The sequence below is a fragment of the Trachurus trachurus genome, assembly GCF_905171665.1.
Source record: "Trachurus trachurus genome assembly, chromosome: 21".
Classification (NCBI taxonomy): Eukaryota; Metazoa; Chordata; class Actinopteri; order Carangiformes; family Carangidae; genus Trachurus; species Trachurus trachurus.
The window spans coordinates 6,810,157-7,098,514 of record NC_139899.1 but is presented as its reverse complement, the minus strand read 5'-3'; the positions used below and the strand labels follow the sequence as shown (position 1 = coordinate 7,098,514).

The window sequence follows — 288,358 nt, the reverse complement described above, 5'->3', positions numbered from 1 at the left end:
AGTACGACGTGTCTTATGAGTACTCTCCATTGTGCTTATTGATGACTTTCTCTGTTCGGGGAGCTCCTCTCTCTGTTGTGGGAGATTCTGTGCACGATGAATAAAGAGACAGAGACTTCAAGAACCTGAGCAATGAGCATGGTGATTTTTTTTTCACCCACAGCTAGCCAAGCTTTTCATATGAGAAGCATACAGAGCTAAGTCATTACCGCCCATTCAAAGTCAAACATTAACTACTTAATCATTAAATAGTTTAAATAAAGTGCAATGAATGCCTCAAGCCACCACACTCCTCCACTGACAAAAATGCTTATCGTCTTGAGCAGCCCGTCCAGAACTTAATCCTGCATTTCACCACCTGAGGCGAAAAACAGCTTTATTTCCTCCCAGGAGCCCAACTCCTTCTTCACTGTCAGCTCTCACATGATTTGCATATATGGTCAAGAGGTCACAGACTCAGCAGCATAGTCTGACATTTTAATTCTGTGCAGACAGCCAGAGTGTGCGGCCAGGTCCTTCCCTATCCTATCTACACCACCTCGTCTAAAGGGGGAAGAGTCGCCAATCTCCGTTTTTTTTATATATATATATATATCATATATGTGACATATAATAAACAGCGTTCTTATTCGTATTAACCGGTGAAGTTATGCTCACCCTGGTGAAAAACCTCCTCTCACACAGAGTTTTTTTAGTCCACGGTGTTAAAGTGCTGTGGATGGATCCTGGCCAGCAGCCACCACATCCAACATCCTGTGAGCAGAAGCAGCACTGCTTAAATATTAATGTTGTTATTCACAACTGCCACTGAACCCATGATCTGCATGTGTGTGTCCATGTTGCTGCACACACCTCTCGCGCTCAACGTGATTTTATTGAAAGGGTGTGTTCCCCAGATGACTTTAGGGCTGTATGGAAATTTCATAAACCTCCTCGCAATACAAAGGGCAGTAATTGCTTGCATGGCATGTTGATGATCCCAAATCATCTCTGTTGTATAAATGAGATTTCCCTGTGGGTACAGCAGCATTTCTTTCCCATCATAGTCAATCATAAACAGGAAGCAACTCCATCCTTAGTGATGTGTTAAAGCAGGATTTTTCCAGGCTATTTAAATATTACACAGTTTCACATTCATGTTTTTATTTTAAACGTGCAAGGTACAGTGAGTAGGGCAGTCATACCTTGTTAGGTGATATAATGCCAATATCACCAATGTCTGTCAATTGCATGATAAGCATGAATACAAGCTAAGTTGATGTTTTTAGTTTAAACACAAATGTGGAAAAGAAAAAATAAATAAAACATGTCTAATCAACCAAAAGTTTTGCGACCCTCCTGCAGTACCCCTTGTTGAGGACTTCTGTGTTAAAGGGAAGCTATGCATATGCGTCTGGTCACTTTTTTGCTGTTTGGCTAACCCTCCTCCGGGCCATGTGCATTTGTTTTCAACAAAGTCGGCGAGAAAGCAATCCATGGAGCGGTGGATAATGTTATAATATACAATGTTATGATGTGTATATTTGTGTAGTCTTTTCAGTCATAAACAAGAGATCATGGGTTACAGGGTGCATTTGTGTCGCAGTGCCACCAAGACGAGCGCTGGGACACCAATAGGGTAGCCAACTGTCCCTTTTTGGCCGAAACCTCCTGTATTTTGATCATAATGATTTTGTCCCGTACGAGACGGCATATATCCCATTTGCCCACATTTCCCACAATCCTTTCGCACTAGTGCGCCCCCACGGTCATTAAATTTGGTAACACCCCGCCTTTCCGAAAATAGACTTCCATTCTTCGTAATAGCAGGGTTTCCTATTTTTTCTAAAGACCCCGCTATTACGAAAAGGCTGTTGGGGAAAACCCTCCATTCCGAAACCCCCCCACTCCGAAAGGACAGACGGACGCAATAAGAAAGGAAACGGAGGCTGCACATTGATCCTTTTTCCTTTTTGGGTTCAAAGGGATCATGTGCATAATTAACCGCAAAACAAGCAAACACTTCATATTAATGACATATGACTCTCATTATGCTTCTAGCCTCTCTAGCCTCTACTTGGTCTTTTTACTAAACTTAACCAACTAATTTCTTCATTGCCTTCATTTTTCTCCCCCAGTCTGCTGTCAGCAGGAGCGGCAGCTGCAGCAGGCCCGTGAAGTGGGCTCAAGCCGGCTTCAGCCGCGTTCGAGCAGAGCGGGGGAGAGAAAAAACAGTGTATTTCTTTTACTCTGTGGAAGATCTCCCACAACGGAGTGGGGGAGAAAGCAAGTGGGACAGATCGGTTCAGTCCCTGAGCAGCGTGCGTTTCACAGACAAGCCACAACGCAGAGTGTAAACAACATCACCTGATTCAGCACCTTGGATAGCTGCAGGGGGGGTTCGGAACAGCGGTGTTTCAGGGGGACGTTCGGAACAGCGATGTTTCGGGGGGACGTCCATCCTGCGTATGTTCCGCCCGACTCTGTGGGGGCCTTTAGTTGGAGTGCGGCCATTGATCAGGTTGCAGGCGTGCGAATGTCAGGTCACGGAGCAGAGCGCGCGAGAGAGAAAGCAAACTGCACCGTCAAAGGATATTAGCTCTGAGCAGATGAGTAGTATTGTTTTATTAATTTTATCCTTAGCAGCCTAGGATCAGTCAAGGAAAAGAAGTTGAGGGTTGCTAAGGTCAGATGCCAGGTTACATTTTTATTGACTGATCTTACTGTAGGCTGCTAGCCAGCTAGCTGAGGCCCTACTGTGCTGCCATTTCAAGAACACTGTGGCCTCTTAAACTGGTTAGCTGTTAGTGCTAACACTGGCTATGCAAGAGATGCTAACTGCCTCCAAATAAATCATACTCATCTGCTCAGGGCTAATATCCTTTGAGTCAGGTGTTAGAGGGAATGATGTCTAAAAATATTCCTCTATTTAGAGACCAAGACATTTTTACCATCAGTCAGTCAACAGTTCAGATATATTAACAAATCCTTTCAATTGCTCTCTTAACCCCATCACCCAGATGAAGCATTCCAACAGTCCCAATCCCACACTAAAGCAGCAGGGAGTGAACCTTTTGCAGTTACTTTCACTATTAAGTTTATATTTTCTGGCTATACAAAGTCAGTGTAGTGTGACAAAATCTGTTCCCATAAAAATGTTTGGCTTGTACAAGTTTGCCGTGTGAAGAGAAACAAAACTTTGAGACTGAATCATGTTTCCTGCAGTATTTACAAGAGAAATTAGTATTACATCAAAACTCTGCTTAGCTGCTGATGAGGCCTAAATTAAAGCTCTGCAGATGCAGTCAGTAAGCCAACCTCGAGTTGGGATTGTTTATTGAGATGGTCCAGAACACCCAGCATGTCAGCAGGTCTTCGGTTAGCACAGAAGAGCCACATGTCACTCATCAACCTCTTCTGGCTAACCATTGCCTCTCACATGAAAATCAAGTCGCTGTTGCTGTCGTCACAGTAACATCTGCAGCTGTTTATTTGAAGTCAGCCATACAAACTTAAGCTCATTTACAACCACTGTGCTCCTCCCAGGAATGACTGCTATTCCTGCATACAAGGCAACCACAGTTCTCATGTAACAAACTTGCTAACAGAAAAGAGGCATCTCTCGCTCTCATCAGAAATCTCTTGAAGACTCATCTCTTCTGAGCACATCCTCTCCTACCTCCTTGAAGACTGTAACATGCACTTAGGATGCACTATGCACTTTTGGTGCACTTATTTATCTCTTCTTCCTCCACTTTGCCTTGTTGGATAGATGTAATACTTACAAGTGCTTACATCAAGGTCTCCCTCTACGTGAAGCTTAAATGATGTCCCTCTCATGTATGTTGCTTTAAAAAGATATTTCAACATTTTGACAAATTTGCCTATTGCCATGATCCTTAGTCTTAGGAGTAGGTTCATTACCTTTAATTGTCAGTGCAAGCTGTTTTTAGATCGGCGGGGGAGAGACACGAGCTGCACGGTATCGCCATGTTTCCCCCATTAAACTAAACCTGCACCTTAGGCCCGTTTCCACTGCAGGAACTTCGGGGTAATTTTATGGGGCCAGCCCCGTTGGTGCGTGTTTCCACTGCAGGAACCTCCCCCACAGGGCCATTTACAGGAACTTTTACGGGGGCCGTTCGGCCCTGAAAAGCTCCTGGGTGCGGCTTGAGGTTAAACCTACACTGATTGGCTAAAGCTAGAGCAGGCTCTGATGCCACCAGAAAGCACCAAAACAACCGGCATTTTTAAAAGGGAGAGAAGAGGGGGAGCATTAGCCTAGCAGACGACGAGGTGCAGACATTGATTGTAGTCTATGGCACCGAGGAGATTCAGAGGGGGTTTGAGTCATCGCGGCGAAATGAAAATATCAGCGCACTTCGACACACTGGGGATCCATCACGCCACAAAACAATGCCGTGAAAAGTAAAAAAAAAAAACTCAAGCAGGATTACAATCAGCCGCCATGTGCACAAACACACAAACCAGAAACGCGCCTAACGCCTCAGCTCCTTCCATCCGTCTTCGTTGTTGTTATGATTTTTGTTTGTGACCTGCCTGGGTGACGTCACGGTCAAAACTGTCGCACAGCGATTAAGCGGCGATCGAAACTCATGACGTCACCGCGGGGTCCGACTCTGCAGTGGAAACACGGCCACTGAGAGGGCCGAGTGAGAGGACGGTTCCTGTAGAAGTTCCTACCCCCTCCCTTTACCAGGAACGCCTGCATTCACCACACTATGAAATAATAATGGAACGTTACGAAACAGAGTTGTTACGCAAATGCCAAACCAAAACTACATTTCAGATACGGCTGCTGGGCGGAGTGTTTTCAAAAGCAAGTATTTCTGAGTATTTGCTTCATGTGTCGTAATGTTATATAATTATACGTTATCATAGCGTGGCAAATGTGCAGGTCACAACTTGCCCAGAACAGTGTTTTAGAGTTGTTGTATTGTGTATTTATTCGATGAGATAAATGTGCAGCTCGCGTCTCTGCTCCGCCGATCTAAAAACGGCTTGCAGCAATTAAAGGTAATGAACATACTCCTAAAACTATAGGGATTATGGCCATAGGTGAATTTGCCAAAATGTTGAAATATCCCTTTAAGACTGTCTTCCAACAGGTTATATATTTTTCCTTTTATATTTGAGAACACTGCTGTTGTACAGTGTATTTGCAGTGCAACAGGTATGTACTGCAAAACTTTAAACTGGGAATAAATTGGGTCCTTGTGATTAAAGGGATCTCTGCACTGTGTGTCCTTGAGAATCAATGACCCCAGTCCGGTGTTAATATATCCTAGAATTTTCAACTAGCCATCCATCCATCCATCCATCCATCGTCTATACCACTTATGCGTGCTGGGTCTCTGGGGGGCTGGAGCCAATTCCAGCTGACATACAGTAGGTTGAATACGACACACCTTGGCCAGGTCACCAAATTTGCGTCTGTGGAATAGTTGCTCTAATTTGTCTTAACACCGGTTCTATATATTAAAATAAACTATAAATGAATAGTTGATTAATAAATTGAATTAATAAATTAAGATAAATATCTGTAAACAGCTGACTGAAGTTTGCTGTTAGAGATGCACCACATTTATTCATTCTCATTATTTATTAAGCTTATGGGGGTCTGTGGCAACAGAAAAACAAAACAAAAAAATACATTAACCTACATTTGCATCCAAGCTGGAGGCTCAATGGTTCTGCATATTACAGGAAAACCTGACAGAACTCAGCTCTGGGTTAAGGCTGAGATAATACTGTTTGTCAAATCTGATAACCTACACAGACATCTATATATCAGAGATACAGTAATGTAATGTATTCTACAGCAGAGCAGGTGGACACACAACATTATCAAAAAGCTGCAACTTCTTTCAACTTTAAGCAATGGTCTCATATTATAAACCACTGGGAGTATCTGTATCCAGCTTGTACTGTACAGTATGCATGTCACATTCACAGACCAATACAGCCGTGAAAATGAGGGGTGTAAGGGTGATGCCAACTTTCACACCTTCTCACAATCATAATACTTCTCTTATTTCCATTAGATGTGATGACAAAATCTGAATCAAATTGTGAATACGAATGTAATAACTGCTGAGGTCTGGCACTGCGTGAAAATGACCAATCTGCATGAGGTGGTTAATGACAGAATTACTAACAATACATCCTCTTTCATATCCATTGAACTGCACTGACAGATCATCCATATCCATATCTACAGTATAATTCATGTGGAATGGAATAGTTAACAGAATTTACCACATCGCTTGATGTAAATGAAAATGAAATCTACAATTGATGTAATAATGATCATCTTCAACCAGATCCTAATATTTTAGACTCTCTCATCCCACTTTGCTGGTGCAGTGTGCACAAAAGCTACGACATTGTGCTGACCTCCAGCCAAATCAACAATCAATAAGTGTGAATGATTTTTTGATGGGTGTCCATGTGGTAAAGCATGTATTGACCCCCCCCCCCCCACCACCACCACCAAATGCAATCCTGTGATACCGTATGATAGTCTCTCATATATGATATTTTTCCACTAAATTATACACTGAGTTCATACACACACTGTATTTTTTATTATGTCATGTCGTGAGGCTTCGTGAGAAAAATGAATGTGCTCAGTCTGAGGGAAAAACATGTCAAATATTTCTTCTTGCAAGTGGCAAATGAGCTATAGATGCCTTCAGATTTCCATTTGCCACCCAGTGAGGATTTATCACGTTCAAAAACTTATGTGCAGTATTTGATCTCATCACTGTTTTTCACCTAATACTCAGCTCCATGTGAGATGTGCTATGTGCCTGTAATTATCGTGTAAGTGCTACCTAGTCTGGAGAACAACAAAGGCATAGCTCACAGATGTTGTCCCCTGGGATGCTTGCTCATTTGATCACAGCTCTATTTTGCATCCATGCGTATTTCATTATTTTGTAGTTTTATATATTTGTTTATTTCTTATTCAACGGTTTAACAGTTGCGTCTGGCACGTTGGAGTGGACTATGTGTGCTTGTCAGTGCTCATTAGCCAAGTTTTACCATTTATGAGCATATTGAAGGGGCATATTCCAATATGTCATTGTAGATTTGCCATATCTAGGCAACAGTCAAAAAATATAATTTGCAAAACACTTGACTGGTTTTCTTAAAAGAAAGAAAGAAAAAAGAAAAAAAAGGCTTTAGGGGTGTATTGCCATTTTTATTCAGATATATGGCAAAAACAAACTTCCTGGATATGATAATTAAAAGCAATCACTGTCTAATAAAAAAATACATTGCAAAAACTGTAAAAAAAAATAAATAAATAAAAAATAAAAAATAAAAAAATGGGGGGGGGGGGGGGGGGGGGGGGGGTAGTGAGAACATCTGTACACAGTCAGCTGCTGATGTCTTTATAGGTTTTGGAGAAGTCACCTGGAAATCTACAGCCTCCCCCCACAGAGGAAGAAATGTAATGAAATACACACTCAGAACATTGTTCAATCCATTATTCATTCAATACCTGCATGTAGTATTTAATGATTACAATGAGGTGGCGTGGTGTGGTTTAAAACCATCTGGCAAAACACGTCATAACAATGTAATAGCAATGAGGCGCTACATGAACGCCAGGTGACACGTATCCATCCCTCCACATGGGGATTCCATTTTGGATGATAATGCACCTCTGTTTCCTAGTGAGGCAAAATGTAGCGAGGCTTCAATAGACTGGAGACTGCATCCTATTCCCAGAGGTTTAATCAGTTTTATAAAACATCACTACAACATTTACTTATTTAAGTTGTCTAAGACATACCATAGGTAGATGGCCACACCTTACTTTACTGACTATAATACACTCATGCAATAAAGTCCACAGTCCATAGAGACATGCAGCCTCATGGTTTCAGGTCACAAACAGAGTTGTCAGTGGTGAGAATTTAAAAGTGAATCTTACATTGACAATTACTTGCCTTCAACATACTGTTACTATTAAACTTCATGCCACCTCAATTTACATTTAGTGGCTAAATTGTTTAAAACAATAATGGAATGATTTTAACGCCATTAAACATTTGCAGTTTAGTTATAGTTCATATTGTCTCAAATCTGCTCTTCGTATGATCCTACTAGCTCATTAGAGCTCTTCCTGGCAGCTGATAAAATACATGGTTGCCCATAATGTTGGAATTTGTTGTTGTTGTTGTTATTTTTATTTTATTTTTTACCTCCTCTTGTGATTGTGACAATGTGATTTATTCTTGATAGATAAAATGCATATCCTCTCAAAACTTTATCAGTCAATCTCTTCCACAATTAACCTTTATTATAGGAATAAAAAAGAGAAATGTGTCTCAAAACCAAATTGTTCCAACTGTCATTTGTGATACATGCCTTATTTAAAAATGTTCAGTGGAATCATAATTGAACAAAATGCCTGATGAGAGATTTAGAGTTTTTTTTTGTTTTAGTTTTTTTTTTATAAGGGAGCGTCCCCGATAACACCACCGCACTCTCTATCTCATCTGAAACAACCCAGCCATAAAATGATGCCATTCAATGGGCCATTATACTCGAATCAACGCGGAGGCGCTGAGAGTCTTTTACTCCCAGTGTTAAACTCACCTTGAATGTGAAAAGCCAGACAATGAAAAGTCAATTACTAGCAGCTTTCAATATGTGTTTTGTTTCCATCAGTGTGAACAAAAGGCAAACATTTCCTTCACCTGCTGGCATATCATATTCATCATGTAGTAGCTGAATATATGAGAACGTGTTTTATTGCCAGATTTCACCGTCCGGAGACAACACAGGTAGCTAAATGAATCCTCTTTGAACAGCCTGGGTGGGAAGATACTGTTTTAAGTTGTTACCAGGGGGCTCAACAGGGACTTTGGGGTCATTAAACCATGTAAAAAAAAAAAGAAAAAAGAAAAATGCTGTTCCTCATCTTCCTCAATTACCTCACTCTCACTTCTTCTCACAGCACAGGCTGTTAACATTTTTCAGAGCAAACTGTCCAAGCTAGTGCAATCATGCTGGGGCTTTTAATCATGCGCTGGCTGCTTCACGATCACATTGTTAAATAGTAGTTTTGCAGATTTACAAGGTGTGTTGTTTTTCAAAGGCTATGCTAGCCAGTTCTCCAGAAACTCGAGAAGTCAGTGAAAATATTTGGGCTTTGCAGGCCTGTTGAAATATGTGTCTTATAAATAAATATCCGAAACGGTAATTTATGGATTCCTCTTTCTCCTTGCAACTGGTTTGAATTAGCCAAACAATGAGAACATAAAATTTATGATCGTCATGTTCTCACATTTAATCAGGCCAAAAGTGAATAAATGTGACCCCATCAGAGTAACGTCACCCAGGGGAGTACACGCTGGGCAGACTTCATGGATATGATCAGTAGGTCTGCACGTTTTTCCTGAGCACAAGATGGAGTTGAATGCACAGGCCATAGGTGACTGAGTTCCATCACAAAGCAGTGAAATGAGGTTGGGGTCTGAGGCGCCCACATCATTTAAATCTAGGATGTGTCTGATGAGCCCTGACAGACTGTGGTCATTCCTGTGGGGTGAGCCTCTATTGTTGCCAGCACAGATGTGGAGGGAGTTAAACATGACCATATGGTCCGGGAAACCACACGCAGGCTCGCACGCGCACGCAGTGACATACGCACTGGCGCATTCTCTCTACCTTCAGCACACGCAAACTGTGGTTTCAGAGGGACTAGGAAAAGGCCATCCTGCTGTGCTGAGCTCTCCTCCCACCTGTTCCACTGAGAGCTGCAAATATGGATCGCTGGAATGGCCTGTTGTTTCCCTCTGTCAGCGCGTTCCCTTCACATATATATCACACGCCTCCTGTGTTCCTGTGGAGCAGAATTAAAATCACTGACATGGGTGTGGAAAATCATAAAGAGAAGAAAGTGGGCGACTGAGGCCGAGGGGGAGGGAATTGGACTTGAGTTGACGAGGGAAGGTGAAGAAATTGCCACAACGACAGGAGACAGAGTGCAAGTACTGTAAAACAGTACAGGGTGGGAGGAGGGTGGGGTGTGCTGGCTTATAAAAACAAGTAGAGTTGTTGACGCCCTCTTCATTTATCAGATGCCGAAGCTCGACCTCAAACACCATTAAATGTGAAAGCTGCTAGATAAATACATACACAGACAGAACAACACACCGTTAAAGGTAGGGGAGGAGATCCTGGAAAAAACTGGTCGAGCAGGCTAAATTTTAGAAAATACACAATTTAAACGTAAACGTTACAAAAGCTCTGGCTCTGGTGACATCTTGTTCGTATCATAAATCATTGAAGATTATGATCACGAGTGCACAGAGAGGGGTACACGCAGAGGGGAGGGCAGTTTGACAGACACATCACGATCCAATGAATATGTTCGTGGCAGTCAAAACAATTGGATGGTGTTTTTTCAAGGATTGTCCATCCCACAAGTGTACGACATTTCTCATTTTTATGATAAACAGTGATGGGAATAAAGACATTATAAATAAATAGTGTTACTAACATTGCTACTCTTTTTCAGAAACGAGTAACCAAAATAGTTAGTGTTTCCCCTGTTAACCCCATCACAGTTACTGACAATACTGTAAAATGCACCCTCACTCTGTGATGGCAGCTCTAAAGCTTTTTTTTTTCGCATGAGAGTTAGTTCACACGGATACAGGTTTATGTGAATCTGGACAAACACCGCCCCAGCATGGACCTAACGTAACGATAACAACAACGGCTGATTAAAGTATCTATTGAATTTGAATTTGATTGGTGTCTGTTGCATTGCTATACTACATGTTTACCTTAAATAAAAAGCTTCTGAGTAATTGTGATGGTTAATACATGACTTGTAACTTGTTTCGAGTGAGAATGGAGACTATATAACTTCATCCACCGCTCAATGAATTGCTTTTTCGCTGGCTTCGTTGAAAACAAATGCACATGGCCAGGAGGAGGGTTAGCAAAACAGTGGAAAAGCTACCAGACTTGCATAGTTCCTCTTTAAGTCCTGTTTTTTTCTTTCTTTTTCAATAAAACCTAAGGTATGTCACAAAACAAGACACAAATACGAGGCAAAAGGAGCATGAAGTCAGCGTTAATTAACTTGTGGTTGTTCAGTACAAAATTAAATCATCTTCATGCCAATTATACCTGTTGTAATTATTCTGTTTTTCTCTCAATACATTATCTGGATAAATGTACACTTTATCATTATGTACTGTGTGTCTTGGCACTGACAGCAAACGTAATTCAGAATGGATCAAAATGTGCTCCCACTCAGCTGGAACTTTAAATCAGAGCAGATCATGACCTTTCAGTGTCCATGCCCACACCTTCACCGGTCTGCTTTGATTCTGAGGCTGAATAACGTTTCAACCTGATTGATTTTCTTTTCTTCCACAAAAAACAAAATCCAATCACAACTTAGGCAGGACCACCTCCTGACCGGCTGTGGCCGATACAGTCACAGACTATATCAATAAATTCAGCACACATTTACCGGTATCTGTGCCAAAGGAGAGGGTCTTGGTTTTACTACACAGATTAAACACAGAGCAATTGTTTAATTATGTATGTTTAGTTCAACCTCTAATTAAAAATGCTTCACAATCTGGATATCATTGGATCAGTTAAGAAAAACTCCCTAAAAACCCCTAATCAGTGACAGAGATTGGATTAATCTTCCAGAGCAGACAAACATGGAAAAAGAAATCTGGATAAAAAAAACAGACAGGTTCATATACTAACAGGGAAAAAATCAAAGTCATTAGAGAGAGGCTAATGGTCAAGCCTCAACAGTGACAACTGCCAAGACTGTAAGACTCTGTTTACATGTGGTACACACATGCAATCTGGATTTGGATGTCATATCTGGATTGCACGTGTGCCAGTGTAAATGGAACCCAATAGTGTTTACTTCCATACACAGTTTAAGCCATTGATATCCTTTGGCAAAATAATGAATTGAATTTGTATGCCAAATACATGAAACATCCATCAACACTTATTGTATCATGTGTCATTGATCAGGCTACATGTCATGGCGTGTCGGTGTGTTGTTATCTGTCATCCATCTAATCTTCAAAGCTGCGTTCAAGAGAAATGAACTCATTCCTATGAGGACATGGGAGGAATGCATTCAAGTGCCCCAGACAGTTCAGCCTTCTGTCTCACAGTGTTTGGCTTATTGTTTGAATGTGTGCACAGAGACAATAACAGCTTTACCACACACTCAGAGAACAAACCCCGAGATATTTTATCAACATAAGTAGGAAAGTAAACGATTGCTTTAGATATACCAACTGTGGTTCAGCAAATTCATTTTCTGTAGACTGAATAGGTCAGTGATCAGGAGAAAAATCCCTCTTGAAGTGCTGAATGCATTTGTTTCTCTGACAAATTTAAAACATCTCAGATTGTTTTCCAGCCTCTGTGGACCTTGTTAGGGCCTTTCAATGATTTCTGAAATGCTTGAGCAAGAATGGCAGATTAGATTCTAATTGTAGGAGTTTCAGAGATTTTTCAAATTGCTGTCCTTATTATGCATAAGAGATTGAACACAGTTAAGGCTCAATAACTACAAGGAGATCGCATTTTAATCACATCATTCTTAATCACTTTATTGTGAACTGAGAAATACTCATCACTTTTCTTTGGTATTTTGGTAATGCAAAACCAGCTGCTCAATGTACATTTTAGAGGATGCATTCATTCACTTCAAGTTTTATTTTTACATGTAGACAGACAAATGACTGACGTGTTCTAGGTATACATAACCATTTTCATACTTATTTATTGCTTCATAGTAGTGGTTATCGCCTGAGATTTCAATGTAAATGAAGTTATAAACATGTTATGAGCTTGCTTCCCTCTGCATATTACTGACCACTGAGAGTGGCAGTGACAGTTTCTTCATCTGATTGGTTGATTGGCTAATCGTTCTATTTTTTCTTTTCTTTTCTTTTTTGGTGGTAATGATATGATTATAGATTCATTGTCAACTCTTCTTGCTATTTTAGCCCAACTGTTGACATACTGTTGTTGTACAGTTGTTTCTGACTAATTCATAGTCATTTCAGTCAGTGATTGCACTAGACTTTTTCCTTTTCTGTCATTTTGACTGACAGGGTCGTGAAAATCCTATTACCTGTTTGTTTTTAAATGATGATGTAGGCACATTCAATATTATTTCATTTTTAATTGACAAATCCAAATCCAAACAAGCTTTAGATTGTGCATTTATACAGGCATGAAAGAAAAGCTGAAGAGACATCCACGCCACGCCATGACTTACAGTGTGCTCACCATGGATGTATGAAGACATCAAGCACTGCTCACGTGAGTTTGACCACAAGTGAAAAAAAGCGAGTTCCACATACTACTGTAGTCTGCACCTGGACAATGGGAGCCAGGTTTGTGACTTTTCTGAAGCTCAGCTTGCCTGCTGTCATTACTGACAGTTCCCCATAAACACACGGATACATGATCTTCTCTGTGAGTTTTGCAAAATACCGTCATCTAAAAGGCAGAAATATGACAGCGACAGCAGGACACTCCGCTGCCGTGACATTTTTCCGCGTGCAGCCAACGAGGTCATACATCAAGTCTAGACAATAGCTCATTAATATGCGCACTCGCCACCAACTGTACAGGGGTGTTGATTGCAATCTGTCATGGCCTTCAGGTTTTTTCCGTCACCGGTTTAAAAAAAACAGTCAATGACGAAGAATATTTGGTTAACGCGACCCCTGGTGTCAGCACAAATTGCTGTCCACCTGCCATCCTCCCTCTGTCAAACCACTGACGCTTGACGCAACAGATGGATTAATGGAATAAACGGAACAAATATACACTTCTCTTACTGTAACAGACTGACGTATTGTAGCAATGTTCAGAGCGGCCTTGGTAGCTTTTGTTGTTGAGGGTCAGATGTGCTTGATTTCTACCAGTGAAGCACATGTTGGACTGTATAAGGAGGCTGTAACTGTAACTTCATCTGCCACTGCTTTAAGTCCTTTTTAGTCTACAAAAGGCGTCTATAGCTCACAGCCAGCGCAGCTTCTCACATCCACATTAGTTTTATTGACCTAAATGAGAATGGGGAAGAGGAGAGAAGTCAAAACTGTGCTGAATTTGTCAGTGTCTGTTCACAGCCTCAAGACGCAACATGATAGAACTTACTCAGACTGGCTGTACAAATATTCTATACAGTGTTTTACAGAGGTGGGAGAAAGTCCCTATGTTGCAAGTCCAAGTAGAGTCTCAAGTCTTTGCTCTCAAGTCTCGAGTAGAGTCTCAAGTCTTTGCTCTCAAGTCCCAAGTCAAGTCCAAGTCCTAAGATTTTTGTTTCGAGTCCCAACCAAGTCCTAAGATTTTTTTTCGAGTCCCAACCAAGTCCTAAGATTTTTGTTTCGAGTCCCAACCAAGTCCTAAGATTTTGTTTCAAGTCCCAACCAAGTCCAATTTTTGTTTCGAGTCCCAAACAAATCGATTATAATTAATGATACATAAAGATCATGACCACGCTTCAATTGTTAAGTTGTTATTATGCTATTTAAAATTGACGTAGGCCTACATTAACACGCCAGAAATCTTGCGTGATCGAATGTGATCTGACGTAGCTTCTCTGTTGATGCTAGCCATCAAAGATACTCTATTAAACCGTCTTTGGTAGCCATGGAGCTGTTAGCCACACTGGTTTGTTATGCTACGTGTTCTGCAGTCAGATCGCTTATTTATTGGTTACATTCAATTTCACATCACGTTCCGCGGAGCCAGTGACTCAGGATTGTCGAGTTCCCCCACACACAAGCCGACTTTTGATCCACACTCACGATTATCGGAGCCGACAATCGTAAATATTGAACATGTTTAATATTTACGATTGTTGGCGCCAACCGTTTTACGAGCCGATTGTCGGGAGAATTTAAATCTTAAAACACCACAATCCAGAACCAGAATCTCATAAAATAATCTTAAAAGCCTAAGATAATTGGGCGATTTTTGTCTTTGGTCGGAAGGGGGAAAATCGGGGCAAAATCAGCCAGATTATCTTTATGTGTGTGGTAGGCATTAGTGTGTTGGCATTAATTATACAGCCAAGACTGATAACAGGAGTGGGTTCCATATACTGTAGAACGTCTCTGACTGGCTGCTACAGTATAACATTGATGTGATTATTTTAATATTTGTGCTTGCTTCATGTGACTTGACTTGAATTCAAGTCAAGAGGGTTAAGTCCAAGTAGAGTCTCAAGTCTTTGCTCTCAAGTCCAAGTAGAGTCTCAAGTCTTTGGCATCAAGTCCCAAGCGAGTCCAAGTCTTTTTTTGATTTGATCAAGCAAGTCTTAAGTCATCAAAATCGGGACTCGAGTCCAAGTCAAGTCTCAAGTCCGGAGTCCAAGTCCACACCTCTGGTGTTTTACAGCTCTGTGCAGCGGCGTCTCACTTGTCTAAGAGCTTGAAAGCCCCTGTTTGTTTATTTACACCTCTTTTTCTGGATCTGACCTTTGTCGGGGTTTTACCTTTTCAGTGCCTCTAATGATGTACCATCAGTGCTTTCAAGGTGCCCATCACTTTTTATTGCAGAGAAAGCTCCTTAAAGGGATAGTTCACCCAAAATTGAAATTTCACTCATTATCTACTCACCCTCACGTCGACTAAGGGCTGGGAGAAGTTTCAGAGTCCTCCGTGGCTTCTCTGAGTTACAGGGGGTCTCGGCGTAGCAGTGCATGTCCATATAACGGTTGCAAATGGATACCAACTGTACGGTGTACATTTTAGGACATCCTCAGGTGTCAGGCTTCAGCCTCAGACTTTAGATGAAAAGGCATGAGGTCTTAGGAAAACCACTGTCAGGTGTCCACTAAACAGCCTCAGAAAAAAGTCGTCAGACCAAAAAGCGTCAGAAAAAAAGGCGTCAGACCAAAAGGCGTCAGACCAAAAGGCGTCAAGAAAAAGGCGTCAGAACAAAAGACGTCAGAAAAAAAGGCGTCAGAAAAAAGACATCAGAAAAAAGACATCAGAAAAAAAGGCGTCAGAAAAAAGGCGTCAGAAAAAAGGTGTCAGAAAAAAGACGTCACACCAAAAGGCATCACAAAAAAGGCGTCAGAACAAAAGACGTCAGAAAAAAGGCGTCAGAAAAAAAGACGTCAGAAAAAAGGTGTCAGAAAAAAGACGTCAGAAAAAAAGGCGTCAGAAAAAAGGCGTCAGAAAAAAGACGTCAGAAAAAAGACGTCAGAAAAAAAGACGTCAGAAAAAAGACGTCAGAAAAAAGGCGTCAGACCAAAAGGCGTCAGAAAAAAAGACGTCAGACCAAAAGGCGTCAGAAAAAAGACGTCAGAAAAAAGGCGTCAGAAAAAAAGACGTCAGAAAAAAGGTGTCAGAAAAAAGACTTCAGAAAAAAAGGCGTCAGAAAAAAGGCGTCAGAAAAAAGACGTCAGAAAAAAGGTGTCAGAAAAAGACATCAGAAAAAAAGGTGTCAGAAAAAAGACGTCAGAAAAAAGGTGTCAGAAAAAAGGCGTCAGAAAAAAGGCATCAGACCAAAAGGTGTCAGAAAAAAGGTGTCGGAAAAAAAGACATCAGATTAAAAACTGACTATTTTCATTTCTTCAAACTTTGATTTAACAGTCTGCAGACCATACTTTTTTTTTTGCTGCTGTAAAATTAAAAACATCATGTTTTTAAATGTGACATGATGATTAGCACATACTAATTTCTTGTTATGTGTTATGTAATTGCTCATCAAAGCTTTCTGCATAAATGTATTTATCCACATACAATCATTGAAACTGAAATTGTTGAATATTTAAATAGGCTATAACTTTATTTATAGGTTAAAATGGTGTAAATTCACGTCACATAACAAAACGTGATGTTTTTCATCCTAGAGCAGTAGAAACAACAACAATAGCAATAAAAGTAAACCGTCAACACTCATGTCATGACGACATATCCACGCTGTTCTGGCAGAAGCGCTGCACAAAGGAAAATCGCGCGCAAGCTGGAGCCCTCCCATTCACACCAGATGCGCATTTCTCCATACCGGTCAACCAGCGCCTCTGCCTGTGTGTAGGCTGTGTGGGTCTGTGGCTGCGTGTGTGTAGTGTATGTGTGGGTCGACTGTGGCTGTGTGTGTGTGTATGTGTTGCCTAGGTATGTGCGTGTGTTCATCTTTCTCATGCTCTGTTTAGGTATATAAACACAAATAGATCACAAACGCAAACACACGGCTATTGTATTTGTCAATCGCAGTATTTTATTTTGAAAATTGCTTTAATCTTGAAAATTAACCGAATTCTCTTGTGTTTCTTTGGGTAACTTCCTGCCCAGATTGATGCGATCGTTCGTGACTCACACACAAAATAGACCAAAATGATCGCTGCAGGGTGCGAGCCGGCTGCGGAGGTGCGCGCCGCGGTGCATCTGGTGTGAACAACACAATCGGTTAACAAGGGTGCCGGTAGTAAACAGACTCCGTTCCGCGTCTATTCGTGGCACTTCCGCGTCCGGTGTGAACCTGGCGTTACATATCGGAGACGCGTGTTCCTTTCGGGTGCAGACTCTTTTCTGCACGACAGCTCGTTACCGGTGTCGTGTTTCGATGATGTCATTAAATACAGCGATAGATAAATAATTTTCTGCCCCCCCCTCCAAAAAAAAAAGCCCCAACTGAATCAAAGTTTGACACCTTTTGGTCTGACATATTTTTTTCTGACACCTTTTTTCTGACGCCTTTTTTCTGATGCCTTTTGGTCTGACGCCTTTTTTCTGACGTCTTTTTTCTGACACCTTTTTTCTGACGTCTTTTTTTCTGACACCTTTTTTCTGACGCCTTTTTTCTGATGCCTTTTGGTCTGACTCCTTTTTTCTGACACCTTTTTTCTGACGTCTTTTGTTCTGACGTCTTTTTTCTGACGCCTTTTGGTCTGACGCCTTTTTTTTGACACCTTTTTTCTGACACCTTTTTTCTGACAAAGACAGCTTTTTTTCTGACGTCTTTTTTTCTGACGCCTTTTTTCTGACGCCTTTTGGTATGACGACTTTTTTCTGATGCCTTTTGGTCTGACGCCTTTTGGTCTGACAACTTTTTTCTGAGGCTGTTTAGTGGACACCTGACAGAGGTTTTCCTAAGACCTTATGCCTTTTCATCTAAAGTCTGAGGCTGAAGCCTGACACCTGAGGATGTCCTAAAATGTACACCGTACAACTGTCTTCGTAACAAAAAGACACGCCAAAAAACATCCAAATACCTCCATGCTGCTCGTATGTAATGTCCGTCTTGTATTGAAGCCCCGAAATGCGAAATTGTCCCGAGAAAAATTAAATAAGTCTATATTTCAAGCTTGTTTTGTAGCGGAAGCTTCTCGAAGCTCCTCTTCCCGGTTCGTCAAATTTGGACGAACTGGGAAGAGGACAGACCCTGGTTCATCAAATTTGGACGAACTGGGAAGAGGACAGACCCTGGTTCGTCCAAATTTGACAAACCGGGAGTTTCCGCTACAAACAAGCTTGAAAAATAGACTTATTTAATTTTTTTCAGGACAATTTCGCATTTCGGGGCTTCAATACAAGACGGACATTACATACAAGCAGCATGGAGGTATTTGGATGTTTTTTGGTGTGTCTTTTTGTTACGAGGAAAAGTGGTATCAATTTGCAATCGTTATATGGACATGCACTGCTATGCCGAGACCCCCTGTAACTCAGAGAAGCCACGGATAACTCTGAAACTTCTCCCAGCCCTTAGTCGACATGAGGGTGAGTAGATAATGATTGTAATTTCAATTTTGGGTGAACTATCCCTTTAAGCAGCACAGCCTGTCGCAGAGCATCCAGTCAAATACTTCTTATTAAACTGTTGTTTCCCACACATGTCATAGATGTGCAATGTAATAATTATATATCTCGGCGTAAGCAATACTTTATGATTGTTTACACTTATTAACCTAAAATGACAAAACAATACAGCATCTTCACCGACGAGTTTGCAGCTAATTAAAGGGTTTGTGTCTCTGTTTGTCAATGTATGGTTGTTGTGTGTCAGTATGCAGTTGCAGGTTTCTAAATTGAGGAATAGTTGAGCTGAAGACACAATAGGAAACAGTGTTAATGCTGTGGGTGTTTGGATTCCTCCTGTCTCCACAAAATGAAGTTTATACAACATGGTAACAGCACAGAAACATAATAGTGGCTTTCCTGTTAACGTAATGATGACGTGACATTCATTGACATATTTGTCAGGTCTTAAATATATTGATGGGTGATCATATCTTAACCACCTTAATTTAAACCTTTTGTCCAGTATGACAGATATAGACCTAACTCAAACCCACTGTCCACACTAAGCACCTGCTGGCGACTCTTAATCATCTGGAAGCAGAATTTTCATGGTAGCGTTTATTTTAAATCTCTGCATTCTCTGTTAAGGGTATGGTTAGTTGTACTAATATTAATTTCTTCAGAATTTTCTTTAAGTCCTGCCATTTAGGCTCAGCTTTTTAAAGGTAATATGGAAGCATATGAAGAGACTCCATGCAATTCATGCAACAAAAGCTTTACAACAATACATACTAGTGTAATTAAAAATTGAAAAAAGAGAGAGAAAAGAATAATGGGTACCTAATTACCTATGCAGTATTGATTTGGGGCTATCTGTCAGTGTGATGGTGCTGGTTGCTGCTCTTTATGGGGTACGCTAGCTGGTTGTTCAAAGAGGGGAAACTCATTTTCAGCCTAATTTGTCCTTTTATTTACACACACACACACACACTTTAAATTGTGGTGCTTAATTAAGCCAAAGTATAAAATGATTCCTTAAATTTGCTTCTATATGAAGAAATCAGTGTCTACATTCATCCATATTAATGTTTACTACTGTATACGTATGTGCAGTATGTTGGCAAGGGTATTAGATCACTCTCAAGTGAAAACAATCATGCTTATGTGATAACCATCAGACTAAGCTGCTGGGGATAGTGTTATGCCAGAGATGTGTTTTCCTTTGACACCGGAAAGTCTCATTATGCATATAAAATACACACTACTGCTTTTAAATGGGTTAATTAAGACTGTATCAGTGGCAGCAGATGACAGCAATGAAAGCAGCCACCAGTCTAATTAAAATGCTTAAAGCCTTATATTTGCCAACAAATCACTGTACCACTATTGATTTTTGCACAATTTCTGTTGTGCATGCGAGTGTTTGTACCATTGATGTTTAAATCTTCATCCACTCATTCTTATTAGCATTGAGGGAATTTATTATTCTGGTCCATATACATTTCTGTCATATAACCCAATTCAGCATGAAAAACTAGAAATAATTGCAGTCTATATTGTGGTCATAAAGTGTTGCTGTTAGAATGTGCTAATTTTGGAGTTGTTCTTTAAAATCCTCCTTCTCAGTGACACAAAAGCAATTTTTTCTTTTTCTTTTTTTTTTGCTATGACTGTTTTTGATTCTGCTATAACTGAGCATATTCAGAAATATTATTTTGCCTGCATTATCAATGTACTTGAGTCCATAAATCAGTAGTTGTGCTGCAATACTGAATCTCATCACACCAGTAATTCCTCGTATTGTTGAAAATGAACTCAGTGTCAGAATTACATCAGTGTATGTAAAATAAATTGCATTTCCATACAAAGTGCACAGTGCTTAGTGATGTAAATTCAGTTTTTGGTTGTGACTCCTCTTGTACTCTCAACTAGAGGCTGACACGGGAGTGTTTTTTCAATCCTGTCCCATCCTGCTCCCACAAAAAATTCCCATCCCATCCTGGTCCTGTGACAGAGACAAAAAATAATCCCGTCCTGTCCCAGTCCCGAATAAATCACTCCAGATCCTGTCCTGTTACCGTCTTTTCTATTTCTCAACACACAGTCGTCATGTAAACGATTGTGATGACAGCTCGAAAGAGTCGAATTTCATAACATCACAACGTGTACTCAGGTCTAGTTCGCAAAGTGAATCAGAATTTGGGACAAGCTACTGTAATAGGCTAACCAGTCTAACTGTTAACCAGCTGCCTATTGGGCGATTGGTAGTCATTGGTTACCAGGCCAACATTCACTCAATTCAAGGATAAAAACACCACCACCTGTCAAATTATCGCTACGAGTTTAGGCTCAACTGAGATCCCTTGCAAATTAAACAGACTCCCGCTTTTCCTGTCACATCCCAATCACACGACTAAATTGGTAAATTGACCCGTGGGAATCCCATGTCCTGCAGGAATCCCAACAAAATGTCAGCCTCTACTGTCTACCTGTTATAAACTGAATTTTTATGAAAACATTTGATATCCGGATTGATATACAAATGTTACCTGCCACTGATAAGCTTACAATGATACCAGAGGAGTCGCTAATATGAAGATGACTTCCATCCCTTAGCTGCTAGCACATGACATGGGATGGATGGAAATAGGAAATTGGCTTGGAACTCCTGTTAATGCACCCAAGTAGTGGCATGGTGCATGAAACTTTTTTTTGTCAGTTAGTGAACATGATCAAATCACCACTGTTGAGGACAGATTTTGTAGCGACATCAAGATCATTCACGCTATCATGTGAATTTTCCTCATGTGCAAAGTCTAGGATGAATACAGGTCAGCTCTTTGTTACTGTAATGTGGTTGTCCATTTTTTTAGGCCGGGGTAAGGCGAGGAACACAGGGGCCAGACGCTGTTGTCACACAACATATTGATTGTATCTGTAACTATGACAAAAAGCATCATAAATAGAGATCACCAAAACAGTGGAGTTTCCAAGATGAAAGATAACACGCCTTTAGCCAAATTATCACACTATTGATTCAAATACCACCAACAGAAATTCTTTATTGTTCTGCGCAAATCCAGTCATTCTTTCTTCTGGTTATTTGTCTTATCTCACTGCAGAACGCGTGAAGTGCAGCTGATATTCATTTTCATCAAAGGGATACAGATATATCTCAGTGGATCGCCTCCTCTGCTCCACCTCTGGGTGAGAAAAGCTTAACATATCTTTTCTCTGCGTAAGCATAATGCACGCTGCTTCTGGTAAACACTGTTACTGGGGGAGGATGTGAGGAGACTTACATAGACAAATCAAAGAGAAGTGGAAGGGAATAAATTAGCTGAGAATTGACATTAATATTACTTTCATTTGCAGGTGTCTGATGAGTGTTTAAGCAAGGTGTGAGTGGAATCGCGAGTAACACCCTCACCATTTAGTTTTCAGCCTGATGGGGCTTGATGGGCAAGAAAATAACTTTCATCCAGCAAATGTCGAAGGTTGACACCATCTTCCCTCTGCGTTTGACTGAAGAACAAACCTCCCAGATACTCACCAAAATATTTGTGATCTCTCTTCCAGCTCCACCGGTGGGTAAAAAAAAAAAGCTCCTGGCAGTCCACATTCTCTGTGAGATATTTTGAATAATAGCAACACCCTCCACCATCCTGTGGCCATCTGTTCACAGAGCCAAAGAAACAGGTTTCTCTCTGACCGGGGGGTAAATGCCATTCAATATCAGTTATGATCAAAGAGTGGCAGGATGATTCTAGGCCTCCTGGGTGACCATGTGCTGGTAATTACATGGAAACTCTGGCCTAGAGGCTTTGAGCTGAGACAATGGCCATAAGACTGACGCACTGTGAGGATCAGCGAGTAACACACATTAGATCTTTTTTGAGTAACATTTGTTTTTCCACATCTTGTGTTGTAATTACGACAGGTTATGCACAAGTTATATGTCTTTATTGTGTCCTTTAAGAAACTGGGAACTGATAAGAAATATTAAGTCTACACATCCGTGCAAGATGGATGGACGACATATGTGACTTTTTTTTACCCCATTACTCACAATTAGCAAGTGGTGAATTTCCATGCACAGCAGTCTTGGCTGTCACTGCTGATTGTACTGTTGGGCTGGTGAGAATGTCAGCCACATGTCTCCTCTGACACACACAGAGTCACCAGCTGTGTATTTGAGCTGTCAGTGAAGTTGGTAAAACACACGCCAAGGTTCAGGTCCCCCGGATTCCAACTCCCACAGGCATTGTAACCAGCCGGTGTGAGACACGAATGAATTCTTCCCCGGTTTACCACAGGTAAACATTGTCGTGTTTTAAAGAGCACTAGAAGCCGGAGTCACTTCTCTCTGGGATTCTCCCTTGTGTGTTACATCCATCACAGCATCTGTTTCGCAGAAACGGCAATCAGTGTTAAAATGAGCTGCAGACTGTTTTCTTACTTTCTACACCAACCATCTCCAGATTGTAATCTTAAATTTAACAGATATTCACAGGGGGAGTGTCAATCATCCTAAGTGACTATAGCTCCCAAAATGCCAAACTATTTGGTCATGTGGGACAGGAGGCTATCCCAGCCCAGGCAACCAGTCAATCATACTTATATAATAATGTTTATATTGTAGGCCTAATCATGAACAGATGACACAGCTGAAAAAAACCCCCCCAAAAACGTGCAGACTGGTGATCTGATCGCAAGTGGTCAGCTCTAAGTTCAGTTCAGAGGTGGTCTGATCCACATGTGGCCATATTCTTGCAGTGGGCATGTAAATGCGTGGACCACATTCAACAACTCATTAGTCCCAACATTGTTTCACAATGAGCTAAAAATATTTTACTATTACAAACGGAAAAAGGGCTTATTTCACTGCCATGCTGTGAGCAGTATATTCATTTCCATATATATCCATCCCCGGCACTCTCCCTCTCTCACGAGCACACATACTGTAGACATTCACATAAGCACAACAGACAACAGAAGCGTCTGTGGGACTGGCTAAAATACAATAACAGAGAGTTTATTTATTTAAAGCAGGAAAGTCAGACCGAATCAGAAATCACTCTGGAGGCATGCAGGGGCACATTTTAAAGCCAAGTGAGAACCGACGTATTTAAAGGGATAGTTCAAAACTTTCGGCAAATTGGCCCATTGCCATAATCCCTATAGTAATAGCAGTAGGTCCGTTACCTTTAATTGTCTGTGCAAGCTATTTTTTGAACGGCGGAGCAGAGCCGCAAGCTGCTCAGACCTATACTACAGAGGCTCATGGGATTTCTTGGTTTCCAAGAAAAAGCTGCTGATGCACATTCCTGTCGAGGGCAGTTTTTCGGCAAGCAGTCTCTACATTTGCCTCGAAAACAACTCTGTCTCATAATGTTCTGTTATTATCTCATAGCGTGGCGAATGTGCAGGTCACAACTTGTCCACGAGAGCGTTTTGAAGTTGTTGGATTGTGAAATCCCATTAGCCTCTGTAGTGTACTGTAGCTCTGTCGGTGTGAGTCACACCGACAAATAAAGGTAACGAACCTATACTGCTATGACTATAAGGATTATGGCAATGGGCCAATTTGCCAAAAATGTTGAACTATTCCTTTAAAGCATCACTGAGGACCTGTTACGAATACCAGGTCTGAGTAGACTGAATCAGCTCATTTATACAAGCTATCTCTGTTCATCTAGTTTTACCAACTAATACAAATAACCCACCAAAACTACTGTCTTTATCTGGTGTGACAACACGGTTAGCACTGAGGCTAACCACTGTGGAATAATGCATGAATGCCCATGTTAGAATAAATGGTGTTTTTCCTGTTCATCCCAATTTGCTGCCATGACATGAATGCGCCATTACAGACAAACATAGACGCACAAATTCATTCACACCTGCAAAAAAAATTCAAAATTTGAAGTTCCCTCAACCTGCAAACAGATATTGAAAACAGGACCTTGATTCTGCCATGCACTGTGTCTGCTGTGCTCCCCCCACGAGTGGAATACTGTCATTTAGATGGACACATTACAAGTCAAGGGAGTTCACGCTGTAGCCTACACGCTGCCCAGTGCAAAGTGAAGAACACACTCCTCTGACACCCGGACATGCATCCTGTACGCAAGTATATCAACATTTGTGAGAAGCTGAAAACATGTGCTGTCAGAAGAGGATTTGCTTTGAGTGGCTCATCAAAGGATTTCTTTGCTCTGGGCCTGTAATACTTTAAAACATAAAACCCAGAGAGGAAGGTGACAAGACATTTCCCCTCCAAAATCTGCTCCAGAAAAAGTCTCAGAACATTTTATTTTGATGCTCTGTTGACTCTCTTCCAACGTGATGTGCCGGTGAAACATCCGCTTCCAATGTGCCAGACATTGGTGTGAAGTCAACAACATAAATCATGGTGACTTTGGAAAACTACCCTGAAATCAATGGCATCAGAGCATCTCATCAATAATGTAATTCTCACCTCTGATGCTTCTCTCCGTTCTCACTAAGTAGCGCACGTATAATATCTGTACCAGAATCGGTTTTCTCCTTGTTTCATGTTGGTTTGATCATTGATCACAAAGCTGCTTTTGTTTTTTGTAATAACCACCAAGCCTAGAGCGTGAGAACTCAAAGCTCAACATACAGTGACTATGACATATTTTACAAAATCATATTTGGTTAGCCTTGCCATCCTTTTCATAATAATGCTGTACTGGATACAGTCCACAAACATCTGCAATCATTCACGCAATCAACCCCTCGCCCAATCACGTGTCAGCAGTGCAATTCATAAAATCCTGCCGATTCAGTTCAGGGCTTTCAGATAATGCATTCATCAAACATCAGAACAATCTAAAAATATGATCTCAGACTTTGATTGTTGGTATTTGACAGGCTGGTTTGAGTATTTCTGAAAGTGATGATCTCCTGGGATTTTCAAACTCAACAGCCTCTAGAGTCTTTGCAAGATTGAAGCCAAAAACAAAAAGAAAAGAAAAAAAAAAACATCCTGTGAGTGACAGGTCTGTGGACAGAAATAACTTTTTGATGAGAGGTCAGAGTGGACAGACTGGTGTGAGCTGAACACAGAAAGGCTGCAGTCACTCAAGGTAAACAACTTAAGGTGAATGGAATGCAACAGCAGAAGACCACATCAGGTTCATCCTCTGTGACTAAGAACAGAAACCCCAGGCTACAATAAACACAGACTCAGCAACAGTGAAGACTGGGAGGCAGCAGATGGTCATTTTGCATCAACAACATGAAGCAATGGACCCAACCTGCCTTGTATGAACGATCTAGGCTTGTGGTCATGTGGTGATGTATAATAATAGTGTAAGCAATGGCTTCTTGGCACATGTTGAGCCCCTAATACCAATCAATCCTCATTTCCAGCGCCACATTGTTGCTGGCCATGTTGACCCCACTGTTCATCATCTTCTGGCTTCTGGCTAATAGAATGCACCATCACAACTGCAAAGCAAAAGTCGTCTTAAACTGAACTAAGCTCCATTAACCTGACAGTTCAGGGAAGTTCAGTGACCTCTTCAGTCACCAGATATGAATCACACCTTGAGGATGTGGTAGAACAGGACGCTGGCAGCACGAATGTGCAGCTGCCAATTATGCAGAAATAATGTGATGCAATCATGTCAACATGGAGCAGAATCTCAAAGGAATATTTCCAACATCTTGCGAAATCCATAGCAGTAACAGAGTCTGTTTTCAGAGTAATGGCAAGCCCAACCAATTATTAATATTGTGCTCATAATAAAGGAGGTGGGCATTCAAATTGATGTTTTTTTTCCTCTCTCCTTGTATTGGTGCCATATGAACATCATTTCTCTGTATGTTTTGCCGCTTGACAACTTTCCATCTAGTGCCACTATCGTGACAACAATTGGACACATACTTATTACCAGATACAAAAACATAAATATATGACCTCCAAAAAATGTTTTCCATCCATGTTTTATTTTTGTGCTAATGGACAAATGTTGGCACAGCGAGGTAGATGTGGATTTTGTGAAACAGACCTGCAAAAACACCAGCCATTAAGCATTGTCTTTGGCAGCTTTAGTATTCAGCTCAAAGCCCCACTGTGCCTTTTAGTCCACCTTCAGAGATCTGTATTCATGGCTGTAGAGTCTTCTTTTAGCTAACACATTATTTTAACATGACATATACGGTACCTTTGCTGTCAAAGTCCATTCAAAAGTCACATTAAATGCCATAGTAGTCACATTTGTTGACTGGCTGTAGTAACAGTGTGCTGTTTTCTGTAATGCACACTCACAGTGATTAACCTAAAAATTACCATGCATAAGCATGTCTGAATCTCACAAATTAATCATAGTAGCCTAATCAGATTCTCCTCTTCTGTGATGCAGGCTTTTGTTCTACTCATTGTGCCCTGAACCTATGTAATTAATTTGGCCATGATTTTGCTTTGTGAATTTCCCTCCGACATACCCCATTTCACTTGCAAATAATTGTCTGGGTGTCAGACTATTCTTCTGGTTTTCAACAGAGGAAATGCTGCCCTTTCTTAAACCTCCCTGTTTGTGTGAGTGAATGACTATGAGCCATACTTTACTGTAGCATGTTGTTTGGAACTTGCTTTGTGGCATGCAGCAAGCTAAAATCCTCCAGACCAGAGGCCTTTAGGAAAGAAAAGAAAAAGAGTAGTATGCCCAACAGGAGTGTGAACAATGGTCCAACCTGTTTTAGGGCTGAGTTGTTACTTCCCTTGGCAAATGGACTCCGACTAATGAGAGGCCAAGTCATTACATCAGCTACTGCCAGAATAATGCTAATGGGAGTTTTGAGGAATGCTATTTATTAGCAGACCTCTGCATAAAGGCCAGATGTGGAGAAATTATAATTTTTGCCAGAATTTAACTACCTGGGAAAAAAACAGCTAGTTGTGGCAGCTTCGTCTCCGCAAGTTTTGATGTTCTGCAATGAGCGAACCTCCCCAGGGAAGGTCGTGTCCTGTCTGTCAGTCTCCTGGGTGTGTTACGATAATAGAATCTATCCAGAATAATACGAAAATAACAAAACTACACACGTCTGACAGAGGTCAAAAATAGAATATATTTCAAAGAACGGATGGCCAGCTCATGTGCTAACCTAAAGGGACATTTGCAGTCGTGTACCGTGGCTTGGAATATGAGAGACGGTGCTTTATTGAGCCATATGTTGCATAATTTCTATATAAAACACAATCTCTGTTAATCATTTTTATAAACCTATTAATGAAGTTGGAGATGAATTAAATTACACTGACATCTGGTTAAGTTGTCCCAGCTCACTTTCTTTCCTCTCCAGTAAATATATTTTCCTGGCACAGACTTTGGTCCTGTTTAGACACTCTGCCAAAAAATGGATTGTTGCAATAACTTCTGCGAGAAAGCTGCTTTTCAGTGTTTCACCTAAAAGAGTTTTATGTCTCAATTTTCTCCCATACGTTCTGACTTAATAAAAGGAAAACATAACTGAGCCATGACTGCCATTTCTATACAGACTTGCAGAAATTGTTCAGGTATCCCTGAACTCCGAGCTCAGGATGCACTCGCTATTCATATTTTAGATTTCACCTTTAATGTTTTGGCATCCATTCATCTCTGTGTAAGAAAAAACATTAGAAGGATTCATCTTCTAATAAGGTAATGTACTCTCTAAAATGTGTCTCTCTTGTGCACCACTGAATTAATTTGTCAGTATCTCAAGCCTGAAGGACCATCTAACAAATCCTCTTTTGATTCTAAGTAGCTCCTTAATGCATTGGTCCCTTCTTTTTGCAGCCATTTCCAATTAATCCCTCTGCATTATGCATTATTACATTAAACAATCCAATAAAATTGATATGGAGTCTCTGGCTACGGAAGGACCCTGTTAATGGATATAAAATGGAGTTACACCACTCCAGGAAGAATTCATTATTTCACTCATTATTCCAAAAGGTAACATGCTTGCTCTCGGTGACACTTTCATCTTAGTTGCCCATATGACTATATATAAATATATATATTAACCTTTATATTCGTGTCAATTCTGACTCCTGCGGGGAACAATGTACAGTGCAGCATGCTTTAGGGTGTTTTTGTACCTTTCATATTATTCAACTCATGCATTGTACAGATGGCTATTAAAACTTAACAGAGAAATTACTCATACTTACAATGTGATTATAGTTTTCCCCTTTCACCAAGATATTCATCACATCACATCACATCACACACACACTTGGACAGGAAGCTGTATAAAGGAAGACGGAATGCACACAGAGCACTGTGGTAAGATCTGATCTGACGCTACTGTGGTGCTCTGATACCAGTGACTGGGTCCTGACATTTCACTACCTCTGCTCACTGCAAAGTTGTAAGCATTGCTCACTGGGAGTATGTGCGCTTAACCTTGGCCCAGTTGGGGAGTGGCATATACTTTGTGGAAGGTTGCACAGCATGGTCTCATTTTCCTTCTAGTTTGAGGGAATAAATATTTTAGTAAGTTCATTAGATAGTTTGTTAATTCATGTAACCCTCTCTCTCTCTCTCTTTCTCTGCTGTCTTTTTACACTACCACACTACACTATCTCTATTACTACAGCTCTCATCTAGATAGATAGATAGATAGATAGATAGATAGATAGATAGATAGATAGATAGATAGATAGATAGATAGATAGATAGATAGATAGATAGATAGATAGATAGATAGATAGATATAGATAGATAGATAGATAGATAGATAGATAGATAGATATAGATAGATAGACAGACAGACATTTTGAGTTTATATCATGCTGACAAAAACACAGTTGTGACTAAACACAGCTTCACAATGGATGAGAAGTAGCTCTTCACAAATGGGAAGCATTCTGTTTACCTTGGCGTCATCTAAAAAAAAAAAAAATACAAATCTGTCAGTGGTTCTCACAGTTGAAATTTACCAATAGCCTTCAATATCTAAACAACTGTCTACCCATTGTCACATTTCATTTTTACTCTCAGTTTAGGAATGATCAGATTATAAATATTTTTCTTCAAAAATCCTATCAACAGAAAGATGCAGAGAGGAATAATAAATACACAGTGCATGCTGACAGCTGTGTGGAGACTTAGTATCTCCGCAGGCCATCATAATGCACCTTTGCAGTCTTTTCTCTCATTATATTGGCCGTCTCTCTCCCTCACCTATAGATCTCTGTCTCGTCTTCTCAGGAATTGTCAACTTCTTACTTTGTTGGACATGGCCATGGGCTATTAGGGCCTCATACTGTAACTGTCAAGGAACCTGGAGTTTGCCTGGAGCCTTATGCATTGCTGTAGCCTACGCCTTGTGGTGACTATAGAAATAAAGCTTGAGGCAAAAATATTGAGGCAAAGTCTGCCAGACGATTGCTCGCCATGACCACACAGCGTAAACGAGAGACATTACAAACCAAGATGGCTGGCTGAGTATAGCCCACATGACCTGTGGGGGAGGGAGAGTATGAGTTTCTTTGTTTAGTGTTGTTTAGTGAGTGACCTACGTTAAAAATGGGTTAGCTGCATGCAAGTCCTACTGAGATGTGTTCCAGGTAGGCTATGGCTGTTCAGAACTAGCCTCTATTTTGGAATTCTGCTCGAAAATGACATGCCCATAATGATTAGAGTATATCTCTGCAATCCCATGGTCTATTTGAATAATCCTGGTATCATAATAAAGGGAACACTTGTAAGATTTGTTCAGATGTGTAAGTCTCAGTATGTTACTGGGTCAGAGTAAATGAGGTTGGCACACAGCTAAAATCACAGATTTAATTTCCGCCTAAAAAAAAATACAATTTTAAATTGAGTAGCCCCTTGGAATGATGCAGTTGCAGCTCAAAATATGTAGCAAACCCTAGTAAAACATCTGAACATTTCCTGTTCCACACTATATGCTAATAAAGTGAAGCAGAGCAAAATTACAGAGATTTTAGTACAGAATGGTCAGGCGGAATTTTCAAATGTGCAATTTTGGCACATTTTGGGCATATTTGGCACAATCTATAACATTTGAGATTTCTCAGGTACCAAACTATATATTTCACTTATATGTCACCATAAGTGTTCATAACATCTAAATACATTTTTCTAATAAAATAAAACCATATAAAGGAACTGAAGTTTGACTCCAAGTGGAACAGATTTATTTATACTAATAAACATAGGCTAATAATAAATAAAGAAGAACTGTAACTGTAAACCACTGCAACACAGGTAAAAACAACTACATTACTGTTTGTATTTATTTGCAAGTGAGGCAAGTGTTAGTGAGAACAGCGTGCTTGGTGAAATGAAGTTTGACTCAAAAAAAAAAATCATAGTAATAAATACGGGCGGGCTGCTTAGATGCTTAGCAGCCCGGCGCTAATAGTCTAATAAAAGTAAACCACCCTTTGAGGCAGACAGGGCGGGATCTCGGGTGTCGATTGGTCATTTGGATGATTGACACCTCTATCAAACTCAGCAGGTTGAGTGACAGGGGTTTTGGCCAATCCCAAGCTGATCCTCAGCAGTCGACTAATCAGCAGCCAGTAGCAGCAGCAGCAAAAATGACGCACGCCCCCTCCTCGGAGCGAAAATTCCTCCGGAAATGACGCTTTGAGTGTCAGCAGATTTCAAAGACGGATACACATTGGACTAACCAAAAGCAGCGTTTATTGCCTTCAAACACAACTTTTTCGTTTATGGTTCTAGCGGTAAAAAAGTGTTTGTTATTTTTGCTCATCTCTGGCTGCTGGTTTGCAGAGTTTGCACAGCTTTCATACCGTGTTTACGTGTGTAGCTTGAAGTAGCATGCCGCTAGCGGTGAAAATGTTTGAATGGATGGTGCAATGGAGATTTTAATATGTGGTCATCAATTGCTTGGTGTTGGCGCTGTGTTCGGTGAATGTAAAAATGACTTATGAGCTTGTAGCCGAGTTTCCTCTGATTGTTTTGATGTGTAGCATGAATATGTTTATGAATTATTAATATTCTGTTGAACGCTATTTATTTTACGACGCGTCGCTCGAGCCCAATTGGGCTCCGCTCGGGCTCATACAGACCTGTTTTCAAAAACGTGTGAAGGAGGCAGTATGGTGGCTCCTACTGGAGCAGTAGCATCAGTGTCTGCCTCAGGTATATCCATCTCCTCAGTACGTATAGCCTCTGGCTTTAAAAAGCCAGAAAGTCTGCGGTCAAGTCAGTTTGACCGTCGCCCTCATCCTGTGGATTATAAACCTGGACCCATCACGTCGGATTATTATATTATTATTATTGGAGCTACGCCACGATGTAAAGCACCTGAGCAGCAGCAAGCTAGCCAGCTAGCTTCAAGGTAACTACAGTGTTGATGTGTTTCTTTTGGAAAGAGGAGTAGGCTAACTCAGGTGGAATAGAAGGGGGAAGTTACCTGACCCAAAGATGTTTTGTTGAGGGAGACGGGTCACTTGGAGGGATTTTATTACGGAAACTGCTTTTGTCGTTGTTTGAGCATTTTGCTTTATGGTCATGCCTGAAGAGGACTTTCTTTGAGATTGTGATCATTTTGCCATGGTTACACCTGAAAAGGACATTTCTGTTTGGGATTTGTGCTTGGACTTCAATACATATGTGGGGGTAACTGTGTCGCATTGTCAACTGTGTCTTGCTTGTCTCCTCTCATGCTGAGACTTGGTGGTTTGATTGAAGGGTTGCTGAATTGTGTGTCCTTGTGAGGGATTAACCTGTGTCTAACTCAGTTCAAATTGTTGGAGGGATCTCCGGCTGGCACCCCTAGAAATCATTGTTAATCCGCTACATGATGTACAGCGGTGTTGGGTTATGCTGGGCTTGGAGAGGTTATAACTTTACCCAGTCCTCGGAAGAAAACGAGCTGCTTCCCTGTGTCTCCTGTCCAGGCTGTGTGGCTTCTGTGTTGCTCCTTTGTTTTTCCTACAGGGTTAGCTGTTACACGCTGGCTCCTGTTGCTTGAGGAGTTCAACTTGGGTTGAATTAGATCTAGTATTACAAACATGTCGGCTTGTTTGAAGTAAATAAACTTTTCGGTGCATGTTTGAGTAGCCATCTGACGCTGTCTGTGGAAAATAATTGCGGCTGTGAGGGAACAGCCTAAGCAGCGGAACTTCCATCCGCTCCCATTCATTGCTGCCGTGGTGATGCGGGGACAGACACAACTACCGCAAAACAGGAGCAATTAAACTGAAAATCTTCAGATTCCTTCTTTTAGACCTAAAATGTTAGGAAAATACAGCCCCGAGTTGAATTTGCCCAGAATTGTCCTTTAAGTCTAATCATAAATGTGCTCTCAGGATCACAAAGCAGTCGCACTCATTCCACCTTCCTCTTTTACCTCAGCCAGTGCTGCATCTTCATCACCTGTGTGCGGTAGGGCTGTCACTTTTTATTCGACATTCGAATATTCGTTCGAATGTGGGGGGAAAAGTTCGTATTCGAGCAGTAATGACCTGCTCGATATGCAGGCTGCAGCAAAGATACTCTATTTACCGTCTTTGGCTGCAGTGCCCGGTGCCTGCATAGCGCCGCGGAACGTCCACCGGACGCGGAAGGGCCGCGAACAGCCGAGAAGCGGAGCCAGTTTACTTTCTGTGCCCATATTAACCGCTGGTGTGGTGTCGCGGCGTGCACCTCCGCGGCCGGCTCGTGCCCTGCAGCGTCTGGTCTATTTTGTGTGAGAGCCGCGAGCAATCGCGTCAAGCTGGGCAGGAAGTCAAACATGAAACAACGAGAGTATCCGGTCAATTTTCTAAATAAAACACCGCGACTGTGTGTGCTGCGGCGACTGTGTGTGCTGCGGCTGCGGCGGCGGCGGCGGGGGGGGGGGGGGGGGGGGTGTAATATTCGAATATATCCGAACGAATTACGGGTCATTCAATAATCGTTCGAACCTCATTTTTCTAAAAACTGACAGCCCTAGCGTGCGGTGTGTGTAAATTAGTCAGTGACAGCTCTAGCACAACCCTTACACTCCATATCCTCATTATGAGTCCTAATCAAAATGCAAACCAGGATCACCTTAACAAAATGTGCTCACTCTATCAAACTTCCATTTTCAAATGATACCCAGCGTGTGTTGGGGGGATCCAATGTCAAAATAATTTGATTTAAGTGTGCCGTAGTTAGTCTGATTGCTTTAACATGTGCATGCTGCAGTAACGTGTGTAATGCTGCATGATGAATGTACGAGCACCACAAGTGGACAAGATAATAATCTGATTTACATTATCTACCATATAATACATATCAACCTGGTTATGTTTTCCTGTCTACCTATCTGCCCTTCTGCCTCTTCCAGCACCCAGCATATCTTTGAGACACACTGGAGCTAGGAATAGCTTTGGCCTTCTCCATAGTTCTACTTAGTTCCAATTCGGTCTGTAGTGTGCTCTTAAGTGAAGCACAAGGGACAAAAAGGGACACGGTCTGTATTCAAGAATGTTCAGTTTATTACCCTGGGTACATGGATAAATGTGTCCAATGTCTCAAGGTTAGTTGATACAGTAAGAGGCAGTAATAACCAGTAGCCTACTGATCATTGGTGAACATTGTACAAACTAAATGTCACTGAGCATCTTGGAATAGCTGCATTTAGAAATGTATGAAAGATTCTATTACTCTTCATTATAAATGTCCAGTGTCTTATTTAAAGTTACAGTAAAAAATAGCACTATAATGAGTAAATACCCTCAGAAGTTGAGCCCGGCAAACTCCCTCACTTATTTTACACCTTTCATTTGCAGCTATCTTAAACTTCTATAGCTAATTTTTCTTTCTCCTGCTCTGCTTTATTATTCAATTAGCCGAATGAACATTAGTTTGAATCATCAATCAGTGAGCCTAATTAATCCCTCTCATTTGTGTCATCCAATCATTAACCTGTGCACTCTTAATAGCTAAGCCTTTCTTGTATTTTTTTCACCTGCAGCCATTAATAAGTGCCTCACATAGATATCAGAAATGAACAGAGTCCAAATGTGAAGGCAATAGACAGATTTTCATATCTGGGAAATTATCAGTCAAGTGTCAATTCAGATATATATGGTATTTTCTTTATGGAAGTAATTAGCCAGTGTTTTAGGCACATTGGATACTTGGACCTTAAAAAAAAGAAATAAAATAAAATTGAATATAATAAAAAAACTTAAAAAAAACTTGAGGCAGCATTTATGTGTACAGAGTGAGTAGAACTATTGCATCAGACACACAGGACAATGACAAGGAATATGCCTGAAATTCTTCAGTGGATATGATACAACTTACAATTTTTCAGCTCTGCAAAGTTAACACAGAATTTATATGCTATTTGCACCAAGGTGTCCATAGCCAATGATACTATTTTTTTATTGGGTTGGATCATCAGTGGGGCTATATACACCTTTGTTTTAGGCCTCATGACAGAGTTGGAGTAGAGACTTATACCCCTTTCCCACTGGCCAAAAAACCCGTTTAAACCCGCTAACAATCGGCTTTTGGTGGCAGTGGGAAAGGCGCAATGAGGGGTCAAACGACTCGGCAAGCGACGTGGGTTAAAATCGCCTTTAATCAGCTCGGCTCCGAACGGCTTGCAGTGGGAACGCCAGACCCGCGTCAACCCGCTAATTTTACGTGATGACACTGAACGTTACGTGACGCCACGTCATCGCGCTGGTCGCGTCTCATATCACGTACCAAAACCAAGCTCCGCGGGGGGTCAGACTCGGCTTATTTTGGTCAATGGGAAAGGGGCCAAATGCCGATTGTTAGCGGGTCGACCGGTGTTTAAAAAACCCGCGTCGACCCGCTAATTTTAGTGGGAAAACGGCTATAATGACCTGCAGATGGTTGGGGATACATTGAGGATTACGGTTGGTTGTTTTTCAGTCAAGACTGCAGTTACAGTAGTAACAGCATGTAAGATAGTACTCCAGTAAGATTAAGTTCACCACGGTGTATCACACATATTTTAACACTGTCCAGACTGCTAGACAGCCAACTAAAACATCTGATACAAAAGAAATCCAACCAATCATGTAGCAGACAGATTGTTGATGAATCAGGCAATTAGTCAGGTGTCACGTCCCCCATCAAACATCAAACGAGAACAGGTCTGGCAGAAATTCAGCCCAAATCTAAACTTATGCAGAGGGAAACCAATTAAAAAATGTGCTTTAGTCCAAACAGAGTGCTCAACATGGTTAAGATTTTCTTGTATAGTTATTTCCACTAGGAATCAACACCCAGCTCTGCAGCTTGTGCAGCTTTCAGCCACTTTCATCCAACTGTTTGGTTTGGTCCCAGTGGTTCTTCCCCCATGTAAAAACTAGAGAGACTGTTTCCAGCAAGCAGCCTTAGACAAGCTGCTTAGAACCTACCTGTCCCATGTGAAACAACACAGAGCCAGAGTAAAATGAGATTTAAACATGGAGCAACCAGAGACACAGATATGTTCTCTCAAGAGAAAGTGGACCAAGCTTAGCGAGCTGAGAAGCAAGTAAATATTTGGCTCACATTCTATCAGGTGGTAAGAGCCAGAACTCCAGAGAGATGTCGTTCTCCCCTCAATGTGCAAGAAATCTATCAGAACTTGTTGAAATAATGGTTCAATTTGTTGTCTCACGGATGCAGTATGTTGCCATGCGCCCTCAGTTATGTTGCTCCTTAAGTCAGAAGCAGAAGAGCAGCAGTTTAATGAGCTGAGTCTGGCCTTTAGTGACTCACTGCCGCACTGCTCGGTTTTGCCCCCAAACGATACAACTTAGCATAAGGTTCAGGAGCCGGTCAACCGTGATGGCCACGTCCTTTTTTTTTTTGCATTCAGACGGCACAGCTTCTGCAGCTCAAGAAATCAAATCAATTGCATCAGTGCATCATTTTGAATAATTGTCCATACCCTGTACCAAAGTTGAGAAGCACAGGAAGTAGTTCTCTCTGACTTGGTGCTATATCTGCACAATTCTCACAACAAAACAAAAGAACGGCCTCATTCGCATGAACAGAGTGAGGGTTACATTTTGTTTATCTTGTCTGTCTTTATATTCACTGGTCCATCCATCTATCTATGGCCTTAATGGCCTGTCTGTGTATGTTTAGTTAACCATCCATCTGGCCTGACACACTATGACTCACACATTTGCAGGCTGATTCATTGCTCTGCATATGAAAGAGTGGGGCCAAATGAGTACTACATGTCTGATGACTGGAGCGTAAGCAGAGAGAGAGATGAAACAGAGATCGTCTTCAGGTCTGCATGTTTAGTTACCCTTTTGCTAAAATAGTCTCAAGCTAATTTGGGAGCTAGTTTTCTATTATGAACTCTAATTAAATAACAATCAAGTTCAGTGATGTTCAAAAATACTGTATAACATTTTTTTTTTTTTAAACTTGCAGCCTTCAGTTGCAGGTATGTTGACTCACAGCCTGTTTTAAGTAATTTTTCTCATTAATTCTACACAAAGAGATCACACGCCATAATTAAAAAATGTAGATATGAGCCCCATGTGGCACAACACTTAAGATACTTAGATGACATACGTCCTCGCGGGAGTAGTCTCAAACATGACTTTATTAAATTGCTAATTATGAAGTCCATCTGCAATTTTGTCTCCATTAATATGATGAACACACACTGTTTCTTTTTGTATCAAGAGCCCAACGACTTAAATGAGTCTTAATGAGAATAAGTTTTTGTGGATGTTAGATCAATATGGATGGGTGTATGAAAACTGAGTGGTGTTTAAGACACCAATCAGATCCTACGAAACACATCACTCATTAAATGATCTTTTCTAAACTGGGAGCTATTCAAAGTGGATCTGAAACCACTACAGTTTTTTGTAGAATTTGGGCAAAAGAAAAGAAATACACTGAACAGGTGTTTGTTTTTATTGTCGTGGTTCATTGGTGTTTAACCGTGGCCTTTTTTAAGAATTCATTTTGAATCGTAACTCATTTGATTTTAAACTTTATTTGCAGTTAAAACAATTGTCTATGGCTGGCCTATGCCAGTCAAATACAGCTAAATAAATAAAATATACACTGGTCAGTCTCAAAATTAAAACCAGACATTCGTTTTAATTATTATGGCTGATTGGTTGATCGGTAAATGAGAGCAACATTGCATTTAAAGGAGACATATTATGCACTTTTTCCGCCAGGTGTCTTAAAGACATGTCTGTGACATGCGTTGGTCAAAATATCCCAAGGGTCAAACATCACAGCTCTTTCCATCCGCTCAAAACAGCCCTGTTCAGAACGGCTGGTTTCAGTGCCTGTCCCTTTAAATGCAAATTAATCACTGCTTCCCCCCCCCCCCGCCCTGCCCCTTCTACCGGTACAGGTGCTCACAGGTAGGGGTGGTGTTATGCAAATTCGAAAACATCATTGTCAGACAACCAAGGGAACAGTTCGTAAAACCACATTGATTTCAACCTCGGGAAAATTACAGATGTTTTTGTAAATTCTCACATTTTGGGTGCCAGAAGGCAAGCAAAAGAGCCTTCAGAAAGTGATATTTCCAATATGTCCCCTTTAAGCAAACTGAGTGTAGTTACACAACACAGATCACAAGTATTTGCACAGTTACATGGGTTTTTCTTTTCTTCAAGCTTTGTGCAAGTCAAATTTTAAATTGACTTTGTCAGATGGGCACAAGTGATGAGTAGATCATGATCATAATTTGTATGGTGAAGATAACTGCACTGCGAGTCAAAAACCTTCTCCAGGATGTAGGTGGATGTGTTGTTTTGTTTATGATCAAGACTTAGCCTACCTGAAGACCAAGCTCAGAGGGTTCAAGATGCAAACACTGCTTAACCCCAAACATAGAAAGGCCAGGCTCCACAGGTCAAAGGAAAAAAATGAATTTACATTATTTACAAGACAAGACTGTTGTTCACTCATCACAGACCAATATGGACACATGTGCAGACGCACACGTAATCTGTTTTGACTGTCTAGACTGCAGCTCTGTATTACTACCTGCTGTTGTAACAAGTTGTGTCAAAATGTCATAAGAAAAAAGTATGATGAAGATGTATTCTGTGGGTAACGGGGGCGGGACTAGATAAGCTTTTGCTTCTCCCGCTTTCCCTTTCGGCCATGTGTAGCCTCTTGTATTATTTAAACTAAGATGATGTGTGATGATGATTGATCTAACTGACATGCCCAAATAAACAAATAAATAAATGAATAAATAAACGGGAAAAAAAATGATCTGCTGCAAAGTTCTATCGAGTGGTGAAACAAAATTGTGAAAGCATTTTATTGATGATTTCACTGCTGACAGAAACACCAGGGTGAATGTAGAGATCAACTGTCTGGAGCAGTCTGTATCTCAGACTGAATAGGACCACAGTCATAAAAGAAAAACACAACCAACAAGACTTTTATACTGAAGAAATGAAACATCATCCACCTACATCCATCACCTTGAAATTGAACCATGGCTTTAGAGTTTAGCTATATTTATGATGTTTTTCACGCCGTTTAGACAAATCTGAAATGATTAAAGAAACATTACTATTTCTGTGTGCACAATAAAGCAGTTTTGTGTTGCTATGTGTGGTATTTATTCAATTTTAGGGAATCGCAGTGTCTAGAAAGCATCAGTGTTTGCAGCTGACAGGGACAGCTAACAGCAGTATGGAAACTAGCTCTGAGCTAAATCCGGCACACTTACAGGATGCCACGGCGTTAACTGTTCATGAATGTGCATGTCCTCAAACAAATAAACAATAAATGAAAATGAAGTAGCTAAGCTAACGGCGGTAGCTAAGCTACATCAGGACGTCAACTGTTAAACCCGTTAGGCTATATCTCACACAGGCTTCGCCCTCTACTGGACTCTATGGGTATAACTCTCCTCCAATCGCGTACGCGCGATGGCCCACTGAAATTTGCATGTACGTAGCCGGCCAGTATGGCGTGGCCTACCTTTCCCGCCCTTTTGCGGGCTATAGCTATAAGCAGGTGCACCTCCAGCTGCCCTCATTCCTTATCGGACACAACATGAAACTACTCCAGTTAGCTCAATCATGTTGTAACTAAGATATCCATTAAAAAATATATTTTTTAATGGACTGTTTATTGAGTCACTGAGTTATTAAAATTAAACAGCTAATGGTTAGCCCTGCCAATTTACGATAACCATGACTAAATACAAAAACTTGCACACAGAAATAGTATGTTTGTCCAATCATTGGTTTTATAGACGTTACAAACATCAAATTAGTCTAAATGGTGATATAGTGACGTGAAAAATGAGATATAGCGAGCTGCTTTTCTACCCGGAAATACTGTATGTGTAAACAACAAGGCGATTTGTTCTATAGGGATCTTTTTACTTTTTGAAACCTGCAGCCACATGTGCATGTAAAGGAAATTAGGTTTCTGTAATCTGTATACTACACATGTCCTATATGAGCACTAAAACAGGCATGCAAAATACCTCTTGGTCTATTTTGGGTACCACTGCACATGGCCCTGCTGTGACATGAGAAACACATGTATTAGAGAGCTTAATTGTTTAATTCAGTTCATTTAAATAACATTTAATCAGGCATAATTTCCATGAGGGAGTAGAGCTTTTTAGACCAATCAAGGCTCAAGCATTTTATTGCTTAAGTCCTTGAAGGATAATGAATGCAATCAAACCAACTGACTGCATTCATGAATGACAATAGGCTCACTGATAACTCTGTGTCCACCTTTGAAAGCTGAGCATGGCATAGCAAAACAGAAGTGCTTTGAATGTCGAGTATGCTTCCTGACTATTAGGTTAATTTCAAACTGTACAGAAATCACTGTAAACCAGTGAATGAGAAAATGTTTGGCAATAAAATGTGCAGTGTAAAACGTGATTAAGAAGCAATTTGGTGAGGTTTATAAAGGTCATATTAATTACAAGAACAATCCAAGGGAATAGCTGCAGGGTCGGACATGAACACGAATGAACAGACTCGCACACTGTCAACGCTGCGCAGTTGAGAAATGTTTCGTCATTAACCAGTGAGCAGCTCCACTTAAAGGTTAAATGTTTTGCTCTTCGTTGGTTTTTCCACGGTTTCAACTTTTTTGTTTCGCAGAATAACAAAACTGTAAGGCTGCAGGAAGTTGCACACAAAAAACATAATACACCTTGAAATAGTGTTTGAGCTGTGCAACAGAAACATGAGCATCCTCTTTCCAGAGTCTGCATGGTCTTGCAGGTTTGGCAAAACTCACCTGCAGTGCAGCGTCTGAGCCGACCACTTACTGTACTTACCTGCATTTATCTCTCATTATATCCTGACCTGACCTGAGGAATAATGATTTCCTGACCCGACAAAAAATGTGACCTGGCCAGGGATTGAATCAAATATGTTCCATATTGCTGATGAGGAGTAGGCTACAAGCAAAGAGAAACAGAACTCAGAAACAGAAATTAACTGTTAAAGGACTTTTTTTTAAAAGGGATAGTTCAACCAAAATTGAAATTTCACTCATTATCTACTCACCCTCATGTCGACTAAGGGCTGGGAGAAGTTTCAGAGTTAGGGGCTGTGTCCACCAGATGCGTTTTCAGCGCTGACAGCGCTCTCAGCGCTGCTTTCCCAGCGCTTAGCGCTCTCTCTCTCCCTCGTCAGAATGCCGCTGTTGCTAGGTTACAAAACGAGTCCTCTGACACTTCCGTGTTCCGGCCTTGTTTAATGTAAACACTACAACGAGTGTCAGAAATACACAACAGCATTAGCGGCAGCTTTTGACATGGACCCTGAGGTCGGCCTACCTTCAATACAAGTGTGGGTCATGATATAAACCGAGCCACGTCTCCGGTTGTGTTGCTGTCGGTAACGTAAGTCCCGCCCCTTCTTGATTCTGATTGGTCAGTGCGGGGAAAAGTGACATTGACGAGCGCAGCGCTGTTCTAAAAGTTGAACAGATTTCAACTCGAAGCGCTCTGAGCGCCGCGACAAAAAGAAGCAAGCGCCGAGGGCGTTTTACCGCCGAGGGCGCTGAGCGCTGTGAGCGCCCAACTCAATAGGGTTTGAATGGAAAGTAGACGCCCAGAGCGCTGAAAACGCGTCTGGTGGACACAGCCCCTTATCCGTGGCTTCTCTGAGTTACAGGGGGTCTCGGCATAGCAGTGCATGTCCATAGAACGGTTGCAAATGGATACCAACTGTCTTCGTAACAAAAAGACACCAAAAAACATCCAAATACCTCCATGCTGCTTGTATGTAATGTCCGTCTTGTATTGAAGCCCCGAAATGCGAAATTGTCCCGAAAAAAATTAAATAAGTCTATTTTTCAAGCTTGTTTGTAGCAGAAGCTCCTCTTCCCGGTTCGTCAAATTTGGGCAAACCGGGGTCCGTCTTCTTCCCAGTTCGTCTAAATTTGACGAACCAGGAAGAGGAGCTTCAAGAAACTTCCGCTACAAACAAGCTTGAAATATTTCAATTTTGGGTGAACTATCCCTTTAAAGACTCATAAATTGTAGATTCATGGCAGAAACCTTCCAACCATGTGTTTAAACATTGTTTAAGAACATTTATGTTTGATAAAGTATGACCCAAATATATATACTGTATTTTTTTTTTTCAAATACAGAAAGTAAAAAAATCCCATCAACTCACAAAAGAGCTAGCTCTCCAAGCATTACAACTGACACAACTGTCATCGGCCATGATGAGAATTATCGAGTCACAATTAATGAAAAACGTTGAGCTTTAAATCTTGAATGTGGGCATCGTGAACAGCCAGCTACAGAGGGCATAATATGACCTCTCTCCTCGTAAACTGTGCAACTGTGTAAGCTCTCAACAGTCAAGTGGTAATACCCACCACCACCCACTCCTGGCAGGACTCTATGTTTGGCGGCAGAGAAACTTACAAAAAGCCCCTTTAATTACATTATGGCAGAAAACGATATAAGCCTATAAAACTATGTATAAATATATCATACAAATCACTCCAGACCGACAACGTCGACTGTGACACACTCCTCTCACCATTGCAGTTCATTCTGGTGAGAGCTGGTGTGTGTGCTTCCAGTGAGAAAATAGCACCTGCCAAAAGGGTGGATTACCATTTCAATTCAGCCTCACACATCACAGCAGCCATCTACTTAAGCATATTATTAATAGTGCTAATGCTAATAATGAAAATGAATTAAAAGGACCCTAAGGATCTTCTTTTGATTGCGTTTAATGAATTCCGTGCAATCGACGTTATTGTTCTACTTAATAAAAAGAGAAATGACTGAGAATTGGCAGAAGCACGGGGCCGATTAATAGATCACACAGAATTGAAGTCCATGCTGAAACTTGTAATGAGCTGTCAGTTTTCTGTCCAGCTCTGCGTGAGTGAGTTATAACTTTTACGTGTAGCTGGAGTTGTGGTCGGGGGAGCGAGACACGGGCCGAGAGAGACACACAATGCGGAGGTCAAGATCATTTAATGAGCGCTATTGATGCCATAATTACAATAGCAGCAGGCTAATGAAGTAATTAATTGCTGAATGTAGTTTCACTTTGCCATGTTGAAGACATTTGTTAAGTTATAAGGCTATTATCACAAACCAGTTGTTGAAACTCAGGACTTTAATTATTTGTTAAAGATCTGGTCAAATATACTATATAGCCTATATATCCTTTGTGTTACTGTTTTTTTTTTTAACCGAACACTGACAGTATCTCCTTGCAATGTGTCATGCTCTTGACTTGATGTATAAATTCAACATTCCTTCCAATTTTAGCCTTGTTTTGGTCTCCTATAACTCTCTAACTACTCAATGTGCCACTGTGTTCATCAGCTACAGTGCCTTTCAGTCAGTGCTCAGTCATCAGAGCCTTTTCTCTGAAAACATCTGTCATCATCAGGAAATTAGTTTGATGAGCTGTCAGAAGCAGTAGGCTACAGTAAAGATGCAGACCACAAAATCAAACAATGATGTAAAAGGTGATAAAAATGCTTTGTAGCACTGTTGGTGGCTACACTGAGTCAAAGTCTGACTACTTTAACTTTTATTATCAGTTGGATGCACTGCTAATACGACAATATGGATCAATGCAGCTGCTTTATTTGCTCTTGAAAAATACATATAAATACAACAAATATATCTGCATGCTGCTATAAAAATGTTTTGATATTCTCTACTCTTTCTCAGCTGTACTGTCTCCAGCATCCTGGTCAATAAAATGGTTGAGGAGACTGATCAAGTCTCGGATTAGATGTCTGATACCTTTTCCAGCGGTTTGGAGTCCATCCGTCTCCTAAACCACAGTCTTCTTTAGCATAAGCACTGCGTAAAATGAGAAGTCACCTCAGACAAGGCCACTGGGCTAAGTACATCATTTATATAATGTAATTTATCCCTATCACATTTTAAGCATGGCTAATTAAACCACATACCTTCTTTGCTGGAAAAGATAAAGGTCAAGGAGAACTATCAAGTCGCCCTGGAGGTGACTTCTCAAAATCAGCATTCTCAAATAGAGAGTCCTGACACGAACTCACACAGCACATCTCAGCTCTAACACCTGTCTGACATCTCGTTATCATTCATGATCTCCTGAGCCCCTAAATCCACTCACATACAACAGAGATAAAACATCCATAGTTGTCCTTATGTGCTCCTCTTTCGTCTTTGTGGTGATGATATACGTGAATATAGTAAAACATAGATTATCAATCCATGTTTTGTTCTGTTATTTGTCGGTGTATTGTCCCCATCTAAGGCGTAATTTAAGTGGCAGTGTAATTAAAACAATTACAACTGTCCAGAAACAAATCTGAAATAAAATGTGCAATAACTACAACATGTTAATATTGATTGACTAGTGTAAAATTCCTGTAACTAATAGTCAGCAAAGATGCTGACAACTGCCCGAGCTGACACATCAGATTTTTAAAACTTGAATAAATAAATAAAGATAAAGTGACAAGAGTTACATAAAAGCTGTATGTAACTCTTAGCCCTTATATAAATAACTCCTTGTAGTGATGTGGCAGCATCTGCTGTCCTGTGGCAGCACTCAGCCCAATATAAATTAATGTGTAGGCAGCTGTATTAATTAAAACTGAAGTGTATCCATTCTGATCAGCACGTCTTTAGACAGACGACTATAAGATGTGGCTGAAATCTGTCTTGCGTATAGACACTGCAAGATAAGGAAGAGCTAATTCACAGCGAGTTTACCATCTCCGTTATGCAGGAAACTAACCTGATAGATCCAATGGTTGGCCAGAGTGAACCATCCCAGGAATACCTTTTTGAGGAATTGTTTGGAAAAGGGGTAAAACATATTTTTCATGTTATTTATCTTTCCAGATATGTTTGCTCTTAGTCGTTGTCTCTTCACAGCTTGCCATACTTCCCTCTCGCGCTGAACTGTGACTTCTCATCACTTTATGAGTGTGCAGTGTCACATGCATCTATCCATTGTCTATATACCACTTATCCTGCAGGGTCACCACAGGGGCTGGAGCCAGTTCCAGCTGACATAGGGTGAGGGCGGGGCTCACCTGGAAAGTCACCAGTCATGTAGAGACAAATAGCCTCACACAATCGCATTCACACCTTAAGGCTATTTAGACTCATAAATCGGTCTAATGCATATGTCTTTTCCACTTTGGTTATAACCTGCAGTGTAGCCTATGCCTTTGGAAGCTGGAGAACCTGGAGAGGACCCATCCAGGTGCAAACTCTACATAAAATCACACACAAAATCCTAAAAAATGAAACCTTTCTTCACGACCCTTTACAGGTAATTTATTCAAATGTGACGGCGATGTGTTTGGAAGATGATAATCTTGTCTTCAGTTAAAAAGTGCTGCACAGAGGACACAGAGGAGTTTGTGGATACATTTCTGCTCATTGTGCATTTCCGGTAAACTGTAGCACCACCAACAAGCCGGTGAGCACTCCTAATTAGGCTATATCCCACAGTGTCAAAAAAAATGCCACATAAATACTATATGTTTTTTACTCTGTGGGATTTTTTTGCTTTGGTAGCCATCAAACCAGCTTGCAAATTACATCTCAAGTTAATTAATGGAGGAATGGTACACAGTTCCATCTCATTTTTCAATTGCAGCACTTTGCTACAGCAATTAGTAACTCTTACATCCAGAACATTACTGTAGCAGCTGCCGCCTGCCACTCTGACAGCCTAAACTGGAACTCACAACTCGAAATGTATTGTTCACATAAACTCTTAAAATAAAATCATTCTCTATATGAAATAATGTTTGCTGACGTGGGAGTTACTTTGGACGTACCAAACTTTAGGTGTTTCATCGTGTTTGGACTGGGTGCTGTTTCAGCTTTACTTACAATGTGTTTTCAGAAATAATGGGTGTTTAGCAAGTCTAGGCTTTTTAGCATTGATCTCTCTCAAGACATCTGTGGGTGGGTGTAAACTGTGCTCACTGAGAGAGCGGTGCTCTTTTGTGTTTACCCGGATCTGTAACCAAATGGACAATTAGCAGGTTTTGAGGAGCAGATTAGTGTTTTTTTTTTTTTTCACAAGGGATTACTCGAGCAGATTTTTTTTTCTTTCCTTTTCTTGTTTTTTTCTTTTCTCTTTTCTCTTTGGCAGCTATTTGGATGGTAGAGGAAGGGCTTGTTCCAGTGAGCTTTTTGGATAATCCACTGGAAAATCTTGAAGAAAGGCCAAGGAACAAATTGAGCTACATGTCACTTTTTTTCCTTTCATTAGTCATGGAAGTTTGAATTTTTCACACATTTTACTTTTAGGCTGGAATAGGAAGATATTATGCATTACTGCCTACAGGCCTTAAACTTTTAACAATGCAAGAATAAAGTGTTTTTTTATGTATCAAGTACTCACAAATAATTTCACTCTTTTCAAATTTTTGAATAGAAAAAGTCAATATCAGTGTGGATACTATGTGTCAGCATGTAACATGTATGTGCATCACTTGCTCATTATCACACCTTTATTATAATGACATTAAAATGATTCTTTCTCCTCACCACGGTTCGTTTAAGACGTAAATGTTTTCACTGTGATCACTAACAGATGCATCTCACTCCCACAGACCAGAGTTTCTGAGCGTGACTCAAAGGAAACTAAGACAAAAGTGATCTTTTGGAGTAAGTGTCAAAGTCAGGCTTGAGTTGTCACTGTCGTCGTGGCTGTGGGTAGTTCACAGTCACAGCATCCCCCACGTAATCTTTCACTCTCAGCTGATTTCTGTCCAGTGCTCTCGCTCACGTGTCTTCATGAGTCATGTAGAAACGTTTTGTACAAATCCTGTCGGAGAGATTTGCTATAGCTTAGTTTACACACAATCAGCCACTAAGTAAAAGAAAACTGCCCGTCCTGTACTGTACATGTGGCATCACTGCTTGTACTTCTAATATTTCCATCTGTCTTACTGTCTGTTATTCAGGAGCTGACACTGCTTGGATAAAGTAGTCAATGTTAGCATGGCAAATAAATAACTCTTTCTGGATGGAGCTCTTAATATTTAAGAAAAAAAAACAAGATTCCGACCAAGCATTCACAACTTGACAATTTTTCATACTGTTTCATATTGGTTTATTGTGCTGAAGTACAGTACATGCTCCTTGAATGGTCCTTTTTATAAGGGCATTACAGTAAGTGTTGGAGGAGCTGAAGAAGCATTTAGCTCTTACAATCTACTGAAAACCTGGTTGTTAACTAAATAAATACAAAATGAAAATTCTAGTTATACAGCCTTGACGTTGCCCGAGCTCTCCTGAGTTTAACAGAAGAGAAAACAGAGAAAGATGTTTTGTTTTTCTGACTTGACTTGTCCTGAAATGACATTGCCAATAGAGAGACCCAATCATTGGCCTTTCATCAAATATTTTTTCTACCACCAGGGTCTTCGAGTCTGTTTTGACCTGACATTTCTACATTCTTGAACGATGGCATGAAGTATTTATAAAAGAAATCGTCGTCATCATTATCAACCTTTAGTTATTTCTCAGAAATGCATTGATCCAAGATTCCAAATAGGAGAAAGAAAACAAAATCAAAACTTCACAAACAACCATACACATGTCTGTGTTAATATAACAACCTTGACTCTTATTTATTATATTTGCATGTAGATGTCACAGTCATTAATGGCGACAGATTCTCTCAGAGGTGGTCGTGTGAATAGCTGGTGTACAGAGCACACAGCTTTCACACCAGAGACCACGGTTCACATCCATTGACACACTTGGGGTTAAGGCAACAGAGAGAGCAGTTAATTACTTAACTTAAACATGGACTTAAAGTAATTCTGATGCACAAAGTACAGTTTGTACATGCTCCTGTGCATTTGCATATTAAGTACATTATCATAACTGATCTCAGAAGAAGGGTAGCTTGACTGCCACACATCTGTAATAGCCAATCGCTCGACGGAGAAAATAACAGAACTACAGTTACTGCTGGTAGTCTAGTTACCTTACCTCAGTATCATCCCCTTAAATAAGCATGATATTGACTTCCAGTGGGTGGAGCAGTGTGTGAGCAGCATCACCAGATGTCATTCTCCTGCACCAGTACAGCTCTTTAGTTTTAAAGATGTTTAGCACTCTCCTCAATAAGAGTGATGAGTGAGTCCACCTGCTGGCGATATACAGCTAGGCTGTCCATCACGCGTATTTGAAAAATGGCATATGTCCATGATCATGTTGCAGGTTATCTTGTTTGTGTAGATGGAGATGGGAGAGAAAAGATAGCCTTGTGGGACGTGTGTTTAAAAAAAAAAAAAAAAAGTTAGTGGATCTTTTTCCATTGACAATACATGCTGTGATCTGTCCTGTAAAAAGTCTCTGATCCGTTTAGCCAGTGCCGGGTTGATCTGTAAAGTCCTGAAACAAATGTGATTGGTCCATGGCCCACTTCCAACTCCCAGAAAATAGGGGAACCAATCACGGGGCGGGCTAATGCAATGACGCCAGAGAGGCGACGTCTCGCAGCTTTTGTTTACATGCAACATGGCGGCCACCAAAGAGCAGCTATTGTTGGATCAGTAGATCAGCCACTCCCCTACCTTGCAAAGTCCTTAGACGCCATTACCAGCCAGTAGGCCTTCAAAATGTCTGATGTGTAATGACATGGTTCAGTATTGTGCTGACGTTGTGACTCGTGATAAATAAGCAAATATTCAGATGTGTATATTAACCATACAAGGTACTGTGTATTTCAATAAGCTGTAATACATATGCCAGGCCTGTAGTGGCGCTGTAACACTGCCACTCAAATACACCAAAAACAGAGAAGAAGAGTGGAAAGCTTGGGCTCTGTAAAGAAACTCCAAACATCATGAGTCGACTAAACACGAGTAGTTAGGCCAGAAGAAATATGCTTAAAATGTTACATTACATCTAGCAGTGTAGCTCAGGTTAAAGGTGCGCCTGTACATGTAAATAAAACGTACTCATTGCATTTCAGGCAACCTTTTGCAATCTGCTTATCGTGCATGTTGACATCCCAATGACTATGAAAATAATGTTAATCAGACAGCCCTATACCTGAAAGTCATCGTGCCTGCAAAACTACAACAACCTCATTGGTTGACTCATTTTCCATCACCCTGGGTCTGCTCTGATTGGTTTGAGGTCTATCCAGTTGCATGATGAGGCATTTTGATCTACATCTGTTGGTTCGCCTCTTGGAAGTTGGAGGTGAATACACTTCCCCCAGCTCCATATCACTCTCAAATGAGATTGAGATGTGGTGTGGCATTAGCCAGGCTGGCTACATACGCGAACCATTAACCAACATTGGGATATCAGGGACTATGTTATGCATACCAAAACCTATAACCCTGCATCTCTTTGTTGAATCAGTTGCATCCCTTCCATCATGACTCTTTATTATGATGTTGCCCGCTAGCAGTGTGAGTGATAGCCAGCAGTAAACAAGTCCCATCCCCCGCCAGATAATAGTCTTCCCGCCTGTGTTGATCTTACAGCTTTCGGGGAATGACTCTGTTCCTTGCTGTGCCAGTTGTGATATTCTGCCAGCACTTTCCAGCCCAAGCCCTCCACAAAAGCCCGACATTACTCTGTTCCTAAACACATCATTTACCCCCCAATACCCCTGTCCCACCAAACCCCAGTTGGTCCTTTATTCTGCATTCCCACAGCATGCGTGACTGCACATGCACATGGCGTTCAGGAGATGAATAATGCAAAAATAATCCCAACAAAAAGCCTTGTTATGGCCATGTATACACGCGCACACACACACACACACACACGCTACTCCCATGAATGTCTTATATTCCACCACTGCGCTCCTTCTTCAACATACATAGGCTCAGGGTTCTGTCCCTTTAGAAAAAAAAAGTGAAGTGAAAGAGACAATGCCATTACGGAGGAGGAAGTGGATTGCTGTGTTTTCACTCCCGACATGAAGGAGGCATATAGGTATGCTTTTGCGCCCTCCTCCCTCAGTTGCCCCCTAGACAGTCATAGGTAACTGTCATCACTATTGCTTGGCTTTTCATCTATTTGTATGACCATAGCTTCTGCGTTTTTCCTCCACCTGATGAAATGATCTCACAACACACATGTCAAATATGCTACATTAGTCTAGCGTGCCCCCATCAACACTGTAAGCTTTCCATGAACATCTGCAAGAGATCAGGGATGATTGACATACAGGAGGTTGGAAAAGTAATGAGAAAAATACAGGTGTATATTTATAGAAGATAGGAACACCTGCCTGACCCGGTAGCCACAGTTCATCTGGGATTATAATGATTTATCTTCAAAAGTCAAGGGTTCAGGTGTACCGTGTGTCAACTCATCCTTTGGTCATATTTAATCCCTGACATTTGTCAGAACGAATGTTCTCCATCACATTTGTTGACAGGAAGCATCAGATAAAGTATCACTGCAATGCACACAGAGGGAATGTTGACTATAAACCAAAGCTTTGTTTACATTGTCTCTGATGGTGGCCTACATCAGATATAATGATTGTTATATAGTGTATCAGTTTATCACAAGGCAGACATACCAGCATGGCAAAGCTTTTCACATAGTGGATATAGCTGCAATCAGTATTGAAACAATTCACATTCATTTACTCACTTCGCAGAAGCTTTTATCGAAATAAAAGCTTCAGCACAGAAGGAGACCTTGGTGTAAGGGAACAATAGTCAGGCAGTAGTCCTAAAAAAAAAAAAAAAAAAGGTTGGATTGGTTGCAGTGGTAAAGTTAACACTTTTGGAGCCAGTCTCAGGTGCCTTTTTGGAGAAGTGCAGTTTTTAGTACTTCTGTGTTGCCTTCATTTTTCAGCTGCTTTATTAGATGCCAGAAGCTGTAGGAATTACATGTGTGATATATTTATTTATTACAGTACATATTTTCACTGCATGTATTTCACTGGTACAAAAACATTAGTACAAACTTACAAATTGAAAGCACACTCTCCTCTTCAGCTGATGGACCATGGCTGGATTAGCTCAGTGGGGGTCCCTAGGTCCCCTATTGGTAACCCACTTACTAAACATGGATCTGTGGCATTTAGTAACCATTATAGACCTGAGACCTGGCCTCAGTAGCTGCTGAGAGCTTCAGATGTGTGTATCTCGGTTTGTTAAACAATGTGAACGTGTATCTTTGTCCCCATCACAACAGAGGAAGGAATAATGTAGAAAAATCCTGATATGGAAACACTACTCACACAACTTCATGCAGTAAATGAGGTCGTAGTTAGATGGCACCACATATCACTTCACATCACAGCCATACCACTGTAATGCACCTCAAACTTGAATTAAGCACATTAAACTCAGTAAAATGACAACATTGCTAATTAAAGATCTATTTTTCTTCCTAATATATACCAGGGCAAACTATTTTACTACCCTATATTTCCTTTATGGAAAAGATCAATTTGGCAATAAGAAACCATTAACTCCTGCAGCCTCAAAGTTAAGGCTTTGCAAAATGGGTGCCAATTTCTTTCAAAGCATATGCTTAAAATGTCCAACTTTACAGCAGAAATAAAGATGGTCACAGCCTGGTCCCAAAAAATGGTTTTGGTTTCTACAGCTAATTTCCTCCTCAATAATAAATGAATCACAATTTCTAGACAACTGATAATGTCAGTGTTCTGTATAATTGTGGTTGCTGTCTTCATAGAGTCGGATGAAGACTGTACAATATCATAGATAGAAATACAGCAGTACTTACATGAACAACAGCGGAGACTCAGGGTGGGCAGCCGTCTGCCTCGACCAATGAGGCTGAGAGGAGAGAAAGAGAGGGTGTCTATCGAAGCAGTTATTATAGTAATAATAATAATGCTGATAACGATACAGGTGTAATGGTGTTATTAATAATAGCAGCAATAATAGCAGCACCAATTAATCATAATGACAATACTAAAATTAATTATGGCTGCTGTGCAGCAATGGTCAGGGCCGGGCAATTTTAGTCAAAATGAGGCAATTTGAAAGTGAGAGTTCCAAAGCTGTAGCACATGTGGTTGATTTGTTATGAATTTTCAAAGTTTTGAAATTTAGAGGCTTGGAGTAACAGCACCATCAGGACTATTCTCTTGTGTTTCCAACTGAGGACATCTGGCATTTTGATATGTCATCATCATCACCCTTGCTGGCATTTGAACTCACAACCTCTGACACCAAGAACCAGCTCCTAACTCTCTGAGCTAATTGGCTGGAAGTCACAGTCACACCTTCTCAGAGGGACTCAGGGAGTCACCGGCCAGGCAGCAGTTGTCAAGGCTGATTTCAAAAATTGTCAAAATGTCAGAAATACTGTATATCTATATGTTTACAGTACTGTTTACAGTCAAATGTTTTCATTCACTGTAGGCTCAATTTTTTTAAAATCAAAAATCTGTGTGGATTGTTTGTGTAGGACAGTCTGAAGATGCTCTCTAGCAAGTTAGTTTAAGTGGACAAACGTTTCAGCAGCACTGGGGCGACATTTTGGTGAAAGTTTCAAAACTGTAGCATGTACCATTGATTTGGTAGCAATTTTCAAAGTTTTTACATTTAAAAGCTTATTGTGTGTTTTTTTCACGGATTATGCATGGGAAGTAGGATTTACTCAGAAGAAGAAGAAGATTGAGGAAACAATAGGGTCCTGGCATTTTACGCTGCCTGGCCCCTAATAATAATGATGGTGATGAGTGTAAAATAGCAGCAGCAGATCCAGAGTCAGAGACATTTGCAGAGTGAGGACAGGAGGAGAGGACGAAATTAATGACATGCAGCGGTGTGATATTAATGCATGGGGAGAGAAAGAGGGGAGATAAGAAGTTCTCAGTGCATCATGGGAGTTCCCCAATCAGCCTCAGCCTATAGCAGCATAACTAAGGAACGGTTCAGGGCTCACCGGAGTCAGCCCGAACTATAAGCCTTATCAAAGAGGAACGTTTGAAGCCTAATCTTGAATGTAGAGAGGCTGTCTGCTAACTGAACCCAGACTGGGACCTGGTTCCACAGGGGAGGAGCCACATATTCTTCTCCTGGAACCTCAAGGAAGGGTCTTAATTTTGAGAACCAAGCGTTCTGTAGTAGAGTCAGTATGAGGTCTTAAAATCCCTTTTCCCGCCGAGACCTGTTCGCATTTGTCTTTATTCAGCAATGGAAACTGAAACACCTGGGTCATTTGATTATGCAGAGATAATAGGATATCTAATGCTTCTGGCACCGATCAGCTGTAATGTAAACACAACACCTGGGGGGACATGTTCATTTTTTCCCCTTTTTCATCACAAACACTGTGGCTGCACTGCTTCATGAGGACCATAGAGTGATCTGCAGTGTGATACGTTTTAAAAACACAGAATCACCCAGCAGAGTCTCTCACGCGGAGACTGACACTTGCAGAAAGAAGTTAAAAGCCAAAAGTCAAATTCAACTGGCAGCACAAAGGTGGTTAATCACCATTTAGCAGGTTCGTGTGCCTTTAAAAACAAATGGTTGTGCCAGCTATTTTTAGTGTAAAAGGGTATACGATACACTGGTGTTTGGTCATCATGTGCTTTTTAGGGGGATTATCAACAGATGGAACTGGATATTACAGCTGATGCAGAGAAGCTAACACAGAAGGAGTATGATCTCCTTTTTCTCCTTCCTGTCAGGTGCAAACATCTCCAAGACTGATGAAAGACAGTATGTATTAGGTAAGATGGACTTTCAGGATCTGTCAGCCTCCAATTTGGTCCAGACTAAAATATTCCAAGCACCAGGAGGATAGTCATGAAATTATGTCCATAAATTACTGGTGCCCAGAAGATTTTCTCACTGTAGACCCTGCATCTCTGTAACGACCTCTATGTGGTAACCCAGATGACTGTCATTCCCAAACTGAAGTGCTGCAAGTGCCAAAACATAACCTTTAGAAAGAAGTTTAATTATCCGTGCAACACAAGGCAAAACAAAAAAACAAATACAAATCAAACAAAAGGCACAATGCAGAATGATATTTAAAAGCTTTTGTGGGTTCCAGTGTAGGAGGTGCTGTCAAATAGGTTCACAGGAGCCATCTTTAAATAGCATTTAATGGAGCGTTTTGTGTTAGAAATGGGACTAAGCAGCATCTTTGTCGCAGCCTGACGTGGTGAACGGAGAGAAAACAGAATGTTTTATATCCCCTTACACTGCATTTGCATATCAAAGCTCCTCATGTTTTGATATCATTACAGTGTTTGAAGTGGGCAAGTGTGGTGGGATTATTTGATAAACAAATCATTGGGACTTTAAAATCTGATGTCAGGTATTCCAGATTTGTATTTGGTCTTTAGCACTGGTTTCAATGCAAATTTGCATCACAATAGACTCGTGCACAAACCTCAAACAAACTGACTCATTAGGATTCCAGTGGCAAGAGCCAATTTAGTGGGTGATCATGCAGGGAGACGCTCTTTAAAGTCGCGGAGAAAAAAAAAATCACTACTTCTTGCAGAATTCATAGGCCATTACTGAACCAGTTGAATCAATGCGTAGGAATTTAATGAAATCCTTACTGTGGATCAAAAGAGGTACAGTACAGGCCCACTGCCCTCGGAGCTTAGTTGTTGACAATAATTTAAGTAGAAAAGGTATAATAGCCTACGATATATAGAGAACACCATAGCTATATGTTGTATCTGCTGTGCTTGTGCTTCTCATTTAAGTCCATAATGCCAGAGAGAAGATAGAAGAGATGGAAATTAAGTAGATTACAGTTAAGCTTTCATTATCACCAAAACTAATGGTATGTTTTCAGAATAATAGTGTTCACATTTTTCCAATTTCACCTATAAAACTACATAAAATTATCATTACATGATCCAAATGAAGGTTAGTGAAGGTTTTAGTGATGCATTCAGCAGAATGATGCCGTGTATGTACTCAAAAACACAGAAATCTCCAAGTTAAAGTTAGAATCGATGATTGTGATTAAGGGTCAGGCACAAAAAAGGTCATGGCATGAATAATGATATCTTTCATCAAGTTTCGGAAAAGGAGCTAACACTGTGGAAGATGAACAGGCAACAGTGTCCATTATGACATTTTGTTGAATAGTGACAACTTTCCCAACATCCTCCTCTGGCATCTGTTCCTCTGTAACAACATCACATTACTGTGATTTTGGCTGGTTTTATCTGAACCACACAGTCTGGATTCAGTGTTTCCAACCACATCAACTGAATAAAAGTTGAAGAAATTGTATAAGTGTAGGCTATATCACAAGATTTCCTGTTTGTATATCCACTTCCCCAGTGTTCACTGCCAGATCCATGTAATCTGACATGACAGAAATGATCAAACCCTTTGTCTGTCTCAACATGTTTATTTCACCGGGCTTATGGTAAATCATAAACTCGGCTGAGAAATGTGGCAAACGCTCCCGTTGACAGTGGGCCAGCTGCAGAGGAAATTGAACAGCTATTGAGAATGTTATGTTTGGTGTGGGATTTAGAGTGTATTTTTCCTTCGGCAGATTTAGTATGTATGTGCTTTCCTTTTTATTAGATTGCTTGATTCTCACCTTATGAACCAGGATAACAAATAAAGCCTCGATTCGAGCTGTATTACTTTCACATAAACATCAATTATGGCTCTGAGCAGTTGTGTACAGTTGCTCAAAAATAAATTACTCGTGTCACTCTGTATCGGTGTAAGCAGAGCTTTGCACAACAAGACCGAGGTTGTATGTTTCAGTTTGAAAAAAAAAGGAGGCTGGCACAAAAAGACATTTGACAAAAAAGAAAAGCTTCCATAAATAAGTGAAAAATAAAAACCACTGATATTTTACGAAAAAGACAGATTTTATTTTTCTTCCTTGAACCACCACCATCATCACCACCATAATCATCTTCATAACAACATTAATCTAAAGGAATATTGTTTGAAAGGATGGTTTCGTATGGTATTGTTTTTTATTATTTTTTATAACTCATCTACATCTAACATTTTATACTCACATATATGCTTTGAGGCCATGTGATTAAAGTGACATAACAAATTAAATCTCCCAGGCACACTCAATATAACCTGACAGTATATTCATTTTAGGATGTATGTCTAGAAATGAAAAAGGATTCATAGCCGTGAGACTGCGGCTGCCATGTACACAGAACCTTTATATTTCCAGTCACTTCTTGATCAGAGTTTAAACCAAATAGAGAGCTGATGGGCAGAGGTCACAGACAGCAAACAAGGCAGGAGGAATGTATATGAGAGATGTCTAATGGAAGTGTCTCTAAATAAACATTCACAGGCTTGATTTTCCCACAGCCCCAGTGAGTAATTTAGCCCAGATATGAATCCATTAATGTGACAGATGAAGAAATGATGAAGAGCGATGCCTCCACCTGTATTAAAACCCACTGAAAATATGAGGCCTGTCCATTCCTCATCCTGTTCTTAAACACACACTGGAAGAGCCAGAGATAGAGAGAGAGAGAGAACAGCTGCTGTGGTTGGTTTCAGCATACTGAACTACCTAGCTGTATGATTATTAATATGTATTGCTGTAATACTTAAAGGGATAGTTCAACATCTTGACAATTTGGCCCATTGCCATATTCCCTATAGTTTTAGGAGTAGGTTTGTTACCTTTAATTGTCGGTGCAAGCTATTTTTAGAACGGCGGAGCAGAGCCACGAGCTGCTCAGAGCTACCCTACGGAGGCTAATGGGATTCCTTGGTTTCCCTCATCAAACTCATCAAATACACAATCCAACAACTCCAAAACGCTCTGGTGGACAAGTTGTGACCTGCACATTCACCACGCTGTGAGATAATAATGGAGCATTATGAGACAGAGTTGTTTCCGAGGCAAATGCAGAGACTGCTTGCCGAAGAATTGCCTCCAACGGGAAGGCGCATCACTGGTTTTGCACAAATTTACCTCACAAACAACTCTGTCTCGTAACATTCCATTATGATCTCATACTGTGGTTAATGTGCAGGTCACAACTTGTCCACCAGAGCGTTTTGGAGTTGTTGGATTGTGTATTTGATGAGTTTGATGAGGGAAACCAAGAAATCCCATTGGCCTCGGTAGCGTAGCTCTGAACAGCTCGCGGCTCTGCTCCACCGTTAGGTATTATGGCAATGGGCCAACTTGCCAAAACTATCACACAACTATCTCTTTAACATATAAAACCACACCTATAATTTGTCAGGGAAATACTCTCAGAGAATTGGGCACGCACCGTTTCTGAATGTGTGTACGTAAAGTAGCTTCATGGTGAACCGGCTGATGATTAAAATGTAAATAAACAGACTAAATAACAAGTATTTCTGTGTTGTTTCCTTACAATTACATTGAGATGCTACCAATTAGCAACAACAGCTTTGTTTCTATCGACATAATAATACGTTTCTTGTTTGTTTTTGTTTTTGTCTTTCTTGTTATGAGTGAGAATGCTATGCAAAAATGTCTCACGCTACTTCACTGCAGTGTAGCACCTAAACAGTGATTAACTTTTGATGGCTGTATGTGTGCAGCTCAAAGCGTCTGGCTCATGTGGTAGGCTATGTATTGTTTTCATTCTGTATGTGTGTGTGCGTGCGTCATCATCATGTCAAATTGACATCAACTGTAGCAGGAACTACCACAGAGGTGGCTTTGAGCGGTTATGAGTTTGGCAGGTGTTTATGTGTCTGTCTCTGTGGACACATTTCTGTCAGAGTGACGGCATCACAACTGTGGAAGATGCAGTCATGAAACTTTACAGGTGTGTAGCACGGATCAGAATGAACGATGAGTGTGGTCGACCCTTTAGTAGCGAGTCCTTTAACATTTTGTGCGTTTAATAAACATACAATCACAATCATTAAACAACCAAAACCTCTCTCTAACCGTATACCCAGAGAGTTTGACTAGTCTCAACACAACCACACACACACAACACAGGATGCACATAATAGAAACACTGGCCTTGAATTGAGTGTAGGTGAGGCTGGATGTGCTAAAGAAAAGATTATGTTGTTGGTTTTTTGTTTGTTTGTTTGTTTGTTTCTATACTTTTTGACCTGAATTATGACTGAGATTCAAGTTAAACATGTTTCAGATGTATAAGGTCATTTTTGGGATTTTTTATTCAGACTTTTTATTTAGACAGCACAAAGAGGTGTGCTGTGCATGTACAATGCACAAGTTCAGGCAAAGTTACTTAAAGGATAATTTCCGTTTTTTACAACCTGGACCTTATTTCTAGCATAAAATAAGATCATTTTACTCACCCAGAAACTTTGGTGTCATTTGGAGTTGTTTTGACGAAATTAGCCCCAGTGGAGCGGCGCGTATATCCGTATAATGCGAGAACACGGGGCACCCAATGCAGCCTCTAAATAACACATTATCCGCTGCAAAACTCGTTCATTTCGCCAATATTTTGTTATGATACACTAGTGATATTCCCCTCCGAGCCCGTGGTGGCATGTTATCAACATGCTGCGCCTGTAGGTTGACTACTAACCTCCGACCTGGATTATGTCATCTCCGACCGCTGCCCGGCGTGGCTAACTTGCTACGGCTAATGCTATGGTTCGTTTCTGCGTGTTTCTGACTTGTCAGAACAAAATGAGCAGCTGGATGAAGTTCAGCTTCCACAGGCTTCCTCTCCGCAGCCTGGACTCACTAAAGCTCCGGCTAGTTGAGCTAAAATGGACCCGAATGGCGAAGCAGGATGATTATTATCAGAATGAGCCGGGCAGCGGTCGGAGATGACATCATCCAGGTCGGAGGTTAGTAGTCAACCTACAGGCGCAGCATGTTGATAACATGCCACCACGGGCTCGGAGGGGAATAGCACTAGTGTATCATAACAAAATATTGGCGAAATGAACGAGTTTTGCGGCGGATAATGTGATATTTAGAGGCTGCATTGGGTGCCCCGTGCTCTCGCATTATACGGATATACGCGCCGCTCCACTGGGGCTAATTTCGTCAAAACAACTCCAAATGACACCAAAGTTTCTGGGTGAGTAAAATGATTGTATTTTATGCTAGAAATAAGGTCCAGGTTGTAAAAAAACGGAAATTATCCTTTAAGTGCTGTTGCTTTAATTGTCATTGGCTGGAATGTGTGTGTGTTTTTTTTTCAATATGTCTACTAGGGCTGGGATGATATGCTTTTCTTCCGATTCGATTCTTCTACGATTTTTTGGATGGCGATTCGATTTAAATTGCGATTCTACAATATTGCAGATTCTCTCGATTTTTAGTCTGCATTTTTAACATTTATCTGCACACAAATACTGTAGAAGCCTATAAATTAACATACTCCATTATAAAGTGAACTTAAACCCTTTTCAAAACCTGTACTCTCTGTATTTAAAAAAGGCTAACAAATGCACATTGCACAATATTTTAAAAAATTCAACAACAAAAAAAATCAATTTTTGAAAAAAAATAATTGATTTAAAAACCGTCAAAAAAAGATATTGCAACATTTATGTGAATCGATTTTTTTCTCCAACCCCTAATGTCTACTGTCCAGGTGTTTCCATTAAAACACACTCAATATCTAACCTCTAAGCAATACTTACAATAATAGTATAACAGTCGTCATGATTTAGTATTATTGGCAAGAAAATATTGCACAAATGTTTTTTTGTTTTGTTTGTTTTTTTAGCACTCGCTAATAAATATAATGCACTATGAAATTAACAGAGAATGATTTTAGACACATCCAGGGAGACTGAGGCTGTGAGTGTATAGTGACAATTATTTTAGCCTATACCGCAATGCCATCATGAAAAGTCGTTTACAACCAATGGTCACTAAGGAAGCATGTTTTGAGCTTGCACTCAGAGACAGAAAAATGGTGCAGAGAGAGAGGGCAGTGTCCAAGTTTTATTTTTGTTCTGAACTCACAAATCTTTTATATTGACCTCCCTGGATAGAGAGTAGGTGGCAATGAATGAGTGAGTGATTTCAGACTCAACCTCAGTGTTCAGCAGCCACGTCAGTCATTCCTAACTAATGAGCTGGCTATCTGGAAAAGTGACACAGCTACATATAATGTTTTATCCAGACAAAGACTTTCTGTTTATTATGCTTTCACATGAAAAAAGTTAGTTTTTTTTTCTTTCTAAAAACAGCTTGCACCAACAATTTAAGGTACAGAACGTACTCCGAAGACTATAGGATTATGGCAATAGGCGAATTTCCCAAAATGTTGGACTATCCCTTTAATGTACAGTCAACCTACAGTAATAGCAGCAATAGTGATGAACTTGGTATAAAAAATAAAATTAATAATCATTCAGCTATACTGTATTATAATATAGCACAGGATTGGCAGTGTACTGAATGGTAAACGGGATTTTGCTGGATTTACCTCTTCAGTTTAAGGAACTCTTGACCCCCCCCCCCACACGCCCCCCCCCACACACCCACCCCCACCCGACTGCTGCGCTGTGGGGTAACAGAAGAGAACAGCAGGTCTGGGACCCTGGGATTTTGCTGAGGCCTGAACCTTGCAGCACCCCAGCAGCGGCCAGGTCCAGTACCTCTGAGGGTCTCCCTTCAATTAACACCCAGCTGTTTCCTACAGCAGTGTGGGGATCAGCGCCACCTCGGCCCTTTTCTTCCATCTGATGCTAACACACCTCACACTGAAACCTCACACACATACGCTTTTTATATACTGCATCAATAATACATGTTTGTTTGTTACATGGCACAGTTAAAAAGGTGATATATCAATTTGCTGATTCTTTTAAAAAAATCAATAGAGGGTAATAACCATTCAGATCATAGCTTTTATATTACACACAAATAAATTGTGATCGCATGTGGACTTTTGGTATTTATCATTAACGGACAGTACCGAAGAAGTTCACATCGACTTGCGCCCAAAACCTGAAGCAATGAGAGAAGTGGAGAGGGGGCAAACGGCACGTTGGCCAGCACCAGTTAAAGAGCTTAGACAGATGGGACAGGTTGGATCACGGCCATGTAAGGCCTTGTAGGTGAAGAGCAGCATGCCTGCAAGTGCAGAGGAGGGCCTGACCTAATTGACTGATTTAGTACAAATTTATAAACCTGGTTGCCAAGGCTGGAAGCTTTCACGTTACCAAGGGGCATAGAGAAACAGACACGGATCCAAGAAAGAGGATGGTGAAGATGGGAACTATCAAGACTACACCACAGTCTGTGAGAGTGTCTATGGAAGGGGCGGCCAACCAGCCAGGGTCTAAGAGCCAAATGTTTTACAGTGGTACTGCAAACAAAAATAGAAAATAGAATAATGTGAGAAAAGTTTTTTTTTTTTTTTTTTACCTCATTGCTGTTGTATTATGTTTATGTTTGAATGGAGCGAGCTGAAATGGTGCTGAAGCTTTTAAGCTTTTAAATGTGCTAAGGACGTGTCAACAAAAAAGTAAGCATCCTCCCAGTCCTCAAAAAGTGTCCTGTTCTTGTCTTCATATTTGCACTTAGCTGTGAATGAAGCACAGCTTGCTGTGGGAAAACAGTGCAGGTTGTTAACTGATTAATAACCGTTAACTGAAAAGATCTGACGCGAGTGGCAACACGACCCTCTATGGGAGATTTTTTTTTTTTTATAAAACGCACAAGCTGTGGAGCCACGTCCAATGAGCTCTGTCTCAGCTGACGGTGCTCAGATGGAGGTTAGATCTTCACATGTTGTCTTTTTATGTCTTTTTATACAAAGTAGCCAAACACCAGGCTGAAGAGAGAGGAACAGCAGAGGCTCTGACTGCTCGGTCAGCTGCAGCTGAATTGGCTGGAGCGAGCGAGCGCCGTCTTTTTTAACAGTAATTTACTGTACATTGGAGAGCCGCATTCTTATTGGCCAAGAGATGGATGGATGGATGGATGGATGGATGGATGGATGGATGGATGGATGGATGGATGGATGGATGGATGGATGGATGGATGGATGGATGGATGGATAGATAGATAGATAGATAGATAGATAGATAGATAGATAGATAGATAGATAGATAGATAGATAGATAGATAGATAGATAGATAGATAAAGACAGAAGACAAGCTTGTAGCTGAATTTCCAGTGCAACATCATTTTAGTAACCTGCAAAAAATAATAGCTAATGGCTGAGTGAATGCAGTGTAACATTTGGTCGAGAGGTCTTGGCTCCAGCAGCCAATCATCAGTGATGCAGCTGAGGTACATCAAGTCCAGGAGCCGTCACCCACCAGTCTTAGTCCGTGACAGTTTTTTGTGTTGCGGCTTTACAGTTTGAGACAGAAGCTGAAGTCTCTCTCTTCTGTAAAACAATTTAAAACACGATGTTAGAAAACGTTTTACAGCTTTACATTAGCTTACACATGCTCATGGAATTTTCGTAGTTCAAAACAAAGTTGAATCTGGAGGAAGCCCTGGTGATACCGGCTCTATCAGGTGAGCTACCGGAGTGGCCCCACGTTACAGCATAAAGTTCTCAAAGGGCCGAACTTGCCAGACCGAACCCGACTGGGCAGGTCCGAAACTCAGTGCTTGAAATTTGATGGTTTTTAAAATTCAACGTCTGATTTTGATGCTGAAAAAATTCTATATTAGAAATTCATATTCAAACTCAGATGGCACAGAGTACTGTATCTTCCATATTATGTTAGCCTTTCGCTCTTTGTTTAGCCTCTGTCAGCGTTCTTTTGCATCTCAACAAGGATCAATAGGCACTCCAACCATATCCCAAACACTCTGAGAGACGTCTTGTTGGTAATTTTTAGCCCAGCCTGGAGATAAATGGGTGATCGTTCTATCGCTGATGTCATCTGCAAACAGAAAATCATCCTTCAGTGGGCTGTGCTGGGAGAGCTTTGACTGACAGGTCTGCCCAGCAGGGGTTTATCCTGGGGGCTGGATCTTTAATGTTTTCTCTAGAATCTAGATTGTTCTTTTTTCACATGCGGAGAGGAGGGAAGCAGATGAAAAAAAAAAGCAAATCAAAAGGAGGAGAAGTGTGCTCTGCATCTGTAAATCCCATTTCAACATTTTCTTGATGCAAATCTTCAAAAGAGATAACTTCATGTTTAACTCGCTATTGTTCCCAGCCATCTAAGTCGAAGTGTTTATTTGAAAATCATCACTCTACAGCTCTCCTGGCTGAGTATCGTGTCTCTATTGTGTCAGAGCTCATCCAATTACTTAAATGCATCCTGCAAATTCACCATTTAATCATACAGTATGCCTTGTCCACTAAATGTGACATAGCCTTAGTGCTTTAATTGAAATATCAGGCAAAAAGATTCTCTGTCATTTCATTTCACTTTCTAAATCCAATACACCATTATGCTCTGTCCCCACACAACCTCAAACAGTTTTTGTCCTTGCAGTGTCCACACAGAGACAGTCATACCCAGTTGAAAAAGACAAGACAACCACACATTTCCTATTTTCTGCCTTTGTCTGTCCATGCTTCATTGGAGAATGCGGCTCACATTGCGCAGCCCTGCCACAGCTCCCATCCATCATTCTCTCCTCATCTTTGACCGTGATCATCATCCTCCATGCTTCCTTTACTCTGCTGGCCCCAATAGGAGACCTCACTTCCTCTCTCCCAATCTGATCTTTTACCCTCTTTAGCTTTGTCATTTCCTGCTTTCAGCCTGCTTCCTGCAATTTATGTCTACTCTGTGACCACTTGTTGAAAATGTGTACCTAAATTGTAGCAAATGAAAATCTGGATTATTGCAATTCTACATAACAAATGAGCATTTCTGATCATTAAATTGAATAATACTAAAAAAAAAAAGCTTTGAAAACTATTTACCCCAGTTTTTTTTCCAGCATTTTTTGAAGAGCAGCACAAGTTAATGGGGGTCTTAGATTCAACAAATCACAGTAAACGCAAGCGACTGCAATCACAGGTTTAAACTACAATTTCTGTTTTTGTTCACAACTAGAAATGTTCTGAAAGTGACTTTGAGCCTTTCAAGATTTTCTTCTTGATGTGCACAAACAAGTCATTTGTGCATTTTGCCGTTTACTTGAATGTCTAGAGGAAATGTTGCAAGTTCAGCATCAAACTTCATTCATTTGCTCATCAAGAGCTGCAGATTGGAAGTAACCCTGTCATTTTGCTTCAATTGTTATCCCTTTTTTTTCCAACTGAAGTTAAAGCAGAAGTAAGCGATCTGGTGGTTTTGGCTAACTTCTTGTCAGCAGATGGAGTTAGCAGTCCCCGCCCTCGTCCCTACGTCACCACATTCACGCGCATCCCTTGGCTGCACACACAGAGAGGACCGCCCCTTTATGCCGTTCTCTCTCCTCATTGGATAAAGGTTGTAGGATACCAGGAAAGTTTTCTCCTCGGCTTACAGCAGAGCAGAGTGACTGACAGACCCGTGTTTCAGACCAAACACTCTATATAAGTGATTGCTGTCGGAAGATATAAACATTTAAGACTTATATTAACACAAACATTCCGCTTACTTCTGCTCTAACATGCTAACCAGTTTGCCCTTGGCTCGGTTGACCCATCCAAGCACTTTCCAATACAGACAAAATGCCATTGCTCAGGGATTATTATAACCTCTTGTATGTTAATTTACATAACAATGACTGAAGCTTTTGGCAAAATTGACAAGTTAACAGATGTTAATGCTAATGTCCAATATGTAGCAATAGCTAAACTTACAAATAGCTTCTTTAAATGTAACTTTGAGAAATATCCGTTCACATAAGACACCACCATAAACTGAGCCTACACTGTACACTGTGATAAAGTTGAACTTATAGAATTTATTGAAGGTCTGAACACTTTTTCACCCCTTAACTACTCAACAAGTGCAGATGATTCCAGCTCATTTCACAATACAAATGATTAACAGCTGAGTCAGGATGAATAGTGAGGCCATAGGTCAGCAGACAGTCTGATGAATCCAGGCGGTATATATGAATAGAAGACGTCAAACTGCGTTGATGCTTCTCAGTAAATTGAATGTGAGCAGAAATGCTGAGAGAAAATGAATCTTACTGTACATGGCAAAAGAGATGTTGTTGCATGTTTTCAAGCTATTAACAGAGTCAGTCAAGGTTCACAAAAGATAATTGTTTATCTGCTTATATTTATTCAGTGTTTGAATAGCAGGAACCAGTTCTTTGTAGGCAACCAGCTTTGTCTTTATGTATCTGGGGTAAAAAAGAAGCTGTGTTCAAAATCTTCATTCAGGGAGTTCAACTGCTGAGGGTCCCACTCAGGGAGAGCTCTGCCACCGTCTGTAACAAGATGATATTTGGGAACAGCCCGAGGGGTGTTGAAGAGGATCTCAGAGTTCATAGTGTATTAACAAAGAACACTATGCTTTCTTCTGGCATTTATTTATTTATGTATTAAGTTATTTATTTATTTGGCAGGAGGCGCAGCCATAAGCTCAACAGGCTGCTGACTCAGTCTCTGTGGTCTCTGAGGCGTTAGGATTCATTTATGCTGTTTAGGCATCTTTTGCTTTTATAGCGTGCCCAAAAAGTGCCCTTTTGAAAAGTTTGAATAATTTACTTGATATAATCATTATATAGTCTCAATGAAGTGTTGGAACAAGCTGACACAGAATACATGTTTAAATGGGATATCGCCAAATAGGGTATCTTCAAAGCTAATTAAGCAACTAAATGTAAGTTGAAAAGCCAGGTTTAAAGCGGCAATGATCAGTGCACCAGGCTTTAGTTGGTGGCTTGCATGGCAGTTAAAGCAGATATCAGTGGAATGTTTTTGTTAATATAAGTCCTAAATAGTCCTATTTTCCGTCAGCAATCACTTACATGAAGTATTTCAGCCTAAACACGAGTCTCTCCGTCACTCTGCTCTGCTGTAACCCGAGGAGAAAATTTTCCTTGTGGGATACAAGTGTTATCCAATGAGGAGAGAGAACGGCATGAAGGGCTGTGTGTGCAGCCAAGGGATGCGCGTGAATGTGGTGACGTAGCACGAGGACCAATTGATGCCTGACAAGGGCGGGGGCTGCTAACTCATGGTGCGTTCAAAGAAACTCGTACTTTGTGTTTTTCCTTCCTGTGAAGTCATACCAGTTCGATCTGGTACGAGTTCACGGGTCGGAAGTTACGAGTGGCCGTTATAGGGAACTTTCACAGACAACAGGATGGTAAAAACACGAGCTACGGGTTACCTGGAACGCTACCAAGTCGTAGTTGTGACTTGAAGCTGTAACTTACGGTTTCAAAAGCCTGCCTTGAACGCAGCATTAGCCGAAACGGCCGTGAAGCTGATATCTGCTTTAATTATGAAGCCACTGCTATGATAAATACTTATTTTAAGTCTAAAACTATAAAAATGGAGTTTTCAAAACTAACCACCAATGAAAATCTCTCGTTGGGTTGCCAGTTTTGTTTTGTGGCTGACTCTAACTAGAGCAGCTCAATTGGAAAACTGTTTGTGTAAATGCAGATATAGCTCGATTGACTGGTTTTGGATGAGTGTGCAGTTCTTAATTTGAAAATGATGACAGTGGTGAAAAAAACATGTTTGTTCTAGGTGATTTAGGCCTGAAACTTGTTGAAACATTCTGGAAATATCTCTAATTCATTTATTAGTCCGATCTGGAGGCAGAGCTGACTTATGCTAACAGGGGCTTGTGTGTTACCGAGCCAAAATAGAATCATTTCTCATCAAAGATGGAGGAAAACAAGGAACAGGAGAAATTTGAGGCGCATTCCTTTGTCTAAATTTACAGTATGGTATGTTTTTGATGTATTTTTCCTGAACGTACCATGCAAACACTGCACACTCATGCACTTGGAGCAAATTCCCAAGTGTCAGTTTGGCAGAGCCCTGAGTCAGTTCCTGCAGGTTTGGAAGAAATTTTGTGGCCTAATTTCAGATCAGAAATGGTTTTAGTGAATTGACGTTTTCACAGAGCACAACATGGAGCCAGCTGGTGTTGAAAGCAAGCTCAGTGCATATTTACTTAACAACCACCAGCATTCATGCAACCGGGACCAAATTTAATTATTCATTTATTTGATTTTATTTAGAGCAAGAGGGAACATACTGATCCAGTTCTCAGACATGAATATTTCTGAACTAAGAAAGACGAGGTTTCAGAGCTTACAGGTGCAGCCCTGTTGTTTTAAACTTAACATATTGCATGAAGGCAGATATCCATGTCTGTTTTGATTACAAAGCAAGTCTAGATTCAATATCACTACTGTGAAGGCATCAAAGTGCCCAACCTGGACCAATCATCCAACCTTGCAGGATTTGTTTTCTATTAAAGTTTCCCCGAGTTGGATTTGAACCACTGAAATCAATGTTGTGCTACTCACTGACAGGGACTGATGCAGCAGACATGAAGCATCTACAACTGTAAATAAGAGCGAGACCGGTGTTTGTTCTCAGATGATTGTCGCCATATGTTTATGCAATCACATCCTAAATGCAGAAATAATGCATTAAATTGTGTATTAACGGGATTTCTAAGTAATCTAATGTTTGCACAGATGTAAACAGAAGAACTGAAGACATTCAGCTCAGGAAAAGCAAACTGCCTCAAACAGGGTGGAAAACAAGCTAGATGCGGTGCCAGGTGAATCATGGCGCCTTTCTGATTTTGCAGGGACAGTTTTAGTGGTTATCTGAGAAAGGGGCCTGAAACTCTCCAAAGACAACCCCGTGGCGGGCCAACAGTAATATATTGGCTCCTTGTGAAGAAGCTGACTTCAGACAGAGAGGGTAAGAGAGCTGTCAGCCCAGGGAATGGAGGCCTGATTACGCCTACATACCCACACCTGAGCCTTCCTCAGCCTCATACACACTGTATAATGTGGGTAGTTGCACACACAGCCATGCACTTGCAGGTGTACACATGGTTCACTTGGACCCATTAGATATGACTTTGCTATGGTGACCCACATACTTGCAAAATACACATGTAGGATTTAATGCTTTTAATTTTTAAACTAGAAAGCTGTCTTTCCCCTGACCTTCTGGAAGACATATAATTAACAACTTCCACGCTGGCTGACATATAGCGCAATGGTGTAATAGGATTTCTTTTTCTCCAGATGATGAAGATATTATCTTAAAAAAATGTTTTTATTGTGTATCAGACACAGGCAGCAGTAACTCCATTTACTTGTCAGGATATACTATATGGAACTGCCTGTTCCTAAACCAGATTGGTGTCTGCACAGTGGATTTAGAAGATAAGATGCCCAATTTTAAACATCTCAAAAACATTAGGTACGGTTGCTGTTTTTTGGAGAGCACTGACCATTATCGGTGTCCAGTTGCAGTTTTCCGGTTTAAATCTCACATTACAGCTACACCTTGGGTTTAAAAGTTGTAGCAGTATCATGGTGTATGAGTGATCAAGCAGATTAGAGAATGGCAGAAGTCCCCCAACCTAAACAACCTGTAAAGGTCACCTGTCCATACCTTTGGATACGGCCCAGAGAAGTAGATCTGTAGTTCTAACATTACAGTACATTTTTGAAAGGTTTGGGGGGAAAAAAGGTCAAAACATTTCCAGATTTTCATTGTTAATTCTTTCAACTCTTCCTAACTCTTCCTAACTCTTCTAATACTGCAGTTAGCATGCTGATTCATCAGCTGTGACCCTGTGGTATTTAGGGACTGTTAGCATGCTACTGTAACATGCAAAACTGAGATATTAAACATCTAAAAAATAATCATCAATCGCTGAAAATCTGCATGTTTTGCATTTAATTTTAGCATGACACTTGTTTATCTCTGCATAGCAGTAGTTTTGCAAAAAAAAAAAAAAGGCAACATGCCTAAGGCAATCATCATCATGAGTTGGCAACCTCATCTTTACTTCATTTTTTGCAAAACTAGAGCTTCATCAAACTTGAGAATGTTGCACATGTTTGACAACAGAATATAATGTGGAGTGAGAGTAATGAGATGAAAACTTGCCAGATTTTTTTTTCTTTTTTTTTTACTTTGAATATCTAAACATTGATTTAAAGAAAACTAAAACATGAATCGTTAGGCTATGCTTAGGCTATAGGAAGTATTTCTTTGGTGAAGTGAGTTGAGAGACAAAACAACAAAAAAACCTTCACTGTCAGTCAAGCAGCAGCAAGTAACGTCAATATTTTCACAGAGTTCATTTTTCACAAATGGTTCCACCGGAGTGGAGGTATACCTCAAGCCTTTCTGGGGGTGTGTAATTGAGCAGGACAAGAGGAACTGAGTCTGGCAGACATCAGAGTATCACAGCAAGTCAGAAATGAGACAATGAAATGCACACCCCTCTGTGTCGGCACAGCTGGAGACACGTTTTCTATTTTGAATCAGGATGTAGTAGAAATGGTGCAAAGGTTATTTTGACTGTGATTTGAAACTTAGGGGTCATCAGCAGCCGTCGGTTTACTCTGAAAGTTGAATTCTTTTGTTCATAGGTACAAAGAAGGATACCGCACACACACAAGGCATAACTGAAGAGGGATATACTGTAGCCCAACATTCTGGGCTTAGGCTACTTATACTGTATGCACACTGATTAACCAGTTGGATATATCAATATCAAAGCAAATCTGCCTGAGGATGTGTCATTTGCTAGACGCAATTAAACGTCTCCAACTGCACATTAGAGCAATGGGAATATGCAAAAGATGGCCAACGCTTTCATGTGCCTTCTCTAGATTTATTGCTTGTCAATAATAAACTGTATTTTTCTCTCTTTCTCTCTCTTTGTAATCTATCACTTCGCAGCATCCTTCCTATGCTTTCATAGCAGCTGCACGCGCACCATGTGTTTGGCCACCACTGAATTGTTCTTGCAGCAGCGTGCTTTGAAGGCTCTCTTTGCCTCCTACAGTTAATCATTTGCATAAAGACACCTTCTCAGATATGGCAGACACACACAAATAAACACACATGAGGACAAAACCCTCCATGAGGCTTTTGAATACAGGCTAGAGAAATGCACATTTAAAAACAGTAAAAAAAAAAAAAAATGAAGGTGTGTAAAGTCATGCATGAACACAGTGTGAGAAAAAAGCTACCCACACTACACACATGCACACAATCGTCCTCGCCCTACTACAATCTCTGCTGGTGTTCACAATTCCTGTGGAGTTTATGCTTCCGGAACCCAATTATGCCTCACTAGCAAATTAGCCACCATTAGCGAAGCACCAGCGTGCATCACCAGGGGAGACCGAGAGACCTTTAGCTCATCTTATGGTCTGCTTTCGTGCTCACCAAAATACTGATTAGCTCATAATTCACACTAATGCACAGGAAATTGCTGCACCTCTTCACACTCCTGTCATTACTGTCAAGCGATAGCCGCAGATGTTAAGATATTAGATGGAATACATAGATGCATTCTGTCACTCGCTTCCTCAGCTGGTTCGACCGCTCATAGGTGTATTTATGATTTTGCCAAAGTGAGTGAGCAGACTTTATTGACTATGTGCTGTATGCGTGGTTAAGACAGGAGGAGAGAAACAGAAGCTTTTTACAGGATCCACCCTGTACTATAGCAGTGATAAACACAGTGATGTTCTCGACCGTCTAAGTGCACAGAATGTACAGACTCTCTGGGCAGGCATAGCTGTTGACTGCCCTTTGAATAATATGCTACAGCAGGTACTTCATATTCTTACTTTGACCAAACAGTTACCTTAAAAGACTCATAACCCGTTTAATCCTATTTTTTTTCCCCCAGACATGAAAACATCCAAAATGTGCCATTAGCAACCCTTTGAAATAGTCAATCTTTTTTCTTTTCTTTTTTTTTTTAAATGTTCATGGAGAAATAGTTAAAAAATCATGTGCCACAGATGTGACCAGTGGGATAATATGTATACAAATTTTACATAATGCGTCATAGCCATCAAATTTCTTATATTCCAGCCCATTTTTAATTTGGCTGTAACATAGAAATTCTCTTTTTACTGTTACCAGTACCATCATACATTAACAGATGCTTGTGTGCTTTATCACATGTTGCATACAAAACATACAGACATTTTACATATCAAACAATGTGTACAACAACTGAAAGCAAAAACAAAAAGATGCCCATCAACATTACCATTGTCACTTTTGTGCAACATTTAAGACATTCATATTGTAACTTTGTTGTTGGATTTGCACTTAGAGCAATATTGCTATACTTTACTTTTCATTTTACCATTGTAAATGTACATTTTTAGTGCAATATTGACTAGTTCACTCAGAATAAATGTAACCTGCATAACCTCAGTATTACTTTTGTTCAGGTTCAAATGTAATTTCAGAAGATATAAAACCAACATGACTACAAAATGTACATTTAAAAAAAAATGCTGCATGATTTTCACACAGATTTTTCAGAGAATTCATGAATTGCTCATCTTGCCAACCCTTATTTGTCAGTGACCCATGTATGTATGAGACCACCTTCCTACAACAACTCTGTAGAAGAGGTGGCTGCTTATGAGTGCATTGTTCAGGGACCATGTACAGATTGGCCCCCACCACTTCTTGGGCCTGAATGAGATATGGCACCTTGAAACCTGTAGATTGTTTGAATGTTCAGATTTTATTTTTGACCACCTGCAACTTGGCTCATCTGTCTGGACCAGGCATTGACGAACTCTGCATGGGCTGCAGGTATTTGTTCCAACCAATCAAGAGCACACAGTTTGAACAATCAACTGTCTGAAGACTGAGGTCAGTTGATGAAATGAATCAAGTCTATGTGCTGCTGCTTGGTTGGAACAGAAACCTGCAGCTACACGGCCCTTTGTGGGAGAGTTTGGCTGCTCTGGTGGGTGGGTAGGGGTGGGTCGAGGGATTTGCCTCTTCACCAACAGTGGGTGGAGGTGGGGTGGTGGTGAGAGGGAAGTTATCATCCCTGTTAACATTGTTTCTTTTCTTTTTTGTTTAACTCTCATTCAACAGCCTGGTTGGCAATTGGCCTGTCTCACCCATATAGTCCATATGTGACCCATCAGGATCACCGTCACTAGGGACAGCATCTTTTTCACTTTGAGAGATAGGCTAGGTCTGTAAGGTCCAACATACTCTTATTTGATTCAAAGTTAAATAAAAAGAAAAGAAAAGAAAAAAAGAACAAAGTAGAAAGCTACTTACACTGTGTTATCCCACCGGCCACTATTGTTGCCACAATTTCATTCATTCTGTGACCACAAAGCCAAGCCTATTTTCTAGGCCTTTTCTCAAAAATTGCATATCCATAATAAAATGAGTATCTCTGCAACCACAAGGTCTATTTGAATACTTTTGGTGTCATAGTAAAGGGAAAAAGCTGAGATGTGTAAAAGTCAGTGTGTGTTACTGGTGAAGAGTAAATGAAGATGGCACACAGCAAAAATTAAATAAATGTAATGTTCACCCAAAGAAAAAATCATATTTTGGATGAGTGTCCTTCAGAATGATGCTGCTGAAGCTCAAAACCTCTATCAAATGATTGGACAATGTATGAACATTATCTCTGCAGTGGTTGATTCTGATAAAGTGAAGCAGTACAAAATTATAGAGATTTTACTACAAAATATTCAGGCGAAAATGTCAATTTTTGGCACAGCTTGGAACCACCAGCCACTATAAACCATTGTTTAATCTTTATTTTCACACAATTTGCATAAACTAACCGATAAAGAATCAACCGGGACTAAATAACAACTACTTTCTAGGCCCTCTGTGTTCCTCTGCGTAAAGCTGCTGACCTGCTTGTTTGGGTGCAGTTACGCCTGGCTCTATCTCTGCCGCGGATTGGTTGATTCGAGTGATTGACAGCTCATTTGAACCGTTAGAGCCAATAGAATGAGGCTATACCCACGTTGATGTGATTGACAGTACTGGCAGCCAATCAGAATCAGCAGAATCCTGAAATGTGTGATGTGCAGGCTGTTATGTGCGGCGCTCGCAAAGGTTCCTCCAGCTCCTAAAGCCCGACCGATTTAGATGTAACACCGGTCAAAGTTCAAACTGGAAATATTGTGGATTTACCCATAAAACAAACTTTTCACAGCAAAACAGCAAAGGTAAGAGGGAATTTACAACCATGTTTTGGCCAAGCAGTGTCTGTGTTTGCTTGACTTTGCTGGTTTTTGGCTTCTCTCTCTGCCGTGCTTCTGTGTATCGTTCCAATCTCCAGCTCTTTCATGAGTGGTAACTGATGTGTTTTGCACAATGTACAGTAGTATATGAGCCAGAAATGTGGCGACTGCGCGTCCACACAGAGGTGCTTCATGAAGTTTGATGTTTAGTTGTTTATTTGAGTAGTGTTTGGGCTGTGTTTGGGTCATATAAACATGGTTTTTACACGTTGTAGGCCAGCTCCTGCTGTTTAATTTGATGTAAAATATGACTATATTCTTTCATTATTAGTGCAGTAGAGGCTCTGTGGTTGTTCTGTATCTCTGCCAGTCCCCCAATTGGGGGGTACGTGGGATTTAGCAGGAGAGTTCAGTGATTGTAGATACATATGTCAATACTAGACACCTTAAAGACGATGTGTGCCAAAGATCTTTGTCTTACCTTTATGTCAACCTTCTTTACTGACTTTCTTTGTTGAGGCTTTGATGCAGCCATCTTCCTCGGATGGTGCGGCCAGGAAATAATCAGCTCTGATCATGTGACAATTACACTAAACATTTGAAACGGCACATATTTGATCAGGAGGGTTTCTTGCTTCAGTATTCTTTTTGGAAATATGTTGATACACCATTTACTAACATTTTCAGGGCCTTTCAACTGGAGATATTTTTTTACGGTCACAATGGGATTAATTAGTGAGGGATTTGTGAGGCAATGTTTGTAATTTTGTGGCTGTTACAGCAGTGGTCATGTTAAAATGTGATACTGTAAATGTGCCTTTTTAATGTTATGAAAACAAATCAACTTCTAAAATTATATCTGGTAGGATATTTTTTTTTAAAGTAAGATACATATCATAGTGGTGTGGCATTTGTTTAGATAAGGTTTGGACATCAGTTTACCTGGAACCTGGGCTTGAATGGGAGTAATAGGTCACAGTAACTCTTCAGCCACATGCTGTCAGTTTTTTTCAGTTTCAGGGAGATAAACAGAACCAAGCCAATCAAATCAAATATAGCCATCGCCCCTGTGACCAACCTAAACACTCATAGCATCTTTACCACCCAGTGAGAGCAGAAAGGAACCACTGAGCTCCATGCTGTCGACTGACCTGCATGATCGGCCCCAGGCTGAGCAGAGGAAGTCCACCTCCAGGCCACATAGTCCCCCTGCTGTCAGCCCTCACTGTGTAGTGTCATAGATCTCTCTGTGGGTAGTATATGCATAAGCTTTGTACACATCCCATCACATTTACTTTTTTTTATTGATCAGCCCATTCCTTGAATAACATAATCAGGCCACTCACTTTCAAAAACATAAATTAAAGTGAGTTCCATACTACAGGATCGTTAATAAGCTGAAGCCCCCAGATGTTTTATGAATAGTACCAGATCTGAAAGATTTATCTATTTCTTTTTATATACGAAAAAGAAAAAAACTAGGCATGAATCCATTCATCGGTGATCATGCATTACAATTTCTGAAAATAATGTGTGTGCTACTCAAAGCCAAAGATGTGTGTGTATAGAATTCAACTTGTTCCTTGATAATATTGGTCAAAAGTGCGCACAAAAATAAAAGGAGTAAAAGTATAAAAGTTAATAAAAAAGTTGATAAAAGTGGTAGAATAATAAAGTCAAGTCAAGATTTATTTATATACCTTTAACCAAGGTGCTTTTCAATTACAAACAATTAAATTGTGAATAAATACATCGGATAAAGGAACAATAAAATAGACATAAAATCTGTAAGAAATAATGAAGGACAATAAACATAAATAATACATGTGGAAAGAGAACTGAAAGTATGTGCAAGGAGAAGAAAAGCATCTCATCTTCCAGTTGTTTTGCTGTGACTTAAAAAAAAATGACCTGTTAGCATTGTCACTTTATGGAATATCAAATAAGTTTGCTTCAATCACTTTAAAGAGACTATTTCCCTGCTCCCAAATGTGTTTCTTGCCAGGAGTGAGTGAAAGTGATTGGTGCTTGACATGAGCTTCACCCATCATGCGCTCTATAATGCAACAGGTTATAAAACGTCCTTAGATCAGCACTGTCTTAAGTGCAAATTAGAGGCTGCAATGAGTCGCTATCAGAAATTATAGATGCTCACTGCTGACCTCCCTGGCTCTCCTCACTTATAGTCTACTGTGCATCTTTTAATGGGAAATTCACACTACACTACTCTATAATATACTACACCATATGCTTATATGGTACGCTCTCTAACCACTCATCTACCCGCACGGCCCCCCACTAAGACACTACTTCAAAACAACACATTTTTATGCAGATGTAGCTTCACGCTATTTACTGTTGTTCTAAAACAGTAAGTAACAAAGGAGTTAGAATATAATCACCAAATGTGGAGCAGACATTTTGCACTCAATAGGTAATCCAAATTTTAAGTTATCTAAATTTTTGCATACGATGCATTTGTAGTCCTTAACATACCACTCTAATTCAATATGTAATGCAGTCCACTGTTAATTAAAATTAATGCAGGAGCAAGCTAATGCAAACCTGAATGTATATTCATCAAGAGGTTTTTAACGCCATATTTTTCACTCACATCAGATAAACTCAATATCCACTCCCCCTATATCTGTGTCTATACTGAATATTCATCTGAAACACATCTGTCAGCATATGGAGACCGCAGGAGTTCCCCTTTGATCAAGTGTCACGTTGGATGGCACTGCATTATGAAAATGGAAAGAAAATTCAATTACACCAGGCCTTGTTGTTGCATATTAATTGTGCTTCAAAGTAGGAGCAGCAATGGATAGTGTGACGATGGATTTAACATGAATCCATAGGGCCACTGTGTGAGTGACTATGTGGCTATACTGTAGGTGTTGTTAAGAAAAGTGGTGGTTTTACGCACATTTGTTGAGCAACAGTAGATGCATTGTTGCCGGGTAGTGGAAAGAAATGACTACGGAGGTCAGAGCATCTTCCACTGAAGAAAACAGGGTCGCAGTGCAGTAAATAACTAAGAGGAGACAGACACGGCACAACCATTAGGATGTGGTAGCACTGTAGCCCATCATTCTGTAGGCTCCCCTGGTGGGAAACATAGGCATAATTTAAGCTTACAACGAGTGAAATTTACAGTAAATATGCAAAATGCAGATTATCAATCAGAGAAGTGGAGTTGGAGATGGGAATAAAAAAATAATAGAATGTGTGCTGCTTTCTCACCAGATGTGCTGTTGTGGTTGAGTTGGGCAGAAGTAATCAGCTGAGCATGTCAGTGGTCAGTGGTGGAGTGTGATTATGCTGGATTCTTTCCAGCTATGACTGTGAGCAGCCTCATGAATTTACAGCAGGGTACAAGTGTTAGAGAACACATTTAGCAAACTTTATGGGAGTAAAGTTTTGTCAGGTTTTGTTTGTTGAGGCTGTGGGCTATTTAGTCCTATACCGCTATGATGTGTTTTTGAACATGATAATCAAAAAAGAGAGCAAAAGAGAGGAATAAAGAGATAAGAGACCGTCTTCAGTGGAAAACAACTCACAGGCCTTTTGTTTTAACACTTTGTGATGTTACAAAATTACTCACAGTGTGCGCTACAGCGCCCCCCTTTACCAGCCGCCGAAAACTGCATTTGACGTACATGTACGTCATTGGCACTCAAGCGTTGGATTTTGATTGACGTCCATAGACGTCAATGGCACTCAATGAGTTAAAGGTACATTGTGTAGGAATTATTCCCATCTAGCGTTACGGTTGTATATCGCAAGCAACTCAATCATATTTTTCATGCTGCATTCACATGAAATTAGGCAGATGGCAGACGGACGACAGCCACTGCACGTAACGGCATAAACAAGCCTCTATGTAAACAAGTGGTCCGTCAGCACGAGGCAAAACAATACACGTGACAATATGTCATAAAATGACATCTGATTTGTTACCGACAGCTGTCTGCCTGACTGCACGTGAATGCAGCATCAGTGTAACGCTCCATTCCTCCTCACTGCAACGCAGTGACTTTTCACAGACGCCACCTTGACCTGAGCGGACAGCTCCGGTGTCTCCGGTGAGTTTCCGTGGTTTCCTACGGTCCGTACCGAATAGATAACTGGAGAAGTTACACAATGTCCCTTTAAATGTAACCTTGGCAACCTTGCCCAAATTATAACTTTGATTGTACCTGACCACTGCATATGTGGAACTATAATCACTACCTCATAGTTGTATGCATCCGCCAACCGCATAGTTTTTTCAACATCTGATCTGACACATACAGATATTTGGATGGTAACACAATTTTCATCATTTTGCCTCTGTACCCACACCATAATGGATTTGAAATGAAACAATCGAGATGCAATTCAAGTGCAGACTTTCAGCTTCAATTCAATAGGTTGAACGGAAATATCAACCAAAAAGTATAGGAATTGCAAGCATTGTTATAGACAGTGCCCTCATTTCATGGGCTCAGATGTAATTGGACAAATTAACATAAGCATTAATAAAATGCCAAGTTTTAGTACTTTGTTCAGAATCCTTTGCAGACAATGACTGTCTAAAGTCTGGAGCCCGTGGACATCACCAACTGCTGGGTTTCCTTCTTTGTGATGCTTTGCCAGGCTTTCACTGCAGCTGTCCTCAGCGGCTGTTTGTTAGTGGGTCTTTCTGCCTTGCATTTTGTCTTCAGCAAGTGAAATACATGTTTGAAAAACTGGGTCTCTCTCGTATGTTTTGGGTCATTGTCCATCTGCACTGTGAAGTGCCGTCCCATCAACTTTGCTGAATTCGGCTGAACCTGAGCCGACAGTATAGGTGCATACACTTCAGAATTCCTCTGGCTGCGTCAGGCTCATGTCACAGCATCAATAAACACTGCTGACCCGGTGCCATTGGAAGCCATGCATGCATGTCATCACACTGCCTCCACAGTGTTTTATAGATGGTCTGCCTTGCCTCGGATCACCACCTTTTTTCCCCATTTCTTTCTGGTACAGATTGATGTTAGCTTAAACTTTTTTTTTTTTTAATGCTTTTCCGGAGCCATGCCGGCTATTTTGTTGTTGGCTTTTTTTTGGCAAAGCCTAATGGACCTTTCTTATGTTGTGGTCTATGAATGGTTTGCACCTTGTGGAGAATCTTCTGTATTTACTCTCATAAAATCTTTTCTGTACGGTAGACTTGGATAATGCTACGCCCACCTCCTGGAGAGAGTTCTTCTCTGGGATGGATGTTGTGAAGGGTCTTGCGCCCATCCACCACTGTGTTTTCTGTGGACGTCTAGGCCTTTTTGTGTTGCTAAGCTCACCAGTGCATCCTTTTTTCTCTCAGAATATATCATACTGTTGATTTGGACACTCTTTCCCACTCTCTCTCTCTCTCTCTCTCTCTCTCTCTCTCTCTGATGGGTTTCTTTTTTCTTTTGCAGCCTTAGGACGTCCTGTTTCTCTTGCATTGAGAGCTCTTTTGATCTCATGTTGTGGGTTCGCAGCAGCCGCTTCCAAATGCAAATGCCACACCTGGAGAACCTCAGACTTTTTACCTGCTTCACTGATGATGAAGTAACGAGGGAATAGCCCACACCTGTCTATGAATCAGCTTTTGAATCAATGGCCCAATTACTGTTGGTCCCTTGGAAAACATATTAAAGAGCTGTCATTCCTAAATCCTTCTCTCAAATTGGATGTAAATACCTTCAAATCAAAGCTGAGAGTCTGCACTTTAATATGATATTCATCAGTGCTTACATTATCCCTCAAATACGTTTTTTTGTGAACAGCTCAAATAGCAAAACTTGGCAGAATCAGTGTCTAAACATAGAGTTAACTGAAGGAGCGTTTCCTGAAATGGTGCACCTGCAGCAACAGGCACACCTGACACTGATTATCATGATTACGATGTCATGACGACATTGGTTGTCATTGGTACCACAATCAACACGCCACTTTACTGGGAGCTGCATAGGCTACCAATTGTAGCTGTTCCTTAGGTAACACAACACAACACAAAATGATGGGCTCCTGCGTTAAAGAAACAACTACTAGTATGACAGAATTGCCTCAATAACCTGCTGCATGCGACCTATGGGCTTGTTTTTGTTTTGTCTTTTTACAGGACAGTTTGGGGGGCAACCGCCATTCCGACATCCCACCAGTCCGTCATAGGCCTCTAATTATCTAAATGGCAACACTATTTTCTATTACTGTAAATGTCCTGTCATTCCGACAATTCACTTTATGCACAGCTACACTACTTCCTGAAATAAGCCAGCTCGTTTAATTACTGTCTTACATTATTGGACCAACTGATTAATCCAGGTGTGTCTGAGTAGTCACAGTGGTCAGACACACCTGGATTAATCAGTTGGTCCAATAATGTAAGACAGGAATTAAACGAGCTGGCTTATTTCAGGAAGTAGTGTAGCTGTGCATAAAGTGAATTATTGCCTCTTATGGTCGGAATAACAGTGTTTTTTTTCTTTTTTTTAAACATCCTGTCTTTCCGACAATTCCTTTAATAGCGTATTTTTTCCCCAAAAGATTTTGCACTGGTTGGTCTTAGACAATGTTGAAAGGAGTTGGTTAAGTTTAGTAAAAAGACCAGGTAGAGGCTAGACAGGATAGATAGATAGAGAGAGTCCAGAAGTAGAGAGTCCAGATAGTCACCTGTTGAGTAACGCACATTTCCTTATATTGAAAGCCTTGTCGGAATGGTGGGACGATGGCATGTCGGAATAGCGGTATGTCGGATTGGTGGTATGTCGGAATGGTGGGATGTCGGAATGACACCATGTAACCGGACAGTTTGTACTGTATAGGAAATACAGTGACTGTATCCCTCCTAAATAACAGCACTGAACAGGAAGCATGTTCGCAGAGCATCGTTATTTCACAGTGGAGCTGTCCTATGACAATTTGGATGTAAAGACTCATCAGCTCCTTTTCATGAATATGATGTCACCCATGACCTTTAAAATTTGCTCTTTGAAAGAAAAACCTCAAGGTGGTTTTGAGATATTACATTCAAGAAGACAAAAATATCTTTTGTGAGGTCACAGCAGCCTTGTCCTTTGACATTTGCCCACTGAAATCTGATCAGCTCATCCTACAAATGAATGTTTGTGCCAAATGTGAAGAAATCTGTGGCATTACAGTATAATGGTATGTTGAGTTCATTGAAATGGAATGGATGAATACAAACAGGCAGCCTGAAAACACAGTGCCACTGGCCCTGGTTGCTCCTGTGTGGAGGCTTAAAAAGATTTTATTAAACTTTTTTTTTTTTCACACTGCAGAGGGAGCTGTCTCAGTTGGACCTGAATCAGGCCAGACTGAAACAATAATTCAATCTAGGAATGTGAGTCCATCCCCAGCCACCCTGTTCACACAAACCACTGGACCACTCACTTAGGTCAGGTTCTTAGCTGATGTAAAAGAAAAGAAAAGAAAAGAAAAAACAGACTATAGTTAACAGTTTGGCAACTGAGTCGTAGAACAATTATTAAAATTGCAAATAAGAAAAAAAAAATCAGCTGACACTGAGCTGGAGACCTAACATTGGAAAACGAAAAATGTGTGTACTGACCTCTGTACCCTCTCCTCCTGTGTGCCTGAGGCCAGTGGCTTGAAGCTACATAAGCCACCACTAGCATACAGACCTCTAATGGATGTTTTGTCAGGAATAGGCTTACCAATTGTAACTATGACGACAGCAGGTTATAAAACAGAGAGGGGAGAAGAGAAAAAAGCGAAAAGAGAAAATACCAATTTTGCAACGGCTAAAAAGAACAGTTTGGAAAGCACTGTCATGTTGCGGCTGATGGGGACACTGGTTATATGTGAAGATGATGTCATGTAGCTGAAGATAAATTAATGTCCACCTCTGAAGATTTGGTTCCCATGGAATTCATAACTTGCGATAAACTGAAATTCAAGGACTCCATATCAGAAATGTATCACTGCACTCACAGAGGAAGAATGGAGCTCTAATTAATTCCTTAATTCAATTTCAACTCTCTTATCTTTGTCTTGTGTGTGTTTGAATGGACCTTGAGTCTGGAACAAAGTTTATCCATCTATCTTCTTCATTTATGTGTGGAGCTGTATTTTTAACACAAAATCAAAATTCAGTAACAACTTGTCACAGAGATTAATCTGTACAAATATTCACTGGGATGTATAGTAAATCACTGTGAAGCAGGATCATTGCAGGTCATAACCAGAAATCAGGAATCAAGTTTGAACTCACATCCTTGAACTCAGATGGTATCTAGGCTACGCCCACTCAGCAGGTCATTTAGGGTTTTCTATAGGTCTCATTGTAGGCTACTTTGATATACTTAGATAGATATATGGGTAACAATTATTTGATGCATATCTCTCTAACCATACTGATAATGAGTTATAATGCAGTTATAGCACTGTATAACTATAGTTATAAACACTCATAAATGATCACAATGCTTTATAATAATCATAACACATTATAAAGCATTTCATCATGACTTATAAGGTCAGGTATTATAATATGTTATAATTGTTAGTAACTTGCTGACAATGCGCACATCGATATTGCATTATAAATATAGTTAGAATGTGTTATAATTGGCTTATTAACATGTATAACCATCATTAAAACACTCAAAAGGCTTTATAACAATAAGCATAACACATCATAGACCATTTTATAGTGGCTTATAAGGTCAAGTATTATACTGCTGTGTTTGATTATGTGTTATGATTATTGTAATAAAGCATTATGATCATTTATGAGTGTTTATAACTAGTATACAGTGCTATAACTGCATAATAAAGATGTTTCCCTTTGCCCTGATTCAACCTAGTTATTGTTGAATTGTTTAAATTCATCAAATGTGATGGAACAAGTATTGGAGAGAGTTTTTTCATTATGCATCCACTGCTCACCCTGAAGCCTGTCATGAGGAGCTCACTAATCAGTATCTGCCTCTCATCCACCCCTCACCCTGCAGGTTTCAGGACATGTTTAGGCTAAAGTGATTTCAGGGATTGAACAAAGTCAGTTGAAAGTGATTCAAATTTTGCCAGAGGCAACCAGACTGTCAGAGAACTGCTGTCTCTGACAGAGAGGTGCAGCACAGGGGAGGAGGTATAAAAGTTTCTCTTCAGATTTTAAAACAATTCTCCACGTATATATAGGCCTAAACCTTTGTCAGTTTTGGACTGTTAGAGTTTTCTGTCTGTCCGTGGATCTTTTCTTTACTATTTGATCACATCCATGCAGTGTCCTGACATCACGGTGCTGTGGGGTAATTTTTGTAGCTGCTGGACCCATTTATTAAAACCATCTTAACCAGACCTGACTAATGTCAGCTGCAATTTGCAAACTGACAGAAAATCATTCTGTAGCAATGAAGGCCTGAGACCTCTGTGGACGCCGGTGACAGACAGATACAAAATCTTGATTTATACAATTAAATTTCAGGACAGTACCGAGCAGCAGCAGCACGATCCAGGCAGCATTTTGTTTATCGCGGCGCTTCACATGTCATCAAGTCAATACAGTCAAGACGTCAACACATCTGACATGCAGGTTGACTCACTGTCTGGGGAACAGGTGACGTTCACAGGATGGAATGAGCTTCTGATGTTCCCAAGCTGCTCCATCTTTCAGGTAAACATCCACACAGTCTTAAGTTGCCTTAGGCTCAGCTCCTGTGGAGGTCAGGTCCAGGCCCAGAGCCCAAAGCCCCCAAAGTCTCCCTCAGGTGCCAAGAACTGGAAAAAAGAAGAAAAAAAATCTATATATATATATTTCACTAACTAATTTCCCCACCGTCATCTGATTCCTTTAACAAAAGGGTATTTTATTACATGTCTCAAGTGAGTGCCGAGTCTGAGACACGCATCACGGTTGATTTTGAACAACCCTCTACTGAGGTCAGGACTAAATTTGATTGAGAGTTGTTTTCTTGTCCTCAAGGACCTTTAACTTATGATCATAATCATTTCACTGTGGAAAATGCATCATATTAAATGGGTTGATGACTGGCAGTTTCAAAGTGAATGGTAACTCTAGAGAAAAAAAACACTAGAAGGAGTTAATGTGCAACTCTGGTTGTCACAGTGAAATGAGAATAGACAGCTGTGTGTAGCTTGTTGGATGCGTTCATGACAATGGAGCAATCACCATAATGGGAGAATCATCTCAAATTGTCCTTGTGTACATACCGACCCTGCCTCCTGGAAATTATGTTGTATACAACTAAACTGCAACATCAAATCTGTTTTCCAGGAAACATAATCAGAGACTGGATTCTGTTCACAGGCAATGTATCTTTGAGTGAGTGAGGTGTTACGGTCATGAACAGTAGTCTTGTGGAGTTGACGTACTGTCACACTGAGGTGAAAGAAGGAAGAAGTCACTGTGAACGAGATTACAATCTGTATTTATCTTAAAGGGATAGTTCATCCAAAATTCAAATTGCACTCATCTACTCACCCTCATGTCAACTAAGGGCTGGAAGAAGTTTCAGAGTCCTCCCCAGTGGGGCTCCGTGCAGCACTGCATGTATGACGGTTGCGAACGGAGCTCACTTTTCTTCGTCCAAAAAGACACACCAAAAAACATCCAAATACCTCCATAGTGCGCATCTGTAATGTCCCTCTTGTATTGAAGCCCCAACATGAGAAATTGTTCCGAAAAAAATTAAATAAGTCTATATTTTAAGCTTGTTTGTAGCGGAAGCTCCCAGTGTTGCTCTGCCGGAATCTCGCGCAATTTGCGGAGCCGTGAACTGGGTGTCAATGCAAATCGCGCAAGATTTGCACAGACACAGGCAAAGCACTGAACTGAGACACTGGGAGATTCCGCTACAAACAAGCTTAAAATATAGACTTATTTAATTTTTTTCCCGAACAATTTCTCATGTTGGGGCTTCAATACAAGAGGGACATTACAGATGAGCAGTATGGAGGTATTTGGATGTCTTTTGGTGTGTCTTTTTGGACGAAGAAAAGTGAGCTCCGTTTGCAACCGTCATATGGACATGCAGTGCTGCACGGAGCCCCGCTGTAACTCAGAGAAGGCACGGAGGACTCTGAAACTTCTCCCAGCCCTTAGTCGACATGAGGGTGAGTATAGATAATGAGTGAAATTTGAATTTTGGGTGAACTATCCCTTTAACAAAGTGTATGTGGGTCTAAATATAGCCATTAAAGATTTGAATATGGGAAGTGCATTATCTGTGAATATCATACTCACAGGTATCAGCATCAGCAGATTTGGAACCTGTTATATACAATATCACTGTCAACTTAGTAAGAAACGTAAATTATTTTCTACACAAGGCATCTGTTTCTGTTGATTTATATATATATTCACATTTTTATATTCACATAAAAACATAAATAAATAATATTTGCGATTGACTGATTTACAAATCATTCAGTTAAAGCAGAAGTAAGCGGAATGTTTGTGTTAATAGCCTAAGTCTTAAATAGTTATATCTTCCGACAGCAATCACTTACGGTAGGGGAGACCGGGGTAAGTAGTGCCAATTTTTACTTAAATTGCCTTTAAAGCAAGGGGATTATAATATTGCCCCCAACTAAAATATGTACATATAGTTTAGGATGTTGTGCATCCCTGGGAACAATCACTTTGAATCTTAAATAAACTGTTTCAGAAATATAGATATAAAAAAAATGTGGTTTTGTTCTCATTAGAGAGAATACACTGGGGTAAATTGTGCCATTGATAATTGAAGTAAAACAGATCATTTTAATCTCACAAATGTTAATGCTATATAAAAGCAAGACATTCAATACAAAATTAAAGCCAGAAGCGGCGATGATCGGGCCCTCCCTTGTCCCCATGCAGTCGCAGAGGCCTGAGGCACGCTGGGGGCTGTGGCGCAAAGAAGCGCAATGTTTTTGTTCATCCACCAGGCTACGAGCACAACCAGACTGCAGGTGTGTTCAGGGGCGGTCCCTCATCACACATGTTAAGTTCCAAGCAAATCCGTGCCCACTGCCATGTTTCTCCTATACACAGACAGCACTGTCACTGGCACAACTTAACCCAGGCCCTTTGGCACAAATTACCCCAAGCCCAGCATTTTGAGAAAAAAGGATTCCCCAGCTGTTTTGAGCTGGTATCATGCTAACTGTATAGACTCATGGTGTAGCTTAATAAAGCACATAAAACATGTGTGAACTGTTTTCAAAGTTATCTATAATTGTTCAAACACGGCAATCAAAAAACCTTGATCATAGAAATTTTACTTTGGAGGGCAAAAACTACTTCTAGATAACAGGGGTGGAACTACTTGCCCCATGGCACAAATTACCCCACTCTCCCCTACATAGAGTGTTTGGTCTGAAACACGGGTCTGTAACAAGAAGTTAGCCGAAACGACCGGATCGCTTACTTCTGCTTTCATTTTCTATTTAACTCGTTAAGTTAACTTCACTCTAGACATCAACAGGTCCTCGCACCTGAATCACAAAAACACTAGAGCCTGTTTGAATATGATTTAGTTTTTCTGTTGAACTGAAAACAATACTTGGTTTGAATAAGGCAAAATTTTAAAGGCAGATACTGTATCAGATTGTTAAATAATTTCCCACCCTGGTAAACGGCATGAAGTCTTAGAAGTTAGCTGCTTCACACCAATTTAACGCACTGCAACAGAAAATGTAATTACTGGCATTCGTATGATTTGAGACAATATATTTGTTAATGGATGAGGTAATTTTTATTAACGGCTGGGAGTCATCACTTGGTGGCTTGTTTTCATTTTCTGTAGTAAACTTTCATCCAGCTTTATGTCACTTTCCCCTGAGCTACGATTGTTGCATCTCAGCTAACTCCTTGGAAGAAACACACACACACATACACATACACATACACAAAGACAGAGAGAGAGATACAAAGATCATTTGGAATAATGTTTAAACCCACTGGGTGGGAGAACTCCTGTGAACTTCTTAGATTTATTTGTAAGTCAGATGCTGAAAAAGAATAACACCGAATAAAGAAAACACATTCTGAAGTCTTAATTTATAAAAACTATTAGTTTTCTACTTTACCAGCTTTGAGTTGTTGTCTGTGCTCCTGGCAGTAGCGATGGCAATGTGGGTCTGCCACTTGGCCCAGACTGAAATATCTCAAAAGATTTTGGATGGTTTGCCACAACATTTGGTATTTGGTGGTAACAGTAACCGTGGAGCCAAGTAGATAAATCTTCCTGACTTTGGTGATCTGCTGACTTTTCTGCAGAGCTACAACCAAGGAAAAAAAAGAACACTTATCCAAAGAAAGATGTCAACATCTACTCTTTGGATTGTACAAATATTTGTGGTTTCCAGTAAATGTAACTCAACGACTCCAACGCCCTCTTCTTTTTTCTTTCTTTTTTTTTCCTGTGGTGTTTTTATTTGTAGTTTTGAGTGAAACGTATGGACCAGAATTGGATGCAGTGCAGGAATTTAAAATATAAAACCATTTCCTTCCATCAGTTTCCTACAGGTGCACTAACTGAATTATTCTGTCATGTCAGTGAGAGGCATCATCAAACCAAAATGACCTCTCTGGAAAACGTTGTATATTTGTTGAGAGAACTTCTCTGATAATGAGTTATTATAGTGTGATTTAATGTAACATACTTCATCATTTGTCTTTAAATTGAAATGTTTTTGTTGTGGATCGATGCATCAAGCTCCAGCTGTTTGTTTCACTTTCAGTTTCCTGATTATGTGATCTATCTACCTAGGTCGTTTATACTGGACATTCCTCTTCATTCTCGACCAGCCTTAGACAACTATTGACCTAAAGCCGCATTGCTTTGTAGCATGAGCTGGTACAGTATGCATGTGGAAGCATAATATTTGTTTCACCATTCTACAATTCAGCAACAAGACTGTGGTAAAAAAAAAAAATATATATATATATATATATATATATATATATATATATATATATATATATATATATATATATATATATATATATAATATATAGGCCTATATATATACAGTATATATATATATATATAAGCATGACAATATGAGGATTTAGCTCAAAGCACCACTGTTCCTAAGTCTTACATTGTTTTATTAACAGTCAAACTTTCAATCTTTTTCTCCAAGTGGAGGAAAAAATACAAATAATCACACTCATTTGTGTTAATTAGGTTGAGTTTTAGCTTCCTAACAATAAGGACATAATTAAAGGAATAATAAAGAGTGCCCTGCCAGTATTTGTAATGCTTATATATTTATTTATTTATTTATTGCAGTTTTTTAATGACACATTTTATTCTTACATCCAACATCAGTGTATTTATTCCCTCAAAATGAGTGTTTGGCGAGGAAACAGCAGCCAGGGCAAAATGTCTGACTTAATTTTTCACACTGGTCAGTGTGTTTCTTGCCAAAGTGTCAGAAAAAGCGAGGAGGGTTAAAGCAGTGTTCAAGACCTCTGACAGCGTCTGCATTCATCCCCGAATCACATGCTGTTTAGCCCAGGAACACTAATTAAATTTGGAATCCAATTATGGGAATGGTAATGAAATTTCCAAATGGGGAAACTCGTAATCAGCTCATTGAGGTGTTTAATTACAAGCGGGTGTGTGCATTGCAGATATGTTACACCTCTGGATTTGGCGGACAGAGACATGGACACGAGTTTGACGGCATGAGCGTTTAGGAGTGATGGAGGAAAAGACTGGAAATTGATGTGAGTCTCTGGTCATGTAATCTCTTCGTAGCATATAATAATTCTCCAGAGACATATACGTGCAGAGAGTGTTTTATTACAGTATGTATGTTTTGTGCACAAACCAGGTGAGTGCATGTTAGGATTTCTTTATTTTTCTCTGGCCCACTGCCCAATTTAACAAGTGACGACATGTTTAGCCGCATGTGGTCGTTCCATAGGTGGTGCTTAACAAACAATGTGGCTTATATAGACAACTGGACCTCCTTCTGGGGAAGGCCTGCTCTGATTAGGAGAGATGGCGTCCATCCTACTTTGGATGGTGCATCTCTCTTATCTAGAAACATAGCACATTTCATTAGCCATCTAACGCCTGACAAGCACCTAGAGTTCAGGGGCCGTATTCACAAAGAATCTTAAGGTTAAAAGTAGCTCCTAAGGGCCGAATTTAGGAGCAACTCCTAAAAAAAGTGGGCGTGTCAGTCTTAAATTTAGGACTCCTAGTTTTTTAAAATAAGAGTAATTCACAAAGTATTTTATGCCTAAAAGTAGCTCCTAAGTCTGGGAGAGCTTAAAGGGATAGTTCAACATTTTGGCAAATTGGCCCATTGCCATAATCGCTATAGTCATAGCAGTAGGTTCATTACCTTTAATTGTAGGTGTAAGCTATTTTCAGTACGGCGGAGCGCAGCAGCTGGCTGCTCAGAGCTACGCTATGGAGGCTAATGGAATTTCTTGGTTTCCCTCATTAAACTCATCAAATTCAACATCCCAAAACTCCACAGCGCTTTTGTAGACAAGTTGTGACCTGCACAACCACCACGCTATGAGATAATGACGGGACAATACGAAACGGAGCCGTTTTCGAGGTAAATACAGGGTAAGACTGCTTGCTGAAAAACTGTCCCTGAACGCAACGCGCATCAGCGGTTTTGTATGAATTTACCTCGAAAACGGCTCCGTTTCGTATCGTCCCGTCATTATCTCATAGCGTGGTGGTTGTGCAGGTCACAACTTGTCTACAAAAGCGCTGTGGAGTTTTGGGATGTTGAATTTGATGAGTTTAATGAGGGAAACCAAGAAATTCCATTAGCCTCCATAGCGTAGCTCTGAGCAGCCTGCTGCTGCGCTCCGCCGTACTGAAAATAGCTTACACCTACAATTAAAGGTAATGAACCTACTGCTATGACTATAGCGATTATGGCAATGGGCCAATTTGCCAAAATGTTGAACTATCCCTTTAAAAGTCCTCGTGAGGACTCCTAACTCAGTAAGACCTATTCACAAAGAATTGCAAATGGCTGCAGCCAGGCAAATGTATGGAGGACTGCGAATTGCTGCAGAGGGGGGTGCTGGAGCACCTGCCCCTTTGCCCTTTGATGCCCAACGTGCCTTTTTGTCGGTGTTTTTTTTTGGGGGGGGGTCATCTACAACATTTTCGCTATAAAACGGGAGTAGTGACGGTGACGGACTGTCCAATATAGGCGTCACAACGGTCGGACCGAGGTAACTGCGACCGCTGCGATGCAGTCATGCTGATGTGAGCCAAAAATATTTTTAAAAAGTTGCTGGGTGCGCTAGACACATATATCAGTTAGTAGTAATAGCTCATGTGATAGGGCAGCTCCCCCAGTAAACCAAACCTATTGTTAGTCTGGGTTCAGTCGCCGGTGTTATGCCGAGAAATGCCAACAACCAATCACCGTGTTGAGCGCCTCGAATTCGTGCACGAGAATTGACGTAATCCATAGCAACGGGGCGTCACCAGGGGCGTGACTCTTAGTTTGCTCTTAGTGATTTATCCTTAGTAAGAGTAGGTCTCAGCGGCTTTGTGAATAGCTTTTAAAGCAGATATCAGTGGAATGTTTTTGTTAATATAAGTCCTAAATAGTCCTATTTTCCGTCAGCAATCACTTACATGAAGTATTTCAGCCTAAACACGAGTCTCTCCGTCACTCTGCTCTGCTGTAACCCGAGGAGAAAATTTTCCTTGTGGGATACAAGTGTTATCCAATGAGGAGAGAGAACGGCATGAAGGGCTGTGTGTGCAGCCAAGGGATGCGCGTGAATGTGGTGACGTAGCACGAGGACCAATTGATGCCTGACAAGGGCGGGGGCTGCTAACTCATGGTGCGTTCAAAGAAACTCGTACTTTGTGTTTTTCCTTCCTGTGAAGTCATACCAGTTCGATCTGGTACGAGTTCACGGGTCGGAAGTTACGAGTGGCCGTTATAGGGAACTTTCACAGACAACAGGATGGTAAAAACACGAGCTACGGGTTACCTGGAACGCTACCAAGTCGTAGTTGTGACTTGAAGCTGTAACTTACGGTTTCAAAAGCCTGCCTTGAACGCAGCATTAGCCGAAACGGCCGTGAAGCTGATATCTGCTTTAAGAAAAAACTCCTACGTAAAAACTTTTAGTGCGAGTTAGGAGCACTCCTAGCGGTAAGATAAAATGCTTTGTGAATACGGCCCCAGACCAGCAGGCAGAGTCGCAGTCTTACTGTGCGTTCAGACCGAAAGCGTCGAGAGCGTCGCGGTGGCCGGAAGTCATTCATTTTCAATGAGAACCAGCGTCGAGGAGCGTTGAAGAGCGTCAAAGGCGTTGGCGTCGCGTTTTGGCGGCGAGAGCGTCAGGAGAAAGTTGAAATCTCCTGAACTTTATGCTAATGAGCGATGATGCGGAGCAGCGGCAACCAATCAGAGTGTAGATGTCCCCCACTCAACCAACCACAACCGACGTCAACTTCTTTGACGCGCGTCAAAAACGCCAGGGTGTTCAGACCACCAGCGTCGCGGAAAAGCGTCAAGAGCGTCAAGAGCGTCTTTTGATGCTTTTGGTCTGAACGTACAGTTACACGTCCCTCTGCAGGTTTCCTCATGCTCTCACCCACCCAGCCCTGCTTCTGTCCCCATAGAAACTGTGTCTGCCCTGAGGCTAAGCCTAAACCCAAATCTGGAGTCATTCATAGCAACTTAGATAAAGTCAAAACCACTGCTTCAGCAAACCAACCCAATAAAACTATTAAATGTTTGCTAAATATTCGATCTATCCCATCTAAGTCTCTGCTAGTGAATGAATTGATTACAAAACACCAAATTGATATATTAACACTCACTGAGACCTGGTTGCAACAAGATGAATATGTTAGTTTAAATGAATCTCTTCCTAGTTACATTAACTACAGTACCATGTGCCTCATAACACTGGTAGAGGAGGAGGAGTGGCTGCTATTTATCAGTCAAATCTACTTATCAACCCTCGACCTAATAGTTTATATAATTCATTTGAAAGCCTTACTGTCAGCAGAGAAACCACTCTTACGTGCTGTGGTGTACTGTATCGTCCTCCTGCACCTTATTCTTAGTTCTTTGAAGAATTCCCTGACTTTCTGTCATGAATTCTGACAAAGTCATTATAGTGGGTAACTTTAACATTCATATGGACGTTGATGATGATTGTCTGGCCACGGCGTTCAATCGGCTTCTCTCAGAGAACGGTGCAGCGAACACCTTCCTCCCTCCCATTTAAGCTTCTCTCCATTGGCTTCCTGTAGGACTTAGAACAGGCTTCACAATCCTTCTGCTGACTTATAAGGCTCTTAATGATAAAGCTCCATCTTATCTGAAAGACCTCATTATTCCATACTGTCCTACCAGAGCACTCCGCTCCCACAACGCAGTTCTGTTAGTGACTCCTATAGCCTTCATTCACTGGACTCCGACTCCCTTACTTCTCATGAACCACCCTGCCATCCACTGCTCCCACTAAGCCTTACCACCAGATGCTGCCTCCTTCGTAGGGTTGCAAAATTCCATGAATTTTCAAAGTTAGAAACTTTCCATGGGAATTAACAGGAATAAATCCGAAATTTACAAAATTGAAGGTTGGCCCAGGGAACTTAAATGTAGTTGGGGAAAATATATTGTAGCATAATCTTGGCTAAAACAACCAGATTTAAGTATACTTGTACACTTGAATATCTATGCTATTCCTCAATCACATGCACAGCACACTGCGTATTGCAGTGTAGGGTTAAGTAATATTTTACTCAACATTCAAGTTTGATTGTTCATACAAGAATTGAAACTTGATAAGTTCTCCTCACAAATAAATCTGTTGAGATGTCATGTTTTTTTAATTGTAATATTTTGCCTGGATGTCTGCTTATGACAAAACAAAAATATTTATGCTTGGATATTATACAGTTTGTTTAAATTACCCCCAATTTCCAGTTCATTCCCATAAATTCCCATAATTTCCATGGAAAGTTTCCAATTTGAAATATTTCCAAAATTCCCCAGTTTAACTTCCCATGGAAAGTTTCTGGAAATTTACTGGACATTTTTCGCCCCTTTGCAACCCTACTCCTTCGTCAGCTCTTGTTGACCATTTCCATGTTTTGCATGTTCTGTGCTGTATACAACATTATTGCCGGTCCTGGGTGAGGGATCCCTCCTCTGTTGCTCACCCTGAGGTTTCTCCAATTGTTCCCTGTTAAATTATTTTGCCTTCATGTGACAACATACCATAATAACATGGCATCCGCATGCAAGCCAGTAGAGCCTCTTTGAAACTCAAAGATCATCTCAAAATTGAAAATCTGATTTTGAGAACAAGAAGCACCATTCATTGCGGTTGTGCGAGAGGGCGCATACTGAGTCAAATGTGTGTAATGAAACCTAATTGTTAATTGGTCAAACCTCCTGTAGTCTGAGCCCAGCCACACATGTGAAACCCTCAGTTGTTTGTCGCCGTAAGCTGTTTGAGGAACAGCTCGACTGCATGTTGCCAAGAAATGGATGAAATAGAAACTGCAGGAATTCAGTGATAAAAACAGATTCGCAAGCTTTGTTATCTATGTGTAGCCAAGTGGATAGGAGTTACTGTGTTTTTTGTATCAGCTGTGCCCCAGTAGAATGTGTAATGTCACTTTAAAGGGATACTTAACCCAAAATCAATAATTCCCCAATTTTCTACTCCCCAACTTTCAGAGTTATCAAAACGCTTTTGGAGTTCCAGGGGGGGTCCGGCTGGCAACGGATTATCATATAATGGCAGCGGATAGAGCTCACATTTGAATTGTCCGAAACACACACTATGAAACATCAAAATACGGTTGATCTGTAAAGCACTTTGTAAATGTGTTTTGAAAGGTGCTATACAAATAAAGTTTATTAAATACCTCCATACTGCTCGTCCGTACTGACCCAAGTGTCCTGAAGCCGCCACATGAAAAAGTTGTTAGGAATAAGTTAATTTGATCTCTGTTTTTAGGCTTGTTGTAGCAGTAGCTCCCAGTGGCTGCTCAAGATGCACAAGATTTGCTGTGAGATGTTGTTCCGTGTTTACATCATGCATCCAATGGTTTACAACGACAAATGAACATCTCGCAGCAAATCTAGTGCATGCACACAAACATCAACAGAGCCACTGGGAGCTACTCCAGCAAGGCTAAAAACAGAGAATAAAGCCGTTTTCCCACTAAAATTAGCGGGTCGACGCGGGTTTTCTAAACGCGGGTCGACCCGCTAACAATCAGCATTTGGCCCCTTTCCCATTGACCAAAATGAGCCGAGTCTGACACCCCACTGAGGGATCAGACAGAGCATAAACCAGTCGCCCCGCTCTCATCCGCGGTGCAAGAGACACACAGTCATGCCACAGCCGCCCGCCGCGGAGTGTCCGTCCGCCGAGGCAGACTCTCTGGCTGGCTGACCTGGAGCACCAGGACCGCGGAGGACAGAGAGTCTGCTGCGGCCGGATGACGGACCTCCGCGGCACAACACGTCAGTTAAACAGACTGTCGCTTCTTTTCTTTTCTTTTTTTCTATCGTTTTTGGTCAGTGTTCTCTGATGTTTTGATCCCAGTCTCGGATGAGAGCAGAGCGGAGCAGAGCTTTGTTTTGGTACGTGATATGAGACGCGACCGGCGCGATGACGTAGCGTCACGTAACGTTCAGTGTCATCACGTAAATTAGCGGGTTGACGCGGGTCTGGCGTTCCCACTGCAAGCCGTTCGGAGCCGAGCCGATTAAAGGCGATTTTAACCCGCGTCGCTTGCCGAGTCGTTTGACCCGCGTCTTCGACGCGGCTCGGTGCGCCTTTCCCACTGCCACCAAAAGCCGATTGTTAGCGGGTTTAAACGGGTTTTTTGGCCAGTGGGAAAGGGGTATAAATTAGTTTTTTCCGAACGACTTTTCATGTCGCGACTCAGGACACTTGGGTCAGTACGGACGAGCTGTATGGAGCTATTTGGATTTTCCAAAATTTTGGACGATTCGAAAGTGAGCACAATCCTCCGTCCATGATATGAAAATCCGTTGCCAGCCGGACCCCTCCCCCCCCGGGAACTCCAAAAGAGTTTAAATAACTCCAAAAGTTCTCCAAACCCTTCCTTGGCATGACGGTGAGTAGAAAATTGGTGAATTATTGATTTTGGGTGAAGTATCCCTTTAAGGCCAGCCAGGTCATGGCAAAGGTGTTTATTTCTCATATGTGTGTGTGTATGAAGAGAACCGGATATACCGTGTATTACAGAGAGACGATTACTGTAGAGTGTACCGGTAACTGAACCGACCGACGGATGTTTGTGACTGAAGACTTTGTGCTTGTTTCTCATTGGTCGAGGGCGTGTTTATCTCGTCTCCATTACGCCGGGAGCCGACCTAGATGACCACGGGTCAGCAGGGGAGATACAGAGCCATGTGTGCTGGGGGCGGGGCTCTCAAGCTACAAGCTAGGAAAAAATGGCCACTGCTGTTGTCTGTTTTGCACTGACAGAGTCATGAGATATTCAGGAAAGAAAGGAAACAGTATTTGTTCTATTTTTTTATTTGACTGTGACAAACATTTGCCTCAAAATTAGAAAATGAATAACCTACTGTCCTTGTTCAAGGTTAGTCGGGGTATTAAAGATCTCACATTTTTTGTGTCCGGTCCTATCCTCCTTTATGATCTGGCCACATACAGTATGTAAATGTGAGTCTAATGTTTTTGATGTGGTTACACATTGTTTGCCAGTGTACCCCATTCCATTAAAAGACACTGTCCTTTCAGAGTTTCAAGGGGACAGACTTGGTTAATTCAAAATGTTTTACATTTTTCTCATTAAAAAAAAAAGAGTGTCTTTTCAATCGTCATGTTGGAGCGTCCTCTCCTGCTATGCATCATCCTTTCATTCAGTGTTCGTGGACCATCTATAAATATCATCTCTCCTGCACCTTTTGCACTCCTGCAGCCACGTATCAGCTCACTCCCACCTCCATGTGTCACCGCTGCCGCTCTGCAGTCGCTGTGGTGATGTCGGCCTTGGTCCACGCCAAACATGCTGGACCATCTGAAACAATTGTATTTGTTTGTCTTCTGGACACAGAATGTGCCGCCAACATTCATTAGGCCTCTTTTCATGTTATTTTGGCAAAATTGTATCTTTGCAAAAGAAAGATTTTTGCCATTTTGTGAGTTTGGATTTCCTCTTGGACACCATTCATAGGTTTACTTCATCTAGTGCCCAACACTGAGGACGCTGTGATGTTCACAGGTTCTTTTTATAATCTTGTCAATTAGCCTTAAATGGAAATCACAGCAACTCAGATTTGTTGCTTTGAGGTTGTACTTTGGGGCCTGCATTTTTAATTCAGTCAATGTGATCTGTTGCTCTTTGATAGTGCAGAAGATCAAATATTGGTCGGCAGAATTCTCCAGGCTCTCTGGTCTGTGGCCGACAACTCAGAATACACAACTTTGTCCTCACTCCTCTCACATCCTCATCTGACAGAACTGTCACATTCAATTATCGCCCTGCAAATAATACCAGGTGGGAACCAAAAGCACTCCTCACTAAAGTGGGATCTAAATTAACAACTTGAAATATTCCTCTAGTAGCCTCAAATAAAATGAATTACTAATAGCCTACAATAAACTTTATAATTTGGAACCTCTTACTACCAGAGCCACTATTTAATATGATAAAATTCCCCAAATGTGTACTGTTGATTAAAGTTATGCAACTAATGTGCAAAGTTGCGTTTAAGTGATATTGTAGAGAAATGTTTGTTGTATTATAAACAATTTGTGTTGCACACAATTATGTAAATGAGGAATTGATTTACATCTTGTCGAACTCAATCCTATGTACTAATGAGAATTATCAGACTTAAATCACAGCGCTCACTTAACACAAACCGATCACTAGACAAGAACATGAGTAAGGGACAATAATCCAAAACCCTGCAAAATTATTCAGCGCAAGACTTTTTTTTTTTTTTTTTTTTCAAGTGTCATAGTTTTTCAAGGTGGGTTACCCACTTTTGCAGCACAAAACCTCTTGAGGTTATGGTTATGGCTAATAAAAGCAGAAACATTAAAGCCCCAGTATGTAACTTATTTGGATTTTGACATTTTGAAAGCTTTCTCGTACCTTAGAATGAGTTGTTACAAGTCGTTACAAATACATAAGTGGGCGACGCACCGAACTGAGGTGGCCATGTTGCATCACCGTGACCGTAAGTAACCACAGAAACTCACTGGAGCTGTCGGCTCGGGGAGAAAGTTTTCCAGGTAGCGCCTGTTAAAACTGTCACCACTGTGTAGTGTGAGGAAGGACGGAGGCACTGATGTTGCATTCAGGTGCAGTCAGGCACCTGAATGACGCCGTCAGCTAACCAACCAGATGTCATTTTACTCGACGAGAGAAAGACGGTAAAACGTGGGTCAGGTAAACAATAACACCATGACAACATATTGTCACGCCTGTATTGCTTTGCCTCGTGCTGGTGGACCACTTGTTTACATAGACGCTTGTTTATCCTGTTACATACAACGTCTGTTGTCTGTCTGACGTCTGCCCGATTTCACGTGAATGCAACATCAAGAATACGTTCCGATATGCAACTGCACCGCTAGATGGGGGGAATTCCTACACATTATACCTTTTAAAGGGGAACTATGCAAGTTGGTCGCTTCTTTGCTGTTTTGGTCACTTTTTCTCCCCCTACAGTGCATATTTTCACTGTCGCAAAAACTCACCACTCCTCCATCCCACACCGCCCGTGTGCATTTGTTTTCAAAGAAGCCGTCGAGAAATTCAATCCATGGAGGGATGTCGCGGTGAGTAAAGTTAACAAGAGATTATGGATTACTGGGCGAGTTTGTGTTGTCGTGCCATAAAGCAGTCCATGTTTCAGAGAAGATCTGAAACACTCGGTCGGAGGCGCCAATCTTGCATGGTCGGTTTTTCGGCAAAGAGATGCTACGTTAAAGAGCCTCCATTCTCCCCGTAACAACTCATTTAACCATCACAATTAGCCTACTCCAAAGCTGTTTGATTAAGGTGCAAATCTTGCATAGTTCCTCTTTAACACAAATTGTTCACTAGACATTAGTACAGAAAAATAATGAAACCTTTTCCTTTTTTTCCTAGTGTTAATTTGCAGCACAAAACAATTTGAGGTTATGGTTCTGGTTCATAAAAGGACAAACATTAATAGCAGATCTATGATGAGAAGCGAAGTCAACCCCTCATCCACAACTGCACCCCCGATTCTACTTGCACACAGGTTGCTCAGATCACATTCAGTCACTGTATTTTGCTACTATGTTTGCTTTCATTGCCATTCCCAGCCTGTATCCTGACAACCAGACAACTCGCAGAGATGTTTTATGGGTGTCTTTGGAAAACCATAACGACAGAACGTGCCCGCTTTCATTTTAATCAATACAGCCGTCTATGGGCTGCGTAACAGCTTCCACTCCTGCATTATGCATTTAACAGTGAACATTTTTACTAATCAAGTCTACGTTCTTCAGTTTTAAATACAGTAATTGTGTGTTACTCTGAGTGCTTTGAACACCGTGTCTGAATGCATCCTGTGTCGACACAAAGCACTGGAGCTTCTGCTGCCGCTCCACTAATGTGCTGCTGCTTTCACCACATTGTGTTGCCTACATATCCCACCCTGCAGCACATTGGGTACGCTACCTTCTGTGCTGGCTCTGAACTTCGCCATTAGATTCAAACTGGAATGTGCTTAATTGTCCAGCATTGATGTAGAATGGACTTGGAGCAATGTGCTGCTTATACGTTAGGCATTGAAATAAAGATTAATACACACCATTTACACTTTTGGCCTAAGCATTTATGACAAAGTGTGTGTAATTATATTCTGTATAGTCTGTTGTGAAGGATCATCTGTGACTATTTCCATGTGGAGCTCCTTCCAGGCCCACTCTTCTATCGAGGGTTCCTACGCAAGTATGGAAACTATGGAAAAGTATGGAATTGGATTGTATACTGTACATTTCCAGGTCTGGAAAAGTATGGAAAATGGAAACTATTGTATGGAAATGTATATCTTAATACTTATCTGGGTTTGGTCTTATCTGACGTTATTTTGGTTAATTATTAGCTAGAATCTCTTGGAAATTATTTGGTGACATAATGGCATACAAATTTAGAATAATAAAAACAAATAATGTATTGCATGATTTATTTACATGATACACTATTTACTCAAATGCCACAAATTATTTGAATTTTTTTTTTTACTGAGAAGTCTGGAAATAAAAGTGATCCTAAGTTGTTTATTTATGTCACACCTGTGTGGCAGGTAACACCAACAGGAAGGACTGTCTAGACTTTGTTTTTGTATTTGTTATTCTGTCTTGTAATGGGATGGGCCACAGTGGTGGCATGACACGAAAATAAAAAAATCCATTCATTCCTTTATTATTATTATTATTAGTAGTAGTAGTAGTAGTTGTTGTAGTAGTAGTAGTAGTAGTAGTAGTATCAGCAGTAATTTGGTTCCTTTGCCAGATATATGTTTGTGTGCTGTTGTAGAATTGGATGTTTTATTTCCCACTCAGGGCCAGTGTAATGGGCTGTCACTGTAAAGTGGTTTTCAGTTCCACTGGAGGTTCATCCATTGGTTTTGAGAGCAGGTGCTATGGATAATTCCTGAACAGCTCATGTTCTCTGTACAGGGCAGGCACCAAACAGTGACTGAAGGGAACACTTGAAGGAACATTCTGTACTCAGATCTGCAGTCGCTGTTGCTTTTGATCCGTCTGAAAATAAAATGCTGTGGTATTCAGATTTTTCTCTGAGTGCTGTGGAGCGACAGACTTGTGCCCAGGATGATTTTAATGTACCAGATCCAGAAAAACAGAGCAGAGAGGAGGACAGGGGGTGACATTGAAGAAATGGCATGTTTGATAAGTGTGCACAGGCTTCAGCTTAAATTATACCGTTCACTCTGGTGTCATTGCATCACAGCCTTTAAGCAGATGTGGAAGGTGAGAGCTGTTTGCCCAAGGGAGTAAGACAGACAGAGCAGGGATGCTGGGCCCAGGTGAAGAGGGGTTTTAGAGTTTGGTCTGCAGGGCAATGGGGAGCTGGGAGACACAGGCAGGATGCCTTGTTAGGGCGACCCGGAGGCCAGAGAGGCAAAGTGAGACTGTGTGCAAAGAGCCGAGGGCACTGCAGGAATAGGCAGGATTCCTCAGGAGGGTGGTCCAATAGCTGGAGCAACAGGCAGACAAAAGCAGAGCCACTGAGGAGTAAAAGAGGCCAGACACATCCCAAAATCAAGCCACTTGGAAAATCAGAAATCAGCCATGTTTATGTGGAAAAGATATATTTTGAAATACTGAGGCTGGATGATAGACAGGGTTCCTACACATTTGAAATTTCAATTTTTTTTCCAGAACCTCAACTATATATATCGCTCTTCGTCTCATTGCCCAAGCCTTTTCAAGAAATAAAGAAAATGCAAAAATATTCAAATGAAAAAGATGTTTTAGCTTCTCAGCATCGTCTAACCACACAAATTTGTTATTTGGATCTACTTTACTAAACAATTTTTGTCTTATAGAGTCATAAAAAGGACAGTAGAACACAAAATGGATTTCATTATCCACCTCTTGGCCTAATAATAATAATAACATCAAAACATACAACAAATTTGCCATAGAAAAAAAAAAAATTCAACAATGTGACTTTACCCTTGTTGGACCACAGGTGTCACTAGTAGAGTGTACTAGTTTTGAAATTTGAGGTACCTCACTTTAAAATGACCATTTTGGGGGCATTCTTTCCCAGTGCAATACTCTACTTTAAAATACTTTTATTGTACTTTTAAAAAAACTTTTCTGTGGTACGGTTTAATTTATTCAGTCTTTTCTGTGTTATGGTGTTGGTGAAGAATTGTAGTATTTCCCATGTTAATATCAGATGGTTGACTTGATGCTGGTTACCTGTCTAGCAGATGATGAGGAAGTCAATGCTCTGAGTTTTTAGAGGTATGTGAAATGATATTTTATTTATACATTAAGCACTAATTAGCAGGTAATTGTGTGTACGCTGTCAGGCCTTGCTTGTTAGCTTAATTAGGCAGCAAATGAATTAGCCTTTTTGCAAGACACCCAGCTGTGTTATTGATGCTAATGTTAGCGTATGTTTGTCATTGTTATGTAACCCAGAATGCACCACTCACACCCTTTTATTTGCCCATTTCTGGATTAGCCAGGAGTCAGGTGACTGTTGCAGTCTACATCTCAAATTATATGAAACCACGATGAGGCCAAAAGCTGGGAGAGTAATGTGAAGTTACTGTAATCTGCTGCTGCTGCTGCTGCTGCTGCTGCTAGAAAATTCAGGATTTAACTACATTAAAAAAGTCATTGTGCAAGCACATCAAAATTGCAGTTGTCTCAACATCAAACTCTGCATTTGTACACACACTCACAAAGATAAATTAGACAGGAAAAAAGTACAGAATATGAAATAAAGTGATGATGTCGAAAATGTAATTAACAGTAAACTACTGGACAACTGTGAGAAATCAGCAGCAAAATCACATTATCAGGTGCAGTGTGATAGATATGGAGTGTATTGGTGTATTGCACATGATCACCCAGTGATTCATGTTGTTTTGCTAGTAGTAGGACCTCAATTGGAAATCTTTTAGAAATCAATTCAATCAACATAGTCGTACAGTAAAAAAACAAACCCACTTCATTATGACCCATAATCAGGTTTTGATGACAAGACTAATCTAAATGAAAATGATCATGTCCATCAGCCACCATATGTTTCTGGTTTTAGTCTTTGCAGTGGCAGCCTGGGTTTGAGTCTATGATTGTCTCAAAGGACTGTATCCTAAGTATACAAACTATGCAGAACGTCTTACAGTTGAAAAAGTCAGCTTCTTGTTTTATGTTCTACAGTTTTTATCTGTGTCTGTCGATATGCAGCAAATGTACAAAGTAACAATCTCATCCAATGATATGTGTTTTTTTGTTTGATTTCACCGGTCTCTAAACCAAACGGACTGGAGTCCAGCAGCTTTCAGTGGCATTCCTTTGAAAGCTATAATTTGTTCTGACAAACACATGAGGTGAAGGCTGATGGAGGAGGTGGGGGGAAGAAGTTGTGAGAGGACGGCTGAGTGAAGTCAATAGGCAGAGGCCGAGATGAGCGAGAGGTAAACATCAAACTGGGGTCGGAACAAAATCATTTGTTCTTTTGTTTCTGTTTTTGTTCCCTGGCCCTATTAGAGCTTGTTCCTTTGATCAGTGCCTCAAAGCTTGTAATAGTGCAAAGCACTGCATATGTCAGATTACTGTGGAAGGCCTGCAGGGGCATAACCAGCTCCACTCTCCAACAGAGCCAGCCTCAAAGTGCTCTGCTTCCTCTGAGGGATGATCGAATGTCAAATTTCTGCCCACTGATTTGCATCTATATTTTTAGAGGTAACTGACAGTGTGCAGTTTGGTTAAAAGATATGCAGTGGCATGGGCAACGGAAAAGTGCAAAAGGAATATTAATATCTACCTCTACAGGGCATGGTATAGAGGAGCAGAGATGCAGAGCCTCTACTGATACACAGGAAGCTTGAGTTAAGAGAGTTATCAGATAAATCCTGCCATTCATCTGAATGAAGTAGGTGGTGAGAGGTTGTTTTCTGAATAGAAATGTAAAGGGAATGGACAACCTCTTTCTCTGCAGTGATGTAAATATTTTACCGTTCAGGCTATTGAGAGATTGCTAGAGAGGCAGCAAACGGCAAGCTTGTTTTCAGGACCTCCACCTTGGATTGCTTTGATGAAAAAAGAAAATAAAAAAACATGAGGAGTTTTAAACTCATTCAATGGATCTTCCATCCTGTTACACAACTCTTTTATTCTCATGTTAAAAACAAGTTCAAGTTCAATTTGCTAGCAATCACATTTAATCACTTTCGAAGAGGTAGGCTGAAGTTTTACAATATAACAATGTGGACTGTAATGGTCTGTGCACTATTTATCTGTCAAAGAGAAATATCATTAAGTATTAATTTCAATAGGCTTCATGCACAGCTCCACTACTTCCTGAACTTAAACAAGCTCCTTTATTTCCTGTCTTACATTATTGGACAAACTGATTAATCCAGGTGTGTCTGACCCTGACCTCAATAGTCACAACAAGGTCAGACACACCTGGAATAATCAGTTTGTCCAATAATGTAAGACAGGAAATAAAGGAGCTTGTTTAAGTTCAGGAAGTAGTTGCGCATAAAGCCTATTGCCTGTTGACGATATTGTTGTACATTTTCACAGCTAGCTCTCTTCTTGTTAAATTGTGAAGCAACAGCAAGGCGACAGCTATCTTAGCTTAGTATGAAGAGTGGATTTTTATAATATTCAGAGCTGCATCTGTTTCTGCTTCTTGGCCTATTTATGCTAAGCTAGCCACCTGCTAGCTGAAGCATTGTACTGTACTGTATGAGCAGGGTATAGGTTTTCCAGTGACATCAATCAGAAACGTCTTTAGACCAACTTTGTTATTCACTGTGAACAATTTATTTTGGTAAAACAAAAGCTACATGTAAGGGACTTGTGGATTTCCAGCAACATCAGTAAAATCTTTGGAAAAGTTTCATTATTTTGACCTTTTTTGCTAGTTTTAAAAAATTTAGCTTCACCCCCCATTAAGCCAACATAGGTCACATTGTGTGCCATCAGTCTCCTCTGAGGCATTTGTGAAAACTACATTTAATTCAAGTTTCTAATTACTCACTCTCCCCATCCCCAGTGGCTAGCCAAATCAGAGAGGAAGCCAAATGAACTCTGCCTAACCAATTAGCCGAGTGGGCTGCTCAAGCTAATGACATGAACAATGGTCTCTGGCTGCTTCATTGCCGCAGAAGGCCCTAAGGTCTGCAGGATCCCTGCCTCACAGATGAGAAGATTTAAGAAGGATTTCAGTTCCTGAGTCAACTGCAACATTAATTACTTTAAGGGGCCTAGGAGTATGATGTAGCCTCTCTACCCTCAAGGGCCACAATTGAATTTCTTCAATTGACCTGTACCAGAGCATTTAAAGCAAGCTGACTTTAACAAGAACACTACCTGAAGGGTTTTAAATGACCATGAGGGCCGGAGAAAGATTGTGAAGCTTTTACTTATCACTATATAATGATGCAATTCAGATCCACAATAGGTGAAATTCAGACCTCTGCCCAGATAGATGAGCTTATTTCCTTTTACTATGCAGTTTGTCCTCCTGCTTTATTCTCAGAGTGGCCTCAGGTATAAGTGGACTCTACAAGGAGCCATTTATTGGTGAGAAGATATTTGTGAATGATCAGGTGTAATATTGTATTGTTGTCACAAGGCTTTGGGTTGTATTTTCTTGTTAGTTTTGAAGTACAAAGGGATCAGCCTCTGCCTGTGTTGACAGCACACATAAACATATTAATATTCAAATGGTTAACAATGCGTAGGCAGCAAAAACATTTAGTGACTTTCTCTGTTAGAAAACTGCAGCATCTGCTGTGAACTTTTTGTCATAAACCTTTTTTCTTGTTTTCATACTATTATTTTTATCAAAACAAATCATTGTGCTAAATGACTGACAAGCACAAAGTAGCCTAAACCTACAATAGCCTGATGATAAATACAATGAAGACATGGTTCATCTTTTAGTACAGTGGTTTTTAATTAGACTCAAATTTACAGTCACATACATGCACATATTTTTATTTTATTTTATTTTATTTACATCTGAACACATCTGTAGAGGCAAAAGTTTGCTCTATGGTGAGAGAGTAAAGACAGCAATAACTCTCACTGAGATTTATATAATTTATTACAGAATAGCATATCAGATTAGTATGAACAACCAGCAATAGTCGGCAATGATCATCAAGGAGATTCAGAGACCAAGTCTCGCTATTCGGCCGAACAGGGTGCAGTGTCTTTCAACCACGGGGGTCTCAAGAGACTGGACCCAGATTGATGATAGAATCAGATTTTTATACAGTTATGATCATGTACACATGTTTATCGACAGGTGAAGGTACAGAGTATGTCTGGAAGTTAATCATGACGTTAAGCATTTTTTGCAAAAGAGGTAGGCTACATGCTTATTGTTTAATAGGAACAGTTTGAGCAAAGGGAACTGAATCGATTAGAAAGTTGTTTCACAACACATCGGAGCGAAAACCAAGTTTCCCTTAGGCTTTACAACATCCTTTTTTCTTTCTTTCCTGGCTGAGAAGTGTTCAATGACATAAAGCTAGACAAGTTGCAGTTAAAAAAGCAGTGGTAATTTAAGGATTATATCCTGCTCTGGATAGGACAAAGTTTTGTGTCAGGATACAATCCACCTGTTAGTGACCTTGGCTTTAATTTACAGTTTTTGACCTTTATTTCAGGTCTAAATTCGGTGGGTATTTGATACAGTAGGGTGAATTTGGCTCCTTAACTACCTGATGGCTGGTACACCATGTACATTCTGTTGTGAATACCAGACAGCTCATCTTTTCACTGTGTACCAATGTATTTTAATGCTGTGCCTTTTTGACTGTTTAGGCCTGGACCTCACTCAGGACATTGGCATGTCACTATGTGCTGGTCCCAGTGGATTACGTAGACTTTGTCCTGAGAAGTTGCTGTGCAGAGGTGTTGTGGTAGAGCACAGGAGTCTTGTTCTCTAAGTTGGAATTCCAAGGTAGATAAAAACGACCTTCATTTAAAGTGCCTTTAGAAAAGCAAATAGTGTGATGACTCCACAGGGCTTTCCTCCACCAGTAATGTGAGCTCCAGGGGTCCTGGAGGTTGCTGAAGGAAATTGGTGATGAAGTTTGAAGCCTGACTAGGAATTATGTTCAGTATGTCCCTGACCTTTCAGCAACCTGCCATTCACCAGATGTGTTGTCACTGAATAATTTGCTCCAGGCCGGGGAATCTCCAGAGTCGGAGCAGGGTGTGGACCCACTTCAAATTTGACGTGAAGTAATAAAAAAAAATGCATTGGAGTGGCACATGTAGTTCTGTTCAGCTTTAATCTTCTAAAATTTGCATTTAAACTAAAGAATTAACAAAATAAACTACAGTTTTTAGTTTATACTCAGTTTACAGTGTATCAGCCAGATGGAAGCCCCTCGATTATCTGCATAAGTGACGGTAATCTGCTTTTATGCGGTTATGTCGCACACAGTCGTGTTTAATTTGAGGCCATGCAAACTCACGTAGGGCAACACACACACCTATATTACATCCTCCTCACGCCTTGAGGGGAGAAGTGTCTGTCTGTCTTGCCGTGGCTATAACTGTGAGAAATGAGTTGGGGGGGTCAACTGGTGCCAAAAACAAATCAACCCATAAAATGAGGATACGGCTGAAAAACAGCAGATTCCTTCCCCTTCTGTCTGTAACATAGCCCAGATAACATCTCCTCAATATAGTTCTTTCCTTTGCCATTGGCTATTGCACTAATTTTTCATGCCTGCTGTCACTCAAAACATGTTCGCCCCATAAACCTTATTAGAGAATATCCTATGGTGAAGGTGCTGCAGCTGAAGTGGTTTCTTTTGTTGAAATATCAGCAAGAAAAATTGTTTTTTTGGGGTTTTTCTTTTTGTTGGCTTCTTAAAATGTGGTGAAACCTCTATCCACACACTCCACAAATAACCTGTCCTCACCACAATATTCTGTACCCCCAAAGTGCCACAAGATGTTCCCTCTCCAAGTGACAAAAACAGTGAAACTGAAAATGTCCTCTGTGATCACAGCCTGTAGTATTGATTTTTGTTCACTCCTTTCCTCGCTGACCTTTCAGGATTTGGTGTCATCGCCGTGTCGAACGCTGACAAGGTTGTCTCGGCAGATCGGCAAGTTAAAAAAAAAAGCAACGGCAACTTAAGGTGGATGAGTCATTATCAGTCTAATCATAACTTCAACCATCACATTCCAAAAACTCTTTTTTTATCACATCTAAAACACAGACGGTGGTGTCCTGCTGATATGAATACATCCATATTAATGTATTTGTATGTTGTGTGTCATCTTTTCTCTGCTCCTGCCACAGTGAAATATCTGTTATTTCGATGTGCTTACTGTCACAAACCAGAGGAAATTTCCCAGAATTTCATGTGACACTGTTAAAATAATTGGTCTCCCCATTCCCAATTTGTATGACCTTATCTCTACAACTCTGACATGGAAAGCACATATAATTATACTGTCAGCACAAACAATTTTATTGACACTTTACTCTTGCGCAAACAGATCATGGGTTTCCTTCAGGGGGGAAAAAAAATGTCACCATGTACATAATAATCTACGGCATGTGATAGGAGCTGACATTGAAAAAAAAAAATGTATTCACCTGAGGAATAGAATTTAACAATCACATAGTTTGGGTGTTTTCCGCTTCTGCCATTAAGAATTATATCCCACTGACTGTCACAAGGATAGTGAGATTTTCTTCAGCACTGAGCTCAGCTGGCCTTTTGACAAGGGACAGTCATTGAGTTCTCGGTCCTTGTAATTTGTTGATGAAAGCAGCAATTAACAGCCATGATGAAATCAGTAAGGAACCCAGTATTTTAGTTTTTTTTAACTATTGACACCACTTTTGCTCAGGAAAGTGCACTTAAGAAGCTGTAAAAAAAAATTCAACATTTAAACATAAGTAACGATTTGCATTTTGAGACGCTTGATTTGATTTTTTTTTTTTTTTTTTTTTTTTTAGCATGGAGTAATTGACCCTCCGGAAGCCTCCCACTGAACACTGATTGTGAAATCATATTGTTACTAGGAGACTATAAATAGGCATGGAAAGTCTTTGAAGCTTTTTGAAGCTTTTTACCAGTCTAATTGATGCGCACAGTGCTGCAGTGGGAACAGTGCTTTGTTCCCGAATCATGCGGAGGATGGTGTTATTTCATTTAAACTTCAATTTTCATGTCATCTACATAGCTGAGGGTGCAGACTGGAAATCACATAATGTTGTGTCAGTATTTTTTCTTTTTCAAACCTTTTTTTATTGGGTTTTGCAGATGAGTACAATTGTATTAAAACATTTACAAAGAGTAACTTAGTCATTTTTTCTTATAGAAAAAACAACAGAAAACAGAAGTGGTCATTGAAGTATTGCTGCATACCCGAACAACTCACAGAACTAGAACAGCCATAAAAAATGTTTTATAAAATAAATATATATAAAAAAAAGGTAGGACTAGGACAGAAATAGACGTTTAAACAAGAAAATAGACCAGGAACAAAATAAGAGAAACACATGTACATCAGTCAGGTAATAGTAAATTGCAATTGAGATAGCAACAGACATCCTAAATCAGAGTAGCAGCATGTGACCCTCAACACAACAGAAATAACATCTACCCCTCTAAGTTGCTTCTGTCATGTCAGTCAGGGGTAAGTGGAAGATCTGTCGTCTTAACTAATTGTAGGAATGGGCCCCATAATTTCCCAAATTTACTGCAGCAGCCAGATAAAGATAGTCTGATTTTCTCCAATTTAAGAAAATAAAGAGTGTCTCTAATCCAGCGGGCATGACAGGGCGGTGTTGTTGATTTCCAATTAATTACAATTAGTCTTCTGGCTAACAGGGTAGCAAAAGCTAGTACATCCTTTTTGGACTGGAAGGGGGAGCAACCCCAAAAAGTGCACGTAGAGCATTTGACTTTATGTCCTCCCCAACTACCTCTGACAGGGTATTGAAAATCTCAGTCCAATAATTACAGTATATAGAGATGCACAATGCTAGAGCGTGTGAATTAAGTTTGCGGGAGATTGCTTACACCCACAAGTTGGAGTCACACCATCATAGCCAGTCAAGCCTTAGTATAATAGGTACCGTCTACAACTTTGCACTGAATTAGACTGTGTCTTGCACAAATAGAAGATTCATGTACCCGTCTCAAAATCTCTGTCCAGACTTCCTCTGATATTTCCACCCCCAAGTCCTCCTCCCAGTGTGACTTAATTAAGCCTAGGGGCTCTGAACGTAAAATATTAATTTGATTATAGCTATATGAGATAGAGCCTTTAAGAGTAGGGATTGGTGTCAGGAAACTGTCCAAAGCTGAATCAGAGGGTAAATTAGGAAAGCTAGGAAATGTGTCATGAACAAAGCTGCCGACTTGTAAATATCTAATGAAATGTTGCTTAGGAAGAGAGAATTTATCTGAAAGTTGCTGTGTCAGTATTTTTTCATGATTCATACTCAGGGCTGTTTCACTTGGTTGATAGATTTGAACGACACACTTTTGTCTTGATAAGACACAGCTAGTAATGGATCTTCTACAAACTCTGAAATGATGAGCAGTCCACCTTAAGAGTCACTTAGTTTTTCTGGTGTCCACATGTGCTACAGTATCCCACACTCCATTTTATTTTTTTTATTTATCATTTTGTTTATCTCTAATTAAAATTAAAAAAAATAATAATAAGCAAAAGGCATATCTTGTTTAGTGTTCCAGTATTTACCTCCTGCTGAATCAAATTTGAGAGAGTTTCACACTTGACTGAAGGAACAGGTACTATACAATCACTTTGCTAATGAATCCTCCCATTACAAATTACACATTTCCAAGGACACGACATATCATGTCTCTCCAGTGTGTCTCTGAGGACAGGGTCCTGGCCCTCCCTCTGTCTCTATTTCTTGTTTTCTCCCTCACTTGCTCTCATGCACACAAATATAGGCTACACACACACACACACACACACACACACACACACACACACACACACACACACACACACTAGATCACTTATCATAATCTGTTTTGTCAATTTGTAATTGCTTCAGGTACTTTTCATTTTATGGGATTCCGACTCTGATTTTGTTGAGGCCCTCTAAAGTTGTTTTTGCTGACCCACACTTTGTATTTATTCACTTTTCTATTTCTAATGCTGTTATTAGTTATGGAAATTAAATTTTGCATACAGGTTCACCTCAGGCATACAAATAAACAAAACAACTCATGAACTCTGCTGCGGTATATTCTATTTCCTGCCACTGATGCCCTCATTGACATCGCCAGTGATATTTTCCTGTCACTTGAAGCCACTTTGAGTAATAATGCTTGACATTTCCCTTTGTCACCTTTTGTTGCTGCTTGATACAATGCAATTATGATTCAAACTATTAATGGAATGCTTTTACATTTACACATATAAGCAAGCAGCATTTCCCCAGTGAAAATCTGGTGATGCACACAAAGAGATTTTATGGCTGTAATGGAAACAAAAAGAGATGATGAATCACTGTAATTTGCTTGTAATTTGCTCGTTTTTGCTGAGTCAAGGACAGCTTGACAAGAACACTTGGCTATAGCTAATCACCAGTCAAAGAATCCAGGATTATCCTCAGTGTACAAACCTCTGAATTAAACTGCTTTCTGCTTGACACGAAAATGACACTAACTATAGGTAGAGCGACTGGAAGTTGAGCTAGCCTTTAAAGTCAATACCCTGCTGCCACCACAAGTAGGCAGTAAATGCCATGAGCAAAGCAACAGGTAACTGTTTCATTGCACAAATTCCTCATAATCTGAAGTACATAACAAGTAATACAAGTTCATACAGCAAAAGTGGCCAAAAGTAGATTTTTCCCATAGATGGACATTAAATGCATTTTATTTGTTTAGAAATCAGGCCAATGTGTTCATAAGAACATGGAATAACTGTATGAAACATACAAAGTTTATACAGCACATGGCCAAAAGTGCAACAGGTGAAAATTCATGAAATATTAGAACATTATGCAGTCTGGTGGTGCTTCAATAAATTGCCGATAACAATGATGAGGTCCAAGTTATTTGGAAGGTGCCTGCCACACTTACTCACTTTTTTTCTTTTTTTTTTCAACCAGTATTTAGGCCAATATATTTTGTAACATATTTTATAAAAGATAATTTTGAAGGTCTAATTACGAAAAAAAAAAAAAAAGGATAATAAATATCGTAAATTTTTCATGTTTTTTGATTATTAATGCGTTTTATTTGTTTAGAAATCAGGCCAATACAACATTGATTTCTGATCAGTGACTGCTGACAGAGATAAAGACAACAGAATCAACTAAGCCTGGTCTGGAGCAGGCTAGCTGCAGAGAATAAATCGCCATAGTAACTTGACCAGGATAAATTTAGCCTGCTTTTGAACAACCGACTTGAGGCTAAATTCAGCCAGGATCACCAACATATCCCGGCTTAATCCCTTATCTAGGTTTTGTGCAATGGAAATATATGACAGCTTGCCTTGGCCACACACCACTGCTTAGTGTAGGAGGGACTGAAAGTCTGATATTCAACAAGCAGCAACTTCACCTATTTCAAAAATAGATGAAATAAATAAATGAAAGTACTTTGCACTTTGACATCAAACCAATTTATTCACTGCACTATGATCTTCTCACTCTGTCTCTCTCTCTCCGTCTCTCAAAATTGAACATTCTTACATGTGTGTGGTGACTGATTGTTATCCCAAAGGGCTGCGTAATCAAACAGAGGGTGACACGCAGACAGCGCTGAGACCTAGTGACGAGGGTGGATAGTTCAAGTTTATCCCTCCCTCACCATCCATCCAGAGGAGCACGGCTGCCTGCAATCAGGAGAAACGAGGTGCTTAATGCCTTTTGTCCCTGTGCCGAGCATCTGCTCATTAAAATCACAGTTCAAAGGAGGAGGTGGTTGTTTTTACATGGAGGCAGGTGTGGTTCGACACACTTTGTATGCAAGTTGCTGATGCACAGAGCCGCATACATTCACATGTGTGCACATCATTCCCCGTATAATTACTGTAAATGCACACGCATACACAATCACACACACACAGTTGCCATGGAAAGAATTTCCCAGGTGTTAAGTATATGCATATCTGTGTGTAATTACATTATAACCTGATTTAGCTTTAATTTATTTGTCATAATCATCACAGAAGCAAGAAGAGTGGAGACTGTTGAGTCTTCATTGTATTCAAAACATTACTGTAATACAAACACAAGGGACTAAAGGATTTCAGGTGCCAAATAGAGCCTATGTAACACTTTATTTGATGCCTATCTCTATAATGCATTATAACCATACTTATAATGAGTTATAATGCAGTTATAGCACTGTATAACTATAGTTATAAACACTCAGAAATTATCATAAGGCTTTATAATAATAATCATAACACACTATAAAGCATTTTATCATGACTTATAAGGTCAGGTATTATAAACACTCATAAATGACCATAATGCTTTATTACAATAAGCATAACACATCACAGAGCATTGCAATGTCTTAATACCGTAGGTCATGTATTATCCTTGTTGTTATAAAGCCTTGTGATGATGTGATGATACTTATACACATTTATAAGCCAATTAACACATTATAACTATATTTATAATGCATTATCGATGTGGGCGCTATGACTGCATTATAACTCATTATAAGTATGGTGATAATCCGTTATACTATATCTATAGAGATAGGTGTCAAATAAAGTGTTACCCAAATTTCAAATTTGGATAGTAATACTAAGACTGTACCAGGTATGTTTAGGCTTCATGTGTGTATTTCATATTTTCAGTTTAAAAGTGGTCTGTATAAGTGAACTGTGGTTGCACACCAACCAGTGGAAGTGGTAAGACAAGGAGATGAAGAGAAGATGGCAGTAAAATAAAATATTCCACTGAAGTTAACATGACACGTAATCTCCTCATAGGGAAGCAGTACCTTTATTTATTTATTTAAATCAACACTCGCCTATACTGCATAGATAAATACTAATACTGTCAGAATCATTGTCTTGATTCCCACTCGTGCCAGCCTTGCTCCGAACGTATGGGATCATCCATCACAGGAGGGTGTGGTGCTTGAGGTGTAAGTACCCACCAAGTGGTATAGCTTGACTGTAACTACTGTACTGTGCTGCAGCTGCCTTTCCGCAGGCTATTGCCCCCAGGCTAACTCTGTTAGTTCCCATGAGAAGCAGAGAGGAAAAAGCTACTTTCTCATTCACTCCTTCAAGCATCCATCCGACTGAAAGCACACTGGGATATTTATGATGGATATTTCATGGACTGAATGGCTTTGTGTCAGGGATGGATGCACTCCTTCCTGTTGTTGTTGGCCCGCTTAGGCTCTTTTCTTTTCTGCTTGAAGGAACAACAAGGTTCATATTCTATATAGCATGTTACTTTCTACCTGACCTACAACATATAGAGCAGCAGTGCTGGCAGAGGGAACTTTTTAATATGTTCCTTGAAGTTAGTAATTTATGTCTTTGAGTTGTTTATCTGATTCATTCCTGGATTAGTTATTAATGCTTTTCAATTATGCTTCCTGCTGGTATCCCCTCCGTTTCAGCATATGTCATCTCCAGAGTGGTTTGTAAAAGCCAAAACCCCAAAGTATAACCATGTCTCATTTCCGAGTCAAGGGCCCATCAGACCTGACGGATAGCCACAAAACTTTTTTTTTTTTTTTTAATCATGTGGGTTTTTCGTCCACATGGAACCAGACATTTTTTGAAAACCATTCTCAAAGTGAATAAATCTAAACAAAAAACTTGCCATTGTATTTGTGTAGACAACCAAAACGCATCTTTTGTGAAACAACATAGCCCCACCTCTCTAACCTGTAATCTGAGCCATACCGTTAGACATCACATAACCAAAACAATGGCGGACTAACTGTCAGGTCCCTCTGCATCTGGCTGAAACACATCCATTATGTAAAGGATAATGCCTGATGAGGTGTGTGGAGGCGTGAACCATCTGACGTGCATTAATTCCTGATCAATCGGACACCTCGAAGGGCTAATGCCCTTCGAGGTGTCCGATTGATCTCCCTTATACCATGGTCATTTACCAAAGAAATTAGTTATTATTTTTTTTTATTCAATTTGCTGTTAGAATCATACGTTTTTAACAAGGAGCAGCTGAGCGGACTATTAACTATATCTCTCGTCTGCAGGCGATAAAACGGAAACCTGCCGCAGCCTAATAGTTGACCAGTGAAGGGAAGTGAGATGATGGCTCAACGTTACGTGATGCTCCACACTCCAGTGGTCATGCGCTGTAGAAAACTTGTTACATTATGCTCTGAGTCTCTGTTGCCATGTTTACCAACTAGCATTTGAGCTAATGCAATAATATTTAGAACTGTCATCGGGCAATTTGACCGGGTGTCCATTATCACTTTTTACAGGAGACACTCCAGTATACCCCAGACCATGGTATATATCGGCATATTTAGAGTTAACAGTCTTGTGATTAATTTACTTACAATGTTTAGAGTTCGTATACAGCATGCAAGCTTTATGCCATTCTTTTTGGTGTATTTCTGTGCCAGTGCTATAGCGCCACATACAGGCCTGGCATGTGCAGTGTTTTGAGTCGAAAGGGTGCCATGTTTATTGGATTTTTATTTTTTTTAAAAAGTAAAAAAAAAAGAGAAGGTGATTAAGGCCTGAATTAAAACCAATACGTTGTAAATGCAGCACTGACATGTTGTCACCTGTTTGAGCAGATATGGCAAACTGAATAAAATGATAAACTTGTTGTCAGCAAACATTTACCTGTTTATACATCCAGGTAAGCCATGTGTAAGCTTTCATTTGGCAATGGTGTCGAACGTAAATCTGTTCTACAGCTAAAAGCCAAAAAGCTCCAGTGTGCTCACCAGTGAGTCTCTACTAACTGTTCTGGAGCTGTTTCCTTGAAAACAGCTGCCTGCTGCAGTGAAGTCGGTGTATGACGACTAAACAATGAGCTGAAAACTCATGAAAACCAACCTTGGAAATTCACCCTGAATACCTCCTCGAATCAGACGGCAATTACATTTTCCATGTAAACGCAATCTGAAAAACAGATTAGTGAAGTGTAAACTTTATCTTCCAGAAACATGGTTGTCATAACAATGAGTTTTGATATGCTACCAGCACTTGCATGGCAATTATTTTTTGCACAGATAAACAAACCGACGCTTTTATTTGATACTATACTCGGAGGTAGTACAACTAGCTATGAGTCACATGAGAGTGAGTTTTATAAATGTCATCAGGCAGTAATGAGGCTTCTGGATGAATAAGTTGACAGTGAAAGATCCTGTGGCCAGTGAGGGGCATGAAGAGGAAGCCCATGAAGGTAGGAGGTAAATTGTAATAAACATGATGATGATTATGATGAATATTCATGGCTGAGGTGATGATGACGATAATGATGATGATGATGATGATGATGATGATGATGACGATGCCTGGAACACAAGGGGCCCTAGTTTGCTGGCGCAGCGCAGGTGGCGCAAGGTAGCGCAGCCGGTCTAATGCAAGTTTCGACCAGCGCAGCCGAGCGCAAAGTCAGATTGGAAGATTGGCAGATCGCGCTGCACTGAGATAGGCGTGGCGGCGCAGCAGGGGGAGGCGTCACAGATTCAGCTTGGTGCAGTGGAAGTTTCGTCCGAAAATGTCCCGCCGAGGTTGCGCTGAAAGCTCGCCACCTCCAACCAGGTCTAGTCTCAGCGCAGCGCGGAGCGCAGCAGGTGCAGTGGAAGTTTGGCTGACTGACCTGCAGTGCACACACGTCACCAAGACCTCACAGGCAGATCTCCACAGTTCCAGACACATTTCAATGCAATAAATATCCACAATAACCACTATTTAATGCAACTAATGGAATCAACACGTGAATTTATATCTATATAGATTGTCCCGTCACATCTTACGTCAGATCAAAGCAGAGATCAAAGGCTGTCGGCGCGTAATGGAAACTCCACCTGAATTAACACAGCAGGGACGAACTGGCACTGAAAAGCAGCTGTGGATGTCCCAAAAGCAGGACTGAGGGTGGATGACTGCATGTCGCTGCCGTGTTGAGATACCACTCTGCCCTTGTGATGATCGCTTTATTTATTTATTTACTTATTAATTCATAAGCACGTGCGACCGCATCACGCGGCCGTAATGAAAAACAAAACACAAATCATCATCTCTCTTAGTCCAGCACAACAGCCTCGGTATCAGATAGTCAGTATATAGCCTACTACAGTACTCAGCATCTCTATCACAGAAAAAAAAGAGAAAAAAAGAGACGGACAGAGAGAGAGAGAGAGAGAGAGAGAGAGAGAGGAGGACAGAGAGAGAGAGAGAGAGAGAGGGAGAGAGAGAGAGCGCGTCCTTGCTGATTTCATCCACATGGTGTGTGTTTATGTTGTGATTAGTGTAGCCTACACCTCTGATCTTATACACAGGGTTTGAATAAATGTGAGTTTCTTTATTAGTTTATTAGTTGTTGTTTCTTAGATTGCGTAGGGGTTCTCAGTGTATCAGATCAATCCTGGTTAAGTATATTAGTAAACTCATTATTGGTCACTCTGAGCTCGGACCTCCGGGGAAACAGCTGTTTCCTCCGGGGAGAGGTTCGGCCTCTGGCGTCGCTGTCTCCTCCGTCCATGTCAAAGTATAAAATGACAAACTTGCAGCGCGCATCACCCGCCGCGCAGTTAAAGGTGAGGAGAGGAGCTCCTTTGATTGGTGAAGATCTGACTCGGCTGTGTCAAACCCACTCCACGCCTTTCTCTCCTCCTTCTGTCTCCCTCCCGCCCTCTCTCCTCCCTCTTCGCCGTTTGCGCCGGTGGGAGGGACGAGGGGAGGGGTTGCGCCGGTCTAAGTCTGACTGCGCGGCCCACGAATCTTGCGAAATGGACCTGGGCCACACCCCGTTGACGTGGCGAAGCTGCGCTGATCACAGACTTCACCTGGTCGACGAAACTAGGGCCCAAGGTCTTGCACATGCATTTTAATCTCTCCTCAAGAACTCGGGACTTAATCATAGTTTCAAAGTACGCCACTTTACACAAGCAGAGGAACTGGCCCAGAGTGATGGCTGCAGACAGCGTGTGCTCAGACAATGGTTTAAGATGATCTGACATACGCTTGGCTTGCCATTTACAGCCACACACACACAGAGAAATACTTGAACATAATACATAATACATTGCCTAGCCCTGTGGTTTCCAACCATTTTTAAACTTGTGACCCTCATGAAATCTGAATCCGTAACAATAGGGAGGCCAGTAGAACCTTCTCAGAGCACCTTTTATTTTAATGATAATGATTGAACATCGAGGTCTGAACCGAGAGCAGGGGAAGCTCAATCTTTCTTTTTTTGTCTGACAGTGGGGTCACTTGTCGATTCACCATCTGTCTCTTCACTCTCTCTCTCCCTCCTCTTACACTTACTGCAGCTGGTGCCATGCATTCTGTGTTAGTGTGTGTGTTTTTCTTCTTCTTTTTTTTACATTAAACCCTCCTGTTGTCCTTCTGGGTCAAATTGACCCAATCTGTTCCCTTCCTCCATCCTTCCTTCTTTCCACAATCCTTTCCCCCTTCCTTCCTTCCGTCCTTCCTTCCTTCGTCCGCCCTTTTGCTTCCGTCCTTGACCTAATCTGTTCCTTCCCTCCATTTATCTTTCTTTCCTTCTTTCCTTCCTTCCTTCCTTCCTTCCTTCCTTCCTTCCTTCCTTCCCTCCTTCCCTTCGTCCTGACTTCTTCCTTCCTCTTTTGATCCAATTGACCCAATCTGTTCCCTCCCTCCATATTTCTTTCCTTCCTTTTTTTCCTTCCTTCTTTCCACAATCATTTTCCCCTTCCTTCCTTCCCTTCATCCTTCCTTCCTTTTTTACCCTATTGGTCCAATCTGTTCAACTATCTTACTTTCCGTTTTCCCTTTCTTCTTCCCTCCCATCTCTCCCTTTGTCCTTCCTTCCTTCCCTTTTTCCTTCGTTCCCTGACCCAGGACGACAACAGGCTACACACACACACACACACACACACACACACACACACACACACACACACTTGCCTAAGCCATTTGAGGCTGTAGCAGAAAGTGAGGACAAGGCTCACTCACACTCTTTTTTTTAGTCCTCACTGTTGCATTTACAATTACATAAACACACACACACTCAGAAGAAAGTGCCAATTATGTGATAATGTATCCTAGCGATCCCCATAACATGCTGACACACTTATACACCATATGCCTCTATATGCACTCTAACCTTTCAACTTGTCATGTGTAATATATACCAGCAAATGATTCCCATGGCATCGCCAGGCCCTAGATTTACAAAAGAAATGGATGATTTATTAATACATCAGAGTAATTATGAGGTAAAAATCAATCATCCGATATGTGATACGGGGTTGAGTGTTATTCCAGAATGCTCTCTCAGGAGACAGTGCACATTTCAGCAAGTCAAGAAATGTAATTAGCCTTTAGCCTGGGGCTAAGCCGCGTTAAGGCTGACCCCCTCTTCCCAACACTTGGCGTGGGCATCACTGATACCAGACCAGGTATTCAGTCAGACTAATGCAAAGATAGATGAGACACCGAAAGAGGAGGAGAAGTTGTGGAAATTACTGTTTAGCCGCGGTGTAAAAGTGCATTCTGTTGCACGCGGGTCATGGCTTGAGCTACTTGTAAATTCACAGCCAACGCTGGGCTGCAGTCTCACTTAGGATGAATCAAAAGGGAGCTTGGCTATACCAATCTGTGCTCTGCTGACCTTCACACATATGTTGCCAAAGTTGTGCGGGGTAGGAGAGAAGAATTGTTTTTGCCTTGGGGTAAAGCTAACCAAGATAGCTACTGTATTTATTTATGAAAACCCTTCTTGGGGAAGTTTTGGATATACATTAACTCTGAGATGGTTGCTGTTGTTCTGTAAGTACCCTCCTACACAGACCAGATCAAGTTATGTTGACCGCTGCAGGAATGTGCAGATGATTTGCGCTGTAATAAAAGTTTGAGGCAATCCATGAAGAGAGATTAAGTGTTTTCTTTTTCTTTTTTTCCACCTCTGTGTATAACTCTATCCTGGTCAACCTGACCCTGTTTTGTGCCAGCACTGAGCTCTAGTCTCTAGACTAACAGGTTTTTAGCACATACTTTTTTATTTATTCATTTATTTGAATAGAAGGCTTTTACCACTCTGCATCAGAAAAAAACAGAGACAAACATTGGTAAACTCAGCCAAAGGAAGACAGATTGTTTGTCTTCTAGCAAGTGGAGCCCAACTAACTTTAAGTGTGGATGTGTGACACGCTCAAGTCAAGACGAAACCCAAGGCTTATGGGACACAACTATTCACATAGGCCGGGGGCAAAGGACCATTGCTGGCACCAGTGTTGTTATTAACCCATTAATCATCTTTGGCTGGTTAGGTGGACATGTCTCTATTGAGTAAACAAAACTCTTGTCAGGAAGGAAACCTAAAACTTTCTATGTTGATCACCTGTCAGTTGGACCAGAGTTTTTTTTTTTTTTTCTAGAACCACACTATGTTATTGTAGCTTATAGCAATACCACCCAATTAGAGTGTTTACATGAGTTTGGTGACCACAGACTATGATAAAACATGTTGTTGAGCTGAGCAACATTCAATTGTTCTCTGATCTTCTGTCCTTAATAAAAAATCACTGTTGGGAAAAATATATCAATTTTGTCATCTGATCATCTGATAGTGCTATTTTTATCCAGTTTAGGCACAATAAGATTTGGCTATAGGGCCAAGGAAATAGTACTAGCGACTAAAGCTCTAAAATAAGCATCATGTTATTGTAGGGCTGCTGTGGTTGATTAGGGTGCAGCACCCAGGGAATCGTGTTTCATTTGTCCTCCCCCCTTTAATGCTCATGCAGTTGTGATTCTACTGTGGGTGTTGTGAGTGCTGTTCCAGCAATTCTGACAAAATTAGGCTGCTATCAGTTCAGTGCACACAGCACTGTAATGCAGTACAAAATAAACACTAATGATGTCGGGTCACAGACAGTATACAAGAGTTGCTTAACTTTAATGTGGCTTTGTTTTATGGACGGAGATACCTGGTCCTTTTCATTTTGCCTGTTGAACACAACAAAACATATTTTATAGCAAAACACATTGATTTTGTTGCTGTAGCTTCTGTAATGAATTCCACCAGATGAGCTCCCTAATTTCTGCACATTGCTGTTTGGGAGTGCAGATTATTTATCTCACAGCACAGGTGACTTATACTTAATGTCCTCATCCAAAATCAGTGTCCAACTGCAGAAAAAGAGTGACAATTAAAAAAAAAAAAAAAAAATCGTTCTGAAAAAAAAAATCCAGAACACCTCCATAAAAATATTGACAAAACACTTGGAAAGTTAAATAGCTATTTATGCTGTTGCGAATTATGATTCATTTAGTTTTGAAACTCGTAAAGCTTTCTGTAAGCGGAGCAATACGTGCCGCTGTGCATTACATCACCTCGGTGATGTCTGTGGCACAAGCCAGCGGGGCCAGACGATGTCACAGTGGTCCAAATCCTCTGAGTCAGACTGGAGACTCTTCAAAGATTCCTCTTGGCCTTTTGACTCACCCTCACAGCCTAGCTTCGTATCTAAGCACTCATCTGCTGCTTCGTTCAGATCCTCTGCCAGTGAATTAAAAACCTAAAAAGTGAACCCATTTCTATCCAAAGGCAGACAGACCTCCGTTTTATAAATAGTGGTGACAGGCCTCTGCATATGTAGGCACAGGCAAAACAGCTTCTGGGGCTTTTATTGATGAGCAGGGATGGTTTAGGATTGAAATACCACTGGACCAGACCAGCTCATGTTCATGGACACGGCTACATATTGGTTGTTGTGATATCCTGGTACTGATTATAATAGAAATTAAAAAAACAAAACAATGAAATATTGATATTGTGTTAATAATTGTAATTCAGTGATGGCAGTTCCAAGGCCTTGTGGATCTTTTATTTATCACTTGCCTTTTCCTCTGCTACCAAACATGGTTTCTTGATAGGGATGGGTTGGTGGTGATTGACACTTGTCAAATGCTTCTGCCATGGTTGCATTTAAAGATTAGATTTATTTTTTTTCATATTCAGTTTTTGGCAGTTATACCTTATTTCTGAATGGTCATCTTTAGCTTCATTACACAAGAGGTTATAATCCAACCCTTTGTCTTAAGGTACTGTAAGACTGCAGCTATGGGGCGCTTAACCTAGCTGGTTAGCTGGGGCTAGCTGGTTACTGGAGACAAGAGTTAACATTAGTGTTGCTTTCCACCTCTGGAAATGAGGGAATAAAGTTACTAAACTCACGACATTCCTTCTAGACAGGCGAGTGAAGAGCTGCTGATACTGTAGTTATAGCAAAACTTAGATATAGCCCCTTTAAGTGTGGTATTTTTGCACTCCATCTCCCTGTACACTCATATTTGAGTCTACTTCATTTGCCAAGCAAGACACACAGAATTAACATTTAAATTAAAGGCACTATATGGGAGTTTCGGAAAGCGATGTGTTTTCACACTACATTTCTCATGAGCCTCTGCACACACAGTGAAATTCTTGGAGCCGACAGACCAAAGCGAAAGCATTTGCCAAGAATGTTTTTCTTTTTTCTTTTTTCATTCATTAAGAACGAAAGTGGGAGGTTCAAAGACAATCAAATACCGTTGTAGTTCCGACCGTAAACGATGTGAGCTATTGATCCGGCGGCGTTATTCCCATGACCCACCAGTCAGCGTCCGGGAAACCAGGAAACCAGGAGATGCTGGGCGAGTCGACCACTAAATAATAATATCAAAAAACTATAAAGACAAAATGATATATTTAGCAAAAATGGACCCATTAACAAGTGTTGGTAATGCAGATTCATCCACATTAATATGAGACTCTTTTATAACCAAAGCCAAACCCCTCGGGGGCTCTTTAATTTGACTGCTAGCGTTACAATTTTTTTTCTCACAAAATTCTTATTCAAGGGGTGATAAATGTCGTTCATGTTTATCCTTTTGTCTGTGATAATAGTGTAGCAACAGGTCCTGTTATCATCAGGACCTTTGTCAGATGCAGACAGTAAGTGATTCCAGTGAAAACACCTTTAAAAATCCTCCATTCACAGCTCAAAACTGTCCAGCACTCATTGGCAGATGGGCAAAGTTAACAGCTGGTGAACACAGTGGAGCATTTAACAGCCGAAGAGCCAGATATTTCCTTCAGGACTTGGTGGAGACATTCATTAGGTAGCCTATCCAGACACGACTCCAAATGAATGCTAATGATGCTTTAGCCACTGTTTGCTAATGAGTTTGCAACAGAGGATGTTGCTTAAAGCTTATTTGAACATGCAAAAAGAAGGTTTATCAGAGCAATATTGGCACACGTGAAACTAAGTTAGTGTAACAACATGTTTACAGTCACTACTGTATCAATATCCCAATAAGTGAAGTCGGATACCTCGGTGATCATTTGCACTGCCATGACGATAATTGCACACATGAAGGTGTCGGCGTGACATGTGCTTATGTTTAAATTCAGTCATTACCACCAGCATATTGGACGTCTTAATCCCACCCCCAACTCCCACCACTTCATATATGTACTGTATGTGAAGAAATCTATAATTTTAATCATTATTGTGATGCATTAGACTTGTGTGCGTGTGTGTGTGTGTTGCCGCAGCAGATAAAACCTGTGTGTCATGAACCCCATTAGCTGAGACAAACGATGCATATTCCCAATTTAATCATCTTTAACTAAGTGAAAAGCAATAAAAGCTTTATTTGTTGACATGCAGCTGCAGCTTTGCTTCCTTAATATCATGAGGTCAACTGTGTTTATAGCCGTGACAGGCCCAAACAGAAACCCCTTTGTTTCCTCTATAGGGCTTTTCCATGCGCATGGCTTCTAATTTCCTTGGTTAAAACAGGGTGAATGTTTTTCAGCCTGGCTTTGGACTTGACCTCTTTAATGCTAGTGCGCCGTTTTAGTCTTTTCATGGCCCAAAGCATGTCAATTACTAGCGGCAGCCCGCCCCTGCGTGACAACAGTGGGCTATGTCCAAAATATATGAATAATATTGAGGTCTCTTTGGGCTGCCGGGGGGCAGCGACCCAGGAATAGCGTCCGTGTCGTTTCAAAGCGGAGCAATTATCCCAGGCAAGGCTGGACGAATCGATTCCTGTAGACTTTTTAAATGCTCCTGGCCAATTATAGGCTCAAGGCAGTGCATCCTTCTCTATAGTGCCTATGCATGTGTGGCCATCACCAACTGATAGGACTACTAGACCTCGAGAACGCAGGCTTTCTTTCCTTTCTTCTTTCTTTCTTTTAAATATTTTTTTCCTGTTCTTTCTTTCTCTCTTTCAGCTCTTCCACCAGTAACACACTCCAGTTATTACCGAGAATCTCCCCCCCCGCTCCTCCTCCTCCTCACCCCCGTCCTCTTCGCATCATACTCCACGTGATCATAACCAGCTGCTGGTGAGAGAGCGAGAGAGAGAGAGAGAGAGAGAGGGAAGAGAGAGAGAGCGAGAGAGAGGGACCAACTCGTTGCGACTCTGATCGTTGCCTTCGCGCAAAGTAAACGGGAGGACCGCTCCGTCCGTGCAGGAGAAGCCGCTCGTCTCACGCGTGGATACTATTACACAGCTGCCGTCGTCTCCAAAAAAACCCGTCCTTGGGATACTCTTGTGACATCCTCTCAGTTTTTTTACACTTTTATTACCTCCCTCTCTGTCACGTTTCTTTTTTTCCTGTCCCATTTTCCCTCCCTTCTCCTCACCCTTCAGCATCCTCCTCTTCTCGCAAGTCTTCCTTTCCTCCCTGCCTGGATAACTTTTTTCCCACCAACCCGACTCCATCATCCCACACAACCAACCTTCCTCCATCGCCCCTCGGCGGTGTCTCCCTTCCTCTCCCCCCCCTCCCCAACCCCCCCATCCCCAACTCCCCACCAACCCACCCACCGAACCACCCTACCAGTCCTGCTCTTATTGCAGCAGCAGCAGCCTCCCCTGGATCGGGCGGAACCCCCCTCCTCTCCCCACCACCCCCCCTCCACATTTGGTCAGTCTTCACCGGGGGCACTGCTACATGGGGCGCACGGTCTCGCTCGGAAAATGGTCTGCTGTCGGTCTCTAGGCGCCCCGCTGAACCTGACGGGATTGGAGTTGTCGGTGCGCGTCTGCGTCTCTTTCCCACCTCGCCTGTGCTGTCGGGGCCAGCAGCAGTGAGATATGGGTCTGTCCGTGGCGGCGACGGCGCAGTCACCGCTCAAGAAGGAGCCCCGACGGCTGCGCCAGTGGAGCGGCACGGCGGGAGGCTGGCTCAGGATCACCATCGTCTCGTTTCTCGCCACTTTACCTGTGGAGCAGCTGCGCGCTTTCCCTTCCTCCCTCAGCGACTGCCAGACGCCGACCGGCTGGAACTGCTCCGGTGAGAGTCATTTCACCAAGGCAGAGTTGTTGCAGTCTGTCTTGTTATTATTGTGTGCTCCGTGTGTTGTATCCAGGAACAATGCCTGGCTTTAGAGCTGGTTCTGTGGAGAATTTATTATTATTTTTCTTTATTGGTGTGTGTGTGTGTGTTTGGCTGCAGATAATAAACCCTGCAAAGCCACGCGACGAGGGGGATGCAGAGTTTGGGCTTGCTTGATGCGCATTTTTAGCCTTGTTCAGTTGGTCTCGGAGCATGACAGCGAGCCCATGCACCGCTGATCGGAAGGTCGAAGATTTCGATCACACTTAGTGGAAAGAGAAAGGATAAGGAGCGCTGTGAAGGCACATAAGGGCAGGGAACATTGGGAAGATTGTTTGTCCCCTAGAATAACGTGATATGCGCCATGATATACCAACACTGTCAGTTTTCGGGCTGGAGACACTCCTGAGTCCAAAACACTTTGCATGATCTCAGTGCAACTTGACCATGCATGCCTCTGGTTAACTCTTGTATTTCATTCAGTGTTTACAGCTGACTTTGAAAGCCTCTAATTGTAGAAAAAAACACACTGAGAAATTATAAATCGAGCTTAAGGAGTTTATTTGGCATCCAAGTTGTTTAATCAAGTGTTAACTTTAAATATAGTCCTTTCTTTTATGGGCCACCGAGCTGTAAACTTGTTTCCTCTCATCGGTGCCCAGGGCGATAAAAGAATCGGACGGGGGGGCTGCAGAGCACAGCGCCTCGCCTCCCTTTGTAAATCAGCCGACTGTGCTGCCATATATTTCCCCCGTCGCTTGTCCAAGTCTGAACCCTTAAAATAGCTCCACGCCGATTCCACTCACTCACTCACTCCCGGGCTTGCACACGTATTGATACTGTAGCAAAGCAACAGCCACATATCAATGTGAAGTCACGGCTGCTACTTCGATGATATCTTAATGAGAGAAAAAAAGAAATAAGTGTTACTATGATGTATCCCAAACATCATCCACAGATTATTTATACTGACATGTAGTTGGCAGGAGATTAAAGAAGCAGCCTATTAACACATGAATGATTAACAGCTGATTTAACCACAAACAACATTCACTGTGGCAAGATAGAGATCTCATTTGGACATCAAAGTTTTCAAAATTAATTTTATTATGATAATAGGCTAATTAAATTAGCTTAATTAAAACATCAACAGCATGTATTGACATATTTTTTATTTTATTTTTTCATATACATTATAACATTGGAGTATTTTCTGTGATTATCTTCTCTTATTTGAGTGATAGGTTTTCATGGGGTTGTTGTGCACTTGCTTGTGAGTTCAGTTTGTTTTGGTGTAGAAATAGTTTCTGTCATCTGGACTAGTTTCTGGAATCTGGACTGAAATACCAATAAGGCAGATGAATTATGAGTTTCTGATATTTGTTCTTTTTATGGTTTATACGTAATGGTCCATAATGGTACACACCCCATCATGCATATTTGCCTCCCTCCTCACTTCCTGACAGACACGCTTTTATATGTATTTCAGCGAAGGCTTTCATCCAACACGCCTTGAGGAGGCTTAAGTGCATATACATAGTGAGCATAATGCACACACACACACTAACACACACACACACACACACACACACCCAGCATCAGTTAGAATTAATAGAACACAACAAGTGGCGTATGGTCCACCATGAAACAGATAAGCATTTTTTCCAATATTAATAATAATAATAACAATAACAATGATATTATTATTGTTAATAATAATAATACATTGTAGAATATCTGCCAGGGATTAATTATGCACCTCTTCCTGCAATATCATGATGTCCGTGAACAATACCAGTCTTGAGTGACAGTTTGGTGATGAGTTCACTGTCAATTCACAGCCACAACACAGATAATTATGAGCAGTAGTGTCATGACGATTCAGTAGTTTCAGCTGCCTCTGAAAACGAGTGTCGAATGAGACTCTGTTCCATGGAATCAAATAAATGGAGTCAGTGTGATAAACATTGTCGTTTTGTTAGGCTCACATCTGTTGATGGCCAAGAAGAATTGCCATTAAAGGGTTTATTGAGATAGAATAAGCACCTAATCAGTAACTAACGTGTAAGGATGCACAAGGCAAGATTTGTGAAAAGCCACTATACATTATAGAAAAGACTTGTTGTCACTGCTTGGGATGCTGCAGATAAATCATATTGCAGTGTTATATGTGGGAACCTGTAGAAATGTGATGTACACACTTGTTACATCTAAACATTACAAGATTAAAATTATGAAACTGTAAATAATTAATTAAAAAAGTCTACTTTAACAAAACAATCAAGCATTAATTCAAATGTCTGTTTATAGCTGTCTCCTTTCTTTTTAATACGCATTTTTACTCAGTACCTTTTCTTTTTTTTTCATTTTGACCAGTTGGTGGAGGTAGAAACAAGCTGTGGGAACAGCACTGATATTTTATCAAGGTGATATGGGACACATGTTCACAAACTTTTTCTCCATCCAATATGGAACTCCATCAGCATTTGTTCACAATGAGTGCCCACCTGACGGATGTATTTCCAGCATCATCCTTGTTACAGCTCCATTTTGTTCTCCACCATCTCCTGAGGGAAACACACCTCTTCCCCTACTCTCAGTATGATAAATGTTTCAATATGTTCACAATGTAGCCGCTTATTTTGTCTGTTTAATCCATGGCATGCTCAGTGGTTTATCAGAACCTTTTTCACAGCAGCAGCAAGGCAGTTAAAGTCAACCAGAAGAGTAAAGTCATGGGCTATAAAACCACAAAGCAATGAACTATGAGTGAACCTTTTCATATTGATCTATTTAGAAACGTGGCTGATTCAAGATTCATCGTTTCTATATTGCACAATTGTAGTTATATGTCCACAGTGACCATGGAAAGCCAATTATTTTCTAACTTAAAGGGCAGCTTTCAATATTCACCCCAGCCAAACTGTTTTCAACATTTTCTTTAATTATCACAATCAAAAGATTGGGTGGCATTTTGCCTGTAAGTTTTGGCTTGTACCAAGTCTGTGTTATCTTTACAAAATGCACTTGCAGACTTTTCCAACAATCAGCTCATGTTGTTTTGCCATTTTATTCACCCACACAGAAAAACAAGTTGATGCTCAGAATGGTAAAGCAAACCATGGCGAGATCTTTTTAAATGCTCATCTCTTGCTGAATACTTTGAGTACCAGTTTCAGTCACTGCGATCCAGACTCATCTTCATCAGAATCCAACTATGTTTGCAGTGTTAAAGCGGTGGCACTATAAGAATGTCTACTTACCCCATGATATACCTTACATTTCCCATGAGGGAATTACTGTGGAGAGGCCACAATCCTTTCTTCACTGAATCCCCCTGGCATAGTAAATTCTGAAAGGCCATGTGATGCTTTGATAGTTGAAGTGACAGGGATAAGTGTAGAATATGCAAAGCCCCCTGTAAATCCCATCAAGCGCAGTGAATTACCAGTAGTCTGTAGAGAATTGGCCATCTGCTTTCACGATTTGTCAACGGAGAGGTCAAAACTACCTCCTTTGCATAAACAAAAGCATCCAAAACTGTAAATTATAAAACGAGTCACTGTTGGTCAAGTCTAATTAAAAGGGGATGGAAAGCACACTGTATATATTGCGTGCAGAATGTCCTGTTTTTTATTTCAGCGCCCATGGTAACGGGTTAGAGCAGACACTAACATCTCTTGCCTGGCTGCTGCGACGCATCATCTAGAGATGTGAGCTTCTCCCAGCAAAATAGATGAAGAAAAGACCAATTGATGTTATACTGACATCATCATCAACTTTACATTAGATTATATGTCCAGGCTTAATCCTATTATGAAGCAGACATGAAAATATACAAATATATGGACATTTCAGCAGTTGGCTGTGGAGACAGTGGCACTTCATGCTGTTTCAGTAGCTAACAACATAACATTAACATTAATCTTAAAAGTTAAAGGTGTACAGAAATGGCCGTTTGTCCTGTTTGTCGCGCCGAGTTGTCACAAGCTGCAACACGAGTTTACCCGAGTAAGGAAAACAAATTTGATTGGTTGTTATCGAGCGGGCGGGATATTCAAAGCTTGGGGCGAGACCGAGCTCCATGTGTGTGTGCGTGTCTCAGACGTTTGAATGACGGATGACGGATCCAATATCAGTGGCTGGTGAATCGTGTACAGGCTGACGTATAATCCGTGCGCCTGCATTATCCAATGCGAAAAAAAAATACACACTTTCATCCTGGATTTACTCAAAAATAGAATTTTGCACAAAGTTTGGCCTACATCGTCTGATAGATGAGTTATTACACTAATTTTATGACCCAGAGTGGGCTTAAATTCAGTTTTCTTTTCCGTACACCTTTAAGTTATAATGAAATCCAACATTCAAGTTCATTAGGCAGGAAGCTGATTAAAGTGGCAACACCAGTAGAGCCACAGTCGGTGTGTGAAAACTCTGCATACCTCTCCGCAGCAGGTCACTAATGTCTGCCGACACACTCTCACAACACAGGCACCATTTCCCCAGTATTATAATTGTTCACTTTTTAACTCAAAGTGTTTTATTTTCCCATCTGCAATTTAAGTACTTCATCCTGACTGAGTTATTGTGCCTTTTAATAATCAAGCTGAATGGAACTATATAGGCTGAACTATAACTCCCTCCATGACAAACATTTAAAAACCTGTTGCAAAGATAAGAAAAAAAATTCCCCCGCCATGAGAGAGGTCAAGAAAGAAGAATGTCTCACCACTGTGGTTGTTCAGTCTTCATTATTAATTTAGTCTACTTAATTATTGATCAGCACATGCTTAAAACTGTGGAGAAGGACTCTTCTTCTTTTTCGGCTTAGTGTTGTGAAATTCCAGGTAGGTAGGAGGAGATGCATTTGGCTGACAAGCTCTCACTTTTAGACAAGTAAGTGCTTCGCTTGCCTGCTTAATCGTTAGCATATAAACATTACCTTTTCAATATTTGATGTTTGCCAGCTTGTTTTCGTTAATTATTCAGTTCCCTGTAATCTCCTCCTGGAATGGCAGGGCAGGAGCAGGAAGTGTAAGTTTTCCTGGCCCCTGACACTCTGCAACTTGGGCTGTGCAACAGAACCCACATCTACTGTACCAATCTGTTGAAGCCGGTAGGCCTACGAGAGAGGGAGATTTAACTTCAGTCTGTGCGCTTATAATTGGAAAACAGTACAGAAATAAGACAAAGTAAAAATGTACACAGCACTGACAAAGACATAAAAAAAACAAACTGAGAGTTATCACCACACCTTGTGATAAAACCTTATCTAACAGGAGAAGAAACAAGGCTAGCTTTTGTGTCCTGTGCCACATCTGAATCTCATTTATCTCTCTCTCAGCTGCTCTCTTTCTCCTGCATTTTTCTCTCTCTCTTCCTTTCTTTCTTTCCCTCATGTTAACCCTGTAAAGAGTAATGTTGACTTTTGATTGGAGACACCACTAACGGTACAGTACCTCAGAAGATGACTAGCCCATGTTTTAGACCATTTCTGTTGCTAGTAGTAACAACATTGAGGAAACCCCTGGTTTTGATAGATGTGATAGCAAACCTAGCAACATACTGTAACAGCATTAAGTGTTACATGTTAGCTATCAGTAGGTATATTAGCTAACAAGTAACAACCGTACTGGTAGGCTATCATCAGTCAATAAGCCGTGTATTTCAGTTAGGTATCTTTAGCTAACATATTCATTGTAACACATTATGTATCATCCAACATGTCACTTAGCGAACATAATATTAGCTAAAATTTAAGGTGTCATTTTCTAACATTTTACGTAAAGCTAAGCCAGACCAGTTCTCCTTACAAGGCCACTTCATTAAAGGTCAATCTGTAGAATGTGTGGAGAGCTACAAATATCTTGGGACTGTCATTGATGCCAAACTGATTTTTAACAAGAATTGTGAAGCAGCGTGTAAGAAGGGATATCAGCGTTTGTTTTGTCTTCGGAAACTGTCCTGTTTTAATATTGACAAAACTATGCTTAGGCTACCCTATTCTATCGAGTTTTTATTGGAGTCTGTATTATCTTTTGCCCTGGTGTCGGTTTGGTAATCTGTCACTACAGGACAAAAATTCCCTGAATCAAGTTATCAGATGGACTGGTACTGTAGGGTAATTGGAGAGCTTCAACTCACCATGACAGCCCTCTATGACACACAGCTACAGCGTTAAGCCAGCTCTGTTCTTAATGACTCCTCACATCCGTTGCATGGCGAGTTCCAGCTCCTTCGTTCTGTGATCCCCGAGGGTAGGACAAAACGGTAGAAGTAGTAGTTGTAATGCTGAGTAGTAAGGCCACAAGGTGACCTTGTTCATATTGAACTTAAGTTAGATCCAGGGAGATGTTAAAGCACTTTTCTATTTATTTTTTGGGATGATTGTTGTGTGATTTGTCTGTCATGATGTCTGTTGCGTGGCTGTTTTTATATATTAGGATTCGCTGAGTTCCCGTCTTTACACCCGTCTGGTACTAATAAAGAAACCTTGAACCTTGAACCTTGAACTTGCTGCTGACCACTATTTCCTCTGAGCCTTGTGCCTATAAAAGGTAAAAACTGGCTTTAGGATTCACACTTCTTCTTGCTGAACTGGGCCCATGGCTTTGTAGCTCTCTTTATGTTACAACAGAGGCTGCATGTTCGAGTTTAACTGCTGTACAGAAACACCACGGGCGTTAATATGCAGAGAGACTTTTTTGAAAATCCAGTTTCTCCATTAATTTTTCACGCACTGATGAACAGGCAGTGCAGTAGGTTGTCATGGTTTTTCTCTGGTTTCCTGTTTGTCCCGTCTCATTGTGAAATTCCCTGTGTCTCGTCTTCCTGTGCTCTCTTGTGATTACCTGATGTCTCACCTGTGTTGATTGCCCCACCTGTGCCTCGTTTCTCCCTCGCGTAATTGACCTCATTGTTTTCTCATTGTCCTTTGTCGGTTCGTCTGTGTCCATGCCTCTGTTTCCCCACATGTTCCTGCCTTCGTGTTTTTGTAAGTTTTTTTTTTCTTTTTCCATTGCACATTTGGGTCCAGTAGTTTCTCATTAGCCCTATAATTGTCAGCGCTGTCGACTCACAGCAAGGAGGTTCAGGGTTCGGTTCCTGGGTTTGGTCTTTGTTCGGGTTTGGTTTGCATGTTCTCCATGTGCCTGTGTCTGAGTTCTCTACGGGTTCTCTAGCTTCCTCTCACAGTCCAAACACATGCACACTAAGTTGATTGATGACTCTGAATGGCCTGTATGCTGTTGTGCATGAACCCCGCCCTCGAAAATAGGCCTCTGTCAGATGGGATTGGCTCCAGCCCCTCCACAACTCTCCACAGATACGCTGTATAGCCAATGGATGGATGCAAGGATTAATAATAAGGACGCCAACCTAATAGGTGGAATAGTTCATAAATAGATATGATACTGTATGTTCACATGAGAAGCATAGGCATATTTAATGATTGGATATTCTTTGATTTATTGAGACTTCATACAGAGTTACGCATGTTAGAAATTATCCTTTTGCAACCCGTTTCTTATCATAGGTTTGATCTAAAGATTTCTGAGATAAGTGCTGGAAAGAAAGTGGAAAATGTTTTGCAACATTTACTTTCACTTTTCTTTTACAACACAGACTCAACACACTATTTTTTCTTTCTCTTACTTACTTTCTTTCTTTCTTTTCTTTTCTTTTCTTTTTTTTTATAACAGGCACTCTATAGTTGCCAGAACTGATTTTCAGCCCTGAAATTGATCCCAGGTGTTGGAGATAGAACAATAACAGTAAATTCTTTACTTTGTTAAGTGGTGTGGATGTGGATGTTACAGCCAAAAAACTCTGATTTGTGGAGAGCTGTCAGGGTCGGTATTGTTACCTGCTCACGGGGGAAAATAGTTTTTGTTTGGATAAACCTACAGGCTGGAGCAGCAAAAAATATGGGCATTTGAAAAAGAGCTATTCAACAACAACAATCAAACAAACACAATCCATATGAAATACTCTTGTAACACAAAAAAATTCACTCTAAATCAAGTTGACCAAATCTCAACACTTTTTCTTCCAGCCTTAGACTTCCCTTCATGATTTAATGCGGATGTCTTTCAAATATATGCGCTCTGATTTCAGGATTCGAAACATCTGCCACTTAAAAGTATCTGAAGAGGAGATTGCGGCAGGGGTTAAAAAACTTGCCTCTTTCAGATTATGAAAAATATGGCACTGATTGTGTGCCATTTCAATTCTTTGCAAAATTAACCACATTTCTAAGGATGTTTTATTTTCTAAGCCATTACCCGACAAGTGTGAGAAATTACCTCCCAGGTTGTATCAGTACTGTAAATCTATATTTGTACTGGCTCAGGCAATCGTTGTCACATAACTAATTGATATTGGTGCTGTGTTTTCCTTGAAGCTCAAACCCTGTTGGCCCTGATGTTTCCGAGATTTGATCATCTGGGACTATTATGTTTTATACTTGTTTCGTACAAAAGCTGATATGTCACTCACTTCCTTGTAAACACTTTGCAGAAGCATTTATTTTTTGTGTCCTCTTAGTGTACACAAAGTGCTTTTTTTTCTTCGTCTCTATAATTCATGAATTTAAGACGATAGGTATTGCTTACAATTGATGCATGCATTCTTGCTTGCTGTCTTCTGAGGAGGATGTCCAAGCTTCACATCTGTTTCCTGGTAAAGAAGACAGTTTAATAGCAGGAGGAGGAGCCACATTCTCCTTCTTTTCCCCGTCATTTAAAAACAATTGCTTTTTCTTGTGTGTGTGGTTTTGTTTTCCACAGCCTGGTGCCCAGGAAAAGCTTGAAAAAGCTAAAATATCAAACTAACAAATTAGTATCTCAAAAAAAAAACAGCAACTCAAAAACACATATTTCATTGTCCAAAGAGTCCACTAGCTTCTAAAAAATAAAAAAATTCCAATTATTTGTATACACCTAGCCAGTAGCATGATTTTCATTGGAGCAATGCATTGTCCACTGAGTGCCCTCACCATGCCAGTTGCCTGCCCGCCAATTTTTTTTTTCTTTGTGGTGGAGGGCTTTGGTCCATCCATCCACTCCAAGCGTGAGACCTCTCATGTCACTGTTCTTGGCTTGATGATTGTATATTTGCTCAGAGAGCTTGCACTTTATGGCCATTGAGGACCCTGGCAAATAGCAGGTGTTCGTTTTAGCATGGGCTTTTTCTTCCATGGTGTATTATTTCCTGATGGGCTGTTCCATGCCAAGGAGGGCTATTAAGAGAGGAGAGAGTTGGTTATTACAGTTAAAGCTATATGTGCGTAACTTCTATGTGTCTGTAAATATCCGTTTCACCCAAACCACTACAAGAGGAGATTATACAGTACAATGCTGATTAAGCCGCTTGGCTCCTCTAACATCTCGCAGTATTTTTCAGTATTTGTTCTTTTTGTATTTGGTGTCTTGGGCGACTTTTCCGGTGTTGTTAAAGACGTCTCTCGTTTGTAGACACCGATGTGAAAGCACGTCTCAAGCACCGTCTCACAGTAGTGTCACGGTGCCTACTGCAGTCAGAGACCCGCTCCGCGCAGCATGACCGACGCTTGTCAGTCATGCTGCTTTTCACACTGCTGCTATTCGGACTGAAGTCTGAACAATATGCAGTAGTTTACTGTGTGTGACCCTATACGTCACTATCTTTAGTTGTTCACGTTCACAGCTGTTTGGCCATGACAAAATTAAAATACTTTTGTATTCAACAGCAACACCTTTTGGGTGAATTCTTCATGTCATATTTTTAATAATGCACCAGGTTACTGTCCCAATAGCAATCCATTGCTGCAGGTGCCGTTCAGTAATTCTGCCCTACAGCATGTTTGTAAAATTATAGTCTATCAACATTCTGCGATTGGTCCTTGCCATTTTCCCCAGTCTTATAGCATCATTAACTACCAATAGGCTACTTCATTAATTTAATAATAGTATTAAAGGTGTACAGAAATGGCCGTTTGTCCTGTTTGTCGCGCCGAGTTGTCACGAGCTGCAACACGAGTTTACCCGAGTAAGGAAAACGAATTTGATTGGTCGTTATCGAGCGGGCGGGATATTCAAAGCTTGGGGCGAGCCCGAGCTCCGTGTGTGTGTGCGTGTCTCAGACGTTTGAATGACGGATTACGGATCCAATATCAGTGGCTGGTGAATCGTGTACAGGCTGACGTATAATCCGTGCGCCTGCAGTATCCAATGCGAAAAAAAATATACACACTTTCATCCCGGATTTACTCAAAAAATAGAATTTTGCACAAAGTTTGGCCTACAACGTCTGAAAGATGAGTTATCACATTAATTTAATTTTATGATCCAGAGTGGGCTCAAATTCAGTTTTCTTTTCTGTACACCTTTAATATGTTGCATAGCTAGACAGTCAGGTATTAATATGTTACATAACTAGAAAATGAGGTAACAGCTCAAAAAACAGTTTTAATGACACTAACCCAAATTGATATCGGATCGAATCGGATCGATTCTTGAAATTTGAATCGATACCCAGCCCTATTCAGAAGTGGACAGTGGTGGCCTGGGGGCGCTAGGGCGCCGCCCGCATCAAAATTTCAGGGAAAAAAGTATAGACACAGTAAACATAAATTACATAATAAAAAGTAATTACCACATCTGTTCAGTGTTCACTCATACAATGGGTTTTACTTTAAAATTTGTAAGCCTCTCCATTCCATATTGGGTTTATTCTAGGTTGTTTTATACGTACACTTCAATAGCAAGGGGCGCTGGCCTAATGAGTGTGTATGTAGGCTCTTAAAGGGATAGTTCATCCAAAATTCAAATTTCACTCATTATCTACTCACCCTCATGTCGACTAAGGGCTGGGAGAAGTTTCAGAGTCCTCCGTGCCTTCTCTGAGTTACAGCGGGGCTCGGCGCAGCACTGCATGTCCATATGACGGTTGCGAACGGAGCTCACTTTTCTTCGTCCAAAAAGACACAGCAAATTTTGACGGACCAGGAAGAGCAGTGCTGGGAGCTTCCGCTACAAACAAGCTTAAAACATATAGGATTTAATTTTTTTCAGAACAATTTCTCATGTTGGGGCTTCAATACAAGAGGGACATTACAGACGAGCACTATGGAGGTATTTGGATGTTATGCCATATTGAGGTGCCAGCCGTATCGTTGTAATAACTAGGTGGCGATAGAAGTTACGCACTACAGCTTTAAGTTACGAAGGTTGTGAGTCTAAGTTTCTATTATAGTAACATATTCATGAACATAAAATAGCATTTTAAAATATGCTATCTAAGCTGATGCAGAAGGTCTGTGAATGCAATTCAAATTCAACTGTTTGAATGACATTGAAACCTTGACCAGGTGTGACTGAGACACCCAGCTTCGTGCTGGGCCGGTGGTGGGATGGTGTGTAACAAGAAGCCGTGCTGCTGAAGTGTCCCTGAGCCTGACAGTGACGTCTTACCTGCAGAGCTGTTAGGTGCTGAACTTGACATTTGTGCTCTGTGTAGAGGACAGCGTGCCAACAGAGCATGTCTGTATGAGATCAGTTAAGCACTCAATTAGGAGATTTCAGTTCACACTGGAGCTGCTTGGTTAAATAAGGTTAATTAACATAACCTGAAATTTACTTTTAAGAGGGGTTTCTACCATCACTAATTCACCAACTGGAAGAAAGACGCATTTTTCTTCAGGTTCTTTTAAGCACAAAACTAGCCAGTAGAAAAAAGGTCAAACAATAAAAACAGATTTAAAAAGAGGATATAAAGAAGACAGAAAAATGTGACTCAAAACAAAGAAAAGAGAATGCAATTTCACAATGCAAGGGAGTTTTGAACAGCTTCTGAAACTATGCTCTTGCTCCTTATATACCTCAGGGACAGTGGTTCCAGAAATATAACGACCATCAACACGCTGTATATGGTTCACATTCACTTGATCTGAGCCACATAACAGGAAAGCTAAGATACTTTGCATGCAAAGCTTTCTAGATAAAAGTTTTCCATAAGGCTGCAAAGCGTGAAGTGAAATAAAGCGACAAACCCCACATTGTTCATCTTTGAACATCAAAGATGCTCATCTTTGATGTTCATCCTCAGCTTCAAATTCCAATTTCACCATGCCTTCTGGACCCCAGGCATTTCTTGACTTACAGTATTTGTCTTGTGCATTGCTTCATTAAACATTTCATAAATGTTTAAACCTACTGAGCCCCAGAGCTGCTACAAAGCCACAATTGAAGGAAAACATTATCTCAAGTTTCAGTTAATTACCCTAATCGGTAGGTCACATTTGCAGCTGTTATATATGGCACTGGATTTATATGCAGGCGTATGATCAGTCAGCACACGAGTAGAGTATTACGGACTTACATGTGCCGGCATGGAGTAAAATACACGTTGAGAATGCAACACATAAACTGGTACTGATTACAAGATGACCCCTGTAAGAGAAATGATACTGATCTCACCTCCATACAACAATTACAGCTAAACTGTATCATTTTAAAATATGTTCAATAATAAGTCTGATCCTTTAAATATCACTGTATTATTAATAATAATGATTATAGAAAACGTAACTGGAAATATATATAGGCCTACCTTAAGGAAAATATACAATATTGTAAAAGATAAAAAATCAATCAACTACAACAATTAGCTAGAGCCCCAAAAACAATATGACTCATACCTGAACACAAGTTCCATATGTTTGGATATTTGAACATTTATGCACACACTAATGTAACTGTGATGAGCTAATATAAACATTGTAATGCGAGTCTGGCTTTAGTGTCTGTTAAAGCTGATCTAGCAGATTATATAATGTGTGATTTTTTACACTAAGCTCCCCACATACACAGTTCTTAAACAAATTGAGAATCCAAAAGGTCTCCAGTGGAGACTGCACAACATCCCAGTCTGATCCCCTCATGCAAGTAATCCATCATCAAAATAACAAGTGTATGTTTTTAGTGTTGCTTTGTTTCCCCCTAAAACCTCTGCAGAAAGGATGCCTCTATAAAATGTGTTGCATCTGTGCAAATTCTTTATCATGTCATAATGACTTGGCTGTTTCTTTTTTTTTTGCCAGTAATTTGAATTTTGTACCCAAACATCACTGTTGCTTCTTTCACCTTGACATTAATGAGATTACACCGTAGGGTAAAAAGGGGCCACGAGGATTAATCATAATGTCATAACAAGGAACATGTCCAGCCCTGTGTCAGCTGGAATTTGTTTAAATTTAGACCTGTGGACTTTGAAATGCAAAAGCCTACATGTGCATGAGGGTTGCCTTTTTTTTGTAAGCAATCAGTTCAGGTAGACTAATAGCCCTGAGCCCAGTCTACAGTCTCATGCCCATGTGACTCTTTGATTTGATTCAGGATGCTTTGTTGGAGTCATTTGAGATCCCTAACACAGCCTGAATCAGATCATATGCCAGGTTTGCTTCTCGAGGACAACGCCCCGGGAGTCGGCCTCGTTGTACACAAACAAATGTTAAAGCAAAAAAATCGGGGTGAATGTGCGGGGAAACATGATGAATACAGATGCTTCCTAACAGGGCACAAATAATATGAATCATATGCCATGGTCCCTACAGTCACCACATGTCAAGTCCGTTGAGCACACATAAGATGTTTTGGTCCGACGTAATTGACAGTGCCCGTTGCCATCATCATCAAAGCACCAAATGGAGAAATATCCTTTGTTTATCCCTCCAGTAGAGCCTAGATGACCAATTTTCTTTTGTTTTTTTTAATGTATTTTATCATTGTGGCAGCTAAGGACAAGGATGTGTGCTGGCATTGTTTGTTTAAAACACACAGTGTGATCAAAGAGAGCATGGTGCTGTGGGAGCCATGACTAATGGTAGAAGCTCATTATGAATGACCCTGAATACAGGGCTTAGGTTATAGTTGTTTTAGGACAGAACAGAGAAACATTTAGTCACTGATGTCTTCTTTTGGCTTTGGTCTTCCAGGTTTTGATGACCGGGACACAGATCTGTTCTTGTGCGACACCAACACATGCAAGTTTGATGGCGAGTGTCTAAGGATTGGGAACATGGTGACATGCATATGCGACTTCAAGGTAAGGCTTGCGGTGTTTGTTATTATTTCATTAGTTGTTTTTTTTTAATCATTATTACATCCTTTTAATGTTTTAATGATGTGTAATTGATCTCATCCCTGAACAATGATTAGCAAATGTAACTAGTAATGGCAGGCCAGTCAAGCTTTGTACTAGGCTGGGCTATCAAGACAGTGATATAGGGACACCAGAAACGTGATAGTTGGTACCAATGCCAATGAAATTCTAAGACTGTCAATACCAAACCTGATAACACAGCAAAAGATAGAAAACAACAAAGGCTGCTACTTGGGTTGTGCCAATGGACAGTGATGTCTTAGAATAAATGAATGTAGTTCCTTATCGTTGTATTAAATTAAAAAAATTGATTTAATTTGCCCTGCCAGTTTCACGTATTATAACTGCATACACAGCTGATTGGAATGAAACTCTTGCTTGTGAGCTGACAGGCAGAACATGACGTTTAGTTTGGTTTCTCAGTCAGTGGGAGAGATGCAACATTTGTTATGGCATTTTGCTTCAACATAACCATAAAGTGTATTTGTTAACTTACTGTCATCTCTTAGGTTGTCTATGAAGAATTAGATAGAGAGAGAGAGAAATAGAGGCGATCAACCCTAGCTGCTACGTACAGTACACACATGCTTACACTTCCATACAGTCAGTAAACAGCAGCTTAAACTGACTTACCAAGTGACAGATAAGGTGACAAATTACTGTGTGAAAATATGCATTAAAAAAAAGACAGTGTTATGTTCTGACTGAGCAGTAAGGATAGTACTCTGCTGACTGTAATGAGCTGTCACTATTTTAGCCTGAATTAGCTAATAGCCATTGCATATGTGTTGAGCTTTGCTGCCACAGATGTCAGCTGTCACAATTGTCAAACATGCAACATGTGAGTGAATATGCATTTGTGTACATAGATCCACATGTCTGTCTTTGAGCCGGGTAGAGCGGTTTGAGGTGTTTCGTCTTCTACTCTGTGCTTATGGAACTACAACTTGTTCCTAATGATCCGTAGCAAACACAACAACTACTTTGTTGCATAATGTTGCATTGGCTGCTGCTATGTCACTTTTTTCTGTTGTTTACGGTGTGGTCTTCTTCTCTTGTTAAGTGTCAGACTAGAACACTATAGGGTTGTTACAGTGCCCTCTTCAGCACTGGAAGAATCACATTTCAAATATCTTTGTTATCAACATTACCCATGGTACCTATGGTACTCTACAAAAAAAAAGTAGTGGCACATTTTCAGAGTTTGTGCGAGTTTATTATGACTTGGAGGGTTTGTGCCTCTCTTTATAGCCACAGCCAAAAGGAACGAGTTGCACAGTGTCTGTTTATTATAAAATGGATTCATTAACAACAGCATGTAGCTTGCTGCATTAGCTTACTTTGTAGAGCAACTGAATGTTGCTACAGAGGACGTGTTTAATTAATCAGTATTACATCATGGCCACTGAATAGTTTTGATTCTGATAGGCCGGGAGGTGTCGATTAAGTTAATTAACAGGAAAGACAGGAAGCTGAGATAAGCATGTGATGTATTTTAGGATCTGGAAGGTGAAGAAGTGAATGGGAAAACTCTTATGAAAGCAAAGACACATTTTTTTTTCAACACAAGATATCTTAGTAGGAACACATGTTGTGTGTCCTTAAAACTTTAAAATGATTCAGATGTCAAGGATTCATAGAGAAATTCATAAAACTTAATAGTGCCTTTTATAAAAAAGAAAATAGATGTACAGCTACAAAGCTTTGCCAGCAGCACCTGCCAGTTAACACATACTAGAAACATATGTTGAGTTGGAAGGTAACATATTTGTAAAATACATATAATCAATTGGATCGAAGTCCATTGTCTTGATTGGACATTATTAGCCCTAAGGGGAGATGGTTGCTTTGCATAGTACCAGTTTATAGCCCCTGTGAAACCCTGTGTCACTATCCATGACCACTGTACACTCCCACCTCCATAAATAAGACTGCCACTGATGATCCCAAAGACTGAAAGGCTCTCCTAATGGCATAAATCTGGAAGATTACGCCGTTCTCGATAATGACTCATACTTAACTTTATGGCCAGACCTATAATAAAAAAAAGGAGCAGGCCAGTCAGCTGAGTATTGATTTTAGCATAACGTTTGCAAGCTCTGTCGACTTGAGCTCGGGATGAATGAAGCCAGTGAGATCCGAAGACGCAGCACGTGTTCTCATCCGTCGCTTTTATCAACACGTCATCAGTGCAGGAAGGCACCAGGCGGGCTGACACTCGATTGGTCTCCTGCTTTTATCTCAATTTCGTACTTTTCCTGGGAGCAAACGTTAACAGAGGCCTGCAGATAAATGACATTACTGCTCCATTTCTCTTCAGGAGATCTCACACTGATACCGCTGTCGCTGTGCACCGAGGCGCTCTCCGTGCTCTCGGAAAAGAGCAGGTCGTACCACAATTTCTGGCTTAATACCACGGGTCTGAGGTCAAGCTGGCCAGGCGTCCTCTCCTTGTTTGTGTGGAAGGTCTCTTTCCTTCATCAGTCTAAATAAACATGACCCACCTAGCCTAGTGACAGTCGGTGTGCTCAGTTTAATCAGTCAGCCCCAATCAGTGTCAGAAAATAAATAAAGCCAAGATTTTTCTCCTGTTGGCGCTGCGTTCAGGACTGCCATGAAAGTTGTATAAATTCTCAGCTTGGATGGATTTTCTTTGTTCTAACAGAATCTATGGATGTGAGTGCACACACACTTTCACACACTAAAAAAAACCCCAAGGAAGAGACACGCAAGGGGCTCTGTGAAGAGGAAGTGAGTTTGATGTGGTGGAATCAATGGACACTATTCATTGCCAAGATGCATTAGATTCGCCTCACACTGTCTCTTGAAAGAGCCAAGACTCTCACTCGCTAACTGGAGTCAAACTGCTGCAAAGCAACATGTTCTCTCTCTCATAGCAGAAAATGAGTTGCTTTATTTGTCAGCAAACATCACACCCTGACTAATCACACAACATTTCTTTGCAATTCATCTCACACTAGCTGCCGGGAAAAGCTATTGCTGCCAGTTTGGTTTTGTTAATGTCAGGTCACAGTGCTGATTCCCCGAGGGGTCGTCCATTCTAAAAATATGTGCGCTCATGGTGCTGTGAAACAATTCAGCTAAAACCGTCCACCAAAGGGTAAATGGCACATTTCATTGCATCGTGTAATGTGGCTTTGTGATATATTATTAGAATTGGGAGCCACTAACTATTTCTCATAATTACACACAAAATATTATGTTGTTTTTATTATTTTATTTTGGAAGCCAATCCCTAATTCTGCTTGAAGTCTTGAACAAATGCAGTTATAATAGAGAAATCACAAAAATGTATTCAGTTGTAAAATCTAGTAAATTTAATCTTATTGACAGTTTTCTCTTTTTAAAACAAAACCATTTTTATGAATTTTTAAATGTCCGGTTTCAGTAAGTCGCCAAGTATCAAAGCTGCATCTCTGCAGTCCAGTCGCAGGGAATACATTCATTCTTTCTTACTCAGATAACATTACTGCAATAATGTTTCTTCAGTGTCTATCAGGGGAAAGATTTTGATTGTTAATTGTCAACATAACTTTAACTGTGCACTGATCCTACTGAGAGGGATTTAATTGTTACACCCACAGCACTTGATGGCTGCTGTTATCTTTCTGGTAGTGTGCTGGCCTGTCTCTCTCTCTGTGGCAAGTTTGTTTATGTTTCTGTTAAAATGTGGATGCATTAAGTCCACAATAGTTAATAAATAGTGATGATCATCATGTATGTATGAAGATTTCAAATATATTTTCTGGCTGACTATTTGATGAGGGAAACCAAGAAATCCCATTAGCCTCCGTAGCGTAGCTCTGAGCAGCTCGCGGCTCTGCTCCGCCGTTCTAAAAAAAATAGCTTGCACCGACAATTAAAGGTAACGAACCTACTCTAAAATGTTGAGCTATCCCTTTAAATTGATCCTGTTCGGCTATGAAAAAATACAAGATTGATAGATCAAAATCAAGTCTACTCACCACATAGTGAGTGAGACTGATATCATTTTCCTGCCAACATCAGAGGCTATAGTATAAGTTGGCTTTTTAAATGCAGGTAAACCTGTGAGTAAAAGCTGACTGACCTCTTTTCCACCACCAGTCAAGTTTGCCTTTCTGTTCGGACTGAGGACACACAGACACAGTAGAGTGAGCTGTTAGCCACCACGCAGGTAAAGACCAACCCAGACTGACATGATTGGAGCATCCCTGGTGACATATAATTCCCTTGCCTCTAAAGTGATTAATTATGCTATATTACTACACCTTTGTTTATTCATACAAGCAAATTACTTTGACAGTAAGTGGGGAAAAAAGCAACAAAAAAAAATGCACGATGAAAGCATCTGTTGAAATCTGATCAAATGTGTGGTGGTATTTCAGCTAGAAGAATGGAAAAAAAGAATCCACATATGCAGCAGATATACTATGAAAGATACACAAGTCACAAAGAGTGAAGCCACTATGTCTGAGCGTAGTTAGACTGTGCGTTAGATAGATGTTAACAGCCTGTTGTGAGAGGAATATCTGTGAACGTGTCAGAGGTCTAAGGAAAACTCCTGCAGAAGATTTTTTGCAAATGAATGGGAGACAGATGTTAACACAGCAGATGCAAGTAATGTGATGGGTCATTTATGTCAGGATTGCTTACAGCTCTGTGGGCCTCAGTTAAAAAGTAGTAGGTTGGATTTAGTACACATGCAAGTAGAATAAGTACAAGAGACAGCCACATGGGATGACTTAAGGTTCGACCACAGAATGACACTTTCTTGTTTTGAAGCTTTTACAGAATAAACAAGACAAAATGCATTCGGTGACTGCGTTCCTGCCATTTTAAGCCTCTCGCTGTTGCCTGATATGTCTTTCCCTTTTCTGGCTCTGGGCATTTATGGGCGATGAATAATAACTATGTCTCATCTTTGCCGTTGATACGTTTGTCATATGTATTCATGCATACAAATCTATGTGCACTTGTATCATGTCTGCATGAGTACAATATGTGTAGTCCTGCAGATAAATGCTACTCAGGTAAATTCCATCATTTCACTGGAGAAAAATAATTGCAAAAAGGCAGTAATTGTTTAGACTGCAGGCATCAAGGATGAGCTTTTCACCCACATTCAGAATGCAGTCACACAAAATAAGCACCACACAATGAGATGGCGCAGGAAAGTATTTAAGTGGTAGTTAAATTTAAATGAAAAGGCAATAAAATCAGCATAACTTCGACTTTTATGTCTCTTCCTTCTGGCTGTTTTGAAAACAGCTCTAAAGATTTCGACTTAATGCCGCTTCACACCGTGTGTGTGTGTTAAAATATCAACGCTGTGTGTGAATACGTTGGACATCGCAGCTGCAAAAATTAATTGTACTTTCAACGCGCCAGTGTGGCTGCAAGTAGACACAAATGGCGCAGTGGCAGTCAGAACTGTTCATATTGGCACGTGAAGCAGAAACTGGAGATGAAAGCATTTTTCAGTTGGACCCAGATAACGGGCTCCTGCAGTTTTACATTTTCAGACCGTCCTCACAAGGAGAACAGCAGCACTGGCTGTTTGCTGCGTATGTTCTCTGAGTATGGGGCACTTGTTACCGTGCAGATAACGTATGCTGTGATGTTGTAGCACCGCAACAGATGCCAGGGAGGAGGTTTGGGTGGTTGGTCAGACTAATCAATGAGTAGCCTCACTGATTGATTGATTAACTGTGCCCATCTCAACTGTTTAACTTGAATTGGTTTTTCTAACAGATAGAAGGAAAATCAAGCAGTACAATTAACCCACAAAGCAACTGGTCCTGATCAGTGCAAAAGCTAAGAGCTGCTGTGACCACACACACTGCCACAGTGTTGGGAAAGTTCACTTTCTACATGAACTAGTTCAGTTAATAGTTCATAATTCAAAATTTTCCAAAACTGAACTAGTTCATAGTTCTTTTGTCTTTTTTTTTTTCAATATCTTGCTACAAGCTATTATTTTTCAAAATTATTGCCTCAGCCCATATAGAACCACAGACAGCAATTATTTTAGCAGTTTTAACCAGTATTAGTTATAGTTAGTACTTTACTTTCCCCAAAAAGTAACTGAGTTACAACGTGATGAAAGTAATTACCAGGAAAAGTACTAGTAAAGTTACTATTTTATAAAATTCTCAAATATGTCAAATTAATTGGACTTCCCTCTCTAACCAACGTTTACTAACCAACTGGGTCAGTATCCCTCCATGCAAACAAGCTTCGCGACGCGCTGTATCACTCCGCCTCTTCCAGCGCAGCTGATCCAAACAGCTGATAGGTGTTGCCAGATTGGGTGGTTTTTCCGCTACATATTAACACCTGTTTACAGTGTGTTTTAGCTAGGTTTTTGCCCGGAAGGCTCTATGGAAATCTGCCACACTCCTGAACGTAGTTATACTGTGAGAGAGCGCCGTTCACAAACGCCAGAATGAACGCGTTCACAATAACGTTCATCAAGCGGAAATACGGTACGTTCAGTTCACGTTTGAACGAGTTCATGAAAGATCGTTCAAAAAAAGCTAGAGGGGTTCTATATAGCTTAGGACACAAATATAGTTCAAGATGTACAAATAATACAACAATACAGAAGAAGAAGAAGGAGGAGGAGGAGAAGAATGGGCTGTTAATGTGCTGTTGGAGAATGACTCCAGATTCATTGGCAAGAGCTGTATACTTTTTGAACAGTGGCCATTATAATCTCAGCAGTTGTTGTTCCTCAAACATCAGAAAGATCAGATGGAGCTCCCTCCACAGAGGAATGTTTGAAGCCACAGTCCCTCTCTCAGCTGATCAGCTTCCTTCCAATCTGTCGCCTTCCAACCGCTCTCTTTCCTAGCCGTGTCCATGACACACTCCAGCAGGATATATGGTTGTGCGTATTATTTACGGTCTGCATATGTGGACACTATAGCACACTGTATGTCTATTAGCTTTTATACAGTGGCATGAGCTGATGATGATGATGATGATGATGTCGATGATGAGTAGATTTACACAGAGGGGAAGTGTAATTGGATAGCTGCTCATAGTCATTCCTATACGCATACTGACACCGTGAAACACATTTAGCACCATAATGCACATTCAGCCAGCATAGCATATTTACCGACTTTATATAAAAGAATTTAGTATAATGTTGACAGCACTTTTGCTCTTCAATATGCTCCCTGCTGGTTGTTTGATGTGGCTGCTATTTGCTGTAATGCCTGACCTCAAATTGCTCTCCTGCTTTTCTCCGCCAGAAGCCGTCTAATGTTTGGGTTGTGATGGCTGGACCGCCGAAGCTCACAGCGCTTCAAAGAGGGATGAGAGCTAATGTGGGTTCATATGATGCTGATGGGAGGGTGTGGAAGGGCAGCGCGTCCTTCATATTGCAATAACAAGGACCCGTGAAAAGGCTTCGCGGCATCTGTGGAAAACACACACGGGAAAAAAAAAACAAAAAAACAGAAATGCTTGTACGCTCCTCAAATAGCAGAAATGCAGCCAGCCCCGCCCTCGCCCTCTCCCTCTCCCTCTCCCACTCCCACTGCCAACTTCTCTCCAGCTCCCCTCCTCCTTTCACACACAAGCACACCAACTCAAGGTTCTCTCACAAAGAGGCTAATCATATGGATTGTAAAATAATGAAACACCTTAGATTACACACATTCTCATCCGGGCCCAGGTGGTACGACACCAGCTTCTGATGCAGACCCCATTCCATATATTTGCATTCATTTATCATCCTTTTATCCAGGGCCATGTAAATGGACTGGGACTGAGAGTTTGAATAATGGTGAATTTCCATGGATTTCTGGATGTCTGCTCGTACGTATGAACACTTTGAAGCTGTAAAAGATGATGGGGAAAAGATGAGGATAAACATTCATCCGTGAGGGAAATAGGACACTAAATGCCAATCTTATACATCAAGGTTATTAATTAGACTTTTTATGAAACAGAAACTGCACATAAGTTGTCAAACAACACAAAGTCAGTTACAGAAACTGACTGTGGTCACAAGTTCAAAGCTGTCAGTTTTGAAGGTTATTTTAGAATCATAGATCTATGGATATTTCCTATTTTTTTCATTTCCCATCCACATTCCTATACATAGATCCTATATGTCCATGTGTTGTTGTTTGATTATGAAGCAGGTCTAGGTTCAATATTAATACTTAAACTATAAGTATCAAAGCCTCAGTCCAGACTTCAGACTTTCTATAACTTTGTGATGTCATACGTTCCAAGCTCCTGTACATTAAATATTATATCATTATTAATACATATAATATATCTATGGGCTTATTTACCTCTTAGATGATCTGAATCCTAATTACAACACTGTAAAAGATGCATGTACAAAAAATGCACATGTATTTGTGTGAATTGATTGTTTTTCATTACTCAGTCAGTCTTGTAAGTTGCCTGCAGAACTTTTGCTATACTGATAAAGCGTGCCTCATGTTTATTGTGGAGCTTTTGCTGCATGTTGTATCTCTATACCGAAAAGCTTTATTAACATAATGCTCCAATTCAAAAGCAGAATTTCAATTAGCGATAACCTTGAATGAGGCAAAGTTTTGCCGCTGAATTTGTGATGACGCGTGGTAGATAAAGTCAACTCAATGTTTTGTTTTATTCAAGCGGCATGTTTTGCATAGCCTAATCCTCTCCACTCCGGTTCTTTCACCCCTGCATCTTACTCCCAACATCCCCACACTCTCTGTCACTGCTTCCTCCCTCTCATCTGTCTGCGGCCAGTGCTGGCTGGCTGGCTGGCTGGAGAGCCCTGTTACAGTCTTAGAGTTCCAGGTCACTTTAATGGCAAGAACACAAAAAATATCTGACCCTAGTGGCCTGTTCCCACGCTAATACATTCTGTTTTATCTGCTAAGGTTTGGAGATATCCATCGAAGATTTCTGCTGCCACTGCATCACAGTGGGGGGAACAGCAAATTAAGTTTTGTTGTTCTAAGCGGTTTGTTGTTCATGCGGATGCTCGGAAGGCCTAAAAATAATAATCCCTCTCAGGATCTTGTTTTATTTTAAGTTATGTGTTGGACATTTTGGCTTTATTATAGCTCCAGTGAGAGACAGTAAGGTAAGGGAGAGAAGGAGGAGATGACATGTGGAAAAGGGCCTCAGGCTGAACTGGAACCCAGGCCACTGTGGGAAAGACGGAGACTTGAGGGCACGCTCTCTAACCAAGTGAGCCGCCATGGCGCCACCTCAGAGACGAATCGGAGCCAGATATCTCAACACCTTGACATACCAGTAGTGCAGCAGAGCGATCTCCGTAAACAACGCCTGTGAGAAAATATACTTTCGTTTTTTCGTCAATTAATTGTTCAGTTTTTGTTTTTAAAAAAAATCAGAGATCACTGCGGTGAGGCAAAACTACCTCCTGTCTTCGCAAGACAAATGCCTTAATTAAAAACAGCAAGACGAGTCGACACAGGAGCCGTGTTTGTGAGGTGCGTGTTTGTGGTCTGAGGATGTCAGAACATGCAGCTGAACGTGACGGTGACAAATTCACATTTGACACCTGCTGGCCTGGTGGTGCATATGAGCTGTTTCTGCTATTATGTACAGCCAGTGTTGTCTGTGTGTTGCTCGTTGCGGCGTCACTAGTTTGAATACTTAGCAGCTTGGTGATGATGGCGCTCCCCTTTTCCCCAATTAAACACGTTATCTGTGCGAGCTGCAGCAGTGTCCACGCACGCTGCATTCTCTTGAAAATGTCTCCTGCTCCTCTTGCTGTGCTCTGAATTAAAACTTCATCAGCACACGATGCCACCACCTCCTCCACTAACACACACACACACACACACACACATGGATGAACATCATTCACACATTGTTGACACCTGCTGTGTTATCCCGCAGAGCACGTTTTGTTTTGTTTTTTTTGCCAAACTGGTTTTGGAGCACTGAGTTTCACTTATATATCTGTTTGACTGACAGTTACCCTGTCACGCTGAGATAACACTGACTTGGCACGAACTTGGTTTGATTTAAAAAAAAATAAATGAATAAAAAAAAAAGTAACCTCTGATGTAGTGAACCACTTCTGCTGTGCTGGTGAAGCGTAGTTTGCTGCTATTTCTCTAGGGGAGCCTTCAGTTTGTGAAGCTTCTTCTTATGTAGATGAACTGGTGACTTTGCATGCTACAACAACACTTACTATAGTTTTTAGTTTTATTTGTAGGGATTTTCTCGAATGAGCTTTAGACTGCGTGTACAAACATGTATTATTTTTTGGTGGGGTTTATTGAAAGAAAGTATTTTTCCCACTGTTCAGTCACAAGGAGCTGAACACAAAAAAATGAAATCAAGGGTACTCATGTCCCTGTAATATAAAACAGCGGTTCTTAAGTGTAAATCCTTGAACCAATAAAAAAAACATTAATTTCTATGACAAACTAAATCTGATTCTAGAATATATATTTTGAAAGGCTATGAATTTCACTTAATAAGCTTTATGTAATTATAATGGTTCCTTTCTCTTGAAAAAATATCAGGATCCTACTTTTAAATGTGGCTAAATGTTCTGATTTGTGTCATTTTCAGTGATTTCTATTTCTGTGGAAATAGCCTACTGTATGTGCAATGTGGTAATGTGTTTTGCGTCTTTGGGCTGCCGTATTGGTGCACTGTCTATAATTACATTAGGTTTTGATTAGGCGATTCCAATCGCAACTTCATTTTTTCCCCTTCTAATTAGAAATTAAAACAATACACGGAGATGTGGATAAATGTGCTCAGGAGGGACTACGTCTTTTATGCCTGAGCTCTAGCACCAAGATATACAGTATCTGATCTGCTTTAATCAGTGACAGTATGAGCTCCTTCCACCTTCAGACCAGGGCATGTTTCATTGAGACTACTTAGAGGAGGCGGAGGATAGAGACGCGGGAGACTTTGGTAGGAATTGAGTCGGTCGTCTCTCCTGAAAAAAAACGGAGCATCTGTGTCAGCTCCTCCGTGGCTCTGGCTGGCCTGTCAGACACTATTACAGAGGAACCTGTCTCTTGTGACTCGGCTAGGGAGACTCCGCGGGGACGGGCGGGCCAGGCCCTAATCAAGCGAAGACTGCCAAGCGGTTAAAGAGCAGAAGCACAAGGCAGCCACCTCGCAGTCTCCCTCTATCTCTCTCCATCTCTGCGTTGTCACAGTAACTCCCGTCTCTTCCATTACTCTGCCTGCCTCTTTCTACCCCCTTGCTTGTCCGTATAGTTCACCCCCACCACCTTTTTGTTTCTGTCCTCTGCTACTCCCTCTTTGTTTTTTTTCTTCCAGTGTAAGGACTTGACCAAGTGTTCGTAAACATAGCAAGGCATCATGGGAGAAGACTTTGTCACTTACCCAGACAACGCTTGACACTCCTCTGTCCAGGCGGTCTGTAGGATAGAACACAGTGTCAGGCACAGAGCAGATTTGTCACTCTGACGGCGCTCCTCAGGGATCTGTTGTTGGTTTGTTGGGCTTTTTTCTCTCCGTTCACCTTCCCTGACATTGACTGCTTCAAATATCTTGGGTAGTGTGTGTTGTGCTTTGCTAAAGTTTTTCGAAAGCAAAATCAAACTTTGCCAGGCCTTTGTCTAGAACTTTGTTTTAGTTTGTGCTAACTCGCACCACGCCTTTTCTGCCGGGGAAGCAAAGTTTGATATAATTGGAACTGAAAGGAAATTCAGTCAGCGGCCATTATCTCAGACACACAAGCCACACCAGCCCCCTTTTTCCTGCTTAGTGAGCCATCATTAGGGTTTGTGGTTGTCACTGTTTCCCAAATAAAGGAGAGCCAGTTCCCCTGCATGAGTTCATTAATCTGACAAATACCTCTTTCACACTAACACAGTGACACATAATAAACTGTGCTGATATAAATATGTGTTATCCAGTTCTGGCTTTGTGACCCCTTGTCCAACCAATGTGTGTCACATGTTGATATGAAACGATAATGAGGAGAATTCGGTTGTAATCTCTCTGACATTTAATCATCTTTGCTTCCAGCTACTTGACTACACTGTGTCTTGTCTCTAAACGGCCCTGATGTTGTCTTTGCTATTGTCAAGATACTAAAACTCTATGCTTGAGTCAAGGGAATCTGCCCTTGAAATAACTACAATTGTCAGGAATAACATTGCTAAAGGTTTTTAGATTTTAAACAATTGTAAAGTAAAGAGAATAGATAGAATAGGGTTGTACAGTATGTGTACATAGATGTAAGTGTTGAGTTGTCTCCTGGTGCTCCATGCTTTGTAATATACCGAAAATGGCTGCCAAGAAAACATCTAAAATTACAGTATAATATGCCAATTAAAATGACGTGTGAATACAATAAATTTACACAAACTAACAAGCTAAATATTTAATCACAGATAATAACTGCAATTCTACATGACATTATGTGTAATTGAAGAAAGCAGAAAGATACTATTCACAGATATCTGTAATTTACAGGCTTTTAAACACAATTTGTTTTAACAAACTGAAATGTACCATAAAAAAAATAGTTATGTTCTGTAAAAAATAGGAATTTGTTTTTATAGTGCGGGCTGTGACCAAACGGTCAGATATTTGTAATGCAACATCTAGTTCTAGTGGCAGGGGGGACTGCTAACAGAATCTTTAATGCTGTGTAGGATTAAAAAGTGGAGGGAAGCAATTTTAAAGCAAGTTATATACTTTAATAGGACTTTTTTATAAGTGCCCTTGAGCAACACTGAACACAAATCGTAAAAGCTGTAATGTATCTGTAATGTCGTCAACGAGAGGAGTAAAATGGAATGCTGTGTTCTTTATTGCAAGACGCGATTATTGAAAAAATTGATTCGGCAATGTGACAATGTGGGTTTGTGGAGAGCGCGTGTAAACACAGGATGCACACTGTGCATTCTTAGTTAACATAATCTAAATGAAGATGTGCAGATAGAGATAGATGAATAGAAATTGTCACACAGCCACCAGAGCAGAAGAAAAGCAGCGCAGTGTTTAGCAGTAATGTGATTGGACTACAGCAGCAAACCTCCGAGTCTCAGTAAGCGACATGAGGGATTAACCTCTGACAGTCGTCTCTTATGTACAGCTCAAACAGAATACATATTCATTAACATCCGACACAAAATTTTGTGTGTGCAAAGATGCACTGCCCCCCCCCACCCCCCCCTCCTGTTTCTGAGTTTCTCTTACCACCCCACCCCAGGTCATATCACAGGCTCACTGCACCGGCTATCAATCACATGACGACACGGCTAGATGATGGAAAGAAAGAGGCCACATCAGAGACGCAGAGGAATCTTGGTGGAGAGCGTCTGTCTCTTGTCATGAGCCACAGGTGCTCTCAGCCACCACCATAAGCACTGAGACGTCTCTGTCAGAGCTGATAAAGCTGCGGCTTTGATAAGTGCGCGAAGGCATAAGTAAAGATTGTGCCTGGGGGTCTCGGCAACTCAAGACAAGTCGTGTGGAAAGCAAATGCGATGCTCTGTATGGGCCGAGCAGGCAGAGGGTTTCATCAGAAGTAGAACGTGCTGGGCGGTGCCGTCTCCATCCTCTGAGGCTAGCCCTAGTTTCGTGGAGATGTTTATTATTGATAGAGGTGGATGATAGCCTTGGGATGAATTGCATAATCTAGGGCCGCCTCTAATGGATACAGGAAATGGATCAGGCTATCAGTCAGGTCTCTGTGGATGATGGATGTGTCTGTGTTTGTACGTCTCTACTTTTGTGCACAATGCACATGCATGTGTGTGTGTGTATGTGTGTGCATGTGTGTATGTGTGTGCGTGCGTGCGTGCGTGCGTGCGTGCAGTAGTACAGTAAACCGGTGCAATAGTGTGAATCTGTCAACCAACCACCACCAGCACATATTGAATTTAATGAGCCTCTCTCTGCATTGTTGGAGGGAAAGAAAACAAAATAAGCAACAAAATATCTTCTCCCTCACAATACCATGGTTAAGATTCAGTTTGGTTTAGGTAACAATGAACTCCATTATCATCACCGTGGTAACAATAACAACCACACAGGCGATTATAGTGGTTAAAAGAATGCACTGCATGTCTCGGCTGGCAGGAAATGACAACTAGCAGCCTATGAAGTCCATTTTGTTGACTCATCCATCCACCATTGACGTTTTCCCCACTCCCTTTCCCATCTCAATGATACGATTCACACAGTAGTGATGGTGGTGGTAAAGGGCTTTTCCACTGAATATGAAAACGTGTCATTTTTGACCGTTTGCATTTGGAACAAAATAGCAGTTAGCCTAGGTCTGAGCTGAGAGGTTTGTGGAGGAGACTGCAGGAGCATGAGAGAGGTTCGGACTTAATTTATGTCTTTAATAATCTCCGAGAGAGTCAGAAAAGGTTTGCAACATGTGAGAGAGGAGGGCATGGGGTTTTTCTCTGCTTCTTTAGGTGAACTCCTTTTGATGCACAAACAATGTCAGATTTGCTCTGAGCCCCGCATGACACTGCGTCTCTCCCCACACAGGGACTGGATAGACTCAGACGTTTCAAAGGGAGGATTTGAAGGCCATGTAATAAATTCTTGCTTAGCACCTTAGTACCCAGCTGGGATCACTGGATTTCATCCTCTTGAAACAGTTTTCTGTGCCCCAGAAAATGTCAAAGTTGTCATTGAAATTCATTCTCTATGCCACAAATGCTGATGAAGGGATAGCGGCGTAGTGAAGCATTTCAAACCCCTGGTTTTATGTCCCGGAGCCGACGAGAGCGGCGAATGGAGGCCTCCCACCCATTCTTGTGAACGTGGTTTCTCTGAAACCATCTTGAAGGAATAACTTCAAATTTGGCTCAAATGTTCTCCTCGATTCAGAGATTGAGCTGCTTTGTGTTTTTTTTTTTTGGTCCAAGGTTATAGATGAATGTCACTGCATCCTCATGTCTGTCCCACTCTTGTGAATACAATCTGGCAAGAATGCCCAGTGAGAATGTCATTCACTTAGACTCAAGGATGAACTGACTGGACTTGGACTTGTCAAGGGTCAATGATCACACGCACGTTTTGGCCGCTTCCGCAAGAATTCACATGAATTATGATACAATTTCACACAAAAGTCAAATTAGGATAAAATAATGAATGAAGTGAGGCATTTTAAATCCAAAAGGTCAAAGGTCAGTTTACGCTGTGACTTAGTTAGTCTTAGTTAACTCAGGAACACAAAGACACTGTGACCAATTTTCTCACATTTGACGCGCATCTCACTTCTTTCGCAGGGCTTGATGATTGTAAAACATCCATGTTTAGAATTTGTATCTTCCATATATGACGTATTGTCTCCTGTCATGGCTGTGCTCCGTCAGCAGCAGTTTTATTGGCCAAGCATGTGAACACTATACCAGGAATTTGAACTCTGTTTTTAATTTCTCACAGTGAACCTACACACTAATACAGCAGACATGCAACAGAGCAAGAGCAACAAAGCTTCATAAAGTCAAGTCAAATCAGTTACGTTATAAATATTTATACATTCCTATATCACAGATTGAAGTTTTCTCTTGAGATGTCACAATCTGTGCAGCGAACAGCATCCTCTATCTTTAGACCCTCGACTCAGAGGAGGAACACCTCCCAACAATCTGAAGATGTAGCTTTTTGTTTGATTTTTTTTCCTACTGTTGATCAAGTTTATTCGCCAATATAAAATCTGCTACATATTTAGCTTTATTTGTGAAATGAAGTGAATTTATTTAGCATAAGTTAAAAAACAGTGCAAGGAGGGAACGAAGCCCAAGCCCCTTGAGCTTCGTTCCCTCCTTGCACTCTTTGTTTGCATGTCCCTACAGCAAACTACTCAAAAACCACAAATTGCCCTTGTTTGTACTGTATTTTGTCAAACGTCTTCAATTCATTTATGTGTCTGGGCAGACATGGATGTAAAGTGTAATTTGACTGTTTGGCGTGGGCATAAAAACCTCAAGGCAGTCACCCTGTCATGAAGTGGTACTTGCACAGGAAGGTTCCCAAGAGTGTCCTTTCACTGAATGATTTCCCCTCTCAGCAGTTCTGAGCCACTGACTCTGATCGTTCTCTTTGGAGTAAAAGTTGTTGAGTTTGTCTTGTTAGACTGCTCACAGTGCAGGACTATGGACTTGTTCTTCGTTGCCTTTGAGCAACTGGAGATGTAGGAAAAGCTTGGGAGATGACATGATCATGGGATGGTTAATAGAAAGCATTAACATTTATGTTTGAGCTCAGCAGTATCCCTGGAGCTATCATTAGCTGGGTTAGCATCAGTGGCTCACACTGCTGTGCAGGCTCATACACTGATGACTTGTTCTATCTTCTCCGTATGTGTGTGCATGCTCCAGTAGACGTTTTGTAACAAACAAGTTAGTGGGAGTGGAGGTAACTATGAAACTACAACCTGACCAATACTGGATTATAGGCTACTGTAACATGAATTTAAATGAACCACAGCTGTGATTGATCAGGATACCCTGAACTTGATCACAGTGTTGTGACCAATATTTGTACTGAGCAGGAGGTTTTAAAGCTGAGTCTAAATCATCATTCATTAGTAATATCAGCCATCAAATAAATATGAATATTTGGTGTAGTGGTGTAGTTAAATTCATTAGAAATTAAATTAGCATCATTAGAATCTACACAATGGCAATGACAACAGAAATAAAAGTCATATCACTAAAACTACAACACAAGATGTTTTGTTGTTGTTTGTTTTTTGTAGAGACAATACAAAAGAGCCAGTAAGTGAAAAGCCATTAAGACAAGAATTAAAGGTGATAGCTACAATTTTATTTCCTCCTGGCCAGTAGGTGTAGAACTCACACTGCCTGCTCTCGCTCCAACCTTCCGTTTTACTGGTTGCCAGTTACAGCAGTAGCTAAAGTTCTAATGCTGTTGCCACAGAGATCATTCCATGCTGACGTTGCCAACGTAACCAGATGTAAATATTTACATATTTCAGACCCGCCAAAATTGATTAAACAATTATTTATATACTATTTTTAAAACATTCAGTCAAATTAATAATTTTATTCTGCACCCCTCTAGACATTCTGTGGTTGTATTATTATAAAAAAAAAATTAATCCTTTTGATGAAAAAGTTGTAGCTATAACCTTTAAACATTTATAATTCTGTTTTTTTTTATTTATTATTATACTTGTGTTTTCACAATGGTGTTACCAACGTGGACCACATTATTGGAAATAAAGCTATTTCAGATTAATTGTAACTCAGTATTAAAACACTATCCTGACCTTTAAAAGCTTATGAAGTGCTAAATTTAGAATAACTGTTGAGCTCTTCTCACTATGCCTGATTTTTTTTTTTTTGTTATCTGTTCTTGTGGATTTTCTTCAGCAGATGTTGCCAACACTTATTCATTCGTCTTGAAGTTGTGTACCTGCCTTCATTTGTATCCTTTTTTGTAAATTTCAATGAGGACTCGAATCAGTTCGAAAATTTCAATCAGGCAGATGAGATTTTTTTTTTAAGTAGCCTACTGTCAGTTGCTAGGTAACAGGCAAAAAAAAGTTGATAACTGATGAGGATCAAGTATTCAATATAAAGTTTCCTAAAGTTAGTTTGGAATTGCCTCTGTAATAGGCCTACAGATCAGGTTAAATGCTTACTTAAAATAGGAGCTTTCTGTAATGTGGTAAGTGCATCTTGCAGTTTACCTGCTGCTCCCCATTAATATGAAGTGGCCACCAGCTGCGAGTGTGACCCCGTGTGACTATAGCGAAGCAGGCCTGTTTTTAGGTTTAGCATCAGCACACTCTGCTCCCTGCAGTGTTTTCATAAGGATGGTGAATTTATTCTTTGTTTAGAGTCAGCAGGTGGGGTGGCTGCATTGCTTTAGGTGGAGATTTTAAGTCAGTGTGAACTTTCCACAGGTTTACAAGCATGAGGGTCTGGTGTTATAGGCACTGGAAGTGGAGACATGTGCCTTGCCCCTAAGTCCATACCCATACACAGTTCTGGGACCCGGAGTCGCTGACAGAAAAGCTGCCACAGTGAGTCCATTTTAGTTAAGGCCGTCTCAGGGAATAGCATCTGCCAGATTTCCTGCATGCACAGCGATCCCTTGCTGCGCTAGCATAGCAGCACTCTAAATTTGCCCAACTAAGCCAGTCATATCATTAGCTTGTGATATGGTCTCTGTTGATACGAGCGCAGCTGCTTTCTAAATGTGATGCGAAGTTGCAGGGGAAGTGTTCAGTCCCCTGTGTTTGAAGTCACACAGCCTGAGTTCTTGCATTTTTCATTGCGGTAAAACACAAAGCACATACGTGGATGGTTATATATTAATGTACAGGATCTTTTTCAGGACTTTGGCTTACTGCTTTGCTGCCTTGTCTACAGTTTAGAACATGCTGGTTCTCTATAATTGGCTGTCAACAAAGAGACACAGAGTCTCTTATGAGCACTTCAGTGGCCTTTGCTGTTTGTGGAGCTGCAAACGGTTGACGTGCTATTCCATAGGGTGAACATATGAACAGCTGAGTCGTGGTGTTTGTTCTTTTTTGATATTTCAGATTTTTAATTAACCCTGTAGAATGGAGGTGGTTGTTGTTGTTGTTGTTGAGGGGGATGCTCACAACCACAACCTGGGTTTTTCCACCAGATCTGTCCGCTGCAGGTATCTGGCGTTACCCATGGTCACTGAACTGGATGCTCTTTTCATCCCAGCTGTGCCTTTAGACTCCACCCATGAATATCAATGATCTTTATGTACTGTAAGACTTTATGTCTAATGATCACAGACTGAAACCTCTAACAGGGCTCCAGGGGATTAGCCACTCATCTTTATGTATCGCTGCGCTGAAAATTAGCCACGGAAGTTGGGTCCTGCCTTAGCTGTTGAGTTTCCCCGTAATTAGCACACAGCTCAGGAACAGAATAAGTAGAGCACATGCTTACTTGGACTGCTTTGATGCAGATTCCCCACAAGGTGCAGGTATAGTTGGTCTGGTCTCAAAGGATAAAATATATATAACCAACATTGCTTCATTGGTTGTAATGAAGGCCAACTTAATGGTAAGCATTATCTGTAGCTTTAATATATAAAAAAAATGTCTGCACTATTTAAAAAGCAAAGAGTAGTTCAGATTCTAGCGCTCACTGGGACCACTGGGAGTATTTCAGGAGCATGGAGTGATGAGGTGAAGATCTAAATTATTTTACAATATGTCTGCTGTTTCCTACTCCTTCTTTCCTTCCGCCTTCTCCGTCGTTGGTTTATTTATGTACGCAAAACTCACGAAATGCGCTCTGGATTTAAGTTAAGTTAAAGATACTTTATTAATCCTTTGTAGGAAATTACATTTTTACCACAGCAGCACCAGACAGAAGATCACACACACGCATCATATACAGAAATTTCACACATTTTCCATACGGGCTGTCGACCCTTGCTATAAAAGAATAATTATAAGGCTACGAAAACCAAACAAATTTTATTTTATAGCGATTATACACTTATACATATATATATTAATGGCTAGTATATTCAGATTTTGCCAATAAACCTTGCCAATTAGTACACATTGAACCTTTAAGGTTTGCTGCTGGTTTAGCGGCGCTATTTCAGGAGACACCATAGGAGTCTTCCTATGGATCAGTCTGTATCTGTATTATTTCTCTGTTAAATAAACAGACTATAAACTTCAAGTATGCTGTTGAATTGACCACGATCATTGTTGACTGAACTTCCTTTAACCCTGCAAACAGTGGAAAAGCAGTGTAGGAAAAGACACAACATACAATAGGCACAGAATGCACAGCACACAAACCAATAGAGGTAGTGGAGATATACTGTATGTTGCCATGATAGCGAGGGTAAAATGTATCCTGTGATTAAAAGGCAGCTAGATCATTGGTTGCTCCGACGTGGATAACTTATAGGAAGAAGGTAGTTAATCACCTCATCTGAAATAAGGTTTCACTATAACTACAGTTTATAAGGAGCCCAGGGAACTCGCTGCAATCCTCTCCTCTGGAGTGACAAACATTGCCTCAAGCAGTTGTGGCACATGGTGAAGTTGTACCCGACAGGTTCTTCCCTTTGAAGGTATTTAAGGGCCAGAAACGTGACATCAGACTCAGGAGGTAGACTGAGGCCACACCGAGGGGACCGTCAGTCTGCAGGGACTCCCAGCTGAGGGGAAAGCATCTCCCACAAGGAGCTTAGGAAGCTTATTGCAAACACCTACTTGGTTGCCATCTCCTGCCGGCTCGTCAAAAAATACACCATTATCTAGTATCCATTAACACTTCACTCATTAAGCAAAAATCACACTTTTACTGATGAATATCTACAAACATGCTAAGAAATCAAATAAAAACATGCTCCTCATGAGTTTTACTAATAAAAATTATCTGCTGGTAGCTGTCAGCACATCCACAGATACAAGCTGCAACAACTAATGTCTAATTCAGCGTGAATTCTCACCATGCAGACAAATACAAGCCACAGAAGAGGAAGTAACACCAACTTTAAATCTTTACTCTTTGCATCTTTCAAACCATTTTGAGAACTTATGAAGATGAGATCCAATCAGGGATGAGGTTAAAATCTGATAGGCCATCTCCGGTCAGATGGTGAAGTAGCAGATGTTAGTATCATAGTTGGATTTTGACCTGAATGTTTGTATGAAAAGACCACTCCCATTGTCGTCAATGAGAAGTTGGTAGTGAATCCAAAATGACCACAAAGAGATGGAAAATAACACTAAAGAGATTTTAATCTATCTGGAAGAAATGCAAAATGAGTGTTGGGTGTCTTTCAGCAGAAGGCACACTCACTGTCAGATGTTCTCCTCTCTCTCTGTAGTCTTTGATGCTTGCTCGCTACCTACAGTCATTAAGACATCTTGATTACTTGAGCTCTTAGCTACTGTGTTAGAGAATTCCAGTGTCATCAGTGACTGCGTTTTCAATTGGGGTTTTTAAGTATCCCGTTTTTGGGTTTGAGCATGTAAACACCATTTCCCGATTTCAGAAATCGGGATAAGCCCCATGGAAACGCAGTCAGTGTTGATATTTTATTCTTGGAGCACTGACGCTCTCTTCTAATCATTGGCTGCATGCACAGGTACAGTATGTGACCTGTATCTCGGTGTCATCGTTAGAAAAGCTGGATAAACAAACAAACTCAGTTGCCACCTCTGGCTTCCTCCACCTCAGATCAGCTGCAGAAATAAAAACCGTCGCCGTCTGTTCGCACTTCGGCTGCTGCCGGTCCCTCCGAGTCGGTCTGTCCTGCTCTTCCCTGCAGCTGGTTCATGAATGCGGCAGCGAGACTCCTCACTGGTGCGATGGTGAAAAGAGAGAGCACATCTCCCCTGTACTGACCTCTCCTCGCTGGTTACCAGCAAAGTGCAGCATTGATTTTGTGATTCTTTGATTTGTTTTTTTAAAAAAAAGACTGACAGCGGGTTACATCATCATAGTCCGGTCAATCTGCAGATCAGTGGGTTCTGCTGTGCATACTGTATCTACCAATCGCTGCTGTCCGTTCCTCACACCTCGTTAGAAAACAGAGGCGACTGAACGTTTCCAGCTGTTGTTGTGGAACAGGTTTCCTTTTCTTTTAACAATTCAATCCTCCTGCTCTACCACTATCTTTAAAATGTCCTCTCTTTAGCCCTTTAATTGATGAGGACATGCCCGACCACACTCTGTATTTTGTTGTCAGGCCACGCTGTTTGTGTTTCTGGTTTCATTAAAAACAAGTCGGGAAAGTTTTTTATCCTCTCTCGCTGTTCGATTCTGCCCGGTGATGATCGTAATATTTTGGTTAAAATCCGATCAATGGGTCTCATTCATGAAACGTGAGCAGCACGGATTTGTGTGTAAACCCTGAGCAGCGCAAATTTACGTGGATTTCCGCATTCATCAATCTTTTAGTAGTTCTGATTTTTTCGTAGCTACTCACAAAATCTACACCTGCTCCGGACTGTGTGTAGCGCTTGTGTAAATGTAGGAATGCAAATAAATACTGCTTGTCACTGTTGGAAATTACAATTTTAATCCGTATTACTCTCTCTCATGTTCAAAATACGCCGACGCCTTTGGAACACGTAATTTAAACATGACAAACAATTCGAAATATTTGGAGAGAGAGACGTTTTAGGGATCGGACACGCACAAACACGTCAAGGCTCCATCTAATGATGATAAAAATCTGATATAAAACCGAAAAAAACTTTTTTGTGTTGCTACAGTACACGCTCGGTGGGCGCACACTTCACCCTGCGCAGCAGCGCAGTCGGCACCGGTTTGGATGGAGCTGTGACAGACGGCTGGTGCTTCTGTAACAATATAACCTGCCCATATAACTTCATGTGCTGATACAACCATGCTCCTCTACAGCTGAGGCTGTGAAGAGCCTCCTCCTCCCGTCGCTGCTGTAGCTCTGTAGTTGTGTTTTTTTTTTTTTTTTTTTTTTTTTTAAGTTTCATATCTAACTATTCTGGCTTTACTTCTTAAACGGTTCTTTAATCAACCAAGGCAGGCCCACTTAATTCACTAAATCTGTTTCTTCCCTCCACACCTTTGACCTGTTCCAGTCACACCACTACTAACAGAAGAGAATTAAATATTTTTTCTGGACTCCACTTCACCCAAAATGACTTCGATCCGTGATCTCTCTTTTTTCTCTCTCTCCCTCTTTCCTCGTTTGCGTCATGGCCACAGGTGAGCAGGATGCACCAACCTCCTAATATGGTGGCAGGATCTCCTTATATGGCTATTCATGTATGGAGATCTATGCTAATTGCTGATCACCGGGGGCGTGTTGTTAGTTTACGATGGGTTGGCATTCATGAAGTTACACACGTGTTTACGATCAAATCTGAGTTTCCCGCACCGTTCATGAATCCGGAGTAGAGTTTTAGTAGAGTGAGCTTTTATGTGCAAATCTACACACATATTTACTAACATTTCATGAATGAGACCCAATGAGTTTTTAACAGTGGATCGTCACAGAGGGATGTGACTGTATGGACCTTTAATGTACTTGTTTTTACTGTTTATCAATACCGGTATATTGCAAAGAGATTCCAGAGCGACCCAGAGTGTCGTCAAAAAGAATCGAAGGCAGTAAAGCATGAAGGTACGAGACTGACAAAGTGAGTGAAGTTCCACTTGGTTATCAAACTGCTTCAAATTAAAACACTGCTGTCAGGGAGCTGCTCATTTATCAGCTTCCCAAGCACACCATGTTTCACTGCACCCAACTTGAATCCTTATTTAAAATTAGGAAGTTAAGCTGGGGAATATTGGAAATATTCCAAATTGGAAACTTTCCATGGAAAGTATGGGAATTTATGGGAATTATAGGAATTATTGGGAATTGATGGGAATGAACTGGAAATTGGGGGTACTTTTAACAAACTGTATTGTATCCAAACATAAATGTAGCCTAAATATTTTGTTTTGTCATAAGCAGACATCCATGCAATAAAGTACAATAAAAAAAAACATGACATTTCAACAGATTTATTTGTGAGTAGAACTTTATCAAGTTTTAATTCTTGTATGAACAATCAATTATTTTACTGAACAACAAAAACATGAATGTGGGGAAATAAAATAGCCCTCAATAGCCCTGCAGTAAGCAGTGTGCTGTGTGCATGTGATTGAGGAATAGCACAGATATTCAAGTGTATAAGTATACTGAAATCCGGTTGTTTTAGCCAAGATTATGCTACAATATATTTTCCCCAACTGTAAATTTCTGATTTATTCCCGTTTATTCCCATATACTCCAGTTAATTCCCATATATTCCCGTTAATTCCCATGGAAAGTTTCCAACTTGGAAAATTCCCGGAATTTTGCAACCCTATTTAAAATAATAAAACTTTTTGAAAGTAACTTCTGTATCTCCTCCAGTCCTCACCCTGAGCTCTGACTAATTCTGGCTTGTGCTGGTGGTGAGTTTTGCATTGGTGGAGATGCCGTGCTTCTGCGTGGAGGTTATTTGTTTTCTGGCGTATTAATGTTTTTATCTTGTCGTGCTTGCTCCTGCCACATTTTGCAGATCTCTGCCTCTCAAATTGGCACGCTCCTTCCCTTCCCTCCACTGCACGGTCACGCACCGATGCGTGCGCTCGCCTTCGCTTCACATCTCTCCTCTCCTTTGTCTCCCACTCGTACAGTTTCCTCTCGTGCACTTTTCCGTCGAGCACATCCCTCGCCACACATCCTCCTCCAGTCCCTCATTCCAGTCACTGCTACCGATCGTGTGTCCACCTCCATCGCTTTCACTTTTTCACCTTTCAGTGTCCCTTCCTCTCTTCCTTTTCACACAGCCGGCCTTCCTCCATCTCTGCTCCTCTCTGTTCTTTACCTCCTCTCTCTTCCTCACACCTTCCTCCTCATACTTGCTTTTTCACTCTACCCCCCCCCCCCCCCCCCCCCCCACTCCCTCTGCCTCCTCCCACCACCACCACCTGTCTTTTGTCCACCCCTGTCAGCCGGCAGTTATGCTGGACGCTCGGTGGAGTCGGCTCTGGGAGCTGCTATAGATGCACAGAATGAATGATGATGGTTAGGCTTGTTTTGCTAGGTTGTTGTGTGTTGTGACCTGGTAAGGCGCAGATTTTTTTTTGTACAAAGTGCTCTCACAGTGCATGTGTCTGTTGCTTTATGTGTGTGTGTGTGTGTGTGTGTGTGTGTGTGTGTGTGTGTGTGTGTGTGTGTGTGTGTGTGTGTGATGTGCCGATCCAAGGCAGGTAGGGAGACAACAGGTCCTGGCTGCAGTCCCACATCTTAGCTTTTGCAACTTGGATGAATGAATAGAGTTGGGGGGTAGGCAGACCCACAGCAGCCCCTGCAGGAGGTTTGTGGAAACTGAATTCCTAGTGACAATAACAGATAAGGATGGGAAGGTGGATAGGAAACGGCACGGAAGAAGAATAGAGACCAGCTTGAACCTACGATGAAGAAAGAGTGAGAATGAATACATTTGAGGGAATGTATGATCAAGTGCACTCAGGTTCTTCACCTGCATGAATATTCTCTTCTTCATTTCCTGCTCCAGTCTCTCACACACACACACACACACAGACGGGACCGGCGTCCACACCTCTGCTGTTGCTGTGTTCTCGGTCGAGACGCCACGCGACCGTCCAGGTTTTGTCACAGCAGAGGTGCGGGGCAGTGTCTGCGACTTCTGTAAATCCTGAGCCAGCGGGCACATAAGGCCGTGCCATATGGCATTGGCCAATAGCCCCCATCTTCCCTGTCTGCAGAGAACTGTGGAGGATCACATTTTTTTCTCACCTTCTGTCTCATTCACCCCTTTCTCATTAACATGCCCACTTCGTTCCCTTCTTCTCCTCCTATTTTTTCCCTTTAAATGGGCCTTTACCATTTAAAAAAAACGTCCCAGGATTATTTCTGGCACCTTTTTGTCTTTTCTTGTTTTCATTTCGCTGACAGTCATCTGGGCCGACTTACAGTAAAGTGCAACAGCTGACAAAGCTTATATTTTTTTCTGCGAGACTGCCGACATCACACGCCGCCAGTTATCAAGAAATTCAAGGATCAAAGCGGCGCTGCCCTGACAAAGGCTATAACAGGAACACCTTTGTCTCCGTTATGGTCATGTGCTGTGCAAAGAAATTTGAGTCAGTTTGAAAATTTGAAACCTGTAAGCGCAGCTCATTCTTTCCCCCCGCTGTCACATCAAGAACATGTTCCCAGATGAATAAATAAGAAGTTGGCAGATAAATGTCAATGTTTTTTTTTTTTCCAACAAGTCTGCTTGAAGATCAGTTGAAAGATCCAGTCAAGATGAAGACGTGCGATGTTTCATGTCTTTCTGGCTGCTTTATTTTATGTGCAATGGCAATCTATTTCCATCCCGTACCACTTCTGGAGCGTCTCGCCTAAAATTTAAAAGCATTGCATTCGCACTCCAACGTGCTTTAACAAGCCCATAAGACACAGGATTTCTATACTAGACTGTCATTTGTACACACCTGCATCCTCCTATCTTGCACCACCTCTTCGGGAGATGGAAGGTTTAAAATCCCTCCATCCTCTCATCGCTCCTCTCCTCTGCTCTCCTCTTCTGAAAAAGGAGGTGAAAGCCAAATACTGGGGGAAGATCAAGAGATGGGGTTGGGTTGAGTTTTTTTTTTTTTTTTTTTGCGGAAAAGCAGGCACTCTTAAAAGACACCCGCAGGGTTCTGCCGGGCAGCTTTCTCTTCAGTTGCATCACTGCCTGGCATAAAGTGAGAGTCCCCAGGTTAAGAACAGCCTCAGCCAGATGGGAGAGAGAGAGAGTGTGTAAGAGTGAGGGTGGGAGACAGAGGGGAAGGATAGAGGATGGCAAAAAAGCCCGGGCCCTGCGGTAAGCTATTCCAAGCGCCTTTGTGGGGTTGCCATTTTTTCATTCTCTCCCACTCTCCTTTGAGGGGATTTTCTATCCCTCTCCCGCTCTCTGTCTGTGTCCCCATTTCTTCTCCTCTTTCTTTTTCTTTTTTATTTTATGATGTTCTTTTTTTTCCCTCTGTGCCTCGTTTTCTTCAGGCGCTGCGATTCTTTTTTATCGTGCCAAGTTTGTTGAGCCAGGGCTTCGTCTCTCCCTCTTTCTCTCTCTCTCTCTGGCCGTCTGCATCTCCACTTCTGTATTTCCCTTTACTTTCATTACCCCTCAGTCTCCTGCTGTCTCACTCTCATCCATTTCCACTGACTTCTTCTCCCCCTTAGCCCAATTTCACTCATTTTCGCCTCCCGTCTTTGCGACAGCCTCTTTCCTTCCTGCATCTCCATCCCTTTGATCAAGAGCCAGTGTGCACTTTCTCTTTCCCTCCTATACTCCTCCTCCTCCTTTTGTGTATATTCTGACATCTTTCTTTTCCCCCCCAACAGCTATTTAAAAGCAGTGTTCACACTTGATTGTTGTGATGCTCCCAGGCTCCTGAATCGATGGCGTGGTTACTTTTGTACTTCTCCTCCTGGCCACCAGGCCCATGTGAGCGCATCAGACAACATCAGCACTAACTAAGCCCACGGAATTTGTTAACGCAGTTTATGCATGAAAATCACACTGGTGTTAGGAGTGAGATCTTTTTTCCATAAAGGTCTCTCTCCATGCTCTCAATCATGGTTTTTGTTTGTCCTCTTTCGGTTTGCTGAACAACAGCAGGCGCAGTCTGAGTCTCAGCTGGTTGGTTTGGGTCCTTCCTGCTCACTGTGATCACCTACGCTGTGTTTAAATAAAGCCTGAGGGCAAAGCTTCTCTCCGTGACACACTTTGTGCCGGATTTGGATGAAGATGTTCAGTTTACAGTTTAACTTATTCAAGTTTAGTAAGTTCATTTATCAAAATAAGATTTTAAAGAACTGATGGTTGATTCCATCAGGGTTTATTTCCTTTTTTGGAGTCCACATGGGAAGTGAAGTGTACAGGCTTGAACTAGATGCTAGTTGTTGCAATTGTCCTGTCAATTTGATTTTGATTTGCCGTGAGGGAGCGTCTCCACACATCTATTTTGTCAGGTGCACTGGATTGGGATCCATAGGTCCGGACTGATCATGAGAAGAAGTGGAGTCCCGCACACTGAGTAACTTGCTTCAAAAGAATATTTATTGAAACATTTCGGTCTGGACAAATATTCTTTTGAAGCAAGTTCCTCAGTGTGCGGGACTCCACTTGTTCTCATGATTTTGATTTGCCGACATCTAAATCACAGGAACTGTTTTTGTTTCTTTTTGTTTGTTTGTGATAAAGGTAAAATATGACACAATTGGAGAGTTGCAGCCTCTTTACTTTCATATGTGAGGGAACATGGGTGTTTGGTACCAGACCCAACAAAAGGTATATCATCACTGAAAGTGAAATGCAAAATGACCATTCCAACTCATTCATATTAATCATAATATCTGCAGCAAAAAAAAAAATTCTATTAATTTAGCATATTACACAGCCCTATTAAGAATTATTCAATCCTTTGAATGTATAAATGAACATATATATATATATATATATTTATATAATATTCATTTGAATCAGACTTTATGTAGCTCAATAGCATGAATCATACATTTGCCTCAAGGTTTATCCTCTTGCTGCTCAGCACAGCGTCTTTGTCACAGTGTGAGCACCTGCGACACTGGACCAGAGGAAAGGTCAAAGGCTAACACTGTGCTCATAGACGGACGTGTCCAACAAGGCTACTGTACTAAAGCCACATGGGGCTGAGTGCATGCGTCTCCTGTTGTCTAACTGCCACTGCATGTTTGTCATTTGCCCATAAACATAGGTTGACGCTCTCCTCTTGTGAGAGCCATGCAGTGGCCTGTGAGAACACAGACAGCTGATGTGGCCCAGAGAGAACTGATTCCAGTCCGGTCCATTAGAGACTTAAAGGGGAACAGAAGTGGAGACAAAGAGCCGTGAGCTCCTTAGCCTGGTTTCCTGCGGGGACTCTCTAGCAAGCCCCTTGTCCTTGTGATGTCACACCCAGCAGGAACACATTTTCACACATTGCCCACTTTTCAGCACTTTAAAATTTAATCAGGTTACGGTCTGTGACTACAGACCAACAGTTTCTCTGAAACCTCTGAAAGCCATTCCTCCCTCCCAGGGAATAGAAGGGAGAATTTTCTCAATTGAATAATCACATTTGTTATTCCTGCGGTGTAGCAGGGGCAAATCAATATCAAATCAAATGAATATCTCTCCTCCACAGCCCCCAAAAAAGAAAAAAAAAAAAAACTAAGGCCGGGCACTGTGGTGCCATCAGTCATCTGAAAAATTCTCAGGTTGCTCAGTAGCCAACAAACCATGTGGGGAAATGAATGAGTAATGTTCTCTCATACCTTAGCAGCTATTTTGCTCAGTGCCCTTGAGCAAGTCACTTAACCTCCTACTGCTCCAGTGGAGCAACAACTGAGGTGAGCAACAGCAGATGCTTGTCATTTGTCAGAAGATGTATGCTGTGTGAATATGAGCAATTAAAAAGAGCAATCAGGTTGTAAGTCTTGTCCCAATTATTTTGTTCCTGCAAAAGAATCAGTGGGTGTTAATAATTAAGGGTTCAAGACTCAAAGGCTCTGCTTCATCAGGACTATGTATGTATATGTGTATATACTATGGAATCACCTTTATGCACCTGATCGCCACCAACTTTAAAACCAGACTGAGACAGAGTTTGTTTGTTTTTTTCCAAGGTCTTTGTGTGTCTCCTCTGAGATGACGACTCTCTTTTATAGAAGTCTTATTGAATCAGTTCTAATGTTCTGCAGTTTTGCTTGTTATGGTGATCTGACTCTGGCCAACAAAAACAGCCTCGTCAAAGTCAAGCCCTGCTTACAGACCTCATAACAGACGGGTAGAAACAAAAGCTGCTTCCCCTCCGGAGGGTCAAGACAAGACCACCCTCTCAGAGTTTCAACTGTTACTCAGCCTGTCAGGAGCAGATGCATTTTCTTTTCTTCCCATTGCTATTCAGTATTTACCATAAATGGCTGATGATAATTTATTGTTGTCTGGAGATCACTTATTTGCGCAGTCTTGATTTGTGGACTTAGATGAGTGAACTCTTACTCTGGTCATACAGTAATGCCATAATGAGGATAATTATAATAGTAGTAATAATAGCAAGCCTCTTTTTCAATGAGTGTTAGCGCAATGTGTTTCTGTGTAGCCTGGCTGCAAATCGGTTTCCGTGGGACAACAAAGATACTTTGAACTTAAAATAAAAATAACCTGATTGTAATTATATTTCTGGTTCATAATTGAATACAAAATGCTGACGTGGCACGCACTCAACTATTCCGTATTGGATAAACAAATGTAAAAGTTAGTACGGTAACTCCAACTTGTCAAACTGCCTCATGTGTGGTCCTTTTTGAAACATAACACGTCGGTGAACAACTACTGTAGTATGTCTTTACAGCGATATCAAATTGAATAATATTCTTTATATTTTGCAGCATACTTTCACTTTAATTAAATTAATTATTGAGTATGTTACAGTCCCCATTAGGCTCAGAATGTAGTGAGGAACTCAAACACCTGACTCTGATCATGGCAAACTTATTCATAATTTCCTTGCTGTCATTTTATTGACTGAAATCTATTTATTTATTCATTTATTATAAGTTCAAAGGTTTTTTTTTCTTTTCTTCTTTAATTAATTATTTTCAACACTAATTAAATCAGCTGGAAAAAGGGAAAAATGAAGCTGACACAATCTGATTGGCATACTGTTAATAGGTTGTAAGGTTAAAACAGCCTGTGTGTGTGTGTGTGTTTCAATATGTTGCATTTTCATTTAGATGTTCCATTTCCAATGTACACTATGCATAATTCATCAATTGTTGAATATATTGTTAACAATATTTCTATTTACATTTGAAAAGGTTACTGTCGTGGGAGTGTAGAAATTGGATAGAAAAACTCTGTGACAGCGATCAGTTCTTCACACGTGTTTGCTTAAGAGGCATAAATGAAACATAGTTGACCCTGAACACGACCTCTCAAACAGCATATGACTTCATGTGTGGGAGTCGTGACAATGACACCCATTCAGCATTTCTGACCCGAATATGGCTTCTCTCATTTCTCTAACCCGTTATCTCCACATTTTCTCTTTCTCCTCTCTGCAGTGCAACAATGACTATGCCCCAGTGTGTGGCTCCAACAATCAGAACTACCAGAACGAGTGTTTCCTGCGCAGGGATGCCTGCAAGCAACAGTCTGAAGTACTTATTATGTCAGAAGGAGCCTGTCCTGCTGGTGGGTACATTTGCATTATAGCGCCCACACAGATATATACACAAATACGCACATACACGCTCACAGAGCAGCAGCACACACTGAACACATATACAAACACGCTGTCTGTGGATATAAAATACTCAGACCACAGGGATGCTAATAATAGAGGTAGCATGCACATTTGCGGCACAGATGTCGAGGGCACAAAGGACACAATGCAAATGTAGAGCTGGGCTGGAGGAAATGTAAACCTCATCCAGTTTGTACATTGTATATGGCGCCATACAAGTTTCAGGCCCAAAGATTATAATCAACAATATGCAAATACTTGTAATGGCTTGGATCCAGTAATTAATTAGTGATGATGCATTACTTCAAAGGAATTAAAGGTATGATGAAAAAATTGCCAGGGGTGACGGACTGATGTAATTTTCCAAAGTCTAATGTAACCAGCGCGACTACAATGACAGTGACAAGTGTTCTCATTGAGCAGATGAAGATTTCATCATAGCAAACACAAGCCACAGAAGTGAAGACGGCGTTTGGCCAAAAGGCCCATTGAGCAAGTGTTAAAACAAGTTAATTATGGTTTTTAATTTGAAATCCTGAGCAGTGCTAAGCAGAGAGTGGAAGAAGGTGTGACAGCTGTGACCTTTCCGTTATATAATGTTTAAATAATGTCAGGAGGAATGAAATGTAAATAATTCGGCTTGTGCCAAATTGTCACAGGTAGTTACTGTAACACTGTTGCCAGGAGGCATGCTCAACAAAGCAGAAAATTGAATGACTGAATCACACATCATCTGGATGGCCATTTCATTTTTGGGGGGTTGTGTGTGTGTGTGTATACACACACGTATATGTATGTATATACACGTATATATAGATATATTCCGTTAGGGTACAGTATAGGTACAGTTAAGGGTACTGTATAGGCTATGCATTTCTTTTAGCAGTAGTGTATCACTCTTTTATAGAATCCCATGTGCTCATAACTTTCTACTCACAAAAAATGCACTAGATTTAAAGAGGAACTATGCAAGATTTTTTTGTCTTAATTAAATAGCTTCGGAATAATTGTGATGGATAAATAACTTGTTAAAGGGAAAATGGAGGGTCTCTGCTTTTTACGTAGTGTCTCTTGGCCGAAAACCAACCTTGGAAGATCAGTGCCTCCGACCCGGTGTCCAAGCTCTTGTCTCGGCAGCACCCCCTTATCCATTATCTCTTGTTTACAATGGATTAGACCACACAAATATACACATCATAAAACGTATGTAACGTTATCCACCGCTCCATGGATTGCCTTCTCGCTGTCTTTATTGAAAGCAAATGCACATGACCAGGGAGGGAGGGGGGGGGGGGGGGGGGGGGGGGGGGTAGCAAAACAGCAGAAAAGCAACCAGACTCGGATAGTTCCCCTTTAATTACTCAGTGACACTTAGAAAAAGGCTTTTTTGTATCTGATAAAAGCCAATTGGCTTTTTGAGTTTGGTTATTATCACACAAAAATGACATTTTTAGCAATGTTAGCTATAGACCTGAGAGATATGACCACAATCTAGATAGCAATTATTGGTACAGTAAGAGCTGATCAGGAGGTTAGGCTGTCTGCATCGCTGTTTCAGTCAAGTTTTCAAGCTGGGGTTAGCGGTGTCTGTTTTAGGGGGTGGGGCTGCATGTCAGTGTAGCAAAACTAACAACTAAAATGCATTAGCGTGTAGGCCTATGTAGCCTTGGGTTCAGTGTTTTTTTAAGTGGCTTGGATAACGGCCCAGTGTCCGTCAGTTGGTCAGTTGATGCACTGTAGGTCAGCTTTTAGTGACCCCTTGACTTTTTCCTCCAACACGATCAAGAGGTGGTCCAATATAAAGTTTATATACAGTTATAAAACCCTTCCTCAATCAGGTAATTCCATGACCAACCACTGAAAACATTCCTGTAACTTTCCCTGTGCTCTGCATTTACAGTAGTGCTAATTAGTCTGAATTAAGTCATTAGGTATACATTATCTGCATGTTAGCTGTGCAAATTAGCATATAACGATATTTCTTAGGTAGAGAGAATGTGAATTGACCGTTTAATGTGTGTCGCCTACAAAAGGTTTCAGACACTACAGAGCTAGTGTGCATGTGGCAGCTGCATGTATTTCCACTACCTCTTTTGAGCCAATGAGCATAGTTTAAATGACAAAGCCATTTCCAGTGTAAAGACCTTTCCCACCAGAAGAATGCCTATATGATTATACTGTACCATTGTGTATCTACAGTCTTTGAGGTGACAGACAAATGTGTGTTTTCTTAGTGAAACCTCTTTGTGGCTCCGCATCACAAAGGATGTAATCAACAATTAGCTGGGGATGTATGAGTGTGTGTCACGGCCTGATAATGTACAACACATCCAAGTGTGCACCGCAACAATCAATAGGTGAAGCTCGACAGTGACCTGTGACACCAGAGGCGGAAAGAAAACGCTGGAGCTCAGTGACCGTGATGCATAAATCCTGCTGTATAGGGTTGCAGCTGAGAGGAGGCTATTGATTCTTTTCATTGTGGCTTGTTTTGGTTAAATCCTGATATTGTGGTGTGATCTTGTAGCGTCACATCACTATCTGTGCAACAGTATGATTAGATTTCTTTATTATTGTTACAGTTTTTTTATGGCAGACAAGTTGCCATGATACAAGCAAGATAATAACTTTGCTGTAATGAAACACAGAGGCAAAGCCCTCTCTGCTCCATGTCAAAGAGCGATTAGGTTCCAACTCGTTTTTGTTTTTTCCATCTTATTATATTTTTCAATAACAGGCATGTCTTCTACTATACTATCCCTAGTATGGAGGGAATGCCCTTTTTCACAACAACTTTTTCCTTAAAAAAAATATAGCTTCCTTTTCCATAGCCTTTCCCTTCCCCACATTCTCTGTTGTACTCATCTTACCATTGGCTGTAAGGAGAATACAGCACTTAATGTAATTATCTAACATAATTGGGATTGCTGTTTGCTGATATAGTTTGGTGTTTAAGCTGCTGAGTGGGAGTCTTCACTCGGAAAAGGTCAGGCACTACATCGGCAGCGTAGTGGAGCCCAGTAGAGCTGCATGTGGCACACAGTACGTACAGAGGTAAAGATTCTTGGTCATAAAAGGTTTGTGAGTAGGTTTTATTAACCCACTCTAGGCATCGGTAGGTACGCTCAGTATTTACATCTCAATGAAGGGACAAAAGAGGCTTTAATTAACATTTTTTATACACAAGTCCACTTAAGTGATACTACATGTTTATATTAATACGCAGCAGTCTGTGTAATCTTGTAATCACATAGATAAACAGGCTGTGTTGTTCATTTTATTTTGTTTTATTTTACTTTATCAGAACATATAATTAAATCCGCCCAATGCAACATGTTTAAAGCCCCAGTATGTAACATATTTGGCTTTTTATTAGCAAAAATCAAATGCTTTCATAAATACATATTTCACTGAAGTGGAATCACACCCGCATACAAATGAAAGCTTTCTCGTACCTTAGAATTAGTTGTTACAAGTCGTTACAAATACATAAGTGGGCGACGCACCGAACCGAGGCGGCCATGTTGCATCGCCATTTTTTACATTCAGTGGCAGCGTGACCGTAGGTAACCATAGAAACTCAGCGGAGCTGTCGGCTCGGCCTGTTAAAACTGTCACCACTGTGTAGTGTGAGGAAGGACGGAGGCACTGGTGTTGCGTTCAGGTGCATTCAGGCAGACGGCCGTCGGCAAACTAACCGGATGTCATTTTACTCTACGAGAGAAAGACGGTAAAACGTGGGTCAGGTAAACAATACGACATCACCATGACAACATATTGTCACGCCTGTATTGTTTTGCCTCGTGCTGGCGGAACACTTGTTTACATAGACGCTTGTTTATCCTGTTACATGCAGCGTCTGTTGTCTGTCTGACGTCTGCCCCATTTCACGTGAATGCAACATCAAGAATACGTTCCAATATGCAACCGCACCGCTAGATGGGGGTAATTCCTACATATTATACCTTTAAAAAATATAAAAAATAAATAAATAAAACATTGACAAAAGAATCTACCCATTAGTGAATCACATGGTGGATAATGTGCTTAGTTGTGAATGAGTGGATCCACAGGCAAGGAGATGTTGGCTGTTCTTTAGGCATATGTGAATCACTGCTTAAAGCCAAGATAGCACTGCTGGCGCTGACTCAGTTCCCCCCACTGACAGGCAGCCTGCAGAAGTCCATTAAAAGGCTCTTGAATGGGTTCAGCTCAGCAGAGCGAACGTGTGGAGACGGAGGTGGAAATGTTACCGCAGTAACAGTAGTGGTGTCTCTGAGCGCCGGTCGTCAGGGCCAGGCACAGTCACATGAAATGTCCAGCTTCTCTAAATTGCTTGTTTGTGGGCCTCTGTGTGTGAGAGAGAGAGCTCCTTTTCAAGGCATGTGATAGTCTAAGCCAGTGTGTGTGATATGGATTTGTGTATCTTTTGAGAGAGGAAGAGATAAAGATCCCTTTCTTCCATGTTAACAAGCAGGACTTTTGAGAAGTTAATGCGGGATTCAGACAAGGACATGGTGTGTGGTGCAGTCCTCTGACAAACACGCTGTGACACTGGGTTCTGTAGGCTCTGTTCACTGTGTCAAGTCACACTCAGATGTACGCTTTATGCTATAGCATGTTAGTGAATAACTTAAACTTTCCTCTGTTTGGAAAATCAGTTTTCATGGAGCCTGATTTAGTCCACAACATCTTACGCACTCTCTATTCTAATAATAGCACAGTGACGTTAATGTTGCATGCCACAAGTTACCATCCCTTGTGAATGTGTATAATTTCCATGTAATTCTCGTGTTAGGATGCAGTGAATTAACAGAGATGTGTTGTCTGCGAAAGAGTTAATAAGAAGTTGAGCACATCTCCGGGTCTGACTGTATTTTCTAAAGGGAATAAAGTGGTGGAAACAGCCTCAGTAGGTCCATGCAACAGGGGAGTAAATTACTGCCAGACACGAGTAATGGAGTCATGGATATGACAGAGATAGCCTTTCTAGAGGAGGTGTCGCAGATGCATGTTGTTTGTTTGTTCGAAAGGTAAACTGTGAGCTCGGTGCGTGGGAGATGTTCTTATATAACCGAGTGATACACCTAAAGCTTTTCATGTGGAAAAGTATGGCAGGCACCTACTTCCCTCTCTGTTCTCTTCACCACTCAGCCATTTAGCTGATTCTCATAGCGAAGCTTCATGGAAACGACTGCAGCGTCGGAATATGTTAAAATATCTCAAATGCCAGTGGTAGGAGCAACTAATAGTAAGCCTTGGAACTATTTAACACGATATGTGCATTTACCACAACAAAGCATTTTCTCTCTGTTGTTCTCCCAATGTCTCGCTGTCCTGCTTTCCATTTCCATCTCTCAAAATCCCATTAGCAGCAACAGTACACAGTGTAATAGATATATGTCAGCTCGCCAGTGCCAGCACTTGTTTTCCGTTCTGGGATGACAGATATTATGAAAGGGACGTCTCTGGAGAGAAGCCTCGGTGAAAGAAAATCTAGATGTAGTGTTCGTAATGTAACTTTAACCATCCAAAACTCAGATTAGTGGGTCGGCGTCAAAAAAAAACAGGAAGCCCTGCGTTGTCGTTGCTCAGACAGCAATCTCACCACCACATCCATTTTGTAGCTTCTCTGGAACTTATGATCTTCATCATTAAGCAGATGGGGTTCCCAGAGAGACACAGAAGATGTAAACCTGCATTGATTGGTTTTTGAGTCAGTTTTTGTTCAGTGGAATCGTAACAACATCTTATAGTGAACTGAGGACTAATTGCTCATTTGCACATTCAGGAAGATGCAGTGCAATATTTTTTTTTAACTTCAACTGACGAATGTAAATTCAATAATAATTTTCTTTTTAGTCAATCAAAAAACTGTGAAATCCCAGTCTGCTGTTGAATGCTCATGAGATATAATCAAAAGGTCTGAAGCACAATCTTTAACTTCTCAGGATACTGTCCTGTTAAGGGAATAGTTCACCAAAAAATGATATTCAGTCATTATTGACACCCTCATATTGATGAATACTCCGGAGTAGTTTTTTATTCCTCAAAGTGCATCTGGAGACCCGGGTGGGGGGTTCGTAGTCCAACTAAATCAATCAATCTCTGGATTATTATATTATAGCGCCCGACACAAAAAGTCTATAAAAACCTTGTAATATTCCTCCATACTGCTCGTCTGCTGCTATCCAAGTGTCCTGAAGGGATATAGTCCAGAGTTTCCTCGAAACGACGTCATTTAGGACATTTTTACAGCCTAAAAAGTCACTAATGACTGAATTTAATTTTTTGGTGAACTATTCCTTTAAAAGACTGTTGTTGGGTGTAGTAATATACCCTCGACTATTGTAACCATGACAAACAATACTGTCTAAACTTGAGAAATTCCCTATTTTTACCCAAACCATGATTTTTTTCCTAAAACTAACCAAACCATCACTGCATCACTGTCCCCATGGCGACAAAGGTCCATCAGGCCTGCCACCCGACAGTAGGAGTAATACAAGAGTGGAACTAATGGCCTGTTTAGGTTAGAAAACCAGTTTTCTGTTTTGCTATCAATCAAAATGCAACTACAACAGGAATTACTTTGTATTTTCGTAAATAATATAGTTTCATATTAAACAATGCCATGGTTGATCATGGTGGACCTATGTATCAGCAGGTCACCATTTTGAACAACAATTAGGCTACTGTCACTAACCTGGAAACCAAATTTCTGAAGCAGGAGAACTCTTTTTAAACCAGATTTTAAATCTGTCCAAACCTCTGAGCTACAGTGTCTTGTTGTGTTAGCAGGTCTTCCCATGTGTTTACAGGTCACGGCAGACCTGCAGGATGCTGACAGTGTCATGTGATCTCATTAACCCTGCTGGCTCCTGAGGCCAAGAGGCCAGACTTTAGACTCTGCTGTCATTCCAAATGCGAACAGGAGGGCCGCGTCGTTGCCAGTTTCATGCTAAGTGACGGCACTGAGGCATAGATAAACATGATTTGATACCACGGCCTGCGAGGAAAAGCGTCTTGTAACGGCTGCTGTAGAAATGTGTGCATATCATCACTATATAATATCACAGAGAGTTAGGTTTGTGATATAAAGTGGGTTATTTCAGCCTGTATTGAATTCTTCGGTTCAACATCTGAGAGACAACAAAGCAAATTTACACTTCTTTAATTCCAGCTCATTCCAGTCTTTATAACCATCATGTCCCCGACAGATAAGGAAGTTCTGATTTAGGGGTCGATAAGAGGAAGAGCTATCAGCGGTACAAAGCCAGTGAAAGTTGATTAGCACAAGATGGTACCACTTTCCTATCACATCAAATGCAAGCCCAGCGCAGTGAGGAGCAGTTAAGCATCAGCTTAGCAAAGCGAAACAAACCAAGCGGTCTATTTTCCCCACAGGAGAGAGTTAAGCTGCAGGCAAGTGCTCACATAGCATTTTCCAACTCAGTTCACAAAGTGAACAGTATAACTTCCAGGAAGTCGTTAAACGGGAAAGGTGGCGGAGGGTTTAATTGACACGATGTTAAAATGTTGATGACATGTTTAAACACTGTTTTGTATGAGTGCAGTGCCTGAGCACTGACAGATGACATGAGCCATATGTTTGGCTGATGACTTAACAAGCACAATGTGGGTTATCAGTAGGCCAGGAGCTGAATGAGAGTCAGCGTTGCGTTGTCAGAGTGGAGCTATGCAGAAATCCATCCTGGTGACAATGATGCAGTAGCTACAGTATGTGTGTAAATGGTTTAACGCAGCACAACAAGATCTCATATACAGCACAGAACAAGTCATCAATGCAGCACTGTAAGTGGCTGAACTAATGTGTATGTGGATGGGTTTACAAATATTGTTTTAAAGGGATATTTCAACATTTTGGCAAATTTCCATTTCCATAATCCCTATAGTCCTTAGGGGTAGGTTGTTACATTTAATTTTCGGTGCAAGCTGTTTTGAGTCCGGCCGGGCAGAGTTGCGAGCTGCTCGGCCAGCACCACAGAGGCTCAAGTTATTTCCAGGCTTTCCCTCAGAACTCATCAAATACACAATCCAACAACTCCAAAACGCTCTTGTGGACAAACTGTGACCTGCACATTCACCACGCTATGAGATTATAATAGAACGTTACGAGACAGAGTTGTTTTCAAGGCAAATGCATGGGTATGCAAAGCCGCCGATGCGCGGTCCCTTCGGGGGCAGTCATTTTTCGGCAAGGAGTCTCTTTTCGGCACAACACCGGCTTTGCATTTGCTTCAAAAACGACTCTGTCTCGCAGCGTTCCATGATTATCTCATAGCGTGGTGAATGTGCAGGTCACAACTTGTCCACGAGAGCGTTTCAGAGTTGTTGGATTGTGTATTTGATGACCAACAATTACAGGTAACAAACCTACCCCTAAGACTATGGCAATTATTATCGAATTTGCCAAAATGTTGAAACATCCCTTTAAATCTGTGTTTTCTACTACATTCACACAATGTTGTGGGAAAGTGAGGACGGCTTAAGTTTTTCCACATGGACGATGTAGGCTATGTGTTAGTGTGTTTGTTTTCTCTGAGCTCTTCTTGGCCTGGATTGAAGAAGGTGATGTCACAGTCACACACTTCCTCACAGTGATTGGGATCTGGCAATAGTTGAGTCAAAACCTGACGTGAGCTGTGTGGTGGTTTTCTTGCTGCCGGGCAGCTGTAAATCAAATATGGTTGCACCACATCCCCACAGTCCTTATGAAGCAGATTAGCTTTGGTTTTTGGGTGTTAACCTCTTCGTAAATAACGGCATGAGTGGATTTGAAAAAAAAAGAAGAAAAAAAAAAGATTTCAAAGATAGCTTTTCATTTTGGGGTAAGGTTATATTATAATGTGTTTTTTCTTCATATTTTTCATACATATAGAAAACAACTGTGTCTCGCAGCGTTCCATGATTATCTCATAGCGTGGTGAATGATAAATAGTGTTAGTGGAGTTTCTTATCAGAGACATGTTTCCATCCCAGATGACGGAGGATGATTGTGCAGCTCCATGTCTTTAACTGTCTTCCAGAACTTTTGTGGATTAGTGCCACAGAGTTTAAACTCATATGAAAGTAGTCATGTTAGTTTAGTAATAGATTAGCATTAACAGCTGTTTACCTGCCTTTGTTGAGGAAATGTGGTCGGTTTAGTCTCTATCACATCTTTGCTTCTACTAAACTTAGCGTGCTGTTAGTCACGGCCCATCTCATCACTTTCTTGTACGTTGCCCCTGTTGCCCACGAGACATAAATTATAACTTATATTATTGTGAATGCAATAGTGGCTGGAATGACAGTCACCACCATGTTCACCGGCTGAGAAAACGTATAGCGTTTTATGAATAAGGAAAGATTGGTTATGATGAATAAAAATGCAAATGTGATGTTTTGTGTATGAAAGCACATTTTAACCTCAAACCCCTCACCCTCGCTTTCTACCTCACCACATAAAGGCTGCACTCCCTCCATTGCTATTCGGTGTAATTTGAATCATCCAATATGGATGTAATTTCTAGGCATTTTGGGCTTGTTGAGACTTTGAACCTAGAAACTCTCATTGCAATCAGGGATGGAACCTCAATACAGAAATCCAGGCAAACCATAGAAAATATTACGTTTCATATGATGGCCATTAGAGTCAGCACCTCTGGGCCATCTGCTCTTGCTCTTTTCACAAATGCATTAGCTTTGTAAGATAGTCAAAGTTCTTGTATAATCCCAGCATCCACCAACCTCTGTGGTCAGTAGATTAAAAGCCCCTGTTTCCTGCTGATTTGATGTGATGTCCCTTTCATGTGACGCTTTGATGGGACATCAGTTCAAAGGTATATATAAAAAAAATGCTCTGTATCTCTCAGACAGCTCCCGGAGCATACGGCTACCGATATTAAAGACAGTTATTGGGGAGGGGGTCAGATTCAGAATTGAACATGAGATTTTATTTTATTTATTTTATTTTATGTCACAGCTCAAGATCACAAACTGTACAAAAAAAAAAAAAACACACACACAATCTGTCTCTCAGAGCCGTTGGAAATATTGAAAACTGCTTGTGATGGTGTGTTTGTGTCAGTGTATTTTTTTTAGCTTTGAACATGGGCATTTACATGTGCGTGAATTTCAAGTTCCTGTTCAAAGAGTGAAGCGATGCCACCAGGCGACCTTGTCTGTGTTGCAGGCAGAAAAACCCATTACAAGTGTTAACAATATATAATATACATTAGAATATGAGTATCGTTTTTACAAGGACCCACAAGTGCTTTTATAGACCACACTGGCTGCCATGAGCAGCGTGTCCATGTGGCCATATCCCCAATTTAAGCCTTCTAAGGCTTATTCACAGCAGAAGGTTGGGAAAGTGTGTTCATGTACAAGCAGACAGTGATAAATGTGTAAACAGTGTATGAGTTGTGTAGTACAGCCTCTTGTCCAAGCAGCATTTTAAAGTTCACATTGTGCAAAGTGAGGTTTCTTTGTCTTCTGATTGTAGAGCAGGTCTAGGGTCTGAATTCATTCTGTGAAAGAATCAAACCCTCAGTCCACAGAGAAACACACACAGCCTGTATTCAGAAACTAAGCCTTAAAGCAGATATCAGCTTCACGGCCGTTTCGGCTAATGCTGCGTTCAAGGCAGGCTTTTGAAACCGTAAGTTACAGATTCAAGTCACAACTACGACTTGGTAGCGTTCCAGGTAACCCGTAGCTCGTGTTTTTACCATCCTGTTGTCTGTGAAAGTTCCCTATAACGGCCACTCGTAACTTCCGACCCGTGAACTCGTACCAGATCGAACTGGTATGACTTCACAGGAAAGAAAAACACAAAGTACGAGTTTCTTTGAACGCACCATGAGTTAGCAGCCCCCACCCTTGTCAGGCATCAATTGGTCCTTGTGCTACGTCACCACATTCACGCGCATCCCTTGGCTGCACACACAGCCCTTCATGCCGTTCTCTCTCCTCATTGGATAACACTTGTATCCCACAAGGAAAATTTTCTCCTCGGGTTACAGCAGAGCAGAGTGACGGAGAGACTCGTGTTTAGGCTGAAATACTTCATGTAAGTGATTGCTGACGGAAAATAGGACTATTTAGGACTTATATTAACAAAAACATTCCACTGATATCTGCTTTAAAGGGATAGTTCACCCAAAATTCAAATTGCACTCATTATCTACTCACCCTCATGTGGACTAAGGGCTGGAAGAAGTTTCAGAGTTATCCGTGGCTTCTCTGAGTTACAGGGGGTCTCGGCGTAGCAGTGCATGTCCATATAACGGTTACAAATGGATAGCACTTTTCTTCGTAACAAAAAGAAACACCAAAAAACATCCAAATACCTCCATGCTGCTTGTATGTAATGTCCGTCTTGTATTGAGGCCCCGAAATGTGAAATTGTCCCGAAAAAAATTAAATAAGTCTATATTTCAAGCCTGTTTGTAGCCGAAGCTCCTCTTCTTGTGATGTCACAAAGAAGCAGTTACTGCCCTTAGCCATGCCCCAAGCCCCGCCCACCTGGACCCACTGTCCAGCCTTGCAGGATTTGGTTTCTTGAGGTGTTTTACCTGAAATCCGCTTCACTTTTAGTCAATCAGCCAATCGGCAGAGAGGCTCAGAGCCTCCTGTCTTCTGATTGGCTGACACTGATGTTGTTATTATTAGAACCCCAGAGAGAAACTGACAGAGGAGATGTAAAACTACACTGAGATGGTTTTTAGCTCTTCAAACCAAATATATCGTCTTATGGATTAACACTTCAAATAAAACACTGATAAAGTGTAAAACATGGAACCTTTTAAGGTTGATAACAGTTCTCCTTGAAGTTCTCTCTCTGTATCTGCTTCTTTCCTCTTCTAATAAACGTTCAGAACTAAAGAACAAAAACACAGTATTAATCTGATCTCTTTTGGCAGTCCTTCTGCTCCCTCACTCACTCCTCAGTGCCTCCTTCAAATGAAATTGTGCGGTAGGTAAAGCAGGTTAAAAAAAGGCTTGTGCCCATCCCCCCGGCCATTTTGTTCTATTTTTTTAGTGCCAGTCTTACTTTCCTCAACCGTCTGGTCTTGTACAGATACTAAAGGTTTTTATTGATCTCCCATGAACCCCTTCTGACTCCAGCCTGATCCTTCAAGCTAAGCCTTTTCATGAAACACTGCACATTCAGTGTCCCACTTGGTCCAAGGTCACTTGGAAATTCTGCAGGTTTAAGGGGTGAAAGACAGAGGAGAGCAGTTTTTGTAGACAATGTGCATGCACATTTTGGACAGAATTTTTTTTAATGCAATGAAGTCAGAAAGTCAGCAAACATTTAAAAGGAAAGGAATTCTTTATTTCTAAAATTTCATACATATTCTTAAGATCAGACCACAGTCTCTGGTGAGGAATTTTTTTGCCTCATCTTTATGTAACATAGCCTCTGTTAGGACACTGCCAGGTTCAGACTGAGCTGTTCAAAATACAGCACATGACTGACAGCTGAGGAGTTGGCTGTGTTTGTTTTGTCGCCTGCCATGGACACAGTGTATGGTCTGTCACATTTTCAAAATTCATTCCACTGAATAAAAGCCCTCCTTCAAAATAAGAGTAGTCAAGTAGTCTCCATACATTTCCACACAAAGTAAAGTACACATAGGACGTGGTGTGGCACAGTGGGTAGAGCAGGCGCCCCATATGTAGAGGCTACAGTCCTCGCTGCGGGCAACCCTTTACGGCACGTCATTCCCCCTCTCTCTGCCTCCCCATTTCCTGTCTCTCTCAACTATACTATCAAATAAAGGCAAAAATGCCCCAGAAATATACTAAAAGGGATAGTTCAACATTTTGGCATAATCACTATAGTGTTAGGAGTAGGTTTGTTACCTTTAATTGTCGGTGTAAGATGTTTTTAGAATGGCGGCGCAGAGCTGCAAGCTGCTCAGAGCTACGCTACGGAGGCTCATGGGATTTCTTGGTTTCCCTCATCAATCTCATCAAATACACAATCCAACAACTCCAAAACGCTGTCGTGGACAAGTTCTGACCTGCACATTCACCACGCTATGAGATAATAACGGAACATTACAAGAGAGTTGTTTTAGAGGTAAATACAGAAACTGCCCCCGACGGGTACGTGCATCAGCGGTTTTGCATGAATTTACCTCGACAACAACTCTGTTTCGTAACGTTCTGTTATCTCATAGTGTGGTGAATGTGCAGGTCACAACTTGTTCACGAGAGCGTTTTGGAGTTGTTGGATTGTGTATTTGATGAGTTTGATGAGAGAAACCAAGAAATCCCATTAGCCTCCGTAGCTTGGCTCGGCTCTGCCGTTCTAAAAATGGTACTCATACATGTATGTTGTAACTGTCCACCACTGATATTTTCTGTGTAGCCTACTAAACTCAGCTTTACACCTGAACTGATGATGTGACACCTTTAGCAACAGTGTAGTTTGGTTGTGTCGTATCAATAATTCTGACTTGAGACCTTGAGTGTAGAGGTGGCCATGCAGGACACTAAAACAAACTGTGTTTATACTGTGGGAGTTTAATTCCCTTCTCTTCCATTCATTTTGCTGCAGCTAGCAGAAAGAGGCTTCCGCTTTATTTCACTAAGAAATGGGATGGTGTGCTTGTTTGATCTCAAAAATTGATTTTTGCCTTGGTCATCTCATGCAGAGTTCAGTCTGTGAGAACAGAACTGTGGAAGTTGTGAGAGAAATCTGACACATGTCGACCCTCGCCTCCTGTTCAGGAAGAACTGATAGTTTGCTATGATGCTTTAATATTACAAGAGCCTTAGTAGGTTTATTGTATGTTTGATTTACTTTGGAGTATTTGTTACCTTAGCAACAAGTGCTCTTGTGCTGCAACAGAGTCTTATTTTGTTTGTGTAGTCATCATTTTTTATGACCTCCTCTGTTGTTTCTTAAAACCTTTTTTATTGATTTTTAATTGTGTGGAACACAGTTTAATTGAGATATGGCTCAATAATACAGAGCTGTTTATTTTCAAAGCACTGATGTGACCACAAGGCCTGGGGCCTTTCTGGGTAGAGTTAGCATGTTCTCCTTCTGCCTGTGTGGCCTCTCTCTGGGTTCTTCAGCTTCCACCCACAGTCCAAACACTCGCACATCAGGTTGATTATTTACTCTAAATTGTCCATAAGTGTAGATGTGGGTGTGTGTGTTGTTTGTCTCTATACTATGTCGGCCATGTGACAGACTGGCGACCTGTCCAGGCGGTACCCAGCCCTTACTCTATGTTTTGATTTTTGTGCACTCTTCTAAAAATTAATAGACATGAATTAGTATTTTTACCAGTAAAACATGCACGCAAAGTTGTGTTAAAGCTTCTCACCAGCCAGACATTATATTGTTGTCTGACACTGAGTTGAGACAGCAGCACCATGGCAACTCGCAAGACAACACTGTCTTCCTGAAATTAACTTAATTTACAACTAATTTACAGCAGCACCTTGTACAGTATGTGACATACGTGTATAGCAAGATGCAGACACATTATATGAACATATAAACATTAGCATGTGCACTTGAAGTGAGTGCACGTATCTCATAGCGTAGTGAATGTGCAGGTCATAACTTGTCCACCAGAGCGTTTTGGAGTTGTTGGATTGTGTATTTTATTAGTTTGATGAGGGAAACCAAGGAATCCCATGAGCCTTCATAGTGTAGCTCTGAGCAGCTCGCCACCCGGCTCGACCGTTCTAAAAATAGCTTGCACCGACAATTATAGATAACAAACTTACTGCTATGTTGTTTTTCGAGGCAAATACAGAGACTGCTTGCCGAAAAACTGCACCCCGACAGGAACGAGCATCAGCAGTTTTGCATGAATTTACCTCGAAAACAACTCCGCTGTACCGTTATTATCTCATAGCGTGGTGAATGTGCAGGTCACAACAGCTCGCGGCTCTGCTCCGCCGTTCTAAAAATAGTTTAACCGACAATTAAAGTTAACGAACCTTTTTCTAAAACAATAGGGATTATGGCAGTGGGCCAATTTGCCAAAATGTTGAACTATCCTTTTAAGGAAAGATCCTGTTATGAGGAAGTTCACAGTGACTTGACGTGTTCATTTAACAACACACATTTAACAAAAAGCACCATTCCCTGACCTTGCTCCAAAGTGCTCACGCTGCCTATAAACAACACCCAGACGGGACAGTGGATCAGGTCTGGCTTGACTGGCTTTCAGATCAAAACAGATGAGTCTCTCATCTGTTTGTTCACACAGGAGCCAATCAGTAATCACCATCAGTTCTCCTCCTCTAGTTAGCTGCACTGTAATGCGCCTTTCAACACCTGATACTAGTGCACTTCCCCAGCACCATCTGCACCAGGACTCCATCTAGAGTCAGATTAATGGGAGTCAGGGGGGCTGTGATGCAGATTCCTAGCTTGTGGAAACTAGATTTTGACAAATTATAGATTATGCGACTATAAAGCCACAAAATGTGTAGAATCTGGGGCTGGCGGCTGTCTGCTGACATATTTTGTGCTGTTGGACTTTTATTTTTCTTTGCCACCAAACCACATTGCATATTTGCTGTCTCAGTCTGATGATGCTGAAAGATAATATCAGTGGTGTGGTAGAGCTCTATTTTATTATAGGGTCAGATGTCAGCCACCATCAAATTGAAGATTTTAATGTGGGTCAGGTTGTCTACATGTTATGTGTTTTTATGAGATGATAAAGTTGTGATGACTTGTCGTTACAGTGGCTCACCATGACTTTTCTGCTCATTACTATTCAATTTAATGTTATTAGATTGTTATTATATTATTATAATGATTCATTTTCAATGATCATGTTGTATAAAATAAAAACTATACATATAAACACCACATTATATCACACTGTAATGGTTGCTATAGTGTCACTCAACTGTTATTTTATCACTCTGTATATTGCAGCTAACGTTTTTGTTGCAGATATATGGTATTTCTATTACACTATACAGTATATATAATATAAGGTATTATATATTTTATTATCACTGTATTGTTTTATTTTTACATTCTTCTGACCATTATATTTAGGATTCAAGATCATTTTCATCATTATAGTTTCTTCTTCACTTTCCCCACCTAAACCATAATCATAATATACATACTCTGTACATCTATAACTTAATGACACACTTAAAAACAAGGAAACTTAATAATAAAACTCCATGAGATTTAATTTCACCTACAACTGATTGATATGATGCAGGTTAGCCACAGCTGTGATAATAAGGGACTGAATAATTCACTTGACATGTGGAAAATACTGTATCTGTCAAACAAAACAAGGAAGGAAAAAAAAAAATGAAAATTTGAATTTTAAATTGCCACTATTTGAATTAAACTTTCATCTGGAGTCAGTTCCATCCCGCTGATCGTATTCAGGCTTTGACCGGTTGCTTTGAGAGTTTCTTCCCCCCCGACCGTCTGCTGCACTGACCTCAAAGAACCATCACACTGTCGACACGTCTCCGTCCCAGAAGTAAAGTATTTTATTGAACCAAAGCTTATGTCATGAAAGTATCAGTATCAGGACAGCTTGCTGGTCAGACTCCATTTGTTCTGGAGCTGTGAAGGCCCCAAAGCTCCAGACAGCAAGTGTACCTCCTCTTATAAAGCCCTCTCACTTGGGTATTCCTATATGGCGCTGAGCTATTATGCCCCCCCTCCCCCTCCCCCTCCCCTCTCACCCCCCCTCCTCCTCCTCTGGTCTTCTGAGACCCGGTATGATCCCCGGGCCTGTGCGTTTTAGCAGATTGCTTTATGGTGCGGCTCAAGTTACACGGCGGCTGTTCTGCGAAGTGCTCATCAGTATCCCTTTCAACAGCCAGAACGTCAAACAGTTCAGTGAGCTCCGTCTTTGAGGAGGCTTTACGCGCATTCGGCGGGAATGCCGTGGAGAAGGACTCGCTGAGACACAAACACACTGGCAACTGGAAACAGAAAACATTCCCACAGCCCCGAGTTGGAGGTGTTTACGATCAATGTGATCCATCCTCAGTCAGCCGTCTCACCAACATCCCCCTCCCCTCGCCAGCTTTTTACTTCTTTTTTTTTTTTTATATAAATCTGACTCCCAGTATTACTTGCTGCATTATCCTATAAGAAATTACATTTCACCCAAACACACACACAGAGAGACACGCACATTCACATAAGCCTCGACACACACTTCCATATGCAGACGCACGCTTATTCAGCTAATGTCTGTGGCTGTATGAGCTTCTGGTTAATAACTGTGTTTGTTCTTTTCTGCAGATGCCGGCTCAGGATCAGGAGATGATGGTAAGATTACTCACCCCCTCCTCCTCCTCCTCCTCCTCCTCCTCCTCCTCCTCCTCCTCCTCCTCCTCTTCCTCTGTTGTAACTCCATATGCACAGCTTTTTTTTTCACGGGTTTCTCTCTGCTCATTGTCGTCATCCACGTTTCGCCGTTGCACGACACGGCCATGCAATATACATACATTAGAGAAAACTCAATTAGAGGAACTTCCAGCATGCTTTGCTGCACAAACAAACAAGTTTGACTCAAATGTGCTTTAAGTTCTATTATGAACTTTATGAATCCTTACACGGTTCTGCTGTTTCGGTTCATGCTCTGCAGCCTCGTACTGTGCACTTTTGTACTCAGCAGACGGACGTTTCTATTATGTCCAGGGCCGTTGCTAGGAATTCTGGGCCCCCTGAAAGAATACTAAAGTGGGCCCCTGCCCCCTGACTTTTCCCTTTTTTTTCTTAGACTACGTATGTATTATAATTTTTTATTTAGCCTACTTTGTTTTGATGATAATGCAGCATTACTATGAGTATTAGTCAGGGACTTATGCAGAATAATTCAGTCATACAAAGATTAGACTAGGCTACTGGGGTTTTTTGTGGGCCCTACTGGGTGCTGGGCCCCTAGAATTATCATCACCTTTCTCCCCTATACAACTGCACTGATTATGTCTGCTCCATTCATATCAGTGAGTTCAATAAAAAAGCACCTATTCCTTCAATGCGACAGAGTTCACACCAGCAGCTACATGAGGAGCAGCTAATGAAGTGACGATGGAGCATACGCCTTGATTCTGCAGCCTCAAAGTGGCCGTTTGTTTTACTGACAAATGAGCAAGAGGTTGACAACAATCATCTTTTTTTTTAATTTGAACATCATGCTGCACATTATGATCACAAACAAGCTGCGGCAGAGAGACGCCCGTCTGCCTCACACCACCAGCTCTCTAAACATAAACATGGCCTAGTTATCGGAATGAAATTTGAAGGAAAAAATAATGACATGTGAAACAGTTTGAAAAAGTTTTTTTTTTCTTCTTTAGTTTGCTTTGTATCAGCTGCTGTACACATTTCCTTGTGTTCGTTATTTCTTTCGAAGCCACTTCTACCTTTGCGTGGTGTTTTTGCTTGAAGCGTTAACAAAGAACCAAGTGATCAAAATTGCCGATTGTGTCATAAAGGAGAGTTTTGAACGTGTTGTTTGCTCACTCTCCGGCTGCAGTGGGCGATAACACGATTTTGAGAGAAAATGAAAATAATAAAATAAATGTTTTGTGATAGATTTTTTCCATCCGAGCTATTTCCAAGTCTCTGCAATATGATTTTAATGCTATTATGGAGTTTATGGGCCGGGAGGCGTTTAAAAAAACACTCAGAGGGGGAAAAAAAACAAGCACAGCAGTTACACATTTGGCCTGCACACTTAAATAATTAACAGTTTGTGCTTTTTCACTAGATCCCTAATCTCAAACTAATTACTTTGACTAAGGCTTGTTGTTGGTCTTGTCCCAAATTCAAGTTACACAGCACATGTGCACTGTGTCAGTGAAAAAGACTCTGTCAGGGCTCATTTTGAGAAGACAGAGCAGGCGCCATGTGTTACAGAGGGCGTGTGTCTTCTTAAACTGTCACAGTTTCTCCTCTCACTCTGCTCAGTGAAAGGGAGTAACAACAGGGCCTGTTTTTCCTCATAAGGAGAGTGCGTGTGTGTGTATGTGCGTATGTACCACATTGCAATTAATAAACACTGAAGCTGAAAGAAGACGCGAGTTTGGAGGGGGTGATAAGTGTGCGAGAGTTTATTTTAATAAGATGGAAAAGAGCTTAGGGCTATGAGTGACTTTTTATGAATAACTTTTCTGAGTAACTAATCATGTAAAACCTCCAACTGATTAATAATGTGTCATTCAACTAAGACTCTAATTTGTTGCCTAATTGACTAACAAGACTCAGCCCTAACATCAGGAGCACAGACAGCACACAGACAGACAGTAGTGGAGCTCATCTGTCAGGTCATGTTTGTGGCGTGTGCATATTTACACTCATGCATCTCATCCATCTCGCATCTATCCTGTGAGTTTACCCATGCAGTTCCTTTATTAACTCTCACGCGTGGAGCTTCACCGGGCATATATCAGGGGAGAGATTGGAAAAGAGATTAGTCCCCTCCTACCCTTCTCCCCCACCCAAAAAAAAGATGGCAGACAGATGAATGAACGAGCGGAAATGAAACTGGTGCTGGGTCAACCACAGTGAGCGTGTATGTGAGAGAGAGAGAGAGAGAGAGAGAGAGGAGGAGATGGTGGACAAAGAAATGGCCTGAGGAAAGTCGCAAAATAGATAACAGAACTGAGGAAACAGGCGGCGAGTGATACAGAGATGGAGGGAGAGAAGGAGGACGGGCGGAAGATAAGAAGCAGGAGTGGGGAGGAACAAAATGAAGCATAGATTCATGTATGGCCTCTGTAATACTCAGAACGTTTGCTGCGCTCTATGTTAAACCTAATTATCCGGGCAGGGCTGCCGTTGTCCTCGGGCTATAAGAGAAATACCCCAAACCCTGCCTTGCGCTGTACTGTATGCCCACACAAGGAATACAAAAACAGACGTTTTCTTTTCATTGCGTCAAGTCAGTCCATGTACGTCTGCTCGCAAAGTGGGCAAAGATCACACTTCCCAGGAGTTTCAGCATTTTATTGCAAAGCGCCTCAATAAATTCCCCGCGACTGCGGAGAAGCAAAGCATTTCCCCAAGTCTCTGTGGTGTAAATGCTCTCTGTGCCTTCACAGCACAAAGCCCAGAACAAAACCACAGGCCATAATGCACAGCGGAATCAAACATCCATTGTCTGCTTCTAAAATAAGGTGTGAATGTTTCACGTATTCCGCTCCCATCCTACACTTATAACCTCACCGCGAGGCAGGAAGAATTTCATGCTACATTAGTTTATGGGGTTGCAGTTTACATTAAGTGAAAGAAGCTGAGACAGAGGAACAACGGGAAGTCTTCATCCTAAAAGTAGTGATGTGCAAAACTTATGATTTCCAGGTATAGATACCAAATTTCAAAAATAATAATAATAATACTGTAATGGCACTCTAAGGTTTATGTTACTTGAATGTATTCAAATGCCATAATAAATGAGCCACCAATGTCCATGTTTTTAAATGGTCTGTGTCAGTCAAAACTAATTAGCTAGCATCAGTGAACACCACAGTGTGACATTATATAATTAAGATTCATCCTTAATGTGTATTAAAATAATAATGAAAAATGATATGCCATTAAATTAATTGACATTAAAATATTGGCAATGAAATAGCCATTTCAGCATTGTAGGCTTTATTAATACAACTGCGAAATATTTAATTGAACTGATGTGCAGTGACCCAGGGACACAAACTACACTCCAAGTATAATTCAATCTTCTATAGTTATTTATTGCAGCATCTATTTTAAAAATGTATTGTATAATTTATCCCATTAATCAGTTTGAATTTAACACAATTCTGTGATTAAGAGATAAAGTATAACTCTCTCTCTCTGTACATGGATAATGCTGAAACTGCTGTGAAGTCAGTCTTGCCCTAGCGGCACCTCTCCTCATCTTCAGACCGCCGCTGCTTCACCCCATCATATTCTGTATTGTGATTAAATGTCAGCTGCTTAACGAGGTGCCTCACAGTCCCCCCACGCACGCACATCACATACAGCACTGCTGCTGCTGCTGCTGCTGCTCGGAGAGCTGGAAAAGTTCCACTCAAGACCTCGTGGACAGTCAGCAAGTGTCAGAGTCAACACTGACACTGACTGACGTTTCTGTGATAGACACGAGGAGAAGTTCCTCATTCACATCCAGGTGATAGTGTAGTTGCTTTCTGCTGTGTCACTGTTGTAGATGAAATACACATTTACTCTGAGGTTAGATAACAATATTTAAAGGGATAGTTCAACATTTTGGCAAATTGGCCCATTGCCATAATCCCTATAGTTTTATGAGCAGGTTCGTTACCTTTAATTGTCGGTGCAAGCTATTTTTAGAACGGTGGAGCAGAACCCAGAGCTGCTCAGAGCTATGCAACAGAGGCTCATGGGATTTCTTGGTTTCCCTCATCAGATACACAATCCAACAACTCCAAAACACTCTCATGGACAAGTTGTTATAAGTTGTAACACAGAGCATGCTGTCAAATTCTACATAATACATTCACTCTCAATGAGCAAAATTTGGGAAAAGTAAGAAATACAATATGAGAAATCCATTTCAGTCATGTCTGAGAGTGAGCTAGTTTGTGTTGGTTTCAGTGTAATCAACTTGATTAAAAATACAAAGCAGTGGAGTTGGACTTGTCTATAACTGACACTGTTACACGTGAAGCCTCACTGACTTGTGTCAAAAATGCTAACGAAATGAAATGCTAACACTTTGAATGAAGCCAACAGTTAGCCTCCTCTGGAACTGTGCTACATTTCACCAGCTATCACCTTATTAACTATAAAATACAGACAAGATCATGGACCTGTGGTTTAATACCAGGTTAATTAAAAGAAATACGATAAGAGAGGGTGAGATATACTTTATTGATCCCAGACTAGGAAATGGCTGTAGCAGCAGGCCTATAACACACAATACCAATAGAACAATAAAAGTGAGAATAAGAATAGCCTATCAAATTAAACCTCCAACACAACGGGAATGATAGGCAAGGTGAAACGACTTGATACAGGTGGTTAATAATTAAAAGCCCATCCCAGATGACATCCTTCCACACAAACTGGCCACAGTAGGCTACTGATAACGCACTGGACCGTGTTGTTTTTGGGACCTGTTTGGGGACTTGGGTTGTCCATGAGTTTTATTTTAATGGTTAACTGGTCCTTGGTCTGAAAAAGTTTGAGAAATACTGACCAAGGATTTTTCAGAGATTTATAATGCCCTGCACATGATATAATCTAACAGCACACAATACTGAAGGTGGCATAAAAGATTGCTAGTGGCACAGCAGGAGCAGCAGAAATGGATATTAATGCATCAGGCAGGGGAAGGGTGAAGAGTTTAGTTTCATTATGCACATTAAAATAGCCTGCCATCCTCTAAAAACTAGTTAGAAAGGTTTTCTCTTGAAAGCTAAGTATGAACGCTCACCTTATGAGACCCCGCAGGATTCAAAGTGGAAGCTTGATAACTGTCCTTATTCTCAAACTGTCAGATAAATCTGACGAATCGATCAATCAGGGGGAAAAGAGACACTTAAGAAAAAATAACTCAGGGGCAGAGAGGATATTTGTGCAGTATAGGAGCGAGAGGGGGACGAAGAGGGCAAGGACAAGAGGAGGAGAAACACAAACACACCCTATAAAGATAGAATCATAGCGTGAGGTCAAAATAGATGGGGAGATACAGTAGAAGAGACGGAAGGGAAGGAGGAGGGGGCCTGGCCGGGGTGGAGGGAGGGAGATGTGTGCGTTTTATGAGCAGAGGAGAAGGTTAAAGAAAGTGGTTGTTAAAGGGAGGCTGGACTCCTGTTGAGGAAAGCAGCAGCGGCGAGCACATCCCGGTAAAAATCAAATGTATTTTAATGGCCAATGATAAATCTACACACATAAAACCCGGGTCAGCCGGGTGGTTGCCGGTTTCATTGGTTGTATAGTCTGTCCTACTTTGTGGAGAGGGCAGGGCAGACCAGCTGCATCAATGCATGCATGCGTGTGTGCATTCATGCTTGTGAGAGTGCGTCCTCTTTGTATCTGAGTGTTTTTGTTGTTGTTGTTGTTTTATCTGATAAGTGGGAACACAAGTCAGCTGTGCAGGGAGATGCCCTTACGACATGAGTCTGGTCACATGGCCCCTTTAGTCAGAATCAGACATTTGTCCAAATCAAATTGTACATTGGAGAAATTGAATTGCACTCACATGATCATGGGAGGACAAAGGACAACCAGAGCCTTAAATTTATATGGGTTTCAACAATCCCTGTCCAAGTGTATTTTTAAAGAGGAATGCACTATTTAGCCATGCTCGTAGCTCTGTGCTCAACAAACACTACAATACGCAGTTGTTAGAAAACCAAAGTAGACATTTGTGAGACTTCATGACGTCACAGGTATCTTATCTGACAGTGATAACATCAAGACAACAGACAGGATGGCTCTCTGACATCAAGATCCACGTATTATTACTGTCCCTATCTTTGCATAGCATGCACATATGCTACCATTTCACCAAGGATATCAACCAGATGGTGGTGCCAGAGGGATCACCTAAGTGATAAGGAGGCAGTGTCAGGGGACCATGAATATCTGTGCAGAATGTTGTGCTCACCCATCTATGTGTTGCTGACATATTTGACACTAAAGCTGCCTGTGACACTACAGAATCACAAAGTAATTAGGGTTCAACCTCTGGGGACCATGAATTTATACACAAAATTGAATCCATTGAAGTGTTTGAGCCTGTGGTGGACTGATTCAATTCCGGTCAGACCGCACCAGTCATGCACCAAACAGTGCATAGAGCTGATCACTAAATAGGGTTCTTTATATAGAGAATGCAGCCTGTTAAAATGTTAGTTCGCCAGCCAGTGACTTTAATTATTCAGTATCTTTTTAAAAGACCCAAATGTACTTTAGGTCCCTGCTTTTCACTGTGCCATTTTCAATTCAATATTACATCTCGACTTTTTGAAAATGTCTCTTGTAGGCTTTATTTAGTCCCGGATAGAACCGGCTAGAACACACAGAAGGCAGCAGGACAATCCTGCCTCAAGTCCCAAAGTCAACGACTTGAAGTCTGTCATGCTCCGTGGGCTACCGGCATTGAAGTGAACTAATTTCACTGCAGTTTCAAAGGGTGAGGCTTATCTAAATTAAGTGCTTTGTCAAGGTCAAAACTGTGTCCCTTAACTTATCAGAGCCATTTCTCAGTTTGAATGGTGAAAAACGAGTCCATTATGAGCCTTTAGTGACAGAGAGAGAGCATGGAGGCAGTCTGTAGTCTAATTACCAGTATTTATGGGACACTCTTCTAAGTGTCTCTGTCTTTTCAGCTACCTGATTTCTTTTGTCTCCCTCTAATTATTTCCAGAGCTTTGTTTAGCCTGAGACTTTTTCAGCAATTCAGGACCATCAAGGATATGAAAACGACTATCCTGCCATCCTGTCACCTTCGATGATACGCACAATCACAATACATCACCTTTTTTTTTGTATATTCATGTGCACATGCGCCACACCCTGTCTGTGCTTTTTATTACTTCTCTGAGTGTTGACTAATGAAAAGATAAACACTGCACTTGGCTTAATTGAAATACAATAGCCTGATTGGGGTAATTAATCTAATGATCAGACCCACAACACTATGGATTTGCAAGCACTTCATTAATTTGAATAAAGGGTGAGGCTCCACTACGGTGCAATTATGAATCCAATTTCAATTGATCTCCGTTGGCTGGAATGCAGCAATGGAGAAAAATGATTATATGAGGTAGCACTCCACACTTTATTATTTTATCGACTCTGCTAACGTCGTGCCGCAACGTATTCAATATCAAAATGAATGTAAAGACTCACCAGACTGTACTAATACTTACACTTATACTTTGTCCTAATGTCCTAACATTAATAATATTAATGACATATTATATCGGCGTCTCTAGGAACTAGATGTGAAAAGCACACAAATAGAATAGAATAGAATAGAATAGAATAGAATAGACAAGTGTGTTGCTAAGGTAAAATAACTGGCTGACCAGCGGTTCCCCTAGTGATTGTTCCATTCGTCCATTTCTGCTCGAGCAGCCTCCACAATGACGAGCTGCTGCCCCAGTCACACTGCTATTGCTATGGTAACCAAGTTAGAGGTTTAGGGAAGTGAGTAATCTAATCTTCCCACTTTGTGGCATAACGATAAGGCTCACCACTGCCAGCCCACCCGCTTGTATGTGTGTGTGTACGTGTGTGTTTCTGTGTGTGGGGGTTTGTGCGTGTCTTATTTGGTCATTCTGTGCTGCATGTCTTACTCACACACATACACACACGCACACACAGAACCTATCTAGCCAATATGTTCCACCCTAATAGGCAGGTGAAAGCCGAAGGGCAGATAGGCTTCCAGCCTTGTTGAAAAGTCTGAACCTTACTGAAGTTGACATTCTGCACCAATATCCTCAATATTAAAGGGAAGCTCGGCTTGTGCCTTTGCTTTAGATCTTGGATTGCACAATGTTTTTCAACTAAAAAAAGACATACAGAAATATGTCTGAGTGGTATTATGATCACTCCAATTAAATTTAGATGTATACGCTGGATGAGCAGCCGTCATTGGGACGAATGAAGTGCTCTCTCCATGTATCTATGCAGGACATTTATGACAGTACCATTAGAATACACATTAGACATTCAGTAATATTTTTTTTTATATTTAATTCTTAGGGACAGCGGTTGTCTGGCTCACACACACAGGCTATATATCAGTCAGGAGAATGAACCTGCACAATGCATGATTTAAGCTTAAAGCTAAAGCCTGGGAAACAGTGTGTTCATTATGTGGCAAAACAGCAATGTGGAGGCTAATGCAGTAGATGGGTGTGTGTGTACCCTGCTATATTAATGCAGGAGACCAGGGTTTGTGTCCTGAATGAATCTCCTGTAACAGATTAGTATTTTTGCATGCTGTGCTGTGCAACACGTTTGATTTGAATGTCAGGATGAATATTGATCCGACTTATTCCAAATGGAAACAAATCTTAACATCAGATAAACGTCTGGTGGGCCCACCATAAAAATAAATAAATGCAACAGCCTATACAATTTAAAGGGATAGTTCAAGGCATGAATTTGCCTCTAAAACAACTCCATCTCATAATGTTCTGTTATTATCTCATAGTGTGGTGAATGTGCAGGTCACAACTTGTCCACCAGAGCGTTTTGGAGTTGTTGGATTGTGTATTTGATGAGTTTGATGAGGGAAACCAAGAAATTCCATTAGCCTCTGTAGCATAGCTCTGAGCAGCTAGCGGCTCTGCTCCACCGTTCTAAAAATAGCTTGCACCGACAATTAAAAGTAACGAACCTACTGCTACGACTATAGGGATTATGGCAATGGGCCGATTTGCCAAAATGTTGAACTATCCCTTTAAGGAGAACAATGTTTCTCTACACCCATATAACCAACAGTCAACAGTAATGTATGAATAATATAGTGCATACACAGACTGCATATAAATTGCCAGCACTGAAGATGGAAGATGTTCTCACTATAACTGTTACAAATGGCAAAAGCATCACATATGAGGTAGTTAGCAAAGACCACAAGGCTGATATAACACGACGAAGAATTATATTGTACAATTATGCAACCAAATATAGGATAATAATAATAATATCCCATAAATTGAAGTATGTGCTTATAGAGTTCAGAACATGAAGGACTTCTGAAGGTGTTCCATTGTGATTGATGATGTAGGTACTCTTCCGTCTGCAGTATAATAGCCTGTAATTTACTGTGATCATGATTTCTAAAGATGGCTAATGCAGCTGCATGAGTAAGTAGCTTTATTAAGAACCCATGAGCTGCTTTATTTTTTTTTTAGCAAAATATTCTTCTGTATAAAAGATGCATTTTAAAACCCTTAAACCAGAAACCCATTAGCTATGTATATGAAACATATGCCGAGTTGAGGCATGTCTTTCCCAGTGAGGCTATGATACTAAACACACTGTTGTCCTAAGTCACTTTGGACAAACATCTGCCAAACAGCAGGATCGCATTACACTGAATTTACATTCAGATTCACGCTGACGGTGGTGGTGAAAGAGAGGCAGAAGGTCTTGGACGGCGCGTTGCATACACAATCAGCCCTGTTCCTCACAGAGCGCCGAGCGTGGAGGAAGGAAGGGAAGGGGGCATGTGAGGTTTATTGTAATGCGTGCGAAGATAGTGGCTGATGTTAAAAAGCAGATCCATCTCATCGTCTCACCAAAAGCATACGTTAAGGCAGAGCAAGAAAGACGCGGCCGATAAGCCTTTATTTTGGCACAGGGATAACGCCGTAATCTAGACTGAGAGGGATGGGATCTGCAAATGAGATAGAAGCAAAGTCATTATCCCTTCATCCACACACATTCACTCTCTCACCACACCCTGCTCTTTCTCTTTCTCTCTCTCACTCTCTCTCTCTCTCTCACTCTGTTTCCATTTCTCACCTCTGCTGCTTTTGCTTTTCCTTTTCCTTTCCTTCTCTCCACGGGAACGTATCCAATCATACCACTCTGAAATTATTATTAAAAATTCCACTGCCTGCATATGTGTGTGTATGCGCGCAACAGGGGCTCTGTGAATGAGATGAGTTTGGGTGGGGTATGAGGTTCAGACAGTATCTGGTGTGAGAGGCGATCGGCAGCCGCTGTGTGTCAGAGCTACGAGTGGAGGCGTGTGAAAAGTGGGACAGAGGCTGATGAGAGTGGCAGGGTCACCTTTGGGCCAGCTCGCGACTCAACGCCATCAGGGCTTTCATCGTTGTATTCTCTTTCCTCTCTCTCTCTTTCTCTCTTTTTTTTTTGGGGGGGGGGGGGGGGGGGGCTCTGAAAATAATGGAACAGGGGCTGAGAGGGAGAGCAAAGTGGAAGGGGAGAAAGATTGCGACCAAATCGAGATACCGTGGACAAGGAGGGACAGATATTGGAATAGAAAGATGGAAGGATTTGACTTCTCTGTAATGGCAGGGTCGGACTGGGATTAAGAGTGGGAATTGGGGAATTAAGTGGGACCACAGGAAAAGATTTGAGTTGTGAGTTTGTGTGTGAGAGTGAGAGTGAGTGTGTGTGGGGGGGTACAAGTGAATCAGTCAGCAGTTGTGAGCCTTCATATTTGAGTTGGGGGAAAAAAAAATATTGTAAAAGTGCACGTCGTGGTCGTGGAGGCAGCACTTCCTCATGATGTCAAAACGTACAGTGGGTAATAAAACAAATGACAGATTGTATCTTCATCTTCCCGGAATACACGGCACACACCAGCTCAGTGATATTCAGTTATATTGTGCCATAACCATCTGCTGTATACACTCACACCCTCACACTGTAACTGTCACGGCTGTAAAGAGTGTACTCAGGCAAACAGATAGGATGTCCCAGATAAATGAAGGCTCATAATCCTTCACGCCGCAGAGATGGAGACATCCACTCGCCCTTTTGGCCCTTCCCCGGGGATTTCAGGTCATGTCTTCTCTTCTTATGTAAGTCACATAAAAAAAAAAACATCTGTAATGGTACAGTAACGCTGCTCTCTGCTCAGTTTGTCTGTGTCTGCATTAGAAGTAGTTATTATTAACACTACTGTAGCGCTGCTCTTCCCAATTTTTATTGTCATTTTCACAGAATTTCGGTCACCATGGTGATATGTTTTTTTCTTTCACCAGTTAGCAGCTCATGCTCCTTTTCTTTTCTTTTTTGTTACAGTTTCTCCTTCCGCAGATCATTTTCCCGTTGTTACAGTTTGGTAAAATCCCAGATTTCTATAATTACACAAATTGCCATTTCCTTTGTCACCAGCGAGCTCATTAGGAACAGCGTGTGCCAGATGATGATGCTGGAGAAGCAATCTGAGCTACGGGTTCACAGTGATACAGCGGCCTCAATTCCATGTAAGAAAGAAAGAAAGAAAGAAAGAAAGAGGAAAGAGAGAAAGAAAAGTCATGTTTGGTGGAGGTCTTCTCAGTGGAAGAACACTTTTTGTTTTGCATCGACATAACTGCAGCAGTGAGTTTTCTCCTCTAACACACAAGAGGTTATTTTTTACAGTTACATTATAATCACAGCTTAGGTGTAATATCTATTTGTCTCTGTCTTTTCACATCCTTCCTGTTCACACACACCAGCATAGTATGCCACAGTGGTAAAGCTAATAATCTGAGTTCCTCCAGATGATTTAATGAGGCTTTTATTTTATAATTAATTCATGTGCTGATTTTCTTGATTAAAATAAAAATGTTAAAGAGTGAAAAACAGATTTATTCAGACTCGTGTTTGAGGATATATATATATATGTATGTATCCCTGGACCAGTAAACGTATGCTGTGTCCCACTGAGACTGTTTAAATCATCCTGAAGCAGGAGATTCTAATTCTGTTCATCAGTGCAAGCGAGCCGTCCTTCCACTTTCTCTCCTGAGCCCTTCGACAGTGTTGTGTTCCATATGTAAACATCTGAAGGCTGTTTATTTATCAGCTTTAATGCTCATATGAGGATGAGTGGGTGAATCCCTTGTGGCGTTCAAGTGGGAAAAGTGTGTGTTTGTGTGTGTGGCCAGTGTGGCTGCCAGTTTGTTTACATCAGAGAGGCTGATTTGTGAGACGGTGAATTGACAGTGAAGGGACAGTTGATTTAGCAATAAAAGGAGATTAACTTTCATTTCTATATCACAAGATAACAGAACATATGATTTTGTCCATCTCAGTATATATTTAGACACATAGATTACTTTATTTCCTACATACTAGTCAATCTGCCTCTTTCATAAGTTCTTTTTTTTATCTCATGGCTCAAATTACCTTTCAATAGCTTCTTAATTCTAAAGTGAAGATGACTGTGAGCCTTTGAGTCACATCCTCTAGGTTTCTCTCTAGTGCTTTTTCTTCTCTAAATTGCTTCCTGTAGATGTGAATCTCAAATAACCTGTGTTTAAAAGCAGCTGTCAGTCTTTATTCTTATTACCTGTCAGTTTGTTTAACGCAGAGACGAACAAACTCAATTTGTGAACCCCAGTGTTTCTGCTGCTGTTGAAAATTGTGAACAGAAAATTTGTCAAGTGAATAATTCCATTCACTGTTTCCTCACCGAGCTCAACATGTTGCGTTCATCAACGCTACAGTTCTGTTCTGTTCTTTGTCAGTCATCTGCACAGGTGACATAGTGGATAAAGACTGTATGTCGAGAATAAATGAACTCACATTTTGGTTACAGGTTGTAACAGTCTCTTGTATTTTAGGTTCCACTGATTAAAATGTTTGAAACACAGAGGCAATGTAACCGCACTGTTATTTAACTAAACAGAGGTAAACAAGAATCGCCTCATTAACGAGTGACACCTTCATCATTAACGGGCCTGTCCGGGCTTTGCTCATTGTAGTAGAGTCTCTTAATCTTCAAGGTGCACTTGTTCACTAATAGCCGCTTTACAGCACCAGCATCACAGAGCAAATTGCGTGCTGTAGGTGTCATGTTAAACTTGATGTGCAAATCAAGAGGGGGAAAGGAAAAAGGAAATGTTGAGCTGTCGATTGCATGTTGGCTGTATGTAGGTGTGACTCTGCGGTCACGGCCTTTAGCTTCCTTTTTAAACTCTCATTAAACAGTGACACGACAAGGCACTTTGGTGTCTAAGCTTCTTTCCTCTGTTGGAACAATGCCCGGACACATTTGTCCTCCCAGTGCTTTTCACTGCCATGGAGACATCCGTCAATCCCGGAAGAGACTTGTCAAAATTCACTGGCAGGATCTGGTCCCTGTGTGTTTTTACACTCAGTGCAATCATTGATTAAAATGAACTTATATAACACTGTTTTGGAACAAATCAGCTAAGTGCTTTATAAGCAACTTGGAACTAAATCATTTTTTTCCAAATCACATGAATCAAAAAAAATTTACATTTCGTTATTAGAGACGTGCAGAGTCTTGTGTAGATTATTGTGCTCAGTGTGTGTGTGTGTGTGTGTGTGTGTGTGTGTGTGTGTGTGTGTGTGTGTGTGTGTGTCTAGTCCAATGTCAGATTAACTAATCGTAAAGAGCGTTTTATTACTGATTTGGTATTTAATGCTGCATTAAATTGATGTTTTTACATTAATAATTTAATAGTAATAATACCATAAAAGTGGTTGCTCATAATGCCAAATCCATGGAGAATGATAAAGTGTCACTTTTTGCATATTTTATTTTGTTTTAAATGTGAGAAATCCCCATGGTTTTTTACATTAATATCCCATAATGACAAAGTGACAACAAGTTTAAAGATCAAAAACTTTAATTTCCCACCGGTACATCCACCAACTCCCTGATATGACCCATAAATGTCTCCTCTAGCTTTGCTTTGAAGGTATTAAAAAGTATTCGATCCAATTTAGGGAAATATTTTCTCTTGAGTAAAATTCACCTACAACTGTACCCCAACGTTTCCCCACATGGACTTCAGACCATCAGACTTTTCCCTTTGCTCCGCTCATAATTACTATGGTCACAGAGTTCACCTAACATCAAAATATAAACATGGTTCATATTCACCTGCTGCACAGACGACCTTCTGGATAATTCTCTGCTGAAGGTTCAACCTCCAAAACTCTAAGGAGCTCAGACCGTTAGTTCATGACTTTGTAGATACTCTTATCTGGTCGGTCTTGACCCTTCTTGTCTGGTTATTCAGTTTCGGCTGGACGGCTTTGAACTTTAAACAGCTGGTTCCTTCACTAGTATGGAGGCCACTGTGCTCCTGAGTCAAAGCTTTAGAAACTCTCTATACATCACCACAGCATTAGCACAGAGATTGACAGAGGTCCTTGCAGTTCCTGGCTTGATTTTCCTCCTGCCATGCAATGGGAATTGTGGGACTTCTTCAAACACACAGGTGTGCTCCTAGCTAAACTGTGTCCATTTCATTCATTCATTTATTTAAAAATGGGAAGTCTCAGTTTTTAGATTTTATCATAAATTTGCAGAAAAGAAGAAAACATGTCTTTATGTATTATCAGTTGGCAGTTTCATCTAAAATCAAAGCTGCAAGTGTGCCAATGGTGAAGGGGTCTGGATACTTCCTGGAACCACAGATGACTGCAGGTTTAATCAGACTCATGGGTCACTGTTTTTCATAGTTATAGTGGACTGCATGCGGTGTGTCGTAGAGACGCACAAACTAAATACGTTTTCCATGTTATAATTGTATTAGTGCTGGTACATGTGCAGCCAGATATCTTGGCCAGTGAAAACCAGCTCTTGTCTTTTCTCAAACTCCCTCCACTCACATCCTCCGCACCCTTAATATGGATTTACTCGTTTTCTCCCTTTTTTCCAGCTCCTTTCCTCTCGCCTGGTCTGGTTCCCACTCCGCTATTCCCTGTAGCTCTCTCTTTAGCCCCGGCCAATCCTCTCTGGTGGTCTTGCGCACACAGGATTAGCCATTAGCTCTTAGTTTTCTCGTCCTCCTTCACCCCCGAGACCAAAACCCTGCCACCACTCACCCGCTGCCTGCCCGTCCAGGGCCGCTCTCCAACGCTCAGCAGTGTGAGATTGGCCTTGCAGGCTGGTGGCGAGATTAGACGTGGCATGGTGGAGGCTCAGCGGGCAGCCAGCTGACACCAGTGAAGTCGGTACAGAGTAGTTGCAGGCAGGAAGCTGACATTTCCCGAGATTTTCTGTCACTGATGCATAATGGAGCAAGCAGGTGATGGGGACAGAAGGGGCAATACTGTGCCAAGATCACCAATGTGTGTGTTAGTCCAAAGTGAGATGGATCACTCGATAGAGAAGGTCTGTTCAAAGACAGAGTTCATATGTTGTTCATTGTTTTGTGTGTGTGTATATATGGAAATGCATGTGTTCATATGGAAATGCAATAATGCATTTCCATGTTCAGGTGAAGATTCACCTGCGGCATCAAGTTGAAACTGTGGATTTTGCAGCAAACAGTTGGTTAGTTACACATCCAATAAATACAGAGCAAGATATAATTATTCATCATTCAATATTTGCTTCTGAGGGATATATCTAGGCAGCAGGTGTTTTGTCAGCAACCAGCAGGTTGCTAGTGTTGCCATTTTTTCATTGTGTATTTATTTATTTATTTGACCAAGAACAGCTGCCTGGTGCAGCACACATACAGTATATGCAAGCCTATTAGTATAAAACACTGTATCTGAGGCCAGTCAGTCCACAATAATTCAACAATAATTCTCTGTTAATTTTGATTTATCACTGGTACTTGACGTTTTCTGTGGCATGTGCTGTATTTTAAAGGGGTCTGTTACTATGTGTCTGAGTGTCTCAAAATAGCACCATTGATGCCGTGATTGGTTGTTTGTGCATGTCAAGCAGTGAACCATATTGAGAGTGTATCAAAGTTTCTCATTTTTATGTCATGCTAATGTTTCCCAGGCACTCTAGCAAATTCTTGTTGCCGTGCCCACAACAGATGCCGTCCCTTCACGTTGAAAGCTCCGGCGAAATGCGTCCTTTGGTCTCTCCGGCAGATCGCAAATACCTTGTGATTGAAGTGCTTCTAAGTGGCTCAGAGCAATAAGTAGCAAAATGAAAATGGAGACTTTGAAACAACTGTCAGATAGTGAAAGTGCACATGAGCACAAAAGCCTTTTAATATTTAGCTTCCTGTAGGACAGCTGCTTCCTCACTGGCTAGTTTCATCCTGATAGCTGCTCCAGAGTGGATGAAAGAAGAAATTTCTAAAATCTGTGCCCCCAAAGATATAAGTCCAGCCTGGACAGATGCCAATGTGAATTTTTTTTAATTGCATTAATATTCCAGCAAGCAAATGCAGGCATTTTGGGGATGGAAAAGTCAGTTTCAATTTGTTAATGAGCTGATGTTGGAGGCTTCTTTTTTTCACAGTCAGCCAGGGTCAGTTAAGACTTTGAAATATCCATTATCACTCCCAACGTGCCTTAAAGCTTTGCGTTAAGTTCTTATCCGCTCCAGGGGCTGAACTGAAAACCTCTGCCTGACATTCCCATACACACTATTCATGTGTGGGTATTCACAAGATATTTAATTTGACTTCCAAAATGGACAATCCATTTTTTAATTGTGATATATTTATCTCCTGTCTTATGCTGCAAGAATATACAGTTCAAAGTATATGAATGTAGGCTATATGCGCCTATATTATGTGTAAAATAAACTATACAGGCTTTCACCTTACCATTATTACAACTGTTAGAATCAGAATGCTAATTCTAACCCCATGCTAACTTTAATCCCCATGTGTCATTCACTGATTACCAATATTCTCAATCCTCCTCCTTCTGAATTCTTTTCAGGACATTTTGTTCTTTCTAGAGGTTCTCTCATTCATATACACATTCACACAGACACACACTCATCGTTCTTTTCTCTTTCTTTCCGTCACTTTGTCATCTCTTCTTCCTGCCCTGAGGGATTTACACACCCACAGACAGATTTAAAGGGCCGGCTTGCCGCTTTTGTAACATTAATCAGGTAATACGTTTGGGAAAGTATTAAAAAGGCATAAAACTTTCGCCCTAGAAAACTCCACCGAGACTAAAAGCGAAATGTCTGACAGCTGTCGTCTTTGCTACGAGATAATACAGGCGAGGCTGAGGGTGATACACTACTCCAGCCTGTGAACAGAAATGACTTTTTTCCTGCCCCCTTATGATTGCGGGCTACTCAACAACTGAACAATAGCTACTCGTGGGGTCAGTTGGAAAGCACTCGAAACATTGTCCACACGCTCAGATGAGCCCAGAGAGCCATCATCCATAACTACATCACACGACACACTATATAATGACATTGCTGATCACGGAAACGGCTATTAGTCAGCTGCCGTCCCGTTGTTTTTGTTACAGTTGTGGAAAATAGCGCACAAGTGTTATCCAGTGGAGGCATTTAATTGCAAACAGAATTTTGTATTGTCGAAGCACTCAGCAGCGCAGCAGCAGCCACAGGTGGTTTAACTTTGTGTGTCCATGAATTAGGATTCTGGTTGTGTGCTTTGCCAGTTTTATTGTCACATGTCAGTGCAGGACAGTTTGTATGCTTCTACTTGTTAGTAGAGCATTGTAAGTGTTTTAACCTCATGTAGTTCCCAGTATGCCTCTGTAGAGCATCAACCTGAGCCGAGATCTTATTAGTAAGAATAACCCAAAACACCTCTGTGGGTGTTCCTGGTCAGTGCGTTTGCAAGATTAGTTGTTCTCCTAATTCCAGGGAAGTTTTCACAGTCGCAGGATAATGACCTGTGTAGTGCCCATACCCACTGAGGCACTAGCCCCTTGTAAGCCACAAGGGACACAAGGGATTTTTTTTTCTCTTTTTTTTGCAGAAGGACCACTCAACAAACAAGAGCACATCACAGTTTTCCACAAGAGTGGGTAGAAAAAGAGAGAGTGAGGTTGTTTGCTATTCCCTGCCAGTCCATTCCTGTATATTCCCCACATTGTGTTGGGGCTTGGAGAGTAAATATGCCAAGGTTAGAGAGCCTAGCTGCTAGTGCGAGCAGAGAGGGAAATTAATTGAATTTCCAACAAGCATGCTGATGTGAGATATGGATAGGAAATTCAAAATCCTTGTGCACCGTGCATATGAAAACAAATAATGGTGTAATGGAAGGAGGGAGAGATAGAAGAAAACCAAAAAAAAAATATTGACCAAATAATGGCGATCGGTTGCATTTTGATTCCTTGGTGGTGCTATCTGCATCATTCATTTAAAATCCGACAGCTTTATCAGCCAAGTTTGTTTGTGCATACGGGGAATTGGACTCCGGTTTCCAATGGCTCTCGATGTACTTAGACACAGCACACAATGCCAATAAGGAAAATACACAAAACAAAGATAAATGCTGTAAACATGACCAAATATCGCCATATGGAGACTAATGATCCAGACATTTAAGAGGTGTTTACCAGCAGAGGTCTCCTCCTCTCCATAACAAACAGACCAGGGGATTAAAACACTTCATAAAGCCGTTGGGCCACTAACATTTTCTTTTTGGCAAAAATAAGTATAGTAATTGTTAGACATTTTAAAGTGGGAAAGCTACATTATAACTTAAACTGGTCAGCCACTGCTTGTGGGTATGCCTTATACATTATGTGCACTGCACATCACTGTACAAACTGCTTTTCTTGTTACAAGTGATGTACATGTTACAATATGTTAAAAACTAATAGGAATTGTAACTGTAGGTTGTATTACAGGGCGTTTGCACAGTGAGTGTGTCTGATATGTCATGATTGATCCACTGCTCTGCACAGTGATGGCATGTGGGAAGAAACTGTTCTTGTGTCTGGCCATTTTGGCGCACAGCGCTCCACAGCGCCTGCCAAAGAGCGGGAGCTGGAACAGGTTGTGTCCTGGACGTGAGGGGTCTACAGTGATGTTTCCAGCCCACTTCCTGATTCTGTAGGTGTAAAGAGTCATAGTGGGCAGGTTCTGCACCAAAGATCTTTTTTTGCAGCATACTGTAGATTTTCTTTTGTGGGGAGTGAGTCCATCCACAGCGGTCCGTTTTTGAGAACAAACTCCTTCTTAACAAGCACTGTATCTCGAAATCGGAAATCATCTGTTGTGTTTGTGTTTAAGCCTTAGTATATTTCTCAGTTAGTCATACTTTTCAGTTAGTTATGTTTGTCATGGTCCGTTAGTGTCTCTGAGGTTTTTTGTTGAGTTTCTGTTCTTGTTGTGCCACTTCCTGACAGTGTATTGTCTTGAAACTTTCGACCAAGTCGCGGACTTTACTTTCACTTTTGCCAGCTTACTACGACATGTACGAGCTGCGATTGGCTGCTCCTCCTGCTCCCTCTTACTGACTGGTGGAGAATCTTCAGTCGCGGTGGATTTTGGCAAATACGATTACAGGCTGTAGATGGAGCCAGAGGAGTTTGATTTTGTCCTAAATTACCCATTTAATGTCCGACCATCAGAATATAGTGACAGTTCCAGCAAATACTGTATGACTGAATAATTGTTACCAACTGAAGCTTTAATGGCTCGGGGATTTTCTTGTAAATTATATTCTTTAAATTAAAAAGTTTCACAGCATATTTATTTTTGACGGGAAAGGCCTGTTTCTCTCGCCCTGGTTCCGGTTGCTTACCAAAACAGCCACTCAACGGCCCCAGACTATGTCAAGGTGATGGAAACAAAAGTACATGGCTGAGTTCACCTACAACCGGTCTTCTCATCTCTTTCTCAACCCAACACTGGTGATGTCCTGGAAGGTTCTCCAACACTGACACAGCCTCATTATCTGAAAAACCTGTATTTCAGCTCTCTAGCTCCTCTGTGGCTCGGTCGGTGTGGTGGTTCTGACCTGATGCTGTCCCTTCTTCTGCAGGTCTCATCCTTTGGTTTGACAGACCTGCTTGAATTCAGCTGTAAACCAGGGCTTGTTATTGTTGGAAATGGATGGAAGTCTTTGCGGGGCACACACACTTGTCCTCACAGAAACTGATGTGCAATGTCACAGTGTCACTGAGTGTATCCAGCTCTGCAGTCGCAGCCTCAAAAACAGTCAGCGGAGTCAAAGCAGGTCCGCTTGTAAGTGCAGAGGATATGATCCAGACAGTGGATAGAGAGTTATGAGGCTGAATGAGGAACACAGTGAGAGGTGTTTTTTTTTTTTTTTTTTAATATGACTGAAGTTTTCTCTTTAAAGCAGGGAGTCTGGATTTTTATGTTCCAGGCTGGTTATCAGCTCAGCCAGACATTATAACACCTCACTAACAGAGGCCTAAGGTGGGAGGTTCATGCAGGACCAGGATAAGGAGGAGGAGGAGGAGGAGGAAAAGGTGTAAAAAGTTTTACAGTACATGATAAGAGCGACATCTGTACACCAACCCTCCACCTCCACCTCCCCCTCCCCGACTCCTCTGTTAACACGCTGCGCTCTGTGGAGAGGAAAACGGCTGTAATGAGGTGTCCGGGACGAATTCAGAGAGTCAGCTTTCAGTGAAGCGCGAGGCAGCGGAGCGTGAAAAAGTTCTGAGTTTGTCCCGTTGATGTGCAGCAGTTCATCCATTTTGTTGGCTCGAGAACAGAGATTCGCTGGAGGTGTTTGAAGTGGCCGCTGTCTTACTGTAACTGCACCAGAGCGCTGCCGCTTCTTTTCCCCCCGTGGAGAGCCGATAGCCCCTCTGACCACAAAACTTTCCTCGCATTCGACAAGAAAGCGTGAAATAATGTGGAGAGTAGACCTTCAGATGTGCTGCAGTTCTTTCCCAGTGAAAATAATCGTGTTGGTGTGAGCTGCAAAGAAAAAAAACGGTGATAATATGAGAACACTAAGGAAGCCATCTTGTTTATACTGTGTGATAGAATTTAAATAAAGCAGAAACAAAGTCATGAATGATTTATTGTGGTTGATTAAAAACTTTTTTTTCCAGCCTAATAGACAGCGAGTGCTGTGGCCCAGAGCAGGAGCTTTGTCATAATGCATTAGTAAAATCAAACTTAAAATAGATGGCTGTCCTCTTTAGGGAGGAATAGCCTGCACTGCTTTCTCCCTCTGTTATTTGAAGTCCGATGTGCCTTGCTTCGGGCTACTCCAGCATATTTCCAGATTAAAAGAAGAATCTTGTGTGGGACACAACACAGGAAGGGACTGTTCAGAAAAAAGGGGCTGGGTGAACCATGGCAAATGTGGGAGAAGAAAGGCATGAAAGCTGCTTCTACATCCCGTTGTTGGTGAAGAAGTGCACTGTGAAATGCCTTTTGAATAACACTCAGCTGTTCCGAATTCAAGGTTTTCTGGTGTAAGTGTCTATACATACTAGGATTCGTAATAATTTAGTGGTTATGTGTGTGGTGAAAGCTCATGACTAATTGAGGGGTTATATAAAGAAGCAGTCACACAACACTATGTGTGTATGAGTGCACGCAGGCAGAAATCAGGGCTCCGCTTTGTGCGAGTTTTCTGAAAAAATAAGAATGAGAAAGACTTGTCATAACTCATCAACTCTAGTCACGAGGACGACAGTTTCGATTCTTCCTGGAGGGGATCAAAAGCTGGCAAGTAGGTTACCAGCAGATGGCTTTGAATTCTTGGCCAGATTATTATTTTGTTCCTTTCAGGTACATATTTCCCTGCAATTATTGTTTCATGCCGGTATGGTTGTGTGCTTTCTGTTGAGACAAAAAGTTCTACTGATGTGTTTGTCATCAGTTTGTCAATTTAGATTTTTTTTTTTTTTTTTTAGGGCTGAAAATAGTCTTCGTTAGAAGAAACGATTTCCTGTCGTGAGATATCAAAAATATAGTGTCATTTGTACCGAGACAGTAAAGCTTATTGCCATTTTGGGAAGTGCTTGTTTTTACATCTTTTACCAAAAGACAGATGAGACGATATCAAAGAGGAGCAGAGGGGAAACAGCTGGCTTTGCTTTGACTGAAGTTCAAAAATATGACTACAGACGTTTTTAAAGCTCATTAATTGACGTATAATTGTTCCCCGTGGCCTCACAGCAGGAAGGTTCTGGGGTCTGTCTGCGTGGAGTTTGCATGTTCTCCCCGTGCCTCGGTTCTCTCCAGCTTCCTCCCACAGAAACATGCACATTTAGGTTAATTGGAGCACATAGTTGTGAGTGTGAGTATGAGGCCCTGGATACAGGGATAAGCGGTATAGATAATGGATGGATGTTCTTAAATAAACTTGTCACCAGGAAGTTTCCAGACAACCAGCAGGATCTCCACACACTATGTCATTAAGCTTCACAGCAGGTCTATGTACAGATTTTAATGATGTACCTATAGACTACACAGTCTGTCTGCAGAAAGGCACACAGCCTTTATTTAGAACCTTAAAGGGTTAGTTCAACATTTTTGGCAAATTGACCCATTGCCATAATCCCTATAGTCATAGCAGTAGGTTCATTACCTTTAATTGTCGGTGCAAGCTTTTTTTAGAACGGCGGAGCAGAGATGCGAGATCTTCAGAGCTACGCTACGGAGGCTAATGGGATTTCTTGGTTTCCCTCATCAAACTAATCAAATACACAATCCAACAACTCCAAAACGCTCTGGTGGACAATTTGTGACCTGCACATTCACCACGGTATGAGATAACAACGGAACGTTACAAGACAGAGTTGTTTTAGAGGGAAATGCAGAGACTGCTTGCCGAAAAACTGCCTCTGATGGTAATGCGCATCAGTGGTTTTGCATGAATTTACCTCAAAAACAACTTGTCTCATTGTCCACGAGAGCGTTTTGGAGTTGTTGGATTGTGTATTTGATGAGGGAAACCAAGAAATCCCTATGTACTGTAACTCTGAGCAGCTTGCGGCTCTGCTCCGCCATTCAGAAAATAGCTTGCACCGACAATTATAGGTCATGAACCTACTCCTAAAACTATAGGGATTATGTCAGGACCTCTTTAACTTTGTGATGTCAATGAAGCAGTCACTGTGCCCTAAATCCGGCTTGGACCCACCATGCAGCTTTTACCCGAAATCTGAAGTCAGCCAATCAGAGGAGAGGCTCATATCCTCAACCTTTTTCTGATTGGCTGACACTGTTGTTACTAGAGCTCCAGAGAGAAGACTCAGAGAGGATATGTAAAACTACGCAGATTTTTTTTTTTGGGTTCTGAAAACCACAAATATTTCTTCTTATCTTTAACAAAGCACAACTGTAAAATATGGGCCTTTTTAAATGAAGTTATTTCAATGGCTCCACCATTATTAAGAACTACACATAAGTCTTTCCTTTGTGTGTACTTTTCTCTGATTTTTTTTTTTTTTTTTTTGCAACCTGAACTGAATGCACTTTTGCAGAGCTTTGGTTGACTGCAGATAGGTGACAGGATTGAAAGACAGTCACTGAGCCATTCAGGCGAGAGGAGAACAGAATGCAGGGTCTAATCCTCTCAGAGCTGGGAAAGATGAAGTTTTAAAGCCATAATTCCTCCTTTTAATCCATTCAGAAAGGCTCTGACCCAGTTGGTGACCTTGTTCATGGATTCGTTAACAGCTGCACCATCGCTGCCAGTGGTGGTTGTACCTGTGCTGCCGGTGCACCTAGTAACGAAGGATTTAGGGCAGTGAGTCAGAGGTCACTGTCTTTTGCGTGGTGCTTACGGTTGGAATCTGAATTTTGCATCGTGATAAAGAGTTTTATTTTTCATTGGCCTGTTCAGAAGACAGCGAGGATTTACTGGTCGCAGCTGAAGCCGCCCTGGCAGCAATCTCTCTTGATTCACATCCCCCTGAAGCATCCCGCAGGGAAATGAATGTACACATTGATGTCTGAGTTTGTCTCAGAAGCTGTCTCTCACTGTGAAAAGTAAAAAGTTGACATAGAATGAGTTTTTGACTGACAACCACATCAACAAGCAATGCAACCGCAGAATGTCCGGTATGCAGGGCTCGATTGTTACCCAACATGTTGACAGGAGCTTATTTGCTGAAATATTTTGGAAATGTTACATCAGAGGCCGAGCCGAGTTTCCTGACTCATCCTCCTCCTCACAGGGTGGATATATGTCATACATAGCCAAAGCTACAGCATGAACTTCATTTATTTACTTCACTGCCAGACGGACCTGCTCTGGGTTACGGCCCTCACTTCATCAGGGTAATGACATGTCACAAATGAACACAGTGGCTGCTTTCATTTGCTTGGAAAGCGTAAGAACCGGTCTCCTCATTTGGTCCGTGGAGCCTGCAGAGGAAAAATGATTTGGCAAAAAGCAGGTCAAGAGTCATATAATTAAGTAAACAAATGTCTTTTAGAGCAATGTTGTGGATGATACAATGTTAGATCACCTGAAATATTTGTATATTTACACCATTTGGACTTAAGAATATTATAAATAAACCTACTCTCTGTATTTAATTTTATATTTTTACTCAATTTGAAATTAAAGACGAGAGAGAGTTGTTTTTGAGGCAAATGCAGAGACTGCTTGCCAAACAACTGTCCCTGAAGGCAACGTGCATCAGTGGTTTTGCATGAAATTACCTCTAAAACAACTCTGTCTCGTAACGTTCTGTTATTATCTCATAGTGTGGTGAATGTGCAGGTCACAACTTGTCCACCAGAGCGTTTTGGAGTTGTTGGATTGTGTATTTGATGAGTTTGATGAGGGAAACCAAGAAATCCCATTAGCCTCCGTAGCGTAGCTCTGAGCAGCTCGCGGCTCTGCTCCACCGTTCTAAAAATAGCTTGCACCAACTATTAAAGTTGACGAACCTACTCCTAAAAGTTTAAGTTACATTTCATCTGTAGAATCGGCTAATTTATGTAATTACGTACGGTTGGTTTAAGAGAACACTTGTGCCTCTTTAGTTAGCCTACATGTCCTGACATGCTGTGTATTTTGAGAAGGAATAGATTTGACCAGCATGTGACAATTGTCAATTTTTTTTTTCAACTAGTACTGTAACTGCAAAGCCACCTTTTTTGAAGCAAATCAGTAAAAGCGATATAGAAATGTGTCTGTGACATGGTTTCGCTGTTGCTCCACAAACTACCTGTGAAATGAATGAGGAGAACCAACAATATGTTGAGACAATAAAGCTGCAAGGTCGTGTGTGAATCATCCTTTCAATTACAAATGATAGGTGTCATTTCTGATTGGGTTGTGCTAAAACACAGAGAGTAATGCAGTGATAAATCCACTACGGTGAGGGCATTCCCTGAATTATAGTGCTGCCAGGTCAAACATATTTGAATAACATTTATTGTGATAAAACACACCGACTGCAGCCCAACAGCATCACTCTCACTACTTCATCTACAGTATTATTTTTGTATGTAGCCATTCATAAGGATGTTTATAATCAGTATTTCCTCTGAAACAACAATCTGTACCATTTTCTTAACAGGCTGGATAATTAAGAGTCTTGCTTTTGTTCTGTCACTGGTGGTTTCACTTAGCAACCAGAGACAAAGAGCTCTTTACTGCTCCCATCTCAGAGAATGAAAAGATACATTTAGTCTGATCACACTTTGAGTCGTATTGTTAGGTGCCTTCACACCTGTGGAATGGAAATAAAAGGAGCTTTAATGTGTTCGCATTTTGGTCACAGTGGTATTAACATTCCCTGCCAATGCCCACCAAGCACTTTGATGGCATCATTACTTATATCACGGTTATTATTGCCTTGTGCGTGATTCATTTAGTCATTTACGTCACCAGAACAACTGCCCTTGGCTCACTTTTTGGAGGAGCTTGGCTTTCTCCTCCTCGGCCTTATGGCTGACAGATGACTTTGTGAAAAGCGATATGGTCTCTGACGAGGGCGGGGAAAAAAAAAAGGAACAGAAATTGAATCCTGGCCTCTGTCAGCAGCCTCATCTGTCATCTTTTCAATATTGATGTCCATTATGTTTATAGATTATTCTTTGGCCCAGCTCGCCCTGTCAGATCGGCCACTTGTGGCAGCGGCCCGTTGATAATGTCATTTTGATTGATGGCTTTCATGGTTTAATTGTCGGCACGGCCGTCTTTTAATGGAGCTCCCCACGTAACCGAAAGATTACATCTCAGATGAGTCCGACTTCAAACTGTGTGTACCGGTTGCGCTGCGACGCTGATACAAGACGACTACCGCAGATTCTGTATCATCATCATCCCGGGCCATTATCTGCTGTTTGGCTCATGTTCACTGCTTCCTGTATCACCTTTCATGGATCACATGTCCATTTTACGGGAAGAAGAGAGGCCTCTGTAAATGTTATCACACCCGCCAACAGGGATAATTTTGTTTCGCTGGTTTTTGTGCATTTATCCCACGGCCTGTACACAAATCTTTAGGCACACTCAATGCAATTACTCCTTATTTGCAAGGAGTCATTTATTAGGAGCACTCTAGCAAGGACTGATGCAGCCTAATACAACAGCCCAGCACCTTCATTAAGGTTCTAATGTTCAGTTTAAGGAGTTTAACAGAATGCTGAGTCAACTCTATAATTAATTTGGAGGCCGTAGTTTGTGTTAGTGTGAGATTGTGATGTGTTTCCACGTTTTTCAGTGACTGTCTACAGGGTGCGTCATCGTCCCCCAAGTTTTTGCACAACTTAATCCGCAGTCATTAAATGCCATTACACAATTCATCACGTCTTTATCAGCTTACAGCTCGATGCGTGGTGAATGGGCTTAATATCATGCGATGATGCCACAGCATGGTCATCACATTTTCCCCATAATATACAAACAAATCAGTCAAATTTTAATAAACCACCACCGCAAAACAGTCTGAACCTTGTGAAGGCTGATTCGGTAACAACAGTGAGCCATGTGGGGGTTCACGCTTGCATCTGTCTCGGCGACCACACACAGCCTCGTGCAGGATGCATCGGTCTCTCTCTCTCTCTCTCTCTCTCATCCCTCTCTCCTCTCCTCTACCTCTTCGTCTCTCCCCAGTGTGTTTGCAACCAAGGTCGTAGTGGTCCTGCTCTGTTTTCCAGGGGTGTGTGGGCTTCATTCATCATCCGTATGATAGCCGCACGCTAGAGTGCCCTAAATCTCCTGTCTGTGTTTGGGTGTGTGTGTGTGTGTGTGTGTGTGTGTGTGCACGCGCATGTGTGTGCGCTCACTCAAAGGGACGGTCTCTCGTTCTCTCTGTATGCTATGTATGAATGATGTCTTCCCCCCCTCTCTCGCTCTCTGTTCTCTCTTAAACCTGCTTTTACTTTCCCTGATGTATCTATAAAGTCATCAACGCACCATGCTCGTGTCCTTGCACATGCAGCACAAAACACTGTATTCCCATGTAGACAAAGCGGGTTGTGTGTGCTTTTATACAACATAACGTCCAGTGCAAGATGAGATACTGTGTGGAAGAAAGGAGGGAAAACACAGTGTGTTGTGGAGGCACCTTTGGCACCAGTTACTGCCTCGGGTCAATATCGCTGGGTCTATATCATCTTTTCACATCTCCACACTGCAATTCGTCACCTATTCTTCTTTGCAAAAGGACTTAACCTCAGCCAGGTTAGATGGAGACAATGAGGTCTGGATTGAATTGATTTTCTTCAGTTCACACCAGCATTGCCACCGTATCTGGGCTGCTGAGCCTACTGGTTTTACTATTGTTAGAGACCATTCTTCTTCAGTGTGCCTCCTGGCAAACACTAGACCGGATGTCACAGGAGGTTTTTCAGCAGCAATAAAACTGTGACAGGTGAATCACCCTGGCAACAGTAGCATCCCTCCTCAGTCATTAAACCCTGTGTCTCAGTCAAAAGAGTCACAGCAGTTTCTTTCCCTGCTGCTCAGGACAGGCTTATTCACACCTCAGTGTATACTGAAGAATATTCAGTGTATTTCTAATTTTACTCATTTCAAAGCAATGCTTTTTCATCAGAAGGATGATTGTCGGGCAGCTCGACAAGGGCAAGCATAAAGGAAAGGAAATTTGCAGTCACCTGCATCTGTAGAAGTGAATTCAGTTGAAAATGTTAATTTTGCAGACTATCCTGACCTACTACCACAGAGTATATAATTAGACTGTGAAGTCAAGTTTTGATATCAGTGATAATCTGTATTGTCACACAACACATGAACACTGTGGACTCAGATACTGTATGTTTAGCTCTCAGCTACAGCTAATATTGTTGCTTATTTGCTAAAAGCCATACAAACTTAAAGTCCTTTAGTACTTTGTACATTTAGTACTAAATGAGTGATAATTTGCTCAAAAGTTAACTTTTAAAGGAGACATATTATGCCCACTTTCCACAAATTAAAATAATTCCCAGGTGTCTTAAAGACATGTCTGTGACATGATTCGGTCAAAATACCTCAAGGATCAAACATCTCAGCTCTTTTCATTCTCTGTTCAGAGTAGCCACAGGTATCGGTGGATTTATGCAAATTTGAAAACTAATGACATCACTGGTTGACAACTGAGTGAACAGCTGGTAAAACCTCATGGATTTCAACCTCAGGAGCCTGGAAATTACAGACGTTTTTGTCAATTTTCACATTTTGAGGGCCGGAAGGCAAGCCAAACACCCAGTATATATCTGTGGGAAAAAAAGTGATATTTCCATAATATGTCCCCTTTAAATGACACTAGCCCTAACTCCATGTAAGTATTTTGCTTGTTCCTGTTCATTTTAATGTGATGTTCATGTTCTGTTTTTTATTTTGTTGTGTATTTTTCCAGAAAGAGTAGCAGATGCTTTGCATTGTGGGATTTCAAATAGAGAATAGAGCTACAATGTGACTGTAACATCAGCTAACATTAACAGCTTATTACTTCCCACTCAACTCTTTAACAACATTGTGAGTTTAACATCAAACTTAATTGACCCAACAGCTGACTCCAGAGATTGAAAGCAACACCTATTAACTCTAGTCTCTTCACGTCTTCTCACCTTCTAAATTTAGCACGCTAACTAGCCCCGGTCCTTTCTTGTCACTTTCCAATAGCTGAAGATGTGCACTGCTCAAAGGGCGTATTATAACCTTTTTTGTTGTAAACCACGTTCGGCAGCAGAGAAAACTTATGGATTAATGGAAACTGATGAGTGTTTACTTCATGATTACGACATCTAGGCCTACCCTTATTCGGGGTCATTCCTATGTTCCCACAGCCCTATGTTCCCACAGCCTTATGTTCCCACATTTCTAACTTTTGTTGTCACTGAAAATTAGGCCCTATGTTCCCACAGCCTTTTGGTCCCACCATTGGTTGTGTTTAGGCAATGAAGAAAAGAGTTGGTTAAGTTTAGTAAAAAGACCTGGTAGAGGCTAGACAGGCCAGATAGATAGAATCCAGATAGGTAGAGAGTCCAGTGGGAACATAGGGCCTAATTTTGAGAAAAATCTTAGAATTGTGGGAACATAGGGCTGTGGGAACATAGGACTGTGGGAACATAAGGCCCTTATTCGGGGTCATTCATGACAGCTCATTAAAAAAAAATCTCACTCACTGATATCCTATAGGCAGGAAATATATTCCATGAACATACAAAACCCTACTGTAGAGTAAGAGTGAAATGGTTAGCATCTGTTGGCTGAATCACTACTGTGTTTTTCACAAGGTAATATATGCTAAACCACACACAGCCACTGCCCTGTGGCAGTATATGGTGGTTGGAGCTTGTTTCCAATGAAGTTCTTAATCAGATGTACAATAAAAGCAATATTAGGCCTACTGTGCGTCCTTTTCCTGTATTTTTCTCTTTTAGTTATAAAAAGAAGAGAAATGGTTTGCACTGCAACTGGTTATCATTTACCAGTGTTTACTCCTGCAAATTGAAATCTAGATTCATTGCTAGAACCATTTTTAAACAAATATCATAAACCCATTTACAGCAGATATATTTCCCTCCAGCTCCCTGTGCACAGAGGCTGTCCTTGTTTCTATTTCACCAGTTACAGGGGCTGAACCAGTCGACCAGCGCTCGTTCACACCACAGTGACTCGGCCAGCTGTTGCAGCGAAATGAGCTCCGACCTTGTCACACTGCTTTCCTCCCCTCGCCGTCAACCTTTTCCTATTTTCTGCGGCATCCCAGCGAGCGAATGGCCCAGTGTCGCCAGTGGGGTCTCGTGTTTAAAATGCAGAAGTCACATTGCAGAATTCTGTTTTTTTTTTTTTAAGAATCTGTGTGCATACATGCGTGCATAGTATTTACAGCATGGCCAAGCTTCAGAAACCAGTAACAGGATTAGAGACGCTCTTTAACCCTAAGAGGAAGCCCCGTGGCACCATTGTGACTGATCCACCTCTTTTTTTGTTGCTCCTCTGTCGTTTTATCCCGCTTATCTCCACTTTAAGTCATCAGTTTACTTTAATCTCTTCTTCTCTTCTTTGTAAATACATCTTAACTTTTTTTTTTCCCACTCCTCTCCTCTTCGTTTTCTTCTTCTTCTCGATGAAGTCACTCAAAACTAACACGGAGAGAAGAGTTGTGTTTATTAGATTGAGCAGATTGTAACAAAAGGAACAAAGGCAAGATGGGATTTGTTAGAGTTGAAGGTGAGGCCAGGACAGAAATCACAGAGGAGGTCAGTCTGGTCTGATCCGATCCGAGGGCGGATCGATACTAGGTGGGATGTTGGAGCTGGCAGTGGGGGTGGTGGGGGGGGGGGTTGTGATGGTCGGGGCGCTCTGAGGGCTAATCATTTCAGTCATTACACAGCCGTGTCTGCTGATTCCAGGGATTAGCAGACACAGAAACAGGGGAGATGTTGTCTTAGTGCTACAGGAGACTCTATCAGGGATTTGAGGAGTGGAAAACACTGCTTGTCCCCAGTCACCTTTGGTAATTGTGCCTGTAGTGTCATGCACGGGGATCTGGGTCTAAGTGTGTAAGAGTGTGTGCATACAAGAAGTGTCAGCTGTTGTGTGAGGAAGGAAAAAAAACAACGACATGAAGGAAGGAGGAAGAGGGCGCACAATTTTTGGCATTTGCGTCGTGCGTATACATTCTGTACATGCTCACACATTAGAAATCTGAGCAGGTGTTCGAGAAATGTGTACCGGCAATCTCCCTCCTCCTCCTCCTCCTCTCCCTCTTTTTCTCTCGTGTGCAGTTGTAGGAGAGGAGAGTCGTGGGAGAGCTTACATGCTTGCCTGCCCACAAGCCTTTATGTGGAGCTACTCATTTAACAGAGTACAGAGAGGCTAGAGAGGCTGGCCAGCTCCAGTGCCTGCAAGAGGCTCTGTAAAAAAAAAAAAAAAAAATTTCACACACCACGACGTACACGACAGGTGGAAATAAGGGAAATTACATTTACGTCAGTGGTCAAAGAGTCACACCTGGCTAATTCAATCAGAGGCAGTTCCAGTGTCGACGGCGGCCGCTCCTCCGCTCTGATGTGAGAGATGTGAGACACAAAACAAGCCCCTATAATTGAACTGTCATGCACAGTTGAGCACTTGAGGACAACACTGACAACAAGCCTTGAAAGTATATGAATCACGAGACATGGATTTGCATTGGTAAAAATTTAAAGGTTGGGGGGGGGGTTCAATTTTTTTTTTTTACATCAAGATCATTTTTGTTGTCAGGAGGAGTAGCTCTCGCCCTGTGAGCGATACTGTGAGTTATGTAATGTTTTTCGTGGCTCGGGAGGAAAATCTGAAAAATGAACCCAAGTGACAGAGATTACAGATTATAACAGAAAGGCTGGGGGGCATGTAGTCTGAAATACATGTATATTTATCATGGCATGGAGGGTCTAATGAAAGTTACGCAATGGAAATGGGAGACGCAGGGTTTTTGCAGCGTATCAGATGGCTAATGGCACTCCAGCTGATATAAAATTAAATTATTAGAAACTCACTTTAAGCAGCTACAACAGCTTGTGCATTATTATGTAATAAATCAAAAACAAGTAAGTAAATTAGAGCGCTAGATGTTTGTCTTTCTGTCCTTCATCTGTTTTTGGAGTGCATTTTAGAGTCATTTCATTTTGAATATATTTTTTAGATACAGAAAAAGACATTTCTTACTTAATTAACTATTATATAATTTATTTTTATTTAAATCCCTTAATTTATGCATGTTGTTTTAATGAACCAGGCAAAGAGAAAACTGACTACAGAAATAGAACCATGGATGGGGTGGGGGTAAGGGAACAGGGTACGATCAAGGACAAGGGCACTGGCCTGCGGTCCAGAGTCCAGCACCATCATCCTTTAAACCAAGGTTAGCAACTGTTTAACAGCTGTAACGACATAAATCCATATCATTTCAACAACATCTCAATTTTAAATTCAAGACTCAACAAAGCAAGAGTGAATGAAAAAATATTCCTCAAGAACATGTGAGACGTGTTGTGTCAAACAACACTAATATATTTAGTTTGACAGTTTTTCTCTATTGACATACAACTCCAAGCATCCCTTAATAAGATGAGATCAATCTTCATTGTCATTGCACAGTCACACACCGACGTACACCAGTACAACAAAATTGGAACACTGCCCAAAAAAAGAAAAAGGCTCACAACAATCACAGCACACACAAAATAAATAATATGCAATGAAATATACAGTACAATATATGCATAATATGATATGCAATGTACAAATTAAGATGTATGCAGGATAAATATGCAATGTGTACAAATGAAATAGTTTAGTGTTGCGTGAAATAGTGTATAGTGTACATTGCACATGTCAAGTGTTTGCATTGATAGGGATATGTTGTAAAAGCTGCCCTTGACTCTTTTTGTCCATAAACATGCATAGGAAATACATATGCATTGATGATCATTTCTTCATAGAGATAATGTATCATCATTATGTATTGACATATAGCATCACTCTTGGTATAAGGACATTTGTATTATCTGTATTGTTAGTGATGATGGGATGTGTGGCCAAGTGTTTCCTGCTCTGTGTGTGTTGCAGGTAAACATGAAAGGTTTGTGTCAAGGCTGGTGGAGGAACTGATATGTAGTTTTGTTTATCTGTGATGAGGTTCATGATAATATCAGTAGGTGAGACAGCTGGTAGAGAGACAGCTCACACAGCTCATTATTTTTAATTAGCTCTACCTTTTCAGTCTAGTTAGCAGCTTTGCTCAAATCGCTGCTGGTCTTTTCTCTGAGCACATACACACGGCACCTCCAAACTCCTTGTCAAAATGTTTTTTTTTTACCACTCTAAAAAGCCATTATTTTTGATGTGCCTTCACCTTATCCTTATGCAGAAAAAAAAAGAGGCAGCTTTCAGGAAAAATTTCAAGGAAATTTTCAGAAGCCCAATGAATAAAGGAGTGGAAGCAAGTTTAGATAGAATTGATTGCAAAATTACATATGAGAACATTCCCTGAAACGGTTTGTGCAGTACCCACTGAAATGATTTGGCATTCAGGCTCCACTAGGGCGGGCTACGTGCCAGCGCGGCTTCACACCTTGTAGTCTTGCCAGTCCTGTGACCTGAAGGTAAAGCTGTGAATACAGAATGTACATCTTGCCACCTGACTGCAAATGTTCTGCAATCAGAGGACACTGACTCACCGACGTGGCCGGTTTCCAACACCTGCAGCTTCAGACACAGCTTCAAAAGGAAAAAGAAAAAAAAAACATCGAAAGCAAAGGCAAGGATGTTTTGAAAGGGGCTTAACATCCGCAGCAAAGGAACTTTTCAGTCTCGCAGGCTGCATTGTGTTTTTTGGACACAGGCAAAAGAGACACAATGAGGCTGTTGGGATAATCTGACCCAACAGCAACAAAATCCAAGCGGAGAGTTATTGGAGGATGCGTGTCCCATGCTAACTAGATTCAACAGTCAAAAAGAAAGCAAAGTAAAGTTAACTGACTTTGACCTTAATGTAAGAGTCAAACCCAACTTAAGCTTGACAGCGGAAAAAATCAGGTTAAACCCTCTCAACCGGAGTTCTCTCCAATTCATCCAGCATGTCACAGGGGATCACAAGAAATAACAAAAGTTTCAGGGGGGCGAAAATGAAAGAGGCGACACGGGGGAGAGATGCACGGTGGCAGCGGTGTGGGTGTCTGTGCATGTGTGTGCGTGTGTTGGGGAGATTAAAGATATGACATGGGGAAATGATGCCAAGTTCCACCTCTTCGTCTTCCTTTCCTCACGGGACCCAGTAAGTTTAAAAATAGAGCTCGTCTAATGGAGAAAAGGGGCCGAGGGGGGGGAAAGAAGACGAAGAGCGAAAGGAGTGCAGAGAGTGGAGGAGTCCTCTGTGGTAAGGAGAATGCAATTTGAGATTGGCCAGATTGCCTTTTTTTTCTTTTTTTTTTTTTTCCTTTCTTTCTTTTTTTTTCGCTCATGAGGCGTGATATGCACCGACGGGGTCCCTAAGCCGCCATAAGCCTGACGCCAGTACCCACACCGCCGCCAAGGAGTCGTCGCACTCACAGCGCGAGAAAATCAGCAGCGATGAAATAAAAGAGGGACTCCAAAAAGATCAGCGGGGATTTGAGAGTGATAGATGAGAGTCAGGCGAGGAGAGTCTGGGAGGGAGTGGAGGAGGAGGAGGGTGGAGACAAGTGGGGTGGGAGGGTGTGGGGGGGAGTGAATGGATGAAGGAGATAGCTTCTGTGGGATTATGGAGGGATACGGCAAAATGTAAATGCACAGTTGGTCCGAGGCCGATTTCTCACGGTCACGCTGCGTTGTCAGGGGTGCATTGTTACGGGGCTTTGTTGCAGTTTTTTTTGTTTTTTTTATTCACACTGTCTGAGAAAGAAGCAGCCGGGCTTTAAGAAAAATAAAAACAGACAGGAAAGTGTTCTTTTTCTAGGGTGAAACAGGCGTTACATGTTTTTTCTTCTGTCTTCCTTCTCTTGTCACTTTCAAGGAGGAGAGGGTTCGACTGAGGTCGGACAGAAGGAGACGTCCACCTGCGACATTTGCCAGTTCGGGGCTGAGTGCGATGTGGATGCAGAGGACGTCTGGTGAGTTTTGCACACACACAAATACTCCCCATAATAAAAGTAAATAAAAAAACACCTGAAACCGCTACCTGTCATTATCAACAAGAGGTGACACCAGAGTAACGAAAAGGCACTGGGCTTACTTCAGGCACTCACTCACAGGAGACAAGGGTGATGCGTAAAAGCCTTTAAAGGGACAACGAGGAGCCTTGGAAAGGGTTTTCACACTACATTTACCATGAGCCTCTGCTAGCACGGTGAAATTCTTGGACCGGCGCAAGACGGACGTCTTACTAAGAATGTTTTCGTTCATCAAGAATGAAAGTCGGAAGTTCGAAGACGATCAGATACCATCGTGGTTCCGAGTCCGACCATAAACAGCGATTCGGCGGCGTTATTCCCATGACCTGCCAGGCAGCGTCCGCGAAACAGAAAGTAAGGAAACGCTGGTCGGCTCGCCCAGCATTTCCACCACTAATAATATATGATAATATAATATGAGACTTTTTTATTGTCGCAGAATCTTTGGTTCTGCCGATGGAGAAACTCCTCGTTATTCAATTGTAAGCATATCAACCAAATAATAGAGGCAATGTTTATAAGTTATGAGGACATGCCAAACAAATAAAGTCAAAGTCAAAGTCAACTTTATTTGTCTCCCGTGGGAGAAATTTGGTTTGGATAAAGGGCCATGCTGCTGGTACAATCATTACAAACGTAAGAACACATAACATAAAAACACATAGAATCATCATCATCATCATAAAGTGCAGTGTGCCATTGAAGCAGACATCAGTAATAAAAAGATAAAAACACGTACAAACAAAGTGCCCTTACATTCATACACGTTCATACAAATAAATAAGAAAAGTATATCCACAGAAATGTATCTGGGGAAAAAAATATATATAAGAAAAATACAGAAAACCCAACTTAGACTTCAGGAACAGGATAGACTTCAGGAACAGGATAATATCAAAAAAGGATCTATCACGAAGACATGTCTAGGAATATGTTTAGTAATTATATGATTAAATCACATGACAGTTATCACAGGCAGAGATATATCTTAGAAATTATAGGAAGGGTCTAAAATCAATCTCCTCATTCAAGCCCGGATATGTTAAAGCATCGAACAGAAAGATCCAAAAGTTTGCTCCAGTTGACCCACTCAACAAGTCCCAGCTACCTTGATACCTTTTGACATTTCCACTCCAAAAAAAAAAAAATATATATATATATATATATATACTGTTTAGCCGGTGAGAATTTAGATAAGAACGTGTCTCTCTACTGTACACACCCGCTGATGAGCACCCGCTGAGGTTTAGTGCATGGTTGACCATTTCATTTAACCTCAATTACCAGAGCAGGGCGCGGAGAGAAAAGGAGATTTTCGCTTATTCTGGAAATCCAATTACTATCCTTACAGGACTTGGCAATGTCAGTCCAAAAATGACTCACACAAGACACACAGAAACTAGTTCAGCGAAGAAATAACGCTCGTCATAAATTTAACCATTTACTGCAGGTGAGACGGATGTAAGGTAATATGTTATCGGCTACCCCCGCATTGCATTTGTGAGGAAGCAGCGCTGAAAAACATCCTCAGGGGTATACACAATGAACACGTGGGTGCAGAGCCTAATTAGATGGAGGCCCCAACTGGTGAACTGTTCTCCAGCGCCAGGCAATATCAGCCTTTATTTATTTGCACTCTCCAGCATGAATGGAGCTTAAATGAACCAACATAACAGATCTGGTGTGCAACAAGGATCAGCTGGTATCAGCAAAAGAAAGGCAGTGCTTATAAGAAATTCCCAGACCTACGCCTAAATTAGAAGTGCCCTGAGAGTATGACTCTATCAAAGTGCTTGATGTAATGGAAAGATAATGTACCCTGGTGTGCAATAACTGTAATGCCAAGGAACAGCTCCATGATGCATACCGAGCCTTGTTCCAAATACCAAACAGCTGGAGTCCGCTCGTCCTGATGCCACCCACTTCGCAATGCAGCTTAATATTCTACTAAAACACAGAAATGGATTTATTGATAATTTCCTCCGGCCCTAAGGGGGGAATTCATAAGGTCACAACGACACAGCGCACCGCCAGTTAGTGTGTGCACACAAGGACATAAAAGAAAATGGAGCCTCAAGCTTATTTAGCAGACGCTGGAATAAAAGACGGTTATACAGGACATAACACGGAGCATTTGCCTTCACATCAGGAAACAACGGACAAGACAGGAGAAGGCAGCCTGAGTCAATAATGCATCTCATTCCAAAAAGTGGTTGACACAAACAGACACATGAATATTTCAGTGTTACGTCTTGTAAAATGGAAAATACAAGTACTTGTTAATCTTTCAAAAGCCCCAAGGTGTTTGGATAAGAATGTTTCCGGTGAATAATCAGGCAGGTAATTGCAACCTCAAGAGCGGGTCGTTTCCATCAGGCGGCAGCACAGCTACCGGAGTAGCCCAATCAGACGGCAGCAACTGATTCCAATCAAACAAACCGTCAGTTAATCAAACAGCCAGAGGAGAGAGATGACTGTAATCAAACACCAGGTGAAGTGACCCCATAAACAGATGTGTTTGGAAGAATGCATTATTCCTGTTTTCATCCGAGTAGTTCAGAACACTGTTTTATAAGGCAGTTGTGTTTTCTATTCCTCTCTCTCATCTAATGTCTTTTTCCACACTGACAACAAGATTGTCCCTTTTTTTTCATTATTATCATTACTCTACAAGATTCACTTTGCGTTTTTATGGGTGTATTACTTGTACGCCCCTCACTTTATGCTGATTACTTGTTTGTTTCTCTTTCTTCCCTATTCATCATAATTTTGTCTTTTGTAGTATATGCATAGGCTACATGTGTGAGTGTGTGTCCAGAGAGAGAGAAAAAGTGGATTTTATTTGGTTTGTTATTATCATGATTAGTGGTGGGCTAGCAGTAGCAATATGTAGTAGCAGTATTAGCATTAGCATAATTTCTGTTGTTGTTATAAGGCACTCAGTTACCAGACTGAAGTGCCCTTTTGTTTTCTCTGCTTTGTTCAGTCTTGTGTTTGAAGGGGAGTGTTCACCTTGCTCTACATGGTAAATGGACTCCCCTTACATAACTCTTTCCTAATCTTATCGACCACTCCAAGGGTTTCACAATGGAGGCCACACTTACCCATTTACAAACAAACAAAAAAGCACCGACACATCGGTGATAGTTTGGGGTTCAGCATCCCAAGGATCACTTCAAAATGCAGACCAGGAGAGCCTGGAATTGAACCGCCGGCGTTCTGATAAGTGCACGACTCGCTCTGCTGCCTTAACCACACACCCTAATCTCATTTCCAACAGATAGAAAGACTGTGGTAGAGGCTCCAGAGAGGAGCTAGCTTCAAGTTAGTCATGTTGGGTGAAGACTGTTTGTAAAGGGAGAAAATGATATTTTGTAAATAAGTCAAATTTAGAGAGTTAGATTTATTTTTATTTTTAAAGTGATTAATGTGAGGGTCAGGTTGTATAATCACTGTGTTAATCAAATAATCATTACAATGTTTCTCACCATGTTTGTAGCTCAGTACTAAAGATTATGTTATTGACCTGTTATTGACCCATGGATCAACGTTTTGTAAGACGCAGGTGTTCCCAGAGGCATTATGTTTTCAGGCTGCCCATCCATCAGTCCCATTCTCAAAATTCAAATGTATTTATATAGCACCATATCATGCAGAAGCAGTTCAGAGTGCTTTACATAGAGATAGGACAACAAATTAAAAAAAAGTAAACAGCAATAGATACTAAGACACACAGAAGTTCATTCAAACAAAGCCAGCCCTTAGTAGAGTATTTTAAATCGAATTCTGAAGACTACAGGCAGCCAGTGAAGGTTGCAGGGGGTTGGAGCTATGTGGTTTGATCTTTTTGTCATGGTTAGAAGAACCCGTGCAGCTGAATTTTGGATAAGTTGTAATCTGTGGATTGTTTTGATTGGAAGACCCATAAACAGAGAGTTGCAGTAATCAAGCTGGCTCATGACAAAAGCATGCTTAAGTTTTTCTGAATAAGACTGGGAGAGAAAGCCTCTAATCCTTGAGATATTTCTGTATTGAAAAAAGGCAACCCTAGTGATGTTGCTGGTATGGCTTTTAAAACAGAGATCTCCATGGCCACAGTGATTTCTTTAACAAAGTGTTGGCCTTGTTAACTCAATCTCTCATGGACAACTCTAGAGAATCCATTCACATTTGGCGCAAATACTCACCTGGAGTCAAGATTGGAAGTAATTTAATTTTGGTGGTCTAAGGTCATAATAAGAAATAATGGGTATAAATGAGTGACTTTGTCAGGTCACCATGAACTCAAGTTCATGGTGACCTGACAAAGCACAGGTTTGATTAAAATTAAACTAAATAGATTTTTGAGGTCAAAGGTCAAGGTTACAGTGATACCACAAAATAAGTCACTCATTTATACCCATTATTTCTTATTATGACCCAATTTAAAGCAAATGTTTACCATTATAACATGAAGGTATCCAAAAGGTCAAAGATCAGCTTCACTGTGGCATCACAATGTTTTTGCAAAAACACATCTGGCCACCATTCAACACTGTAATAGATAGTGACCCTGTTTACAGCACCTTGGCTGGTTGGCGGAGTTGGAGATGTGCCAGGCAGTAATTCAAGTTTTAGGAGGTGGCACATCTACAAAGCTTTGATTGGCTGAAACTGTGGATAAAAAAATAAGAAAATAATGTTGTGCAGAAGCCATTCCCAGAAATCCATGCAACCATTCATGCAAGCATTTCTGGGGCTGCAGCTGATGGCATCAACAATACCCTACGCCGCCTTATAGAAAAAGGATCCATCATAATGCCAAGACATTTGAGGATATTATTTATTTATTTAAAAGTGATTATTATTCCATACAATTTGACGGTATAAAAGGAACGCACGCCTGTTATGGTAAATGGTTATCTTCACGATGTGCTCAGAAATAATGCACTCAGCCAGGTCAGGAGAAAATTGCTATTTCAGCCCATTTCCCCTCCAACCAATACTCTTTTGACTCTGTTTGTAATCATTTCTCATTCAGCGTGCAGATTCAATGAGGAAAAGAAACATGCTCGGTGATGAGAAACGCAGTGTGAATGCTGGCTGAACTGTGCCGCTGTTGACCCCCTCGGTTAGAAAAGAGCCGTGCAAGCCCCTCCTCACACCTCAGAGCACCACTCTGGGGGCCCAGAAAAAAAAAAGAAGAAGACCAATTTACCCCTTGAGGATCAATAGAGTGTCACGAAAACCCATTTAGATCCATTTGTGGTGTAAAACTGTAATTACCCACACAAACCTATGCTTTCAAACCCATCAATAGCAGCCATCAGTGTTGATAGAATTAAGGTAGGGGAGGATCGGATAGTGAGCTAATCATAGAGAGGGGGCGGCGGGGACACTTGCTGTGTGAACACATGGGTTTAGACCTCCTGACAAAGGAGCGAGGGGCTTCTCAAAGCCGGCACTTATGTCCTCATTGAAGCCCGTTCTGTGGAGAGCGGCGAAAGGGAATTCCAATGAAAAGCCAGACGGGAGGGAGGGAGGATATGTCACAGGGTGGGAGGCTGCCCTATTTTCATCCATGCGAGGTCCATGCGCACACAGAATCCACTCCACTCCTCCACACATTACTACCACGGACAGATTATGATACAATGGGCCACTGAGCACCAACATGTCAAAGCCCAGCCACCCGCAGCACCTCCTACATGGTAAATAAGACGCCCAGAGGTGATTTGTCTCCACGTTTTAGTGGATTTGTTTCTCGCTGTGGCCATTTTTGCTTCTCTCTGTGTTTTTGTTTTTTTCACGTCTTTTTCGGAAAATCTGAACCTTTCTCTGGTCATTTGTTGCACCTCTCCATGGAGATTTGGCGTCTTTTGTGATTTTTTTGTTTTTTTCATCTCCCTGTGAGGGTTTTTGCATCTCACTAGTCATTTTGCATCTCTTTGTAGCGGCTTGATTGACTTTTCTAGAAGAAATATCCACACTTAAAACTGAGGCTCTGGCCCACGGCTCCCTGACCCTTTGGGCCTGTTCCCAGAATGTCCATTCACTAATCCATCCATGATTATACTGAACTCCCAATGCTCAGTGCTACAAAGCACCACAATCTTATTTTGCCTCATGCACGCATATAGTGTATTTGTATGTGTTCGTGTCTTTATTGCCTCTGATCACTTGTATATACCACGGCTCTCTCTCTCTCATTTTCCTCTCTGTTCTGTTTCTCTCCCTCCTTCTCTCTCTCTCTCCGTCAGTTTGCCTCTCTCGCTCAGTTTTCAAAGGATTACAGTGAAATTTGAGGCCGAGGATTATGAAAATCAATGCTATGTTCAGTTGCAATAAGGTTTGCTGCTTAGGATTTGTACACAACATGAGGCAGTTTGTGGATACGTTTAGTCTCTGCCGCCGTGTGCGCGCGTGTGTGTGCGTGTTACTATGTGTTTGTGGGTGTTTACATGTGTGTAAAGTGGCCTTTTCAGTTAGGAGCCAGCAGATAGTCTGGGATGGGTGGGATGGAGAAGGGGGGGGGGGGGGGTGTGTAATGGTATAAAGCGCAGGAAACCAATCAATAAGACACATCCTGCTAAGAACAGATCCACGCTTTCACGCGTTGCGCTAAGTTTCATTTAACACTTCGTTGGCCCTTTGTACCTTTCAGCTGAGAGTGTGAAACCACGATTTGCAGCGCGAGAGAGAAAACAGGATTTATCACAAACTGATCGCTGTCTCACGCATGTATACATGGCTGTTTGCACATGCCTGTCTGCGGGTGTTCAAAAATTTGTGTGTGTGCGTCTGCCCGTGCGAGGGAGCATTAGGATGTGTTGACGCACTGCAGTCTGGTGGTATAGTGCCTATTGTGGAGAAAGTGAGAGGCCTCATTAAAAATGTATGGAGCCCAGACATCAGCCACCGACCGGCCGGCCCCTCTCGGGATGGACCAGACTTTGAAAGCTCTTCTGTGATGGAGGTTGCGGGAGGGGTGGTGGTGGTGGTGGTGGTGGTGGTGGTGGTGGTTTTTGCATGTACACATGTACATGAGCGCAGTGTTAAGCCCCCCTAGGCTGCTCTCTGTGTTATCCAAGTGTCTGATGGGTAAAAAAAATCTTCCTTTTTAGCTCAGAAGCTGCTAAAACGTAGCTTTCATTCCGAGCTCCTCTGTGCCTCGCTGCCTCCTTTCAGTCTGAAACTATTCTCATTTAGATATTTTTTTATGATAACACTGGCACTTTAAATGGTGAGCCTAATCCTGTCTTGAGGGTGGCTATTCCGAAAAAAAAAAAGAATTATAGTCAGGGTTGTATAATTTTTAAAGGCTCACTTGCCGCTGCTGGTATCACATCATTTTAGCTTTGACTGATGGGGCTTTGAAAGCTGCTTGTGGAAGATCTGCATGATACAAATGAGTGTGTCTTGTCCCTCTTAGAGAATTTGACACTTGACCTGAAGACAAAAATAAAATAAAAAATAAATACACTGATTCAAAACAGTGCTATTTATCTGCAGTTTTTTATTCATGTCATGCCAAATCCCAACAGAAATGACATCAGGGCACGTTTCATATAGTCGCAGCAGGTTCAGACCATATGCTTTCTCTTTGTAATATTAAGACCCAACGGTTCCCACTATGAGAAAGCAGCACTTGGCAACAGAAGCGAAAGAAAAACAGACCTCGAGCACCTCGAGCAGAACCAGGATCAGGGTGAGAGCGGATGAGAAGGAAGAGCATCCAGATCAAAGTAAGACGACAGACTTGTAGACGAATGCCACGGCCCCACCTTGATCACTACGGTAACTAAGAGCAGTGTGGTCATCGGTGTGAGCAGATGGAGAGGAGTCAGAGGACACATTGACAGATAAGATCATATTTGTTTTAATGTTTATCAGACCTGATGATGAGCAGTAGCAGGCTGTTCAGATAGATCAAGTATTAAAGGAATACTTCACCCAAAATCAATAATTCACGAATTTTCTACTCACCGTCATCCCAAGGAAGGGTTTGGAGAATTTTCAGAGTTATTAAAACGCTTTTGGAGTTCCAGTGGGGGTCCGGCTGGCAACGGATTTTCGTATAATGGCGGCGGATAGAGCTCAGTTTTGAATCATCCAAAAACGCACACAATGAAACATCCAGATACCTCCATACTGCTCATCTGTATTGACCCAAGTGTCCTGAAGCCGCCACATGAAAAAGTTGTTAGGAAAAAATGAATTTGATCTCTGTTTTGTAGCCTTGTTGTAGTAGTAGTTCCCAATGGCTGTGCAAGTGCGAGATTTGCTGCGAGATTTTCATTTGTCGTTGTGAACCATTGGATGTATGATGTAAACACGGAAGAACATTTCGCAGCAAATCTTGCGCAACTTGCACAGCCACAGGGGGCTACTACCACCACAAGGCTAAAAACAGAGATCAAATAAATTTTTCATTCAAAAGTGAACTCATTCCACTGCCATTATGAAAATCTGTTGCCAGCCGGACCCCCCCTGGAACTCCAAAAGCGTTTTGAAGTTCTCCAAACCCTTCCTTGGCATGATGGTGAGTACAAAATTGGTGAATTATTGATTTTGGCTGAAGTATCCCTTTAACACGGACAAGATATGGGGACAAAATTAGGAAGAGTGGCCATGTGTCACACTCTTTGTAGGATATTCTTCTACCACCGGTGATGGGAGTATAGCGTTCAGTGTGTGCATAGTGATTTGCAGATCTGAGATAGTGTGTTTGTTTGTTGGTTGTTAGTTTGGCTGTCAGGCTGGCAGCGCGCGCTCTGAGGATTCTCCTGAACTAGACCAGTCGACTCCAATATCGCACCCTCTCTCGTCATGCCGTGCCCCGCTGAGCACCAGCTCCCTCATGTCAAAACTGACGTAACCACCTGTCTGTATTTCCAGATTAAACAGCAGCACCTTCTCCAGCAGTATGAAGGTTTTCCTCTCAGCAGGTCAGGAACTATATATACAGTGTTGACCATCAGTCATCTTCTTTTTTTTATATATCCAACACTGAATGAGAAAGAAGCACAGTAATGTCTGTGGCCAATGATACGCTTCTTCTTCTCAGGCAACTCTGAAATGAGAACAAATAATTTATTGAGTATAAGCATTGCAAGCTGAAGCACAGCATAGTTAGCATATTCTTGAGCATGGTTGCAGCAGGATTGATTGTAAGCATTGCAAGCTGAAGCACAGCATAGGTATCTTTGAGCATGGCTGCAGCAGGTTTGGCGTCAGGCTCCGTCTCAGTTATTCGTTCCCTGAATGATCTGGTTTGCCAGACATGACAGGGAATGAAGCAGCTACCCCACAGGAGATCATAGAGACAGAGCCCACAGGTGGATGCTGGGGAGGTGGTGGGTTTGCAAAATCTCATGGGCAGCAGCAGCAGCAGCAGCAGCAGCAGCGAGATGTATGCAGAAGCAGCAGCAAGGCAGCAGAGCAGAAAATAGCAGCGGCAGCAGCATAGCCAGGGATGAGCAGGTAAGCTGGGGGGTTTAAGTAACCCGCCCTATTTGGAGGAGGAGAGCATGTGACTGATCATCTGATCAGGATGGGCGCAGCTTGAGTTGTCTGCCTGAACTAGCTCCGCAGGCTTCGCATCATATTGAGTGGAGTGATATTGTATGGGTATATTTTACGATGCCACAGTGTGTTTTGCTAAATTTGATTTAAATTCCTGGAAGTGTTGGAGTCAGAGTGACATTGTTTGTGTTTTGTTTTTTCAGCGGGAAGCTCTGCGTACATTGAGAAACACAGCGAGGTCGAGAACACTGACTGACACACTCAATAACAGCAACACGGAAGCACAGGGTGGGAAAGTTTTTGAAAAAGAAAAAGTTGAGCCATTTTAAAATGTGTCCAGATCGTTATATCTGACGTTCTCTCTGTTCGTTTTTAAAACAGAATTGAACAAAACCAATTTGTGCTACTTACAACTAAAAAAAATGACATTTGAAAAGGTCTCATCCCACAGTTGCTGTCATTCTTTTCATGACATTTTTATAATTTGGATGAATCTATCCTTTACACTAGGCATCAGGCAGTATATAAATTTAGTTTTATGGGATTATTTTTAGTGTTCTTCTAGTGTTCGCTTTTACAGATGTGCTGTATGCTAACAATATTTCTTTCAAGAATAAAATTGGTTTATAACTCGTAGGTCTGGGAAGTGTCACTGTTTCCCGTCAGTTATGACGAGCTTACTGTTACTGGAGCATCTGTCAGTTTATGACTCAGTCATTTCATAAAAGAAACAAGAGGCACATAACATAACTATCAGAATCATTTTCACCTGCCAGTAATATTATTTTAATCATTTTATAAATAACTGAAAACAGAGGAAGGGAGCAATTACTGCTTTCACTCACTGTGCACTTTGTGTAATTGACAGGTTATCCACACTTGTCGAAGAAAGATCTATTTGTGTTTTAGACACAATATAATCATTGTAATTAGTCAATGTTTTTATTAGAATTCACTTTAGACTGTAATTAACAGAAACTTGTATGAGAATATTTGCAAATGTTCTGCTGCTGACTATGAAGGGGGAAAACTTCAGCTTTAGTCAGAGGCCAGATATTTTGGTTGGAGGGTTAGATTTGACCATTGGGCCATGATTTGCCACCACACCACTGCTAAAGCCCTCCTGTTGTCCTCCTGGGTCAAGGAAAAAGGGAAGGAAGGAAGGAAGGAAGGAAAAATAGAAGGAGGGAGGGAAGAGATTGGGTCATAAAAGAAGGAAGAAGTAAGGGCAAAGGGAAGGAAGGAAGGAAAAAGGAAAGAAGGAAGGGGAAAGGAAGGAAAGAAAGATGGAGGGAGGGAACAGATTGGTTCAAGGAAGGAATAAGAGGGAAGGAAGGAAGGAAAGGAGGGAAGGAAAAAGGATTGTGGAAAGTAGGAAGGAAAGAAAGATGGGGGGAGGGAACAGATTTGTTCAAGGAAGGAAGAAGAGGTAAGGAAGGAAGGAAGGGAAAAGGGATTGTGTAAGAAGGAAGGGAGAAAGGAAAGAAAGAAGGAAGGATGGAGGAAGGGAAGAGGTTGGGTCAATTTGACCCAGAAGGGCAACAGGAGGGTTACAACAGTGGAAGTCTCTGCAGCGACAGGTCACTCATCACTGTCGTCAGCTCACTTTCAGTGTCATGCAGGATTTTGGGATCTGGCACGCCTTTCACGCCACTGCGTGTCCTCCCAGACGCATAACGAAGCATTTCTTCACATCATACTTACTTTGCTGATCCGTCATTACAACAGGAGCCCGAGCGCTGACACGCTTTGCTGCACAGCGTTTCAATCAACATCAATGTCAGCAGTACGAATCATCATGGCTGATTGCAAAAGTGTCTGTGGGTGTGTGCGTCTGAGCGTATGTGTCTCTCAGTGTGTGTATGTGAGACAGAGAGCGCGTGGGGGCACACGTTCGCGTTGACGGCTGCCCACGTGGGCGTGCATGCAAATGCAGCTGTGAGACAGCTGAATGGCTGTGCTTTACGGAGAGCGTGGCACCAGGGGAAAATGAAAGGACCAGGAGAATAATGACAGATTTATAATTACAGAATCTGGTGTTCAGTGCTACTCAGCAGCAACTGTCTGGGGAAGGCAATCTGGGTGTAATTTCTGCTGATCAGGCCTGCCGTACACTTTAGGGTCACACTGCACGTACACTAAAAACACACGCACACATATATATCCCCTTGCATGCAGGTGTACGTGCCTTTCTCTCTCTCTTTCTCTGTCATTTGGGTAGATGTGGATACGGACGCACAAAAGCACATAATGTCTCAGTGAAATTTCACAGAAAATTGTGATGCGACAGCAAATTGCGCGGTTAATTTGCGAGAGCTAAAAGCATCAAGTAAGCTCCTGATTCAGAGAAATAAATGCATCACAGCCTGGCACAAAAAAAAAAAAAAAACCCCACAGCACAACTATCAGCTTTATGGGGAGGAAGTCACTGATTCGATATACGGGGAAGACAAAACATGAGTCATTTAAAAGGATTACGGGTGTAAGCAGTTATTTGCCAAAGGCGACAAACAACACACTTTGAACTATACTTTCACTCAGTCGTTCAGAAAAGCTGCTCCAACTTAAAGTAATCTTCTGCTGCACAAAGTAAATGCCTTAATTTTTGGCTAATCAGTGATTATCACTCCCTTAGTAAATAAGAAAGAATCAAATTAAAGGTAAGAGAAAAGCTGTTCTGCAATCTGATTTTTGACTATGTGCAAGACACATAGTCGTGTTCTATTGTTAGTATTAGCTGGAAAGTTAGTATTTTCCATTTGTTATCTGGCACAGAGTTGGAATTGAAGAACTTTTAGACAGTGGTTTCTCTTTGTGCTACAATTTATTCCACAACACCAACATGAACAGCTCTGTTATCTACAGTTCTTTCATTATTAATTGCCTCAGACTGCCTTTGTAAAGGGACATCAGTTGTCAATCAAGGCCTCTGTGCAGACTTGTCTTTTTTTTTTTTTTTGCAAATTTAAATCCATTTGCTATTGTGTCCAAATGAATGTGCAGGATTATTTTGCATGGTCCAACATCCTGACTGAGTACAGGCTGCACACGTTTTTTTTTTTTTTTTGTCTCATTTTTAATCCTTGAATGAATTTGGGTGTGTGTCTGTCTCTGGTTGTCAAACACACATACACACACACACACGTGTCTCTCTGGAATATTCAGATTTCAGATCAGATTTATTGTAGATCTTGACATCAGTAATAAGTTTCCACCCCTGTTGTTTTTTCTTCTCCTCCCCTCAGGTGTGTGTGCAACATCGACTGTTCCCACATCAGCTTCAACCCGGTGTGTGCCTCAGACGGTCGCTCCTATGACAACCCCTGTCAGGTGAAGGAGGCGTCCTGTCAGAAACAGGAACGCATCGAGGTCAAGTACCTGGGCCACTGCCAAGGTCAGACACTCAGACACACACACACGCATGTGCTGACTCTAAAAGACACACCAGCACCTTCACACACACAGCGGAGGCTGTCAGTCTGTCCGCTTGAACAGGTGTTCACTTCAAGTTGAAGTGAGGCCATGAGGCTGAATGAGGCAGCGTGCAGAGCTAAATGTAGCCGGTGTGATTCTCTATCTGCCTCCAGCTGCAGCTAGAACCGCACATTTCATAATTAAAGATAGCTTCACTCAATCATATTTTGGAACACCGCACAAAGATAATCCTCCAAACCCCACACAGCCCTCACTCTTATGTGTTTTTGATAATTTTACTGAATAGTAAATCCCCCTTTTTTAGTGTACTATCTGTTATTTGAATGCAGTTTTTTGTTTGTAATGGTTCCAGGGATAAAGTTGTTTTATTAATCTGTGTGGTTAAATCCCTAAACTGAATCATATTGCTAATCCATGTGGGAGAAGACAAAGGCACAGAAGAATTCTTCATTTTTATTTTTTATTATTTCATGTTATTTGAGGGTTGATCCTCCAGCATCTCAATTCCTCCTTGTTTTGACTGAGTTTTTCTTCAACATCAAAAACAGATGGAGAGAGAGAGAGACAGAGAGAGAGAGAGAGAGAGAGAGAGAGAGAGAGAGAGAGAGAGAGAGAGAGAGAGAGAGAGAGAGAGAGAGAGAGAGAGAGAGAGAGGACAGAGACTCATCCACAGTCACAGTTTAGGGATTCTGTATAGGTACATTTGAAAGCGTTTGATTGGTTCTGCGTCCACACGGGACAAACGGGGACAATTGATCGAGATGTGAGAACCAAGATGAAAGCTTTCAGAAGTAATGGGGAGTAAAGCAATCAGGGCTAACCAGCTCTTGGAACACAAATAGAAATCTGTATTCCCCCATGTCACCCCCCCTGGGTGAGACCACCCTGATCGATTCCATCATGGTTTCCACACCCTCAGCTTCAGGCAGAGAGAGAAACAAATGTGATAAAACTCATTTGTTTGGGACCCAAGCCAGGATTCAAAGTGATATTTAGCCCGTCTGTCATATATCCCCATGCGTTGCTTGTCATAATACTAGGGAACAGTTGTACATTATATTTTTTCTTTTTCTTGAAATAGTTCAGTCTCCTATGATTATACCATCATCGAACAACTGAAAGTAGGCCTACAGGCAACCTTGCTAAGATTTTTTTTTCCGTTTTCTCCTTTACATGTAACCAGATGCTCAAAAGAAACAGGTGCATCATCATTAAAGCTCCAGTGTGTAACTTATTTGGCTTTTTATTAGCAAAAATCAAATATTGACTTTCATAAATACGTATTTCACTGAAGTCGAATCACACCTGCATACAAATGAAAGCTTTCTGGTACCTTAGAATGAGTTGTTACAAGTCGTTACAAATATACAAGGGGGGGCGCACTGAACCTTGGCTGCCATGTTGCATCGCCATTTTTTACGTTGAGTGGCAGCGTGACCGTAGGTAACCACGGAAACCCAGCGGAGCTGTCGGCTCGGGGAGAAAGTTTTCCAGGTAGCGCCTGTTAAAACTGTCACCACTGTGTAGTGTGAGGAAGGAGGCACTGATGTTGCATTCAGGTGCAGTCAGGCAGATGGCCGTCGGCAAACCAACCGGATGTCATTTTACTCGACGAGAGAAAGACGGTAAAACGTGGGTCAGGTCAACAATACAACATCACCATGACAACAACCTGTATTGTTTTGCCTCGTGCTGGCGGACCACTTGTTTACATAGACGCTTGTTTATCCTGTTACATGCAGCATCTGTTGTCTGTCTGACGTCTGCCCGATTTCACGTGAATGCAACATCAAGAATACGTTCAGATATGTAACCGCACCGCTAGAAGGTCGTCACTATGTGTGGAGCCAGTGAAAAATACGGTTAGCCTTTGTAGCCCTCACCCGTCTGTACGGTTAGCTTATGTAGCTCTCACCCGTTACTCAATGCTGATTATTGCCAAACTCAGACACGCTGACGGTTGTCCAGTGAAAGACAGAGACGATTGGAGTAGAGTTTCAGAATTTTTATGTAGGGTAGTTTCCACAGTGCATTGATTTGTGTGGTTCTGAAATACAATGAAACATTGCAAGAAACAAAATTAGCAATGCAAAGAAATGACATAAGACCCTTAATCTCCCTAATCTTTAACATGAACTGAGCATGTGGATGCATTAGCATAAAGTAAGCTAAACATAGCAATTAAGCTAGCAAAAACGTAACTGTTACTGATAACAGCAAAACTTACATTTACATAACATAAAGCTGCAATCACATTACACACAAATATCCAAAACTTATTACTTACATTTTTCATGCACGCACAACACTTTGGAAAACTTTCAACCCTTCTGATGTCTGTAATGGCCGCCGTGTGTCTCCGTGATCAAGATGGATGACAGCAATGGTGGGCGGGGACAGACAACTAGGAGTGTAACGTGATTGGTTGACTGTACTAACTGATTGACAGCTGAGTAAGCGAATAAGGAACTGCTAACCAAAAATATAAGAAATTACATGAGGTAGCTTGGCCTTTTTTACAGCCGCCCCCAGATTTCTTATGGAAATCTGCACATCATCATAAAGGCCCTATAATTAAGGGAGATCCTAATCAGGCAGTGCAGGGAGGTGAATGATCCGGGCCACTGGGCGCATGTAGCTGCGGTCCCCAACTTGTACTTTCACAGTCCGGACCCGATCATCTGATCCAGGGAGGACTTGCGAGACCCGTCCCACGGGCCAGAGCGCTCGGGGCAACTGTGGATCTACAATCATGACCGGGGTGCCAACCTGGAGATCTGGTGCTTCTGTTTGCCATTTCTGACGTGCTTGGAGACCGGGCAGGTAGTACTTCAGAAAGTGTCTCCAGAAATGGTCTGCCAGCAACTGACTGTGCCTCCATCTCCTCCGACTCAACATTTCTGACTCCGGATACACAACCTGTGGGAGTGACGCGTCTGGCCGCCCCATCAGGAGCGAATTTGGGGTTACTGGGTCCGGGTCACTGATGTCCGAGGAGGTATAGCCAAGTGGTTTTGAATTGAGGATCCCCTCAATCTCGATGAGGACCGTCCTCAGGACCTCTTCTGTCACTGACTGAGCGCCTAGGGTGACCCGCAGAGCTTGCTTGAGGGAGCGGATCTCCCTTTCCCAGCAACCACCAAAGTGCGGCGCGCTTGGGGGGTTGAAGGCGAACTGGATTTGTTGGCTGGCAAGTTGGGCTTGAACTTCAGGCTGGAGAGCGGCGAAAGCCTCCTTCAGCTCCCGTTCTCCTCCCCTGAAATTCGTCCCCTGGTCGGACAGTAACTCAAATGGTTTCCCCCGCCGAGCCACAAAACGCCGGAGTGCCATCAGGTAAGAGTCAGCGTCTATGCTGGTGAGGAGATCGATGTAGACTGCACGCGTCGTCATACATTTAAAGATGATGCCCCATCTTTTTTCACTCCTGCGGCCGATCTTAACTCCATAGGGGCCGAAACAGTCTACTCCAGTGGAGTAAAATGCAGGCTTGTGGAGTCGCAGTCTCGCAGGGGGCAGATCAGCCATTCTAGGAATTTGGGGGGTTCCACGCCATTTCCGACAGTCAGCACACCCTCGCTGATGACGTCGTATAGCTTCTCTACCATGGATGACCCAGTACTTCCGACGAACTTCGGCGAATACTCGCTCTGGGCCTGGGTGCAATAACTTCTCGTCAAAGTCTTTGATGATCAACTTGGTGATCCAGTGCTGGGGGTCAAGCACGATCGGATGCATAGCGTCCTGATCAAGCAGAGTGCTGTGTCGCAGGCGACCTCCCACTCGGATCAATTGAGCGGTATCGTCGAACTCGGGGGCAAGGGTGACCAGGCGACTGTTACTGAGTACTGGCTTTCCTGCTCTCAGTTGTGCCACTTCAGTGGCAAAGCAATCCTGTTGGGCTTGCTGGAGAAGAGATATCTCTGCCTCCTTGAACTCACTGGCAGAAGGGCTTCCCTCAGCCGCCCCGTGACTAGAACGTGCCGTAGCCTTTAGAAGCTCGCCGAAGGTAGTGAACTGACTAGCCTCTGGGTTGTCCGGAGCCGATGCAGTAGTGGTGAGGCCACAGACAAGGGTTTTCCGGAGCTCATCTCCTTCTGCAGGTGGAGTGACTGGCTTCTTAGCCCACTGCTCAGGAGTCCCTTGTAGGAATGATGGACCCTGGTACCACCGACTCTGCTTTCCCAGCTCAGCAAGAGTTTTCCCACGAGTAATGTCATCGGCGGGATTGCTCAAGGTGTCCACATAGCGCCAAGCATCACGGTCCGTCAGATCTTGGATCTCTGCTACCCTCGTGCCGACGAATACCTTGAACCGGCACGAGTCTGACTGGAGCCACGTAAGGACCGTGGTGGAGTCGGACCAAAAGATGGTTTGGCGGATGGGTAGAGAGAGCTCCGTCCAAAGCACCTTAGCTAACTGTGCTCCAGTAAGTGCAGCACATAGCTCGAGGCGAGGTATTGATTGCTGCTTCCTCGGTGCTACCCTCGACCTAGCAGTCAGGAATGCCACCTCGACCTTGCCGCTGGGGTCCTCTGTTCGGAGATAGGCCACCGAGCCATAGGCTCTTTCCGACGCATCACAAAACACGTGTATATCTCTGGCACTGGTGGGAGAGTCCATCTCCTGACTGCTGTAGCACCTAGGAAGGGCTATCTGCTGCAGGTCTGGCAGCTCACTCTGCCACCTTCTCCATGACTGGAGGAGATCCTCGGGTAACTGGGGGTCGTCCCAGTCTCTCTTCTTGGCCCAGAGCTGCTGGACTATCATCTTGGCCCTGGTGGTATATGGAACGATATAGCCCAGCGGGTCATACTGGCTAGCCAGGACCTTGTAGATGGTGCGCATGGTAACCTCAGGACAGTCGGGAGAACGGGACTTGTATGACAGAGTGTCGGACTGGCAGTGCCAGTGAAGCCCAAGTGCCGATTCTTGAGTGTCTGCCTGCCCTTGCGCTATCCAGCGTTCAGCACTGTCTGACCTTGCCTCAGGAGGAAGATGATGGATCACTGAGGGGACATTGGTCGCCCATTGACGCAAGTCAAAGCCTCCTTCAGCTAGGAGGTTCCGAAGCTGGTCCACAAGCGCTTTGGCCTCCTCCTCAGAAGTCAGACTCAACATACAGTTGTCCACATAGAAGGACCTTTCGACCACCTCTACAACTGCATCCCCCGGGTGGCTGCTGTCCCTGGCATGTTGTTGAAGGGCGAATGTTGCGCAGCAGGGACTGGATGTTGTGCCAAACGGGAGGACACGCCACTCGTAAACGCTGGGTGGTTCTTCGCGGTTCATATCTCTCCAGAGAAATCTTAACAGTGGCCTGTCTTCAGGGAGGAGCCTCACCTGATGAAACATCCCACGGATGTCACTGCTGATCCCAACCGAATGTTCTCTGAATCTGAGGAGAACTGCGAGCAGAGACGGACTTAGGGTAGGCCCAGGGAGCAAGAGCTCATTGAGGTTATTTCCTCTGAACTGGAACGAGCAATTGAACACTATGCGGTTCTTGCCGTTATGTTGCACCATATGGTGTGGGACGTACCAGCTAGTAGCTGTATCCTCTTCAGCACCAGGTGCCAGTTTGACCACATAGCCAGCTTGCTCCAGCTTCTGGATCTCAGCCTTGTAGGCTTCGGCTTGATCAGGTGCCTTAGCAAGCCTCTTCTCAATGCTTCTTAACTGTGGGAGCACGGCTTCCTTGGGAGCTCGTAACTGAGGCATGTGCTTGGCATGCAAGAGGGGGGTTGCATATCGTCGAACGCCGTCCACTTCGACCCTCACAGTCTTGGCCTCGAGAAGGTCTATGGCCTCCTGGTCTTGACGTGATCTGACGCTAGCCTTCTCACTACGCCATGGTAACACGTCCATCTGCCACAGTCTTTCGACCTGACTGTACAGGTCCGCAGATGAGGGGAGAGTGGATGTAAAAAGGCACTGCTGCTCGGTGAAACCATGCTTTAACTCCTGCGCGGGGCCCTGCAGCGTCCATCCAAGGCGCGTCTTAATGGCGGCTGGCCCTCCAGGTTGTCCAAGACGGACTGGTTCCACTGGCGTTATCAAGTGGGGGTAATCCGATCCAATGAGTAACAATGGCTGGGCCTCGACAAAGTGCTGTAATGGCAGTCCCTGCAGGTGGCGAAACTTGCGTTGCAAGGCGCTAACAGGGTGAGTGTGCTTGGCAAGACCCAACTGTTTCGCAGTGAATGCTCCCCGGATGTGGTACAGTCTCTTAGGTTCTGTAGCAGGAGAGATGGTGAATGAGACTGCCGCCCCATGAAGTACCTGTAGTTCCTGTCGCACTGTGCGGAGGGTTATGTCTTCTGACTGTCCCTTGAGCCCAAGTTGCTGTACTGCTGCATGGAGGAGAATTGTGCGCTCTGATCCATCGTCCAGGATCGCAAAAGCCTCCATGGTTCTGTCTCCATTCCTCAGCAGGACCTTACTGAGCTTCAAGAGAACCTTGCGACCTGCAGCCGGCCTGTCAACGTACAGCACTTCATTGGTCGTGTTAAGTAGGACAGAGTTGGCAGCCTCAATGGGATCCTGGGATTTCTCCGGCCTTTCGGGAACTCTATCAGAAACCTCATGGAGCACCATTAAGTGTCGGCGGTTGCAGGTTTTGCATCGCATCTTAAGGTTGCATTCCCGCGCGTGATGGTCTCGACCACAGCGCCAGCATCCGTTCTTCTCCTTAACCCAGCTCTCCTTCTGCTCACGGGTTAACCGCTGAAAGTTGGAGCAAGTATTGAGCGTGTGGTTCCCGTTATCACAGTAGGGACAGTACATTTTCACTTTGTCTTTAGTGGCAGGAGCTTTCGATTGTGCACCTGGCGGCTTTGTCTCTGTGCCGAGGAGTACAGTGGTTGCCCGGACAGCATGCTTGAGCTCCTTTCGCTGGTCTCGACCTTTTGCCTGGGGCTCCTTCCTCGAGCTGTTAGTGAACCTTGTGTTATCCTCTTGTACCTGAATCTCAAATTCCAGCCAGTCTGCCAGATCAAGCAGAGTGGGAATGGGCGTCCGGAGTGGATGGATGAAACGGCGGAAGCTGGATCTTAAGTCATGGGGGAGTTTTCCCAGGAGTCTGGAGACGTGTGATCCACACTCAAGTTCCACCTTACCTTTCCTGCCCAGCTGCTCCAACAGTCCCACTAGTGAGCGCACCCGCAGAGCGAACAGCCTGAAGGCCTTGATGTCACCACTGGCGATATTCGGACCATCCATTAGTTCAGCGATCCGCTGAAGGGCCAGCTGGTGCGGTTGCCCATACTGCTTGTCGAGAGCGGCCATCGTATCAGAATAAGGATACTTTGAGTTACAGTAGGAGTCAGCGACCAATAAGGCTTCTTCTACCTTGAGATGATCCGTAAGGATCTGGAATTTGAATCTCTCATTGGCGTCGTCGGGGAGGAGGTTTTCCAGGGCAATTTTCATCCGTGAGAATTCTCTGGGATTTGGTTGAGTGAAGTCCGGTATGCTTGGAGTGGGTCCCTTATACAGCCTCAAATGGCTACTCTGGGAGGGGGGACTGAGCGATCGATACTGGGAACACCCACGGTGGGAGGGGGACACTGAACGTTCTTGGCGATAAGAGCGATGAGAGTCGCGATGGTGAGCGGAGTCTCGCTGTCTGGGTGTTTCCTGCCTATAACGATCAGCACTGGATAGACGAGAATTGGAGGAGTCCCGATGGTAGTGGGATGACCTATCCTTTGCCGGCTCCTGTTGTCCGGTTTCTGAGACAGGGCTGCCTGAGCGTGCAGGGGTAGCGTTGGGTCTCTTGGTTCGTGGGGCTGGAATAGGTCGGCTTAGCTCTGTCCTTGCCTCCTGCTTACCTTGCCGAGGAGCTGGGACTGGTTGTGTGGAGGAGGACCAAGAGTGATATGACGGCTCCTCTCTGTCATATCTGGACCGGGTCCGATGATCAGCATGGTCCATTTCCATCCTCGCCATTTCTAACAGCAAGGCGTCTTGCCGGCGACGGAGGTATTCCATCTCCTGCCTCATTTCTTCTTTGGTGGTGTCCCAACTATCCTTTGTCACCCATCGTGGTGGTGAGTACGAGGCCTGGCTTACAGGATGTGATGGTGCTCGGCCTGCTGTATATTGCCACTCGTCTTCATCCTCAGTGTAGTGACTTCGTGGTGGTGGGGATGAACGCTTCATCTGACCTAGGTCACGGTCGTCCCGCGATGTGGCGAACGATGTCTGCGGCGCGGCGCACGCAGTAAGTTCTTCTTCGTCTGAATACTCCATGTCAATCCGCAGTGAGTCTGAATCCGGCTCGAAGGACCATGAAAAATACGGTTAGCCTTTGTAGCCCTCACCCGTCTGTACGGTTAGCTTATGTAGCTCTCACCCGTTACTCAATGCTGATTATTGCCAAACTCAGACACGCTGACGGTTGTCCAGTGAAAGACAGAGACGATTGGAGTAGAGTTTCAGAATTTTTATGTAGGGTAGTTTCCACAGTGCATTGATTTGTGTGGTTCTGAAATACAATGAAACATTGCAAGAAACAAAATTAGCAATGCAAAGAAATGACATAAGACCCTTAATCTCCCTAATCTTTAACATGAACTGAGCATGTGGATGCATTAGCATAAAGTAAGCTAAACATAGCAATTAAGCTAGCAAAAACGTAACTGTTACTGATAACAGCAAAACTTACATTTACATAACATAAAGCTGCAATCACATTACACACAAATATCCAAAACTTATTACTTACATTTTTCATGCACGCACAACACTTTGGAAAACTTTCAACCCTTCTGATGTCTGTAATGGCCGCCGTGTGTCTCCGTGATCAAGATGGATGACAGCAATGGTGGGCGGGGACAGACAACTAGGAGTGTAACGTGATTGGTTGACTGTACTAACTGATTGACAGCTGAGTAAGCGAATAAGGAACTGCTAACCAAAAATATAAGAAATTACATGAGGTAGCTTGGCCTTTTTTACAGCCAGAAAATGTTAAAAATCTGAAGTCTGTTTAGTTTGCATCATTTTTCCTCTCTCTGAGCATTAAAAAGAAAATCTTATTTTTTAAAGTAAATGTCATTTACACAAGACTCCTGTTTCTGACCTCATCGATGTGCTCCTTTGTTTCTCTGCTTTTATTGAGCCATCTAGTGTTTCACAAGCAAATAAAAAAAGAAGTCACATTTCATTCCATTTTCTTGCATCATAAATCCAGGAAATACTTTCACTCCCCCAGTCTCGGGGAATAAATTCACTGACCACTGAAAAAAAAAAATCAATTGCAATAAACTGATTATGATTGGAGGGAGGTATTGTCTAGCCATTGTAAATGGAGAATTCAATGTAGCCTCAATAAGGTGAGCGAAAATACATTATTTCCTCCTATTCCTATTTTTTTTTCTCCCTGACTCTGCTCCATTCGACCCTTTGTTCAGTATAATACATTAGAGGAGATGGTCTCTGACTTTTCAAGAGAATGGTTCCCATTTGTATGCATTAACTAGACAGGTACACACACACAGACACACACCACATCAGCCCTTTGTTGCGGCAGTAATTTCAATTCAAGTCTCTATGGTGTTTGTTGGAACATGTAACTCCTAATGGAGAAGCTGCACTGACCTGGGATCAGTTTTTAATGTTTTAATGTGTCTTTGTCTTTTCCAGGTGACATCATGAACGGGAACAAAGGCAGTGATGGACACTTTGCACGGACCGACCTCACAGGTGAGTGCATGTGTAATGGGGGCAGATGCCAAAATAATATGCTGCAACTCAGTCTCCTGTTCGTGTGCAACTAAACAGGAAATATATTCTGTTAGTCATCTCTGCCTGGGTTCAGCTTTGGTTTGTTCAAAAGTAGTGCAATGACCAAGGTTTGGTTGGAAAAGGCTATTTGTAAGATTTGCTAATCCTGCAAAGACAACATTGACAAGTAATAATCACCTCCTCCTGGCATCAGATCACATTGAGCGGCTGTGAAAATCTGCAAAGAGCCTCTTTAGATTTAAGTATAAACCTTTTGCTTGAAGTCACTGTTCTTTATTAAAGTAGACCACAATTCTTCTTTAACCTTTACCAAGTGCTGTGAGAGTCTAAACATAACTATAATGCAGTTTAATAATGCATCTCTTCCTCCCTCATTAAACGTCTGGGTCTTTGTTGTACAGTGCAGTAATGTATGTGCACTGGGGGGCTGCTAGCATATGTGCAGTATTTATGAATTTTATTATTTTGTCTTGTCTGTGTTTGTGTGTTGACACAGAGGAAAACGAGGACCCGAGGAACGAGCTGGCCCGCGGCCTGTACATCCCCTGTCCAGATCACTATAAAAACTACTGCGTCCATGGAGAGTGTCAGTTCCCCAGTATCCTGGCTGAGCCCTCCTGCAGGTACACACACACACACACACAGTGTCACAATATATGTATATGACAATGTGCAATGGGCAGGAATTCATATTTTTGGGGCCTTTTATTTGAAGCTGACAGGCGGGAGAAAATGAGGCAGGAGAAGGGGAATTACAAAGGGCGTCCAAGGTTATTAAGCCAGAATCAAACTCCAGACTCCTCAGTCTATACGCATTATGCATTTAAACCACTAGACCACCAGAGCACCCCTTTCTTGACATTATTCAATAGTAAATGTCACAATATTTAAAGTTGGGGTCTGAAACTTCCACTAAAAAGTGAGGTAACCAAACACTTTTTCCTAAATATGGTATAATTCCATCATAATATACTGAGTTGGGACTATTGATTGTAAATCCATAATGAGATGAACAGCTTCTAAATAGCTAGCAATCAATACTGGCTATTATGAGTAACGGTGCAGTGATTCTAATGTAGCAATCAATATTGGCCACAATGTTTTTTTTATATAAAGTTTGTTGATGGTAAATTTAGCAATTGCCAGGTACTGTATGTGCTGCAGGCTATTTATTTCTTAACAGGCGTGTTTGTGTTGGAATTAATGCAAGCCGGTGTGCTCAGACGGACAAGTGTTTGAGGTCCCCCCTGCTGTAGCGCTGGGCCGGTCTGTGTTGACCACTCATATTTGCTCCACTGCTTCAGATTAATCCTGTGTTGGATCTCTCCCCATTTTATGTAGATGTTAGTTTTTATTTCAACAGGCGCTAGTGATCTTGTTTCACCGGTTACATTTCATTTACAGAACCCACACACTGGAGCATTGTCATCTGCCTGCCAGTGATAACACTTGGCTGTAAACATGCCACTATACTGTCAACTTCACCCATGACTGACTCCTTGAGTGTGTCATCAGCGCGTTCCTGGAAATAATAACGTTTTTTGTTTTTGTTTTTTTTTTGTTACAGGAGCAAATACATGAGCTTATTGCTCTGTGTCTGTTGGATGTGTAGTAAGCAGCTACTGTCACATCAAACATATCAGCTTTTTTTGTGTGATGTGTAGATAATGGAAAGATAATTGTGTTTACGATTTCTTGTCTCCTACATGCAAAGGGTACATCTTTTATATTTATCCAGGGTTTTATTTGAAGTATTGATCCATCAGAAGATTGTGGTTTTAAGAACTAAATAACATCTCAGTGTGGTTTTACATTTCCTCTCATAGTAAGTGTCAGCCAATCAGAGGAGAGGAGGCTCCTCTGACTGTTTTCTAAATGATCCAATAACAAAAGAGAAGATTTCAAGTAAACACTCCAAATCAAAGCAAACTACTTTAAAGGTGAAATGATGGTGGTAGATTTGTGACATCATACGATGATACTTTGCCACAGTGTTAATGTAGAACTAAACCTGTGCTATCATCAGAACAGACATGTACATCTACATTAATACAATATGGGACCTTTTACTCTTCCGCGACCTTTGACGAGTTTTCTCGTCATTGCATGCCTGAACGTTGGCGACCTTTGATGAGAAAACTCGTCAAAATTGTTTGGGTTTTTTTACAGATTATGATAATAGACGCTCTCGAGTACCTTGTGTGTGAGTATGGTAGTCCTCCGATATGTAATACTGATTTAAACTACAATCAAAACATGATGGTTTTTATAAAATGTGTGTTCTTGGTTTTGTCGGAGTAAGGATAGCTTTGGTCGACTTGCATGACGACCATGGCTGCTAGGAGGACCAGTGTAGCGTGTAGCGTGCCATACACGTGCAGCTTGCCCATCAATATCAGACCTCAGATCAGAGATGAGATTCATGCTTCGTTTAAATGGAGTCCAGCAGACGGCAAACTGCAAATGCAGCTGGACGGAACAGCAAAAACAAACGAACCGTCCAAGTCGGGCGGGGCGGCAATACGGCAAAACGCATCACGATGTTGTTATGGCGAAGTCCATATATACTCATACGTCACATCCGGTTGTGGATATCATCGCAGCAGATGGCAAATTTAAAATATTTTAACTCCGGACGGTGTTGCCATTTGCCGTTGCCGTCTACGCTATTTTTTGCCGGCCTCCCCCAAGTTTTACCGTCATTCTCTGGTCCACTAACGTGACATCCGGTTTGCCGTCTGCCGGACTCCATGTGAACGCTGATCTGAGGTCTTGGGGAAGCCCACAATATCAGATCTCAGATGATCAGAGATACAACAACAGCACCTATCCCCAGCATCCGGTGTGCAACGCTGCTCGGGATGGTACGGGACTGGGTGAAAGGGTCAGGTTACATCTGACCCATTTGTACAACGTTAGCTCCCCCCAGTGGACTAAGATATATCTATACAAATACTTATTTACCCGAACAAAGCATTTGGGAGACATGTCACACTGCAGAGTACGAGGAAAATGTGTGGATTGCCCCCTAACACAAAAGTGCCTTTTTCTCTGAAACTAGAGCAGGAACTCAATTTTTGGAGAAACTGGGCTCTCTTCTTCTCCTTCGTGCTCATGAACGAAACAGCAAAGAAACTCGCTGTTTTTTCTAGGAGCATGTTGGAAATTGACTCTTCAACCACATGAAAACCGTTTGTTTCTAGGCCTTGTACAGAGTTCGCCTGGACATTGATAAAAAACAACAACAAACAGCTAAAAACATGCGTGAGATGTGATGAACAATTAATTGAGGTTGAGAAATAGTTACTACAGCTTTAATATCCCCACTTTAGGCCTTGGACTCTAAATCTTCCACACTAATAACAGTTTACAACAACATTGTATTTCACTTGTGTGGGTTTGGTCAGGATTCTTCTTTTTACACACAGACACTGAACCAGTGGCCCAACCAGCACAAATAGGATCCAGGTTGTAATAAATCAATTGTTATCATTGACAGAAGTAGCAAGTATAGATACGCACGGAAATGTAATAGACAGAAATTATGCAAACAGACACACACATTTAGACACACACACACACACACACACACACTGAGCATCAATCACACAGGTGTTAATGACAGTATCTGCACACAACGGTGTAGATAGATACACCTTCACATAACAACCTGATATACACTGGGACACAACACAAATGCAAATTCACACAAAGGCACAATGAGGTGCCCCCCCACACACACACACACACACACACACACACAGTGAATGTACATGTGTGCTGCTCAGGTCTGCCATCTTTTACAGCCTGATAGTGCAGCAGCCAGGGGGTCCTGCTATCTCCCTCTCTCTCTCCCCCTCTGTCTTTCTCCTTTCTCCCTAACCTCGCTCGTCCTGGCTCGCCCAGCCAGCCGGTCCTCTTGCATACAGAACGTGGCTCAGCGTAGAGGCGGTGTGAAAGGTCTCTGCTGCCCCCTGCTGCTGGGATAGGCATCGAAGGCTGCATGCAAACACAGCTATCTTTTCTTTGAGAGAGTGTGTGTCTGTGTGTGTGCACATGTGTGGAAACAGAGCACACACCCCAAACACAACAAGGCTGCACTATTCATCGTACACACTGTCAGGTCAAAGAGATAGAGAAGCTGAAGGGGACTGTGTTTGTACAGTGTGTGTGTGTGTGTGCAGGTGTTGGTGGGTAACAACCTCCCCAGAGACAGGAGAAGCAGGTAAAGAAGAGAGGGAGAGAAAGAGAGGGAGAGATTAAAAGGGGGACCATTTTAGCTTGTCTCTGAGGACAAAGATCATCCATTAGTATCTGTGTGTGTGTGTGTGTGTGTGTGTGTGTGTGTGTGTGTGTGTGTGTGTGTGTGTGTGTGTGTGTGTGTGTGTGTGTGTGTGTGTGTGTGTGTGTGTGTGTGTGTGTTTGTGTGTGTGCATGTGTGTGTGTGTGTGTGTGTGTGTGTGTCTTGTCTACACTAAACCGGCTAAATCTGAAAACATCAGATACGGATGCTTAAAAAACACCATGTAGAGAAGTTGACTGCATCATTAATACAACTACTTTTAGCTAAATCTCTTTTTACTTTCTTATTATACTCATTAGTCCATTATTTATTAGCTAACACAGGAGACATGTTTAATGGTGAGTGCCTAATCTTTAATTTGTGAATGTTCTCGACAAATGAAGTGATCGCTGTGCAGGAAAACAAAGAGAAGTGTGGATGTGCCCAGACTGTGGTCTCAGGCTAACAAACGGTTTTAAGCCAGCTCACTATGGTAACATATAACTAATTCTGTACGGCTAACCTGCACTGAGCATGGTTAACGTTAGAGGAGGAGATCAAACCTGTGACACATGAGTGTCATCATTCCTTGAAGATCCTCACATGGAGCCAGTGTGTGAGTGTTGTCAGCTGATAAGCAGCAGTATTTGTATAGTTCAGCAGAGTCAGAGTTCACTACACTGAAGACTCTTATTGTGTCACTGCAGCTCTGTGTAACCTGAGGGGACTTTGACACGATAAGGAGAAATTGAAAGTACACAATTGTCGAAAAACATTCTGCATGATTAGAAATACAACGCCTCATCAGATCGATAAGCTGTGAAACACTTCTCCCCTCTCCTCCTTTCCTTGTTCTCACTGCAGCAACACCACTTTAATTCTTTGTGCATCACATAGGCTATAATATATTCATCTAAAAAAAACAAAAGAATACTGAAGATATGATAATTCTCACACTTTGGGGATTCATGTATTTGTATTTTCTACAGCCCATAATTGTTGTAATCATGTGATTATCTTGTATACATTTCATATGATTGAACCCAGAGACTGAGACTGAGATGAAGCTGCTCCGTGGTTCAAACCCAACACTTCATCACCTCACCAGGGGAGGGTTCAGAGTATTTCCTGGTGGGGGGCACAGGGGATTACAACAGTGAATCTTGGTGGGCCACAAAAGTAACAAAAATGAAGGCTGCCACTGATCGCTCTCTTCAATATTTATATTGTACAGTTACACACTGTTTACAATATGTCTTCATCTGGCTTTAATTGGCCGCATTCATTTATAAGGAAGATGCCTATGACCTTTTTATTTTCCACTGTCAGTGTCAAGATGCAAATGATATTCAATCAATTATAACCACTATGTAGCAGAATGAGCAACACAATTAATTCTCACAGTGAACAACAAGATCTTATACTCTTACCCAGTAGTTAGAACTCGCTACAAGAACATCTCAGTGGTGTAACAGTCAGTCAATATATGCAGAATTTTTTTTTTTTTTAATTAATGATTTATGATGATGATTAATGATTTATTTAAATCGATATTGACTGTATCTAGCAAGTCACTGACGTACTGGCGTCCTGCTGAGGAGAATCTCAACACTGATAGGCTGTCCCGACACAGCTTCACGCGAATATTCTGCCAAAGTTGATTTTTTTTTAAATTTGCACTGCACCGTCATTTGCACCCCCGGCACAAATTTGCATGTATTCATGTCTTTGCATTGACTTTGTATGTAATCTCATCGCGTGAAAAATTTGCTTTGCGTATGGTGTTTCATCGTAAGAATCTTGATCAGAAGTTAGTGCTTTGTTAGTAGCTCTGTACAGTGAACATAGCAGTATTAAAGAGCTTTACACAATAATTGCCATTACCACAAGTCAATGACCATTGGGGGGACACGCAGTGTGGGTGGGTGCCCCCCTGGTGCCACCACGGAAGCTCCGCCCCTGCACCTTATGGTGAACAGTCGCAGATCTTGCAGTCTCTATGAGGTGTCTCTGTAGAGCCAAAAGGTCCCATATTTTATTTTTTTCATTTTTATTTTCACTCTATTGACTGTCTCATGCTTCCTAAGGGTTTTCTCTGAACTTGTTGAATCTGACATTTTGTTCACCAAACACATGGAATCAACTGCAACATGCTCTCATGTCGGCTCAACAAGCGTCAACACAGTCGCTACGCAGCATCCGCTCAATGTGTCATTATGATTCCAGCTTGAGCGTGTACAACGGGCCACAATGTAGAGAACATTAGGCATTTCAGCTGCTTACTGTCAACATCCTCGCGCTATCTCTCCCCTGCCTCCGTCGGCCGGCGCCAGCCTCATCAGTCATGTTCATCTCGACAGTCGCAGCAGAGCCCGGTCACCGCCGCTCTGTCTCACAAACGCATTGTTCCACCACAAAGTCTTTATCAAACGGGTTCTGACGTTTCAATTAGAAACACAAAAATAATTAACCTGTCTCTCATGCAAAGGAATGACTTGTGTTCTCTCTGCTTTCTCCTCCTTCACTCGGTGTGTGTGTATGTGTGTCTTTGTCTGTGTGTGTGTGTGTGTGTGTGTGTGATCTCAGCTGTCACTCGGGTTTTAGGGGCACCCAGTGTGACATCAAAGAGTACAACGTGCTCTATGTGGTGCCAGGATCTGGCAAACTGCACTACGTCCTCATCGCCTCTATCATCGGAGCACTCCAGGTGGTCATCATCTGTGTGGTGGTGCTCTGCATTACCAGGTGAGTCATGCCCTAACTCACTCACACACACACACACACACTTTGAACACAGCTTCCTAATGAGCCTGGGAGCTGTATTTTCCATGATGTGTGTATAGGCGCATTGGGAGGCTGTAGCGCTCCCTTAGCCTGGAGGAAACAACTGAAAGGTCACCTTGCCTAGAGAGGAAGTTCTGTCACCTTCCCTCTGGACACACACACACACACAAATCTAAAAACATGCACAGCGTGCCTATGAGAACAGATGCACAAAGATACCTGTGTGTGGGAAGCCAGGCATTTTGTATTCACAGTAAAAAGCACACACACATACACTTATGCCCTGCACCTCGTCTGCCTCCAGCTGACCTAAGCAATTTATGACATTTAATAAAAGATTTTAAGAGTTTTGGCCGAGACAAAACTGCTCCTCTGAGCAAAGGGAGGAGGAGGAGGAGGAGGAGGAGGAGGAGGAGGAGGAGGAGGAGGAGGAGGAGGAGGAGGAGGAGGAGGAGGAGGAGGAGGAGGAGGAGGAGGAGGAGGAGGAGGGGCGAAATGAGAGAGCGATGGAGCAGGATGAGAAGGCCAGGAGTGAAGATAAAGAAGGAAGGAGGAAATTATATTATACACTCAGCCTTAGAAAAAGTCCACAATACAGCACAGGGCTCTGACTCCACCACTACTGAATAAATGAATGTGTAAAGGAATGAATGAGTCCACACAGACATGTATTTCATTGTCTGGTGACTGACTCTGGCCGAGGGTCCTATCTCTGTCGAAGCGACTGAGCTTTGTTTCGTGAGTTTTATGTGGTTTCCTCTTATTATGAAGACTTGCCATTCGCTTAAAGGACAAACAGGTGGGAGCGGGAAAGGTCATCTTCCTTCTCCTGTATGACGTTATGTCACATCTCGGGGAAAAGGTCTGCTCCAAAGGGTATCACTGTGAGATGTCTTCTTACAGCTGCATTATCCTATATACTTTCATCACTGTCAACAAGTCGGATACAAAGAACCAAACCAACAAGCATTTTGTTTTGTTTTTTACACAAAAGGCAAATTACATTGATGATTTATTTTTGTAAAACAGAAGAAAAGAAATTAACTCTTAACTGTTCAAATGTGATGTAATATCCTAAAGTACAACAAAATTAAAGTAGAGCTGTGGCATTTGAAAGAGCCTGAGCACACACTCCAATGCTAATGTGTGTGTTTTTTTTATATAAATTCTGCTTTTGCATTTTGCGTCCAAACACATCTTTGGTGACTGCTGCCAAGGAGATGTAAACTTCACCTGTCCATAGTAATGACTAAATCACTGCATCTGCATCAACACTGCACAGTGGAACGGAGCAGCAGCAGCAGTTAGCGTTGCCGTGGTGTCGAGCCGACATGCAGTTTCATCTTGTCATGCATTTCCCCTTGGCTGCTTTTCAAACTGTGGAAATTTCAGGCCGAAGCTCTTTGTCTTAATCTTTAGATTCCGTCATTTGCCTGCAGTGTTTTACATGTAGGAGAGTGTGCAAAAACACTTTAAATGGAGCAAAAGGTCAACTTATTGTCGTATTGCTGCAGGGCTGTATTAAAATGTGTCACACCCTCAGTCCAAATTCTAATTGTAAGTCACCAGCAAGCTGTTTCCGGGTTTTGCAAGTTGTTACAAGGGTTACAAGGGTTTTAGTGCTTAAACCATCATCCATCCATGCTATAGCCTACCACGTTAGCTCAGGGAATTACAGTCTACTTTCACTGAAAACCAGCTAAATCAGCTAAGCTGTTGTTACTTCCTACCTTTGAGGAGGTCCGTCTATTCATCCATCATTTATATTCCTTTAGTCTTTAAGGGTCCCTATATATATATATATGAAAAAAAAAATCTGAGGGGTTTGTGCATAGAGTGTTATGAATGAATTATGAATAGCGTCATGAGGAGCCCATGGCAGACTATGGAATGACTTTATTTGCATCTTTTCTCTACATTTCATTCACTTCCCTCCTTCCAGCTCCATCACTGGCTGTGTCAGTGTGTGCTTGTTGTTGTTAGTTTGCTGGATAATAAATTGGAGCTCTCAATGGGTCTACAGTTCCTCTGTTATAAGCATTTCTCTCTCTCTCTCTCTCTCTCTCTCTCTCTCTCTCTCTCTCTCTCTCTCTCTCTCTCTATTTTTTTTGCATTTGCAGGAGGAAATGAATGAAAATTGCTTTAAAATGTTGTTTATCTGCAATTTATCAATACATTTTTTGTAGATTTAAAGGATTTACATCTCCATTCTCCTTGGCTTCAGTCTTTTCATGATAGTTAAAACCTAAAAGGGGGGAAAAAAAGGAAAACCTAAAATGCTAGCTGTAATGTTTGAATAATGATTTCAGGTCCATCAAATAACAGAATTACACCAGAATGAGGTTTCACAGTTTCAGATTCTGATAACTGCATAACTAACCACTGCCTTGCCTTCTTCTTCTATACAGGAAGTGCCCAAGGACCAACAGGATCAACCGGCAGAAGCAGAACAATGTCCACTTCAGTTCAGAGAACACCATGCGCGCCTCCACTCGACTCATCTGAGCCCTGGCACACCGGACAGAGTCCCCCTCCTCCACTTTACGGAGAGCTGCGGCGTTTGATGTTCCCCCCCATGTAGGCCAACTCCCCCCGAAAAATTAGGATCTGCTTCCCCTCACCCCTCGCCCTCTCTCTCCCAGTGTGAACTTTAAGAATGCCCAGGGAGGACAGTGGTGGCACAGCAAAGACAGAGCTGGAACAACACCCAGTCAGGAATGAGACTCACATCGTGGGGTAACGTTTTCATCTGTTGCCAACCTCGCCGACCCCCCCCCGCCCCCCAGTTACAGATGTGTGTACCTGCAGCACCTTGTCACTTCCGCCCAGGGTTTTTCTGAAAAAGACTGAACCATGAGGTGTTTGGGGGCATTTGAGGATACTGAATGTGAGTGAGTGAGTGAGTGAGTGTGAGTGAGTGTGTGTGTGTGTGCGTGCGTGTGTGAGAGTGTGTATTAGATGTGTGAGCTTTGGTAGAGGCGAGGTAGCCAATGTCTGTTGTTTGTAGATGAGGGGGTTTAAGCAAATCGGGGTAGTGCAAAGCAGGGTAATGGGCTTTAAATGAGGTGTGTGTTGTTGGGTCTGGGAGGGGGGTGGGGCGGGTTTCGGGGCTACACGTGATGCCTTGCACCTTGTGTTATAGGAGACCTTTGACAGAGGGCACAATGTTATTATAGAGCTCTCTGTTCGGTTGTGACGATGACGTCAGCTACTGTATCTTGGGTTCTATTTCCAATAGTTATTACTACGTTGTCTTGATGGGGTCATTTTTCTGTAAATGTAAATAAATAATTTATATCACGAAATGTAACATGCCGTGTCTGTCTCTGGTTATTATGATCACATTCATGTTGCTCCCTAAGATATATTAAACTTTACAGTAGATCCATAGATCAAAGTGATTTTACATCGACCAGTTACTATGGTAATCTGTTGCTCTTACATCACTAAGAGTAACACTTATTGATAATCATCTAATAATATATAGCCAATAATTTGTAATGACTATTTGAATAAATGTTATACTTTAACACTGAATTTCTCAATTTTAGTGTGTTTTCAGTCCAACAGGTTTATTTTTAATATAAAAGATTATGTTTAGGAGGGTGTTTCTGCATGGATGTCTAATACATCTATGATCTGAATACTCCTACCACTGTGCCATTATATGCCAAAGATGTTATACAGCCTATTATGCATTTCAAATCTTTCTACGGTGGCCCTGAGAGCTCAGCACACTGCAGCTTGACAAAGGATTTGCATATGTTGTGATTTTTTTGCAGCAAACATGTCAAACGGATGAGGATCATAGAAAGTTTATTTTAAAAAATGAGGATGTTTTCTGAATTTGGTGTGAATTGTGCTTATGCATAGGATTAATGGCCTCAGGGCCACCATATTTTTCTACAGTTTCTCTGACACACGGTGAGGCTTCAAGCCTACAGTCAAAATAAAGAAACTGTTAACATACACCAAACTGTACAACTCCTAGGCTACATCTAGGTTGTCCTTCCTTGATGTTTTTTTAATGTGCTTGCAGCCTCTGTATTTGTAACCAACTGTGAAGGCCGTAGCTTATTGAGGCGAAGTCAAATGAACATTCAGAGGCAGCTGTCTCCATCTCTGTCCACAAGATGGCGCTTCATTCACCACGGGCCTGAGCGGTGCCAGTGGTCGGTGTGAGGGCTCCGGCTCCAGGTAGGGACCAGGGACAGCGTGTAAACGGCATATTCCAGTGCGGGAATGTTGATCGAATCATATTGATGATTGATCTTTCTAATCTGCAGTAAAGTGTATAGGTTTCATGTTGTCGTGGCCGAGTGGTTAAGGCGATGGACTAGAAATCCATTGGGGTCTCCCCGCGCAGGTTCGAATCCTGCCGACAACGTTCCAAGTTTTTTTTTTTTCATGACAGCCTCGCTGTCCTCCTCCAGAGAAGAAGCGTAATAAAGGTGTAGTAACGGTAAACGGACAAAATCATAATATAAACAGTTAATTCAACAATGTCCGCCTGTAAACTTATTCTGTTCCTCCCCAAGACAACACAACTTTCTCGTTTTGTTCAGTTCACTCAAGACGTGACGTGACTCATCCAGCCTGTCATAGGCTAATTACCGTGGGTCTTGTGAGAAAAAAAATCCCTCTGTGTTCCTGTTCTGAACATTTCTGAACTTTGCTCAGTAGCTTCTATAGTTGGATACTTTTTAAGCAACTCATACCTTTGTTGAGTATTTGCATTATGTAACAGTAGCCTAATTACAACATAATTATAGCAAACAATTTTTCTGCTACTGCCGACATATCCAATCACATCATTATCTATTGCTTAAGCAGGTACAAAGCACAAAAGGGATTTCATTCTTTTGAAAAGACAGTTATTGGAAATGCTAGAGACTCTTCCAATTACGTAAAAGATCATAGTCAATATATGAAGCTCTGAGCTGAAATTGTGCTCAGTCACCCCTGGGTCATTCAGGCAAAATGTTCCCAGCCTGTCTTTTAATAGGCCGGTAGCCACAGTACAGACATGTGGCTGTCTGAGGGGCACATCCCTCGTCTTTTATTGACCTCAGGTAATGACTTCAAAACAACTTTATCGAGTTTAACACAGAGTATTCAGGTGTGAAACTTGCTAAGTTTGAGGTTGACTTGACACTGATGACCATGTTTTTTCTTTGCTTTTATGAGTTAGTGATCACTTTTTCTTTTATCTGTTGGTTTCAGTCACTCAAAGTTAAGCAGAAAAATGCTCTGAATAAGGTGGTAAATGTCTGTAGCAAAATAACTGGTAGGCCTACTGTTCAGTGTCCTGTCAGACTGTTCTCATCCTCTTCAACAGTAGCCTAATTTCTTCCATATTACTCAGACTGCCATTAGCAAAAACCAACATATAGGCTAAACACTCCTTTCTACCTTATTAAATTCCAGGAGGGAAAGGTAGCCTATCCTTAGTGTTTTTTTGTTTTGTTTGTTTTTTTACTTTTCAACCCCCTTTTCAACCCCTATAAATTGTGTAGTTTTTATTATGTATGCTATTGGTTGTTGTGCAATATTGTTGTATAGCCTATATTTCTATTTCTGTGCTGTGTTGTATGTTCTACAACTGCCCCACTGGGAACAAATATTGAGAGATTGAGATTGACACTTTTCTGACAACAATTATACAGCAATAGAAAATAATATACACTGTGCTCTTCTGTGAATATAAAAATACCAGAAATAGCTAAAAGAGCCTCTCTTTTCACCGATACGGTGAAAGCCTCATTAAACCCATTAGGAGGAGTCTGTGTGGCTGTTGGAAATGAAACCCTCGATGACGACTGTCTAGTCCCACAGTCCAAAATTTCCCCTTCATCTCCCTCCCTTCACCCTCCTCCAATTTAAAAAAAAAGATAAAAAGCTAGAGGCTCTTGCAGGTCGACCCCCTGTTTGTATACACATGTGTGTGTCTATTCTGCACAGAACCCAGCAGTCAGACCCAGTCAGTGTAATCCTGTCAGTTTCCTGTCGTCTCCCGCTGGTTTTGGCTCAAATCCAGTGGGCCCAGGGCCAGGGAGGAGCAGGAAGGAAATCTCTGTGAACGTCTAGTATCTGCTCTCATTTGAGGTGGAAGAATGCGGGGAATACTCCCATTAATGGACAGCTAGATTATCCCAAAGTAGATTTTGCTTTTATCGAAAAAAGAAAAAATGTTCCCACCCTTGGTGTTTGTCTTTTATCGTGAGCAAAGGTCATGACATCAGCAGAAAGGTAATTTACAGGTGAGCAACCTCACATAAAGTCTACTAGCTAGGCTTTAATCTGCAAATAAAAAGCCACTTTGTTGAAATGAAATACGACTTGAGTCACATTCAGGCAGCATGCAATGTGATGTGATGTTTCAGCCATCTGTCAGTCAGTGTGCCACTTGCCACAATTACTTGGATTTCCATGATGTTAAACAGAGTCAAGCGGAGGTTGACTGAGCCTAAAGTCAGCTTCACTAACAGCTTGCAAGAGGTGGCTGGTAATGAGAACACACTTCACCAGTGCTAATTGGGACAGTATGCTTCCATGGATACAGCTTGAATGTGATGTTAGTCTTTTTCAGATTTAATTTCAACACGAAACTGCTGCCAACAGTGTGAACATTTTTACTGGCATCCCAGCGCAGGCCTCATTTGAGTTGTGTCACCCCTCTGCCACAAAAGTCAGTTTAGCCTACTTTAAAGGTGTTCGTTTGTCCTGTTTGTCATGCCTCCTTCCACGAGTTGCCACACAAGTTTACCCCAGTAAGGAAAATTTGATTGGTTGTTATCGAGCAGGTGGGATATTCAATGTTTGGGGCATGCTTGGTGTGTATGTGTGTGTGCGAGTGTGTTTAGCTAAGGTAGCTAACTGTTAGCTAGTAGGCTTGCTACGTTATAGCTTGCTAACTTAGCTAGCGAGGCTAATGGTGCGTTCATTACAACTCGGAGGTCGGGATTCCCAACTCGGAAATTTCCGACTTCCGACATCATAGCATTCACGCTGCAGGAACTCGGAAGAGAAAAAACATGGATACCCGAAGGAAGTTTGGCGTATTGTGGCTCATAGCTTAATACGAAAAATAAATGCAGCAGCAAATTATGTTTATTTTGGAGGCAAATGGAAAGGAGAGGAGACGCCGCAGACGAGTGCACATAATGTTATAGCCTTGATAACAGTTTCCGTCACATACGAGGAACACAATTTCACACAATACAACAATCACAGCTTAATATAAACGCATTTCATATAGGCTACTGCAATATTACACAAAACATATGCCTTAAAACCTCAACAAATAACTTAAAATTTCTAAATTCTAACCGTTTAAGACGAGGGCTGCCATGTTTTGATGTTGTCGTGACGTCAAGTCGGAATGTCGGAGCTCTGAAATGATACCCGAGTTTCCGACTTGTAATTTACGAGTTCGACGCCGTTCAATTCATTTTTTACAACTCGGAGCTCGTTTTTTTCCGACTTCCGAGTTGTCTTAAACGCAGCATAAAGCCGCTTTCCCACTAAAATTAGCTGTTTTTTAAACACGGGTCGGCCCGCTAACAATCGGCATTTGGCTCCTTTCCCATTGACCAAAATGCCGCCGTATGACGGATGTCCGCGGCACAACACGTCAGTTAAACAGACTGTTGCTTCTTTTTTTTTAAATCTTTTTTGGTCAGTGTTGTATAGCCTATTTCTTTTGATCAAATCCCAGTCTTGAATGCGAGCAGAGGAGCTTTGTTTTGGTAGCCTACATGATATGAGACGTGACTGGCGCGTTATGACGTGGCGTCACATAATGCTCAACGTCATCACGTAAATTAGCGGGTTGACCTGGGTCTGGCATTCCCACTGCAAGCCACGTAACAGTCAGATGGCCTCTGTGTTCACACCTGCTAAAATAAAATCCACTCTAAGCCACACAGATAATGGTATGTTTACATTCCATTGGGGATATATAATTTCATCCTGTATTTTATTAGCAAAACTGTGACTAACAATATTCTACAATAATGAAAATAACATAGATGGTATGAATAATTCAGTACAAAAAACAGCAGCAACACGTGGAAACAAAACCGTAGGAACCAATCAGTCTGTAATGTGGTGTTAAAGATGAACTGAACTCTGATCTTGTGAGTAACATCCTTAAAAAGATGTGTCTCACTGGTTCACAGATGTGGTGAAGTGTTGAATAGGCTAATGCTCTACCTAAAAGTGTAAACGCTAGAAATTGTGTGTAGTACACCACAGGAACAGAGTCTCACCTCATGATTAATCTGTTATTAGATAAATGTCTGCAAGCAGTTGCTCACTGACTGATAAAAGACGCAGTTTGACAAGATATTGTATGTTATATGAGTTGAATGTAGCATAACATCGCCCTTCCTTCGTGCCAAAGATGCATAGACAGGGTTTTTTACAAAACTGTGTGTTGTTTCAGTGTAATGTTGAAGTGAAACAACATGATGAAAATCGATGAGTTCCACAAGATGAGATCAATCATTCAAACACGCTGAAGGATACAGTATATACGCCCAAAGGCTTGCTCTGTTTTCAACACACAACAACAAACACAAATTTATTCCTCGAATACACACTACCCACCCAGCACCGACTGAGAATAACAGATAGGTACGAAGCATTGGAATCTGACACTTGTATTAGAAATGCATAACTCCTTATCTGACTGCTCACTATTTCACACAGCATGTTTGAACATGCCGGCTTGTAGATAATGCACATACCACTGAATATTAAAAACTTTTCTCCCAAGAAAACCCAGGATGGTGTGGAGAGAGATACCAGTGGTGAATGAAATAACAGCTGGATTTTAAATATATATTTCTGTGGGAGGCACATGGCTGTCTCCCCGGGATCCATGATGGGAAGCATCAGGCTGAATGGTGAGGAGAGCCCTGCCTCAACCATTTTACAGTCAACAAGCTCCACCACAGCTCGCATGGCAGTGAAGGACCGGCCTATTGATTTGAAAATTGATGGTATTGGACGCATGAAAGCTCAAGACACTCACAGGAACACAACATTTCGCAGCTACACATACACAAGAGCGTTTCCTCACATTCTGACGGTAGATGTGTAAAGTTAACACCTTGAAAATTGGCCCATTAACTTCAGAATTGATGGCATCACGGAAATCACACGCCACAGACAACACACACACTTCTCCGCAAGGCCATCTTTAAGTGAGTGTGTGTCTAACACACGCTGGTCTGTGAAAAAGGGTCATTTAAAGATCCACTGCCATCTGTTTTGGCCCCAGCATGCCATTTTCCCCTCTGTGGGGGCCTTTGATTTTGCGACAAAAGGGTACCATTGCTTCACTCTTTCCCACTGTGCAGCCAGACATCCAGTCTGAGCAGCAAAATACAAATCAAACGCTGCCGGGCATCCATTGTTTCATCATAGGTATGGCCACCTGTGTGAGACTGTTGGTGGTAATCACAAGCATTAGGGGTCCTATTTAAACATTGATCAGGGAGCCGGTTCGTTGTGTGTCTCCCAGCCATCACTTAAACCAGGCAAAACCGCTGATGAAATATGGGGAAGCAGGTGGATGATTAGTTCTTAAGTACAGTCTTTCAACACTGCGCTCCCATAATCAGATGTTTACTGGGCATATTATCAAGTTCAGAACACTCCAACGTCTCATAGTCCACATGCCTCATTTCATACACGATGCTAATTAGTTTAAGGCCATGGATCTGGTAAACCTCTTCATCCTGGCCTCGGCTTCTCCATATGTTTGTGATGCATGCGGATATAAACTATGATTTACTGTAGGATCTTAGAGCTGCACTAATCACCGTTCCACATTGACAGCAGATGAAGTGATTATGCGTATGTGGAAACTAGTCATTCACTCCTAGTGACAAATCCACAAGCAAATATTGTTTTATGATCAAATATTTATTTATTTTAAGGAAAACCATACACATACAAAAAGAGAAGAAAAAGAAGAAGAGGGAAAAACAGTATGCACATTGCAAACGTAGAGCACAAGATACATATTACATAATCACATGCATACACACACACACACATATACAAAACTAAACTAAAATAATAATAAATAAATAAAATAAAAATCCACATGCAATTATTAACTAAACCTACAGCACCTGTCAGTTCCACAGACCTTTTAATGGCTTTCATCTTATTGAGTTGATTTTTGGATCCATTACAGTAAGTCCACTCGAATCAAACCTGACTCTCCAATGTAAAAGTTCTAAAAGACCCACTATTCAGCACAGCGACACAAAGCAACCTGCTGGAATCAAACCTGCTGGATATGGTATCCAGATATTTCCATCAGGAGTAGACACAGGCTAGAAACAGAGCTAATAGAGAGTGACTGCTAGAGTCCATAATACCAGTCCAAAATACTCAATATTAATGTTACTATTGCTCAAAATCTATCAACAAATTTAGGTGATAATAATTAAAACAATAATACTATTTTCATTGTGCCCAAAATAGTTCACGTCATGTAAACACATTGTTTTTTTAGTGACATAAAAGCAACTGTTACATAAGATCAACCAAGTTAAACTGCAGACACTACCCCTCCATGTTAGTATTCCCTCTTTACACTGTACAGTAATGTTTCCATGGTTGTGAAAAACTATCATTACGGAGCCCGTAAAGACGCTTGCGGTGTTTCACTTGCATTCTTCTCAGCACAACAAGCAGCCACTTGTGGTCAACAACACAGAGGAGGATGGGGACCGTGGCTTCCCAAGCCACCACATGGACACAGGTAGCAATGACGACGAGCGCAGAGGAGAAGCTTGAGAAACTGCAAGAGTGTGAGTCACTTCTTCTTACAGTCACACGTCCTCTCTGCCTTTCAGAATATAACAATACATTGTTCGTTGGTGCTTCAGGTCAGTCAGACCTGTCAGGTTGCCTTTGGAAAAGGAAAGTAAAATACTTTGAAACAAAGGGATCTATAAACTATATCCTGCACTTTAATTTCCCAAAACCTTGTTGATCAACCAGTCTTGGAAATCCAGTCATTTACCCAGGAGTTTTGCCAAAAGCATAACGGTTGCAGAAGTGCCACACCTGTGCAGAAGGTATTGAGGCAACTCCAGATCGGTTTCCCAGGATACAAAGCTCATTCAGTCGACTCAACTTGCAGCGGCATGTTTGTTGAGATAATGGACTACATACAACATTATACTGAGAGTTGTTTCTACTGCTGCCCTTTAAGCCATGACTGGTTTCTACAGATCTTTTGAAAAGCAGATTGGATTTATGGAAATTTACTTGAGAAAAAAGAGAATAAAATAAGATCACTGAAGGGAGTCAGTAATAATCTTTAATACTGACCACTCACAGAATAGTGAGCCTTGTGTTATGACTGAAATAAGATCCTGTTGGCTTTTGTTCCGACTCAACAGAGCTCTAACAGTAACTCGGCTGTGAGCATTAGGTCATGCACTTGCGACTCTTGGCCTCCAGAGGGGGCTGAGTTCTTCAAACTGGAACAACAGGAAGGTGAACGGCAAAATGAATCCCAGAACAAATAGGAAGTGTTGTTATAAAATAGGCATGGGAAAGACAACAGTCCTTGTCACAACAGGGGGAATGAGTGAAACATGCACCAGACCATCAGGAACAGCGAAAGGAATCCAGGGAAAAGCAGAGGAAAAGTTCCAGAGAGAGGAAGATAAAGGGGGAAAGGGAGGGATGGAGAAAAGGGGGAGCAATGGAAAGGAAAAGAGGGGGATAGCTGGAAGAATGACAGGATGGGAGCGTCATTCCCTCCGCTCTAGCCCAGGGGTGAAAGTGGGAAAGGTCAGAGTTCAAATGTTGGGAACGGGAGGTCACGCTTTTATGTCGACAGAAGTGCGTGTCTCCAAGGCGAGGCAGGGAGAGAGAGAGAGGCAGAGAAACACTGGGGTTTTGAGAGAGAGGAGGAAGGAAATTTGTTTGGGTGAGTGTCTGGCACTTCCACTCTACTGTGACAGCTTTGAAGCTTGTTGAGTGAGTAACCTCAAGAAAAGGTGTTAGTCTTGAACGTTGACGCGAGAGAATCTGTGAAGAGCACTCGACTCCATATGGAGCCGAGGCAGAAACATGGTGGGTTTTGGTTCTCCTGTCAACAAACTGTCACTTTTTAAAAGAACAGTTCAACGCTCAAATATGCTCATCTCTTTTCTCGCCAAGATAAAGATATCACTGTCACATCTATCAGTAAGATACGAAGCTCTTACCCGCACTTTCGCTTTAGCTTAGCTTAGCATGTAGGTTGGAAACAGGTTTAACAGCTGGCCTGGCCCTGTCTGAAGCAAATAAAACTCACCTAGTATCCTACAGTGCCGTGAAAAAGTATTTACCCCTTCCTTATTTCTTACTTTTTTTTTGCATATTTGTCACACTTAAATGTTTAAATATTATTTACTTTTTTGACCAGCTGTCCGCGACCCATCCAGAACGGGTCCGCGACCCACTTTTGGGTCCCGACCCACCAGTTGAGAACCACTGGTTTAGATCATCAAACACATTTTAATATTAGACAAAGATAACCCAAGTAAATATAGAATTGAGATATTAAATGATGATTTCCTTTAAAGGCTATCCAAACCTACCTGGCTCTGTGTGAAAAATGAATTGCCCTCTTTGTTAAAGGTGTACAGAAATGGCCGTTTGTCCTGTGTGTCGCGCCGAGTTGTCACGAGCTGCAACACGAGTTTACCCGAGTAAGGAAAACGAATTTGATTGGTCGTTATCGAGCGGGCGGGATATTCAAAGCTTGGGGCAAGACCGAGCTCCCTGTGTGTGTGCGTGTCTCAGACGTTTGAATGACGGATTACGGATCCAATATCAGTGGCTGATGAATCGTGTACAGGCTGACGTATAATCCATGCGCCTGCATTATCCAATGCGAAAAAAAAAATACACACTTTCATCCCGGATTTACTCAAAAATAGAATTTTGCACAAAGTTTGGCCTACATCATCTGAAAGATGAGTTATCACATTAATTGTATGATCCAGAGTGGGCTCAAATTCAGTTTTCTTTTCTGTACACCTTTAAATCATGAACTAACTGTGATAAACCAAATGTTTTCGAATTCTGAGTTCAATGTCACTCTCCACACCCAGGCCCAATCACTGCCAGACCTATTGAATCAAGAAATCACTTCAATAGAACCTGTCAAAGTGAAGTCAACAAGGCTAAAAGATCTCAAAAAGCAACATATAATGCCGCAATCTAAAGAAATTCCCCTCCAAAAAGATGAAAATATAACAAGACAGTCAGGTCCGTACTGCTTGTATTTCTTCTTCCATGTTGCCTCCACACCATGATGTCTGACTTTTTGGGGGTTAAAAACTCTGAAGCAGCGTGGATGGCAGGTGCAAACGTATAGCATAAGTGATGATTTTTTCAAACATTCTTTCAAATACATTATGTGTTAAAGTCTCTGCACATGGCCAACGCCTGACAACATCATAAAAGCTCATTATGTAATGTTTACTCTGGCTTCTCTAATGACTAAACAAATACAACATAGGCTAATATTATGATTAAATGCTAAGATGTGTTTGGTACCTTTGGATAAGAGGAGTCTCTGTTTTCAGCTTCCAGTCTTTATGTGAAGCTAAGCTAGCCGTTGTGTTACAAACATTGAAGTTGTATCAAGAAAGCAAATGAGTGTCTTTCACATACACTTATTATTCCTTTAGCAGAACCGGTAGGCCTACGACAAGAGTTGCAAACCTCAAAACAACAATGAGAAACAACAAGACAATTTAAAAATAGATACTTTTAGTATGTGGTTTGGATCTGAGGCAGACTATTGACTACTGACAGTGCCAGCAGCCTTCATTGTAACACTGTTCGAAGGTGTGTCTTTGCTGTGTGTGCATAGGCTGCAGGTCGTTGCAGGACAACTAATCTCAGTTTAGGGGTGTGTGAATACTTTGTATTGATTTTGGATGGGTTGGTGGACGACCAAGCCTTTTCCATATCAGGCAGAATCCAATAAAACTCAGGTGTGGATTTGAACGCTTTCCACCGACTGCAGTGATAAAGTAGATTCTTGCCATAGCTCTGATGGAGGAGCTTTTTTCAGTGAGGGAATTAATCACACAGATAAACACCACATTCTTCTCCCCCCAGATAAATCCAGGCTGCAACACATACACACACACTCACACAGTGAAACACTTCTTGACTTTAAAACGTGGTTGAAAGAGGGAATGGGTTGACGAGGATGAAAGGTTTACGGTGATGGTGACAAAGGGAGAGAGAGAGAGAAAGAGAGAGAGAGAGGCCAGGGCGCCGTGCCAGGGCACAGATGAGCTCATTGTTGAAACAGGGATTTCCACATTTCCATGTCAGTGTGCCCCATGCCATGACACAGGGCTCAGAAAACAAGAGGGGAGAGGAAAGGGGAGCACAGTAGGCACACACACACCCAGCTATATGCTAACACACACACACATCAGGCCTACATGAGCTTTGGTGTAAAGAAAATAGGGCCCGTGATTTATCTCGGGCTGATTCCTGCCATAGTCCCATTGTTGTTTCATTGTTTTATCAGCTACACACCAGGGCTCCAGACTGCCCCTAAATGGGGGCATTTTGCCCTCAAAATCTGAAACAACGCAAGTACATTTTTCATCTTTGCATGTGCAACCAGAAAATTTAACTTTTTTTTTTTTTTTTTTTTACACTGGAGAAGCGACAACTCAGAGAATCGTGAATCTGTCATTACAGGTGGCAGGGCAATTTGTGTGAGGATCATGAAATAAAAAGGAAATGTGACGGTGTGTGCCCCTAAATGTTCTGCCTGCGCTCCTAAAATTTAGGTTAGGGGCCACTGTGCTCCTAGTAAAACAATAGTTCAACATTTTGGCAAATTGGCCCATTGCCATAGTCTTAGGAGTAGGTTTATTACATTTAATTGTCGGTGCAAGCTACTTTTAGATCAGCGGAGCAGAGCCGTGAGTTGCTCAGAGCTACACTACGGAGGTTAATGGGATTTCTTGGTTTTCCTCATCAAACTAATCAAATACACCAACAACTCCAAAACGCTCTGGTGGACAAGTTGTGACCTGCACATTCACTACGCTATCTATGACATAATGACGTGGTGAATGTGCAGGTCACAACTTGAGTGTTATGGAGTTGTTGGATTGTGTATGAGTTTGATGAGGAAAACCAAGAAATCCCATTAGCCTCTGTAGCGTAGCTCTGAGCAGCTCGCGGCTCTGCTCCACTGATCTAAAAGTAGCTTGCACCGACAATTAAAGGTTAACGAACCTACTCCTATAGGGACCAATTTGTCGATATGTTGAACTATCCCTTTAACTCTGGAGCCCTGCAAACACAAACACACACACAGAGACAGTACAATTAGCCTAAGTAGGTTAATAAACAGAAAAACATGGTGCAGGAAACAAAAACAGGACTCGCACATGTTTTGCAGCTAGGCAACCAGGCGTGCACTGCACACACGTACACGCACACGCACAGGGGGGTGGTTGGCATTTGAAAACATCAAAACATGCAGAAAGCACGCATACAAGGAAGTAGGCTACACACTCACACACACACACACACACACACACACACACACACACACACACACACACACACACACACACACACACACACACACACACACACACACACACACAACTCTACCTCTGTCCTGTCAATAGGGCTAGGCCTGCCGGGTTACCACAGCAACCATGCCCCTCCCTTTTGGCTTGCAGGGGAGGTGTTCTGAAAGTTCACAGCAGCAGAAAGACACACGGAGACAGAGAGAGGGGCGTGGATGTGGAGTTAACTCCGAGAAGGAAAACACTCCAAACTTCACTTCACGGCTGGAGCGCGTGACAGCAGCAGCAGCAGCACCTGCGAGTCCCAGGCTGAACCCTCTTCTTCTTCCTCCTCCTCCTCCTCCTCCTCTTCCTCCAACCTGTGGAACCATGGAAGACGACTCGTCCCACGCGGAGCCCGGCGGCAGCATCACGGGCAGCACCCACACCATCCCACAGCAGCAGCCCGAGAACACGGAGGTCATCCTGCCGAGCTTCAGCCCGTCCTCCGCCCCGGCTTCCCCGACCCCGACCGGCACCCTGTCCCGGCTCGGCTTTAAAAGCCCCACCAGCCCTACGGCGGGGGCCGCCGCGCCGGGCAGCCCCATCGAGCGCGGCCAGGTGAGCGCCATCACCGTGGTGGCGCTGCTGGACAAGCTGGTCAACATGCTGGAGGCGGTGCAGGACAACCAGCAGCGGATGGAGCAGCGGCAGGCCGACCTGGAGGGGGCCGTGCGGACGGTGCAGGGCGACGTGACCCGTCTGTCCAAGACCCACGTCAGCACCTCCAACAGCGTCAGCAAGCTGCTGGAGCGCTCCCGGAAGGCCAGCGGCCACCTGAAGGAGGTGAGGGAGCGCCTGGACAAGCAGGCGGTCCAGGTGAAGAAGCTGGAGGCCAACCACAACCACCTGCTCAAGAGGAACCACTTCAAAGTGCTCATTTTCCAGGTGAGAAGGGGGAGGGAGAGGGGGCACAGTTGGCACCTTTTTTTTTAAATTTTTTTTTTATTTAATGTTACAATCAAAAGCCTGCTGTGGGTCTACTGTAGGAATGTTAAAGGTGAAAACATAGATTTTACAATGACAGTTGAGTTTAATCATCAGGAGTCCTGCTCCATCTGTGTCAGGTTGGAAATTGTTCTCTGAGGTGATCTGAAGTCTGAAATGAAAAAATGTTGTCCCATGAGGGATACAGGAAATGGATCTGTCAGAACGTGACTCATAGTAGACTTGAAAATCAGGATATTGAGGCTTCTGCTGCTTTAACTTTGAACATCCTTTTTTTTTTTTTTTACCTCTCACTTAAGTGCAGTTTTAAACATCTTGGCTACACCTATAACTTTTACATGGGGCTTTTACATTTGCATTATGGACTTTTTATTCTAATGTGTGTGCGTGTGGGTCGTATTTGCATTCAAATTTGACTGCAGTAGTGGGAGTGTTTGGATGTGTGCAGTGCACATGTCTTTTGCACCTGGTTGGCAATGACACGTGATGTGTGGACTGGGCGAGCGCCACTTTTTCAGCAGCTTAAGATTTGTGGGACAGGACTGCAGCAGCCTGTGGAGTGATGTGGAGAGTTGTTTTCCTGTTTAGTGACTTTGAAGCTGCATTTTGAACACACACTGTCTAAGAACAGACGACTAAAGTGCAAAATATAATCAGGATACTTTGCCTAAACCGGAGTTAAGATCTTAACAGCTTTCATACTCGCTTACGAATCTCCTCTCTTTCATGTCCTGTGTGTGTGTGTGTGTGAGTGTGAGTGTGTGTGTGTGTGTGTGTGTGTGTGTGTGTGTGTGTGTGTGTGTGTGTGTGTGTGTGTGTGTGTGTGTGTGTGTGTGAGTGTGAGTGTGAGAGAAGAAGGGTGTGTCTGGGAATGGAGCTGCAGAGGATAATAGAGGAGGGCTCAGACACTGACTTTGACTGGATCTGTTTACACCCCACAGTCATAATTCAGACAGGCAGATGGTCTCAGCATATATTTACCACTTTACACTGTAAAAATCAAAATATTTGTCTTAAAAACTTAATATTTGTCTTCTTTCTTGTCAAAATGTCTAATTTCTAGTCAAAATTCATCTCCTTCCACTTAAAACAAGACTCATCTTCTAAAAATACTTGTTTTTAGATAATTTTCACTTTTAAGTTTATAAATCTGCCAGTGAAAGCAAGTTTTTTGTGCTTGTAATAAGGAAGAAAAACTTGCTCCACTATCAGATTTTTCTAGCTTGAAAGAAGTAAAATGTGTCTAAAAACAAGCTACGTTTTATGTGAGTCTTATTTTGAGTATAATGAGATTTGTTTTAATCAACTTACTTCAAGTGAAAATATGCTTGAAAGAACTAAAACGTGTCTAAAAACAAGCTACTTTTTATGTGATGAGTGCGTCTTATTTTGAGTATAATGAGATTTGCTTTAACTAGAAAACACATTTTGACTAGAAATAAGACTTGGTAAGATATTTGAGTTTTTGCAGTGTACCTTCCACATCACACCCTTTTTGAGGGTAAAACTCTGCAGACGTGACTTAACTTTGCAGTCCCCTCAAGGAAATTACAAATGGGAAAGTGGGAGGAGTATCCTTACGTAACCCATCCCTCATTGATTTGATATCATACATGACACAGCTGAAATGTGCCCTGTTTACACAAGCTAGACTTTTAATTTAAAACTGTATCATTAAAAAACACATAGCAAAGCTCGAGGATATTAAACAAGCAGATGAAAGCCGGTGTGTACATTTCCACTCGACCAAAAAAGGAAACAGTGATTGGGGTAGGATCTCTGAGTACACCTTGTCTGTGTTTGTGTTTTTTTTTTTTTTCAATCTTATCGTGTGTGTGTGTGTGTGTGTGTGTGTGGGTGCGTCCGAGCATGTGCGCCCAGGCAGAATGGGGGGGGGGGGCATTGTTGACACAACCAGAGTCACTGAGAGCTCTTAACTGCTGTTGTTATCTGGTTTCCCAGGTACTGAGGCCCTGTTGTTCACATGTAACAGGTGCCAAGACCTGGGCCTGTATAAGGACGGCTCTGTGCGTCTGTGGGCGAGGCTCAGTCTGGATCGATGTGTAATGCATCCTGTGCTAGAGAGGAGGGCTAAGTGAGAGTGGACTGCTTGTGCTGATATTGTGTTTGGATTGATCTTTATTATTTATTAACATTATTATAGGATGTAGAAGTGTACTTAAAGGGATACGGCAAATTTTTTTTGCCTCACTCCCAAGTCCATGACAAGCAGATAGACACCATCCTTTCGACTGTGCGTGGAGAGCCCGTATCGCCCGTAATTAGCTTAGCTCAAACGCTGGAAGTGCATAGGTAGTGTTAGCCTGCCTCCACCTAAAGTCATCAGAGACACTCTTCAGCAACTCTAAACGGACCGATCTTCGTCTCAGAGCTGACAAAACTCTCCAGTAAGGCATCTTGAGCGGTCAAATGGCGGTGACGGGATGAGATCGGTCAAAACGGAGGGTTCAAGCCATAGACTGTAAAAAGAATGGACGTAGCACCCGTGACGTCACCCATTGGTTTTGAGGAGTTGTTTTTGTGACTCAAATATGGCGGCCTGAACAGCGCCATGTTGGATTGGCCGGCCGAGAACCCGCCCACTGGCCTCGAAGCAGCCTGTCTCCGGATCGCTCCGTACCTGTCACTCAACGTTTCCGCGCCCTAATTGGCCAGAATGTTAACCTAATAACAGTAAAACACTAGAGTTAGAAAAAAAATTCACCCCCCTCAGAGTGTGTGTGGGGGTAGAAACTATCGATTGAGACAAAAAAACGTGCTGACACCAGGCTTTGATCATGTTTATTGAGGATTTAAAGTCGGCGATTTTAACATGGGGGTCTATGGAGAATGCTCCCTTCTGACACCAGCCCCCAGAGGAAGCCGAGGGGATTGCAGTTTCTTGAACGCGGAAGTGAGCTTCACTTCTCAGACCGACAACTGCCCCCTTGGTTCAAGCAAAGACGGTTTATTTTGGTTCAAGCTAGCTACATTGAGGGTAGGTTAGCTTCCTATTTCAAAGTAAAAGCACAAATTCTATCGTCATGGTTTTCTGTATAGGGCAACGGGTGTTTTATTTTGTGAAAGTAACTGGAAGTGCGTTGGTCACAACGGCTAGCTTGAGTAGCGCTGAATTCGTCCAAACAAAATTGTAAACAGCTTGTAGACAAATTAACGACACACTGCTTATTTAAATGGCTACTTTCTCGCCTAAAAATGTTTGAAATGTTGATAAAGTGATATATTTACAGAGTTTAGAGCTAAAATGTAATCAGCTTCTGACTGCTGATTTCGGCTCGGGTAGGAGGCAGGCTAACACTACCGATACACTTCCAGCGTTTGAGCTAAGCTAATTACGGGCGATACGGCTCTACAGTATCTCCCTTGTTACTACACGCACAGTCGAAAGGATGGTGTCTATCTGCTTGTCATCGACTCGGGAGTGAGGCAAGACACGAAAAAAAAATGTTGGCGTATCACATTAAAAGTTTCTTTGATGAGTGCTGCTCCTTTGACTCCTAAGATTAGTTTTTTCTTGTAGTTTTCAGTCCAACTCAAAGAGCAGCACATTTGCAGAAGGGTGTAGGAGGGTTCAGTATGACCTTAAAAGAGTGTGTGTAGATCGGTGTGTGCGTGCAAACCTGCCCATTGGATGTCATGCTGATGCGTTGGGTCAGGTGTATGCAGTTACTGAGCTGCTAAATGAGACTCAGCATGCCTGAGGGAAGAGGGAAATAAAAGAACTAAGTGCAGCCCTTGTTCCTTCTCCCCCGCGTTGACTCCTTTCTGTGACCATCATTTTCTGCCTCACTTCCCTTTCTTGCCTGCAGTATTGTGCTTTTAGTTTTTCTTATTCTGGATTTTCTTCACCAGGTTGCCATGCTCTAATTTCCTCCTCCTTCTCCTCTGTTTTTCTTCCTTTCTTTTTTTTTCTGTACATAAACTCCAACTTGCATGCAATTACTTTTTCTGTCTTAGTTCTAAGCCACCTGTCCTGGTTCCCTGCAACACCAGAGCACAAGCTACACTCCCCATAGATATCACATATTTTGCGGCACACCCACCAGGAGCCAAACTGTACTAAGCCAAACCCACAGCTATTGGCTGAGTGGCTCTCCTCCTCCTCCTCCTCCTCCTCCTCCTTCCTCAATCTCCTCCTCCCCACTTGACAAAATCGATCCCAACTACTCGTCACCCTGTGTGTGCCTGCTGAGGTGGAAAGAGAGAGGGATTCTGGGTAAACGCTCCCTGTTGCACACACAGCACAGGGGTCGTCTCTCTACCCGCTCCAAGGTTTGGACGCAGTTGGTCAGAAATGAAATGACAGCAGTGTCTATCGCTCCACTGCGTTCCTGTGCATAACGAGGACTAATGAGGACTTAATTACTGCTGCTCGGCCCTTTTGTTTGTTTGTTTTTGTGCACCAGTGCTTTTCCTGTCTCCATATGGCCCTCCTCTCTCCAGGCCTTCGCACACACGCTCGTGTACACATGCAAAAACGCACACAATTCCCAGCCATCTGAGATTCCGGTGTTTAGACACTGTTTTTTTTGGTAATTACTGTTTGAGAAGTAGTGTTTGTTTTTTCTATTATTTGTCACATAGATTAATTTCAGTGGCTTTTTACCTGAGAGTCGAAATATCAACACTCTCCCTCGAGATCCTTCCAGCTTATCCTATTTGCATCGCCGTGGCCCCGCTACATGAAATATGGCGCATTTCAAATTAAATTCCCTGCGACAGAACTCATTTATTTCTGAGTGGATCTTAATCTCCCCATCTGTGTTTATTTCACAGTGGAATTTCATCACATCAAACAAGTCGACCACACAATAGCAAAACTGAATTTGAACGCTTGGAGAATTTAATTTGCGCCCTCGCTTTGCTCATGTGGGGGCCTGATTCAGGAGGTTTGGCTGTATGTTGGGGAGCTGTGTGACTCTCTCGGTGGGATGGGAAGAGGATGTTTTGGTGAGCGCTTGGTGTTTTTTGGGATCCCTAATCACAGAGGGAGAAGACAGTCACACACACACACACACACACACACACACACACACACACACACACACACACAGGCTATCAAACTTTCATATCACAGTGCAGGGAAAGAGAAATACGCTCTCAGCCAAAATAAACACAGTGACTGCAACTTGCTGTTCTTTTGCTGGAAGTAATGCTGTGGGACCTGTTTCCCATCACTCACTTGTACATTTGGAAGACACATAATTATTTAATTAATTAATAGAATTAATTGTTAAAGGGATACTCCACCTAAAATTGGTAATTCACCAATTGTCTACTCACCGTCATGCCAAGGAAGGGTTTGGAGAACTTTTGATGACTCCGAACCCTTCCTTGGCATGACGGTGAGTAGAAAATTGGTGAATTATTGATTTTGGGTGAAGTATCCCTTTAAGCTTCAAACTTGTGAACCATCCATCCACCGTCGCATGCTGACGTGTCGACGACACTCTCACAGAAAGGTTCTGAGTGATTGGCTTAGCTTTCGTCATTGCCACTGTATTTGCTTTGCCACCGGTAGTCACAGGGCTTTTGTGCACTGACACTTTGAGGTTGAGGCTTAATCTTTGCTTTCAGCGGGAGCAAGTAAAGTGTGTTTTTCTGCTCGGTTCATATTCTTAAGACAGAAGACAAACTGGCAATTCTTTTACCGCCCCTGAGCTCCTGCTTTCATTGTACCCTGACGACAGAATAGATTAGTAATTGGCAGTTAAATAGTCCTAAATAATGGTCTCATGACTAAGCAGTCTACACGGTCCTTTCTGCGTACAGATCAAATAAGTGACACAAACTGAAGGTGTAAGAAAAGGAGTAGCTGAATTGTAAAGAGCTGAACTTAAATTTAGATATTTTTTTTTTCAACAAGTCTCCTAATCACGATATCTTCAGGGGTAATAAGATATTTGAGTGTTAATAGAGTGCACTCGTGTTCTCAGGGTAGGGTTATAAAACTGTATCCATGTTCACAGGTTGGAGCAGGCCACTGGCTGTAGGCTATAGCTGAGATGTGCTGAGTGTCCCACTCTAGCAGATAATATATGACACAAGCTTTATAGCCCAGAGCAGTGATAAATGTTTCAGTGCATTCAATCATGTAGGGGCTACACGTCACCAAACTTATACTTGTGCAGATAGTTAAAATGATAGGGTAGCAGAAATAAGAGAGACAGTAACATTATGTCAAAAGAAATTGAATTCTGGTCCTGAGAACTAATGTTTGTCGTTAAACGCAGATAACTGAAAGTATTTGTTGTATTTGTTTTGAAGTAGCACAGTTCGGCTACTTTTACTGATACTTCTTATCTTTCTACTTTGACTTTGACTGTTCTCACCGGGTCACACAAAAAGAGAAAGGCGCAAAAAAGTAACGTCTTTTAGCTAGGCCTACATGGTGTAGGCTAACTCAGGGCTAAAGACGCGAGGAAGCTAGCTCCTGATGGTCCAGCTTCTGTAGACTATTGGCTGCTCAGAAAAAGATAAAGTCTCACTTTCTAATGCTAAGTAAAATGTGAAGTTTGGGGGCTTTGTAGCTGCGAGGAACACTTCAGACAAAGAATCTAGCTGATTGCATCACAGCATTTTCAACAGGCAGCTAGCAGCTAGCTCATTAGTTGTCGAGCGAGCGCAAAAATGACTGACAGCTCCTGCACAGAAAGCGACTGAACATCCCAGTTAGACTCGACTGAAAAGACTTAACAGCGCAGTGTTTTCACGGCAGACTTCTAAACATGTCATAGTAGGATAAGCACAGCTCCACATTCATCCAGTTCCAGCCCGCGGGCTCTTTGAAATGGCTTGTTATGACATTTTATTGAGCTGCAGACCTTAATGAAGTTAATTATACCTGTGCTCTCCTACCTATTATGAGTCAAAATATCTACTGTGGAAAAGGCCCATTGTGTCACTTGCTACCATGTTAAAAGAAATGTTTACCCGAGTATAAGCCTGGAGTTAATGGAGAAAAAGCCCAGCAACCACCAGTACACAAGCAGCGACTTTCATACAGCTTGTCCTCCACAGTGAGATTTGAAGCAGTGTGTAATAAATAGTCTTAGCGTGGCTGTGCAGCCTTTAAGGCACTTTTTAAATTAACAATGATGTTTGTTTACAGCGTGACTTCCTGCTTTGTCATCCTTCTTATTTTTGCTTTGGGGTTCATTCCTCAGATAATCCTGCAAGTTTTCTGAAAACAGAAACTAATGAGGGAGGGAGGGAGGGAGGGAGGGAGGGAGGGAGGGGAGGATAAATATGGAGAGAAAAGTGATGGGCAGAGGAAATCAGACAAAGTGAAGGATGTGATCTGTTTATCAGCTAACGACAGTAGATAATGGAGAGTGAGTTTGGATTAGAGGAGATTATATTGAAGTTTGCAAACTGTTTGGGCGAAAGACGTGTTTGCAGACGGGGAAGTTTCACTTTAAGTCTGTTCTGTCTGATGTCACATTCAGGTTTGACAAGTCTGCTGAACGGTTTCAGTCTCACAGGCAGAGGCGAGCTTGTAGCTGCAGATTCCAGGTATAAAATACTAGTTTTAACAGCTTTAATAACACAGTAAGTGACGATGATACTCAGGAGTCTCAGTTGGCTTCTTTAGCATGCTGGCCCGGCTAGTTTGTTAGTTTGTTTGTTTTTTTAAACACGTCATGTTTTTGTAATGTTGACTTTTCATGAACCAGAATGGTATTAAAAAGTTGTACATAATTATTCCCTGAAGTTAAAGAATTGAGACGATGCAACAAAACGAGTTCATGCAAGGTAAAATAAAGGTTGCAGCTCTTGAGACAGTTTAGCCTCCCATGATGCAGTGCACTTTGCCTTCACAATTGCCAATAGCACATATTTAGCATGTTTTCATTGTGCCGCAGGTATTAATAATAAGAGCACCTCAGCCCTCACTCTCGACTCCTGCCAGCACACTCTGTGTTGGTCCTTCTCTGTTTTCTTAATTGCACAGCACAATTTGTTATCGAAGGGACAGACTTATCAAAATAAAGAAACTGGGAGTGCTGGGAGAAATTGTGCTGGTGTCCTGCCAATGTAGCTCTTGGTGTTATGTGATAAAATGAAAGCAACTTTGGTATCTTCTCTCGACTCCCCCCTTTCTCCGACATTAGACTTTCTAAATTGTAGTACTTGACTTGTCAAATCCTGTGGTGTCCATCCAATCCCTTCACCAAGGCCACTGCATCTATGACAGGAAAGAGGGAAACAATGGACATTTTGGTTCTCAGTATTCTCAAATCTCTGCTCTTATAAAACATGTGAATACAGCATGTTTCGAGATAACACCGTGACTTCCTGACCTCTCTGCAGACACTTCATGGCCCACTGGCCTTCATCTGGAGTAAACACTGTGACAATAGGTGGTACAGTAACCTTATCAAAAAATGTGAATGGCATCTCCGCACAGCCCTTATCAAACAATGGCTCTGATATGAGAAGATTGGGACTGTGCTTCAGCAATGTCTGAGGGAGGATCTAGTTGGGAGATTTGGCGGGAGAAAAATAAAGCACAAGGAGATTAACAAAAACCACAGAGCGACCGGAAAAACTACAAACTGTAAATACGTAGGAGTTTACATCACTCATCGTGCATGTGGAGGGATTGCGCAACACAAGCAGGGAAAGTGCAGGTTTAGCGCTACGATCTAGTTAATGCAGAGGAATTGACAAAGACCGTAATGGTCCGGTAAATCATAAGGTTATTATAATCAACATTTATTCCATGTATGAAATTCATTATAAGACCAGGAGAGCTGAAATTACACAACATGAGAGCTATAATCATCTAAAGTGCACAGACTGCTCTCCTGTAAATTACGGGTTGAGTGTTTTTTCTGACGCCGAACATCATCATTTATGTCATCAGGAATGATGTGAGCCTCTCCAGAGCTGCCATGATCTACAACCTACCAGCATTTCAGCATTACATCTCGCCTCAATTGGGTATTGTGTTGTGTGATTTCACAAGCTTGAAAGACCAGTAAACATGTCGTGTTTTTTTTTTTCTATTTTTCTTTTTGTGAGGCACACACTATGGGAGGGGCAGGGATGAAAAAGAATGCCCCAACTTGTTATGCAAAGCTGTATGGGTATTAGGCCAAGACTTACAACAATGATTGTTGAGGACATATTTATGACACCAGGAATACTAGTGTATGTCGCAATCAGAGCGTAACTGGTTCAGTAGTGTTGTGTTGGGGTATGATAAAGACAGGGGTAAAAATGTGTGTACACAGTCAATACGGTAAGCACATCTATTAGTGAAAGACAGTTGCGTCACATGTACAGTGCATTGAGAGTTTATCATGTTTTGTGTTAAATCGGTCACATGTCAAATACCAGAATTCCATTTCCTCTCCTTCCTTCCTTATGTCCTTCCTCCGTCCACAGATGGCTCTTGGTGCTCATTGGAATGGGGGTGGAGGGTGGAGAGGGGGTAGGAGGGAAGGGGGGCGATGTTAAGTAACAAGAGGGTAGGGGTGAACTGTAAAACGGCTCACTGCACTGTAAAAGGAAGGGGGGTACTATTATGAAAACATGCGCACATAAAGGCGGATTGGGAAAGTCCTGTGTTGCAGGTGGACACTGTGGTGCGATTGTTCCTTGAATGGATGGGATGAGTTTGACTGCGAGTGTGGGGAGAGGGTGAGGGGACAACAGTGTACGGGTTTGTGCTTTGTATGGTCATCTCGAGTGAGGCTGATTGTATTACAGATAAAGATAAGAGGCAGATTAAAAGGCGACGTGGGAGAAAATCAAGAGAATAAAAGGAGAATGTTCAGAGTCAGGACTTTGTCTTCAGACCTTTTGTTTGAAATGTTGCATTACAAAACAAAGGTCTGATCACAATCAATAAAAAGCATCTGAGGCTGCACATTCTTTTGTCGGCAACCTGTCACCTCCCTGTTTTATTTACACTAACAGGGTTCCTACGCAAGTATGGAAAAGTATGGAATTTGATTTTATACAATTCCAGGTCTGGAAAAGTATGGAAATAGGAAACTATTGTATGGAAATATATTTATCTTAATACTTATCTGGGTTTGGTCTTATTCACATTATTATTTTGTATGCTCTATTGTACCTAGTTACAATCTCCTTGAAATTATTTGGTTACATAATGGCATACAAACAATACAAATGATTAATTGCATGATTTATTTACATGATACACATCTATTTACTCAAATGTCACAAATTATTTGAATTCTTTTACTGTCCGGAAATTAGGGTCTGGAAAAGTATGGAATTTGGAAATTTAAAATGTGTAGGAACCCTGCACTAAACTTCTTGTCTTTCTCATTGTGTAACAGAGTCATATCAGGGGCTTGAGAGGGGCAAAGGTGTGTGTAAATGCATCTGTGTGTGTGTGCTGTGTGATGATGGTGGTGATGCTGCACCCTCTCATTGGTGCCGTTCCTCGCTGGCCCCTGACTCACTGTGCCAACACACCTGTACCAGCCTCGCCCATTAGGATTAGGAAAACGTCCATTCATCACCTGAAGGGCCAGGAAAACACACCTGTTCAAATCACTTACTCACACATGCACACACTAACACTTATAACTACAGACGGCTGACAGAAGAAACTGCAATACACAGCACAGCCAACCAGTAAATGCTGTATGTTAAATATCTGGGTGTTGGCCAGGAAGCTGTGTCCTACATGTAATATAAGTATTACAGCAGCGGTGTGCAGATGCCTACACAATATAAACAAGAGAGAGATGCCAAAGAGACTATACAGGCTACTGTTACATACATGCTATAAACAGAAACACTCTACAAGAGGAACATGAGCCCATTGGAGTGCTTTCAGTCGGCTGCGATGCCCCGCCCTAATCTCTCTCCCGTTTGAATAGGCTAGAGCGGGAATATATTAACTTAATTGATAACACCTTGCAGGACTTGCAAATAAGATGGTAACTCTACTGTTCAATAGGATCTTGTGTTTGTAGAGAATCTCTTTGAAGTGTGCGCCCTACACTCACACTCGCCCGCTCTCGCTCCAACATTCAATTGTACTGGTTGCCAGGTACGCCTATAGGGAGTGGCTAGTAGCTAAAGCTAAGCTAACGCTAAGCGTATTTAATGAGCAGCAGCTCCGGTGTTGAAAGCGGACTGGAAACACATCTGAATCATTTCACCTGCAGATGAACCCGACAAATCCGCCGCATCACGCCTGCACCGGAAACAGTACCGGCTGACCGTTAGTTAGCATTAGCATTAGCACAATGCCATTTTCTCCACAGAGCTATCAGGATGTGGCTCCCCCTGAGCTCCGCCTCACGTGACATTCAACATACAGTACTAATGCTGTTGGCGCAGTGATCATTTCATGCCGACGTTGCCAATGTAACCAGATGTAAATATTTTGGACCTGTCAAAATGTATAAAACAATTATTTATATAGGCCTACTATTTAAAAACAATAGAAAAATTATTATTCTGCACCCCTCTAGACGTTGTGTGGATGTATTATTTTTGAAATGGTTAAGTTTTATTTCTGTCCTAAACAATTTACATTAAACAATAGTCTATCTACCACATGTCTGCATTGCATGCACACACACACATTCTTATACTGTATCACATTCTCTGTAGCTAATGAGTGCTTCCTTAGAGGGCTCATTAAATAACGGGGTTCCCAAGAGAGACATACCAGAATGTGAGGGCCACACACACACACACACACACACACACACACACACACACACACACACACACACACACACACACACACACACACACACACACACACACACACACACACAGGACAGACCTGGGTCAAGTGGTATTATGGAAATATTTGTTTGCTGTAGCTGGCTTGCAAAGACTCTGGGAAGTTAAACTGGGGACACACCAATTTCACGCTGTTTTCCTCTTTTCCTCTTTGGGCGACCAAACACATTATCAGCATTTTAACCAGTTAAAGGTGCAGAAATGAACTGAATGAAGTCAAGGCTGAGAAAAACAAACTGGATGACACATATTACCCAAGAAAAACAACACTGTAACTGTTACTGCAGCAGGTTAAGGACAGCATGTCGGATGATTCAGTTCTCATTCATAAGTGAGTTTCTCAGATGCTGTGCCACCCATGTACTTCAGCACCCACACAGAATATATCAAACATGTTCGAGCAAAATCAGAAGGTCTATGACGTGCCCAGACGGGAGCAGTGGTGTGAAGATTGAATCTTTCAGAAACTTCACACCAGCAAACAGTCAGGGCAGATTTAGTGCTGTTAAATTTTCATTAGAGAACTCAGCTCCACTGAGGGTCATGAGAGGCCGTATTGGCTGCAATTTTCTAATAATGACGAGTCAGATACAGAGAGGTGAGTGTTTAAACCTTCAGCTATCTCACACTTCATGCTGATAAGACTGTTTAAATGCATCAGCAGGGAGATAAGCATGGGGTCTGAAGTAATACAGTCTTAATGGGGGCAACCTCTGGTGTTATTCCTCCAGAATCACTGGTGTTTTTAATACAAAAGCTGTGGCTCGCACCGTTCAAGACTTTCTGATCCGAGTTTGCACGAACATGTTCAGATCCACACAGTCTCTGTGGGTGTGGTGCAGTGTCAGACCAACAGCAAAATGGGGCATTCAGACACTGCTGATTCAGACATGACAGGCGGGAGCTACGGAGAACAAAACTGAAAGGGAGGGATTACAGTTGAACCCAATGAGAGCTGGTGGTAACCAGAGCTGTTCCCCAAGGTGCTACCTTTGTGTTTTTTGGATGTCTAGTAACAAACTTTTTTTTTTTTTTTAGAATGAATAACTTTCCTTCAGGGGGAATTCAGAAACTGTCCACATAAATGGAAAAAGGGGAAAGACAAACATCAAATTTATCAACTATAAACTGCCCTGTTCTACCATATTATGCCATATAATCTAAATATCTTAAACCTCTTTCTGCAGAAAAACGTGGATGTTCTTAAGCAAACTGTTGTGCCTTTCAGAACACGCTGACAGATTTACTAGCCATGGCTGGAGATGCCAGACATGCTTGGCACACACCTGAACTGTGAATCATGCCTGCATGTTTGAGATCAAGGCGAGAGGTATCAAGTGTCTGCAAGGTGGTAAAAACAGGACAGTTTTCGCATGGCTTTCTACTCCTTCACAACTGCCCATGTGCTATGGAATTGTTAAGGTGTCCAAAAGCAGTGTTGTGTAACAGGAGCCGGATATAATCTTGATTGTTGTTGTTGTTTTTTTTATTTCAAGAGTTTAGGGAAATCCAGTCAGTTAACAACTTCTTCAGGCTGTAATTGTCACAGGCACTAGGTATATATTTTCATCTCACACATTACACCCACTTCAGAAATACAACAGTGGTTTAACATTAACATTAGTTGTCTTTTTCTGAGAGGCTGTTTCCATAATACCACTGTCCTTTTCAGCAAAAACACACCATTGGTGATGAGTGGTGTGTCCTAGCACATCCGGTCGGCCCAGTTTTTAAGTATGTACTCATGACATCCCAAGAAAGATGCATTGCGTAGCCATCCCCCCCAACAATTTATGACATCCTCTATGTCTAAGTAAGAGCTGCCATGCATGCTTTAATGAAGACTCATTGTTACATGCACGATACACAGAAACTACTTGTAATTGACATTGGAATGTCATTCCAGTGTGTGCTGAGGATGAATTGGGCCTGCCATGTTGCCTGAATTTGATATATCATGAGGTAAAACATTTCAAATCTAGATTTGCTCCACTCCATAGATTTATCAATGCATAGTTATACTGTATTCAGAGGGAAACACCAAATAAAACCTAGAAGAACCTATTAATGCTGGGTATAATTTGTTGAGTAAACGAAGGTGTACTTCTAAATTAATCCATACAGAGGTGGTGTTTGCCTTATATGGGAACAGTGAGTTATAAAAAAGAAAATGGAGGGAGGTGCGTGACCCCTGCACAGAAACAGGTGGAATTCCTCACATGTCTTGAGGAGACGACCAGGGGAGGCATGCAGGAACTGGTTTCCTCAGTCCTCAGGAGGCAGAGACCAGCCCAACATGTCAGAGTGTATTAGACATACATTTACAAGGACCAAACCATGGTATACATTAACATGTTTATGGGGAATGTGTGTTTGGATATATACACACTTTACATCATCAGTGTCAGGAATGTCTTTGGAGGCATTTGGGATTTGTAAATTAGCCTTAAGTCTAACCCCAACCATTATTCATTAAAACAAAGTTGTTCAAATCCATGTCCTCACTGCAAGGTACAAAAATGTACAACAATCTACCAAAAGTTAGACACAAATGTTACCTTATACATGTATTTCTATACTTCATCAAATGATCACCATTTTAACCATTGTCTTCTGTCTTTATTCTTCATAGGAAGACAATGAGATCCCCTCCAGCGTGTATGTCAAGGACTCCCTCAAGACCCCTCTACCAAGCCAGTACGATGCAGAATCCACCCTGGCTACGCCATCTATTGCAGGCTCTGTTGACTGCTACCGTGGCCAAGAGGAGGGTCTCCAGACCATTAGCCTCTCCTCGGACGAGGAAGACGACCTGAGGGTCCACAGGGAGGATGACGAGATGTTAGAGTGCGAGGCAGGCACTTCCCACACATTTGAGAGAAGGGCCGACAGATTCAAGCGGTCGAGCCTGAAGAAGGTCGACACTCTGAAAAAGGCCTTCTCACGCCAGAGCATTGAGAAAAAGGTGACCCAGATCACCACCAAGATCGTGCCCCCGGAGAAGCGCGAGAAACTCAAGAAGAGCCTCACCCCTAACCACCCCAAGAGCCCAACCACCAAGTCCTCCTCATTCAAGGTGTCTCCCATGACCTTCACCGTGAAGAAGATCCGAGCTGGGGACTCCCCCGCACCGGACATGGGCTCACCTGGGGAGGAGGCCCACGTGGAGATTCCTCCTCTGGGAAGCTTAGATGGTGAGATCCCCTTGGCAGAAGTGCACACAAATGAAGGCAGCGTGGTGGAGGAGATTCAGGAGATGCTGAGCCCCTCCACCCCAGACGGCACCAAGAGGCAGCTGGAACTCAACGGAGAAGCGCCGACCGTTGAGTGCCAGATTAACGGCGATCGCTGCGTTGGCTTGGCAGAGCCGGAGCACGATGAAGATGTCGGTGAGGAGGAAGACGATGAGGAGGAGGAGGAGGAGCAAGAAGAGAAAGACAAAAAACCAGTCGAGACAGCAGCAGATGCCCAGATTCCAGCAGATGCCCAGATTCCTAATGCAACAGCTGCTGTGGAGCAAGTGTCTTAATATGATTAGATTTTTTTGCTGAGCCTCTACTCTTTTTCACATTCCTCTACTTTTTTTTTTTTTTTTTTTTCCCCTCAAGTTTCTTCAGTTAACACCCAGCAGGCATGACTCATCCCTCCATTGTTGTCCTGTGTTAAACACCCACACAAACAAGAAACATATTGCCAGCCTTCTAACACAGCCAATCTTTTGGATATCCCCTACAACAACTATCAGCATTGTCTGAAAACATAAGACATTATCTGCATAAGCAACAAGGATAACATCTACACCTCACTAAGAGCGCTTCTCAAACACAACAACATTGCATCAGTGCAGCGTAACTCACTCCCATCCACCGGTGCCCGACCCCCTAAACAGCAGCTCATCTCCAGAGCGGTGGGCCAACTATCTACCCTCCTGCTGTGTTTGTCTGCCTCTGGACCTCCCTTCCTCTCTGACAAATAGTCTCTTTGTTCTTTGCAGGTTTTTTTTTTTTTTTTTTTCCTGAAAAATAATAAATCTTTGGCAATAGCGGTGCTGCCCGCGGTCTATTGAGGCAGCGTGTTGCCAGGATGCGCAAGAGTCGGAATGAGCCGTTTCTGGGTTTTCAGTGAACATGGCCTGGGGTGTTTGTAGTGGACTGGAGGTTGTTTACAGAATTCTTTGGACCTGTGCAGAAAAACACCCTGATCTTTCCTAACAGGACAGGTGACTGTACTTCAGTAGTCTGAGCGGCCATATCTCCTCTCCTGCCCATCACCTGCAGCTGTCAAATTGTATGTCACTTCCCTTGTCAGTTCCAGTACATTATTTCCGACCCTGTCATTTATGACCTACCTACAGTGTGCCCTATGAGTTGCAAGAGGTAATGTGTTTTTACCGATTAGACCACCAACAGTAATGCTTAAATCACTGCAAAGTATATTAGCATAGACAATATGTTCTTGCAAATGACACTTACCTGTCATTGATATTACCTAAAAAGATATAAGTAATGCGTTTTTGAGTTCAGACATTGATGCAAATGAAGGACACTGCCGCATAGAAGCTGCTCTAGATGGAGAGAAACATTTTACTGACGCAATTAAAGCCTGCAGGTTTTTAATACTGACATGCTAAATGGCCATTATACAGCCTTTGGTCTTTTCTGCAGGGCACTTCTGTATGTTTATGTATAGGAATAATTTTTTCTTTTTCTTTTTTTTTTACGTGAGGCACACACTACTCTTTAGGTATTAACAGCTTACATACCATAAAGTAAATAGCAACTTTATGATAACTGCCATAAGCGTGTGTACTTACACAGTAAATGCCTTGTAATTTTTTTTTTTTTTTTTGATTTACTACATGATACTAGGGTGTTTATAAGTCATCTTTTACTTTCAGGTATCCATACATTACATGGGGAAATGTTTACTTTGGTTTCAGTTGTGTAAGACAAACACCATCTCGCATACATTAACCAGGACACCACCACTTAAGCCTTTCTGCCTAGACACATGCACAAACACACACTCCTGCAGTGCCTTTACCATGCACAGACTGGTATAACTGCACTTATGATGGGATGGATTCCTGTGTTTTTGTAGGGATAGTAAAACATGCTTTTTTTTTATGTCAGCTGAGTTATTCCTTGCAGCTATCACTTTGTGGGGCGTTCTCAAGATTTGATAACAACTGCAGAAAGACTGAGAATGATTATGTGTAAAATATGTGCAAACATATCTGACAAACTTAATGTTTATGACGTTGGATCTTAAAGTTTCTATATAAAGTTTCACATAACTTTACTGGCATGAGTTAAACATGACTCCCTAAAAATGATTTAGGAAATGATACCAGGCACCGGAGAGGTCACAGAAGTGGATGAAGGCAGAAGACAGCATTCCTAGGTTTGACGGATGACCACCGTTAAGCCCATTCTTCATGCTCTTGCCTCCATGTCGAGACAGTGCAAGGAGAGGGAAACGCTCTCTGGAGCCACAGGTGTTCTGCTCCTGTAGGGGCTCCTGTGGCTGGGCATGAACTTGTAGCAGAAAGTGTGGGAGTTTGGAGGTCTGAGAAAGGACATCAGTTGTGGAACGGATGGATCAAAGTGTCTTTGTGTTGCTCGTATGCACAGCTTGGTTGGAAAGTGTCTGCAGTGTGTTAAACTGTGATGTTTCAGGGGATATAGAAATGAAATGCTGGCACTGCAGGATTGGGAAACCTTTGTTTCAGTTACACCACAATCATTATACTGCTTTAAGTCAAAATATGGTGCCCATATTTTAGTGTATCTATGCAGTAGAAGGAAATCACACAATATTGAGGCCAGGTTAATACAGAAAATTACACAGCATGTGATATAACAAAAATTGTCAGGAATTGCAAATCCCCTCAAGTGCCTCATGTGGTATAAAAGTCAACCACCGCAATTTGATCTGTAACAAGTAAAATAAATTGATATAAAAACGTTTTAACTAGTAACATATTTATATTAAATGTGCTTTGTCAGGCTGAAGTTTTCTTCTTTTTAATTCTTCTTAGTATAAATCACATTACTGAAAAAGGATCAAACACTAGGCTAATGTGTGCATTCTCTGTAATGTAGAGGTGAAATGTGACTGGCTTTGATGTAACTCTGTTTATGCAATTGTGTTACTTTGGTGATGTCTGCTAATATTAAAAAAATATATATCTATATTTTTATATATAGATATAAATCTTTTATCTAATATCTAGAAATATGTAGACATGTATGTGTGTAAAAGTCAGCTTTATTTGTGTTGAAATCACTGTTAAATCTGGATTGTATGTGAGGACCATTGTTTGCAAGAAAGTTCAAACACTAGCTACTGCACCGGTAGTGATATTGTGTTTAATCATGTTTGTTTCCATTTTCTAGTCTGTTAATTTAGTTAGCCACTTAAACCAAAGAAGTTTTCCTCATAGCAGATATTTCCCTGCCACTTGAGTGTTTAAATGTACTCCTTCCTTTCAAGCATTTTGCAAACATGCAGGAATTTCCTTTAAAAAAATTAGTATTGTATACATCAATAAAGATTTTATAACAATCACATTTTGTTTGTGGTCTGTATTTGATGTCATCAAGGTAAGAGGAGATCGGTATATGTCACATTGATTAGACTATATTGTGGAAATGACTTTGGCGGGGACAGCTCACGCAGGAACACTGGACCGAGACATTAGACAGAGTATCAGCTGGCATGGTGGTGACCTGAGGCTGGATAGGGGCTAGTGAGCTGACCAGGTGACCCTTAAATTATGCTTTTTTGTGTTTTTGTGGCACTTTCCTGTGTTACACAAGGAGCTCATTGTACCATCAACAATGTTGTTTTCTTTTGGCCAACATAAGCATGAGGGTCTTTGACAGTTCACATGTTCATCATCAAATTAACTGTCTGCTGGCAGCAAAGCCGCAGACACGAGACAAGATGACGCAGTGGGTGATGATGTTAAGTCAGGCCTACCAGAGGAGATGACAAGCTGGCAGACAGGAGGAACATGGGTTCTTAGATCAACCAGGGAAAATACACACTTGGAGCAAGAACACAAGGAAAAGAACTGGATCATGTACGGACAACAGCAGAAGGTGCGAACTCGATCAGGACAAAGGGTTGGCATAAATTGGCTGTGATCAAGAAAAAATGGGAACAGGTTTGTGTGCAAGGGTCAAAGACTGCGGACATCATAGTGGAGAGCTCTGAGAAGGCAGGTCTGGAGAGAAACATATCCTGGGAGCTTGGAGTCATGGGCCAATTTAAATAGAGGCAAATGAACAGTTTATTGTTAAAAAAAATTACCTGTGCAGATTAGAGTCTGTCGAGCGCCATGTGCTGCAGAAATTGCTGATATGTTTGTGATTAAACCGATAATAAAAAGTAATGTTATTCTTCTATCCTCACAAATAGCTGTTTGCCCTGGCGCAAGATTCTCACTTGGCAAAGATCCCTAGCTCTGTTCGAGTTACCATGCTCACAAATTGGAATCCATTCAATTAATGTTTCCTTTAGTTTGCATGTTGTCCAATGGTGTCACACTCTTTGGGCAAATTGTGGCCATGTCAGTACAAATAAGTCAACTTTGTGTCCAGCTGTACTACCGAGCTGTATTTGTTCATATACTGTTGAGTAGAGATGTAGAGTAGAAAGGAGAGACCTATGATGGGAGAAATAGGATCTTCTGCTTCCCGGTTTCCGACGATGAGCACTGAGCTTCTTTTTACAGTCTATGGCACTGAGCAGCATGAGTGTTTCGATGGTGTTTGTCTCCCTCTTACGTCAGAAACTCATACCAACACTTTGTGTTTCCCCTACATTTCCCACCATAGTTATCGTTGCTAGTCCTTAGTGTCACAAACGACATACATCGATCAATCTACATACGTAAATCTGAAATACTACAACACCGACAGGAAAAACCAACTACAGTCCCTTTAAATATATTGTATCGTCCCAATTTAAGTATATTGTCACGGTGGCCGAGAGGTTAAGGCGTTGGACTCGAAATCCAATGGGGTTTCCCCGCACAGGTTCGAATCCTGTTCGTGACGACTTTCCATTTTGCATGTGCGAGGCCACACATATTATAAACACATGGTAGGTCAATCGCTCTGGGTAAACCTAACCATGTGTTCTTAAACGCTATCTTGTAATAATGTGACAATGCATTTTAGATATGAATAACAATGCACTGTTTGGATGCATAATCGCGCCAACCACTGTGGCTAACGTTAATAGTTTGGACAGCTAATAGTATAGCTAACTTTGACATACAATGGACGAATAATGTGATAGAATGTGTTTCTTCTGTAATACTTCGATCTCCTACATGTTCCACTCTCGCGTTGTCAGTCAAAGGAATCGGTTCGGTAGAAACCATCCGCTTTCTTTCTTCTCTGCAAGCACGCCAGCGCGATGTCTGCTTACACTTGTAACTGCACTGTTTTGTTGTTGTTGTTTTTTGTTGCAAAAACAGACTTGCAATTGTCACTATCTGTCGACTCGACTGTTTAAGAGCTTGCAAAAGAAATTTCTATGTGGACCCCCCTTCCCTACGAAGGATAATGGAATCGGCCGAGTCATACAAATCTGACCGGCAGCGCACGCTGACGTAGTTCTCGGGGCATTGTCACAGCGGGTAGAGCGTGTGGTGAACAGCTTGTACAGTTTTTAAGTAACGTTTTTTGAGCATTAGTTTGGGTTAGACATAAACAACTACGCATTTAATATAAAGGCTTTTCGAGTAACTGCAACGTCATAGGAGCCACAGTTAGTCACACGAGTCGTTAAGAAACATTTGGCCAGACTGCGCGTTAGCAACGCAAACAGTTCCTTATACTCAAAAGAGACACACAAAGGAAATGCGGTGGATTGGTCTGAGAAAAGTAACGCTACTAGGAGTTGTCAAAAAGGTCTAAAGGAGACAATAAGTGCTATCTACAGATAGTTCGCAACACAGACAATCTTTTTTTTAGTACTGGTGTAACTCACAGGCAGTGGGGTCTTGGTTAAAACAGGAACATCTCAGATGTGTGTCGCTACTCTCGATTTGTCTGCCTGTTCATACTGTTTTATCAGGTTCATTGTAGCTTGTTGCTAACTCGTCGAGGGCTTATTGTTATCAGTCAGTATCAGTGCGGTCTTCCATGTCAACTGTTTTGCGGAGAGAATGAAGCTGCCATTATGGCGATGATCATTACAAGAAAGATGCTCAGAGGCTCATACCCCGAAAGAAGAAGGAGGTAGCTAACTGCTAGCTAGCGGACGTTTAGCGAAACAGTCGCCCGGCTAGTGT

General features: G+C 41.7%; 3 protein-coding genes across 3 annotated transcripts in view; all 3 read left to right on the top strand.

The window, feature by feature from the left end:
- The first annotated feature begins 122,633 nt into the window (after nt 1–122,633).
- Nucleotides 122,634–254,003, top strand: tmeff2a (transmembrane protein with EGF-like and two follistatin-like domains 2a). The gene is made up of 10 exons (XM_083996570.1): nt 122,634–123,509; nt 137,527–137,636; nt 168,324–168,453; nt 185,787–185,813; nt 220,785–220,881; nt 233,691–233,839; nt 243,526–243,585; nt 244,124–244,250; nt 250,496–250,654; nt 253,102–254,003. Exons 1-10 carry the CDS (start codon nt 123,311–123,313, stop codon nt 253,196–253,198), a joined length of 1,155 nt encoding a protein of 384 aa, XP_083852696.1. The 5' UTR covers nt 122,634–123,310; the 3' UTR covers nt 253,199–254,003.
- A 12,661-nt stretch (nt 254,004–266,664) lies between these two features.
- Nucleotides 266,665–282,841, top strand: cavin2a (caveolae associated protein 2a; the record flags this gene model as incomplete). The annotated part of the gene is made up of 2 exons (XM_083996567.1): nt 266,665–267,222; nt 281,681–282,841. The coding sequence occupies 2 exons, from the start codon at nt 266,665–266,667 to the stop codon at nt 282,575–282,577; spliced, it is 1,455 nt and encodes a 484-aa protein (XP_083852693.1). The 3' UTR covers nt 282,578–282,841.
- Nucleotides 282,842–287,694: 4,853 nt separating this feature from the next.
- nabp1a (nucleic acid binding protein 1a) overlaps nt 287,695–288,358 on the top strand; it is a 4,325-nt gene continuing 3,661 nt past the window's right edge. Inside the window, exon 1 of the mRNA XM_083996585.1 lies at nt 287,695–288,358. This exon is cut by the window's right edge and continues 385 nt beyond it. The gene's annotated coding sequence lies outside the window, so the exon portion shown is untranslated.

What these genes read in the sequence shown, in the direction of transcription:
- tmeff2a (XM_083996570.1), top strand. Translation starts at nt 123,311, where the DNA reads ATGGGTCTGTCCGTGGCGGCGACGGCGCAGTCACCGCTCAAGAAGGAG. An exon ending in AGAAGGAGCCTGTCCTGCTG is followed by an intron (nt 168,454 to 185,786) that starts GTGGGTACATTT and finishes TCTTTTCTGCAG; the next exon opens with ATGCCGGCTCAGGATCAGGA. An exon ending in CTGGCTGAGCCCTCCTGCAG is followed by an intron (nt 244,251 to 250,495) that starts GTACACACACAC and finishes GTGTGATCTCAG; the next exon opens with CTGTCACTCGGGTTTTAGGG.